The sequence below is a fragment of the Ranitomeya variabilis genome, chromosome 2 (genome assembly GCF_051348905.1).
Source record: "Ranitomeya variabilis isolate aRanVar5 chromosome 2, aRanVar5.hap1, whole genome shotgun sequence".
In the NCBI taxonomy this organism is placed as follows: Eukaryota; Metazoa; Chordata; class Amphibia; order Anura; family Dendrobatidae; genus Ranitomeya; species Ranitomeya variabilis.
Genome location: NC_135233.1, coordinates 559485970 through 559774327, shown reverse-complemented (window position 1 = coordinate 559774327; position 288358 = coordinate 559485970).

Here is a 288358-nt window from a genome sequence, read left to right as displayed (position 1 = left end):
TCCTTTCTTATAATCCCACTTCTGCAATGCATTAAACATTCAACTTTGGCCTGGCATACTGTTATGACCCCAATGGCAGAGAGGCTCAGAAATTAAATACCAAGTCTGCAAACACAAAAAAACAGCTCATAGGGCGGTGGTAACTGGGCTGACCGTATATCTAATCCTAGCACCACAAATAGCAGCAGCCGGGGAACGTGCCTACGTTGGTTCTAGACGTCTCGCGCCAGCCGGAGAACTAACTAACCCTAGAAGGGAAAAGATAGACCTTTCTTGCCTCCAGAGAAAAGACCCCAAAAGTTGGATAGAAGCCCCCAACAAATAATAACGGTGAGGTAAGAAGAAAAGACAAACGTAAGAATGAACTAGATATTTAGCAAAGAGAGGCCCACTGACTAATAGCAGAATATAGTAAGATGACTTATACGGTCAGCAAAAACCCTATCAAAATTTCCACGCTGGATATTCAAGAACCCCCGAACCATCTAATGGCCCGGGGGGAGATTACCAGCCCCCTAGAGCTTCCAGCAAAATCAGGAATCACATTTAGTACAAGCTGGACAGAAAATAAGAACAATGCAAATAGCCAAAAAACAAAGAAGCAGGACTTAGCTTAATTTTGCAAGATCCAGGACCAGCAGACAGGAGCAAACAGAAAGGAACTGATTACAACGATGCCAGGCACTGGACTGAGAATCCAGTAAGTTAATATAGCAACACCCCTGGACTAACGACCCAGGTGGGTGCCAAACTGAGGAAAGACAATCCCAGAGTCATATCACTAGTGACCACAAGAGGGAGCCAAAAAAGTCTAATTCACAACACAACCCTAACCCTAGCCCTAACCCTAACTTTAGCCCCAAACCTAACCCTAGCCCTAACCCTAGCCCTAACCCTAACCCTAGCCCTTATCTAAGTTTAGCCCCAACACTAACGCTAGCCCTAACTTTAGCTCCAACCCTAACCCTAGCCCTAACCCTAACCCTAGCCCTAACCCTAAATTTAGCCCTAACTCTAACCCTAACCCTAGCCCTAACTTTATCCCCAACACTAACCTTAGCCCTAACCCTAGCCCAACCCTAACCCTAGCCCTAACTTTAGCCCCAACCCTCACCCTATCCCTAACCCTAGCCCTAAGGCTACTTTCACACTTGCGTCATGTGGCATCCGTCGCAATCCGTCGTTTTGGACAAAAACGGATCCTGCAAATGTGCCCACAGGATGCGTTTTTTGCCCATAGACTTGTATTGCCGACAGATCTCGACAGATGGCCACACATCGCGTTGGTCGTGCACTGGATCTGTTGTGTATTGGTGGACCGTCATCACAAAAAAGTTCAATGTAACATTTTTGTACGTCGCGTCTGCCATTTCCGACCGCGCATGCGCGCCCGTAACTCCGCCCCCTTCCCCCAGGACATAGACTGGGCAGCAGATGCGTTGAAAAACTGTGTCCGCTGCCCACGTTGTGCACAATTTTCTGAACGTGCGTCGGTACGTCAGGTGTTATGATCCGTTGACCTTGGAGCCGCATGAGAGACTTTCTCAGGAGTAGGTGGTACCAGTACTGACCGCAAACCCTAAACTAACACCGCAACTAGAAGTAGCCGTGGGATGTACCTAACACGTCCTAGACACCTCGACACAGCCGGAGGACTAAATACCTCTATAGATGGAAATGGGAATTCTATCTTGCCTCAGAGCAGAACCCCAAAGGATAGGCAGCCCCCCACAAATATTGACTGTGAGTATAAGAGGAAAGACACACGCAGGCAGAAAAACAGGATTTAGCAAAAGAGGCACATCTAGCTAAATAGAAAAGGATAGGACAGAATTCTAAGCGGTCAGTATAAAAATCCTAAAAATATCCACAGCAGATAATACAAATATTCTACATCAACGAAAGACATAGAAAGTATATCTGCATCTCCTGAGAATCCAGCATGACTGAAAAATCCAAAGTCTAAGCTGGACAAAAACACAATGAATTGCACTGAATTGCAAAGCACACTGCATGTGTGCACAGAGACAAAAACCCAGACACTTCTTAGCTGAATTGGCAGCAGGGCATGAGGAACCAGAGAGAGATGCAATCCCTCCAAGAACAATGGACAACTGGCAAGGACTCATGGATCCTGCACACCTAAATACCTAATAGAGCTGCAATCAGCAGAAACACCTGCCCTGGATTACAACCCCAAGACAACTGCACTACCACCAACAACCACCGGAGGGAGCCCAAGAGCAGAATTCACAACAGTCAGGCTGATGCATTGCGACTGTCCCATACCGACGCAAGTGTGAAAGAAGCCTAAACCTAGCCCTAACCCTAACCCTAGCCCTAACCCTAAATTTAGCCCCAACTCCTCTAGCTGCCGGCCGGCAGATCACAGCAGGTGCTCTGCGCATTTGCCCGCCATTTTCTTACCGGATGAAGAAGCCGGTGGGCAGGAGGTGATGCAGGAGGACCCAGGGACACCGGTAAGTATGATAGGGTCCCCGAATTCCCCTATTTCTCTGTCTTACAATGTGCGATCACATCAGAGGACAGAGAATCACACATCAATTTTTTTTTTTTTTTTTTTGCGGCCGCCGGTGAACAGTTAATTACCGGCGATCGGTAAAAACCGACCCCGATCATGTTCTTTGGGGTCTCGCTTACCCCCAGCAGCTGAGACCCCCAGAATTTAATAAACTTTCCATATTGTTGTATTCGATATATGTGTGATTTTGAGCACCTTGAGGGGTGCGTTTTTTTAATTATATTACTTTAGGGTATTTTCTAACATATTGACCCCTCATAGTCACTTAAAATGTGATGTGGTCCCTAAAAAAATGGTTTTGTAAATTTGTTGAAAAAATTTGAATCGCTGGTCAACTTTTAACCATTCAAATTTCCTCAAACAGAAAATGATGTTTCAAAAATGTGCTGATGTAAAGTAGACATGAGGCAAATGTTATTTATTAACTATTTTGTGTGATATATTTCTCTGATTAAAGGACTTAACAATTAAAAGTTTGAAAATTGTGAAATTTTCAAAATATTTGACAAATTTTCATTTTCTCACAAATAAATGCAAGTCATATCAAATAAATTTTACAACTATCATAAAGTACAATATGTGTTAGGTTCCCGCCGCTGCACAGGGGTAATCTCAAACCATCTCTGCTGCGGTCTCCCATTCTCCTCCAGCCGCAGTGGTGCCTGCTAAGCAGAGATGTCAGTCCCAGCATCTGGCTCAAGCTGATACTGTGCGGCTGGTTGCTGCTGTCCTTTCAGGCTCAGCCATCGTAACCAGTACTGATCAGTGGCGAGCGGGCGTTCCAGGGAATAAGACCTGCTTTTCTTCTTCTGAGCATGCTGATTCTTGAACCAGTGTGCAACACACTTTGAGCTCCTGGCTGCATGTTTCACCTCAGAGCGGGCTAAAGTGGGATTCATTATATCTCTCTTGTCGGACAGAGCGTTTGAGTGGGCTACGCCGCTGTGGGAGTGTGACGATCATGTGATGCACAGTGCTCTGTGGTTCCTGAGCACTCTGAAACAGGTCTTTTTGGGACCTCAAGTCACTCATGATACGGCGCTCCAACTGCTGGCACTGACACAAGGCTCATCCTTGATCAGCCATTTTTCTGCCCACTTCCGGACTTTAGCATCTGAGCTGGAGTGGCTGGATAAAGCCCTCATCCCTGTATTTTGAAGGGGGCTGGCTGACCATGTGAAGGACTCTTTGGCCACTAGTGAGATTCCCGCCACACTGGAGGAGCTAATAGCTGTATCAACTCACATCGAGCTTCGTTTTAACGAGCGAAGGTTGGAGCAAGCCCAGTGTAGGCAGAGGTTTCGGCTGGCTCCCACCTTCGCCATACGTCTGGAATCTCCAGTCCAGGCATCCGAGCCACATGAGTTCGTGGAGGTGTCGCGAGCTGGATCTAAGTCCCGGACCACTCGTGCACTCAACGTCTGTCATGTCTGCCGGTGGTCAGGATATCCTGCTCCAGATGTCCCCAGTGGTCGGGAAAACATCAGCGTCTTGTGGTTGTAGGAGGAGGTACAGTAGACACGTTGACATTTTCCCACAAACTGTCCTTCAAGAGGACAATTTCCATTGGCCTATCCAATCTTACGGTAAAGCTTTGCGTGGATTCCGGAGCGGAAGGAAATTTTATGTCATCTGCCTTCGCCCAACGGCACACAATACCCTGGTGATGCATGCCAAACCTGTGCCCGTACGAGTGGTAAATAGGATGACACTGCCCTCACAGATAACACACCAGACCATCCCATTTACTTTATCCATGTCTCTATCCCATCAGGAGATTATCTCTCTGCTAGTCATTCCCAAGGGAATTGATGAGGTCCTCTTAGGGATAACATGGCTACGCTACCACTCTCCTCATATAGAGTGGTCCTCTGGGAGAATTCTGGGATGGAGTGAATCTTGTGAGGGTAGATTTCTGAGGGAGTGCAATCAGGTTGCTAATACTGAGGTACCCGCAGATCTTTCCTCTCTCCCCAAGCACTATTGGCCCTATGCGGATATATTCTCCAAGAGGGCTGCAAAGACCCTTCATCCCCACTGTCCCTGTGACTGTCCTATTGACCTCCTGCCTGGTGCAGAGCCTCCTTGGGGGTCAAGTCTATCCCCTATCTCTCCCAGAGTTGGAGGCAATGACCCAATATATCCAGGAGAACCTGACAAGAGGATTCATTAGGAAGTCAGTGTCACCTACAGTGGTGGGTTTCTTCTTCATGGAGAAGAAGAATGGAGAACTACGTACATGCATAGATTACAGGGGTCTTCATGTCATCACCATTAAGAACAAATACCCTCTGCCTCTGATATCTGAGCTATTCGATAGTTTGCGGGGAGAGGTTATTTACTAAGCTTGATCTGCGGGGTGCTTACAACCTGATTTGCATCCGTGAGGAGGAGGAATGGAAAAAGGCATTTAACACCAGAGATAGGCACTATGAATACCTGGTGATGCCCTTCGGGCTCTGTAATGCTCCTGCCGTTATCCAAACTTTGTGAATTATATCTTCTGGGATATGCTCACGACCTTGGTCATAGTCAATCTGTATGATATTCTCATCTACTCTCCAGATATAGACTCCCACCGGAGAGATGTTTGCAAAGTCTTCGACATCCTACAGGCAAATTCCCTCTATGCCAAGTTAGAGATGTGAGTGTTTGAGCAGGAGTCCCTGCCTTTCCTGGGCTATATCATCTCCACCCGGGGATTGGCCATGGATCCTGTCAAGCTACAGGCTGTGATGGACTGGCAAGAACCCTATTCTCTTAAAGCGGTGCAGCGCTTTATGGGGTTCATTAATTACTATCGCCAGTTCATTCCCCACTTCTCAACTTTGGTAGCTACCTTGGTTGCCCTCATGAAGAAGGGAGCAATCGGATGAGGTCTCGAAGGCCTTTCTTTCTATTTAGTCACACTTCGCTAGTGCTCCCATACTACATCACTCTGATGTTGATAAACCTTTTATCATGGAGGTGGATGCTTCTTCTGTCAGTGCTGGAGCAGTCATCTTCCAGAAGGATGCTCAAGGTCAGAAGCATCCTTGCTTCTTCTTCTCCAAGACTTTCACACCTGCGGAGAGGAATTATTCCGTCGGGGACAGGGAGTTGCTAGCCATGAAGTTAGCCTTCTCTGAGTGGAGACACCTCCTGAAGGGGGCTCACTTTCCCTTCCAAAATTACACCGACCACAAAAATTTGGTGTATATACAGATTGCCCAGAATCTAAATTCTTACCAGGCTAGTTGGTCCCTGTTCTACTACCGGTTCCATTTCACCCTTCATTTTCACTCCATGGAGAAGAACATTCGTGCCAATGCTCTCTCCAGCTCCGTAGTGTCATCAGAGGAGGAGCCTTGGCTTATTGCCCCTTCAGAGAGCCTGAGAACTGTGGCTCTGGTTTTGCTAGAGTCTGTGCCCTGGGCAAGACTTTTGTGCCATTTGCGACTGGAGGTTCTCTCTTGGGCTCACTCATCCAGGGTGGGTGGACATTTTGGGACCAAGAGGACATCTAAGCTTTTGGCGAGGATGTACTGGTGGCCGCATATGGCCCGTAACGTCGGAGACTATATTCGGGCATGTGTATCCTGTGTCAAGAATAAGTTTCCTTGACAATGGCCTGCTGGGTTACCTTACCCTCTGCTGGTGGCAGATAGGCCCTGGGAGATGGTTGGGATGAACTTCGTGGTGGGCTTACCCAAGTCCTGTAGCTGCCCCATTATTTGCCAGTCACTGACCATTTTTCCAAAATGATGCACTTGGTGCCGCTTCCACGGCTACCTTCTGCACGGGCCTTGGCGGCGTTGTTTATTAAGCACGTTTTCCGCCGACATGGTATGCCTGACAAAATTGTCAGAGACCGGGGTCCCCAGTTTGCGCCTTGGTTCTGGAGAGATCTTTGCTGTTTGCTCAGCATCGAGCTGAATCTCTCTTCAGCATACCTTCCCGAGACAAATGGGTTGGTAGAGAGGGCCAACCAGCCCCTGGTCACATACCTGTGACATTTTGTTTCAGCCAAGCAGGACGATTGGGCATCCTTGCTACCGTGGCTGGAGTTTCTGCTGAACAAAGCCGTATCCGACTCCACTGGGCAGACCCTATTCCTCCATAATTACGGCCAGCATCCATGGGTTCCTGTGCCCATGCCTGTGTCTTCCTCCGACTCCAGGGTGGCAGACTGGGCTGTGTGTAATAATTATAGGGGATAACTCAGGAGACTCTTTGCGTGGAACAAGAGAACTACAGGACACAGTTTTATAAGTGGTAAAGTCTATATTATCCCACGGTGATTCAAACAGGTGCAGAGAGAAACTCAAGTCCACAACACTTGGTGTAAATATTAAACACAGCTTAGCAGTCTATAGGAAACTTCAGATGAAATTGCAATCAAGCAGAAAGTCTATGAAGCACAGTTATTCTTGAGGATACTTGACACGAATAAATCCTTGTCTTAGTCCAAACACAGATAGATAAGCTTATAAGGCAGTTCAAATCATATCTTAGCTTAACCAGGGAGGCATGGTTAATAGTCTTAAGTTTTTGCAGAGCAGAAACAGCTTACATGTCCAGCAAATGCAGATGGAAGTAAACACGAGCAGCAGATGAAGGAGGATTACTGGAAACTGGTGTATGCAGCAGGAACTCAGAGCAGAGTAGCAGGATCACCACACAGGTTCACAGGAGCAGTTACATAGCCAGGGAATAATCAGAGGTCAGGAGCTGGATGCAAGGCAGAATACTCTAGCACAGACTGAAGGCTGGGGTGGAGTTTTATAGCAGCAAGACACAGTGCAAATGAGACCACATACGCCATCTTGGAAAAGGGAAGTAATGCACAAAAGGTAAAAAATGTTCAGAGTCCTGACACTGTGGAGGTACATGACATTTGGGACCGCACTGTCAGGACTCTGAACATTTTGTTTACCTTTTGTGCATTACTGCCCTTTTCCAAGATGGCGTCTTTGGTCTCATGTGCACTGTGTCTTCCTGCTATAAAACTCCACCTCAGCCTTCAGTCTGTGCTAGAGTATTCTGCCTTGCATCCAGCTCCTGATGACTCCCTGGCTTTGCACCTGCACCTGCTCCTGCTCCTGTGAACCTGTGTGGAGATCCTGTTACTCAGCTCTGAGTTTTTGCTGCATACATCGGTTTCCAGTAATCCTCCATCTGGCTGCTTGTGTTTGTTTCCATCTGCATTTGCTGGACATGTAAGCTGTTGCTATTCTGCTTAAACTTGAGACTTTTACCCAGGCCTCCCTGGTTGTGCTAAGATATTATTTGAACTGCCTTATAAGCATATCTATCTGTGTTTGGACTACCATGGACTTATTCATGGCAAGTATCCTCAAGAATAATTGTGCTTCATAGACTTTCGGCGTGATTGCATTTTCCTCTGAAGTTTCCTATAGACTGTTAAGCTGCGTATAATATTTACACCAAGTGTTCTGGACTTGAGTTTCTCTCTGCACCTGTTTGAATCACCGTGTGATAATAAAGACTTTACCACTTATAAAACTGTGTCCTGTAGTTGTCTTGTTCCATGCAAAGAGTCTCCTGAGTTATCCCCTATAATTATTACACGCACACAGGATGTCATCCAGGCTTCCAAGGAGAGATTGAGGTCCTCCGTTGATGCACATCGGTGCCCAGCTCTGACCTTTGCTCCTGGCAACTTGGTGTGGCTTTCTGCCTGTAATATCAGGCTGCGAGTTGAGTCCACTAAGTTTGCACCTCACTACTTGGGTCCCTTCAAGTTCCTGGAACAGGTTAGCCCTGTGGTCTACCATCTGGCCCTTCCTTCACGCCTAGGCATCACCAACACCTTTCATGCATCCCTACTAAAGTCCGTTCACATGTCCTGGTTTTCCGAGCCATCTGCCGGGACATCAGGTTCATCCACGGACGATTATGAGGTGAACGCCATCATGGGGTGTAAGGTGACACAAGATTCTATTTTGTTGATTGCAATGATCATGGCCCTGATGACAGTTCCTGGGAGCCTGCTGAGCACATTTGACCTCCGCATCTCATTGCAGCCTTTGAGTGTAGCGAGGTCCAAGGAGGGGGGCCCTTGGAGGGGGGTAATGTTAGGTGTCGAGTTCCCACCGCGGCAGATGGGGAATCTTGAACCAACTCTGCTGCAGTCTCCCATTCTCCTCCAGCCACAGTGGATCCTGCACAGCAGAGACATCAGTCCCAACGTCTGGCTCAAGCTGATAATGTGTGGCTGGTTACTGCTGTCCTTCCAGGCTCAGCCATTGTATCCAGTACTGATCAGTGGTGAGCGGGCGCTCCTGGGACTAAGTCCTGCTTTTCTTCTTCTGAGCATGCCCAAGAGATGACCTCCCATTGGAGGTGGGGGTCACATGCTCAGGTCCTGTAGCAGCTCCTATTGGACCACTAGGAATGTCCCGCAGAGCTTCCGCTATAAAAGGTTTGCATGGCCCCACGGCCATGCAGTAGTATAAACCTGTTATTGTGTGTGTGGATGTGTGCCTGTTCTGGTGATTGCTCCTTATTAGTGATAAGCGAATATACTCATTACTCAAGATTTTTAGAGTATTTTTTAGTGCTCGGAGTTTTAGTTGTTAGTGCCGCAGCTGAATGATTTTCGTCTGTTAGCCAGCATAAGTACATGTGGGGGTTGACTGGTTGCTCCGAGCACTAAAGAATATTCGGAGGACCCCCGAGCATGATCGAGAAATCTCGAGTAATGAGTATATTCACTCATCACTATTCCTTAATCATTCCCATTTCTAGAGTTGTTGAATGTTCACAAATGTTGGAGCTACCTAGCGCCTGACAGTTCTATCCTTAACACAAGAGCACAATACTTACTGCATCAAACTAGCAGCGACCGCCAGTGTGGCGCCATGCACAATTAGAGCGCTTTCCTAGCCCTAGTTAGGGTGACTAGTGGCATCCGCCAGAGCGGCGCTGTACGCACTCTGTGCAGTAATCTTTAATTAATCCTGACAACCAGTCAATGTAGGGTGGGAACTCCCGCTTGATCTCAGCATCTGACTCAGGCGCATCCTCAGGCATCCTCAGGCGCGGGCTCAAAAGCCACCGAGGTTCAGAGCAAGATCAATCACTAGGATAGTGGGGGTTAATTTCAGGGATCCCACTTGCGTCCATCTGCTGCACCCTGTAACTTCTAACAGGGCACAGCATTTCCGTAGTTTCCCTGCGACTCTGTGAAGCAACAGAGTTCACATCAATTCATACCGGGTGACGGAACCCGTGTTTATTCTGGTGTAGTACTGCGTCTAGTGCTGCCATTACCTAGCATCAGGTTCCATCTCTGCACGGTGGACCCCGGGCTGCGAACACACCTTTAACTATCTTTATATTTATTCAGTGCGTTCTGCCAGCCCTAACAACATGTCACAGAAAACATTTTTAGAATCAATTAGATCCGCTAAAGCGTTTCAGAGTTATAACCTCATAAAATGACAGTGGTCAGAATTGTAAAATTTGTCTTGGTCATTAAGGTCAAAATTGGCTTGGTCATTAAGGGGTTAAATGAATCCCAAGCCCTTTTCTCAACAGCTTTCATTTTTATGTTGAAGAAATCGTTCTTCATGAATTTACGAATTCCTTGCCCGGCAGAGATGACTTCCTTCAACTTTGTTTCAGACAGCCCCTGAAACTTGGAACACAGTACACAGGTGCTTAAAAGTCTCCACTTTCATTAGAGCTTTCGCAAACTGCTGCATCAGTCTAAGCTTAATGTGGAATGATGGCAGGGAAACTTTATTGGGATCAACTAAACTTTCTGCAGCTATGTTCTTGAGTACAGGTTGCAAGGATGTTCTAGTAGGTAAATTTTTTTGGCACCAATGATGAGTCCTGTCCCTGTTGTCCCATTCACACAGAAAGCATGGGTACTTTGTATATCTTCCTCGCTACCCAAAGAGCAGCGGAAGAACATTCAGACCACCACATTTTGACCATCCTTGATCGTCGTAGTTAAGTTTTTTAAGACTAAAGTCTAAATTTTCATAACATTCCTTCAAGTGCACAGAATGCCCCACAGGCATTGAATCATACTTGCTGCCATTGTACAGTAGCACAGTTTTCAATTTTTTTTTAATTAATCAATAAAGAGTCTCCACTTGCTCACAATGTGCCATAAAAAATATTTGTAGCCAATCTAATTGTATCAAAATCATCCACGACATGTCACGCAAAAAGGTCAAAGTATGGTGCAAGTTAAAGTCTATGGTGTCAGTGTTTGTGAAAAAACTATGCCAGATGAAAATGTTTTGGTATTTTTACTGAGTTCAGCTATTGAAAGTATATAAAAATCACCCCTTACTTTTCAATCAATTTTGTAGACCTGTGTTATCATCATCTTTGGTTAAAATGTGAGCAAAACGTTTCTATAAGAAATAACATAAAACATATTTATAAACCATACATCCTATATTACCTTCAAGCGATTAAGAAATTAGTTACTAACCTGTGCCAGGCTTGCTACAAGACATATATGTAAGGTAGTGGGTCAGAACATTTATGCAACCCTTGAGAAAACAATTTTTGAAATGCTGAATCGATTTTGCGTGAAGGGACTTGCAATATTCACCTTATGGGTAAGCACAGCTGTTTACATCAGCATTAATTTTGGTGCCATTTCAAAGTATCTATAATCATAATTATTTGCACTTTGATACTGTGATTTTGGAATATGCTCATTTAAATAATGATTGGTGTATGCATAAATATTATTGCCCATCTCATATGAGATTTGCTGTGGTGATTAATTGCTGCTATTTTGCTACCTTCCCTTACTTGACCATTTTTTAATCCCTGTTTAAAATCTTGTTTTTTTGGTACTACTAGTACTGAGACATACAGTACAGACCAACAGTTTGGACACACCTTCTCATTTAAAAATTTTTCTGTATTTTCATGGCTATGAAAATTGTACATTCACACTGAAGGCATCAAAACTATGAATTAACACGTGGAATTATATACTTAACAAAAAAGTGTGAAACAACTGAAATTATGTCTTATATTCTAGGTTCTTGAAAGTAGCCACCTTTTGCTCTGATGACTGCTTTACACACTCTTGGCAAGTGCTGGAAAAGATCACGTCATGCGATCGCAATAGCGCAGAAGCTCTATCTGCGCTAATGGTGATGGACCCAGGAAACGCTGCAGCCCGCATCCAAGGGTCCATCAAGGAATGACTGCACATCGCTAGCGCATGCTCATTATGGCATGCGTTGCCGATGCGCCAGATAATAGCGGTTAATGGCAGCGTTAACAGAATGTGTTACACCGCTTTATGCTGTGGTGTAACGCAGTCCGTCTAATGGACTGCCATAACGCAGTGAACCCAGCCTAATACATCCTTGATATCATTTTTTTTTATCTATCAACCTATCACATTCTTTGCCTGTGCCCTATTTTAGTTTAGTAGGCATTTTGAACACAAGGATAATGTTTAATTTGTTTCCCACCCAGGAAAAATATGACAGCTAGAAATGCAAGTCACTAGTATAGTTTTGCGTGACAGACAAAAAAGGATAATTCAACAACTGCCTGCCCATAATATCAGTGTGGTGCATTTCTGTTTCCAATTTGACAATTATAACTAGTGGGGCAAAACAGACCTGCACAGTTAAAGATCTTGATTATCTGTAACTATTTACAGATTTTGAGACCATTTTAATAATATTGCCTGAGGTAGGAACAGTGCATACAAATATTACAACAGATCAGTATAGTTAGTTGGTGTACAGTTGATAACATTAAATATTGAAATAAGTAGATAAAAAATAAAATTGTCTAATTTTTTGTAACTCTTTTGTTGGGGGGTGACATTTTTTATTTAAAATTCGTCCACTCTAAAGCAACAATGCTTAAAACAAAATAAAGGCAATTTTATTTGCTAATCATCACAAATCAAATTGCATTATGTTCAAATTCGCATGCAACTGATAATCAGAGGAACTTGATCCTTCGCAGATCTATCCGCTCTATACTAAGAGTCTATCCTATAAAAGTATTGTAAAGGTTTAACTGGGACTTTACAGCCAAGGCATCCAAACCTGATCAAATTTATTACAATTCTCTTGTTTGATGTATATTTCTTTGTAATGTATAATGATTATATCAAGTATTAATCCTAAATAAATCTCTCTGCTAAGTAGGAGAAGCATATTAAATGCAACATGGAACAATAAATGTTTAATAATGATTCACAACAATTTTACCATTTTTTTATGCAAAACATCCACATATTATAAGATATATATATATATATATATATATATATATATATATATATATATATATATATATACATATATATATATATATATATATATATATATATATATATATATATATATATATATATATATATATATATAATATATATATATTGAAAAAATTAGAACAGCATCATATTACCACACTTGTAGGGCAAAGCTCTCCAAGCCAGTATTCCAGTGGCTCCAACAATATGAGAAAAAAAGGAAAACAGCACAAAAAAGTAACAAAAAAGTGGGTCTTTTTAATGCCTGAACGGCGTGGCAACGTTTCGGATTTTCCAATCCTTTTTCAAGCAGTGAACATACAAATGAAGTGAGTATATATAGCTGTTACACATGTTGCTTATTAATTTGTTATTAAAAGGTTATTCACATTTATAACGTTAATATCAATATATTTTATAATACAATAAAGTGCATCCATATATATTTTCCTCAGATAAAAAATTATCCTAGAGTGACATTTATCAAATAAAGTGCATCGTGACTGTGAATTAAATATATTAAATGATCAATTAAAACCTCACAGATGTCCCAATCTATTATAAAAGCAAACCAAAGACGTACTTACAGGCATAACGCCACATGTATTTCACTCTCAGCGTCTTCCTAGAGTCACTGCGCATGTCTGTGACATCTAGTTGAGGAAGCAAGGAATTATGGTCGGCGCCTGCGCACAAATGTTCTAAAAACATCAGCGCCATCTTGGAAAAGGGAAAACACCCTAACTTCAAGACGGAAGAAAAAAAGGCCAAAATAAAAAGCGATGTATAAAGTTTTGCTAAGCGCTGACCTCCCAAGCTAATGTAAAATGTAATATTAGCATTTTTGATTTAATAATCATATATTTGTTTAACTGGTGAAAGCGCTATTAATATACTTATATAAAGGCACCCACAACACCCTTACTTTTTAAGAACCTTAATTATGTCTCAATGGCATAAATAGTCCGGACATAAGTCCAAAGAAGATCCATGAGAGCCCTCCCCAATCAAGTGGGGCCTCATGCATCGTTACAGGGACACAGAGAAAGTAGGGGGTGGACAATCCCCCTCAACTCACTCATGTCACCCGTAAAATAAGGACCATATAGTTTACCGCCATAATAAAACTAAAAGGAAGAAACAAGGAAGGGATCCCTGCTCAGAGAAGAGGAGGTGATCGAGTGCGACTACTCAAAAAGAGAGAATTGGAGTGGATTGTGAAACTCAATACATTAAAACCACATGGATTAAATGTGGATTTTAAAACTAGTGAAGTTTTATAGGATGTGTTAATGTGTTTTTCCTTTCTCATATATGTGCTAAAAAAAGATTTTTTAATTTGTATTTTTCATATTTCCCAATCTATGAAAGTAGAGACGTATTCTGCGCACAAATTTTTGATTGTTCTCTGAGAAAAAAAGAAAAGAAAAAAGTTTCTTTAAAACTTTCCAAATAAAAAATATGACTGGCACTCACTTGTTCCCTTCCTTGTTTCTTCCTTTTAGTTTTATTATGGCGGTAAACTATATGGTCCTTATTTTACGGGTGACATGAGTGAGTTGAGGGGGATTGTCCACCCCCTACTTTCTCTGTGTCCCTGTAACGATGCATGAGGCCCCACTTGATTGGGGAGGGCTCTCATGGATCTTCTTTGGACTTATGTCCGGACTATTTATGCCATTGAGACATAATTAAGGTTCTTAAAAAGTAAGGGTGTTGTGGGTGCCTTTATATAAGTATATTAATAGCGCTTTCACCAGTTAAACAAATATATGATTATTAAATCAAAAATGCTAATATTACATTTTACATTAGCTTGGGAGGTCAGCGCTTAGCAAAACTTTATACATCGCTTTTTATTTTGGCCTTTTTTTCTTCCATCTTGAAGTTAGGGTGTTTTCCCTTTCCCAAGATGGCGCTGATGTTTTTAGAACATTTGTGCGCAGGCGCCGACCATAATTCCTTGCTTCCTCAACTAGATGTCACAGACATGCGCAGTGACTCTAGGAAGACGCTGAGAGTGAAATACATGTGGCGTTATGCCTGTAAGTACGTCTTTGGTTTGCTTTTATAATAGATTGGGACATCTGTGAGGTTTTAATTGATCATTTAATATATTTAATTCACAGTCACGATGCACTTTATTTGATAAATGTCACTCTAGGATAATTTTTTATCTGAGGAAAATATATATGGATGCACTTTATTGTATTATAAAATATATTGATATTAACGTTATAAATGTGAATAACCTTTTAATAACAAATTAATAAGCAACATGTGTAACAGCTATATATACTCACTTCATTTGTATGTTCACTGCTTGAAAAAGGATTGGAAAATCCGAAACGTTGCCACGCCATTCAGGCATTAAAAAGACCCACTTTTTTGTTACTTTTTTGTGCTGTTTTCCTTTTTTTCTCATATATATACTGTATATATATATATATATATATATATATATATACACTCACTGGCCACTTTATTAGGTACACCTGTCCAACTTCTTGTTAACACTTAATTTCTAATCAGCCAATCACATGGTGGCAACTCAGTGCTTTTAGGCATGTAGACATGGTCAAGACAATCTCCTGCAGTTCAAACCGAGCATCAGTATGGGGAAGAAAGGTGATTTGAGTGCCTTTGAACGTGGCATGGTTGTTGGTGCCAGAAGGGCTGGTCTGAGTATTTCAGAAACTGCTGATCTACTGGGATTTTCACGCACAACCATCTCTAGGGTTTACAGAGAATGGTCCGAAAAAGAAAAAAAATCCAGTGAGCGGCAGTTCTGTGGGCGGAAATGCCTTGTTGATGCCAGAGGTCAGAGGAGAATGGGCAGACTGGTTCGAGCTGATAGAAAGGCAACAGTGACTCAAATCGCCACCCGTTACAACCAAGGTAGGCCTAAGAGCATCTCTGAACGCACAGTGCGTCGAACTTTGAGGCAGATTGGCTACAGCAGCAGAAGACCACACCGGGTACCACTCCTTTCAGCTAAGAACAGGAAACTGAGGCTACAATTTGTACAAGCTCATCGAAATTGGACAGTAGAAGATTGGAAAAACGTTGCTTGGTCTGATGAGTCTCGATTTCTGCTGCGACATTCGGATGGTAGGGTCAGAATTTGGCGTAAGCAACATGAAAGCATGGATCCATCCTGCCTTGTATGGAGCATCTTTGGGATGTGCAGCCGACAAATCTGCGGCAACTGTGTGATGCCATCATGTCAATATGGACCAAAATCTCTGAGGAATGCTTCCAGCACCTTGTTGAATCTATGCCACGAAGAATTGAGGCAGTTCTGAAGGCAAAAGGGGGTCCAACCCGTTACTAGCATGGTGTACCTAATAAAGTGGCCGGTGAGTGTATATATATATATATATATATATACACTCACCGGCCACTTTATTAGGTACACCATGCTAGTAACGGGTTGGACCCCCTTTTGCCTTCAGAACTGCCTCAATTCTTCGTGGCATAGATTCAACAAGGTGCTGGAAGCATTCCTCAGAGATTTTGGTCCATATTGACATGATGGCATCACACAGTTGCCGCAGATTTGTCGGCTGCACATCCCAAAGATGCTCCATACAAGGCAGGATGGATCCATGCTTTCATGTTGTTTACGCCAAATTCTGACCCTACCATCCGAATGTCGCAGCAGAAATCGAGACTCATCAGACCAAGCAACGTTTTTCCAATCTTCTACTGTCCAATTTCGATGAGCTTGTACAAATTGTAGCCTCAGTTTCCTGTTCTTAGCTGAAAGGAGTGGTACCCGGTGTGGTCTTCTGCTGCTGTAGCCCATCTGCCTCAAAGTTCGACGCACTGTGCGTTCAGAGATGCTCTTAGGCCTACCTTGGTTGTAACGGGTGGCGATTTGAGTCACTGTTGCCTTTCTATCAGCTCGAACCAGTCTGCCCATTCTCCTCTGACCTCTGGCATCAACAAGGCATTTCCGCCCACAGAACTGCCGCTCACTGGATTTTTTTTCTTTTTCGGACCATTCTCTGTAAACCCTAGAGATGGTTGTGCGTGAAAATCCCAGTAGATCAGCAGTTTCTGAAATACTCAGACCAGCCCTTCTGGCACCAACAACCATGCCACGTTCAAAGGCACTCAAATCACCTTTCTTCCCCATACTGATGCTCGGTTTGAACTGCAGGAGATTGTCTTGACCATGTCTACATGCCTAAATGCACTGAGTTGCCGCCATGTGATTGGCTGATTAGAAATTAAGTGTTAACAAGAAGTTGGACAGGTGTACCTAATAAAGTGGCCAGTGAGTGTATATATATATATATATATATATATATATATAAATATATACGAGGGGCGATCCAAAAGTAATGATAATCAGTTATTTCTATTGCACATAGAAATTAAAATAAAATGTTTTCTTCTCTCTTAGGTACCCACTAGTCCAGGAAAAAAAAATCACTTAAATAGACCACGATTCCCGGGAGCTACACTCATTTGAATATGAACTGCCAAGGAATGAACATGAAAATGGAAAAAAACGAGCTCAGAACTGTCATCAAATACCTCTGCTTGAAAAAAATGACTACCAAAGACATACACAGCGACTTGGCGGAAACATTGGGGGACTCTTCTCTTCCATATTCCACAGTTGCATGCAGGGCCAAGGAATTTAAGCTGGGAAGAACATCGACGGAAGATGAACATCGTGAAGGACGCCCATCCACGTCCCTCAATGAAGGAAACGTGAAAAAAGTTGAAGAAGTTGTATTGGCAGATCGAAGAGTGACTATCAGGCATGTAGCTGAGGTCACAGGGATCTCATATGGCAATACTCAAAGAATCCTTGCAAAAGAATTGCATATGAGAAAGGTCTCCTCGCGTTGGGTGCCAAAAATGTTAACCGACGAGCAAAAGAAGAAACGAGCTGACATTTCAATAGCAAATCTCGAAAAGTTCCAAGCAGACAAGGAAAATTTTTTGTCACGTTTTTTGACCATGGATGAGACCTGGATCCACCACTTTGATCCCGAAACTAAACAACAATCGATGACATGGAAACGAGCCAACGAACCGACGCCGAAGAAATTCAAAGTGTCAAGCTCAGCAGGGTAGGTTATGGCGTCCGTTTTTTGGGACGCTGAAGGAATTATTATGGTGGACTATTTGGAGAAGGGAGCCACTATTACGGGCTCCTACTATGGAGAACAAATAAGAAGATTGCGGAAGGCTATCAAGGAGAAAAGACGCGGCAAACTGCAGGCTGGAGTGCTGTTTCACCAAGATAACGAGCCGTCTCACAAAGCTGCAGTTGCCATGGTTACCATTCAAGAAGCGGGCTTTGACCTGGTGGAACACCCCCCCTATTCACCAGATCTAGCCCCCAGTGACTTCTTTCTCTTTCCTCGGCTCAAGGAACACCTCCGGGGCAAGAAATTTGACGACAATAGCGAAGTGATAACCGCTGTTGGGGATTTTTTTGAGGGTCAAGATCAAGAATTTTTTTCGAAGGGAATTCTAAGTTTAGAAAAGAGATGGACTAAATATATAGACTTGTTAGGAGACTATGTAGAAAAATAAAAAAAAATTTGGACTATATTTATTGTGTTTAGTATTGATTATCATTACTTTTGGATCGCCCCTCGTATATATATATATATATATATATATATATATATATATATATATATATATATATATATATATATATATACTTTCTGGTATTGTAGTGTTAATACACTCAAGGGTATTTGGACCAATATCTAAGCAATTATCCTGTTGGGCCACAGGATACGGTATGAATAAGATTTACAGATTTGTTATACTCATCATTTTTAAACATCTTAAGTAGATCTTTTGAAATTCAAATTCTCCAACTTTGCCAAATTTCCCCCAAAGAGTTCAATTTGAGGCAAATAAATTTGTGCTAATTTCCAAAAACTACGGCCTGACACCACTGAAGTAGGATCAATTTCACCAGAATAGAAATAGCATATTGGAAAACAATATCTCTTTCACTACAGCCAACCCAGCGGATTGTGAGACCCAATCAGGACTCTCCACATTTCAAAAATTATTGGCAGACTCCACCAAAGTGGCATCAGTTTCACAAGAGTAGAAATAGTATTATAGGGACCGACAGGTCTTCCACTACAGCTAACCTATTACATGGACAACCAACCAGGAGTGTTCAGATTTCCAAGAATTAAGGCCTGGCACCAACTAAGCAGATGGAGAGACTCAATCAGGGCTCTCCACATTTCCAAAAATTATTGGCAGACACCAAAAAAGTGGCATTAATTTCACAAAAGTGCAAATAGTATAATAGGGACAAACATGTCTTCCACTACAGCCTACTCAGCAGATGAAGACCCCTTCAGGAGTCTTCAAGTTTTAAAAATGAGAGCCTGACACCACCAAAGTGGCATTGATTTTGCAAGAGTAGAAAGAGTATAATAGAGATCGACACAACTTCCACTACAGCCAATCCAGTAGAGACCAAACAAGACTGTTCACATTTCCACAAATTTGTGTTAACATCAGCAGCAGCAGGCACAGAAGCCACACTGAAGATATCACAGAGTGCAATTATGTGAGATAAATGAAGCACACTAAAATCTTCAATATCTCCTAGTCTGTAAAGTCTGTAATTAGGGTGCAAAAGTCCTTGGAGATCCATGACTTGTTCATCTTGATGAAAGTTAGGTGGTCTACACTTTTAGGGGACAGCCAGCTGTGCTTATCCATCAAGACACCACCAGCAGTGCTGAAGACACGTTCTGAGAGAATGCTGGCTGCTGGGCATGATAAAACCTCCAAGGAGTGAGAGGCAAGCTCAGGCCACTCATCTATTTTTGAAGACCAAAATGTGAAAGGGTCCAAACCCTCCCTGATGGTATTCATATTCAATTCTAGATACTCCTGCACCACATACACACCCAGACTCAAATTAAAGGGTGACCCAGACCAATGTCCCGGTCCCTATATATACCACTCCTACCACGTCATGAACAAACATAGGAGAACAACTGGAGTGTTTTAATAAAATTTGCAAAATTTATTGGAAACATAATAAAATCCTACAAAACACTTAAAAAACACCAAGTGAAAAAAAGGACATCATAGGATATAAAGTAACCTAGTCAGTGCTAGCAGGAAGTATATATATCCTAGCGCTATATGGTGACCTATACCATTAAAGTGTAGGGGCTATCGATATGTACCAAATTTCCCCTCCACATCAGGTCATGAAATGGCAAAAATGACAGTTTTATCTGAGGTTATGCCTGATCAGGCTTATTGAAACTATAACTTTGCCGCAACAAGAAGCCTGAAAGAAGGGGGGGGGGGTTTGCAAAGTCTAAATCTCTATGGAAGCGTATATGCACTGCCAACTGGCATAGAAACGGCACCTCCCACCCCGATAGCACCCATAACACCCAACCTTACCAGGTACTCAGTATCCCTGAATTAGGCGCTGCCCCTGCTACCCCCAAAATTGCAAATTTTATTAAAACACTCCAGTTGTTCTCCTATGTTTGTTTATACTCCTGCGCCATCATCTCAATTCATTCACCACGTGTCAAACTTTGACTCTGTTATGCTGGTGCAAGAGCTTGTCTAAAAAAAAGTGTCAAAGGACTCACAGAAATTTCTTCTGCCATTTACACTACTGCTACTGCTGCTGCTAATGTTTTGGCATTGACAAAATTATGTGCCAGAGGTTGGGAGTGTTGTGATGTACACTGTGTGACTCACTGCTGTCTTGGGGAAAACCTCTCTTAAGGTTGTGTAAAAGTGTGTTTTGATACTCCAGCATTTGTGGGTCCCTTTACAGGGCAGGAAGCATCTGGCAAAATTTGGTGTTTTAACATGGATCTAACAGAGTGCCAACTCAGTAGTCATCACTATTTCTAATCATAACTATATGGGGATAATGTTGCAGATAGTGCAGGAGTAAGACACTCATATGTCAGACTCTTCCATGAGGTCGAAGCCCATGCTGTGTTGGTGGTTGGGTAACATTGATACCTGTTTCCTCCGTCCCCTCCCACCAACCACAAACAACAGAGAGGTGATGATATCCTCTTACTCTCCTGACAGTTGCTCGCCCATCACCTCTTCCTCCTCCATTGGTTCCTCAGATCTTGCACGTTCTCTAACTATTTATCTGTTACCACCAACCCCCCTTGATCACAGTAATCCACCCTACCTTGGTACCCACCTGTGTGATGACAGTCTGGAACTTGGAGACAATGTTATCCCTTCCGTATCCTCCTCTGTTTCCTCCTCATCCTCTGTGACCACCACCTCCTCCCGCAGGCTATTCACAATCTGCTCCGGCATATACAGTAGATGACAGGAATAGAGATGCTTATGATGGCATCATCAGCACTATCTTAGAAGCCATTTTGAAAATGTGCAGAAGGGTGCAGAGGTCCTTAATCTGTGCTCACTCAGTAAATGTGATATGCACCACGTCTGTAATGCATTGGCTCAGGCTGTACAACATGACATAATGCATGAGGGATCATTGCTGCTGCCACAGTCACTGCAACATGTGTAGAGTGGAAATCCATCGTGTTGGCACGTGGCATGGAAAAGACCTCTGTAACGATGCTGTAAAGTCCTGAGGGTTGCAAACAGTGGAAGTGAGCACACAGCTTCTGTGCTTTCTGCAGCATCTCACCCATGTCAGAAAGGTGGCGGAGAAAACATTGTACCACCAAGTTGAGGATGTGAGCCATGCAAGGCACTTGTGTGAGTTTTCCTTGGCGTAGGGCTGCCACCACATTTGCACCGTTATTGGACATGGCCTTCCCTGAATGCAGGGGAGACAGCCATTGCTCAAACTTGGCCTGGAGAGCTGTCCACAATTCTTCAGCTGTATGACTGCAATCTCCAAGGCATGTCAAGCTTAACACTGCCTGATTGCGGTGACCCTTGTTTGTGCAGTACGAAGGTTGGGGGGATTCCCTCTGCACTGTTAGAACGTGTGTCTCATTAAGGCACAGGTTGAGGGTGCAGGTGGAGGTTCTAGAGGAGGTAAAGGAGAAGGCAAAAGCAGTGGAGGAAGTGTGAAATTTAGAGGTTTGTCCTGCAAGTGTTGGAGATTCCAACAAGAGATGTTTTCTGCAACATGCTGGTGTAGTGGAGGCACAGCTTTCTTAGAAAAGTAATGGCCATCAGCTTTTGGAAACCATCTGTATCTACCAGGCAGAAAGGAAGCATTTCTGTACTCAAATAACTGGAGATGGTGGAGTTCAACCTCTTAGCTTTGTCATGTGCAGGAGGAAACAATCTTTTACATGACCACAACTGTGGGAACGTGGGCTGGCTGTAGTGCTAAGAGAGGGCAGAGTACAGGGAATCGGACAAACTGCTGGGCCATGAGGGAGGTGCAGGCAGAGATGCTGACAGGCTCTCACTCAGCCTGACTGGAGCAGGTAAAGAAGCTGAGGTTCTATGGTCAGAGACCTGTGTTGCAATACTTGGCATGGTAACAGAGGAGGTGGAAGAAGCAGCAGAAATGATTGATGGGGCGACTGATGGTTGTTGAGGTCAGCAGTTCCGCATTTTAGCACAGTAGGATTCCCAGAGTAACACATGTTGATTGCGCATGTGAAGGTTCATATAGGTAGCATTATTATTAGTATCAAATTATTGCACTTTTTCCCTCTACTTCGTATTTTTGCAAAGTTGACAGATTATGTGATTTGGCTCATCCTTTGCAATGTCAAAAAAGGCCCAGGCTAGGCAACACTTGCTGCCTCTGCAAGCTGCAGACCCACAAACACTGCTGGCCAGAGTTGTGGCTGAGGATGCATTGCTCATCGTGGCTGCATCATTATGTGTCTGTGCCATACGGCACAATGTTACATCCTCATCTTCCACCTCCACCTCTTAAGATGACCTACTCAGCTGTATGCCTTTGTGTTTACACCAAGTGGAATCTACCACCTCATCATCATCCTCTGTATTATCACATTCCTCTCCCTGAGAGTCACCCTTCTCCTCTTTCTGCCCTGACAGCACAGAAAAGTCCTCGTGAGCCTCAGATATCTGAGTCTTATCAGGATCATCTCCCCCTTCGAGGGTTAACGGCTAGTGGCAAGGGTCAGGATGCTGCTCACACCCTATTTCGTCCTGCCTAGGATCCAAGCTAAAAAATGTTGGGTATTGGTGCAGATAATTTCCTCCATTGTGTTAGGACATTGTGGATGTTCCCTGTGCCCTGATTGGATAGCCGCAATGTTCCAATTTTATGTTTGGCAAACGTTTTTCAAACAAATTCGCTCATCACTAATCTTAAGTCCTGTAAAATAGCAACAACAATTTGTTCTATATGGTCTGTGGAGAAATTATTGTTCTGATAGCCGCTAAGAGACATTTTAGCGATGTTTTGTAATGTTTTGTACCACTGGTCAATAGGAAATGGTCCGTTATCTCTTTCCCAGACTCATATTAAGTGAATGTTATTTCTCTAGGCATTTAGACAAATTTGTTTGTAGGAAATTTTATAAACTTATACATTCACTTCTCTTTCCTAAATGACTTAAACATAAACATGTCGCATCTGCCTTTTTGGATATAGGTGGAAGAGTTTGTATTACATTAAGTAATTTGGAGTAATTTGGAGAATATTATCAATTTTCCAAAGATGACATTTCCCTGTGAAGGATAAATTCAGTGACATCCAAGATCTAATTTATTTTGAAAGGTTATTTATCAATGGAGAGAAATTAAGGTTCTATAAATCTGCTGAATTTGCTGTTAATTGGATGTAGTAGTTTAAAAGCACTTTCATGGAAAATACCCTAACCAACTTGTAATGGAAAAAATAAAGTAAAGTAAATGTGCAGCTTCACATTAAATTAGTTGATTTTAAGGTCTGAACTAAATTGTAACATACTGTTTGGAAAAGATAGTTCAGATTAAATTTACAATCTAATTTACAGGTGCTTCTGTGCCCAGGAAGGCCACCACAACTTTACTCATTGAGTATGTGAGTTTGATATTAAAACTATTATGGTTTAGTTTTTGCATGAATTCCTGCAGTTGTGATTGCCCAGCAGCTGCTGGAAGTCGGCAGTTCCGGCTGACACTGTGCGCACTATAACAGAAATGAATATTCATGCAGTGAATATTAATTTCTCTTTAGCAGCGGGCACAGACTTTAGCCACAGCAGCCAGCTCCTTCCTCCTGTGATTCGCTGCTCCACCGCTTCCCCTCCCCCACCCTCTTCTGGGACAATGACTCGAGTATAAGCCAAGGGGGGGGAGTTTTCAGCACACAAAAAGTGCTGGAAAAATCAGCTTATACTCCAGTACATATGGTATGTGTTGTATTTATTGTATTATTTATGGGACAATTTCAGGTATTTATTGTATAAAAGTGAGATCTCTATTTAAATATATGCTTTGGGATATTTGTACCATTTTTTATCATTTGGTGCCCACAATGTAATTAAATAATTTAGGACAGAAAGATCATATATATGTGGGACTTTTCCACGCACTGTTTGTCATGCCCCATATATTTATGATTTATCACATATAATATGGCGCATAATGTTCTTAGAGCACTTGCCCTTTAAAAAGGAACGCTATTGATCAATATGACACACACATAATGACATAATGACATACTTTTAATAAATACACTCTTCTCTTAACTACACAAGCACTTTGCACCTTATTATGAATAATGTTACTATTGGCACTTTTCCATACTAAAAGGTAGGGACACATTTAAATATGCACAGGACAGTTTCAGTGGACTCAGTTCCCATTCACATCTTCACCTGTTTGTGTCCGACACTTTGCTTGCATATAGGCTGGGTCCTGTGTTCCTGTTCCTCGCATCCCTCCCAAGAGGATGTGCAGTTCATATATTTTCCTACAATTTTGTTATATTAGTTCGTATTGTATTTCCGTCATTAAAAATATATTATCTGTCCTCAAAAGATCAGCAGTGATTAAAATTATTTATTACTATCATACATTTCAATTTATATAGATGAAAGAATTATTTAAATTATGGATGAGTACTGCAGATATAATTATGTCTACCACTTGTCCTATGAATTTAAAAATTATGCCAATATTTAGCTAGTATTAACATATAATGATTTTTAGATTTAAAATAGCCTGAATTTATGATTTTCTCTTTGAAAATGTTCCTTGATATTCAATCTATAGAACCATGCTAAATCCATCAATAGGTCTGACACAATCTATTTTTTTAACAAGATGAGTGTCAAAAATGTGAACAAAATAGCTGTGTGATCAAGACCGAAGGCATGCCCTGTAGTATTTTAATGTACTTGACACTTCCTTAAAGTACTACTTACATCATCCTAGGTAAATTCACATCTAGAGCAAATATATATTTTCTCTAAACATAAATAAAAAATTTATATTTCCAGCATACAGTAAATGTACATATTCAACTTCAGTCATCCATCAATCCATCCATCTATTGTCTACCAGTGTATTACACTCACATATGTAATAAATCTAATAATTTAAATATGGTTAAGTTACTATTTATCTTGGTTTGAATAAAAGGAAACTGACATTCTATGTCATTCCATATCTCAATTATTATGCAATGATATCTTTAAACATGGCAATGATCTTTTTTCTGATGATTACCATATGGTGGTGATCACATATAGAAGAATCAAGGCAATGGCAGTACAGGAATATAGTATCACCAGTGAAGATTGCCATATCATTTACACTAGCAATTTTAATTTTTGGTGCATTTTCGGTTTCAATTGGAAGCAAATTGTCTTTAAAAAACAATATCCCAAAGACATAAAGCCATCAAGGACATACAAGGGAAGGTAAAAGTATATGAATAAAGGGAACAGGTTTGGATAAAACAAATTACAAATCTCTCCAAACACCTTGATCTTGAAAAGGCACTTAAAAACCCTAGTACATATTCAGTTCAATAAGAGCAAATCGTCAAGCTTATTTTTTGATTTTTTTTAATTCACATATATACTACAATGCAAAGGCAAATGTATTCCTATATGGCTTTAAGTGATCTGCAACTATACATAGTTAATGAGTTATATATAATTTATTGAACTTTCCAAATTAATGCACTGCATTTTCATATTTTTTTTTACTTTTATAGAGCAATAATCCTGTTTATCTAACAAAACAAACATTTTTACAGGAAGACTTCGGCAAGGCCTTTTTTTTTTATTTAATGGAATAATTGTCTGCTGTGCAAGGTTTGTTTTTCCATTAAAATATTTTTAATACACAGAAATGTTCGCGGTATACAAGCAAACCTGTATGTAATTTATTTTGCTATAGTATTTCTTCTTCCAGTGAAAGTGTCTATAAAATTTTTAAAGGAAAGTAGGTTGCTAAAATGTACTTAATTTGCCATGATAGATTGAGTCCATGCTTCAGTGACTGTAATTGAATCTGTGACCTAGTTCTTTAGTAAAGAAGAAATAGTCTCTCGGGTTTTGTCACAACCATCTTGTAATGAAATTCAAAACCGACTGTCAAAATGTCTGTACTTTTTACACTAGTTGGTAATATTATTAGTCTTCAATTTGTTACTTTTTAATTAATCTTAATAAATGTTTTCATAGGCAACGTGTTAGCTGAAAATGTGAAGTGTTCAAAGGGGTTATATGCTATGAGACGTGAAGAAAGAAGACTAGCTTAAATATTATGAAATGTTTTTTCATTCAGTATCTGGCGCATGTATTTATTGAATTAAATTCAGTATATTTATTGTTAGTTAAAAGAAATGTGCAATTACAAAATAACAATGTTGCAAACAGATTGTTTTATTATAAATTTATTGTATAAATATTTTTGTAGTGTTTTTCTACATTGACTACTAAATCAGACAAAAAAGGCTGGTGCTCAATGATGTTTATGGCTATTAGCTTAAGGGTACTGTCACACAGTGGCACTTTGATCGCTACGACGGTACGATTCGTGACGTTCTAGCGATATCGTTACGATATCGCAGTGTCTGACACGCAGCAGCGATCAGGGACCCTGCTGAGAATCGTACGTCGTAGCAGATCGTTTGGAACTTTCTTTCGTCACTGGATCTCCCGCTGACATCGCTGGATCGTTGTGTGTGACAGCGATCCAGCGATGTGTTCGCTTGTAACCAGGGTAAACATCGGGTAACTAAGCGCAGGGCCGCGCTTAGTAACCCGATGTTTACCCTGGTTACCAGCGTAAACGTAAAAAAAACAAACAGTACATACTCACATTCCGGTGTCTGTCCTCCGGCGTCTCAGCTTCTCTGCACTGTGAGCGCCGGCCAGCCGGAAAGCGAGCACAGCGGTGACGTCTGACGTCACCGCTCTGCTTTCCGGCCGCTGTGCTTACACAGTGCAGAGAAGCTGAGACGCCGGGGGACAGACAGCGGAATGTAAGTATGTACTGTTTGTTTTTTTTACATTTACGCTGGTAACCAGGGTAAACATCGGGTTACTAAGCGCGGCCCTGCGCTTAGTAACCCGATGTTTACCCTGGTTACCCGGGGACTTCGGCATCGCTGCAGCGCCGTGATTGCAACGTGTGACCGCAGTCTACGACGCTGGAGCGATAATCATACGATCGCTGCGACGTCACGGATCGTGCCGTCGTAGCGATCAAAATGGTACTGTGTGACAGTACCCTTACTTTGTAGACTGGAGTATGGCAGCAGAGTCATTTCATCATCGTTAGAGGGCAATTCAATTAATGCCTAGATAAGACATATTTAAAACAATATATTTACAAATAAATCTCTGTATTCATCTCCACTGTCATTGCTTTTTGCTCTCTGGGAGAGGCAGTTGTACTCTATGACCTCCTAGAGACTTCATTACTCAACCGCATTTTTTTGTGAACAGCTCAAATTAATTGTATCTGCTATAAAGTACTATGCAAGAAAGGAAAAAAGGAATGATGCCCTTTTTTACATTGTGGCCCCTGGAGAAGGTTTTTAATATAAAAAGTAAAAGCTTCATCCAAAAAATAACAATGACTTAAGTTAAAATTATGTATGTAGAATGTAATACTACAAAAGAACTAATGAAAAAAAGATCTACAGTAAAAGAGCTAACTCAGACAGAATTCAGAGTAAAAAATTAAAATAAAGGGGAAATTTGGAAAGTAAAAACAAGAGAATTGATGTGAGATAGTAATAAAAATGTCAGTATAGTACCCAGCCTATAGGTCTATCCTTAGGTTACTGCAAGTGCCCATTTGTTTGATTGGGTTTAATGACTCACTTTGTTGTCCTGTGGTCTGTAAGATATATTGCTCCAATTACATATACACAAAAAGTGATAGCATATAAATTCTCTTAGTGTGTTCATATTGTTGAGGTTGGTTGGTTCTCACAACTTATTTCAAGAGTTTTTTTAGGTAGAAATGTCATGATGTTCTCAGTTTTTGGTTATTACTCGTTATTACTTTGTTTTTTTAATTTTTTATTTAATTTAACTCTTTAGCAATCTTTAATGCACACATTAATCACAGGACACTAAGGAATGCAGGAAGATTTTTATCAGGCAGCTACAGATGTGTTACATAGGCATGATAAGCTTGTAACTGCAGTGACTAAGGGTACTGTCACACTATACGATTTACCAACGATCACGACCTGCGATACGACCTGGCCGTGATCGTTGGTAAGTGGTTGTGTGGTCGCTGGAGAGCTGTCACACAGACTGCTCTCCAGTGACCAACGATGCCGAGGTCCCCGGGTAACCAGGGTAAACATCGGGTTACTAAGCGCAGGGCCGCGCTTAGTAACCCGATGTTTACCGTGGTTACCAGCGTAAAAGTAAAAAAAAACAAACAGTACATACTCACATTCCAGTGTCTGTCCCCCGGCGTTCTGCTTCTCTCCACTGTGTCTGCGCCAGTCGGAAAGCACAGCGGTGACGTCACCGCGTTACCGCTGTGCTCGCTTTCCGGCCGGCCGGCGCTCACAATGCAGAGAAGCAGAACGCCGGGGGACAGACACCGGAATGTGAGTATGTGCTGTTTGTTTTTTTTTACTTTTACGCTTGTAACCACGGTAAACATCGGGTTACTAAGCGCGGCCCTGCGAACGCATCGCTGGATCGCTGTCACACACAACGATCCAGCGATGACAGCGGGAGATCCAGCGACGAAAGAAAGTTCCAAACGATCTGCTATGACGTACGATTCTCAGCAGGGTCCCTGATCGCTGCTGCGTGTCAGACACAGCGATATCGTATGGATATCGCTGGAACGTCACGGATCGTACCGTCGTAGCGACAAAAGTGCCACTGTGTGACAGTACCCTAAAGCTAGCTGTGATAACTGCCTTTCAACCATTTACATGCTATTGTCAATCTCTGATAGCATGATGTCCTTAAAGTACCCATCGCACAGTATGATTGCCCCCCCAGCCTCCACACACAGTATAATGGCTATCCACAATTACATACAATATTATGTCACCTACAGCCCACCACACAGTATGATGACCAAAGAAAATTTCCCAGTAGATATACAATATGTAAATACACTTTATGTAATTAGTAGTTTGCATCATATACCTTTAGTTTAAGTCACAGGGGGTGGCACTTTTATAGGTTCAGTCACGGTCAGTCATGGTCCTGTTCAAAATTATTCACACCCACAGCATTGTGATTGATTGCTGTGACTGACCCAAAGTCACGGCAATGGTGTGGGACATCCTGAACTTGTGCACAGCCCATCAGCTACCCGCGCATGTGCACTGACTCTGAGGTTACATACCCAACTTCTTTTCACATGTGAGCATGTTCCTTGTCGGGGAGCAGGAAGACAGTGGCACTCAAAGCATGCACTCTGACAAATTATTATGTGGCTACTGAATCACAGCACCTTCGGAGAATTAGCAAATGTGAAATAAGCTGGCGATGTACATCCAGATTCAGTGTGAATGCCCGGGGAGTCGATGTACAGTGGTCAAGCGCAGGATCTCCGAGGCCATTACTGTTAAGTCAGACCAGTCATGACAATCAATCACAATGCGGTGGGCATGAATTATTTTGAACAGGGCCATGACTGCCTGTTAATGAACCAGTAAAAAGTGTCACCCTTATGACTGAAACTAAAGGTATGTGGTGCAATCTACTAATGATATACAGTGTTTTTTACACATATCTATTGGTAGATTGTTTTTGCAAAAACAATGGTTAAAACACAAAAAGGACATGACAGATTCCTTTAAAGTCAGTACGTAGCAGTTTCTGCTATTTGACGCTTACAATTTGAAAACACAGTCAAGCTTATTAATGGTCCTACATCAGTGAGGAGCAAAAATGAAAAATATCTGGGTCCCTAAAGGGTTAAATTACATCTGAAAAATCATTCAAGAAATTCATTTGAAGGAAGAATGGAAGTTATTACAATGCCACTCACTACATCTTTTGTCTCTGTGGACTAATTAGTAGAACACATTTCTTTAATTTAACAATTAAATATAAACATCTGAAGGCAGTATGAAAAGCTGACCTGATAAATAGAAAAAATTCTGCGCATACAATTGGCCACCAAACATTTTTCGTCTTCGAGGTCAAAATTAAATAATTTTGCAGTTTAAAATCATTTACCTAAATATAATAGGTTCCATTTTTGTAGCAGGGGAATTTCCTTCACAAAATATCTTGTTTACATTTTAGTAAAAGTAAATTAGAAATTTGCACTTTTTATATTTGTGTCTTGTTTGTTTACACTGTAAAGATAATAGTATTAAGAAGATTTGCAATCAGAACACAAGCTTTTTTGCAAATAATTGAATAGGATGTTATTTTTACATTTTTTTTAAACTGTACAAAGCAGCAAATACACAGGAGTTATCTTAGAGAATGATTTTCTTATTACTCCTTGTCACTATATGGTATGAAATATCATAGTAAGTTTAGTTTCTCTTGCTAGCATGCTGTGGGCTAAGCCCCCCTTCTTGGAGTGATTCTGCAACAGCTTTTATGGCTTGTAGCTGCAAATTCCTGACTTTCAGCTCCCAAGCCTCTCATCCCCCTCGCCAAGGTATTTACGACCGGCATCCCTGCAGTGGAAAGTGACCAGCTTGAACTGGTAGAGAAGGTTCCAGAATCCATGAAAGTCCTTTGTTCTGTTTTTGTAAGATATTAGGCAAACCATTTAACTTAGGAACCGGAAAAATATATATTCTTAATCTCCCTCGGTGGACCTATCCGCCACTCTAAACACGGGCTTCTAACTCCATCTGGTAAAGAAGTAGGGATTTCTCTGTAATTAGGCATCACACATAGGACATATTTGATCTCATTAGAATGCCAACATTAATACGAGATGAATGCTGGGTTTGTTATGACTATGACATGTTTTGTAGCGGAGTTATAGAAATTAGACAAATTTAAGGTTGAATTACTCAAACTGAAGAGAGAGAAGGGTCTGGATAAGCCAGCCCTTTCTGTGATGTCACAGGCTGCAGGTTATAAGTTTCTGGCAGGCTTCCAGCAGTGAGTTCAGTTTTTTACCTGAAGAGCCCTGAGCAAGTCCTAATGCACTGGGACGTATGGGAACTCCACTAGCCTGGTTGCCTGCAATGCTCTGAGAACATGTGAGTGTTATCTTTTCTCCTTTAATCCTTTTTATGTTATAATTACCTTGTACATATTTGCAATTGTCTCTTTTTGTAACATCTTTGTAAAATATTTTGATAAAGCACTGCCTAAACTTTACGGAGTATAATAATTAATACTAGATTTGTTCTCCTGCTCTAAAACGTACCCTGTCTCTTGAAGGGAATTATGCTACTGTGTTGGGTTAGCTTTGGACCCGGTTAATCGAAGCTGGTGGCAGCTTACCGTGTGCAGGCCTTTGGGTGTTGTAGCGACTGCGGCGTTGATAATTATTGCCCCTGCCTGAGCGGGAGTAGTTTATCGCATCGCTGCACTGTGCCCAATAGCCAGTACATAGCAGGCAGCCTTTCTGGCGACTAATTACCCTAGGTGAAGTACCTAATCTGACCTGACAGAAAGGGGGGCGCCAGAGAGCTGCAAGGTTTAAGTGCAACTGTAAGCGGGATATTCATAGATCCCTGCAGTTCATGGTATATTGAAGAGCAGTGGGATACCTAAAATAAGCCCCTGCTATAAACTAAGAGGTCAATAGCCTTGTGTGTGTTTTTTTATCACAATGTAGCAGTGGAACGATAACTAAGATAAGCCCCCCTGCACATGTGATAGCCGTCTGTTGGCCTAAAGTCATCCTTATCCATAACGTAGGGGTGACGGTCACGGTGTGAATCGTGACAAATTGGTGGCAGAGGTCAGGGGTTCCTGACACTCCTGTTACTTGATGACACAATCATTTAGTTTGTAGCTTTGCAGAAACATATATTGTTATATACATGAGAGCCGTGCAAATAAAAAGGAAATGGTAGAGCTGCTGCCTCTTTAAGTCCTGGTGATGATTATGTGGTTGCCAAGACAGAAGGTTTCTCGTGTAACTGTACCTGTTAATGTAGTTCCAGTTATAAAGAACATAAATAATGTTAAAAATAATAATATTCATGTCCCCTTTTTACCTAAAAAAATGAAAAATCTGTAGCAAAATAATTTTTAGCACATATTATGTGTGCAAAAAACAGGAACTAAACTGAAGCCATATAACAAAAAAGGCATAAAATTCATCTTAATAAGCTAAAAGAGCAAACATTTTCAACCTTTCAACCAATTTTAGTGTAAAGTTGCTAAAAAGTAATGTCTAAGCATTAAGTCTAAAAATAACAAAATACACACAGTAAGAACATGTTTAAAAATGTTCCTTTTAACAGAGGCCTGTATCAAATTAATATTTACAATCTTTATTATATGTGAGTTGAGCTAATGACTAAATGCTAGTCATACCTGAATGTTTGGACTTCTTAAAATTAATATCGGATTGATAATTGTAAAGTGTGTTAAGAAGAGATACAAAGGATATTAAAACCTGCGTTAAATCAAACTGGGATAAGATAAATATATTTTTTTAAAGAAAATTTGTAATGAAGAGAAATCTGCCTGTGCTCATAAGAAACAATGTAACAATTCTATTAGAAAATATAGAAATTAAAAGAAAAATAATTAAAAATTGAAGATAAAAGATCTAAAGCAAAAAAAGCAAAACTAACAAAACAGTAAATTTTCTTCTAACAAATATATCATTTCTATAATGTCAACAATCCAAACTTATTGGCTGTTTCAAAGCGAACATTCAACATACTTATGATACTAATGTAAGACAACCCCACTAATATTAGAATATTTTAGTTGCACTAATATGTATTTGATGTTCAGCTCACATGCCTAACATGGTTGGGAAAAAAATCAATGTACCCAATGCTTTGCTTCAGAGCACCTACACATTAGCTGAGCCAAGCAAGTATCACGAAGATGAGAAAAAGGCAAATAACTTTGAGCTAGCTGCTATTAGTTGCACTGGGTGCACAAATATTACTCAATTTGTATTTTTGATGATAAATGTTATTATTGAAATATAGTGCTGTCAGTTATGCCAAAGGTTAAAAAACCTGAAACATGAATATTTAAGAAAGTTAAAGTGAGCTTTGTATTTCTTAGGAGAATATCTTTGTGTGCATAATTTTTGGGCAACTATTAGTGTGCAGGATTATTATGTAACTAAATGAAAAACATAAATGTTTCCGTCTCAATTGTTTATTTTGACCTGTTAAAGTAGAAACAATAATCAAAAAATCAAACTGTAATAAAAAGTTTCTGACAATTAAAAAAAGTCAGTGACCAAGACAGCCAATTTTTTTTAAGATAACAGTCATAAGACTTCCATCCGTGGAGTCTGTCAGTTTATTAATCTGTTAACAATAAACTTTTTGGGTAGCATCAACCAAAGCTTCCTAGACACTGTTCAGTGAGTTGACTGCTTTCCTTTACTATACTTCTCCCATTTTTTAAGAAGGGTCCACAAGTTTCTAATTGGGCTTAGGCTTTTACAGGCAACTGAGCAGTAGAGACTTTGATGCATATGAAGAGGTATTGTCCTGCATAAACATCATAGTTTTCTTGAAAGATGCAGACTTTTTCCAGTACACCAGTTGAAGAAATCTTCTAAAAACTGGTAGTTGATTTTAAGTCAATCTTCAACCTGAACGGGTCCAACTAGCCAACTAGCTCATCTTTAAAAATACCAGTGCTTTGCAGTACCCCACTTCCACCTTGTTGGTGTCAAAATGGATGCCTGTGCCCTTTTACGGATCCAGCCAGGCACCCATTCATCTGGTGCAGCAAGACACATTTTCATCTCATCAGCCCATAAAACCTTTAAAAAAAATTGACTTCAGATATTTCTTGGCCTTTCCATTACATTTCAGCTCCTGTGTCTTATGCAGCGGTGTTCGGGTTTCTGCCTTCCTTATCTTGGCCATGTCCCTGAGCACTGAATGCCTTGCACTCCTGGTCCTCCAGTGAAGTTGCAGTTCTGAAATGTGACAGCACTGGAAGATAAGAGCTTCCTCGTCACTTCATGTTTGATACTTCTCAAATCTTTGGCAGTTAACCTGCGTCTTTTTTTAAGACGTTTTTGCGACCCTGTTAATTATTTGCAACAAAACTTTTGGTGGTTTTGTAATCACGCTCCGATATCTTAGCAATTTCAAGAATGCTGTAGTCTCTGTATGACTTCTAATGTTGTTTCACTTTGTAAGAGACAGTTAAATCTTCTTTTTTTGCCAATTTTGCCTGAGAGAAACAAGCTGCTTAATAATTCTGCACAACTTGAGAAAAAATTTAATATTTTTTGGTCACACCACCCTCAATACACAAATACAAATCACAATTCAAACCAATAAGCATTCATGTTTATATAGTGCGGAGTTGGAAAATCTGCATAAAAATAATGATATGATCAAAATTCTCACTTGCTTAATAATTGTGCACACAGTGGATGGCAACTTATTCAACATGTATCTTACTAAATGCAAGCTGTCTATGCTTAAAGGGAATCTGTCACCCCCTGGGACATGTATAACCTATTAATATTTGCATGCAGGTGACAGAAATGTTAAACTAGTCCTACCTGTATGCCTCACATTAGCGGTCTTGTTGTTGAGAAAGCTTATTTTATTTCTTTCTTTTAATGATTTCTTCCAGGCTCCAGGGCGTATGGGGCCTGGAATAAATACCTGTCTCCTGTCTTCATTATAATGTCACACCCCTCCCATGCACATCACCGCACCCTGTGATGTGCAGTTGTGGTGCCAGAATCCCGCTCCTACACCCTGAACTCCCTCCACAATCCATACCTTTTCCTCCTTTCTATAGGAAGTGTTTTCAGGGATCTTCTGCTCAGGCGTCGGCGAGTCACTGCGACTTCCATTCCAGTGACCTCCGGCATGTGCAACGCTAAGGAGTTCTACCCACTTCCTCCCTGCATAGTCATTGCTTGGAACCATGTGTATATTTGTATATATATATATATATATATATATATATATATATATATATATATATATATATATATGTACATATAGATAGATAGATAGATAGATAAAAAAGAACACAGCAGCACATGTACATGAATCTAGGCCATGTGAAAACACAGACAAATATTCAATATGAATAATACTTCTCAAAAATATTTTTTTCACAAATTTTTTCAAAAAATTTTTTTCATAAAACTTACAGTAATAGATGAAATGAAGATTCTTAGCGCATAAATTGGCCAATTCATGTGTGCCCATCAACCACGGCAAGGTGATCTCCCTCTGATGGGTCCTACTCTACCGTTCATGTCACTTTTGGGCCACCAGCCTACAACTATGGACAAAACATGTCACTCTACAATTTATGGGCAGGTAGAATTCATTATCGCCACCTGCAAGGTCAATGGGAGGAGTTCAAGATCCTCCCATCTCTATTTAGTTATTGGATGTGGCTGCATCCAGACTGATCTTACACTCCTCCCATTGACCTTGCAGGTGGTGGTAATGAACTCTACCTGCCCATAAATTGTAGGTTTAGCCCAGAGTGACATGTTTTGTCCATAATTGCAGGCTGGTGGCCCAAAAGTGACATGTACGGTAGAGTAAAAAAGTCTATCTCAAAAGTCGAGTCGAGTGCAATCGGCCGATTATCGCGAAAAGTCGGGGATCGACCGAAACACGAAACCCAATGCAAGTCAATGGGGAAGCATAGTCGGCAGTGAGTGGGGGCCAGGAAAACACCTACAGTGCCCATTTTAATGGCAAAAACATCCATTCTTGTTTTCTGAAGCTTGTCTATCTTAATTAACTTTATAATAATAGTTGTGCATTGGAAATTGGGGGTCATGTGGCTAAAGTTGTTGGGGGTAGGGCTGGTTCAAGTTTTTAGTGGGCCCAGGAAACGTGGACTACGTCACGGCGGTGGAGCAGTGAGAGGTAAGTATTTCAACTTTGTAAGTGCTGTGATCCTGAGCAAGCAGGGGGGGCCCACTCGTTGGCATTGGCACTGGCACAGGGCCCCTCAAAATACGGGGGTGTGTTTGCACGGCATGGGCGCCTCCCACCGGCAGCGACACTTCTGCCCCTTTGAGGGGCCCTGTGCCTGTGACATCGCCAATGAGTATGCCCCCACACCTGATGAAGGAACCTGCACTTTCATCTGCACCTTCCTCTTTGTCCCTGTGTAAGGTGGTATAGTATGCGGGAAGGGGAACCTGACTTTCAGCAGGGTCAGATTGTGGCTATGTAGCGTGCAAGGGGAATGTATTGGTCTGGGTCAATGTACCACAACACTCATCTAGCACTGGCTGGGCAATGGGCAGGATGAGGATGAAACACAGATATAGGCCCAAATAATAAAGTGGGCTAAATGCAGTTCAAAATTGGTAACAGGACTAACCAGGTGGCATTGTTTTGTTCAGTGGAGTAGAAAACCCAGGAGCGGCAGACACCGTTTTAAGGACCCAACCACAGTAGTAGGCCCAATGCAGTTTAATATTACAAATAAAGGCCGAAAGCCTGAAGATGGAAGCTCGGGAAAACAAAACAGGAGAAAACCCAGGAGCGGCAGACACCGTTTTAAGGGCCCAACCACACTAGTAGGCCCAATGCAGTTTAATATTACAAATCTAGCCTGAAAGCCTGAAGATTGAAGCTCTGGAAAATAACAGAGGACAACACCAAGGTGCGGCAGACACCGTTACTAGGCCCAACCAAAATAGTAGGCCAACTGCAGTGTTATATAAACAACAACTTAATGAGAGCCTGAAGATTGAAGCTCAGCTCTGTACAGTGGAGAACAGAAAGCAGCGGCAGACACCATTAGTAGGCCCCAACCACACTAGTAGGCCAACAGCAGTGTTATATTAACAACAACTACTTAATGAGAGCCTGAAGATTGAAGCTCAGGCAAGTAAACCTGGAGAACACCTTTGAGGGCCAGACACCGTTAGTAGGCCCCAACCACACTAGTAGGCCAACTGCAGTGTTATATTAACAACAAATACTTAATGAGAGCTTGAAGATTGAAGCTCAAGAAAACAAAACTGGAGAAAACCCAGGAGCGGCAGACACCGTTAGTAAAGCCCAACCAGACAAGTAGGCCAAATGCAGTTAAATATCTGATACTATAGGCTGAAAGCCTGAAGACTGAAGCTCAGCTTTGTACAGTGAAGGACAACACCAGGGAGCGGCAGACACCGTTAGTAGGCCCCAACCACACATATTAACAACAACTACTTAATGAGAGCCTGAAGATTGAAGCTCAGGCAAGTAAACCTGGAGAACACCTTTGAGGGCCAGACACCGTTAGTAGGCCCCAACCACACATATTAACAACAACTACTTAATGAGAACCTGAAGATTGAAGCTCAGCTTTGTACAATGGAGGACAACACCTGAGAGCGGCAGACACCCTTAGTAGGCCGGAACCACCAATTTTTTTAAAAACAGCAGTTAATCAGAGCCAGAAGGTAGAAGCTCAGCTTTATTCAGTTGAGGACAACACCAGGCAGGGGCAGACACCGTTAGTAGGCCGGAACCACCATTTTTTAAAAAAAAACAGCAGTTAATCAGAGCCAGAAGGTAGAAGCTCAGCTTTATTCAGTTGAGGACAACACCAGGCAGGGGCAGACACCGTTAGTAGGCCGGAACCACCAATTTTTTTAAAAACAGCAGTTAATCAGAGCCAGAAGGTAGAAGCTCACCTTTATTCACACCTTTGAGGCCAGACACTGTTAGTAGGCCCCAACCACACATATTAACAACAACTACTTAATGAGAGCCTGAAGATTGTAGCTCAGCTTTGTACAGTGGAGGACAACACCAGGGAGCAGCAGACACCGTTAGTAGGCCCCAACCACACATATTAACAACAACTGCTTAATGAGAGCCTGAAGATTGAAGCTCAGGCAAGTAAACCTGGGGAACACCTATGAGGGCCAGACACCGTTAGTAGGCCCCAATCACACATATTAACAACAACTACTTAATGAAAGCCTGAAGAATGAAGCTCAGGCAAGTAAACCTGGAGAACAACTTTGAGGGCCAGACACCGTTAGTATGTCCCAACCACACATATTAACAACAACTACTTAATGAGAGCCTGAAGATTGAAGCTCAGGCAAATAAACCTGGAGAACACCTTTGAGGGCCAGACACCGTTAGTAGGCCCCAACCACACATATTAACAACAACTACTTAATGAGAGCCTGAAGATTGATGCTCAGCTTTGTACAGTGGAGGACAACACCAGGGAGCGGCAGACACCGTTAGTAGGCCCCAACCACACATATTAACAACAACTACTTAATGAGAGCCTGAAGATTGAAGCTCAGGCAAGTAAATCTGGAGAACACCATTGAGGGCCAGACACCGTTAGTAGGCCCCAACCACACATATTAACAACAACTACTTAATAAATGCCTGAAGATTGAAGCTCAGGCAAGTAAACCTGGAGAACACCTTTGAGGGCCAGACACCGTTAGTAGGCCCCAACCACACTAGTAGGCCAACTGCAGTGTTATATTAACAACAAATACTTAATGAGAGCCTGAAGATTGAAGCTCAAGAAAACAAAACAGGAGAAAACCCAGGAGCAGCAGACACCGTTAGTAGGGCTCAACCAGACAAGTAGGCCAAATGCAGTTAAATATCTGATACTATAAGCCAAAATCCTGAAGACAGAAGCTCAGCTTTGTACAGTGAAGGACAACACCAGGGAGCGGCAGACACCGTAAGTAGGCCCCAACCACACTAGTAGGCCAAATGCAGTGTTATATTAACAACAACTACTTAATGAGAGCCTGAAGATTGAAGCTCAAGAAAACAAAACAGGAGAAAACCCAGGAGCGGCAGACACCGTTAGTAGGGCCCAACTAGACAAGTAGGCCAAATGCAGTTAAAAATCTGATACTATAGGCCAAAAGCCTGAAGACTGAAGCTCAGCTTTGTACAGTGAAGGACAACACCAGGGAGCCGCAGACACCGTTAGTAGGCCCCAACCACACATATTAACAACAACTACTTAATGAGAGCCTGAAGATTGAAGCTCAGGCAAGTAAACCTGAAGAACACCTTTGAGGGCCAGACACCGTTAGTAGGCCCCAAACACACATATTAACAATAACTACTTAATGAGAGCCTGAAGATTGAAGCTCAGCTTTGTACAGTGGAGGACAACACCAGGGAGCAGCAGACACTGTTAGTAGGCCCCAACCACACATATTAACAACAACTACTTAATGAGAGCCTGAAGATTGAAGCTTAGCTTTGTGCAGTGGAGGACAACTGTAATGGGAGAAAGACACAATAAGTTGGCCTAAATAAGTAATTAGGCAAAATGCTGTTCAAAATTGGTAAGTGGAGTACACTTGCAGCATAGCGTGGTTCAGCGGAGGAGGGCTTGTGTAATTAGTGGCTCTGACACATGAAGTAGGCCTAAAATAAAAATGAAGGCTATATTAAGTTCAAAATTGTTAAAAGGAGTACACATGTGGCATAGCTGGGTTCTGTGGTGGAGGACAACTGTTATGAAAGGCTTACACAGTTACTAGGCACAAATAAGTAAGTAGGATAAATGCAGTTCACTATTGGTAACAGGAGTACACAGGCGGCATAGCTTTGTTCAGTGGAGGACAACTGCAAGGAGTGGACTGGCCGAGACAGACACACGTAGTAGGCCCACAATGGAAAGTAGGCTCTATGCAGTTTAAAGTAGGTTACAGGGGTACACAGGCAGCATTGGTGTGCTCAGCGGAGGACAATTTGAAGGAGTGACCGCAGACAGGCGTAGAAGGCCTAAAATAACAAAATAGGCTCTATGCAGCTTCCATTATGTAGCAGGGGTACACAGGCAGCATTGCTGTGCTCAGCGGAGGACAATTCGAAGGAGTGACCGCAGACAGACTTAGAAGGCCTAAAATAACAAAATAGGCTCTATGCAGCTTCCATTATGTGGCAGGGGTACACAGGAAGCATTGCTGTGCTCTCAGGAGGACAATTCGAAGGAGTGACCACAGACAGACTTAGAAGGCCTAAAATAACAAAATAGGCTCTATGCAGCTTCCATTATGTGGCAGGGGTACACAGGCAGCATTGCTGTGCTCAGCGGAGGACAATTCGAAGGAGGGACCGCAGACAGACTTAGAAGGCCTAAAATAACAAAATAGGCTCTATGCAGCTTCCATTATGTGGCAGGGGTACACAGGCAGAATTGCTGTGCTTAGCGGAGGACAATTCGAAGGAGTGACCGCAGACAGACTTAGAAGGCCTAAAATAACAAAATAGGCTCTATGCAGCTTCCATTATGTGGCAGGGGTACACAGGCAGCATTGCTGTGCTCAGCGGAGGACAATTCGAAGGAGGGACCGCAGACAGACTTAGAAGGCCTAAAACAACAAAATAGGCTCTATGCAGCTTCCATTATGTGGCAGGGGTACACAGGCAGAATTGCTGTGCTTAGCGGAGGACAATTCGAAGGAGTGACCGCAGACAGACTTAGAAGGCCTAAAATAACAAAATAGGCTCTATGCAGCTTCCATTATGTGGCAGGGGTACACAGGCAGCATTGCTGTGCTCAGCGGAGGACAATTTGAAGGAGTGACCGCAGACAGGCTTAGAAGGCCTAAAATAACAAAATAGGCTCTATGCAGCTTCCATTATGTGGCAGGGTACACACGCAGCATTGCTGTGCTCAGCGGAGGACAATTCGAAGGAGTGACCGCAGACAGACTTAGAAGGCCTAAAATAACAAAATAGGCACTATGAAGCTTCCATTATGTGGCAGGGGTACACAGGCAGCATTGCTGTGCTCAGCGGAGGACAATTCGAAGGAGGGACCGCAGACAGACGTAGAAGGCCTAAAATAACAAAATAGGCTCTATGCAGCTTCCATTATGTGGCACGGGTACACAGGCAGCATTGCTGTGCTCAGCGGAGGACAATTCGAAGGAGTGACCGCAGACAGACTTAGAAGGCCTAAAATAACAAAATAGGCTCTATGCAGCTTCCATTATGTGGCAGGGGTTCCCAGGCAGCATTGCTGTGCTCAGCGGAGGACAATTCGAAGGAGTGACCGCAGACAGACGTAGAAGGCCTAAAATAACAAAATAGGCTCTATGCAGCTTCAATTATGTGGCAGGGGTACACAGGCAGCATTGCTGTGCTCTCAGGAGGACAATTCTAAGGAGTGACCGCAGACAGACGTAGAAGGCCTAAAATAACAAAATAGGCTCTATGCAGCTTCCATTATGTGGCAGGGGTACACAGGCAGCATTGCTGTGCTCAGCGGAGGACAATTCGAAGGAGTGACCGCAAACAGACTTAGAAGGCCTAAAAAAACAAAATAGGCTTTATGCAGCTTCCATTATGTGGCAGGGGTACACAGGCAGCATTGCTGTGCTCAGCGGAGGACAATTCGAAGGAGTGACCGCAGACAGACTTAGAAGGCCTAAAATAACAAAATAGGCTCTATGCAGCTTCCATTATTTGGCAGGGGTACACAGGAAGCATTGCTGTGCTCTCAGGAGGACAATTCGAAGGAGTGACCGCAGACAGACTTAGAAGGCCTAAAATAACAAAATAGCCTCTATGCAGCTTCCATTATGTGGCAGGGGTACACAGGCAGCATTGCTGTGCTCAGCGGAGGACAATTCGAAGGAGGGACCGCAGACAGACTTAGAAGGCCTAAAATAACAAAATAGGCTCTATGCAGCTTCCATTATGTGGCAGGGGTACACAGGCAGAATTGCTGTGCTTAGCGGAGGACAATTCGAAGGAGTGACCGCAGACAGACTTAGAAGGCCTAAAATAACAAAATAGGCTCTATGCAGCTTCCCTTATGTGGCAGGGATACACAGACAGCATTGCTGTGCTCTCAGGAGGACAATTCTAAGGAGTGACCGCAGACAGACTTAGAAGGCCTAAAATAACAAAATAGGCTCTATGCAGCTTCCATTATGTGGCAGGGGTTCCCAGGCAGCACTGCTGTGCTCAGCGGAGGACAATTCGAAGGAGTGACCGCAGACAGACGTAGAAGGTCTAAAATAACAAAATAGGCTCTATGCAGCTTCAATTATGTGGCAGGGGTACACAGGCAGCATTGCTGTGCTCAGCGGAGGACAATTCGAAAGAGGGACCGCAGACAGACGTAGAAGGCCTAAAATAACAAAATAGGCTCTATGCAGCTTCCATTATGTGGCAGGGGTACACAGGCAGCATTGCTGTGCTCTCAGGAGGACAATTCGAAGGAGTGATCGCAGACAGACGTAGAAGGCCTAAAATAACAAAATAGGCTCTATGCAGTTTCCATTATGTGGCAGGGGTACACAGGCAGCATTGCTGTGCTCAGCAGAGGACAATTCGAAGGAGGGACCGCAGACAGACTTAGAAGGCCTAAAATAACAAAATAGGCTCTATGCAGCTTCCATTATGTGGCAGGGGTACACAGGCAGCATTGCTGTGCTCAGCGGAGGACAATTCGAAGGAGGGACCGCAGACAGACTTAGAAGGGTTAAAATAACAAAATAGGCTCTATGCAGCTTCCATTGTGTGGCAGGGGTACACAAGCAGAATTGCTGTGCTTAGCGGAGGACAATTCGAAGGAGTGACCGCAGACAGAGTTAGAAGGCCTAAAATAACAAAATAGGCTCTATGCAGCTTCCCTTATGTGGCAGGGATACACAGGCAGCATTGCTGTGCTCTCAGGAGGACAATTCTAAGGAGTGACCGCAGACAGACTTAGAAGGCCTAAAATAACAAAATAGGCTCTATGCAGCTTCCATTATGTGGCAGGGGTTCCCAGGCAGCACTGCTGTGCTCAGCGGAGGACAATTCGAAGGAGTGACCGCAGACAGACGTAGAAGGCCTAAAATAACAAAATAGGCTCTATGCAGCTTCAATTATGTGGCAGGGGTACACAGGCAGCATTGCTGTGCTCAGCGGAGGACAATTCGAAAGAGGGACCGCAGACAGACGAGGAAGGCCTAAAATAACAAAATAGGCTCTATGCAGCTTCCATTATGTGGCAGGGGTACACAGGCAGCATTGCTGTGCTCTCAGGAGGACAATTCGAAGGAGTGACAGCAGACAGACTTAGAAGGCCTAAAATAACAAAATAGGCTCTATGCAGCTTCCATTATGTGGCAGGGGTACACAGGCAGCATTGCTGTGCTCAGCGGAGGACAATTTGAAGGAGTGACCGCAGACAGACGTAGAAGGCCTAAAATAACAAAATAGGCTCTATGCAGCTTCCATTATGTGGCAGGGGTACACAGGCAGCATTGCTGTGCTCAGCGGAGGACAATTCGAAGGAGTGACCGCAGACAGACTTAGAAGGCCTAAAATAACAAAATAGGCTTTATGCAGCTTCCATTATGTGGCAGGGGTACACAGGCAGCATTGCTGTGCTCAGCGGAGGACAATTCGAAGGAGTGACCGCAGACAGACTTAGAAGGCCTAAAATAACAAAATAGGCTCTATCCAGCTTCCCTTATGTGGCAGGGATACACAGGCAGCATTGCTGTGCTCTCAGGAGGAAAATTCTAAGGAGTGACCGCAGACAGACTTAGAAGGCCTAAAATAACAAAATAGGCTCTATGCAGCTTCCATTATGTGGCAGGGGTACACAGGCAGCATTGCTGTGCTCAGCGGAGGACAATTCGAAGGAGAGATCGCAGATAGACTTAGAAGGCCTAAAATAACAAAATAGGCTCTATGCAGCTTCCATTATGTGGCAGGGGTACACAGGCAGCATTGCTGTGCTCAGCGGAGGACTATTCAAAGGAGTGACCGCAGACAGACTTAGAAGGCCTAAAATAACAAAACAGGCTCTATACAGCTTCCATTATGTGGCAGGGGTACACAGGCAGCATTGCTGTGCTCAGCGGAGGACAATTCGAAGGAGTGACCGCAGACAGACGTAGAAGGCCTAAAATAACAAAATAGGCTCTATGCAGCTTCCATTATGTGGCAGGGGTACACAGGCAGCATTGCTGTGCTCAGCGGAGGACAATTCGAAGGAGGGACCGCAGACAGACTTAGAAGGCCTAAAATAACAAAATAGGCTCTATGCAGCTTCCATTATGTGGCAGGGGTACACAGGCAGCATTGCTGTGCTCAGCGGAGGACAATTCGAAGGAGTAACCACAGACAGACTTAGAAGGCCTAAAATAACAAAATAGTCTCTATGCAGCTTCCATTATTTGGCAGGGGTACACAGGCAGCATTGCTGAGCTCAGCGGAGGACAATTCGAAGGAGGGACCGCACACAGTAAGTACTCCCATAAACTTAATAGATGTCAATGTCTCGCCCCCCCCCCCAAAAAAAAAGGGGGTGCGTACTTTGGTACAGGGTTGGGCTCCTATGCTGACTTTCAGACATTGTAATTTGGCGCAAATTATTTACTGTTGTAAAAGTAGGACAGGGCCCCTGCCTATTTTAAATAGCATCATACATGTCAACAAATTGTTATTGTCAGTGCCAGGCATTGAAGGATTTCAGCGCATAGACTAAACAGTGGTGGAGAAGCGAGAGATAATTTTGCAAGTGGTAGAGCACTGTTTGAGCTGGGGGGGGCACTCTCTCGTGGCCGGCGGTACAGGACCAGGGCCCCTCATGTTATAACGGTGTGTCTGATGTTGGGTGCACGCCACCACCGCAAGAGACACTTCATTGTACTATGACGGACCCAGTGGCAGTGCTGTCGACCAAAAGTGGGCACACCCACCTCTTTAGACAAACGGCAATCTGACGGGTGCTTGCGCCAAGTGGCGAGACCACAGCCCCGTGGGGGGAGTTAGGCCATTTAGGGAGGTGTAAACATGTCGTATGCTGTACGAACAGCAGCTGCAAATTTAGAGATTGGAACAGTCAGTAACACCAGTCCCAAAGCAAGACCTTTTTTCAGGAAAGCTAGGTGTCAGCGGGGAAAGGTGGGGCAAAATAATTAGAAATCCATGAGTGGTTCATTTTAATGAAGGTTGGATCATCAACATTTTGGGTCGCCAGACGAGTCCTTTTTTCGGTCAGTATTGAACCAGCAGCACTGAATACTCTTTCTGATAGCACACTAGCTGCTGGGCAAACAAGCTCCTGCAATGCATATTCGGCCAATTCAGGCCAGGTGTCTATTTTGGATGCCCAGTAATCAAAGGGGAATGACGGTTGAGGGAGAACATCGATAATGAAGGAAAAATAGTTAGTAACCATACTGGACAAATGTTGTCTCCTGTCACTTTGAATTGATGCTGCAGTACCTGTCATGTCTGCGGTCATTGCGAAAACACTCCACAACCTGGTCAGAAAACCCCTCTGTCCAACGCCACTTCTGATTTGTGAACCTCTAACACCTCTGCCCTGTTGCCCCCTACAGCTCGTGTGAGAACCATCACCGGCGCTGTGTGCTGGGAATGCCTGAATCAAACGGTCTACAAGAGTAGCTTGTTTGGTTGCCAATATTTGTTTGAGGTTCTCATGTGGCATGATACTTTGCAATTTGCCTTTATAGCGAGGATCAAGGAGGCAGGCCAACCAGTAATCGTCATCGGTCATCATTTTTATAATGCTTGGGTCCCTTTTGAGGATACGCAAGGCATAATCCGCCATGTGTGCCAATGTGCCAGTTGTCAAATCTGTGCATGTGCTGGGTTGAGGAGCACTTTCGGGCAAATCAACGTCACTTGTCTCCCTCAAAAAATCAGAACCCGGCCTTGCAACGCCAGCAGTTTCTGTTGCCCCCTGAGAAGCTTCCTCATCCAAAAAATACTCATCCCCATCATCCTCCTCGTCCTCCTCCTCTTTGCCCACCACCTCGTCCTGTTGACTTCCCTGAGCAGACAATGGCTGACTGTCATCTAGGCTTCCCTCGTCCTCGGCTGCAGACGCCTGCTCCTTTGTGTGCGTCAAACTTTGCATCAGCAGACGCATTAGGGGGATGCTCATGCTTATTATGGCATTGTCTGCACTAACCAGCCGTGTGCATTCCTCAAAACACTGAAGGACTTGACACAGGTCTTGTAGCTTTGACCACTGCACACGTGACAACTCCATGTCTGCCATCCAACTGCCTACCCGTGTATGTGTATCCTCCCACAAATACATAACAGCACGCCTCTGTTCGCACAGTCTCTGAAGCATGTGCAGCGTGGAGTTCCACCTTGTTGCAACGTCGATGATTAGGTGATGCTGGGGAAGTTGCAAAGACCGCTGATGGTTCTGCATACGGCTGGAGTGTACGGGCGAACGGCGGATGTGCGAGCAAAGTCTGCGCTCTTTCAGGAGCAGGTCGGGTAACCCCGGATAACTTTTCAGAAAGCACTGCACCACCAGGTTTAAGGTGTGAGCCAGGCAAGGAATGTGTTTCAGTTGTGAAAGGGCTATGGCAGCCATAAAGTTCCTTCCGTTATCACTCACTACCTTGCCTGCATCAAGATGTACAGTGCCCAGCCATGACTGAGTTTCTTGCTGCAAGAACTTGGACAGAACTTCTGCGGTGTGTCTGTTGTCGCCCAAACACTTCATTGCCTATACTGCCTGCTGACGCTTGCCACTAGCTGTTCCATAATGGGACACCTCGTGTTCAACAGTGGCAGCTGCAGATGGAGTGGTCGTGCGACTGCGGTCTGTGGACGAACTCTCGCTTCTGCTGGAGGATGAGGAGGAGGAGGGGGGACGAACGCCTACAGCCAACTGTTTCCTAGACCGTGGGCTAGGAAGAACTGTCCCAATATTGCTGTACCCTGTGGACCCTGCATCCACCACATTAACCCAGTGTGCCGTGATGGAGACATAACGCCCCTGGCCATGCCTACTGGTCCATGCATCTGTTGTCAGGTGCAACTTTCTACTCACAGATTGCCTGAGTGCCTGGACTATGCAGTCTTTTATATGCTGGTGGAGGGCTGGGATGGCTTTTCTCGAAAAGAAGTGTCGACTGGGTAGCTCGTAGCGTGGTACAGCGTAGTCCATTAGGGCTTTGAAAGCTTCGGTTTCAACTAACCGGTAGGGCATCATCTCTAATGAGATTAGTCTAGCAATGTGGGCGTTCAAACCCTGTGTACGTGGATGCGAGGATGAGTACTTCCTTTTCCTAATGAGAGTCTCATGTAGGGTGAGCTGGACTGGAGAGCTGCCTAGGGTGGAACTAGCGGGGGTGCCGGTGGACATGGCAGACTGAGAGAGTGTTGGTGATGGTATTCTTGCTGTTGCCCTACATACAGTGTTTCCTACCACGAACCTGGTGATTCCCTGACGGCTTTGGGCTTGCGACGAAACCGCCACATTTACTGCAGGTGGTGTGGTAAATGGTGGGCTTACAGTGAGGGAAGGGATGTAGCGTTGCTGACTAGCTTCATTGTGAGAGGGTGCTACAACGTTAAGGGACGTTTGGTAGTTAGTCCAGGCTTGCAAGTGCATGGTGGTTAAATGTCTACGCATGCAGCTTGTATTTAGATTTTTAACATTCTGACCTCTGCTGAAGGTCCTTGAGCATTTCTTACAGATGACTTTGCACTGATCATTTGGATCTTGGTTAAAAAAATACCAGACTGCACTCTTCCTACTATTGGATACCTTTTCAGGCATTGCACACTGAGCTACTTTAACCGGATGGCCACGCTGTCCTACAACTGTCTTTGGTTTTGCCACACGTTTTTGGCCAGATACAGGCCTGCCAGATGGAACCTGTTGCGATGTTGATGCCTGCTGCGTGTCATGATCTCTGCAGGCAGAGATCATAGCAAGCCTATAGAGGGACAAGCTCTCGGAAGATGGAACTATACTGACCATGAACTAAGCCTGCCGCGCAACTAGAAATAGCCAGGTAGCATTACCTATTTATCGCTAGATGCCCAGCTCTGGCCTAAGACCTAAATAGCTAGCAGAGGGAAATATAAGACCTGGCTCACCTCTAGGGAAATATTCCAAAGAAGACAGTAGCCCCCCACATATAATGACGGTGAGTTCAGATGAAACAACAAACGCAGCAGGAAAATAGTCTTAGCAAATTTGAGGTCCGCTTACTAGATAGCAGAAGACAGATAGTATACTTTCATGGTCAGCAGAAAAACACTAACAAAACACCATCCAGAGATTACCTTAAACTCTGGTATTAACTCATAACGCCAGAGTAGCAATCCCTGATCAACGAGAGCTTTCCAGACACAGTAACAAAACTTCAGCTGTGAACTGGAACAAATAGGCAAAACAAAACATGGACAAAAGTCCAACTTATCTAGTAGTTGTCTAGAAGCAGGAACAAGCACTGAGAGGCATCAGATAACATTGTTGACCGGCAAGAAACCACCAGAGAAATGAGCTTAAATAGCGACACCCACTACTGATGGAACCAGGTGAAACAGGAAGGAGGATGACAAGTCCAATTCCACAAGCGGCCACCGGGGGAGCCCAGAATCCAAATTCACAACAGTACCCCCCCCTCAAGGAGGGGGCACCGAACCCTCACCAGATCCACCAGGGCGACCAGGATGAGCCCTATGGAAGGCACGAACAAGATCAGAAGCATGAACATCAGATGCATTGACCCAAGAATTATCCTCCTGGCCGTAACCCTTCCAGTTGACCAGATACTGGAGTCTCCGTCTGGAAACACGAGAGTCCAAAATTTTCTCCACAACGTACTCCAACTCACCCTCAACCAACACCGGAGCAGGAGGCTCAACTGAAGGTACAACAGGTACCTCATACCTGCGCAATAACGACCGATGAAAAACGTTATGAATGGAAAAGGACGCAGGGAGGTCCAAACGGAAAGAAACAGGATTAAGAATCTCCAATATTCTATAAGGGCCGATGAACCGAGGTTTAAACTTAGGAGAAGAGACCCTCATAGGGACAAAACGAGAAGACAACCACACCAAATCTCCAACACAAAGCCGAGAACCAACACGACGATGACGGTTGGCAAAACGCTGAGTCTTCTCCTGGGACAACTTCAAATTGTCCATAACCTGCCCCCAGATGTGATGCAATCTCTCCACCACCGCATCCACTCCAGGACAATCCGAGGATTCCACCTGACCGGAGGAAAATCGAGGGTGAAACCCCGAATTACAGAAAAACGGGGACACCAAGGTGGAAGAGCTGGCCCGATTATTGAGGGCGAACTCTGCCAATGGCAAAAAAGCAACCCAATCATGCTGGTCAGCAGAGACAAAACACCTCAGATATGTCTCAAGGGTCTGATTAGTCCGCTCGGTCTGGCCATTAGTCTGAGGGTGAAAAGCAGATGAAAAAGACAAATCTATGCCCATCCTAGCACAGAATGCCCGCCAAAATCTAGACACAAATTGGGTACCTCTGTCAGAAACAATATTCTCAGGAATACCGTGCAATCGGACAACATTCTGAAAAAACAGAGGAACCAACTCAGAAGAAGAAGGCAACTTGGGCAAAGGAACCAAATGGACCATTTTAGAGAAACGGTCACAGACCACCCAGATGACAGACATCTTCTGGGAAACAGGCAGATCTGAAATAAAATCCATCGAGATGTGTGTCCAAGGCCTCTTAGGAATAGGCAAGGGCAACAGCAGTCCGCTAGCCCGAGAACTACAAGACTTGGCCCGAGCACAAACGTCACATGACTGCACAAAGACTCGCACATCTCGTGACAGGGAAGGCCACCAGAAGGATCTTGCCACCAAATCCCTGGTACCAAAAATTCCGGGATGACCTGCCAATGCAGAAGAATGTACCTCAGAGATGACTCTGCTGGTCCAATCATCCGGAACAAACAGTCTATCAGGCGGACAACGATCCGGTCTATCCGCCTGAAACTCTTGCAAGGACCGCCGCAGATCAGGAGAAACGGCCGACAAAATTACTCCCTCCCTAAGGATACCTGTGGGTTCAGAATTACCAGGAGAGTCCGGGTCAAAACTCCTAGAAAGGGCATCTGCCTTAACATTCTTAGAACCCGGTAGGTATGACACCACAAAATTAAAGCGAGAAAAAAATAAAGACCAGCGCGCCTGTCTAGGATTCAGGCGTCTGGCAGTCTCAAGATAAATCAAATTTTTGTGGTCAGTCAATACCACCACCTGATGCCTAGCCCCCTCGAGCCAATGGCGCCACTCCTCAAACGCCCACTTCATGGCCAAAAGCTCCCGATTCCCAACATCATAATTCCGCTCTGCGGGCGAAAATTTGCGAGAAAAGAAGGCACAAGGCCTAATGATGGAGCAGTCGGAACCTTTCTGCGACAATACTGCCCCAGCTCCGATCTCCGAAGCGTCAACCTCAACCTGAAAAGGCAGATTCACATCAGGCTGACGCAACACAGGGGCAGAGGCAAAACGGCGCTTAAGCTCCTGAAAGGCCTCTACAGCATGAGGGGACCAATTAGCAACATCAGCGCCTTGTCTGGTCAAATCAGTCAGTGGTTTAACGACATCCGAAAAACCAGCAATAAATCGGCGGTAAAAGTTGGCAAAGCCCAAAAATCTCTGAAGACCCTTAAGAGAGGAGGGCTGAGTCCAGTCACAAATAGCTTGCACCTTGACGGGATCCATCTCAATGGAAGAGGGAGAAAAAATATACCCCAAAAAGGAAATTTTCTGGACCCCAAAAACGCACTTAGACCCCTTCACACATAAAGAATTAGACCGCAGAACCTGAAAAACTCTCCTGACCTGCTGGACATGAGAGTCCCAGTCATCAGAAAAAATCAGAATATCATCCAGATATATTATCATAAATTTATCCAGAAAATCGCGGAAAATATCATGCATAAAAGACTGGAAAACTGAAGGGGCATTAGAAAGACCAAAAGGCATGACCAAATACTCAAAGTGGCCCTCGGGCGTATTAAATGCGGTCTTCCACTCATCCCCCTGCCTGATCCGCACCAAATTATACGCCCCACGAAGATCAATTTTAGAGAACCACTTAGCACCCTCTATACGAGCAAACAAATCAGTAAGCAATGGCAATGGGTATTGATACTTAACAGTGATCTTATTCAGAAGCCGATAATCAATACATGGTCTCAAAGAGCCGTCTTTTTTTGAGACAAAGAAAAACCCAGCTCCCAAGGGAGAAGAAGATGGACGAATATGTCCCTTTTCCAAAGACTCCTTTATATATTCCCGCATAGCAGCATGTTCCGGCACAGACAGATTAAACAAACGACCCTTTGGATATTTACAACCCGGTATCAAATCTATGGTACAATCGCACTCACGGTGCGGAGGTAACGACCCAAGCTTGGGTTCGTCAAAGACGTCTTGATAATCAGAGAGGAACTCAGGGACTTCAGAGGGAATGGACGACGAAATAGAAACCAAAGGTAAGTCCCCATGAATACCCTTACATCCCCAGCTCAACACAGACATTGCTCTCCAGTCCAAGACTGGGTTGTGAGACTGCAACCATGGCAATCCCAGTACCAAATCGTCATGTAAATTATACAGCACCAGGAAACGAATAATCTCCTGGTGATCCGGATAGATACGCATGGTAACTTGTGTCCAGTATTGTGGTTTATTATTAGCCAATGGGGTGGAGTCAATCCCCTTCAGAGGAATAAGAGTCTCCAAAGGCTCTAAATCAAAACCACAACGATTGGCAAAGGACCAATCCATAAGACTCAGAGCGGCGCCAGAGTCAACATAGGCGTCCGTGGCAATGGATGACAAAGAGCAAATCAGGGTTACAGACAAAATAAACTTAGACTGAATGGTGCCAATGGAAACAGACTTATCAAGCTTCTTTGTACGCCTAGAGCATGCTGATATAACATGAGTAGAATCCCCACAATAGAAACACAATCCATTCTTCCGTCTAAAATTCTGTCGCTCGCTCCTGGACAGAATTCTATCACACTGCATACTTTCTGGCGTCTTTTCCATAGACACCGCCAGATGGTGCACCGGTTTGCGCTCCCGCAGACGCCTATCAATCTGAATAGCCATTGTCATGGACTCATTCAGACCTGCAGGCACAGGGAACCCCACCATAACATCCTTAACGGCATCAGAGAGACCTTCTCTGAAAGTTGCCGCCAAGGCGCACTCATTCCACTGAGTAAGCACAGACCATTTACGGAATTTTTGGCAGAAAACTTCAGCTTCGTCTTGCCCCTGAGATAGTGCCATCAAAGTTTTTTCTGCCTGAAGTTCCAAATGAGGTTCCTCATAAAGCAAGCCCAAGGCCAGAAAAAACGCATCCACATCGCGTAACGCAGGATCCCCTGCTGGCAATGAGAAGGCCCAATCTTGAGGGTCACCCCTGAGCAAGGAAATCACAATCCTAACCTGCTGAGCAGGGTCTCCAGCTGAACGAGACTTCAGGGACAAATAAAGCTTACAATTATTTCGGAAATTCTGGAAGCTAGCTCTATTCCCTGTGAAGAACTCCGGCAAAGGAATTCTCGGCTCAGATACCGGAGCATGTACCACAAAATCTTGTAAATTTTGTACTTTCGTGATGAGATTATTCAAACCCGCAGTTACACTCTGGAGATCCATTATTGTCAGGTGCACACAGAGCCATACAGAGATTAGGAGGAGAGAGAGAAAAAAGACTGCAGCAAGGCAGACTGGAGGAAAAAAAAAAAAAAAAAAAAAAATTCCAGCAGACTTCTTATAACTCTCCTTTCTCAACCTGGGTCTTTAACACTTTACTGGCCGGTCAAACTGTCATGATCTCTGCAGGCAGAGATCATAGCAAGCCTATAGAGGGACAAGCTCTCGGAAGATGGAACTATACTGACCATGAACTAAGCCTGCCGCGCAACTAGAAATAGCCAGGTAGCATTACCTATTTATCGCTAGATGCCCAGCTCTGGCCTAAGACCTAAATAGCTAGCAGAGGGAAATATAAGACCTGGCTCACCTCTAGGGAAATATTCCAAAGAAGACAGTAGCCCCCCACATATAATGACGGTGAGTTCAGATGAAACAACAAACGCAGCAGGAAAATAGTCTTAGCAAATTTGAGGTCCGCTTACTAGATAGCAGAAGACAGATAGTATACTTTCATGGTCAGCAGAAAAACACTAACAAAACACCATCCAGAGATTACCTTAAACTCTGGTATTAACTCATAACGCCAGAGTAGCAATCCCTGATCAACGAGAGCTTTCCAGACACAGTAACAAAACTTCAGCTGTGAACTGGAACAAATAGGCAAAACAAAACATGGACAAAAGTCCAACTTATCTAGTAGTTGTCTAGAAGCAGGAACAAGCACTGAGAGGCATCAGATAACATTGTTGACCGGCAAGAAACCACCAGAGAAATGAGCTTAAATAGCGACACCCACTACTGATGGAACCAGGTGAAACAGGAAGGAGGATGACAAGTCCAATTCCACAAGCGGCCACCGGGGGAGCCCAGAATCCAAATTCACAACAGCTGCGGCTCCTCCTCCTCCGCTTCAGAGCTACTGCCGCCTGCACCCTGTTCCCCCAATGGCTGCCAATTGGTTTCAACAACTGTGTCATCTATGACCTCCTCTTCTATGTCCTGGGCACCTTCCTCTGGGTCACCGTGTAAGCCGGCGCTATAGCGTTCGTGACGGGGCTTAATAGTGTCATCAGGGTCAGATTCTGGATCAGTACACTGCAAGGGCAATGTTCTGATCTGAGTCAAAGGAACAGCATAATAATCTGGCTGTGGCTGTGCATCTGTGCACTCCATGTCCGATCCATCTTGTAATGGGCATGGCTTGTTAACAATTTCCCTTTCTAACCCAGGAACGGTATGTGTAAATAGCTCCACGGAGTAACCTGTTGTGTCGCCTGACGCATCCTTCTCTGTTGTTCTGGGTGAAGAACACAAGGAAGCGACTTGTCCCTGACAGGGAACATCCACTGACGATGCACTGCTCTTACATTTGGCACTTTCCGAGGAGGAAGCGAAAGAGCTAGAGGCAGAGTCAGCAATGAAAGTCAAAACTTGTTCCTGCTGCTCCAGCTTTAAAAGCGGTTTTCCTGCCCCCAGAAAAGGGAGCCTTCGAGGCCATGTGTAGCCAGACGATGACGCTGGCTCAACAACTTGAGACTTAGGTGCTATTTTGCTTTTCCCACTACCACCAGATGCTTCACCACCACCACCATCATTACCAGCTGGCAATGACCGCCCACGGCCACGACCTCTTCCACCAGAATTCCTCATTCTTGGAAAAATTAAACCAAACTAACAACCGTTATGTGGTCCTGTACAAGCAGGTAGAAGGTGTACGTAAACTTGTTGTGAATTAAAATCTCCCTTTTTTATGTGTGGGAGAATGCTGGAAAAAATGAGGGCTACTGTATTACACTACACAGTTTGATTGGCAGAAAGAGGCTGGAAGATATGCCACGAACAGGACTGACGCACGCAGATGCACACACTAGCAATAGAAATCTCACTCTTTATGTGTGGGAGAATGCAGGGAACAATCAGGCCCACTGGATTACACTACACAGTTTGATTGGCAGAAAGAGGCTGGCAGATATGCCACGAACAGGACTAATGCACGCAGATGCACACACTGGCAGTAGAAATCTCACTCTTTATGTGTGGGAGAATGCAGGGAAGAATCAGGCCCACTGGATTACACTACACTAGGGTTGAGCGAAACGGGTCGTTCATTTTCAAAAGTCGCCGACTTTTGGCAAAGTCGGCGTCTCATGAAACCGAGCCGATCCCAGCGTTGCATCGGCCATGCGGTACGCGACTTTCGCGCCAAAGTCGCGTTTCAATGACGCGAAAAGCGCCATTTCTCAGCCAATGAAGGTGAATGCAGAGTGTGGGCAGCGTGATGACATAGATCTCAGTCCCCACCATCTTAGAGAAGGGCATTGCAGTGATTGGCTTGCTTTCTGCGGCGTCACAGGGGCTATAAAGGGGCGTTCCCGCCGACCGCCATCTTACTGCTGCTGATCTGAGCGTAGGGAGAGGTTGCTGCCGCTTCTTCAGAAGCAGGGATAGTGATAGGCAGGGTACATAAAGCTGCAAACCGCTTGTGCTGTAGCGATTTCCACTGTCCAACACCACCTTTTGTTTGCAGGGACAGTGGAAGCTACATTTTTTTTTCCTCAGCGCTGTCGCTCATTGGGCTGCCCTAGAAGGCTCCCTGACCCTGATAGCTGCGTTGCTGTGCCTGTGTGTGCACGACGCTGTGCAAACCAACTGCTTTTTTCAAAGCACAAATCCTCTTGTTCCTTCCTTTCTGCACAGCTATCTTTTTTGTTTGTCCACACTTTTTATTTCATTTGTGCATCAGTCCACTCCTTATTGCTGCCTGCCATACCTGGCTGAGATTACTGCAGGGAGATAGTAATTGTAGGACAGTCCCTGTTTTTTTTTTTTTTGTGGGAGATTAAGATTGGCATTTTTGCTAGAGTGCCATCCCTGTGTGTGCCATCTCTCACTCAGTGGGCCATAGAAAGCCTATTTATTTTTTTGCTTGATTTGGGTTCTAAAATCTACCTGAAAAAAAATCACTACATCAATCAGTGGGAGAAAAATATTGGCCTCAGGGCTTGTGTGCCACTCCTGACTCCTGTGTGTGCCATCTCTCACTCAGTGGGCCATAGAAAGCCTATTTATTTTTTTGCTTGATTTGGGTTCTAAAATCTACCTGAAAAAAATCACTACATCAATCAGTGGGAGAAAAATATTGGCCTCAGGGCTTGTGTGCCACTCCTGACTCCTGTGTGTGCCATCTCTCACTCAGTGGGCCATAGAAAGCCTATTTATTTTTTTGCTTGATTTGGGTTCTAAAATCTACTTGAAAATAAAATCACTACATCAATCAGTGGGAGAAAAATATTGGCCTCAGGGCTTGTGTGCCACTCATGAGTCCTGTGTGTGCCATCTCTCACTCAGTGGGCCATAGAAAGCCTATTTATTTTTTTGCTTGATTTGGGTTCTAAAATCTACCTGAAAAAAAAAAAAAAAGTTAAAACAGTGGGAGATTAATATTGCCCTTTCTGCTTGTGTGCCACTCCTGACTCCTGTGTGTGCCATCTCTCACTCAGTGGGCCATAGAAAGCCTATTTATTTTTTTGCTTGATTTGGGTTCTAAAATATACCTGAAAAAAAAATCACTACATCAATCAGTGGGAGAAAAATATTGGCCTCAGGGCTTGTGTGCCACTCCTGACTCCTGTGTGTGCCATCTCTCACTCAGTGGGCCATAGAAAGCCTATTTATTTTTTTGCTTGATTTGGGTTCTAAAATCTACCTGAAAAAAATCACTACATCAATCAGTGGGAGAAAAATATTGGCCTCAGGGCTTGTGTGCCACTCCTGACTCCTGTGTGTGCCATCTCTCACTCAGTGGGCCATAGAAAGCCCATTTATTTTTTTGCTTGATTTGGGTTCTAAAATCTACCTGAAAAAAAATCACTACATCAATCAGTGGGAGAAAAATATTGGCCTCAGGGCTTGTGTGCCACTCCTGACTCCTGTGTGTGCCATCTCTCACTCAGTGGGCCATAGAAAGCCTATTTATTTTTTTGCTTGATTTGGGTTCTAAAATCTACCTGAAAAAAAATCACTACATCAATCAGTGGGAGAAAAATATTGGCCTCAGGGCTTGTGTGCCACTCCTGACTCCTGTGTGTGCCATCTCTCACTCAGTGGGCCATAGAAAGCCTATTTATTTTTTATTATTTGGTTTCTAAAGTCTCCCTGAAAAAGAAAAAAAAATAAAACAGTTGGAGATTAATATTGCCCTTTCTGCTTGTGTGCCACTCCTGACTCCTGTGTGTGCCATCTCTCACTCAGTGGGCCATAGAAAGCCTATTTATTTTTTGCTTGATTTGGGTTCTAAAATCTACCTGAAAAAAAATCACTACATCAATCAGTGGGAGAAAAATATTGGCCTCAGGGCTTGTGTGCCACTCCTGACTCCTGTGTGTGCCATCTCTCACTCAGTGGGCCATAGAAAGCCTATTTATTTTTTTGCTTGATTTGGGTTCTAAAATCTACCTGAAAAAAAAAAAAAGTTAAAACAGTGGGAGATTAATATTGCCCTTTCTGCTTGTGTGCCACTCCTGACTCCTGTGTGTGCCATCTCTCACTCAGTGGGCCATAGAAAGCCTATTTATTTTTTTGCTTGATTTGGGTTCTAAAATCTACCTGAAAAAAAATCACTACATCAATCAGTGGGAGAAAAATTTTGGCCTCAGGGCTTGTGTGCCACTCCTGACTCCTGTGTGTGCCATCTCTCACTCAGTGGGCCATAGAAAGCCTATTTATTTTTTTGCTTGATTTGGGTTCTAAAATCTACCTGAAAAAAATCACTACATCAATCAGTGGGAGAAAAATATTGGCCTCAGGGCTTGTGTGCCACTCCTGACTCCTGTGTGTGCCATCTCTCACTCAGTGGGCCATAGAAAGCCTATTTATTTTTTTGCTTGATTTGGGTTCTAAAATCTACCTAAAAAAAATCACTACATCAATCAGTGGGAGAAAAATATTGGCCTCAGGGCTTGTGTGCCACTCCTGACTCCTGTGTGTGCCATCTCTCACTCAGTGGGCCATAGAAAGCCTATTTATTTTTTTGCTTGATTTGGGTTCTAAAATCTACCTGAAAAAAATCACTACATCAATCAGTGGGAGAAAAATATTGGCCTCAGGGCTTGTGTGCCACTCCTGACTCCTGTGTGTGCCATCTCTCACTCAGTGGGCCATAGAAAGCCCATTTATTTTTTTGCTTGATTTGGGTTCTAAAATCTACCTGAAAAAAAATCACTACATCAATCAGTGGGAGAAAAATATTGGCCTCAGGGCTTGTGTGCCACTCCTGACTCCTGTGTGTGCCATCTCTCACTCAGTGGGCCATAGAAAGCCTATTTATTTTTTTGCTTGATTTGGGTTCTAAAATCTACCTGAAAAAAAATCACTACATCAATCAGTGGGAGAAAAATATTGGCCTCAGGGCTTGTGTGCCACTCCTGACTCCTGTGTGTGCCATCTCTCACTCAGTGGGCCATAGAAAGCCTATTTATTTTTTATTATTTGGTTTCTAAAGTCTCCCTGAAAAAGAAAAAAAAATAAAACAGTTGGAGATTAATATTGCCCTTTCTGCTTGTGTGCCACTCCTGACTCCTGTGTGTGCCATCTCTCACTCAGTGGGCCATAGAAAGCCTATTTATTTTTTATTATTTGGTTTCTAAAGTCTCCCTGAAAAAAAAAAGAAAAAGAAAACAGTTGGAGATTAATATTGCCCTTTCTGCTTGTGTGCCACTCCTGACTCCTGTGTGTGCCATCTCTCACTCAGTGGGCCATAGAAAGCCTATTTATTTTTTTGCTTGATTTGGGTTCTAAAATCTACCTGAAAAAAAATCACTACATCAATCAGTGGGAGAAAAATATTGGCCTCAGGGCTTGTGTGCCACTCCTGACTCCTGTGTGTGCCATCTCTCACTCAGTGGGCCATAGAAAGCCTATTTATTTTTTTGCTTGATTTGGGTTCTAAAATCTACCTGAAAAAAAATCACTACATCAATCAGTGGGAGAAAAATATTGGCCTCAGGGCTTGTGTGCCACTCCTGACTCCTGTGTGTGCCATCTCTCACTCAGTGGGCCATAGAAAGCCTATTTTTTTTTTGCTTGATTTGGGTTCTAAAATCTACCTGAAAAAAAAAAAAAGTTAAAACAGTGGGAGATTAATATTGCCCTTTCTGCTTGTGTGCCACTCCTGACTCCTGTGTGTGCCATCTCTCACTCAGTGGGCCATAGAAAGCCTATTAATTTTTTTGCTTGATTTGGGTTCTAAAATCTACCTGAAAAAGAAAAAAAAATAAAACAGTGGGAGATTAATATTGACATTTGTGCTTGAGTGACAGTCCTGCGTGTGTGGCATCTCTGTGATTTGGTGCCACAGAAAACAGAGTGTGTAACATTGTGCCTGATTTTCCTTGTGGTCTCACCAACCTGTTAAGGGATATTGAAATCATACTGAAGTGATAGCTCACCGTTTAAGTTGTTTGACAGCAACAAATAAAGTTACTTAGGTTAAGTTTTTAAAACAATGAGGAAGTCTGGTGCAAGAGGTCGTCGTGGCCGTGGGCGTTCATTGTCAGCTGGTAATGATGGTAGTGGTAGTGGAGCATCAGGTGGTCGTGGGGATAAAAATATTCCACCTAAGTCTGGAGCTGTGGAGCCAGTTTCGTCGTCTGGCTACACAAGGCCTCGAACGCTCTCTTTTCTGGGAGTAGGAAAACCGCTTTTAAAGGCGGAGCAGCAACAGCAAGTTTTGGCTTACATTGCAGACTCAGCCTCTAGCTCTTTTGCCTCCTCTTCTGAAACTGGTAAATGTAAAAGCAGCGCGTCGCTTGTGGATATTCACGGTCAGGGACAAGTCGCTTCCTTGTCCTCTTCAGCAAAAACTACAACAAGAGAGAAGGATGCAGCAGGCGACACAACGGGTAACTCCATGGAGCTCTTTACACATACCGTCCCTGGCTTAGAAAGTGAAACACTTAACAGGCCATGCCCATTACAAGTAGATTCTGACATGGAGTGCACTGATGCACAGCCACAGCCAGAGTACTATGCTGCTCCTTTGACTCAGACCACCACATTGCCCTCTCAGGGTACTGATCCACAATCAGACCCTGATGAGACTATGTTGCCCCGCCACGAACGCTATACCACCGACCGACACAGTGACACAGGCGAAGTTGCACACGAGCTCGAAGAGGAGGTAATAGATGACCCAGTTGTTGACCCCGATTGGCAGCCATTGGGGGAACAGGGTGCAGGCGGCAGTAGTTCAGAAGCGGAGGTGGAGGAGGGGCCGCAGCAGGCATCAACATCGCAACAGGTTCCATCTGCCGGGCCCGTATCTGGCCCAAAACGCGTGTCAAAGCCAAAACCTGTTGGAGGACAGCGTGGCCATCCGGTTAAAGCTCAGTCTGCAATCCCTGAAAAGGGATCCGATGCTAGGAAGAGTGCAGTCTGGCATTTTTTTAAACAACATCCAATTGATCAGCGCAAAGTCATCTGTCAAAAATGTTCAACTAGCTTAAGCAGAGGTCAGAATCTGAAAAGTCTAAATACTAGTTGCATGCATAGACACTTAACCACCATGCATTTTCAAGCCTGGACTAACTACCAAACGTCCCTTAAGGTTGTAGCACCCTCGGCCAATGAAGCTAGTCAGCAACGCAACATCCCTTCCGGCACTGTAAGGCCACCATTTTCCGCACCACCGGCAGTATCTGTGCAGGTTTCTTTGCCAGCCAAAAGCAGTCAGGGTCAGGGAATCACCAGTTTTGTAGGAGGAAATATTGCATCTAGGGCACCGGCGGAAACAATACCGTCTCCAACCGTCTCTCAGTCTGCCATGTACACCGACACACCCGAAAGTTCCACGATTTCCAGCTCTCCAGTCCAGCTCACCAAACATGAAACTCTGGTTAGAAAAAGGAAGTACTTATCCTCGCATCCGCGTACACAGGGTTTTAACGCCCACATAGCTAGACTAATCTCGTTAGAGATGATGCCCTACCGGTTAGTTGAAAGCGAAGCTTTCAAAGCCCTGATGGAGTACGCTGAACCACGATACGAGCTACCCAGTCGACACTTTTTTTCCAGAAAAGCCATCCCAGCCCTGCACCAGCATGTTAAACAGCGCATCGTCCATGCACTCAGGCAATCTGTGAGTACAAAGGTGCACCTGACTACAGATGCATGGACCAGTAGGCATGGCCAGGGACGTTATGTGTCCATCACGGCACACTGGGTGAATGTGGTGGATGCAGGGTCCACAGGGGACATCAATTTCGGGACAGTTGTGCCTAGCCCACGGTCTAGGAAACAGTTGGCTGTAGGCGTTCGCACCCCCTCCTCCTCCTCCTCCTCGTCCTCCTGCAGAAGCTACAGCTCTTCCACAGACCGCAGTCGGCCAACCACTCCATCGGCAGATGACACTGTTGCACACCAGTTGTCCCATTATGGGCCAGCTACTGGCAAGCTTCAGCAGGCTGTATTGGCTATGAAGTGTTTGGGCGACAACAGACACACCGCGGAAGTTCTGTCCGAGTTCTTGCAACAAGAAACGCAGTCGTGGTTGGGCACAGTAGATCTTGAGGCAGGCAAGGTAGTGAGTGATAACGGAAGGAATTTCATGGCTGCCATCTCCCTTTCCCAACTGAAACACATTCCTTGCCTGGCTCACACCTTAAACCTGGTGGTGCAGTGCTTATTGAAAACTTATCCTGGGTTCTCCGACCTGCTCCTCAAAGTGCGTGGACTTTGCTCACATATCCGACGTTCGCCTGTACACTCCAGCCGTATGCAGACCTATCAGCGGTCTTTGAACCTTCCCCAGCATCGCCTAATCATAGACGTTGCAACAAGGTGGAACTCAACACTGCACATGCTTCAGAGACTGTGCCAACAGAGGCGGGCTGTTATGTTTTTGTGGGAGGATACACATACACGGGCAGGCAGTAGGATGGCAGACATGGAGTTGTCAGGTGTGCAGTGGTCGAAGATACAAGACATGTGTCAAGTCCTTCAGTGTTTTGAGGAATGCACACGGCTGGTTAGTGCAGACAACGCCATAATAAGCATGAGCATCCCCCTAATGCGTCTGCTGATGCAAAGTTTGACGCACATAAAGGATCAGGCGTCTGCACCAGAGGAAGGGGAAAGCCTTGATGACAGTCAGCCATTGTCTGGTCAGGGCAGTGTACAGGACGAGGTAGCGGGCGAAGAGGAGGTGGAGGGCGAGGAGGAAGATGGGGATGAGTATATTTTTAATGCGGAAGCTTTCCCGGGGGCACTGGAAATTGGTTACGTGGCAAGGCCAGGTTCTGGTTTTTTGAGGGACACAAGTGACGTAGATTTGCCTGAAACTGCCCCTCAACCAATCACAACCGGAGATTTGACAACTGGAACTTTGGCCCACATGGCGGATTATGCCTTACGTATCCTAAAAAGGGACACACGCATTACGAAAATGATGAACGATGACGATTACTGGTTGGCCTGCCTCCTTGATCCACGCTATAAAGGCAAATTGCAAAATATGCCACATGAGAACTTGGAACTAATATTAGCAACCAAACAATCAACTCTTGTTGACCGTTTGCTTCAGGCATCCCCAGCACACAGCGCACGTGATTGTTCTCACACGAGCTCCAGGGGGCAGCAGACTAGGAGTGTTAGGGGTGCACACATCAGAAGTGGAGTTGGACAGAGGGGTTTTCTGACCAGGTTGTGGAGTGATTTTGCTATGACCGCAGACAGGACAGGTACTGCTGCATCAATTGAAAGTGACAGGCGACAACATTTGTCCAGTATGGTTACTAACTATTTTTCATCCCTTATCGATGTTATCCCTCAACCGTCATTCCCATTTGATTACTGGGCATCAAAATTAGACACCTGGCCAGAATTGGCAGAATATGCATTGCAGGAGCTTGCTTGCCCGGCAGCAAGTGTCCTATCAGAAAGAGTATTCAGTGCTGCAGGTTCAATATTAACCGAAAAAAGGACTCTTTTGCCCCACCTTGCCCGGCCGACACCTAGCTTTCCTATGAAAAGCTCTTGCCTGTGGACTACTGTGAATTACTTTTCTAATGTCTAATTTTCTGCAGCTGATTGTCAAGCATACGACATGTTTACAGCTCCCTAAATGGCCAAACTCCCCACACGGGGCCGTGGTATCGCGACTTGGCGCAAGCACCCGTGAGACTGCTGTTTGTCTGAAGAGGTGGGTGTGCTCGATTTTGGTCGACGGCATTGCTACTGGGTCCCTCATAGTACAATAAAGTGTCTCTGGCGGTGGTGGTGCGCACACAACGTCAGACACACTGTTGTAACATGAGGGGCCCTGGGCCTGTACCGCCGGCCACAAGAGAGTTCACCCACCCCCAGGTCAAACATTGCTCTACCACTTCCACAGTTATCTCTCACACTTCCACCAATGTTTAGTCTATGCGCTGACATCCTTCCATACCTGCCACTGACAATACCATTGTGTTGACATGTATGATGGTACTTAACATAGTCAGGGGCAGTGTTCTCTATTTACCACAGTAAATACTTTGCGCTAAATTAGTAGGTCTGAAACAACGCAGAGGATCCCACCCCTGAACCTAATGATTGCACCCTTTAGTGTTTTTGTTTTGTTTTAATGCGAGACATTCACATTTAATTGTTGTTTTTGACTACTAACTGGCAGACACTCATTACAATCGGCCTCAGTTGACCAGACCACTGCTGCCCGTGTACCCCTGGAACCAATTATAAAGTGCCTACAGCCAGCCCATTTTATTGTGTTAGGCCTTCGAAGCCTGTCTGCGGTCCCTCCTTCCACTAGGCCTCCACTGACCAGACCACTGCTGCCCGTTTACCCCTGGAACCAATTATAAAGTGCCTACAGCCAGCCCATTTTATTGTGTTAGGCCTTCGAAGCCTGTCTGCGGTCCCTCCTTCCACTAGGCCTCCACTGACCAGACCACTGTCTGCGGTCCCTCCTTCCACTAGGCCTCCACTGACCAGACCACTGCTGCCCGTGTACCCCTGGAACCAATTATAAAGTGCCTACAGCCAGCCCATTTTATTGTGTTAGGCCTTCGAAGCCTGTCTGCGGTCCCTCCTTCCACTAGGCCTCCACTGACCAGACCACTGCTGCCCGTGTACCCCTGGAACCAATTATAAAGTGCCTACAGCCAGCCCATTTTATTGTGTTAGGCCTTCGAAGCCTGTCTGCGGTCCCTCCTTCCACTAGGCCTCCACTGACCAGACCACTGCTGCCCGTGTACCCCTGGAACCAATTATAAAGTGCCTACAGCCAGCCCATTTTATTGTGTTAGGCCTTCGAAGCCTGTCTGCGGTCCCTCCTTCCACTAGGCCTCCACTGACCAGACCACTGTCTGCAGTCCCTCCTTCCACTAGGCCTCCACTGACCAGACCACTGCTGCCCGTGTACCCCTGGAACCAATTATAAAGTGCCTACAGCCAGCCCATTTTATTGTGTTAGGCCTTCGAAGCCTGTCTGCGGTCCCTCCTTCCACTAGGCCTCCACTGACCAGACCACTGCTGCCCGTGTACCCCTGGAACCAATTATAAAGTGCCTACAGCCAGCCCATTTTATTGTGTTAGGCCTTCGAAGCCTGTCTGCGGTCCCTCCTTCCACTAGGCCTCCACTGACCAGACCACTGCTGCCCGTTTACCCCTGGAACCAATTATAAAGTGCCTACAGCCAGCCCATTTTATTGTGTTAGGCCTTCGAAGCCTGTCTGCGGTCCCTCCTTCCACTAGGCCTCCACTAACCAGACCACTGTCTGCAGTCCCTCCTTCCACTAGGCCTCCACTGACCAGACCACTGCTGCCCGTGTACCCCTGGAACCAATTATAAAGTGCCTACAGCCAGCCCATTTTATTGTGTTAGGCCTTCGAAGCATGTCTGCGGTCCCTCCTTCCACTAGGCCTCCACTGACCAGACCACTGTCTGCGGTCCCTCCTTCCACTAGGCCTCCACTGACCAGACCACTGCTGCCCATGTACCCCTGGAACCAATTATAAAGTGCCTACAGCCAGCCCATTTTATTGTGTTAGGCCTTCGAAGCCTGTCTGCGGTCCCTCCTTCCACTAGGCCTCCACTGACCAGACCACTGCTGCCCGTTTACCCCTGGAACCAATTATAAAGTGCCTACAGCCCGCCCATTTTAGTATGTTAGGCCTTGGAAGCCTGTCTGCGGTCCCTCCTTCCACTAGGCCTCCACTCACCTGACCACTGCTAACCGTGTACCCCTGGAACCTATTTTACAGTGCATAGAGCCTATTGTTTTATTTTATTTAATATTAATAAAGCCATGATGGACTACGCTGTACCACGCTATGAGCTACCCAGTTGACAATTCTTTTGCGAGAAAAGCCATCCCACCCCTCCACCAGCATGTTAAAGACCACATTGTCCTTTCATTATGTCAATCTGTGAGTCCAAAGGTACACCTGACAACAGACACATGGAGCGGAAGGCATGGCCACGGAAGGTTACGTGTCCTTTGTGGCGCAATGGGTTAATGTATTGCATGCATGGTCCACACAGGGGACAGCCTGGTAAGTCTGTCTGCAGTCCCTAATTCAAGTTGTCCTCAAATGAATAAATCTGAGCTTCTACCTTCTGGCTCTGATTAACTGCTGTTTTTTAAAAAAATGGTGGTTCCGGCCTACTAACGGTGTCTGCCCCTGCCTGGTGTTGTCCTCAACTGAATAAAGCTGAGCTTCTACCTTCTGGCTCTGATTAACTGCTGTTTTAAAAAAAAATGGTGGTTCCGGCCTACTAACGGTGTCTGCCCCTGCCTGGTGTTGTCCTCAACTGAATAAAGCTGAGCTTCTACCTTCTGGCTCTGATTAACTGCTGTTTTTTAAAAAAATGATGGTTCCGGCCTACTAACGGTGTCTGCCCCTGCCTGGTGTTGTCCTCAACTGAATAAAGCTGAGCTTCTACCTTCTGGCTCTGATTAACTGCTGTTTTAAAAAAAAAATGGTGGTTCCGGCCTACTAACGGTGTCTGCCCCTGCCTGGTGTTGTCCTCAACTGAATAAAGCTGAGCTTCTACCTTCTGGCTCTGATTAACTGCTGTTTTTTAAAAAATTGGTGGTTCCGGCCTACTAACGGTGTCTGCCCTTGCCTGGTGTTGTCCTCAACTAAATAAAGCTGAGCTTCTACCTTGTGGCTCTGATTAACTGCTGTTTTTAAAAAAAATGGTGGTTCCGGCCTACTAACGGTGTCTGCCCCTGCCTGGTGTTGTCCTCAACTGAATAAAGCTGAGCTTCTACCTTCTGGCTCTGATTAACTGCTGTTTTTTAAAAAAATGATGGTTCCGGCCTACTAACGGTGTCTGCCCCTGCCTGGTGTTGTCCTCAACTGAATAAAGCTGAGCTTCTACCTTCTGGCTCTGATTAACTGCTGTTTTTTAAAAAAAATGGTGGTTCCGGCCTACTAACGGTGTCTGCCCCTGCCTGGTGTTGTCCTCAACTGAATAAAGCTGAGCTTCTACCTTCTGGCTCTGATTAACTGCTGTTTTTTAAAAAATTGGTGGTTCCGGCCTACTAACGGTGTCTGCCCCTGCCTGGTGTTGTCCTCAACTGAATAAAGCTGAGCTTCTACCTTGTGGCTCTGATTAACTGCTGTTTTTAAAAAAAATGGTGGTTCCGGCCTACTAACGGTGTCTGCCCCTGCCTGGTGTTGTCCTCAACCGAATAAAGCTGAGCTTCTACCTTCTGGCTCTGATTAACTGCTGTTTTTAAAAAAAATGGTGGTTCCGGCCTACTAACGGTGTCTGCCCCTGCCTGGTGTTGTCCTCAACTGAATAAAGCTGAGCTTCTACCTTCTGGCTCTGATTAACTGCTGTTTTTAAAAAAATTTGTGGTTCCGGCCTACTAACAGTGTCTGCCCCTGCCTGGTGTTGTCCTCAACTGAATAAAGCTGAGCTTCTACCTTCTGGCTCTGATTAACTGCTGTTTTTAAAAAAATTGGTGGTTCCAGCCTACTAACGGTGTCTGCCCCTGCCTGGTGTTGTCCTCAACTGAATAAAGCTGAGCTTCTACCTTCTGGCTCTGATTAACTGCTGTTTTTAAAAAAATTGGTGGTTCCAGCCTACTAACGGTGTCTGCCCCTGCCTGGTGTTGTCCTCAACTGAATAAAGCTGAGCTTCTACTGTTATGACCCCAGTGGACAGGGTCTCAGAGGAACGTGTAAGTCTGCAAGATACAAAAATCCAGCTCATAGGGCTGTGGTAACTGGGTTGACCAAATAGCTACTCCTAACGCCAACACTAGAAGTAGCCGGGGATCATGCCTACGGTGATCGCTAGATGACTCGCGCCAGCCGGAGAATCTAACTACCCCTAGGAGAAGAAAACAAAGACCTCTCTTGCCTCCAGAGAAAGGGACCCCAAAGCAAGATACAAGCCCCCCACAAATAATAACGGTGAGGTAAGAGGAAATGACAAACACAGAAATGAACCAGGTTCAGCAAAGAGAGGCCAGCTTACTAATAGCAGAATATAGCAAGATAACTTATCTGGTCAACAAAAACCCTATAAAAATCCACGCTGGAGATTCAAGAACCCCCGAACCGTCTAACGGTCCGGGGGGAGAACACCAGCCCCCTAGAGCTTCCAGCAAAGGTCAGGATACAGATAGGAACAAGCTGGACAAAAATACCAAACAAAACAAAAGCAAAAAGCAAAGAAGCAGACTTAGCTTGAAAAACAGGAACCAGGATCAGAGGACAAGAGCACAACAGATTAGCTCTGATTTCAACGATGCCAGGCATTGAACTGAAGGTCCAGGGAGCTTATATAGCAACGCCCCTGAACTAACGGCCCAGGTGAGGATATAGGAAAAGACAGACGCTCCAGAGTCAAATCACTAATGACCACTAGAGGGAGCAAAAAGCAAAATCACAACAGTACCCCCCCCTTAGTGAGGGGTCACCGAACCCTCACCACGACCACCAGGGCGATCAGGATGAGCGGCATGAAAGGCACGAACTAAATCGGCCGCATGAACATCAGAGGCGACCACCCAGGAATTATCTTCCTGACCATAGCCCTTCCACTTGACCAGGTACTGAAGCCTCCGCCTGGAGAGACGAGAATCCAAGATCTTCTCCACCACGTACTCCAACTCGCCCTCAACCAACACCGGAGCAGGAGGCTCAGCAGAAGGAACCACAGGCACAACGTACCGCCGCAACAAGGACCTATGAAACACGTTGTGGATAGCAAACGACACAGGTAGATCCAGGCGAAAGGATACAGGATTAAGAATTTCCAATATCTTGTAAGGACCAATAAAACGAGGTTTAAATTTGGGACAGGAAACCTTCATAGGAACAAAGCGGGAAGAAAGCCACACCAAATCCCCAACACGTAGTCGGGGACCCACACCGCGGCGGCGGTTGGCAAAGCGCTGAGCCCTCTCCTGTGACAACTTCAAGTTGTCCACCACAAGATTCCAGATCCGCTGCAACCTATCCACCACAGAATCCACCCCAGGGCAGTCAGAAGGTTCCACATGACCCGAAGAAAAACGAGGGTGGAAACCAGACTTGCAGAAAAACGGCGAAACCAAGGTGGCGGAACTAGCCCTATTATTAAGGGCAAACTCAGCTAACGGCAAGAAGGTCACCCAATCGTCCTTATCAGCAGAGACAAAACACCTCAAATAAGCCTCCAAAGTCTGATTAGTTCGCTCCGTCTGTCCATTAGTCTGAGGATGGAAAGCAGACGAAAATGACAAGTCAATGCCCATCCTACTACAAAAGGATCGCCAGAATCTGGAAACGAACTGGGATCCTCTGTCTGACACAATATTCTCAGGGATGCCGTGCAAACGAACCACGTTCTGGAAAAATACAGGAACCAGATCGGAAGAGGAAGGCAGTTTAGGCAAAGGAACCAAATGGACCATCTTGGAGAAGCGATCACATATCACCCAGATAACAGACATGCCCTGAGACACCGGAAGATCAGAAATGAAATCCATGGAGATATGTGTCCAAGGTCTCTTAGGGACAGGCAAGGGCAAGAGCAACCCGCTGGCACGAGAACAGCAAGGCTTAGCTCGAGCACAAGTCCCACAGGACTGTACAAATGACCGCACATCCCTAGACAAGGAAGGCCACCAAAAGGATCTGGCCACCAGATCTCTGGTGCCAAAAATTCCTGGGTGACCTGCCAACACCGAGGAATGAACCTCGGAAATGACTCTGCTGGTCCACTTATCAGGCACAAACAGTCTGTCAGGTGGACAAGAATCAGGCCTATCAGCCTGAAATCTCTGCAACACACGTCGCAGATCAGGAGAAATAGCTGACAAGATAATACCATCCTTAAGAATACCAACAGGTTCAGCGACTCCAGGAGCATCAGGCACAAAGCTCCTGGAAAGAGCATCGGCCTTCACATTCTTTGAACCTGGTAAATACGAGACAACAAAGTCAAAACGGGAGAAAAACAATGACCAGCGGGCCTGTCTAGGATTCAGGCGTTTAGCAGACTCGAGATACATCAGATTTTTGTGATCAGTCAAGACCACCACACGATGCTTAGCACCCTCGAGCCAATGACGCCACTCCTCAAATGCCCATTTCATGGCCAACAACTCCCGATTGCCCACATCATAATTTCGCTCCGCAGGCGAAAACTTCCTAGAGAAAAAGGCGCAAGGTCTCATAACAGAGCAACCAGGGCCTCTCTGCGACAAAACGGCCCCTGCTCCAATCTCTGAAGCATCCACCTCAACTTGAAAGGGAAGCGAGACATCAGGCTGGCACAAAACAGGCGCCGAAGTAAACCGACGTTTCAACTCCTGGAAAGCCTCCACGGCAGCAGGAGCCCAATTAACCACATCGGAGCCCTTCTTGGTCATATCCGTCAAAGGTTTCACAATGCTAGAAAAGTTAGCGATAAAACGACGGTAGAAGTTAGCGAAACCCAAGAACTTCTGAAGACTCTTAACTGACGAGGGCTGAGTCCAATCAAGAATAGCTCGGACCTTGACTGGGTCCATCTCCACAGCAGAAGGGGAAAAAATGAACCCCAAAAAGGGAACCTTCTGTACACCAAAAAGACACTTTGAGCCCTTGACAAACAAAGAATTTTCACGCAAAATTTTAAAGACCATCCTGACCTGCTCCACATGCGAGTCCCAATTATCAGAAAAAAACAGAATATCATCCAGATAAACGATCAGAAATTTATCCAGATAGTTCCGGAAAATGTCATGCATAAAGGACTGAAAAACTGAAGGGGCATTAGAGAGCCCAAAAGGCATCACCAAGTACTCAAAATGACCTTCGGGCGTATTGAATGCGGTTTTCCATTCATCCCCTTGCTTAATGCGCACAAGGTTGTACGCACCACGAAGGTCTATCTTGGTAAACCACTTGGCACCTTTAATCCGGGCAAACAAGTCAGACAACAGCGGCAAAGGATACTGAAATTTGACAGTGATCTTATTTAAAAGCCGATAGTCAATACAAGGCCTCAAAGATCCGTCCTTTTTAGCCACAAAAAAGAATCCCGCACCAAGAGGGGAAGAAGACGGACGGATGTGTCCTTTCTCCAGAGACGCCTTGATATATGAACGCATAGCGGTATGTTCAGGTATCGACAGATTAAACAGTCTTCCCTTAGGAAATTTACTGCCTGGAATCAAATCTATTGCACAGTCACATTCCCTATGAGGAGGCAATGCACTGGACCTGGACTCGCTAAAGACATCCTGATAATCAGACAAGTACTCCGGAACTTCCGAAGGCGTAGAAGAAGCAATAGACACAGGCAGGGAATCCTCATGAATACCACGACAGCCCCAACTAGACACTGACATAGCCTTCCAGTCAAGGACTGGATTATGGGTCTGTAACCATGGCAGCCCCAAAACAACCAAATCATGCATTTTATGTAGAACGAGAAAACGTATCACCTCGCGGTGTTCAGGAGTCATGCACATGGTAACCTGTGTCCAATACTGCGGCTTATTTTCTGCCAATGGCGTAGCATCAATACCCCTAAGAGGGATAGGATTTTCTAATGGTTCAAGAATAAAACCACAGCGCTTAGCAAATGAGAGATCCATAAGACTCAGGGCAGCACCTGAATCTACAAACGCCATGACAGGATAAGATGACAGTGAGCAAATCAAAGTTACAGACAGAATAAACTTAGGATGCAAATTACCAACGGTGACAGGACTAACAACCTTAGATATACGTTTAGAGCATGCTGAGATAACATGTGTAGAATCACCACAGTAGTAGCACAAGCCATTCCGGCGTCTATGAATTTTCCTCTCATTTCTAGTCAGGATTCTATCACATTGCATCAAATCAGGTGTCCGTTCAGACAACACCATGAGGGAATTTGCGGTTTTTCTATCACATTGCATCACATCAGGTGTCTGTTCAGACAACAACATGAGGGAATTTGCGGTTTTGCGCTCCCGCAACCGCCGGTCAATTTGAATAGCCAGGGACATGGTATCATTCAGACCTGTGGGAATGGGAAAACCCACCATAACATTCTTAATGGCCTCAGAAAGGCCATTTCTAAAATTAGCGTCCAGTGCACACTCGTTCCAATGTGTCAGCACGGACCATTTCCGAAATTTTTGGCAATACACCTCAGCCTCGTCCTGGCCCTGAGACATAGCCAGCAAGGCTTTCTCTGCCTGAATCTCAAGATTGGGTTCCTCATAAAGTAAACCGAGCGCCAGAAAAAACGCATCAATATCAGCCAATGCCGGATCTCCTGGCGCCAACGAAAAAGCCCAATCCTGAGGGTCACCCCGTAAGAATGAAATAACAATTTTTACTTGTTGAGCAGAGTCTCCAGACGAACAAGGTTTCAGGGACAAAAATAATTTACAATTATTCCTGAAATTCCTAAACTTAAATCGGTCTCCTGAAAACAGTTCAGGAATCGGAATCTTGGGTTCAGACCTAGGATTTCTGGTAACATAATCTTGTATACCCTGCACACGAGCGGCAAGCTGGTCCACACTTGTAATCAAGGTCTGGACATTCATGTCTGCAGCAAGCTTAAGCCACTCTGAGGTAAAGGGGAAAAGAAAAAAAAAATGAGAGAGGGAAAAAAAAAACTCAAAATTTTCTTTCTTATAATCCCACTTCTGCAATGCATTAAACATTTAATACTGGCCTGGCATACTGTTATGACCCCAGTGGACAGGGTCTCAGAGGAACGTGTAAGTCTGCAAGATACAAAAATCCAGCTCATAGGGCTGTGGTAACTGGGTTGACCAAATAGCTACTCCTAACGCCAACACTAGAAGTAGCCGGGGATCATGCCTACGGTGATCGCTAGATGACTCGCGCCAGCCGGAGAATCTAACTACCCCTAGGAGAAGAAAACAAAGACCTCTCTTGCCTCCAGAGAAAGGGACCCCAAAGCAAGATACAAGCCCCCCACAAATAATAACGGTGAGGTAAGAGGAAATGACAAACACAGAAATGAACCAGGTTCAGCAAAGAGAGGCCAGCTTACTAATAGCAGAATATAGCAAGATAACTTATCTGGTCAACAAAAACCCTATAAAAATCCACGCTGGAGATTCAAGAACCCCCGAACCGTCTAACGGTCCGGGGGGAGAACACCAGCCCCCTAGAGCTTCCAGCAAAGGTCAGGATACAGATAGGAACAAGCTGGACAAAAATACCAAACAAAACAAAAGCAAAAAGCAAAGAAGCAGACTTAGCTTGAAAAACAGGAACCAGGATCAGAGGACAAGAGCACAACAGATTAGCTCTGATTTCAACGATGCCAGGCATTGAACTGAAGGTCCAGGGAGCTTATATAGCAACGCCCCTGAACTAACGGCCCAGGTGAGGATATAGGAAAAGACAGACGCTCCAGAGTCAAATCACTAATGACCACTAGAGGGAGCAAAAAGCAAAATCACAACATTCTACCTTCTGGCTCTGATTAACTGCAGTTTTTTTAAAAAATGGTGGTTCCGGCCTACTAACGGTGTCTGCCCCTGCCTGGTGTTGTCCTCAACTGAATAAAGCTGAGCTTCTACCTTCTGGCTCTGATTAACTGCTGTTTTTAAAAAAATTGGTGGTTCCGGCCTACTAACGGTGTCTGCCCCTGCCTGGTGTTGTCCTCAACTGAATAAAGCTGAGCTTCTACCTTCTGGCTCTGATTAACTGCTGTTTTTAAAAAAAATGGTGGTTCCGGCCTACTAACGGTGTCTGCCCCTGCCTGGTGTTGTCCTCAACTGAATAAAGCTGAGCTTCTACCTTCTGGCTCTGATTAACTGTTGTTTTTAAAAAAATTGGTGGTTCCGGCCTACTAACGGTGTCTGCCCCTGCCTGGTGTTGTCCTCAACTGAATAAAGCTGAGCTTCTACCTTCTGGCTCTGATTAAGCTTTTTTTTTTTTTTTTTTAAATTGCTGGATGGGGCCTAATACCTCTGTTTGCTGCTCCGTGGTGTTTGTCCTCAACTGAATAAAGCTGAGCTTCTACCTTCTGGCTCTCATTAAGTGCTGTTTTTTAAAATATTGGTGGTTCCGGCCTACTAACGGTGTCTGCCCCTGCCTGGTGTTGTCCTCAACTGAATAAAGCTGAGCTTCTACCTTCTGGCTCTGATTAACTGCTGTTTTTAAAAAAATTGGTGGTTCCGGCCTACTAACAGTGTCTGCCCCTGCCTGGTGTTGTCCTCAACTGAATAAAGCTGAGCTTCTACCTTCTGGCTCTGATTAACTGCTGTTTTTTAAAAAATTGGTGGTTCCAGCCTACTAACGGTGTCTGCCCCTGCCTGGTGTTGTCCTCAACTGAATAAAGCTGAGCTTCTACCTTCTGGCTCTGATTAACTGCTGTTTTTAAAAAAATTGGTGGTTCCAGCCTACTAACGGTGTCTGCCCCTGCCTGGTGTTGTCCTCAACTGAATAAAGCTGAGCTTCTACCTTCTGGCTCTGATTAACTGCTGTTTTTTTAAAAAATGGTGGTTCCGGACTACTAACGGTGTGTGCCCCTGCCTGGTGTTGTCCTCAACTGAATAAAGCTGAGCTTCTACCTTCTGGCTCTGATTAACTGCTGTTTTTAAAAAAAATGGTGGTTCCGGCCTACTAACGGTGTCTGCCCCTGCCTGGTGTTGTCCTCAATTGAATAAAGCTGAGCTTCTACCTTCTGGCTCTGATTAACTGCTGTTTTTAAAAAAATTGGTGGTTCCGGCCTACTAACGGTGTCTGCCCCTGCCTGGTGTTGTCCTCAACTGAATAAAGCTGAGCTTCTACCTTCTGGCTCTGATTAAGCTTTTTTTTTTAAATTGCTGGATGGGGCCTAATACCTCTGTTTGCTGCTCCGTGGTGTTTGTCCTCAACTGAATAAAGCTGAGCTTCTACCTTCTGGCTCTCATTAAGTGCTGTTTTTTAAAAGATTGGTGGTTCCGGCCTACTAACGGTGTCTGCCCCTGCCTGGTGTTGTCCTCAACTGAAAAAAGCTGAGCTTCTACCTTCTGGCTCTGATTAACTGCTGTTTTTAAAAAAATTGGTGGTTCCGGCCTACTAACGGTGTCTGCCCCTGCCTGGTGTTGTCCTAAACTGAATAAAGCTGAGCTTCTACCTTCTGGCTCTGAATAACTGCTGTTTTTTAAAAAAATGGTGGTTCCGGCCTACTAACGGTGTCTGCCCCTGCCTGGTGTTGTCCTCAACTGAATAAAGCTGAGCTTCTACCTTCTGGCTCTGATTAAGCTTTTTTTTTTTTTTTTTAATTGCTGGATGGGGCCTAATACCTCTGTTTGCTGCTCCCTGGTGTTTGTCCTCAACTGAATAAAGCTGAGCTTCTACCTTCTGGCTCTGATTAACTGCTGTTTTTAAAAAAATTGGTGGTTCCGGCCTACTAACGGTGTCTGCCCCTGCCTGGTGTTGTCCTCAACTGAATAAAGCTGAGCTTCTACCTTCTGGCTCTGATTAGCTGCTGTTTTTTAAAAAAAATGGTGGTTCCGGCCTACTAACGGTGTCTGCCCCTGCCTGGTGTTGTTCTCAACTGAATAAAGCTGAGCTTCTACCTTCTGGCTCTGATTAACTGCTGTTTTTTTTAAAAAATGGTGGTTCCGGCCTACTAACGGTGTCTGCCCCTGCCTGGTGTTGTCCTCAACTGAATAAAGCTGAGCTTCTACCTTCTGGCTCTGATTAACTGCTGTTTTTAAAAAAAATTGGTGGTTCCGGCCTACTAACGGTGTCTGCCCCTGCCTGGTGTTGTCCTCAACTGAATAAAGCTGAGCTTCTACCTTCTGGCTCTGATTAACTGCTGTTTTGAAAAAAATTGGTGGTTCCGGCCTACTAACGGTGTCTGCCCCTGCCTGGTGTTGTCCTCAACTGAATAAAGCTGAGCTTCTACCTTCTGGCTCTGATTAAGCTTTTTTTTTTTTTTTTTTTTTTATTTGCTGGATGGGGCCTAATACCTCTGTTTGCTGCTCCCTGGTGTTTGTCCTCAACTGAATAAAGCTGAGCTTCTACCTTCTGGCTCTCATTAAGTGCTGTTTTTTAAAAGATTGCTGGTTCCGGCCTACTAACGGTGTCTGCCCCTGCCTGGTGTTGTCCTCAACTGAATAAAGCTGAGCTTCTACCTTCTGGCTCCGATTAAGCTTTTTTTTTTTTTTTTTTTTTTTAATTGCTGGATGGGGCCTAATACCTCTGTTTGCTGCTCCCTGGTGTTTGTCCTCAACTGAATAAAGCTGAGCTTCTACCTTCTGGTGTTCTACCTTCTGCTGTTTTTTAAAAAATTGGTGGTTCCGGCCTACTAACGGTGTCTGCCCCTGCCTGGTGTTGTCCTCAACTGAATAAAGCTGAGCTTCTACCTTCTGGCTCTGATTAAGCTTTTTTTTTTTTCTTTTTTAATTGCTGTATGGGGCCTAATACCTCTGTTTGCTGCTCCCTGGTGTTTGTCCTCAACTGAATAAAGCTGAGCTTCTACCTTCTGGCTCTGATTAACTGCTGTTTTTAAAAAAATTGGTGGTTCCAGCCTACTAACGGTGTCTGCCCCTGCCTGGTGTTGTCCTCAACTGAATAAAGCTGAGCTTCTACCTTCTGGCTCTGATTAACTGCTGTTTTTTAAAAAAATGGTGGTTCCGGCCTACTAACGGTGTCTGCCCCTGCCTGGTGTTGTCCTCAACTGAATAAAGCTCAGCTTATACCTTCTGGCTCTGATTAAGCTTTTTTTTTTTTTTTTTTTTTTTATTTGCTGGATGGGGCCTAATACCTCTGTTTGCTGCTCCCTGGTGTTTGTCCTCAACTGAATAAAGCTGAGCTTCTACCTTCTGGCTCTCATTAAGTGCTGTTTTTTAAAAGATTGCTGGTTCCGGCCTACTAACGGTGTCTGCCCCTGCCTGGTGTTGTCCTCAACTGAATAAAGCTGAGCTTCTACCTTCTGGCTCTGATTAAGCTTTTTTTTTTTTTTTTTTTTAATTGCTGGATGGGGCCTAATACCTCTGTTTGCTGCTCCCTGGTGTTTGTCCTCAACTGAATAAAGCTGAGCTTCTACCTTCTGGTGTTCTACCTTCTGCTGTTTTTAAAAAAATTGGTGGTTCCGGCTTACTAACGGTGTCTGCCCCTGCCTGGTGTTGTCCTCAACTGAATAAAGCTGAGCTTCTACCTTCTGGCTCTGATTAAGCTTTTTTTTTTTTTTTTTTTTTAATTGCTGGATGGGGCCTAATACCTCTGTTTGCTGCTCCCTGGTGTTTGTCCTCAACTGAATAAAGCTGAGCTTCTACCTTCTGGCTCTGATTAACTGCTGTTTTTTAAAAAATTGGTGGTTCCGGCCTACTAACGGTGTCTGCCCCTGCCTGGTGTTGTCCTCAACTGAATAAAGCTGAGCTTCTACCTTCTGGCTCTGATTAACTGCTGTTTTTAAAAAAATTGGTGGTTCCGGCCTACTAACGGTGTCTGCCCCTGCCTGGTGTTGTCCTCAACTGAATAAAGCTGAGCTTCTACCTTCTGGCTCTGATTAACTGCTGTTTTTAAAAAAATTGGTGGTTCCGGCCTACTAACGGTGTCTGCCCCTGCCTGGTGTTGTCCTCAACTGAATAAAGCTGAGCTTCTACCTTCTGGCTCTGATTAACTGCTGTTTTTTAAAAAAATGGTGGTTCCGGCCTACTAACGGTGTCTGCCCCTGCCTGGTGTTGTCCTCAACTGAATAAAGCTGAGCTTCTACCTTCTGGCTCTGATTATCTGCTGTTTTTTAAAAAATTGGTGGTTCCGGCCTACTAACGGTGTCTGCCCCTGCCTGGTGTTGTCCTCAACTGAATAAAGCTGAGCTTCTACCTTCTGGCTCTGATTAAGTTTTTTTTTTTTTTTTAATTGCTGGATGGGGCCTAATACCTCTGTTTGCTGCTCCCTGGTGTTTGTCCTCAACTGAATAAAGCTGAGCTTCTACCTTCTGGTGTTCTACCTTCTGCTGTTTTTAAAAAAATTGGTGGTTCCGGCCTACTAACGGTGTCTGCCCCTGCCTGGTGTTGTCCTCAACTGAATAAAGCTGAGCTTCTACCTTCTGGCTCTGATTAAGCTTTTTTTTTTTTTTTTTTAATTGCTGGATGGGGTGTTATGGTTCTCAATGGCAAGAGAACATAGCCCAGCAAACATACGAACTAGCTCTTGGAAGGATGGAAACTAAACTGACCATGAACTAAACCTGCCGCACAACTAACAGTAGCCGGGTAGCGTAGCCTGCGTTTTATCCCTAGACGCCCAGCGCCGGCCGGAGGACTAACTAATCCTGGCAGAGGAAAATATAGTCCTGGCTCACCTCTAGAGAAATTTCCCCGAAAGGCAGACAGAGGCCCCCACAAATATTGGTGGTGATTTTAGATGAAATGACAAACGTAGTATGAAAATAGGTTTAGCAAAATTGAGGTCCGCTTACTAGATAGCAGGAAGACAGAAAGGGCACTTTCATGGTCAGCTGAAAACCCTATCAAAATACCATCCTGAAATTACTTTAAGACTCTAGTATTAACTCATAACATCAGAGTGGCAATTTCAGATCGCAAGAGCTTTCCAGACACAGAAACGAAACTACAGCTGTGAACTGGAACAAAATGCAAAAACAAACAAGGACTAAGTCCAACTTAGCTGGGAGTTGTCTAGCAGCAGGAACATGCACAGAAAGGCTTCTGATTACAATGTTGACCGGCATGGAAGTGACAGAGGAGCAAGGCTAAATAGCGACTCCCACATCCTGATGGAAACAGGTGAACAGAGAGGATGATGCACACCAGTTCAATTCCACCAGTGGCCACCGGGGGAGCCCAAAATCCAATTTCACAACAGTACCCCCCCCTCAAGGAGGGGGCACCGAACCCTCACCAGAACCACCAGGGCGATCAGGATGAGCCCTATGAAAGGCACGGACCAAATCGGAGGCATGAACATCAGAGGCAGTCACCCAAGAATTATCCTCCTGACCGTATCCCTTCCATTTGACCAGATACTGGAGTTTCCGTCTGGAAACACGGGAGTCCAAGATTTTTTCCACAACGTACTCCAACTCGCCCTCAACCAACACCGGAGCAGGAGGCTCAACGGAAGGCACAACCGGTACCTCATACCTGCGCAATAATGACCGATGAAAAACATTATGAATAGAAAAAGATGCAGGGAGGTCCAAACGGAAGGACACAGGGTTAAGAATCTCCAATATCTTGTACGGGCCGATGAACCGAGGCTTAAACTTGGGGGAAGAAACCCTCATAGGGACAAAACAAGAAGACAACCACACCAAGTCCCCAACACAAAGCCGAGGACCAACCCGACGCCGGCGGTTGGCAAAAAGCTGAGTCCTCTCCTGGGACAACTTCAAATTGTCCACTACCTGCCCCCAAATCTGATGCAACCTCTCCACCACAGCATCCACTCCAGGACAATCCGAAGATTCCACCTGACCAGAAGAAAATCGAGGATGAAACCCCGAATTACAGAAAAAGGGAGACACCAAGGTGGCAGAACTGGCCCGATTATTGAGGGCAAACTCCGCTAAAGGCAAAAAAGCAACCCAATCATCCTGATCTGCAGACACAAAACACCTCAAATATGTCTCCAAGGTCTGATTCGTCCGCTCGGTCTGGCCATTTGTCTGAGGATGGAAAGCAGACGAGAAAGACAAATCTACGCCCATCCTAGCACAGAATGCTCGCCAAAATCTAGACACGAATTGGGTACCTCTGTCAGAAACGATATTCTCCGGAATACCATGCAAACGGACCACATTTTGAAAAAACAGAGGAACCAACTCGGAAGAAGAAGGCAACTTAGGCAGGGGAACCAAATGGACCATCTTAGAGAAACGATCACACACCACCCAGATGACAGACATCTTCTGAGAAACAGGAAGATCCGAAATAAAATCCATCGAGATGTGCGTCCAGGGCCTCTTCGGGATAGGCAAGGGCAACAACAATCCACTAGCCCGAGAACAACAAGGCTTGGCCCGAGCACAAACGTCACAAGACTGCACGAAGCCTCGCACATCTCGAGACAGGGAAGGCCACCAGAAGGACCTTGCCACCAAATCCCTGGTACCAAAGATTCCAGGATGACCTGCCAACGCAGAAGAATGAACCTCAGAAATGACTTTACTGGTCCAATCATCAGGAACAAACAGTCTACCAGGTGGGCAACGATCAGGTCTATCCGCCTGAAACTCCTGCAAGGCCCGCCGCAGGTCTGGAGAAACGGCAGACAATATCACTCCATCCTTAAGGATACCTGTAGGTTCAGAATTACCAGGGGAGTCAGGCTCAAAACTCCTAGAAAGGGCATCCGCCTTAACATTCTTAGAACCCGGCAGGTAGGACACCACAAAATTAAACCGAGAGAAAAACAACGACCAGCGCGCCTGTCTAGGATTCAGGCGTCTGGCGGACTCAAGATAAATTAGATTTTTGTGGTCAGTCAATACCACCACCTGATGTCTAGCCCCCTCAAGCCAATGACGCCACTCCTCAAAAGCCCACTTCATGGCCAAAAGCTCCCGATTCCCAACATCATAATTCCGCTTGGCGGGCGAAAATTTACGCGAGAAAAAAGCACAAGGTCTCATCACGGAGCAATCGGAACTTCTCTGCGACAAAACCGCCCCAGCTCCGATTTCAGAAGCGTCGACCTCAACCTGAAAAGGAAGAGCAACATCAGGCTGACGCAACACAGGGGCGGAAGAAAAGCGGCGCTTAAGCTCCTGAAAGGCCTCCACAGCAGCAGGGGACCAATCAGCAACATCAGCACCCTTCTTAGTCAAATCAGTCAATGGTTTAACAACATCAGAAAAACCAGCAATAAATCGACGATAAAAGTTAGCAAAGCCCAAAAATTTCTGAAGACTCTTAAGAGAAGAGGGTTGCGTCCAATCACAAATAGCCTGAACCTTGACAGGATCCATCTCGATGGAAGAGGGGGAAAAAATATATCCCAAAAAGGAAATCTTTTGAACCCCAAAAACGCACTTAGAACCCTTCACACACAAGGAATTAGACCGCAAAACCTGAAAAACCCTCCTGACCTGCTGGACATGAGAGTCCCAGTCATCCGAAAAAATCAAAATATCATCCAGATACACAATCATAAATTTATCCAAATAATCACGGAAAATGTCATGCATAAAGGACTGAAAGACTGAAGGGGCATTTGAAAGACCAAAAGGCACCACCAAATACTCAAAGTGGCCCTCGGGCGTATTAAATGCGGTTTTCCACTCATCCCCCTGCTTAATTCGCACCAAATTATACGCCCCACGAAGATCTATCTTAGAGAACCACTTGGCCCCCTTTATGCGAGCAAACAAATCAGTCAGCAGTGGCAACGGATATTGATATTTAACCGTGATTTTATTCAAAAGCCGATAATCAATGCACGGCCTCAAAGAGCCATCTTTCTTAGCCACAAAGAAAAAACCGGCTCCTAAGGGAGATGACGAAGGACGAATATGTCCCTTTTCCAAGGACTCCTTTATATATTCTCGCATAGCAGCATGTTCAGGCACAGACAGATTAAATAAACGACCCTTAGGGTATTTACTACCCGGAATCAAATCTATGGCACAATCGCACTCCCGGTGCGGAGGTAATGAACCAAGCTTAGGTTCTTCAAAAACGTCACGATATTCAGTCAAGAATTCAGGAATCTCAGAGGGAATAGATGATGAAATGGAAACCACAGGTACCCCCATGCGTCCCCTTACATCCCCAGCTTAACACAGACATAGCTTTCCAGTCAAGGACTGGGTTATGAGATTGCAGCCATGGCAATCCAAGCACCAACACATCATGTAGGTTATACAGCACAAGAAAGCGAATAATCTCCTGGTGATCCGGATTAATCCGCATAGTTACTTGTGTCCAGTATTGTGGTTTATTGCTAGCCAATGGGGTGGAGTCAATCCCCTTCAGGGGTATAGGATTTTCAAGAGGCTCCAAATCATACCCACAGCGTTTGGCAAAGGACCAATCCATAAGACTCAAAGCGGCGCCAGAGTCGACATAGGCATCCGCGGTAATAGATGATAAAGAACAAATCAGGGTCACAGATAGAATAAACTTAGACTGTAAAGTGCTAATTGAAACAGACTTGTCAGGCTTCTTAGTACGCTTAAAGCATGCTGATATAACATGAGTTGAATCACCACAATAGAAGCACAACCCATTTTTTCGTCTAAAATTCTGCCGTTCACTTCTGGACAGAATTCTATCACATTGCATATTCTCTGGCGTCTTCTCAGTAGACACCGCCAAATGGTGCACAGGTTTGCGCTCCCGCAGACGCCTATCGATCTGGATAGCTATTGTCATGGACTCATTCAGACCCGCAGGCACAGGGAACCCCACCATAACATCCTTAATGGCATCAGAGAGACCCTCTCTGAAATTCGCCGCCAGGGCGCACTCATTCCACTGAGTAAGCACAGCCCATTTACGGAATTTCTGGCAGTATATTTCAGCTTCGTCTTGCCCCTGAGATAGGGACATCAAGGCCTTTTCCGCCTGAAGTTCTAACTGAGGTTCCTCATAAAGCAACCCCAAGGCCAGAAAAAACGCATCCACATTGAGCAACGCAGGATCCCCTGGAGCCAATGCAAAAGCCCAATCCTGAGGGTCGCCCCGGAGCAGAGAAATCACAATCCTGACCTGCTGAGCAGGATCTCCAGCAGAGCGAGATTTCAGGGACAAAAACAACTTGCAATTATTTTTGAAATTTTGAAAGCAAGATCTATTCCCCGAGAAAAATTCAGGCAAAGGAATTCTAGGTTCAGATATAGGAACACGAACAACAAAATCTTGTAAGTTTTGAACTTTCGTGGTGAGATTATTCAAACCTGCAGCTAAACTCTGAATATCCATTTTAAACAGGTGAACACAGAGCCATTCCAGGATTAGAAGGAGAGAGAGAGATATGCAATATAGGCAGACTTGCAAGAGATTCAATTACAAGCACACTCAGAACTGAGAAAAAAAAAATAAAAAAATCTTCAGCAGACTTCTCTTTTCTCTCCTTTCTCTGTCAATTAATTTAACCCTTTCGGGCCGGTCAAACTGTTATGGTTCTCAATGGCAAGAGAACATAGCCCAGCAAACATACGAACTAGCTCTTGGAAGGATGGAAACTAAACTGACCATGAACTAAACCTGCCGCACAACTAACAGTAGCCGGGTAGCGTAGCCTGCGTTTTATCCCTAGACGCCTAGCACCGGCCGGAGGACTAACTAATCCTGGCAGAGGAAAATATAGTCCTGGCTCACCTCTAGAGAAATTTCCCCGAAAGGCAGACAGAGGCCCCCACAAATATTGGCGGTGATTTTAGATGAAATGACAAACGTAGTATGAAAATAGGTTTAGCAAAATTGAGGTCCGCTTACTAGATAGCAGGAAGACAGAAAGGGCACTTTCATGGTCAGCTGAAAACCCTATCAAAATACCATCCTGAAATTACTTTAAGACTCTAGTATTAACTCATAACATCAGAGTGGCAATTTCAGATCGCAAGAGCTTTCCAGACACAGAAACGAAACTACAGCTGTGAACTGGAACAAAATGCAAAAACAAACAAGGACTAAGTCCAACTTAGCTGGGAGTTGTCTAGCAGCAGGAACATGCACAGAAAGGCTTCTGATTACAATGTTGACCGGCATGGAAGTGACAGAGGAGCAAGGCTAAATAGCGACTCCCACATCCTGATGGAAACAGGTGAACAGAGAGGATGATGCACACCAGTTCAATTCCACCAGTGGCCACCGGGGGAGCCCAAAATCCAATTTCACAACAATGGGGCCTAATACCTCTGTTTGCTGCTCCCTGGTGTTTGTCCTCAACTGAATAAAGCTGAGCTTCTACCTTCTGGCTCTGATTAACTGCTGTTTTTAAAAAAATTGGTGGTTCCGGCCTACTAACGGTGTCTGCCCCTGCCTGGTGTTGTCCTCAACTGAATAAAGCTGAGCTTCTACCTTCTGGCTCTGATTAACTGCTGTTTTTAAAAAAATGGTGGTTCCGGCCTACTAACGGTGTCTGCCCCTGCCTGGTGTTGTCCTCAACTGAATAAAGCTGAGCTTCTACCTTCTGGCTCTCATTAAGTGCTGTTTTTTAAAAGATTGCTGGTTCCGGCCTACTAACGGTGTCTGCCCCTGCCTGGTGTTGTCCTCAACTGAATAAAGCTGAGCTTCTACCTTCTGGCTCTGATTAAGCTTTTTTTTTTTTTTTTTTTAATTGCTGGATGGGGCCTAATACCTCTGTTTGCTGCTCCCTGGTGTTTGTCCTCAACTGAATAAACCTGAGCTTCTACCTTCTGGCTCTGATTAACTGCTGTTTTTAAAAAAATTGGTGGTTCCGGCCTACTAACGGTGTCTGCCCCTGCCTGGTGTTGTCCTCAACTGAATAAAGCTGAGCTTCTACCTTCTGGCTCTGATTAAGCTTTTTTTTTTTTTTTTTAAATTGCTGGATGGGGCCTAATACCGCTGTTTGCTGCTCCGTGGTGATTGTCCTCAACTGAATAAAGCTGAGCTTCTACCTTCTGGCTCTCATTAAGTGCTGTTTTTTAAAAGATTGGTGGTTCCGGCCTACTAACGGTGTCTGCCCCTGCCTGGTGTTGTCCTCAACTGAAAAAAGCTGAGCTTCTACCTTCTGGCTCTGATTAACTGCTGTTTTGAAAAAAATTGGTGGTTCCGGCCTACTAACGGTGTCTGCCCCTGCCTGGTGTTGTCCTCAACTGAATAAAGCTGAGCTTCTACCTTCTGGCTCCGATTAAGCTTTTTTTTTTTTTAATTGCTGGATGGGGCCTAATACCTCTGTTTGCTGCTCCCTGGTGTTTGTCCTCAACTGAATAAAGCTGAGCTTCTACCTTCTGGCTCTGATTAACTGCTGTTTTTAAAAAAATTGGTGGTTCCGGCCTACTAACGGTGTCTGCCCCTGCCTGGTGTTGTCCTCAACTGAATAAAGCTGAGCTTCTACCTTCTGGCTCTGATTAACTGCTGTTTTTTAAAAAAATGGTGGTTCCGGCCTACTAACGGTGTCTGCCCCTGCCTGGTGTTGTCCTCAACTGAATAAAGCTGAGCTTCTACCTTCTGGCTCTGATTAAGCTTTTTTTTTTTTTTTTTTTTTATTTGCTGGATGGGGCCTAATACCTCTGTTTGCTGCTCCCTGGTGTTTGTCCTCAACTGAATAAAGCTCAGCTTCTACCTTCTGGCTCTGATTAACTGCTGTTTTTTAAAAAAATGGTGGTTCCGGCCTACTAACGGTGTCTGCCCCTGCCTGGTGTTGTCCTCAACTGAATAAAGCTGAGCTTCTACCTTCTGGCTCTAATTATCTGCTGTTTTTAAAAAAATTGGTGGTTCCGGCCTACTAACGGTGTCTGCCCCTGCCTGGTGTTGTCCTCAACTGAATAAAGCTGAGCTTCTACCTTCTGGCTCTGATTAAGTTTTTTTTTTTTTTTTTAATTGCTGGATGGGGCCTAATACCTCTGTTTGCTGCTCCCTGGTGTTTGTCCTCAACTGAATAAAGCTGAGCTTCTACCTTCTGGTGTTCTACCTTCTGCTGTTTTTAAAAAAATTGGTGGTTCCGGCCTACTAACGGTGTCTGCCCCTGCCTGGTGTTGTCCTCAACTGAATAAAGCTGAGCTTCTACCTTCTGGCTCTGATTAAGCTTTTTTTTTTTTTTTTTTAATTGCTGGATGGGGCCTAATACCTCTGTTTGCTGCTCCCTGGTGTTTGTCCTCAACTGAATAAAGCTGAGCTTCTACCTTCTGGCTCTGATTAACTGCTGTTTTTAAAAAAATTGGTGGTTCCGGCCTACTAACGGTGTCTGCCCCTGCCTGGTGTTGTCCTCAACTGAATAAAGCTGAGCTTCTACCTTCTGGCTCTGATTAACTGCTGTTTTTAAAAAAATGGTGGTTCCGGCCTACTAACGGTGTCTGCCCCTGCCTGGTGTTGTCCTCAACTGAATAAAGCTGAGCTTCTACCTTCTGGCTCTCATTAAGTGCTGTTTTTTAAAAGATTGCTGGTTCCGGCCTACTAACGGTGTCTGCCCCTGCCTGGTGTTGTCCTCAACTGAATAAAGCTGAGCTTCTACCTTCTGGCTCTGATTAAGCTTTTTTTTTTTTTTTTTTTTTTAATTGCTGGATGGGGCCTAATACCTCTGTTTGCTGCTCCCTGGTGTTTGTCCTCAACTGCATAAAGCTGAGCTTCTACCTTCTGGCTCTGATTAACTGCTGTTTTGAAAAAAATTGGTGGTTCCGGCCTACTAACGGTGTCTGCCCCTGCCTGGTGTTGTCCTCAACTGAAAAAAGCTGAGCTTCTACCTTCTGGCTCTGATTAACTGCTGTTTTGAAAAAAATTGGTGGTTCCGGCCTACTAACGGTGTCTGCCCCTGCCTGGTGTTGTCCTCAACTGAATAAAGCTGAGCTTCTACCTTCTGGCTCCGATTAAGCTTTTTTTTTTTTTTTTTTTTTTAATTGCTGGATGGGGCCTAATACCTCTGTTTGCTGCTCCCTGGTGTTTGTCCTCAACTGAATAAAGCTGAGCTTCTACCTTCTGGTGTTCTACCTTCTGCTGTTTTTTAAAAAATTGGTGGTTCCGGCCTACTAACGGTGTCTGCCCCTGCCTGGTGTTGTCCTCAACTGAATAAAGCTGAGCTTCTACCTTCTGGCTCTGATTAAGCTTTTTTTTTTTTCTTTTTTAATTGCTGGATGGGGCCTAATACCTCTGTTTGCTGCTCCCTGGTGTTTGTCCTCAACTGAATAAAGCTGAGCTTCTACCTTCTGGCTCTGATTAACTGCTGTTTTTTAAAAAATTGGTGGTTCCGGCCTACTAACGGTGTCTGCCCCTGCCTGGTGTTGTCCTCAACTGAATAAAGCTGAGCTTCTACCTTCTGGCTCTGATTAACTGCTGTTTTTTAAAAAAATGGTGGTTCCGGCCTACTAACGGTGTCTGCCCCTGCCTGGTGTTGTCCTCAACTGAATAAAGCTCAGCTTCTACCTTCTGGCTCTGATTAACTGCTGTTTTTAAAAAAATTGGTGGTTCCGGCCTACTAACGGTGTCTGCCCCTGCCTGGTGTTGTCCTCAACTGAATAAAGCTGAGCTTCTAACTTCTGGCTCTGATTAACTGCTGTTTTTTAAAAAAATGGTGGTTCCGGCCTACTAACGGTGTCTGCCCCTGCCTGGTGTTGTCCTCAACTGAATAAAGCTGAGCTTCTACCTTCTGGCTCTGATTATCTGCTGTTTTTAAAAAAATTGGTGGTTCCGGCCTACTAACGGTGTCTGCCCCTGCCTGGTGTTGTCCTCAACTGAATAAAGCTGAGCTTCTACCTTCTGGCTCTGATTAAGTTTTTTTTTTTTTTTTTAATTGCTGGATGGGGCCTAATACCTCTGTTTGCTGCTCCCTGGTGTTTGTCCTCAACTGAATAAAGCTGAGCTTCTACCTTCTGGTGTTCTACCTTCTGCTGTTTTTAAAAAAATTGGTGGTTCCGGCCTACTAACGGTGTCTGCCCCTGCCTGGTGTTGTCCTCAACTGAATAAAGCTGAGCTTCTACCTTCTGGCTCTGATTAAGCTTTTTTTTTTTTTTTTTTAATTGCTGGATGGGGCCTAATACCTCTGTTTGCTGCTCCCTGGTGTTTGTCCTCAACTGAATAAAGCTGAGCTTCTACCTTCTGGCTCTGATTAACTGCTGTTTTTAAAAAAATTGGTGGTTCCGGCCTACTAACGGTGTCTGCCCCTGCCTGGTGTTGTCCTCAACTGAATAAAGCTGAGCTTCTACCTTCTGGCTCTGATTAACTGCTGTTTTTAAAAAAATGGTGGTTCCGGCCTACTAACGGTGTCTGCCCCTGCCTGGTGTTGTCCTCAACTGAATAAAGCTGAGCTTCTACCTTCTGGCTCTCATTAAGTGCTGTTTTTTAAAAGATTGCTGGTTCCGGCCTACTAACGGTGTCTGCCCCTGCCTGGTGTTGTCCTCAACTGAATAAAGCTGAGCTTCTACCTTCTGGCTCTGATTAAGCTTTTTTTTTTTTCTTTTTTAATTGCTGGATGGGGCCTAATACCTCTGTTTGCTGCTCCCTGGTGTTTGTCCTCAACTGAATAAAGCTGAGCTTCTACCTTCTGGCTCTGATTAACTGCTGTTTTTAAAAAAATTGGTGGTTCCGGCCTACTAACGGTGTCTGCCCCTGCCTGGTGTTGTCCTCAACTGAATAAAGCTGAGCTTCTACCTTCTGGCTCTGATTAAGCTTTTTTTTTTTTTTTTTTTTTTTATTTGCTGGATGGGGCCTAATACCTCTGTTTGCTGCTCCCTGGTGTTTGTCCTCAACTGAATAAAGCTGAGCTTCTACCTTCTGGCTCTCATTAAGTGCTGTTTTTTAAAAGATTGCTGGTTCCGGCCTACTAACGGTGTCTGCTCCTGCCTGTTGTTGTCCTCAACTGAATAAAGCTGAGCTTCTACCTTCTGGCTCTGATTAAGCTTTTTTTTTTTTTTTTTTAATTGCTGGATGGGGCCTAATACCTCTGATTGCTGCTCCCTGGTGTTTGTCCTCAACTGAATAAAGCTGAGCTTCTACCTTCTGGCTCTGATTAACTGCTGTTTTTAAAAAAATTGGTGGTTCCGGCCTACTAACGGTGTCTGCCCCTGCCTGGTGTTGTCCTCAACTGAATAAAGCTGAGCTTCTACCTTCTGGCTCTGATTAACTGCTGTTTTTAAAAAAATTGGTGGTTCCGGCCTACTAACGGTGTCTGCCCCTGCCTGGTGTTGTCCTCAACTGAATAAAGCTGAGCTTCTACCTTCTGGCTCTGATTAACTGCTGTTTTTAAAAAAATTGGTGGTTCCGGCCTACTAACGGTGTCTGCCCCTGCCTGGTGTTGTCCTCAACTGAATAAAGCTGAGCTTCTACCTTCTGGCTCTGATTAAGCTTTTTTTTTTTTTTTAATTGCTGGATGGGGCCTAATACCTCTGTTTGCTGCTCCCTGGTGTTTGTCCTCAACTGAATAAAGCTGAGCTTCTACCTTCTGGTGTTCTACCTTCTGCTGTTTTTAAAAAAAATGGTGGTTCCGGCCTACTAACGGTGTCTGCCCCTGCCTGGTGTTGTCCTCAACTGAATAAAGCTGAGCTTCTACCTTCTGGCTCTGATTAAGCTTTTTTTTTTTTTTTTTTTTTAATTGCTGGATGGGGCCTAATACCTCTGTTTGCTGCTCCCTGGTGTTTGTCCTCAACTGAATAAAGCTGAGATTCTACCTTCTGGCTCTCATTAAGTGCTGTTTTTTAAAAGATTGCTGGTTCCGGCCTACTAACGGTGTCTGCCCCTGCCTGGTGTTGTCCTCAACTGAATAAAGCTGAGCTTCTACCTTCTGGCTCTGATTAAGCTTTTTTTTTTTTTTTAATTGCTGGATGGGGCCTAATACCTCTGTTTGCTGCTCCCTGGTGTTTGTCCTCAACTGAATAAAGCTGAGATTCTACCTTCTGGCTCTCATTAAGTGCTGTTTTTTAAAAGATTGCTGGTTCCGGCCTACTAACGGTGTCTGCCCCTGCCTGGTGTTGTCCTCAACTGAATAAAGCTGAGCTTCTACCTTCTGGCTCTGATTAAGCTTTTTTTTTTTTTTTTTTTTTTAATTGCTGGATGGGGCCTAATACCTCTGTTTGCTGCTCCCTGGTGTTTGTCCTCAACTGAATAAAGCTGAGCTTCTACCTTCTGGCTCTGATTAACTGCTGTTTTTAAAAAAATTGGTGGTTCCGGCCTACTAACGGTGTCTGCCCCTGCCTGGTGTTGTCCTCAACTGAATAAAGCTGAGCTTCTACCTTCTGGCTCTGATTAACTGCTGTTTTTAAAAAAATTGGTGGTTCCGGCCTACTAACGGTGTCTGCCCCTGCCTGGTGTTGTCCTCAACTGAATAAAGCTGAGCTTCTACCTTCTGGCTCTGATTAACTGCTGTTTTTAAAAAAATTGGTGGTTCCGGCCTACTAACGGTGTCTGCCCCTGCCTGGTGTTGTCCTCAACTGAATAAAGCTGAGCTTCTACCTTCTGGCTCTGATTAAGCTTTTTTTTTTTTTTTTTTTAATTGCTGGATGGGGCCTAATACCTCTGTTTGCTGCTCCCTGGTGTTTGTCCTCAACTGAATAAAGCTGAGCTTCTACCTTCTGGTGTTCTACCTTCTGCTGTTTTTTAAAAAAATGGTGGTTCCGGCCTACTAACGGTGTCTGCCCCTGCCTGGTGTTGTCCTCAACTGAATAAAGCTGAGCTTCTACCTTCTGGCTCTGATTAAGCTTTTTTTTTTTTTTTTTTTTTAATTGCTGGATGGGGCCTAATACCTCTGTTTGCTGCTCCCTGGTGTTTGTCCTCAACTGAATAAAGCTGAGATTCTACCTTCTGGCTCTCATTAAGTGCTGTTTTTTAAAAGATTGCTGGTTCCGGCCTACTAACGGTGTCTGCCCCTGCCTGGTGTTGTCCTCAACTGAATAAAGCTGAGCTTCTACCTTCTGGCTCTGATTAAGCTTTTTTTTTTTTTTTTTTTTTTAATTGCTGGATGGGGCCTAATACCTCTGTTTGCTGCTCCCTGGTGTTTGTCCTCAACTGCATAAAGCTGAGCTTCTACCTTCTGGCTCTGATTAACTGCTGTTTTGAAAAAAATTGGTGGTTCCGGCCTACTAACGGTGTCTGCCCCTGCCTGGTGTTGTCCTCAACTGAAAAAAGCTGAGCTTCTACCTTCTGGCTCTGATTAACTGCTGTTTTGAAAAAAATTGGTGGTTCCGGCCTACTAACGGTGTCTGCCCCTGCCTGGTGTTGTCCTCAACTGAATAAAGCTGAGCTTCTACCTTCTGGCTCCGATTAAGCTTTTTTTTTTTTTTTTTTTTTAATTGCTGGATGGGGCCTAATACCTCTGTTTGCTGCTCCCTGGTGTTTGTCCTCAACTGAATAAAGCTGAGCTTCTACCTTCTGGTGTTCTACCTTCTGCTGTTTTTTAAAAAATTGGTGGTTCCGGCCTACTAACGGTGTCTGCCCCTGCCTGGTGTTGTCCTCAACTGAATAAAGCTGAGCTTCTAACTTCTGGCTCTGATTAACTGCTGTTTTTTAAAAAAATGGTGGTTCCGGCCTACTAACGGTGTCTGCCCCTGCCTGGTGTTGTCCTCAACTGAATAAAGCTGAGCTTCTACCTTCTGGCTCTGATTATCTGCTGTTTTTAAAAAAATTGGTGGTTCCGGCCTACTAACGGTGTCTGCCCCTGCCTGGTGTTGTCCTCAACTGAATAAAGCTGAGCTTCTACCTTCTGGCTCTGATTAAGTTTTTTTTTTTTTTTTTTATTGCCGGATGGGGCCTAATACCTCTGTTTGCTGCTCCCTGGTGTTTGTCCTCAACTGAATAAAGCTGAGCTTCTACCTTCTGGTGTTCTACCTTCTGCTGTTTTTAAAAAAATTGGTGGTTCCGGCCTACTAACGGTGTCTGCCCCTGCCTGGTGTTGTCCTCAACTGAATAAAGCTGAGCTTCTACCTTCTGGCTCTGATTAACTGCTGTTTTTAAAAAAATGGTGGTTCCGGCCTACTAACGGTGTCTGCCCCTGCCTGGTGTTGTCCTCAACTGAATAAAGCTGAGCTTCTACCTTCTGGCTCTCATTAAGTGCTGTTTTTTAAAAGATTGCTGGTTTCGGCCTACTAACGGTGTCTGCCCCTGCCTGGTGTTGTCCTCAACTGAATAAAGCTGAGCTTCTACCTTCTGGCTCTGATTAAGCTTTTTTTTTTTTTTTTTTTTTTATTTGCTGGATGGGGCCTAATACCTCTGTTTGCTGCTCCCTGGTGTTTGTCCTCAACTGAATAAAGCTGAGCTTCTACCTTCTGGCTCTCATTAAGTGCTGTTTTTTAAAAGATTGCTGGTTCCGGCCTACTAACGGTGTCTGCCCCTGCCTGGTGTTGTCCTCAACTGAATAAAGCTGAGCTTCTACCTTCTGGCTCCGAATAAGCTTCTTTTTTTTTTTTTTTTTTTTAATTGCTGGATGGGGCCTAATACCTCTGTTTGCTGCTCCCTGGTGTTTGTCCTCAACTGAATAAAGCTGAGCTTCTACCTTCTGGTGTTCTACCTTCTGCTGTTTTTTAAAAAAATTGGTGGTTCCGGCCTACTAACGGTGTCTGCCCCTGCCTGGTGTTGTCCTCAACTGAATAAAGCTGAGCTTCTACCTTCTGGCTCTGATTAAGCTTTTTTTTTTTTCTTTTTTAATTGCTGGATGGGGCCTAATACCTCTGTTTGCTGCTCCCTGGTGTTTGTCCTCAACTGAATAAAGCTGAGCTTCTACCTTCTGGCTCTGATTAACTGCTGTTTTTAAAAAAATTGGTGGTTCCGGCCTACTAACGGTGTCTGCCCCTGCCTGGTGTTGTCCTCAACTGAATAAAGCTGAGCTTCTACCTTCTGGCTCTGATTAACTGCTGTTTTTTAAAAAAATGGTGGTTCCGGCCTACTAACGGTGTCTGCCCCTGCCTGGTGTTGTCCTCAACTGAATAAAGCTCAGCTTCTACCTTCTGGCTCTGATTAAGCTTTTTTTTTTTTTTTTTTTTTTATTTGCTGGATGGGGCCTAATACCTCTGTTTGCTGCTCCCTGGTGTTTGTCCTCAACTGAATAAAGCTGAGCTTCTACCTTCTGGCTCTCATTAAGTGCTGTTTTTTAAAAGATTGCTGGTTCCGGCCTACTAACGGTGTCTGCTCCTGCCTGGTGTTGTCCTCAACTGAATAAAGCTGAGCTTCTACCTTCTGGCTCTGATTAAGCTTTTTTTTTTTTTTTTTAATTGCTGGATGGGGCCTAATACCTCTGATTGCTGCTCCCTGGTGTTTGTCCTCAACTGAATAAAGCTGAGCTTCTACCTTCTGGTGTTCTACCTTCTGCTGTTTTTAAAAAAATTGGTGGTTCCGGCCTACTAACGGTGTCTGCCCCTGCCTGGTGTTGTCCTCAACTGAATAAAGCTGAGCTTCTACCTTCTGGCTCTGATTAAGCTTTTTTTTTTTTTTTTTTTTTAATTGCTGGATGGGGCCTAATACCTCTGTTTGCTGCTCCCTGGTGTTTGTCCTCAACTGAATAAAGCTGAGATTCTACCTTCTGGCTCTCATTAAGTGCTGTTTTTTTAAAAGATTGCTGGTTCCGGCCTACTAACGGTGTCTGCCCCTGCCTGGTGTTGTCCTCAACTGAATAAAGCTGAGCTTCTACCTTCTGGCTCTGATTAAGCTTTTTTTTTTTTTTTTTTTTTTAATTGCTGGATGGGGCCTAATACCTCTGTTTGCTGCTCCCTGGTGTTTGTCCTCAACTGAATAAAGCTGAGCTTCTACCTTCTGGCTCTGATTAACTGCTGTTTTTAAAAAAATTGGTGGTTCCGGCCTACTAACGGTGTCTGCCCCTGCCTGGTGTTGTCCTCAACTGAATAAAGCTGAGCTTCTACCTTCTGGCTCTGATTAACTGCTGTTTTTAAAAAAATTGGTGGTTCCGGCCTACTAACGGTGTCTGCCCCTGCCTGGTGTTGTCCTCAACTGAATAAAGCTGAGCTTCTACCTTCTGGCTCTGATTAACTGCTGTTTTTAAAAAAATTGGTGGTTCCGGCCTACTAACGGTGTCTGCCCCTGCCTGGTGTTGTCCTCAACTGAATAAAGCTGAGCTTCTACCTTCTGGCTCTGATTAAGCTTTTTTTTTTTTTTTTTTTAATTGCTGGATGGGGCCTAATACCTCTGTTTGCTGCTCCCTGGTGTTTGTCCTCAACTGAATAAAGCTGAGCTTCTACCTTCTGGTGTTCTACCTTCTGCTGTTTTTAAAAAAAATGGTGGTTCCGGCCTACTAACGGTGTCTGCCCCTGCCTGGTGTTGTCCTCAACTGAATAAAGCTGAGCTTCTACCTTCTGGCTCTGATTAAGCTTTTTTTTTTTTTTTTTTTTTTAATTGCTGGATGGGGCCTAATACCTCTGTTTGCTGCTCCCTGGTGTTTGTCCTCAACTGCATAAAGCTGAGCTTCTACCTTCTGGCTCTGATTAACTGCTGTTTTGAAAAAAATTGGTGGTTCCGGCCTACTAACGGTGTCTGCCCCTGCCTGGTGTTGTCCTCAACTGAAAAAAGCTGAGCTTCTACCTTCTGGCTCTGATTAACTGCTGTTTTGAAAAAAATTGGTGGTTCCGGCCTACTAACGGTGTCTGCCCCTGCCTGGTGTTGTCCTCAACTGAATAAAGCTGAGCTTCTACCTTCTGGCTCCGATTAAGCTTTTTTTTTTTTTTTTTTTTTAATTGCTGGATGGGGCCTAATACCTCTGTTTGCTGCTCCCTGGTGTTTGTCCTCAACTGAATAAAGCTGAGCTTCTACCTTCTGGTGTTCTACCTTCTGCTGTTTTTTAAAAAATTGGTGGTTCCGGCCTACTAACGGTGTCTGCCCCTGCCTGGTGTTGTCCTCAACTGAATAAAGCTGAGCTTCTACCTTCTGGCTCTGATTAACTGCTGTTTTTTAAAAAAATGGTGGTTCCGGCCTACTAACGGTGTCTGCCCCTGCCTGGTGTTGTCCTCAACTGAATAAAGCTAAGCTTCTACCTTCTGGCTCTGATTAACTGCTGTTTTTAAAAAAATTGGTGGTTCCGGCCTACTAACAGTGTCTGCCCCTGCCTGGTGTTGTCCTCAAATGAATAAAGCTGAGCTTCTACCTTCTGGCTCTGATTAACTGCTGTTTTTTAAAAAAATGGTGGTTCCGGCCTACTAACGGTGTCTGCCCCTGCCTGGTGTTGTCCTCAACTGAATAAAGCTGAGCTTCTACCTTCTGGCTCTGATTATCTGCTGTTTTTAAAAAAATTGGTGGTTCCGGCCTACTAACGGTGTCTGCCCCTGCCTGGTGTTGTCCTCAACTGAATAAAGCTGAGCTTCTACCTTCTGGCTCTGATTAAGTTTTTTTTTTTTTTTTTAATTGCTGGATGGGGCCTAATACCTCTGTTTGCTGCTCCCTGGTGTTTGTCCTCAACTGAATAAAGCTGAGCTTCTACCTTCTGGTGTTCTACCTTCTGCTGTTTTTAAAAAAATTGGTGGTTCCGGCCTACTAACGGTGTCTGCCCCTGCCTGGTGTTGTCCTCAACTGAATAAAGCTGAGCTTCTACCTTCTGGCTCTGATTAAGCTTTTTTTTTTTTTTTTTTAATTGCTGGATGGGGCCTAATACCTCTGTTTGCTGCTCCCTGGTGTTTGTCCTCAACTGAATAAAGCTGAGCTTCTACCTTCTGGCTCTGATTAACTGCTGTTTTTAAAAAAAATTGGTGGTTCCGGCCTACTAACGGTGTCTGCCCCTGCCTGGTGTTGTCCTCAACTGAATAAAGCTGAGCTTCTACCTTCTGGCTCTGATTAACTGCTGTTTTTAAAAAAATGGTGGTTCCGGCCTACTAACGGTGTCTGCCCCTGCCTGGTGTTGTCCTCAACTGAATAAAGCTGAGCTTCTACCTTCTGGCTCTCATTAAGTGCTGTTTTTTAAAAGATTGCTGGTTCCGGCCTACTAACGGTGTCTGCCCCTGCCTGGTGTTGTCCTCAACTGAATAAAGCTGAGCTTCTACCTTCTGGCTCTGATTAAGCTTTTTTTTTTTTTTTTTTTTTTATTTGCTGGATGGGGCCTAATACCTCTGTTTGCTGCTCCCTGGTGTTTGTCCTCAACTGAATAAAGCTGAGCTTCTACCTTCTGGCTCTCATTAAGTGCTGTTTTTTAAAAGATTGCTGGTTCCGGCCTACTAACGGTGTCTGCCCCTGCCTGGTGTTGTCCTCAACTGAATAAAGCTGAGCTTCTACCTTCTGGCTCCGATTAAGCTTTTTTTTTTTTTTTTTTTTTTAATTGCTGGATGGGGCCTAATACCTCTGTTTGCTGCTCCCTGGTGTTTGTCCTCAACTGAATAAAGCTGAGCTTCTACCTTCTGGTGTTCTACCTTCTGCTGTTTTTTAAAAAAATTGGTGGTTCCGGCCTACTAACGGTGTCTGCCCCTGCCTGGTGTTGTCCTCAACTGAATAAAGCTGAGCTTCTACCTTCTGGCTCTGATTAAGCTTTTTTTTTTTTCTTTTTTAATTGCTGGATGGGGCCTAATACCTCTGTTTGCTGCTCCCTGGTGTTTGTCCTCAACTGAATAAAGCTGAGCTTCTACCTTCTGGCTCTGATTAACTGCTGTTTTTAAAAAAATTGGTGGTTCCGGCCTACTAACGGTGTCTGCCCCTGCCTGGTGTTGTCCTCAACTGAATAAAGCTGAGCTTCTACCTTCTGGCTCTGATTAACTGCTGTTTTTTAAAAAAATGGTGGTTCCGGCCTACTAACGGTGTCTGCCCCTGCCTGGTGTTGTCCTCAACTGAATAAAGCTGAGCTTCTACCTTCTGGCTCTGATTAAGCTTTTTTTTTTTTTTTTTTTTTTTATTTGCTGGATGGGGCCTAATACCTCTGTTTGCTGCTCCCTGGTGTTTGTCCTCAACTGAATAAAGCTGAGCTTCTACCTTCTGGCTCTCATTAAGTGCTGTTTTTTAAAAGATTGCTGGTTCCGGCCTACTAACGGTGTCTGCTCCTGCCTGGTGTTGTCCTCAACTGAATAAAGCTGAGCTTCTACCTTCTGGCTCTGATTAAGCTTTTTTTTTTTTTTTTTAATTGCTGGATGGGGCCTAATACCTCTGATTGCTGCTCCCTGGTGTTTGTCCTCAACTGAATAAAGCTGAGCTTCTACCTTCTGGTGTTCTACCTTCTGCTGTTTTTAAAAAAATTGGTGGTTCCGGCCTACTAACGGTGTCTGCCCCTGCCTGGTGTTGTCCTCAACTGAATAAAGCTGAGCTTCTACCTTCTGGCTCTGATTAAGCTTTTTTTTTTTTTTTTTTTTTAATTGCTGGATGGGGCCTAATACCTCTGTTTGCTGCTCCCTGGTGTTTGTCCTCAACTGAATAAAGCTGAGATTCTACCTTCTGGCTCTCATTAAGTGCTGTTTTTTAAAAGATTGCTGGTTCCGGCCTACTAACGGTGTCTGCCCCTGCCTGGTGTTGTCCTCAACTGAATAAAGCTGAGCTTCTACCTTCTGGCTCTGATTAAGCTTTTTTTTTTTTTTTTTTTTAATTGCTGGATGGGGCCTAATACCTCTGTTTGCTGCTCCCTGGTGTTTGTCCTCAACTGAATAAAGCTGAGCTTCTACCTTCTGGCTCTGATTAACTGCTGTTTTTAAAAAAATTGGTGGTTCCGGCCTACTAACGGTGTCTGCCCCTGCCTGGTGTTGTCCTCAACTGAATAAAGCTGAGCTTCTACCTTCTGGCTCTGATTAACTGCTGTTTTTTAAAAAAATGGTGGTTCCGGCCTACTAACGGTGTCTGCCCCTGCCTGGTGTTGTCCTCAACTGAATAAAGCTCAGCTTCTACCTTCTGGCTCTGATTAAGCTTTTTTTTTTTTTTTTTTTTTTATTTGCTGGATGGGGCCTAATACCTCTGTTTGCTGCTCCCTGGTGTTTGTCCTCAACTGAATAAAGCTGAGCTTCTACCTTCTGGCTCTCATTAAGTGCTGTTTTTTAAAAGATTGCTGGTTCCGGCCTACTAACGGTGTCTGCTCCTGCCTGGTGTTGTCCTCAACTGAATAAAGCTGAGCTTCTACCTTCTGGCTCTGATTAAGCTTTTTTTTTTTTTTTTTTAATTGCTGGATGGGGCCTAATACCTCTGATTGCTGCTCCCTGGTGTTTGTCCTCAACTGAATAAAGCTGAGCTTCTACCTTCTGGTGTTCTACCTTCTGCTGTTTTTAAAAAAATTGGTGGTTCCGGCCTACTAACGGTGTCTGCCCCTGCCTGGTGTTGTCCTCAACTGAATAAAGCTGAGCTTCTACCTTCTGGCTCTGATTAAGCTTTTTTTTTTTTTTTTTTTTTAATTGCTGGATGGGGCCTAATACCTCTGTTTGCTGCTCCCTGGTGTTTGTCCTCAACTGAATAAAGCTGAGATTCTACCTTCTGGCTCTCATTAAGTGCTGTTTTTTAAAAGATTGCTGGTTCCGGCCTACTAACGGTGTCTGCCCCTGCCTGGTGTTGTCCTCAACTGAATAAAGCTGAGCTTCTACCTTCTGGCTCTGATTAAGCTTTTTTTTTTTTTTTCTTTTTAATTGCTGGATGGGGCCTAATACCTCTGTTTGCTGCTCCCTGGTGTTTGTCCTCAACTGAATAAAGCTGAGCTTCTACCTTCTGGCTCTGATTAACTGCTGTTTTTAAAAAAATTGGTGGTTCCGGCCTACTAACGGTGTCTGCCCCTGCCTGGTGTTGTCCTCAACTGAATAAAGCTGAGCTTCTACCTTCTGGCTCTGATTAACTGCTGTTTTTAAAAAAATTGGTGGTTCCGGCCTACTAACGGTGTCTGCCCCTGCCTGGTGTTGTCCTCAACTGAATAAAGCTGAGCTTCTACCTTCTGGCTCTGATTAACTGCTGTTTTTAAAAAAAATTGGTGGTTCCGGCCTACTAACGGTGTCTGCCCCTGCCTGGTGTTGTCCTCAACTGAATAAAGCTGAGCTTCTACCTTCTGGCTCTGATTAACTGCTGTTTTTTTAAAAAAATGGTGGTTCCGGCCTACTAACGGTGTCTGCCCCTGCCTGGTGTTGTCCTCAACTGAATAAAGCTGAGCTTCTACCTTCTGGCTCTGATTATCTGCTGTTTTTTAAAAAATTGGTGGTTCCGGCCTACTAACGGTGTCTGCCCCTGCCTGGTGTTGTCCTCAACTGAATAAAGCTGAGCTTCTACCTTCTGGCTCTGATTAAGTTTTTTTTTTTTTTTTTAATTGCTGGATGGGGCCTAATACCTCTGTTTGCTGCTCCCTGGTGTTTGTCCTCAACTGAATAAAGCTGAGCTTCTACCTTCTGGTGTTCTACCTTCTGCTGTTTTTAAAAAAATTGGTGGTTCCGGCCTACTAACGGTGTCTGCCCCTGCCTGGTGTTGTCCTCAACTGAATAAAGCTGAGCTTCTACCTTCTGGCTCTGATTAAGCTTTTTTTTTTTTTTTTTTTTAATTGCTGGATGGGGCCTAATACCTCTGTTTGCTGCTCCCTGGTGTTTGTCCTCAACTGAATAAAGCTGAGCTTCTACCTTCTGGCTCTGATTAACTGCTGTTTTTAAAAAAATTGGTGGTTCCGGCCTACTAACGGTGTCTGCCCCTGCCTGGTGTTGTCCTCAACTGAATAAAGCTGAGCTTCTACCTTCTGGCTCTCATTAAGTGCTGTTTTTTAAAAGATTGCTGGTTCCGGCCTACTAACGGTGTCTGCTCCTGCCTGGTGTTGTCCTCAACTGAATAAAGCTGAGCTTCTACCTTCTGGCTCTGATTAAGCTTTTTTTTTTTTTTTTTTAATTGCTGGATGGGGCCTAATACCTCTGATTGCTGCTCCCTGGTGTTTGTCCTCAACTGAATAAAGCTGAGCTTCTACCTTCTGGCTCTGATTAACTGCTGTTTTTAAAAAAATTGGTGGTTCCGGCCTACTAACGGTGTCTGCCCCTGCCTGGTGTTGTCCTCAACTGAATAAAGCTGAGCTTCTACCTTCTGGCTCTGATTAACTGCTGTTTTTAAAAAAATTGGTGGTTCCGGCCTACTAACGGTGTCTGCCCCTGCCTGGTGTTGTCCTCAACTGAATAAAGCTGAGCTTCTACCTTCTGGCTCTGATTAACTGCTGTTTTTAAAAAAATTGGTGGTTCCGGCCTACTAACGGTGTCTGCCCCTGCCTGGTGTTGTCCTCAACTGAATAAAGCTGAGCTTCTACCTTCTGGCTCTGATTAAGCTTTTTTTTTTTTTTTAATTGCTGGATGGGGCCTAATACCTCTGTTTGCTGCTCCCTGGTGTTTGTCCTCAACTGAATAAAGCTGAGCTTCTACCTTCTGGTGTTCTACCTTCTGCTGTTTTTAAAAAAAATGGTGGTTCCGGCCTACTAACGGTGTCTGCCCCTGCCTGGTGTTGTCCTCAACTGAATAAAGCTGAGCTTCTACCTTCTGGCTCTGATTAAGCTTTTTTTTTTTTTTTTTTTTTAATTGCTGGATGGGGCCTAATACCTCTGTTTGCTGCTCCCTGGTGTTTGTCCTCAACTGAATAAAGCTGAGATTCTACCTTCTGGCTCTCATTAAGTGCTGTTTTTTAAAAGATTGCTGGTTCCGGCCTACTAACGGTGTCTGCCCCTGCCTGGTGTTGTCCTCAACTGAATAAAGCTGAGCTTCTACCTTCTGGCTCTGATTAAGCTTTTTTTTTTTTTTTAATTGCTGGATGGGGCCTAATACCTCTGTTTGCTGCTCCCTGGTGTTTGTCCTCAACTGAATAAAGCTGAGATTCTACCTTCTGGCTCTCATTAAGTGCTGTTTTTTAAAAGATTGCTGGTTCCGGCCTACTAACGGTGTCTGCCCCTGCCTGGTGTTGTCCTCAACTGAATAAAGCTGAGCTTCTACCTTCTGGCTCTGATTAAGCTTTTTTTTTTTTTTTTTTTTTAATTGCTGGATGGGGCCTAATACCTCTGTTTGCTGCTCCCTGGTGTTTGTCCTCAACTGAATAAAGCTGAGCTTCTACCTTCTGGCTCTGATTAACTGCTGTTTTTAAAAAAATTGGTGGTTCCGGCCTACTAACGGTGTCTGCCCCTGCCTGGTGTTGTCCTCAACTGAATAAAGCTGAGCTTCTACCTTCTGGCTCTGATTAACTGCTGTTTTTAAAAAAATTGGTGGTTCCGGCCTACTAACGGTGTCTGCCCCTGCCTGGTGTTGTCCTCAACTGAATAAAGCTGAGCTTCTACCTTCTGGCTCTGATTAACTGCTGTTTTTAAAAAAATTGGTGGTTCCGGCCTACTAACGGTGTCTGCCCCTGCCTGGTGTTGTCCTCAACTGAATAAAGCTGAGCTTCTACCTTCTGGCTCTGATTAAGCTTTTTTTTTTTTTTTTTTTAATTGCTGGATGGGGCCTAATACCTCTGTTTGCTGCTCCCTGGTGTTTGTCCTCAACTGAATAAAGCTGAGCTTCTACCTTCTGGTGTTCTACCTTCTGCTGTTTTTAAAAAAAATGGTGGTTCCGGCCTACTAACGGTGTCTGCCCCTGCCTGGTGTTGTCCTCAACTGAATAAAGCTGAGCTTCTACCTTCTGGCTCTGATTAAGCTTTTTTTTTTTTTTTTTTTTTAATTGCTGGATGGGGCCTAATACCTCTGTTTGCTGCTCCCTGGTGTTTGTCCTCAACTGAATAAAGCTGAGATTCTACCTTCTGGCTCTCATTAAGTGCTGTTTTTTAAAAGATTGCTGGTTCCGGCCTACTAACGGTGTCTGCCCCTGCCTGGTGTTGTCCTCAACTGAATAAAGCTGAGCTTCTACCTTCTGGCTCTGATTAAGCTTTTTTTTTTTTTTTTTTTTTTTAATTGCTGGATGGGGCCTAATACCTCTGTTTGCTGCTCCCTGGTGTTTGTCCTCAACTGCATAAAGCTGAGCTTCTACCTTCTGGCTCTGATTAACTGCTGTTTTGAAAAAAATTGGTGGTTCCGGCCTACTAACGGTGTCTGCCCCTGCCTGGTGTTGTCCTCAACTGAAAAAAGCTGAGCTTCTACCTTCTGGCTCTGATTAACTGCTGTTTTGAAAAAAATTGGTGGTTCCGGCCTACTAACGGTGTCTGCCCCTGCCTGGTGTTGTCCTCAACTGAATAAAGCTGAGCTTCTACCTTCTGGCTCCGATTAAGCTTTTTTTTTTTTTTTTTTTTTAATTGCTGGATGGGGCCTAATACCTCTGTTTGCTGCTCCCTGGTGTTTGTCCTCAACTGAATAAAGCTGAGCTTCTACCTTCTGGTGTTCTACCTTCTGCTGTTTTTTAAAAAATTGGTGGTTCCGGCCTACTAACGGTGTCTGCCCCTGCCTGGTGTTGTCCTCAACTGAATAAAGCTGAGCTTCTAACTTCTGGCTCTGATTAACTGCTGTTTTTTAAAAAAATGGTGGTTCCGGCCTACTAACGGTGTCTGCCCCTGCCTGGTGTTGTCCTCAACTGAATAAAGCTGAGCTTCTACCTTCTGGCTCTGATTATCTGCTGTTTTTAAAAAAATTGGTGGTTCCGGCCTACTAACGGTGTCTGCCCCTGCCTGGTGTTGTCCTCAACTGAATAAAGCTGAGCTTCTACCTTCTGGCTCTGATTAAGTTTTTTTTTTTTTTTTTAATTGCCGGATGGGGCCTAATACCTCTGTTTGCTGCTCCCTGGTGTTTGTCCTCAACTGAATAAAGCTGAGCTTCTACCTTCTGGTGTTCTACCTTCTGCTGTTTTTAAAAAAATTGGTGGTTCCGGCCTACTAACGGTGTCTGCCCCTGCCTGGTGTTGTCCTCAACTGAATAAAGCTGAGCTTCTACCTTTTGGCTCTGATTAACTGCTGTTTTTTAAAAAATGGTGGTTCCGGCCTACTAACGGTGTCTGCCCCTGCCTGGTGTTTGTCCTCAACTGAATAAAGCTGAGCTTCTACCTTCTGGCTCTCATTAAGTGCTGTTTTTTAAAAGATTGCTGGTTCCGGCCTACTAACGGTGTCTGCCCCTGCCTGGTGTTGTCCTCAACTGAATAAAGCTGAGCTTCTACCTTCTGGCTCCGAATAAGCTTCTTTTTTTTTTTTTTTTTTTTAATTGCTGGATGGGGCCTAATACCTCTGTTTGCTGCTCCCTGGTGTTTGTCCTCAACTGAATAAAGCTGAGCTTCTACCTTCTGGTGTTCTACCTTCTGCTGTTTTTTAAAAAAATTGGTGGTTCCGGCCTACTAACGGTGTCTGCCCCTGCCTGGTGTGGTCCTCAACTGAATAAAGCTGAGCTTCTACCTTCTGGCTCTGATTAAGCTTTTTTTTTTTTCTTTTTTAATTGCTGGATGGGGCCTAATACCTCTGTTTGCTGCTCCCTGGTGTTTGTCCTCAACTGAATAAAGCTGAGCTTCTACCTTCTGGCTCTGATTAACTGCTGTTTTTAAAAAAATTGGTGGTTCCGGCCTACTAACGGTGTCTGCCCCTGCCTGGTGTTGTCCTCAACTGAATAAAGCTGAGCTTCTACCTTCTGGCTCTGATTAACTGCTGTTTTTTAAAAAAATGGTGGTTCCGGCCTACTAACGGTGTCTGCCCCTGCCTGGTGTTGTCCTCAACTGAATAAAGCTCAGCTTCTACCTTCTGGCTCTGATTAAGCTTTTTTTTTTTTTTTTTTTTTTTATTTGCTGGATGGGGCCTAATACCTCTGTTTGCTGCTCCCTGGTGTTTGTCCTCAACTGAATAAAGCTGAGCTTCTACCTTCTGGCTCTCATTAAGTGCTGTTTTTTAAAAGATTGCTGGTTCCGGCCTACTAACGGTGTCTGCTCCTGCCTGGTGTTGTCCTCAACTGAATAAAGCTGAGCTTCTACCTTCTGGCTCTGATTAAGCTTTTTTTTTTTTTTTTTAATTGCTGGATGGGGCCTAATACCTCTGATTGCTGCTCCCTGGTGTTTGTCCTCAACTGAATAAAGCTGAGCTTCTACCTTCTGGTGTTCTACCTTCTGCTGTTTTTAAAAAAATTGGTGGTTCCGGCCTACTAACGGTGTCTGCCCCTGCCTGGTGTTGTCCTCAACTGAATAAAGCTGAGCTTCTACCTTCTGGCTCTGATTAAGCTTTTTTTTTTTTTTTTTTTTTTAATTGCTGGATGGGGCCTAATACCTCTGTTTGCTGCTCCCTGGTGTTTGTCCTCAACTGAATAAAGCTGAGATTCTACCTTCTGGCTCTCATTAAGTGCTGTTTTTTAAAAGATTGCTGGTTCCGGCCTACTAACGGTGTCTGCCCCTGCCTGGTGTTGTCCTCAACTGAATAAAGCTGAGCTTCTACCTTCTGGCTCTGATTAAGCTTTTTTTTTTTTTTTTTTTTTAATTGCTGGATGGGGCCTAATACCTCTGTTTGCTGCTCCCTGGTGTTTGTCCTCAACTGAATAAAGCTGAGCTTCTACCTTCTGGCTCTGATTAACTGCTGTTTTTAAAAAAATTGGTGGTTCCGGCCTACTAACGGTGTCTGCCCCTGCCTGGTGTTGTCCTCAACTGAATAAAGCTGAGCTTCTACCTTCTGGCTCTGATTAACTGCTGTTTTTAAAAAAATTGGTGGTTCCGGCCTACTAACGGTGTCTGCCCCTGCCTGGTGTTGTCCTCAACTGAATAAAGCTGAGCTTCTACCTTCTGGCTCTGATTAACTGCTGTTTTTAAAAAAATTGGTGGTTCCGGCCTACTAACGGTGTCTGCCCCTGCCTGGTGTTGTCCTCAACTGAATAAAGCTGAGCTTCTACCTTCTGGCTCTGATTAAGCTTTTTTTTTTTTTTTTTTAATTGCTGGATGGGGCCTAATACCTCTGTTTGCTGCTCCCTGGTGTTTGTCCTCAACTGAATAAAGCTGAGCTTCTACCTTCTGGTGTTCTACCTTCTGCTGTTTTTAAAAAAAATGGTGGTTCCGGCCTACTAACGGTGTCTGCCCCTGCCTGGTGTTGTCCTCAACTGAATAAAGCTGAGCTTCTACCTTCTGGCTCTGATTAAGCTTTTTTTTTTTTTTTTTTTTTTAATTGCTGGATGGGGCCTAATACCTCTGTTTGCTGCTCCCTGGTGTTTGTCCTCAACTGCATAAAGCTGAGCTTCTACCTTCTGGCTCTGATTAACTGCTGTTTTGAAAAAAATTGGTGGTTCCGGCCTACTAACGGTGTCTGCCCCTGCCTGGTGTTGTCCTCAACTGAAAAAAGCTGAGCTTCTACCTTCTGGCTCTGATTAACTGCTGTTTTGAAAAAAATTGGTGGTTCCGGCCTACTAACGGTGTCTGCCCCTGCCTGGTGTTGTCCTCAACTGAATAAAGCTGAGCTTCTACCTTCTGGCTCCGATTAAGCTTTTTTTTTTTTTTTTTTTTTAATTGCTGGATGGGGCCTAATACCTCTGTTTGCTGCTCCCTGGTGTTTGTCCTCAACTGAATAAAGCTGAGCTTCTACCTTCTGGTGTTCTACCTTCTGCTGTTTTTTAAAAAATTGGTGGTTCCGGCCTACTAACGGTGTCTGCCCCTGCCTGGTGTTGTCCTCAACTGAATAAAGCTGAGCTTCTACCTTCTGGCTCTGATTAAGCTTTTTTTTTTTTCTTTTTTAATTGCTGGATGGGGCCTAATACCTCTGTTTGCTGCTCCCTGGTGTTTGTCCTCAACTGAATAAAGCTGAGCTTCTACCTTCTGGCTCTGATTAACTGCTGTTTTTTAAAAAATTGGTGGTTCCGGCCTACTAACGGTGTCTGCCCCTGCCTGGTGTTGTCCTCAACTGAATAAAGCTGAGCTTCTACCTTCTGGCTCTGATTAACTGCTGTTTTTTAAAAAAATGGTGGTTCCGGCCTACTAACGGTGTCTGCCCCTGCCTGGTGTTGTCCTCAACTGAATAAAGCTCAGCTTCTACCTTCTGGCTCTGATTAACTGCTGTTTTTAAAAAAATTGGTGGTTCCGGCCTACTAACGGTGTCTGCCCCTGCCTGGTGTTGTCCTCAAATGAATAAAGCTGAGCTTCTACCTTCTGGCTCTGATTAACTGCTGTTTTTTAAAAAAATGGTGGTTCCGGCCTACTAACGGTGTCTGCCCCTGCCTGGTGTTGTCCTCAACTGAATAAAGCTGAGCTTCTACCTTCTGGCTCTGATTATCTGCTGTTTTTAAAAAAATTGGTGGTTCCGGCCTACTAACGGTGTCTGCCCCTGCCTGGTGTTGTCCTCAACTGAATAAAGCTGAGCTTCTACCTTCTGGCTCTGATTAAGTTTTTTTTTTTTTTTTTAATTGCTGGATGGGGCCTAATACCTCTGTTTGCTGCTCCCTGGTGTTTGTCCTCAACTGAATAAAGCTGAGCTTCTACCTTCTGGTGTTCTACCTTCTGCTGTTTTTAAAAAAATTGGTGGTTCCGGCCTACTAACGGTGTCTGCCCCTGCCTGGTGTTGTCCTCAACTGAATAAAGCTGAGCTTCTACCTTCTGGCTCTGATTAAGCTTTTTTTTTTTTTTTTTTAATTGCTGGATGGGGCCTAATACCTCTGTTTGCTGCTCCCTGGTGTTTGTCCTCAACTGAATAAAGCTGAGCTTCTACCTTCTGGCTCTGATTAACTGCTGTTTTAAAAAAAAATTGGTGGTTCCGGCCTACTAACGGTGTCTGCCCCTGCCTGGTGTTGTCCTCAACTGAATAAAGCTGAGCTTCTACCTTCTGGCTCTGATTAACTGCTGTTTTTAAAAAAATGGTGGTTCCGGCCTACTAACGGTGTCTGCCCCTGCCTGGTGTTGTCCTCAACTGAATAAAGCTGAGCTTCTACCTTCTGGCTCTCATTAAGTGCTGTTTTTTAAAAGATTGCTGGTTCCGGCCTACTAACGGTGTCTGCCCCTGCCTGGTGTTGTCCTCAACTGAATAAAGCTGAGCTTCTACCTTCTGGCTCTGATTAAGCTTTTTTTTTTTTTTTTTTTTTTATTTGCTGGATGGGGCCTAATACCTCTGTTTGCTGCTCCCTGGTGTTTGTCCTCAACTGAATAAAGCTGAGCTTCTACCTTCTGGCTCTCATTAAGTGCTGTTTTTTAAAAGATTGCTGGTTCCGGCCTACTAACGGTGTCTGCCCCTGCCTGGTGTTGTCCTCAACTGAATAAAGCTGAGCTTCTACCTTCTGGCTCCGATTAAGCTTTTTTTTTTTTTTTTTTTTTTAATTGCTGGATGGGGCCTAATACCTCTGTTTGCTGCTCCCTGGTGTTTGTCCTCAACTGAATAAAGCTGAGCTTCTACCTTCTGGTGTTCTACCTTCTGCTGTTTTTTAAAAAAATTGGTGGTTCCGGCCTACTAACGGTGTCTGCCCCTGCCTGGTGTTGTCCTCAACTGAATAAAGCTGAGCTTCTACCTTCTGGCTCTGATTAAGCTTTTTTTTTTTTCTTTTTTAATTGCTGGATGGGGCCTAATACCTCTGTTTGCTGCTCCCTGGTGTTTGTCCTCAACTGAATAAAGCTGAGCTTCTACCTTCTGGCTCTGATTAACTGCTGTTTTTAAAAAAATTGGTGGTTCCGGCCTACTAACGGTGTCTGCCCCTGCCTGGTGTTGTCCTCAACTGAATAAAGCTGAGCTTCTACCTTCTGGCTCTGATTAACTGCTGTTTTTTAAAAAAATGGTGGTTCCGGCCTACTAACGGTGTCTGCCCCTGCCTGGTGTTGTCCTCAACTGAATAAAGCTCAGCTTCTACCTTCTGGCTCTGATTAAGCTTTTTTTTTTTTTTTTTTTTTTTTATTTGCTGGATGGGGCCTAATACCTCTGTTTGCTGCTCCCTGGTGTTTGTCCTCAACTGAATAAAGCTGAGCTTCTACCTTCTGGCTCTCATTAAGTGCTGTTTTTTAAAAGATTGCTGGTTCCGGCCTACTAACGGTGTCTGCTCCTGCCTGGTGTTGTCCTCAACTGAATAAAGCTGAGCTTCTACCTTCTGGCTCTGATTAAGCTTTTTTTTTTTTTTTTTTAATTGCTGGATGGGGCCTAATACCTCTGATTGCTGCTCCCTGGTGTTTGTCCTCAACTGAATAAAGCTGAGCTTCTACCTTCTGGTGTTCTACCTTCTGCTGTTTTTAAAAAAATTGGTGGTTCCGGCCTACTAACGGTGTCTGCCCCTGCCTGGTGTTGTCCTCAACTGAATAAAGCTGAGCTTCTACCTTCTGGCTCTGATTAAGCTTTTTTTTTTTTTTTTTTTTTAATTGCTGGATGGGGCCTAATACCTCTGTTTGCTGCTCCCTGGTGTTTGTCCTCAACTGAATAAAGCTGAGATTCTACCTTCTGGCTCTCATTAAGTGCTGTTTTTTAAAAGATTGCTGGTTCCGGCCTACTAACGGTGTCTGCCCCTGCCTGGTGTTGTCCTCAACTGAATAAAGCTGAGCTTCTACCTTCTGGCTCTGATTAAGCTTTTTTTTTTTTTTTTTTTTTTAATTGCTGGATGGGGCCTAATACCTCTGTTTGCTGCTCCCTGGTGTTTGTCCTCAACTGAATAAAGCTGAGCTTCTACCTTCTGGCTCTGATTAACTGCTGTTTTTAAAAAAATTGGTGGTTCCGGCCTACTAACGGTGTCTGCCCCTGCCTGGTGTTGTCCTCAACTGAATAAAGCTGAGCTTCTACCTTCTGGCTCTGATTAACTGCTGTTTTTTAAAAAAATGGTGGTTCCGGCCTACTAACGGTGTCTGCCCCTGCCTGGTGTTGTCCTCAACTGAATAAAGCTCAGCTTCTACCTTCTGGCTCTGATTAAGCTTTTTTTTTTTTTTTTTTTTTTTATTTGCTGGATGGGGCCTAATACCTCTGTTTGCTGCTCCCTGGTGTTTGTCCTCAACTGAATAAAGCTGAGCTTCTACCTTCTGGCTCTCATTAAGTGCTGTTTTTTAAAAGATTGCTGGTTCCGGCCTACTAACGGTGTCTGCTCCTGCCTGGTGTTGTCCTCAACTGAATAAAGCTGAGCTTCTACCTTCTGGCTCTGATTAAGCTTTTTTTTTTTTTTTTTAATTGCTGGATGGGGCCTAATACCTCTGATTGCTGCTCCCTGGTGTTTGTCCTCAACTGAATAAAGCTGAGCTTCTACCTTCTGGTGTTCTACCTTCTGCTGTTTTTAAAAAAATTGGTGGTTCCGGCCTACTAACGGTGTCTGCCCCTGCCTGGTGTTGTCCTCAACTGAATAAAGCTGAGCTTCTACCTTCTGGCTCTGATTAAGCTTTTTTTTTTTTTTTTTTTTTAATTGCTGGATGGGGCCTAATACCTCTGTTTGCTGCTCCCTGGTGTTTGTCCTCAACTGAATAAAGCTGAGATTCTACCTTCTGGCTCTCATTAAGTGCTGTTTTTTAAAAGATTGCTGGTTCCGGCCTACTAACGGTGTCTGCCCCTGCCTGGTGTTGTCCTCAACTGAATAAAGCTGAGCTTCTACCTTCTGGCTCTGATTAAGCTTTTTTTTTTTTTTTTTTTTAATTGCTGGATGGGGCCTAATACCTCTGTTTGCTGCTCCCTGGTGTTTGTCCTCAACTGAATAAAGCTGAGCTTCTACCTTCTGGCTCTGATTAACTGCTGTTTTTAAAAAAATTGGTGGTTCCGGCCTACTAACGGTGTCTGCCCCTGCCTGGTGTTGTCCTCAACTGAATAAAGCTGAGCTTCTACCTTCTGGCTCTGATTAACTGCTGTTTTTAAAAAAATTGGTGGTTCCGGCCTACTAACGGTGTCTGCCCCTGCCTGGTGTTGTCCTCAACTGAATAAAGCTGAGCTTCTACCTTCTGGCTCTGATTAACTGCTGTTTTTAAAAAAAATTGGTGGTTCCGGCCTACTAACGGTGTCTGCCCCTGCCTGGTGTTGTCCTCAACTGAATAAAGCTGAGCTTCTACCTTCTGGCTCTGATTAACTGCTGTTTTTTTAAAAAAATGGTGGTTCCGGCCTACTAACGGTGTCTGCCCCTGCCTGGTGTTGTCCTCAACTGAATAAAGCTGAGCTTCTACCTTCTGGCTCTGATTATCTGCTGTTTTTTAAAAAATTGGTGGTTCCGGCCTACTAACGGTGTCTGCCCCTGCCTGGTGTTGTCCTCAACTGAATAAAGCTGAGCTTCTACCTTCTGGCTCTGATTAAGTTTTTTTTTTTTTTTTTAATTGCTGGATGGGGCCTAATACCTCTGTTTGCTGCTCCCTGGTGTTTGTCCTCAACTGAATAAAGCTGAGCTTCTACCTTCTGGTGTTCTACCTTCTGCTGTTTTTAAAAAAATTGGTGGTTCCGGCCTACTAACGGTGTCTGCCCCTGCCTGGTGTTGTCCTCAACTGAATAAAGCTGAGCTTCTACCTTCTGGCTCTGATTAAGCTTTTTTTTTTTTTTTTTTTTAATTGCTGGATGGGGCCTAATACCTCTGTTTGCTGCTCCCTGGTGTTTGTCCTCAACTGAATAAAGCTGAGCTTCTACCTTCTGGCTCTGATTAACTGCTGTTTTTAAAAAAATTGGTGGTTCCGGCCTACTAACGGTGTCTGCCCCTGCCTGGTGTTGTCCTCAACTGAATAAAGCTGAGCTTCTACCTTCTGGCTCTGATTAACTGCTGTTTTTAAAAAAATGGTGGTTCCGGCCTACTAACGGTGTCTGCCCCTGCCTGGTGTTGTCCTCAACTGAATAAAGCTGAGCTTCTACCTTATGGCTCTGATTATCTGCTGTTTTTAAAAAAATTGGTGGTTCCGACCTACTAACGGTGTCTGCCCCTGCCTGGTGTTGTCCTCAACTGAATAAAGCTGAGTTTCTACCTTCTGGCTCTGATTAAGCTTTTTTTTTTTTTTTTATTTGCTGGATGGGGCCTAATACCTCTGTTTGCTGCTCCCTGGTGTTTGTCCTCAACTGAATAAAGCTGAGCTTCTACCTTCTGGCTCTCATTAAGTGCTGTTTTTTAAAAGATTGCTGGTTCCGGCCTACTAACGGTGTCTGCCCCTGCCTGGTGTTGTCCTCAACTGAATAAAGCTGAGCTTCTACCTTCTGGCTCTGATTAAGCTTTTTTTTTTTTTTTTTTTAATTGCTGGATGGGGCCTAATACCTCTGTTTGCTGCTCCCTGGTGTTTGTCCTCAACTGAATAAAGCTGAGCTTCTACCTTCTGGCTCTCATTAAGTGCTGTTTTTTAAAAGATTGCTGGTTCCGGCCTACTAACGGTGTCTGCCCCTGCCTGGTGTTGTCCTCAACTGAATAAAGCTGAGCTTCTACCTTCTGGCTCTGATTAAGCTTTTTTTTTTTTTTTTTTTTAATTGCTGGACGGGGCCTAATACCTCTGTTTGCTGCTCCCTGGTGTTTGTCCTCAACTGAATAAAGCTGAGCTTCTACCTTCTGGCTCTCATTAAGTGCTGTTTTTTAAAAGATTGGTGGTTCCGGCCTACTAACGGTGTCTGCCCCTGCCTGGTGTTGTCCTCAACTGAATAAAGCTGAGCTTCTACCTTCTGGCTCTGATTAAGTTTTTTTTTTTTTTTTTAATTGCTGGATGGGGCCTAATACCTCTGTTTGCTGCTCCCTGGTGTTTGTCCTCAACTGAATCAAGCTGAGCTTCTACCTTCTGGCTCTGATTAACTGCTGTTTTTAAAAAAATTGGTGGTTCCGGCCTACTAACGGTGTCTGCCCCTGCCTGGTGTTGTCCTCAACTGAATAAAGCTGAGCTTCTACCTTCTGGCTCTGATTAACTGCTGTTTTTAAACAAAATTGGTGGTTCCGGCCTACTAACGGTGTCTGCCCCTGCCTGGTGTTGTCCTCAACTGAATAAAGCTGAGCTTCTACCTTCTGGCTCTGATTAACTGCTGTTTTTAAAAAAAATGGTGGTTCCGGCCTACTAACGGTGTCTGCCCCTGCCTGGTGTTGTCCTCAACTGAATAAAGCTGAGCTTCTACCTTCTGGCTCTGATTAACTGCTGTTTTTAAAAAAAATGGTGGTTCCGGCCTACTAACGGTGTCTGCCCCTGCCTGGTGTTGTCCTCAACTGAATAAAGCTGAGCTTCTACCTTCTGGCTCTGATTAACTGCTGTTTTTTAAAAAATTGGTGGTTCCGGCCTACTAACGGTGTCTGCCCCTGCCTGGTGTTGTCCTCAACTGAATAAAGCTGAGCTTCTACCTTCTGGCTCTGATTAAGCTTTTTTTTTTTTTTTAATTGCTGGATGGGGCCTAATACCTCTGTTTGCTGCTCCCTGGTGTTTGTCCTCAACTGAATAAAGCTGAGCTTCTACCTTCTGGCTCTCATTAAGTGCTGTTTTTTAAAAGATTGGTGCTTCCGGCCTACTAACGGTGTCTGCCCCTGCCTGGTGTTGTCCTCAACTGAATAAAGCTGAGCTTCTACCTTCTGGCTCTGATTAAGCTTTTTTTTTTTTTTTAATTGCTGGATGGGGCCTAATACCTCTGTTTGCTGCTCCCTGGTGTTTGTCCTCAACTGAATAAAGCTGTGCTTCAACCTTCTGGCTCTCATTAAGTGCTGTGTTTTTAAAAATTGGTGGTTAGGGCCTACTAACGTTGTCTGCCCCTCCCTGGTGTTGCCCTCAACTGAATACAGCTGAGCTTCTACCTTCTGGCTCTGATTAACTGCTGTTTTTTAAAAAAATGGTGGTTCCGGCCTACTAACGGGTCTGCCCCTGCCTGGTGTTGTCCTCAACTGAATAAAGCTGAGCTTCTACCTTCTGGCTCTGATTAACTGCTGTTTTTAAAAAAATTGGTGGTTCCGGCCTACTAACGGTGTCTGCCCCTGCCTGGTGTTGTCCTCAACTGAATAAAGCTGAGCTTCTACCTTCTGGCTCTGATTAACTGCTGTTTTTTAAAAAAATGGTGGTTCCGGCCTACTAACGGTGTCTGCCCCTGCCTGGTGTTGTCCTCAACTGAATAAAGCTGAGCTTCTACCTTCTGGCTCTGATTAACTGCTGTTTTTAAAAAAAATGGTGGTTCCGGCCTACTAACGGTGTCTGCCCCTGCCTGGTGTTGTCCTCAACTGAATAAAGCTGAGCTTCTACCTTCTGGCTCTGATTAAGCTTTTTTTTTTTTTTTTAATTGCTGGATGGGGCCTAATACCTCTGTTTGCTGCTCCCTGGTGTTTGTCCTCAACTGAATAAAGCTGAGCTTCTACCTTCTGGCTCTCATTAAGTGCTGTTTTTTAAAAGATTGGTGGTTCCGGCCTACTAACGGTGTCTGCCCCTGCCTGGTGTTGTCCTCAACTGAATAAAGCTGAGCTTCTACCTTCTGGCTCTGATTAAGCTTTTTTTTTTTTTAATTGCTGGATGGGGCCTAATACCTCTGTTTGCTGCTCCCTGGTGTTTGTCCTCAACTGAATAAAGCTGAGCTTCTACCTTCTGGCTCTCATTAAGTGCTGTTTTTTAAAAGATTGGTGCTTCCGGCCTACTAACGGTGTCTGCCCCTGCCTGGTGTTGTCCTCAACTGAATAAAGCTGAGCTTCTACCTTCTGGCTCTGATTAAGCTTTTTTTTTTTTTTTAATTGCTGGATGGGGCCTAATACCTCTGTTTGCTGCTCCCTGGTGTTTGTCCTCAACTGAATAAAGCTGTGCTTCAACCTTCTGGCTCTCATTAAGTGCTGTGTTTTTAAAAATTGGTGGTTAGGGCCTACTAACGTTGTCTGCCCCTCCCTGGTGTTGCCCTCAACTGAATACAGCTGAGCTTCTACCTTCTGGCTCTGATTAACTGCTGTTTTTAAAAAAAATGGTGGTTCCGGCCTACTAACGGGTCTGCCCCTGCCTGGTGTTGTCCTCAACTGAATAAAGCTGAGCTTCTACCTTCTGGCTCTGATTAACTGCTGTTTTTTAAAAAATTGGTGGTTCCGGCCTACTAACGGTGTCTGCCCCTGCCTGGTGTTGTCCTCAACTGAATAAAGCTGAGCTTCTACCTTCTGGCTCTGATTAACTGCTGTTTTTTAAAAAAATGGTGGTTCCGGCCTACTAACGGTGTCTGCCCCTGCCTGGTGTTGTCCTCAACTGAATAAAGCTCAGCTTCTACCTTCTGGCTCTGATTAACTGCTGTTTTTAAAAAAATTGGTGGTTCCGGCCTACTAACGGTGTCTGCCCCTGCCTGGTGTTGTCCTCAAATGAATAAAGCTGAGCTTCTACCTTCTGGCTCTGATTAACTGCTGTTTTTTAAAAAAATGGTGGTTCCGGCCTACTAACGGTGTCTGCCCCTGCCTGGTGTTGTCCTCAACTGAATAAAGCTGAGCTTCTACCTTCTGGCTCTGATTATCTGCTGTTTTTAAAAAAATTGGTGGTTCCGGCCTACTAACGGTGTCTGCCCCTGCCTGGTGTTGTCCTCAACTGAATAAAGCTGAGCTTCTACCTTCTGGCTCTGATTAAGTTTTTTTTTTTTTTTTTAATTGCTGGATGGGGCCTAATACCTCTGTTTGCTGCTCCCTGGTGTTTGTCCTCAACTGAATAAAGCTGAGCTTCTACCTTCTGGTGTTCTACCTTCTGCTGTTTTTAAAAAAATTGGTGGTTCCGGCCTACTAACGGTGTCTGCCCCTGCCTGGTGTTGTCCTCAACTGAATAAAGCTGAGCTTCTACCTTCTGGCTCTGATTAAGCTTTTTTTTTTTTTTTTTTAATTGCTGGATGGGGCCTAATACCTCTGTTTGCTGCTCCCTGGTGTTTGTCCTCAACTGAATAAAGCTGAGCTTCTACCTTCTGGCTCTGATTAACTGCTGTTTTTAAAAAAAATTGGTGGTTCCGGCCTACTAACGGTGTCTGCCCCTGCCTGGTGTTGTCCTCAACTGAATAAAGCTGAGCTTCTACCTTCTGGCTCTGATTAACTGCTGTTTTTAAAAAAATGGTGGTTCCGGCCTACTAACGGTGTCTGCCCCTGCCTGGTGTTGTCCTCAACTGAATAAAGCTGAGCTTCTACCTTCTGGCTCTCATTAAGTGCTGTTTTTTAAAAGATTGCTGGTTCCGGCCTACTAACGGTGTCTGCCCCTGCCTGGTGTTGTCCTCAACTGAATAAAGCTGAGCTTCTACCTTCTGGCTCTGATTAAGCTTTTTTTTTTTTTTTTTTTTTTATTTGCTGGATGGGGCCTAATACCTCTGTTTGCTGCTCCCTGGTGTTTGTCCTCAACTGAATAAAGCTGAGCTTCTACCTTCTGGCTCTCATTAAGTGCTGTTTTTTAAAAGATTGCTGGTTCCGGCCTACTAACGGTGTCTGCCCCTGCCTGGTGTTGTCCTCAACTGAATAAAGCTGAGCTTCTACCTTCTGGCTCCGATTAAGCTTTTTTTTTTTTTTTTTTTTTTAATTGCTGGATGGGGCCTAATACCTCTGTTTGCTGCTCCCTGGTGTTTGTCCTCAACTGAATAAAGCTGAGCTTCTACCTTCTGGTGTTCTACCTTCTGCTGTTTTTTAAAAAAATTGGTGGTTCCGGCCTACTAACGGTGTCTGCCCCTGCCTGGTGTTGTCCTCAACTGAATAAAGCTGAGCTTCTACCTTCTGGCTCTGATTAAGCTTTTTTTTTTTTCTTTTTTAATTGCTGGATGGGGCCTAATACCTCTGTTTGCTGCTCCCTGGTGTTTGTCCTCAACTGAATAAAGCTGAGCTTCTACCTTCTGGCTCTGATTAACTGCTGTTTTTAAAAAAATTGGTGGTTCCGGCCTACTAACGGTGTCTGCCCCTGCCTGGTGTTGTCCTCAACTGAATAAAGCTGAGCTTCTACCTTCTGGCTCTGATTAACTGCTGTTTTTTAAAAAAATGGTGGTTCCGGCCTACTAACGGTGTCTGCCCCTGCCTGGTGTTGTCCTCAACTGAATAAAGCTCAGCTTCTACCTTCTGGCTCTGATTAAGCTTTTTTTTTTTTTTTTTTTTTATTTGCTGGATGGGGCCTAATACCTCTGTTTGCTGCTCCCTGGTGTTTGTCCTCAACTGAATAAAGCTGAGCTTCTACCTTCTGGCTCTCATTAAGTGCTGTTTTTTAAAAGATTGCTGGTTCCGGCCTACTAACGGTGTCTGCTCCTGCCTGGTGTTGTCCTCAACTGAATAAAGCTGAGCTTCTACCTTCTGGCTCTGATTAAGCTTTTTTTTTTTTTTTTTTAATTGCTGGATGGGGCCTAATACCTCTGATTGCTGCTCCCTGGTGTTTGTCCTCAACTGAATAAAGCTGAGCTTCTACCTTCTGGTGTTCTACCTTCTGCTGTTTTTAAAAAAAATTGGTGGTTCCGGCCTACTAACGGTGTCTGCCCCTGCCTGGTGTTGTCCTCAACTGAATAAAGCTGAGCTTCTACCTTCTGGCTCTGATTAAGCTTTTTTTTTTTTTTTTTTTTAATTGCTGGATGGGGCCTAATACCTCTGTTTGCTGCTCCCTGGTGTTTGTCCTCAACTGAATAAAGCTGAGCTTCTACCTTCTGGCTCTGATTAACTGCTGTTTTTAAAAAAATTGGTGGTTCCGGCCTACTAACGGTGTCTGCCCCTGCCTGGTGTTGTCCTCAACTGAATAAAGCTGAGCTTCTACCTTCTGGCTCTGATTAACTGCTGTTTTTAAAAAAATTGGTGGTTCCGGCCTACTAACGGTGTCTGCCCCTGCCTGGTGTTGTCCTCAACTGAATAAAGCTGAGCTTCTACCTTCTGGCTCTGATTAACTGCTGTTTTTAAAAAAAATTGGTGGTTCCGGCCTACTAACGGTGTCTGCCCCTGCCTGGTGTTGTCCTCAACGGAATAAAGCTGAGCTTCTACCTTCTGGCTCTGATTAACTGCTGTTTTTTTAAAAAAATGGTGGTTCCGGCCTACTAACGGTGTCTGCCCCTGCCTGGTGTTGTCCTCAACTGAATAAAGCTGAGCTTCTACCTTCTGGCTCTGATTATCTGCTGTTTTTTAAAAAATTGGTGGTTCCGGCCTACTAACGGTGTCTGCCCCTGCCTGGTGTTGTCCTCAACTGAATAAAGCTGAGCTTCTACCTTCTGGCTCTGATTAAGTTTTTTTTTTTTTTTTTAATTGCTGGATGGGGCCTAATACCTCTGTTTGCTGCTCCCTGGTGTTTGTCCTCAACTGAATAAAGCTGAGCTTCTACCTTCTGGTGTTCTACCTTCTGCTGTTTTTAAAAAAATTGGTGGTTCCGGCCTACTAACGGTGTCTGCCCCTGCCTGGTGTTGTCCTCAACTGAATAAAGCTGAGCTTCTACCTTCTGGCTCTGATTAACTGCTGTTTTTAAAAAAATTGGTGGTTCCGGCCTACTAACGGTGTCTGCCCCTGCCTGGTGTTGTCCTCAACTGAATAAAGCTGAGCTTCTACCTTCTGGCTCTGATTAACTGCTGTTTTTAAAAAAATGGTGGTTCCGGCCTACTAACGGTGTCTGCCCCTGCCTGGTGTTGTCCTCAACTGAATAAAGCTGAGCTTCTACCTTATGGCTCTGATTATCTGCTGTTTTTAAAAAAATTGGTGGTTCCGACCTACTAACGGTGTCTGCCCCTGCCTGGTGTTGTCCTCAACTGAATAAAGCTGAGTTTCTACCTTCTGGCTCTGATTAAGCTTTTTTTTTTTTTTTTATTTGCTGGATGGGGCCTAATACCTCTGTTTGCTGCTCCCTGGTGTTTGTCCTCAACTGAATAAAGCTGAGCTTCTACCTTCTGGCTCTCATTAAGTGCTGTTTTTTAAAAGATTGCTGGTTCCGGCCTACTAACGGTGTCTGCCCCTGCCTGGTGTTGTCCTCAACTGAATAAAGCTGAGCTTCTACCTTCTGGCTCTGATTAAGCTTTTTTTTTTTTTTTTTTTAATTGCTGGATGGGGCCTAATACCTCTGTTTGCTGCTCCCTGGTGTTTGTCCTCAACTGAATAAAGCTGAGCTTCTACCTTCTGGCTCTCATTAAGTGCTGTTTTTTAAAAGATTGCTGGTTCCGGCCTACTAACGGTGTCTGCCCCTGCCTGGTGTTGTCCTCAACTGAATAAAGCTGAGCTTCTACCTTCTGGCTCTGATTAAGCTTTTTTTTTTTTTTTTTTTTAATTGCTGGACGGGGCCTAATACCTCTGTTTGCTGCTCCCTGGTGTTTGTCCTCAACTGAATAAAGCTGAGCTTCTACCTTCTGGATCTCATTAAGTGCTGTTTTTTAAAAGATTGGTGGTTCCGGCCTACTAACGGTGTCTGCCCCTGCCTGGTGTTGTCCTCAACTGAATAAAGCTGAGCTTCTACCTTCTGGCTCTGATTAATTTTTTTTTTTTTTTTTTAATTGCTGGATGGGGCCTAATACCTCTGTTTGCTGCTCCCTGGTGTTTGTCCTCAACTGAATCAAGCTGAGCTTCTACCTTCTGGCTCTGATTAACTGCTGTTTTTAAAAAAATTGGTGGTTCCGGCCTACTAACGGTGTCTGCCCCTGCCTGGTGTTGTCCTCAACTGAATAAAGCTGAGCTTCTACCTTCTGGCTCTGATTAACTGCTGTTTTTAAAAAAATTGGTGGTTCCGGCCTACTAACGGTGTCTGCCCCTGCCTGGTGTTGTCCTCAACTGAATAAAGCTGAGCTTCTACCTTCTGGCTCTGATTAACTGCTGTTTTTAAAAAAAATGGTGGTTCCGGCCTACTAACGGTGTCTGCCCCTGCCTGGTGTTGTCCTCAACTGAATAAAGCTGAGCTTCTACCTTCTGGCTCTGATTAACTGCTGTTTTTAAAAAAAATGGTGGTTCCGGCCTACTAACGGTGTCTGCCCCTGCCTGGTGTTGTCCTCAACTGAATAAAGCTGAGCTTCTACCTTCTGGCTCTGATTAACTGCTGTTTTTTAAAAAATTGGTGGTTCCGGCCTACTAACGGTGTCTGCCCCTGCCTGGTGTTGTCCTCAACTGAATAAAGCTGAGCTTCTACCTTCTGGCTCTGATTAAGCTTTTTTTTTTTTTTTAATTGCTGGATGGGGCCTAATACCTCTGTTTGCTGCTCCCTGGTGTTTGTCCTCAACTGAATAAAGCTGAGCTTCTACCTTCTGGCTCTCATTAAGTGCTGTTTTTTAAAAGATTGGTGCTTCCGGCCTACTAACGGTGTCTGCCCCTGCCTGGTGTTGTCCTCAACTGAATAAAGCTGAGCTTCTACCTTCTGGCTCTGATTAAGCTTTTTTTTTTTTTTTAATTGCTGGATGGGGCCTAATACCTCTGTTTGCTGCTCCCTGGTGTTTGTCCTCAACTGAATAAAGCTGTGCTTCAACCTTCTGGCTCTCATTAAGTGCTGTGTTTTTAAAAATTGGTGGTTAGGGCCTACTAACGTTGTCTGCCCCTCCCTGGTGTTGCCCTCAACTGAATACAGCTGAGCTTCTACCTTCTGGCTCTGATTAACTGCTGTTTTTAAAAAAAATGGTGGTTCCGGCCTACTAACGGGTCTGCCCCTGCCTGGTGTTGTCCTCAACTGAATAAAGCTGAGCTTCTACCTTCTGGCTCTGATTAACTGCTGTTTTTAAAAAAATTGGTGGTTCCGGCCTACTAACGGTGTCTGCCCCTGCCTGGTGTTGTCCTCAACTGAATAAAGCTGAGCTTCTACCTTCTGGCTCTGATTAACTGCTGTTTTTTAAAAAAATGGTGGTTCCGGCCTACTAACGGTGTCTGCCCCTGCCTGGTGTTGTCCTCAACTGAATAAAGCTGAGCTTCTACCTTCTGGCTCTGATTAACTGCTGTTTTTTAAAAAATTGGTGGTTCCGGCCTACTAACGGTGTCTGCCCCTGCCTGGTGTTGTCCTCAACTGAATAAAGCTGAGCTTCTACCTTCTGGCTCTGATTAAGCTTTTTTTTTTTTTTTTAATTGCTGGATGGGGCCTAATACCTCTGTTTGCTGCTCCCTGGTGTTTGTCCTCAACTGAATAAAGCTGAGCTTATACCTTCTGGCTCTCATTAAGTGCTGTTTTTTAAAAGATTGGTGGTTCCGGCCTACTAACGGTGTCTGCCCCTGCCTGGTGTTGTCCTCAACTGAATAAAGCTGAGCTTCTACCTTCTGGCTCTGATTAAGCTTTTTTTTTTTTTTAATTGCTGGATGGTGCCTAATACCTCTGTTTGCTGCTCCCTGGTGCTTGTCCTCAACTGAATAAAGCTGAGCTTCTACCTTCTGGCTCTCATTAAGTGCTGTTTTTTAAAAGATTGGTGCTTCCGGCCTACTAACGGTGTCTGCCCCTGCCTGGTGTTGTCCTCAACTGAATAAAGCTGAGCTTCTACCTTCTGGCTCTGATTAAGCTTTTTTTTTTTTTTTAATTGCTGGATGGGGCCTAATACCTCTGTTTGCTGCTCCCTGGTGTTTGTCCTCAACTGAATAAAGCTGTGCTTCAACCTTCTGGCTCTCATTAAGTGCTGTGTTTTTAAAAATTGGTGGTTAGGGCCTACTAACGTTGTCTGCCCCTCCCTGGTGTTGCCCTCAACTGAATACAGCTGAGCTTCTACCTTCTGGCTCTGATTAACTGCTGTTTTTAAAAAAAATGGTGGTTCCGGCCTACTAACGGGTCTGCCCCTGCCTGGTGTTGTCCTCAACTGAATAAAGCTGAGCTTCTACCTTCTGGCTCTGATTAACTGCTGTTTTTAAAAAAATTGGTGGTTCCGGCCTACTAACGGTGTCTGCCCCTGCCTGGTGTTGTCCTCAACTGAATAAAGCTGAGCTTCTACCTTCTGGCTCTGATTAACTGCTGTTTTTTAAAAAAAATGGTGGTTCCGGCCTACTAACGGTGTCTGCCCCTGCCTGGTGTTGCCCTCAACTGAATACAGCTGAGCTTCTACCTTCTGGCTTTCGGCCTATAGTATCAGATATTAAACTGCATTTGGCCTACTAGTGTGGTTGGGCCCTTAAAACAGTGTCTGCTGCTCTTAAGTTTGCTACTCCACTGAACAAAGCAGTGCCGCCTGTTTAGTCCTGTTACCAATTTTGAACTGCATTTAGCCTACTTTATTCTTTGGCCTTATATCTGTTTCCTCCTCATCCTGCCCATTGCCCAGCCACTGCTAGATGAGTCTGCTGGTACATTGACCCAGACCACTACATTCCCCTTGCACTCTACACAGCCAGAATCTGACCCTGCTGAAAGTAAGGTTCCCCTTCCCGCATGTTATACCACCTTACACAGGGACAAAGAGGAAGGTGCAGATGAAAGTGCAGGTTCCTTCATCAGGTGGGGGGGGCATACTCGTTGGCGACGTCACTGGCACAGGGCCCCTCAGAGTACGCAAAAGTGTCGCTGCCGGTGGGAGGCGCCCCCGCCGTGCAAACACACCGCTGTACTTTGAGGGGCCCTGTGCCAGTGCCAATGCCAACGAGTGGGCCCCCCTGCTTGCTTAGGATCACAGCACTTGCAAACTTGACATACTTACCTCTCACTGCTCCACCGCCGTGACGTAGTCCACGTTTCCTGTGCCCACTAAAACCTTGAACCAGCCCTACCCCCCACAACTTTTGCCAAATGACCCCAATTTCCAATGCCCAACTATTATTATAAAGTTAATTAAGATTGACAAGCTTCAGAAACAAGAATGGATGTTTTTGGCATTAAAATGGGCACTGTAGGTGTTTTCCTGGCCTACACTCACTGCCGACTATGCTTCCCCATAGACTTGCATTGGGTTTCGTGTTTCGGTCGATCCCCGACTTTTAGCGATAATCGGCCGACTGCACTCGACTCGACTCTGGACAAAGTCGGGTTTCACAAAACCCGACTCGACCATAAAAAAATGAAAGTCGCTCAACCCTACACTACACAGTTTGGCAGAAAGAGGCTGGCAGATATGCCACGAACAGGACTGACGCACACAGATACACACACTGGCAATAGAAATCTCACTCTTTATGTGTGGGAGAATGCAGGGAACAATCAGGCCCACTGGATTACACTACACAGTTTGATTGGCAGAAAGAGGCTGGCAGATATGCCACGGACAGGACTGATGCACGCAGATGCACACACTGGCAATAGAAATCTCACTCTTTATGTGTGGGAGAATGCAGGGAACAATCAGGCCCACTGGATTACACTGCACAGTTTGATTGGCAGAAAGAGGCTGGCAGCTATGCCACGAAAAGGACAGACACACGCAGATGCACACACTGGCAATAGAAATCTCGCTCTTTATGTGTGGCAGAATGTAGGATTTAATCAGGCCCACTATATCACAGTATATTTCCTGTGGCACAAAATGAATGACAGATACCACAGACAGCACTGGCACAGATGCACAGATTTGGCAAGATTATTCTCCCTTTAATTTTTTTTTTTTATATATGGGAGACAAGTGAATAAATCAGGCCCACTATATCACTGTATATTTTCTGTGGCAAAAAATGAATGACAGATACCACAGACAGCACTGGCACAGATTTGCCAAGATTATTCCCCCTTTATTTATTTTTTTTATATGGGAGACAAGTGAATAAATCAGGCCCACTATATCACGGTATATTTCCTGTGGCACAAAATGAATGAAATATACCACAGACAGCACTGGCACAGATGCACAGAGTTGGCAAGATTATTCTCCCTTTAATTTTTTTTTTTATATGGGAGACAAGTGAATAAATCAGGCCCACTATATCACTGTATATTTTCTGTGGCAAAAAATGAATGACAGATACCACAGACAGCACTGGCACAGATTTGCCAAGATTATTCCCCCTTTATTTATTTTTTTTATATGGGAGACAAGTGAATAAATCAGGCCCACTATATCACAGTATATTTCCTGTGGCACAAAATGAATGACATATACCACAGACAGCACTGGCACAGATGCACAGAGTTGGCAAGATTATTCTCCCTTTAATTTTTTTTTATATGGGAGACAAGTGAATAAATCAGGCCCACTATATCACTGTATATTTTCTGTGGCAAAAAATGAATGACAGATACCACAGACAGCACTGGCACAGATTTGCCAAGATTATTCTCCCTTTATTTAATTTTTATTTTTTTTATATGGGAGACAAGTGAATAAATCAGGCCCACTATATCACAGTATATTTCCTGTGGCACAAAATGAATGACAGATACCACAGACAGCACTGGCACAGATGCACTGATTGGCAATATAAATCTCCCTTCTTAGGTGTGGGACAGTGCAGAAAAATACAGGCCCACTGTTTTACACTACACAATTTCAGGGGCTGAAAGTGGCTGGAAGATATTAAAAAAAAAAAGGGACCGTACTACAATTACTATCTCCCTACAATAATCTCTGAAAAGTATGGCAGGCAGCAATAAAAAGGACTGCTGCACACAAAAAATGAGGACAAACAAACAGGATAGCTGTGCAGAAAGGAAGAAGCAACAGGATTTGTGCTTTTAAAAAAGCAGTTGGTTTGCACAGCGGCGTACACACAGCAACGCAGCGATCAGGGAGCCTTATAAGCTACAGAGCTGGTGCACAGAAATCTTGCCTCCACTGTCCCTGCAAAGAAAAGGTGGTATTGGACAGTGGAAATCGCTACAGCACAAGTGGTTTGGGGGTTAATTTACCCTGCCTAACGCTATCCCTGCTTCTGACGAAGCGGCAGCATCCTCTCCCTATGCTCAGATCAGCCGCAGTAACATGGCGGTCGGCGGGAACGCCCCTTTATAGCCCCTGTGATGCCGCAGAAAGCAAGCCAATCACTGCCATGCCCTTCTATAAGATGGTGGGGACCAGGACCTATGTCATCACGCTGCCCACACTCTGCGTGCACCTTCATTGGCTGAGAAATGGCGCTTTAAGCGTCATATGAAACGCGACTTTGGCGCGAAGATCGTGTACCGCATGGCCAATCCCACGCTGGGATCGGGTCAGGTTTCATGAAACCCGACTTTGCCAAATGTCGGCAACTTATGAAAATGACCGATCCGTTTCGCTCAACCCTAATCCTGAGCCTAATCGAAGTTGGAAGTCCTGGTCTGATGTGAAAAGTTGCTGGAATTCAGTGCTTGGCGGCAGTTTTAACCAGATGAGCTGAGGACCAGGCAAGGAACGATGAAGAGAGGAGGGCCAAAGAGAGCCCAAGAGAGGAGAGTATAAATATTTTGTATCTTCTACATCTTGATTTTATTATGCTCTGATTTATTTTTAGAGAAACCCAAAAGCATAAAGAGGACATTCAATTTGATGAGAATAACTTTTAAGTATTATTTTTTATTTTTTCAATCTTTTTATGGGCCTTTTCTGTGAAGTTGCAAGTTTCACCATGTCAATGATAAATTACAATTAGTCTTGCACTACTGCTGATTCCCACTTACTTCTCTCCCAAATCTTTGTCATTTACAGAAAAAAGGAAAACAGAGAAATAAGAGAAGATTCCAGAACATCTATCCCGTTAAACCAAAGTTCTTTATGTATATTTTCATTAAAACAAAAGGATCCATGTAACACCTTTATAAACCTGATGCTTTTACCCTTAGTATTTTTACATGTATGTTTAGAACAGGTCATTAACCCCTTCATGACCCAGCCTATTTTGGCCTTAATGACCTTGCCGTTTTTTGCAATTCTGACCAGTGTCCCTTTATGAGGTAATAACTCAGGAACGCTTCAACGGATCCTAGCGATTCTGAGATTGTTTTTTCGTGACATATTCATGTTAGTGGTAAATTTAGGTCGATAATTTCTGAGTTTATTTGTGAAAAAAATGGAAATTTGGCAAAAATTTTGAAAATTTTGCAATTTTCACATTTTGAATTTTTATTCTTTTAAACCAGAGAGTTATGTGACACAAAATAGTTAATAAATAACGTTTCCCACATGTCTACTTTACATCAGCACAATTTTGGAAACAAATTTTTTTTTGCTAGGAAGTTATAAGGGTTAAAATTTGACCAGTGATATCTCATGTTTACAACAAAATTTACAAAACCATTTTTTTTAGGGACCACCTCACATTTGAAGTCATTTTGAGGGTTCTATATGGCTGAAAATACCCAAAAGTGACACCATTCTAAAAACTGCACCCCTCAAGGTGCTCAAAACCACATTCAAGAAGTTTATTAACCCTTCAGGTGTTTCAGAGCAGCAGAAGCAACATGGAAGTAAAAAATGAACATTTAACTTTTTAGTCACAAAAATGATCTTTTAGCAACAATTTTTTTATTTTCCCAAGGGTAAAAGGAGAAACTGGACCAAGAACGTTGTTGTCCAATTTGTCCTGAGTACTCTGATACCTCATATGTGGGGGTAAACCACTTTTTGGGCGCACGGCAGGGCTCGGAAGGGAAGGAGCGCCATTTGACTTTTTGAATGAAAAATTGGCTCCAATCTTTAGCGGACACCATGTCGCGTTTGGAGAGCCCCCGTGTGCCTAAACATTGGAGCTCCTCCACAAGTGACCCCATTTTGGAAACTAGACCCCCCAAGGAACTTATCTAGAAGCATAGTGAGCATTTTAAACCCCCAGGTGCTTCACAAATTGATCCGTAAAAATGAAAAAGTACTTTTTTTTCACACAAAATTTCTTTTAGCCTCAATTCTTTCATTTTCACATGGGCAACAGGATAAAATGGATCCTAAAATTTGTTGGGCAATTTCTGCTGAGTACAACGATACCTCACATGTGGGGGTAAACCACTGTTTGGGCACATGGCAAGGCTCGGAAGGGAAGGAGCGCCATTTGACTTTTTGAATGAAAAATTATCTCCATCGTTAGCGGACACCATGTCGCATTTGGAAAGCCCCTGTGTGCCTAAACATTAGATCTCCTCCACAAGTGACCCCATTTTGGAAACTAGACCCCCCAAGGAACTTATCTAGAGGCATAGTGAGCACTTTAAACCCTCAGGTGCTTCACAAATTGATCCGCAAAAATGAAAAAGTACTTTTTTTTCACACAAAATTTCTTTTAGCCTCAATTCTTTCATTTTCACATGGGCAACAGGATAAAATGGATCCTAAAATTTGTTGGGCAATTTCTCCTGAGTACGCCGATGCCTCATATGTGGGGGTAAACCACTGTTTGGGTGCACGGCAAGGCTCGGAAGGGAAGAAGTGCCATTTTTTGGAAAATTAGCTCCAATCGTTAGCGGACACCATGTAGAGTTTGGAGAGCCCCTGTGTGCCTAAACATTGGAGCTCCCCACACTTGACCCCATTTTGGAAACTAGACCTCCCAAAGAAATAATCTAGATGTGTGGTGAGCACTTTGAACCCCCAAGTACTTCACAGAAGTTTATACCGCAGAGCCGTGAAAATAAAAAATAATTTTTCTTTCCTCAAAAATGATTTTTAGCCCAGAATTTTTTATTTTCCCAAGGGTAACAGGAGAAATTGGACCCCAAATGTTGTTGTCCAGTTTGTCCTGAGTACGATGATACCCCATATGTGGGGGTAAACCACTGTTTGGGCTCACGGCAGGGCTCGGAAGGGAAGGCACGCCATTTGGCTTTTTGAATGGAAGATTAGCTCCAATCATTAGCGGACACCATGTCGCGTTTGGAGAGCCCCTGTGTGCGTAAACATTGGAGCACCCCACAAGTGACCTAATTTTGGAAACTAGACCTCCCAAGGAACTAATCTAGATGTGTGGTGAGCACTTTGAACCCCCAAGTGCTTCACAGAAGTTTATAACGCAGAGCCATGAAAATAAAAAATAATTTTTCTTTTCTCAAAAATGATTTTTTAGCCCACAATTTTTTATTTTCCCAAGGATAACAGGAGAAATTGGACCCCAAAAGTTGTTGTCCAGTTTCTCCTGAGTACGCTGATATCCAATATGTGGGTGTAAACCACTGTTTGGGCACAAGTCGGGGCTCGGAAGGGAGGTAGTGACGTTTTGAAATGCAGGCTTTGATGGAGTGGTCTGCGTGCGTCACATTCCATTTGCAGAGCCCCTGATGTGCCTAAACAGTAGAAACCCCCCACAAGTGACCCCATTTTGGAAACTAGACCCCCAAAGAAACTTATCTAGATATGTGGTGAGCACTTTGAACCCCCAAGTGCTTCACAGAAGTTTACAACGCAGAGCCGTGAAAATAAAAAATCATTTTTCTTTCCTTAAAAATGATGTTTTAGCAAGCAATTTTTTTATTTTCACAAGGGTAACAGGAGAAATTGGACCACAATCGTTGTTGCCCAGTTTCTCCTGAGTACACTGATACCCCATATGTGGGGGTAAACCACTGTTTGGGCACAAGTCAGGGCTCTGAAGGGAGGTAGTGACATTTTGAAATGCAGGCTTTGATGGAGTGGTCTGCGTGCGTCACATTCCATTTCCAGAGCCCCTGATGTGCCTAAACAGTAGAAACCCCCACAAGTGACCCCATTTTGGAAACTAGACCCCCCCAAGGAACTTATCTAGATGTATAGTGAGCACTTTGAACCCCCAAGTGCTTCACAGAAGTTTATAACGCAGAACCGTGAAAATAAAAAATCATTTTTCATTCCTCTAAAATTATGTTTTAGCAAGCAATGTTTTATTTTCGCAAGGGTAACAGGAGAAATTGGACCCCAATAATTGTTGCCCAGTTTGTCCTGAGTATGCTGGTACCCCATATGTGGGGGTAAACCACTGTTTGGGCACACGTCGGGGCTCGGAAGGGAGGGAGCACCATTTGACTTTTTGAACGCAAGATTGGCTGGAATCAATTGTGGCGCCACGTTGCGTTTGGAGACCCCTGATGTGCCTTAACAGTGGAAACCCCTCAATTCTAACTCCAACACTAACCCCAACACACCCCTAACCCTAATCCCAACCCTAACCCCAACACACCCTTAACCCGAATCCCAACTCTAGCCATAACCCTAATCACAACCCAACCCCAACACACCCCGAACCACAACCCTAACCCTAATCCCAAACCTAACCCTAATCCCAACCCTAACCCCAACCCTAACCACAACTTTAACCCCAACACACCCCTAACCCTAACCATAACCCTAACCACAAGCCTATTCTTAATCCTATTTCCAACCCTAGCCCTAATTCCAACCCTAACTCTAATTCCAACCCTAACCCTAAGGCTATGTGCCCACGTTGCGGATTCGTGTGAGATTTTTCCACACCATTTTTGAAAAATCCGCAGGTAAAAGGCACTGCATTTTACCTGCGGATTTACTGCGGATTTCCAGTGCTTTTTATGCGGATTTCACCTGCGGATTCCTATTGAGGAACAGTTGTAAAACGCTGCGAAATCCGCACAAAGAATTGACATGCTGCGTAAAATACAGCGCAGCATTTCCGCGCGGTATTTTCCGCACCATGGGCACAGCGGATTTGGTTTTCCATAGGTTTACATGGTACTGTAAACCTGATGGAACACTGCTATGAATCCGCAGCGGCCAATCCGCTGCGAATCCGCAGCCAAATCCGCACCGTGTCCACATAGCCTAATTCTAACGCTAACCCTAGTTCTAACCCTACCCCTACCCCTAACCCTACCCCTAACCCTAACCCTAACCCTACCCCTAACCCTAGTTCTAACCCTAACCCTAGTTCTAACCCTAGTGGAAAAAAATATATTTTCTTTATTTTATTATTGTCCCTACCTATGGGGGTGATAAACAGGGGGGGGGGTCATTTACTATTTTTTTATTTTGATCACTGTGATAAGTTTACCACAGTGATCAAAATGTACATGGAACGCATCTGCCGGACGGCAGATTCGGCGGGCGCACTGCACATGCGCCCGCCATTTTGGAAGATGGCAGCGCCCAGGGAGAAGACGGACCGACTTCGGGAGGCTCGGTAAGTATGAGGGGGTGGTGGGGGGGTGGATCGGAGCACAGGATGGGGGGATCGGAGGACGGGGGGAGCGGACAGGAGCACGGGGGAGCGGACAGGGGGACGGAGGGGGGTACCGGACAGAACGGAGGACTGGGGAGGAGATCGGGGGCGGTGGGGGGGGGCAGAACATGATTTCCAGCCATGGCAGATGCTATTGCAGCATCGGCCATGGCTGGATTACAATATTTCACCATTTTCATAGGTGAAATATTGCAAATTGCTCTGATTGGCTGTTGCACTTTCAACAGCCAATCAGAGCGATCGTAGCCACGTGGGGGCAAAGCCACCCCCCCTGGGCTGAAGTACAACTCCCCCTCTCCCTGCAGATCGGGTGAAATAGGAGTTAACCCTTTCACCCGATCTGCAGGGACGCGATCATTCCATGACGCCACATAGGCGTCATGGGTCGGATTAACACCGACTTTCATGACGCCTACGTGGCGTCAAAGGTCGGGAAGGGGTTAATATCAGATTGATACGGGTGTGAAGCTGGATCAGCTGTTATTAGCTCCCGCAGCAGCCAGATCTAAAATTCAAGTGGAGCCACTTGAGTTGTGGCCATATTCGAGAACTGCAGTTCAGCTCCCATTCTCTTGAATAAAAGTTGATGCACAGTTCGTTAGGAGAAGCAAATGTTGATATATATACAGTATATATATATATATATATATATATATATATATATATATATATATACAGTATATATATATATATATATATATATATATATATATGTATATATGTATACACTCACCGGCCACTTTATTAGGTACACCATGCTAGTAACGGGTTGGACCCCCTTTTGCCTTCAGAACTGCCTCAATTCTTCGTGGCATAGATTCAACAAGGTGCTGGAAGCATTCCTCAGAGATTTTGGTCCATATTGACATGATGGCATCACACAGTTGCCGCAGATTTGTCGGCTGCACATCCCAAAGATGCTCCATACAAGGCAGGATGGATCCATGCTTTCATGTTGTTTACGCCAAATTCTGACCCTACCATCCGAATGTCGCAGCAGAAATCGAGACTCATCAGACCAAGCAACGTTTTTCCAATCTTCTACTGTCCAATTTCGATGAGCTTGTACAAATTGTAGCCTCAGTTTCCTGTTCTTAGCTGAAAGGAGTGGTACCCGGTGTGGTCTTCTGCTGCTGTAGCCCATCTGCCTCAAAGTTCGACGCACTGTGCGTTCAGAGATGCTCTTAGGCCTACCTTGGTTGTAACGGGTGGCGATTTGAGTCACTGTTGCCTTTCTATCAGCTCGAACCAGTCTGCCCATTCTCCTCTGACCTCTGGCATCAACAAGGCATTTCCGCCCACAGAACTGCCGCTCACTGGATTTTTTTTCTTTTTCGGACCATTCTCTGTAAACCCTAGAGATGGTTGTGCGTGAAAATCCCAGTAGATCAGCAGTTTCTGAAATACTCAGACCAGCCCTTCTGGCACCAACAACCATGCCACGTTCAAAGGCACTCAAATCACCTTTCTTCCCCATACTGATGCTCGGTTTGAACTGCAGGAGATTGTCTTGACCATGTCTACATGCCTAAATGCACTGAGTTGCCGCCATGTGATTGGCTGATTAGAAATTAAGTGTTAACAAGAAGTTGGACAGGTGTACCTAATAAAGTGGCCGGTGAGTGTATATATATATATATATATATATATATATATATATATATATATATATATATATATATATATATATATATACATACAGCTCTGGCAAAAATTAAGAGACTGCCACATCAAAACCCTGTCATGGGCAGCCCAATCTCCAGACCTGAAACCCATTGAAAACCTCTGAAGTGTAATCAATAGGATGATGGATAATCACAAGCCATCAAGCAAAGAAGAACAACTGCTTACATTTTTGTGCCAGACGTGTGAAAGATTTGGTGGAAAGCATGCCAAGATGCATGAAAACTGTGATTAAAAATCATGGTTATTCCACAAAATATTGATTTCTGAACTCTTCCAGAGTTAAAATATCAGTATTGTTGTTTCTAAATGATTATGAACTTGTTTTCTTTGCATTATTTGAGGTCTGAAAGCACAGTTTTTTTTATTTTGACCATTTCTCCTTATCAGAAAAAAATACAAAATTTATTGCTTGGAAATTCGGAGACATGTTGTTAGAAGTTTATAGACTACCAGAGCAATTTACATTTTAATCAAAAATATACCTATAAAGAGAAAAATCAGACAAACTAAACATTTTGCAGAGTTCTATAAATTTTTGCCAGAGCTGTGTGTGCATATATATATATATATATATATATATATATATATATATATATATATATATATATATATATATATATATATATATATATATATATATATATATGTATATATATACATACTGTATATATATATGTACACACACACAGGGTGGGCATTTATATGGATACACCTAATAGAATGGGAATCGTTGGTGATATTAACTTTCTGTTTGTGGCACATTAGTATATGGGAGGGGGAGAACTTTTCAAGATGGGTGGTGACCATTCCACTTTCCAGGAAACTGTTCATGTAGGAATGCTCGGACCAGACACCCAAGATGGTGCACCACCACATTATGGGTGTCAGGTCCAAGCATTCCTACATGAACAGTTTCCTGGAAAGTGGATTGGTAGTCATGGGCCAGTTGAATGGCCACCAAGGTCTCCCAATCTGACCCCTTAGACTTTTATCTTTGGGGGTCATCTGAAGGCAATTGTCTATGCTGTGAAGATATGAGATGTGCAGCATCTGAAACAACTAATACTGGAAGCCTGTGCTAGCATTTCTTCTGAAGTGTTGCTTTCAGTGTGTCAAGAGTGGGAAAAGAGGCAATCCAACGCAATGGACAGCACTTTAAACACATTTTATAAGTGGTCATAAACTTCTAAATAACTGATGAAAGAATAAAGTTACGTTAATACCAAGCACACCATTATTTTTCTTGTGAAATTCTCAATAAGTTTGATTTGTCACATGACCCTCTTCCCATTGAAAAAAATAAAGTTGGATCCAAAATGGCTGACTTCAAAATGGCCACCATGGTCACCACCCATCTTGAAAAGTTTTCCCCTTTCCATATACTAATGTGCCATGAACAGGAAGTTGATATCACCAACATTCCCATTTTATTTAGGTGTATCCATTAGTGCTGAGCATTCCGATACTGCAAATATCGGGTATCGGCCGATATTCGCTGTATCAGAATTCCGACACCGAGTTCCGATACTTTTGCGATATCGAATACCAGAATCGGAAGATCCTATAGTGCAATTATGCACTATAATAGAGTGTGGGTGGTGCGTGGGCGGAGATTGCGCGTGTGTGTGTGGGCGGGGTCTGTACGTGACCATGGGGTCTGTACGGGCCTTTCGGGGGTCTGTGCGTGCCTGCCGGGGGTCTGTGCGGGCTGATGGGGGTCTGTGCGGGCTGCCGGGGGTCTGTGCGGGCCAGCTGGGGGTCTGTGTGGGCTGCCGGGGGTCTGTGCGGGCTGCCGGGGGTCTGTGCGGGCCTGCCAGGGGTCTGTGTGGGCCTGCCGGGGCTCTGTGCGGGCTGCCAGGGGTCTGTGCGGGCTGCCAGGGGCCTGTGCTGGCCTGCCAGGGGTCTGTGCAGGCTGCTGGGGGTCTGTGTGGGCCTGCCGGGGGTCTGTGCGGGCCTGTGGGGGCTTTGCGTGGGCAGCTGGGGGTCTGTGCGGGCTGCCGGGGGTCTGTGCAGGCTGCCGAGGGTCTGTGCGGGCTGCCAGCGGCCTGTGCGGGCTTACCGGGGGTATGAGTGGGCTGCTGGGGGTCTGTGTGGGCCTGCCGGGGGTCTGTGTGGGCCTGCCAGGGGTCTGTGCGGGCTGCCAGGGGTCTGTGCGGGCCTGCGGGGGCTTTGTGCGGGCTGCTGGGGGTCTGTGCGGGCTGCCGGGGGTCTGTTCGTGTGTGCAGGCATCATCCGATGGGACTACAAGTCCCATCGGACAGTGCCTGCTACAGTGACAGTGATTGACACATTAGCCAATGATGGGACAGTAGTAGTCCCATCATCCGGCTAATGTGTTGAATGTAAAAAATAAAAAAAAACTACATACATACTACAAAATACTGCATACATACTATATACATACTACACACTACATACATACTACATACTACATACATACTACATACTAAATACATACTACATACATACTACATACTACATACATACAACATACTACATACATACTGTATTCTACATACATACTACATACTACATACATACTACATACTACATACATACAACATACTGCATACATACTACATACATACTACATACATACATACTACATACATACTACATACAATACATACATACAGACATACATTACATTAAACATAGATTACATACTCACCAATACTTGTCATTTTGATCCCCGATGCCAGTGTCATCTGTTAAAAATATTAAAATAAAAAACAACCAATATACTCCCTGATCCGCAGAAATCCATGAGTGTCCCACGATGATCTCCCATGGAGAATGGCAGCATCAGCTGATGCGACCGCTCTCTAGGGGCTCCAGGAACACAATGATGGGAGGAAGGTATCCTTCCACACTGTATTCTTCCGCTGCTGTAAAAAAATAGTCCCTAGTCTCACTTTTGGCATTGCTGTGTGAGAAATTTTCCCACGCAGCAATTGCCATAAAGTGAGACTGAGAGGTTACTCTAGTTCAGTGATGCACTGCAGGAGCCATTGTCTTCTGTCAGTGTGTCCCTTAAGGTGCCTATAGAAGCTATGCGTCGGTACGTCGGCCCAATGCATAGCGACGGACCTGTACCAACGCAAGTGTGAAAGAGGCCTTAATGAGCGTTGAATTAAAAAAAAAACTGAAAAAAACGGCGAATTTTCTTCGCCAGAGGGGGAAAGCCGACGGCCGGGGGCCAATATTTGTAGCCGGCTATGAATATCAGCCCGCAGCTGTCTGCATAGGCTTTACTGGCTTTTAAAATAGGGGGACCCCAGAAACAAATGACGTGGGGTCCCCCTATATTTTATAGCCAGAAAGGCTACGCAGACAGCTGCGGGCTGATATTCATAGCCTAGAGAGGGGCCATGGATATTGGCCCCCCGGCTACAAATACCAGTCCGCAGCCGCCCTGGAAATGTCTCATCTGTAAGATGTGACAATTTCGGCACTTAGCCCCTCTCTTCCCACTCCCATGTAGCGGTGGGATATAGGGGGTTAATGTCACCTTGCTATTGTAAGGTGACGTTAAGCCGGGTTAATAACGGAGAGGCGTCAATAAGACGCCTATCCATTATTATTCCAATACTAGTAAAGGGTTAATAAAACACACACACACATTAGGAAAAAAGTATTCTAATATTCTTCATTTAACCATATCTACCATACTTCAGTGCCTGCAAAAAACGTAAAATAATAAACCGTATACTACCTGTCCGCCGTAGTCCAATTGATAACGAGTGTCCCACGACGATTATCCCTATAGAACAGTGACATCGGGTGATGTCACTGCTCTATAGGACCTTCAGTGACACACTGACAGGAGACAATGGCTCCTGCAGTGCATCACTGAACTACAGTAACCTCTCAGTCTCACTTTATGGCAATTGCTGCGTGGGATGCCTGTACAGATCCCTTACAGGCCCCCATAGACCCCACCCGCACACACAGACACCCACAGTGTCTGCCCATGCACCGCCCACACTCTTCCCCCCTCCAGAACAGGATGTGGAAGGACAGAAAGGGCTTATTTACATTCCGATATTTTTGTCCCATTGACTTGCATTGGTATCAGGTATCGGCGATATCCGATATTTTTTGGATATCGGCCGATCCAATCCGATACCGATACTTCTGGATATCAGAAGGTATTGCTCAACACTAGTATCCATATAAATGGCCCAACCTGTATATATAAAAAAGACCAGTATTATCATATGCGTCATCCAGATTTGAAGCTTTCATGATAAGAGACAGTTCTAACATTTACGCCACCTTTGTATCCAACACCTGCCATCACTTTCAATTGCAATGTTTTTGTTTTATTTTTACTTATTTTTTAATAGACTACTTCCAGTTACTTATACATTAGAGTATAATTTCTATTTTTCTTTTATCTTCTTATTTAATCTAAATGATCTTCATTGCTACAAATGGAATTCTTTGTAATAGAAACACTTATTAAAGTAACTTTAGAGATATTTAGAAGAACAACATAAAAAATGACTTTTAAATATTATTTTAAGGCTAGCATGTTTTTCACATGAAATTACTGTAAGGGAATAGAAAAGGGATCCTCTATTATCTGAACTTATTATCCTACAAAAGCAGACTTCTGATTTTAAATTTAAATTGACTTCACTAGAGAATTGACTGACAAGCGTAATAATATTTAATGAGTGAAGAGAAACCAGTCTGCTTAATTTCATGGAGGTTGGTATGACTCATCTTGTAGTCTTTTTAATCTTTTTAAGTATACCTTAATAAAGTACATTTCTATAATTACTAGCGTAAAATGGCAATGGAAAATTACTTATATAATGTAAGATAGGCTTGTGCATTTTTCTTTAAAAAGAAAACAATACTTAAAGGGATATTCCCCAGTTTGGAAGTATATAGATTGTATAGGGATAACTTCACAATCACTGGGGTTTCTAACAACTAGGACCCCTGATATTACTGAGAACATGGCTCTGAAGGTTCAATCAAAGTCCAGACATACATTCCATAGAGAACCTGTGACAAGACTTGAAAATTGCTTTTCCAAGATGCATTTATGCAATCTTACTGAGATACGACCATTTTGCAAAGAAGAATTGGCAAAAATGTCAGCCTCTAGATGTGCAAAGCTGGTATAGATAAAACCCAAAGTTAATTCCAGCAAAAGATGGTTCTACATAGTATTGACACAGGGGTGCTGAACACAAATACATCACTATTTTCAGATTTACATATTTAAAATTCTTTAAAAAAAATAATCTATCATTTCCTTTTGTACTTCACAAATAGTGATGAGCGAATACATTCTGCACTATTCATTACTCGCACAAATAGTATGGTATTTGGGCTATTCATTACTCGGTGAGTAATTTGGTATTTGGCTCGGTATATACGAGTGACCCGCCCAGCGTGTTTAGTGCTTTATTTGCACATGCAAATAACATGCTGGGCTGGCTTGCCAATCACAGTAATGCCGGTGCCATCTTTGGTGTGGCATTGCTGTGATTGGCTCACCTTCCAGTGCCATAGGGACTATTTAAAAGCTGGAAACAGCGTAGGGAGAGCGTAATATAGGTATAGATAATCTTATGTGACAATTTAGCAGGGGCAATAATCTTCATTACTCCACATTTGCAGTATTATAGCAAGCCGATTGCCAAAAAAGCTTATCTTTCTCTAGCAGTTATCCAACTGGCACAATACGGGTAGAGATAATCTTACGTGACAATTTACTAGGGGCAATAATCTTCATTACTCCACATATGCAGTGTGTCAGCAAGCTGTTAGGGCTAGCGGAATGCGCAAAATAATTATAAGGATGGCATAAGGTGCGTTCTCAGCCAGGGATCCACCGTGCAGAGATGGAACCTGCTGCTGAGTAATGACGGACTATATGGCAGTATAATGTGGATACACACATGGGTTAGCTTCACCCAGTATGAAGGAAGCAAACCCTGTTGCGTCACAGGGCCGCGGTACCGCACAAAGAGCTCAAGCAAAGAATCACAGTACTCTGTCCCAAGACTCAGGGAAAGAGTTCCTCTAGACCTCTTGCGCTCGACACCGCTACTGGGGTGTCAGAGATTAACAGAACTAATAATTTTCTGCACAAGAGTGTGTGCAGTGCCGCTCTGGTGGATGCCACTAACCACCCAGACTTGGGCCAGGAAAGCGCTCTATTAGCGCACGGCGCCGCACTGGCAGTCACTGCTATCACACGCTGTATCGTGTGCTAGCTGTGAGGGATAGCACTGTCAGGCTCTAGGTAGCTTCCGCCATTCATGAACAGTCAACAACCCTAGGGATGGGAATGATTTGGAGCTTTCATCAATCGACAAGCATACATCCACACACATACAATAATAAGTTTATACTAGCACATGGCCGTGCAGCCACGCAAACCTTTTATAGCGGAAGCTCTCTAGGACCTTCCTAGTGGTCCAATAGGAGCTGATACAGGACTTGAGCATGTGACCCCTGACCTCCAATGAGAGGTCGTCCCTTGGACATGCTCAGAAGAAGAAAAGCAGGACTTAGTCCCAGGGACACCTGCTCGCCACTGATCAGTACTGGTTACAATGGCTGAGCCTGGAAGGACAGCAGTAAACAGCCGCACAGTATCAGCTTGAGCCAGACGCTGGGCCCAATGTCTCTGCTGAGCAGGCTCCACTGAGGCTGGAGGAGAATGGGAGATCACAGCGGAGATGGTTCGAGATTCCCCCTGTGCAGCAGAACTCGACACCTAACACAAACTGATTTAAAAAAATCTTAATTTTCTATTGTTCTTAGAAATAAAGTATCTTTATTTAGCAGTTGTGCAACTGGACAAATCCAGGTACAGATAATTGTGCATGACAATTTAGCAGGGGCAATAATCTTCATTACTCTGCATTTGCAGTGTGTCAGCAAGGAATCGATAAGGAGTACAAGTTTCACCATTGCATAACGTGCCAAGATTTCACAAAGTACAAAACATTAACCACTTTTGGTATACATACGCGTACATGACCAACAAGTACATGTTGCTGAAGCAGGAGGAGGAGTTAATTTCATTAACAAAATGGGTTTGGATGGTAAAGTATGGATGTTAAAACAACTTCCCAACAAAAAACATTTGTTTTGCTTTTACATTATGATGCTGTCAACCGTAGGGCTTACAAAGTCAGAGGAAATCTAGTCCTTGTTCAATTTTCGAAGAGTCAGCCTGCCTGCATTTTCCATTGACAGGCATCTGCGCTTATCTGTTTTTATTGCACTAGCCACACTAAAAACCTGCTCAGACAACACACTTGCAGCAGGGCATGGTAGCACCTCAAAGGTGTAGAAGGAGAGGTCTGGCTAAATGTGGAACTTTGACAACCAATAGTTAAAGGGCACTGAACAATAAGGAAGGATGCTGGTATGGTCACTTAAGAAGTCCTTCACCATCTTGAGACTTACTAATCAAAAAAATCAAAAAAATCAAAAAAATGTAGCGGAGGAAAATCAAAAATAGCTTACAAATAGAAGAATAACCCCCATAAAATGGAATACTTTATTGAATAATACTAAAAATCCCTATCCAATGAATGAATATACTGGGGCAAATAACCCCACCTTATATAAACATACGCCTTATACTAAGAATATACCAAGGATAGCATCATAAAATGTCCTACTTAAGTGATATAGCAATAGTGGTATACAATATATACCTAAAAGGGTGTCAAGATAAATGTGAACTACCCCTAACAATAATGCAATACTCAAAATGCAACCCTATGGTATTGCCCTACCTAGATGCGGGGGTTGGCACCCTAAGAAAGTACGAGAGCGGCGCCCCCGCTCGTCCGGTGGCTATCCCTGGTCTCCTAAGAATTCCCTATAAGGGATAGAATGTGAAACAGAAGGCCAGTAGGCTGTATATAACTTGTCAAGGATATGTGATACCATTAACACAGCATGTCCGGCCCACACCCCACAATGTGCTGTAAGGTAGGGATAGAGGTAGAAGCTAAATATCACTGATTACAGGACAAAAAAAATTAAATAAACAAATGCAAGATACATTCAGCATAATAAGGGACCAATACCATGAAACATATTAATGCCATAAAAAGCAATAACCAAAGCAAGCCCCCACAGAGTGAACCTAAATGTAAGCAAGTTAATATAGTCAGCTTAGTAGGGAATGCAGTAAGTGATAGAGATACATGGTTGTAGTATACTCATCTGCTGCAAAAATCAACCCCAGCCAGACGTCCATCCAGCAAATGGTGGCTCACAAAGTGGATCGGGGCAAGTCAGCTCCGCAGATGACCTCTCGACGCGTTTCCCCCAAAACCATGGGTTCATCAGGAGAGTTAGAATATCAACATGGCAGTAAACGATATATATAGATACATACAGAAATAGGGCTGCAGCGACATACCAGAGGCTATCGTTTAAATAGATGGTCTCCCAGCAAGGAAGTAAAGTACTTCCTGTTTCCTGATACAAGATCCTTAGCCGTCCCTTAGTCCAGAGTAAGCAATAGCAGGTATAGGTAAACCCATACATACCGCCATATTGATGAAGTATGTGGCGGCCCCACACGGAAGTGTGAAGAGAAAACTGCCTCTATTAGTGTAAACAAGCCGACAGTGTCCGGTATCAGCGCTACACACTGCGCATGCGCCGAACTAAATCGAGAAGGTAGAGTGAAGCCTCACAGACCGCCATGATGGTGGAGTCCAGAGGTACGTGTGGAAATAATACAAACAGCGCATGCGCCGGACCGCACAAGATAGATACGATAAAACCCCATAGACCACCATAATTCTGGGGTCCAAGGGGTACCATAGACCAAGAATACATAAATATGGAGCGTCCATTACGGCGATAACAGTATATGACAATATTACTTACTAAAATAGATATGCCGGCTGTGAACAAAAGAGGCATACTGTACTGGGCACATCGATATATGCGCATCCAGACCAAGTATGGTAATGTATCTACACCCCCAGCGGGGGGAAGAAAAGGCTAAGCTACACCCACCAAGGCCTATATAAGCGGTAAAAAAATGAAGCAAATATGGTATACAGCAAATAGATAACCTTACTACCAATAAATAAAAATATAAATATAGATATAAAAATAGCAGGTAAATGCAAATAATACAACGCAGTTAATGTGGAAAGACCGCCAAACAATGAAAACCCCATGGTGACACTGCAAAAAACAGTATATAGTATGTTAGAATAGATAAATACAAATGAATATTATAAACCGGGAAAGATAACCCAAATAAAAGCTAGCTAATATTGATAGATGAACTCATCACAGGAAACAGCAATAATTTTGCTGCTCATTCAAGCCATATGGTGCAAGAGTACGTAACCTAAAAATCCATTGACACTCCTTTTGAAGGAGCAATTTGTCCAGGTTGCCACCCCTGGAATTACGTCGCACAACTTCAAGCACACAGAAGGATATAGCTCTATCGTTATTCGAATGAACACACCTAACATGCTTGGCTATTGGTGTATCCCGCTTATGTTTTATATCCCCCAAATGTTCACCGATGCGTCTCCGTAGCTCTCTCTTAGTTTTTCCGATATAACTGAGTGGACACAAACAAGTAGCCATATATATTACTCCCTCAGATTTACAGTTGGCAAAATCCCTCATATAGTAGATCTTGTCCGATGTGGTGCTCTTGAATGTTTTCTCCTTCCTTACCCATGAACAAAATTTACAGCTACCACACCTAAATGTGCCACACGGTTTCCGATCCAACCAGGTACCGGACGCTATGGGGCGCTCATAAAAGCTGTGGACCAAGCGGTCCTTGATGGATCTACCCTTCTTGTACGTGATTTTTGGGGTGGGGGGAACAAAATCCTTCAGATCAGGATCCGCCCTAAGGATCCCCCAATGTTTTTTCAAGATACTCTGTACCGCATATGATCTATTATCGAACATACCAATGATTCTCGGTATCTCAGGTGTGTCCTCTTTACGTGGTGGGTGAAGTAAATCTTGCCGAGTACAGTCCGCTGCATGTCTCAGTGCCCCATCCAGCACCACCCCAGGGTACCCCCTCTGGCCAAACCTACACCTGAGATCATAGGCCTGCTCAGTAAAATCATGATTATTGGAGCAGTTTCTCCTGATACGTAGAAATTGCCCTTTCGGGATTCCTTTACGCAGGGGGCCAGGATGGAAACTATCCCACCTGAGGAGACCATTAGTGGAGGTAGGTTTCCTAAAAGTCTTGGTGGTAAGTCTGCCCCTATGATCCTTTCTTATATTGAGGTCAAGGAAGTTGATGGATTCTTCCTGAATCTCCGATGTGAACCTCATGTTGATGTTATTTTTATTAATATACAGAATAAACTTATTGAACTCGGCAACAGTGCCTGACCATAGTACGAACACATCGTCGATAAATCTCGACCAAAATAAAATCTTGGGGAACCACCAAGCTTCTTCCACAAAAATGACAGTCTCCTCCCACCAGCCCAGGAAGAGGTTGGCGTACGATGGGGCACAGGAGCTCCCCATCGCCGTCCCCCTGAGCTGGTGGTAGGTCTTACCAGAGAAAAGAAAACAATTATGGTTCAATATGAATGTCATTAATTCAACCATAAATTTGTTGTGCGGGATACAATGGGTGGCACGTGTACTAAGGAAAAATTCCATCCCCCTGATACCTGCCTCATGTGGGATGTTGCTGTACAACGCTTCCACGTCTATGGACGCCAACAAAGTGTTGGTATCAATATCAAGATCCTCGAGTTTGGTAAGTAAGTCCAGGGTATCCCTAAGGTATGAGGGTAGAGACACAACAAAAGGGCGGAGGATCTTATCGATGTAAATCCCTACATTTTGGCACACCGAATTGACCCCCGACACAATAGGACGACCCCTAAGGGGCGAAAGCCCCTTATGAACCTTAGGAAGGCAATAAAAGGCAGGTACCAGAGGGAAAGAGGGGGAGAGAAACTCAAATTCGTCTTTAGTAATTAACCTGAGATCAAGGCCTCTAGTAAGAAGACACATTAATATATCTGTATATTGAGGAGTTGGATCCTTACCAAGGATTTCATATGTCTCTCTATCATCAAGTATCAACTTGCACATAGACATATATTGATCATGGTTCATTATGACCATGTTGCCCCCCTTATCGGAGGGCTTGATTATTATATCCTTGTTCTTCTCAAGTTCAGTTAGAGCCATCATTTCAGATCTAGTCAGGTTAGACGAAAGAGTGTCCCCCCTCTCTTTGGGATTAATCCTCAATAAATCTTCCTCACCATCTTGGTCAACTTCTCCATCCTTGTCATAATTGCATCCACAGATAACCCTTGCTGATGTGACGGTCTCATGAAAATATGTCAGTTGGTGGTCATTTCACCATTTCATCCCCCTGAGTTGCACCTGGTGTGCGTGGCCCTCCCCGTAATCCCTTTGGGTGAAAAAAGCTGGTACCTCTACCAGCAGCATTGTCTGAGGGTAGTCTATTTAGCAAGTATGACACAACGGCCCTCTGACATACATGAAAATGGCACACTTGCCTCCGACATGAGAGAAGGAATTTTTTCCTTGTAGTATATAGTACATGATAACAGAAGTATTATGTTGAATTTCCCTTTATAAAGGGATGTGTGGGTAAGATATTCGAACTAGCAGCATTTATATAGAGCATGTTTCATTACCCATATTATTATTCTGTGCAAGGCTGAAACCTGAAGAATTGTGTGCAGGAGAACAAAGAGAAACCCATTGCTGACATAAAGATATAAAAATGCTAAACTGCAGTTGTCCCAAATGTACGTGAATAAGCCAAAATGATTCTGGGTAAACATCTTGTGGACAGATGAGAATAAGATAAAGCTTTTTGGTGAAGCACATCAATCTACCAAAAATGGAAGGAGGCCTAAAAGATTTAGAACATGGTACCTATAGTCAAATATGGCAAAGGTTCAAAGATGCTTTGCTGATTCTGGCACTGGGTGCCTTGACTGTGTGCAAGGCATCATTACATCTGAAGATTACCAAAGGATTTTGAGTCGCAATGTAGTGCCCAGTGTCAGAAAGCTGGGTTTGCTTCATAGGTCATGGGTCTTCCAGCAGGACAATGGCCACAAACATACTTCAAGAACCACCCAGTAACTACACCTTCCTCTATGTAACATTTCTAGTTACATGGCGGAAATGCAGTAGGTTGGCTCCAAAGTTAGCTACAAAAATTGTTTGCTTTAAGGAGGGAAGACTAGCCAAGTTGTCAGGGGTTCTACGTGCCTATGTTAGCCTCTCCAGGCATATTGGCCACCTGACTTTTGACCTAGTACACCAGGTACTTGAAGGAGCACTACATTCTACTGTATACTGTACAGACCTATAGCATGGTGGGGAATCTAAAGTCTTAGCCTTCATTAAAGTCTTAGTTCTTCAGAACATCAACATCCTGATGTTTATGGTGAAATCCCATCAGGCCATTTTGACACCAGGATGTTGACTTCAAAACTTTTCAAAACAAATATTGATTTCTTGGCGCTATACGATTTTCGAACTGCAAGCAGAGAATATTTTAAAACAGGATAAGGAAAATAGCAGAATTATGTAGGATTTACTTTCTAATTACATTAGGCACTTGTTTCCCATTTTTGGAAATCAATTTATAGCATTTTAGAATACATTGAGCATATTGATGAACTTTTATTATTACGAAGGAGATTATGCCACCAGAAGGGGTTAAGTTTACAGCAAACATTATTGAATTGATTGACTAGGTTTTGTGTTGGTAAAATGGTGCACTTGGCTTTATATTATGGCAAATTTATTGTAAATGACATTGGGAAAAATTGCTTAGCCTGCAAGACTAGTCCTATTAAAGTTAAAACTGTAACCTACTGCCCTATACACCATATTTTTTATAAATTTGATGAAAAAATAAATTGAAGTATTTTCATCTCTGCTTTCATATCACTTTTTACACAATAACAGGGACTAGTCATTTTCTAATTGACGCTTTCAAATGGTACTAATTAAATGAAGTCAGACATCTTTTCATCCTTACGAACGCATGATACCACAATGGACGGCTCTGCACAGCCATAAAACAATCTGTATTAATGTGAAATAATCACATTCAAGGTTCTTTATCTTGGCTGTACACGCCTTTCATCTACTTTGCAAAACATTCAAACTTATTAAATATGCTTTTATAGAGAGAACAGATAGAATAGAAAGAACGCATTCGCAGTCAGTCACATAACTTGTTAGAATTGTTCACAGATTTAATATTTAATGTTCTGAAAATCAAATTAACTGCAAATATTAGTCCCGACAAAGTGTTTATAATTACTTTTTTAATCTTTGCAGTCTGAACATGTTTTCATTTTTCAAATGCTGGCAAACATTTTCCAAACCAAATTGCATGTTCCAGCAGTAAGACTGAGGCATGGTGTCATTTATTTCTGCTGGCTAGTAATGCATTCTTTTTGTTGTTTAATAATCTGTGACAAATGAAATGTCGGTAATGGTAAGAGGTTGGGACATTTGGAGCATTTTTTATAATATTTGTTTCTTCTTATTTCAGAAATAACAGACAGGGAATTTTTTCCTCATTATCATGTTTTTTTCTGTGTCTTGTATATGATGGTAAATTATTGATAAAATGACTTGAGACCTACTTGAACTACTGACGAGGCCAAAGTTGGTGCTAAAATATCTTTGCTTTTTGTATTCATAGTAATGGAAAATTAAGGTGCCACAGATAACACATTTCTACTCAATTTTCTATTTTGGCTTAAATGGGGAAAATAATGCATTAGAGATTCTGCGAATGCATGGTAATGTACTATATTATCATTCACTTCTTCTATGCATCATTTATTTTATGCTACAATAAAATAAGGTGAAAGATGTGCATTTCATTATGTCTATGCAAGGCAGAGGTCTGCATGATTCATACTCTAAAGCCAAGATTAAATGAGTAAAAGAAAAGCAGATGTAAATATATTTTAAATGCCTATAGAAAATACTGATATTGTTTGCTCTTTTAAAGCAGGTAACATAAGACGATGATTTAAAATGGTCAGGGCCCCCAATAGACATTGGCCTCTAACCAATTCCTTACATGCTTCTAATAAACTGAGCCCATAAAATACATATTTTTAGTAATATCAATTTCTTTCTTGTTTAATGCAAAGACCAATCTGGCTAATGTTTATTTCATCTCTGTCTAATGATAATGCAGATGTTGCTGATAGATGTAAGCAAATTACATTGTTGCAGTTATTTGCAACCTCAAAGGATACCATGACTTCCCTTATATTGGTGACACATTTGATCAATGTCAATTATTTAATACAGAAAATGTATCACAATGATTATAGGCAAAGATTTTTATTTCTAGGAGGGTACATTGACAAGGAACCATTTTAAGGTATTATACCAGCCTAAAACAAAGTCTTAGTAATATCTATAATACCTTGATGGTAACATTTTCTTAGGTATTCTAATGTGAATTTTTTTACAGTAGAGATGAGCGAGTACTAAAATGCTTGATGCTTGTTACATTAACCTAGCAATTCCTAATGTTTGGATGCTCGTTTTGAGTAACGAGTATAAAGGAAGTCAATGGGAAACCAAACATTTCTCTGGCAGATCTTACAAGGAGGTTTGTGGTCAGTGGAAGTGTTGAAATGGGTGGAAAAAGTGTTGAATAGAAGGAGAACAGGATGGGGAAGACCCCTGGAAGCATCTCTGACTCCTAGATCGCTGCAGAGAAGAATGATATCCCACTTTTACTTCACTTTTAGGACTGACAATAAAACATTCAAAATCCATTTTTTTCCCGAATAATGACTTGTATGAGGCACAATTTAAAAGAATTAAAAAAAATAAAAAGTAAATCAAAATTGAAGTTTTAATAAAAAAATTGGAGATAGTTATGAAAGGCAGGCAGCAAATTATTATGCAAATTGGATTTAAGTGTCATAAAGATTATGGTAATTGTTTTGTTTTTCAAATGAACCCATGTATGGTATTGTGTTTCAGGGCTCAATGGATCAGTGAAAACAATCTTAAACACATATGATAATTAGCTTTCCAGGTGATTCTAATTAAAGGAAAACTACCTAAAAAGGATGTTCCACATTATTAAGCAGGCCACAGTTTTCAAGTAACATGGGAAAGAAAAATGATCTCTCTGCTGCCGAAAAGCATCAAATAGTGCAATGCCTTGGTCAAGGAATGAAAACATTAGATGTTTTCCAAAAACTTAAGTGTGATCATCGTACTGTTAAGAGATTTGTGGCTGAATCTGAGCACAGAAAGAAGAAGTCTCGCACTCAACTTAAGTATATTTGCAGATTTTATTTGGTGCTGATGTAGCACTGGGGAAACGTTTCAGCCTCAAATAGGCTTTCGTCAGTCACTACAACATTCAAAAAAAAAAATATATATATATAATACAGTGTATAAACAGCCGGGTACATTCAGACAAAACAAGGTATATACAATTTATCCAAGGAGCCATTTTAGAAAAATAATGAAAAATCTTATATCGGAGCATAACCATATACAATATTCCCGCTCAAAAATAACGATCAACGGTGGACGAGACATATTTCGGGAGAAACACATACCGTATTGTGTCTTTTTGCCGTATAGACACCTACAATTGTCTGTATACCAGTCATGTGTGGTGCCTAAATAAGTGCAACAAGAGGAAGCAAAAGAGAGCAATAGTGCATAACTCAGTGGACCGGAGTGGTATGCAGGGTAGTACAATAGGTGGAGCAGTGATACTTACACTAGGTCATTGCCTGGTGGGAGCATATGGAAATAATCGGAAACAGAACTGCTGAAAAGATTATGTAGCTCTAATGGAGAAGAGAGGGAGGAGGGATGTAGATTTATGCCTATAATGCGATATGTTATATATAATATAAGCATGATGACCCTTTCTGGTGTCATACCTCTGATGAGGTGGCCCGAGTAGAGGGAGACATATGCCGGAGGTGACCGGCTGGAGGATCCGTGGGCTGTGGAAAACATAAGTGGGACTGAGTACATATATAAATACAGGGTGTAGTGTCCCTCGAGCCCGTGGTGTTCACATACCTGAGGAGATGCCTTAGTAGAGAGGACCTGATCCTAGCAGACGCGGTATCCACCGCTTGTCTGGGGATCATACTACAAGCGGCGCTATTTTTATCCCCAGTGTGCGTCTGACCGGAAGCCTACCTGGCTACGCTACTACTGAAACAGCTTATCTATTATCAATATCATATGTAAATCACCCAAGAAGCAGGCTCTAAGCGATATAACTTATGATATAGACAAACATAAGCGGTTCTTTTATTGTTAATACCGCTAGATATGTTGGTACGCATCTCCACGGCAACCGTGGAACGCATGCACCCATCTGACACACACGGCTAGGTATTTCCGGTCCGGCCGCCATCTTACAACGTCACTTCCGGTCAGACGCACACTGGGGATAAAAATAGCGCCGCTTGTAGTATGATCCCCAGACAAGCGGTGGATACCGCGTCTGCTAGGATCAGGTCCTCTCTACTAAGGCATCTCCTCAGGTATGTGAACACCACGGGCTCCAGGGACACTACACCCTGTATTTATATATGTACTCAGTCCCACTTATGTTTTCCACAGCCCACGGATCCTCCAGCCGGTCACCTCCGGCATATGTCTCCCTCTACTCGGGCCACCTCATCAGAGGTATGACACCAGAAAGGGTCATCATGCTTATATTATATATAACATATCGCATTATAGGCATAAATCTACATCCCTCCTCCCTCTCTTCTCCATTAGAGCTACATAATCTTTTCAGCAGTTCTGTTTCCGATTATTTCCATATGCTCCAACCAGGCAATGACCTAGTGTAAGTATCACTGCTCCACCTATTGTACTACCCTGCATACCACTCCGGTCCACTGAGTTATGCACTATTGCTCTCTTTTGCTTCCTCTTGTTGCACTTATTTAGGCACCACACATGACCGGTATACAGACAATTGTAGGTGTCTATACGGCAAAAAGATACAATACGGTATGTGTTTCTCCCGAAATATGTCTCGTCCACCGTTGATCGTTATTTTTGAGCGGGAATATTGTATATGGTTATGCTCCGATATAAGATTTTTCATTATTTTTCTAAAATGGCTCCTTGGATAAATTGTATATACCTTGTTTTGTTTGAATGTACCCGGCTGTTTATACACTGTATTATATTTTGTTTTTTGTTTTTTGTTTTTTTGAATGTTGTAGTGACTGACGAAAGCCTATTTGAGGCTGAAACGTTTCCCCAGTGCTACATCAGCACCAAATAAAATCTGCAAATATACTTAAGTTGAGTGCGAGACTTCTTCTTTCTATCTATTAAAGGATTTGGGTACCTAGTCTCTGCACCTATTATAGCAGTGCACACGGTGTTTTCTCCACACTGAATCTGAGCACAGACATGTTCGTGCTGATAAAGGCATAATAAGGAAGGTTTCTGCCAGGCAAGTTCATCGGATTAAGAGAGCAGCTGCTAAAAAGCCATTACAAACCAGCAAACAGATATTTGAAGCTGCTGGTGCCTCTGGAGTCCCTCGAACCTCAAGGTGCATGATCCTTTAAAGGCTTGCTTTGGTTCATAAACCTACTATTCGGCCACCCCTAAACAGTGTTTACAAGCAGAAATGGTTGCAGTGGGCCCAGGCCTACATAAAGACTAATTTTCAAACAATCTTGTTTACTGATGAGTGTCGAGCAACCCTGGATGGTCCAGATAGATGGAGTAGTGGATGGTTGGTGGATGGCCACCAAGTCCCAACAAGGCTGTGATGTCAGAAAAGAGGTGGAGGAGTCATGTTTTGGGCCGGAATCATGGGGAAACAGCTGGTAGGGACCTTTAAGGTTCCTGAAGGTGTGAAAATGACCTCTGCAAAGTATATAGAGTTTCTGATTGACAACTTAGTTAGTTTAAAAAATTAAACTTAATTTCTTATTCTCACCTAACTGCTCACCTTTCTCTATGTAATTAAAATTGAGCAACAAAATTCACAGTATCTTGGTCTAGTGTTCACACTATAGCTCCCAATTAGAGTAATGCAAACTTCCTCATTTAAGTTAACATCATTGGTACCTTTTCTGATTCCTATCACCTGTACAAATTCATGTGTGTGTTGAAATAATGACATAACACAAAGCCTAATAATTAGAAAAGACACAGGGCAGCAGGTAGGTAAATGCTCGCATAGCTCTGGTCACCAATGTGGTTTCTTAAAATCTTAATGCTCAACTCTATAAGTTACTTAAACTAAAGAACTGGACATGGTTAATGATGCATGGAATTTTTCTGATTGACACATGTGACTTCCCTACAAATCATGAAAACTAAAAGTTTTTTTCTGGATCAAAAATGAAGAAACATATGCTGATCCAGGTGGATGCATGTCTTTTTTTCCCACTCAACAAGCTATATTATTAAGTTATTATGTAAAAAGTTAGAAAAAACAGCAAGATGTGAAATAGGTTATCCAGTACCGCTCACTTTCGCATTGGAGGGAAGCAATGCTCATGATGTCACAAGCCTAGAAACCTGCCAGGATGGTCGCAATATGGGCAGATGATGTGCATGTGTCCTTTTTATCAAAATTAGAAATGTGCACAATACCTTCTGATTGTGCAGGAGTGTGGGCTCATAAGTCAACGATGTTACTCATTTCCAAAACAGAACTGAACGGAACCGGAATAGCCTTCTTTAATTTCACCATAATTACCTATAGTAAGCCATAGTCTTGAAATAGAAACAAAAAGGACCCTATTTTGATTTTTAATATAGGTGTCACGGGGTTACCACAATGGAGCAGAGTCAGAAGACTGCAGAGTCTGGTGGCTACTACTCCACCCCTGAGAAGAAGCACTTCTCCAGTGTATTAAACGTGTTTATTTCTTTCAGCAGGAAAAAAGAAGAAAAAGAAGCCACCATGTATATGCACACCACGGACATATGAAACAACAATAACTCATATAAAGCAACAAGAATTTTATTGATAAACCACACAAAATTTAAAACATAATTAAAAACAATGCATATGAACAACTTGGTCCATGTGATGGTATAAATATATAGTATCACAATACACAATCATATGCCTGCATAAATAATAAAGGAAAACCTATCCCCTGGCTCATGGGACTAGGATGAAAACATGTCATGACCTAGACATAGAAGCTAACCATCCTGTGTCTCCAAACTAATGGAGTTACACATATAAGAAACAGACACAATGCCTAGCTGCAAAATAGCATAGTGACCTGTGAATGATCACTCATGAAAACACATGGGGAAAGGAAACCCTCAACAAAAATAAGCAGCCAGGCAGTGCCACAAACCATGTATGATTAGCGAGTTAAATAACCCGAAATAAAGCCAAGGGGCACCGTTTTACCCAAAACAGTAGCAGAGGACAGAATCCCCGTGTGCAGGCAACCAGGAACCAAGATAACGCGACCCCATGAGTATCGCCCTCTGAATAGGGCTTCATCAGGGGAAGATGTGGTTTAGACGTCAAATCCTGTTAATATAGCAACTATTAATACAGACCTGATGGACCACAGGTGAACAGAAGCGTGGAGTGGGCGGAAATTATCTGCGGCCATCATCGCGCATGCGGGGTACAGAGCGGCCCTGATGTGATGTGCCTCTCTGTTAGAACGGAGAGAAAGACACCCAGTGATGTCAATGCGCAAGCGCAGTATGGCCAAAAGCGCCAGTGAGCAGAAGGTGGGCAGTAAGAGAACGCAGCCCTTATTGCGCATGCGGAGCCAAAGTCAAAGATGTGTGACATGGTAACTACATTTAGAGAAGCAAAAAAAGAAAGAAAGAAACCCGAGACGTGGGCGCGAGTGCGCAGCCCAATCCGAGGCACATACTAGGAATACCAACCCAAAAAAGAGGGTAAAAAAATAATAATAGATAAATGTGAGGGGATACCAAAAGGCATTCTCCCCCACTAATGAGAGTATAAAAAGAAAGCTTAACAATGTGTATATGAAACAAGGCGAGGGGGACACACTGTCATACCCTCACCCACACATATAACCATATATGGAATAAGCACAAATAATATCCAGATTTCTCATTCATGAACACGCAGGCCACATTCAACCCCCGGGGGTGTCAAACACAAGCCACATGCACAATTCACTCAAAACATAATATATAATCACACACCATATAAAAAGTCAAAGACCCAAATGAGTCCATATGCAGTAACAAATTTTATTAAGCAACACGATATCCAAAACATATAAATATCAGGTTATACTTAGAATAATATTATATAATATTTAATTGCACACGACCCATAATACGGCCTAGAGAATATATTAATGCATCCCATATTTGAACCTATCAAACCGTTCAGTAGTTAGATGAACGCCCGGTGATGAAGAAATTCCCGAACCGGGAACATATGAGCCCCATATCCAAGCACTGCCCCCCAAGATATTACTGTTGAAAGGAAGTGTGCGCCACGAAATTAACTGGCTAAACAATTTGAAGTAGGGCCACCTAGCCGTAAAAATCAAGCAAGGCAAAACCCATGAGCCAAGTCTGGAGGCAGAAACACGCATAATATGATGGTAAAACAATAATGCGGTAATCTATCCAACCAGAAATCTTACAGAGAATGAATACACAGTACGTATGCTTATCGTCCAAGAGGTGCTAGATAAAAAAGTGTATCTTTGCGCATAGGAGTGCCATAGGGTGCGTGGAGACAGCCAATGGGTGATTTTCTTGAAAGGTTTCAATCCCAGACCAACACCGGTAAATTCCTCCATGGTCGATTCCAAGTGGGTCCCCCCAAGTTGTTCTAACATAGCACCTGAAAAATGGGCAAACAAAGAGAAGAGAAAAAAGTGAACACAGAGGCAATTAGCCCAGAAACCCTGTGAACAGCAACTCTTCATTAAGTCCTGCTGGGGCTACCGACCCCAAATCAAAGATCCATCGGGCCTCAGTCCTGAGGAGACGAGGCTTAATAGGACCACCCCTGTTGGAATAGTGGATCCTTTCTAATCCTATCACTTGTGTATTGGATGTTATGATCTGGTGGCCTAGAAGCAGCATGAGACGTACTCTGGAGAAGGTGGTACCTGTACTGACCGCAGACCCTGAACTTAACACCGCAACTAGAAGTAGCTGCGGAATGTACCTAACACTCCCTAGACATCTCGACACAGCCGGAGGACTAAATACCCCTAGAGATAGAAAAGGGAAAACTATCTTGCCTCAGAGAAAATCCCCAAGTATAGACAGCCCCCCAAAAATATTGACTGTGAGAGGAGAGGGATAACATACGCAGACTGAAATCAGGATTTAGAAAAGGAGGCCGCTTCTAGCTAAATAGAAAGGATAGGAAAGAGTACTATGCGGTCAGTATTAAAACACTAAAAAATATCCACCACAGAAAATACAAAATCTCCACATCTAACTAAAGATATGGAGGGTATATCTGCATCTCCAGAGATACCAGCTTGGCTGAACAAATCATTAAACAGACCAAGCTGGACAAGACAAAACATGGAAAAGAACTGAACAATAAGGCCCACAGCATGTGGACTGCAAGAAACCAAGCCAGAACTTATCTTTGTTGAAATGAACAGCAAAGCAGGAGAGACCAGGCAGGAATGTGAATCCTCCAGGATTATTGGACAACTGGCACTGACTAAAGGGTCAAGCAAGACTAAATAGCCCAGTCAGAATTGCAAAAAGTGGACACACCTGATAAATGCTGCGATCCAGAGACAGCAGCGCTACCACTTATAACCACCGGAGGGAGCCCAAGAGCAGAATTCACAACAGTACTCCTCCCTTGAGGAGGGGTCACCGAACCCTCACCAGAGCCCCAAGGCCGATCCAGGCGAGCCAAATGAAAGGCATGAACCAAATCCTCAGCATGAACATCGGAGGCAACAACCCAAGAATTATCCTCCTGGCCATAACCCTTCCATTTGACAAGATACTGAAGCTTCCGCCTCGAAAAACGAGAATCCAAAATCTTCTCAAACACATACTCCAACTCCCCATCAATCAGCACCGGGGCAGGAGGATCAACAGAGGGAACAACGGGCACCACATATTTCCGCAACAAAGATCTATGAAAAGCATTATGGATGGAAAAAGAGGCTGGAAGGGCCAAACGAAAAGACACTGGATTGATAATCTCAGAAATCCTATAAGGGCCAATAAACCGAGGCTTGAACTTAGGGGAAGAAACCTTCATAGGAACATGACGGGAAGACAACCAGACCAAATCCCCAACCCGAAGCCGGGAACCAACACACCGATGACGGTTAGCAAAACGCTGAGCCCCCTCCTGAGACAACATTAAATTGTAAACAACATGAGCCCAAATTTGCTGCAACCTGTCAACCACAGAGTCCACCCCAGGACAATCAGAAGGCTCAACCTGCCCTGAAGAAAAACGAGGATGAAAACCAGAGTTACAAAAGAAGGGTGAAACCAAGGTAGCAGAACTAGCCCAATTATTAAGGGCAAACTCGGCCAATGGCAATAAAGCCACCCAATCATCCTGATCAGCAGACACAAAGCATCTCAAATAAGTTTCCAAAGTCTGATTAGTTCGCTCGGTTTGGCCATTTGTCTGAGGATGAAATGCGGAAGAAAAAGACAAATCAATGCCCAGCCTAGCACAAAAGGCCCGCCAAAACCTAGAAACAAACTGTGAACCTCTATCGGACACAAAATTCTCCGGAATGCCATGCAAACGAACCACATGCTGAAAAAACAACGGAACCAAATCAGAAGAGGAAGGCAATTTAGGCAAAGGTACCAAATGAACCATCTTAGAAAACCGGTCACAAACCACCCAGATAACCGACATCCTCTGGGAAACCGGAAGATCCAAAATAAAATCCATAGAAATATGCGTCCAAGGCCTCTCAGGGACCGGCAAAGGCAAAAGCAACCCACTAGCACGGGAGCAGCATGGCTTTGCCCGCGCACAAGTCCCACAGGACTGCACAAAAGAACGCACATCCCGTGACAAAGAAGGCCACCAAAAGGACCTACCAACCAAATCTCTGGTACCAAAAATCCCAGGATGACCAGCCAACACCGAACAATGAATCTCAGAAATCACTTTACTAGTCCATCTGTCAGGAACAAACAGTTTCCCCACTGGACAGCGGTCAGGTTTATCAGCCTGAAATTCCTGAAGAACCCGTCGTAAATCAGGGGAGATGGCAGACAGAATCACCCCTTCCTTCAGAATGCCGACCGGCTCAAGGACCCCAGGAGAATCAGGCAAAAATCTCCTAGAGAGGGCATCAGCCTTAACATTCTTAGAACCCGGAAGATATGAGACCACAAAATCAAAACGGGAGAAAAACAGGGACCATCGGGCCTGTCTAGGATTCAGCCGTTTGGCAGACTCCAGGTAAATCAGATTCTTATGATCGGTCAAGACCACAATACGGTGCTTGGCCCCCTCAAGCCAATGTCGCCACTCCTCAAATGCCCACTTCATAGCCAACAACTCACGATTGCCGACATCATAGTTGCGTTCCGCAGGCAAAAACTTTCGAGAAAAGAAGGCCATAGTGTGCACAACTCTGCGCTCGCGCAAGCGCCGATCAATCTGAATGGCCAGAGACATAGAATCACTCAGACCAGCAGGCGTGGGAAACCCCACCATAACATCTTTAATGGATTCAGAAAGACCATTTCTGAAAATTGCCGCCAAGGCATCCTCATTCCATTTAGTCAGCACCGACCATTTTCTAAATTTCTGGCAATACGATTCAGCCGCTTCTTGACCCTGACACAGGGCCAACAAGGTCATCTCAGCATGATCCACTGAATTGGGTTCATCATACAATAACCCTAGCGCTTGGAAAAAGGTATCTACATTAAGCAAAGCCGGATTCCCAGATTCCAGGGAAAATGCCCAATCCTGAGGATCACCACGCAGCAGAGAGATGACTATTTTAACCTGCTGGATGGGATCACCAGAGGAACAGGGTTTCAGAGCAAAAAACAGTTTATAGTTATTTTTAAAGCTTAAAAATTTGGACCTGTCCCCAAAAAACAAATCAGGAGTTGGAATTCTAGGCTCTAAGACCGGAGTCTGAACGATATAATCGGAAATACCCTGTACTCTAGCAGCCAGTTGATCCACACGAGAAGCCAATCCCTGAACATCCATGCCAGCGCCAAACTCCTGAGCCACCCAGAGGTAAAGAGGGAAAAAAAGACACAACAAACTACAGAAAAAAAAATGGCTCAGCACTTTCCTTCCCTTCTTCTGAGATGCGGTTAACTCATTGTTGGCCAGTTGTACTGTTATGATTTGGTGGCCTAGGAGCAGCATGAGACGTACTCTGGAGAAGGTGGTACCTGTACTGACCGCAGACCCTGAACTTAACACCGCAACTAGAAGTAGCCGTGGAATGTACCTAACACTCCCTAGACATCTCGACACAGCCGGAGGACTAAATACCCCTAGAGATAGAAAAGGGAAAACTATCTTGCCTCAGATAAAATCCCCAAGTATAAACAGCCCCCCACAAATATTGACTGTGAGAGGAGAGGGAAATAACATACGCAGACTGAAATCAGGATTTAGCAAAGGAGGCCGCTTCTAGCTAAATAGAAAGGATAGGAAAGAGTACTATGCGGTCAGTATTAAAACACTAGAAAATATCCACCACAGAAAATACAAAATCTCCACATCTAACTAAAGATATGGAGGGTATATCTGCATCTCCAGAGATACCAGCTTGGCTGAACAAATCCTTAAACAGACCAAGCTGGACAAGACAAAACATGGAAAAGAACTGAACAATAAGGCCCACAGCATGTGGACTGCAACCAATCACAAGCCGTGATGTCACGGGAGGCTGGACACGCGCGCATTTTAAAATGCGCGCGTGTCCAGCCTCCCGTGACGTCACGGCTTGTGATTGGTTGCGTCTCCCATGTGACTGCGACGCAACCAATCACAAAGCCGGGACGTAATTTTAAAATCCTTAAGGACCTGAAATTACGTCACGGCTTGCTGTGATTAGTTGCGTTGCCCATGTGACTGCGACGCAACCAATCACAACGCCGGAACGTAATTTTAAAATCCTGAAGGACCTGAAATTACGTCACGGCTTGCTGTGATTGGTTGCGTCCCGGCCACATGGTCGGCACGCGACCAATCACAAGCCGGGACTTCAGTAAAGGAAAGAAAAGCGCAAATTTTAAACAAAGAACGCTGCCGCTTCCCTCGGTAAGGTGCAGGCTGCGTCGGAGAGGTGAGTATAGCAATATTTTTTATTTTAATTCTTTCTTTTACACATTAATATAGTTCCCAGGGCCTGAAGGAGAGTTTCCTCTCCTTCAGACCCTGGGAACCATCAGGAATACCGTCCGATACATGAGTCCCATTGACTTGTATTGGTATCGGGTATCGGTATCGGATTGGATCCGATACTTTGCCGGTATCGGCCGATACTTTCCGATACCGATACTTTCAAGTATCGTACGGTATCGCTCAACACTATTTGGGACTCTTCTGGCAGTAAGAAGGGGACGCTCCCCCACTATTTTGGATGTGCTCAGGTCAGTGGTTAAAATCCCCCAGTGTCTCCGTAGCATGGCACCCAGACTGTCCCAACTGTTATTATAGGCCGTGATGAATCTAGGCTTGTTGTCACATACCTTTGTCCTGGTTCCAAAAGAGAGTCCTGTGTCTGGGTCCTAGCCCGCTGGTATGCACTGGAGTTGCTTCCATGAGGAAAATGCCGATTCCTGAAGCGAGTAGTAAGGTCCCTTGCTTCCCTTTGGAAATCCGAGTCGTCCGTACAATTTCTCCTAACCCGCAGGAATTGGCCCGTTGGAACCCCCATCCTGGTGTGTGCTGGGTGAAAGCTCCTATAATCAAGCAGGCTGTTCGTGGCTGTAGGCTTACAGAATAATTTAGTAGCAATCGATCCATTCTCCAGGATGACTTGCAGGTCCAAAAACGTCACTGTAGATGATGATATGGAGTGCGTGAGAAAGATGTTATAAGTGTTGGTATTCAAGAGGTCAATAAATTGACAACATTTCTCCATAGTCCCTGTCCAAACAAAAAACAGGTCATCGATATAAACACCAAGAAATAGCACTAGGCTGGAAATCAATAAAATATATAATTTTATTTATCATGACCAGTGACACACTTTACTCCTGAAAGCCGACGATGTAAAAACCTGTGTGGCCTCCCACCAACCTAAGAACAGGTTAGCCAGGGCACATCTCGCCCCCATGGCCACCCCGGATACCTGTAGATAGTAGACTCTGTCAAATAGAAAAAAGTTATGCCTAAGAATAAAGTCCAAGAAGTCCACCACTAGGGAGTCATGCATTCTATCTGAATGGCCCAATTGATCAAGGAAATATAACACTGCCGTAATCCCATCTTGATGACTGATATTTGAATAGAGTGACTCTACATCACAGGTCACTAGGAGGGCCCCCAAAGGTAGAGAGAGGCCCCGGCAGTGTTGTGAATTCCGTTCTCGAACTCCCTCCTGTGGTCATGAATGGTACTTCGGTGAGTTCTGTCCGTGGACTCCCTCTGGTGGCTGTGAGTGGAGCTGCTGGTTCTGAGATTCCTTCTCCAGCTGCCCTCGTTTGGGGCTAGGCTGATTCTCTATTTAACTCCACTCAGATCGTTACTCCATGCCAGCTGTCAATGTTCTAGTACTGGTTCAGATCTCTCCTGGATCTTTCTGAGGACCTGTCTACTCCAGCACAAGCTAAGTTCCTGCTTGTTCATTTGTTACATATGGTTTTTCTTGCTAAGTTCTAGTCCAGCTTGCTATCATGAAACTACCTGGCTAGCTGGAAACTCTGGGGGTGCAGAGTGGCACCACCGCATCGTGAGTTGGTTCGGGGGTATTTTTTGCACACTCTGCGTGGTTTTTGTAGCTTTTTGTGTTGACCGCAAAGATCCCTTTTCTATCCTCAATCTGTTTAGTTAGACTGGCCTCTCTTTGCTAAAACCTATTTCATCCTGTGTTTGTGATTTCCTCTTATCTCACAGTCAATACTTGTGGGGGGGCTGCTTTTACCTTTGAGGAAATTTCTCTGAGGCAAGTAAGGCTTTGTTTCCTTTCTTTAGGGGTAGTTAGCTCTTAGGCTGTGAAGAGGCAGAGTCAGGCACGCTCCACGGCTGTTTCTAGTTGTGTTGATAGGAGTAGGGTTTGCGGTCAGCAGAGTTCCCATTTCCCCAGAGCTCGTCCTGATTCCGTGTTTAACTATCAGGTCATTCCTGGTGCACCTAACCACCAGGTCCATAACAGGCAGATCTTAATGAAATTAGTTGAATCAATGACAAATGAGGGCAAGGTTTTAACAAGGGGCTGCAGAAAAAAATCCACATAGACACATGCCTTCTCGCAAAGGCTACCTATACTGGCCACAATGGGCCTACCCGGGGGCTTGAGAAGGCATTTGTGCACCTTAGGTAACATATAAAAGGTGGCTGTAACAGGGCACTCCACCCACAGAAACTTAAATTTGTGATGATCAATAATGCTCAAATCTCTAGCCTTCTCCAGGAGTTGTCTATATCTAGCCGCAAATACCTGGGTGGGATCAGAGGGCAACCTTTTATAGAACCTGGCATCACCCAATTGGCGTGATGCTTCCTCCAGATAGAGGGTATGCGGCCACAGGACCACATTGCCCCCTTATCCGCCTCTTTAATAAGAAACATCTTATTTTGATGCAGCCCAAAAAGGGCCCGTTTCTCCTCTTTACTTAGATTGTTGGGGACCAAGGCACGTGGTGACAAATTCAGGATATCCTTTCTGACAAGCTCAAAAAACACCCGGACAGCTGGTACCAAAGAAAATGGAGGTGTAACACTGGACCGGTTCCTGTGAGGGAATCGGTTCCTACCTGTGTCGGATTCATTCTCCTGGAGCAACTGGATTAGATCTTGTAATATCTGTTGATCGGTTTGGTCAGAATTTCCCAATAGATGAGGTCAATTATGCAGCACCCGGAGAACAAGATTTCTACAAAACAGGTATAAGTCTTTAATTAGAGTGAACTTATCCGCAGTCTGAGCCGGCAAAAAAGTAAGACCCCTCTGTAAAACAGAGAGCTCAGTCGCCGAAAGCTCATAATCAGTGAGATTAATAACCTGCAGAGTATTACCTGATACCATAGTTTCTCCAGGGCCTGCTTCAGAGGCTGTGGGTGCTAATACTTGTGGTGGTTCCTGTATTGTTTTTGCACCGGTGGCCGACGTCCTCCGAACCTGGTGGTTCGCATGGATAACAGAGTGGCGCCTGCGCCCCCTTCGAGTACGGCATCTGGCTCGTTCTCTGCTGAGGATAAAAAATCACTTCCAGAGGTATAGCCCATGCCCCTGGAGATCTCTTGTGTCATATCCCTCATTTTTTGAACAGGTAGGACTTGCCTCTGATTGCCCTGATGCTTCCATTTGAAGGCCCTAGAGGACTCAAAGTCAGTTCGATCTCTAAAGAATTTAGACTTTTTTTTGTTCATAATGTCCCGATCGTATTTAAGTTGAAGTTCTCCTTCAATCTATTTTTGAAGGGCAGCACCTCCTTAACCTCGTCAAATTTTGACAGTTTAGTATCCAAATCCCTGATGTTAGCCCTAGTGACGGCTAGCAATTCCCTATCATGCTCCAACAGCATGTTGATAATAATCTTGGAGCATTTAAGCAGCCCCTGTTCCCAGGTGGTTCGAAAAGTTGAAGAGGGCTCCCATGCGGGGTAGATGGAGACCCTTAACCCCTTCATGCTGCGGCCCTTTTCGTTTTTGTGTTTTCGTTTTTCGCTCCCCTACTTCCCAGAGCCATAACTTTTTTATTTTTCCATCAATATGGCCATGTGAGGGCTTATTTTTTGCGGGACGAGATGTACTTTTGAACGACATCATTGGTTTTACTATGTCGTGTACTAGAAAACGGGAAAAAAATTCCAAGTGCGGTGAAATTGCAAAAAAAGTGCAATCCCACACTTGTTTTTTGTTTGGCTTTTTTGCTAGGTTCACTAAATGCTAAAACTAACCTGCCATTATGATTCTCTAGGTCATTACGAGTTCATAGACACCTAACATGTCTAGGTTATTTTTTATACAAGTGGTGAAAAAAATTCCAAACTTTGCTTAAAAAAAAAAAAAAAAAAGTGCCATTTTCCGATACCCGTAGCGTCTCCAATTTTCGTGATCTGGGGTCGAGTGAGAGCTTATTTTTTGCATGCCGAGCTGATGTTTTTATTGATGCTATTTCGGCGCAGATGCGTTCTTTTGATCGCCCGTTATTGCATTTTAATGCAATGTCGTGGCGACCAAAAAAACGTAATTCTGGCGTTTCGGATTTTTTTCTCGCTACGCTGTTTAGCGATCAGGTTAATGCTTTTTTTTAATTGATAGATCGGGCGATTCTGAACGCGGCGATACCAAATATGTGTAGTTTTTTTTTTTTATTATTGTTTTATTTAGGATGGGGCGAAAGGGGGGTGATTTAAACTTTTATACTTGTAATATTTTTTTCACATTTTTAAAAACTTTTTTTTTTCACTTTTGCCATGCTTCAATAGCCTCCAAGGGAGGCTAGAAGCAGGCACAGCCTGATCGGCTCTGCTACATAACAGTGATCATCAGATCGCTGCTATGCAGCAGAAATGCAGGTGTGCTGTGAGCGCCGACCACAGGGTGGCGCTCACAGCTACCGGCGATCAGTAACTATAGAGGTCTCAAGGACCTCTATGGTTACCTTCCTGATGCATCGCCGCCCCCGATCATGTGACGGGGGTCGGCGATGACGTCATTTCCGGCGATTTCACCCGCCGCTATTGCGCGCACATGTCGCGACTTTGATGTGCGCTCACCGCCGGAGCGCACATCAAAGCAGGGGACCCGACATGCGCAGTACAATATTAGCTTTGACGTATTTTTCTAGGCTACGGATGTTCCACCATAGCCTAATACCAGTCCTGTGGGCTGCTGTTAACTCCGTAGAGAGTTTTGTAAAATCTGAATCCGCAGACAAATCCGCCCTAGTGGAAAAAATATCAGCAGATTGGGCCTGCCAGGCAGCTTCACGGGCCTCCCAATCCATATTTCGTGCCAAAACACTCCTTAATCAGTACACTGAGAGGAAAAAAGAAAAGAAAAACAAAACCATGAATGTTTCGAAAACCGAAACTGTAGATAAAGTTATAAGTATGGGCGCATGACCCCACATGCAAAAAACATCTGCCCACCACTCTATATCCTCCACCAGGGAATGAGCCCTGTATAGGGTAACTATACAAAACCGATGCGAACTAACATAAAGTCACACTATACAGTAAACCCACAATACGGCGTGTGCTGCTAGGTAGGAAAACCTTGTAAAAAATAAGGTAATGACCAAAAAATGACCAAAGCGAGCAACCAAAAGGCACTAAGCGCACAACTGATATATTGTATGTAATAGATATAAGCCGGGGTGCAAAAAGTGGCAAATGTACAACCAAGAAAAAAGAAGAAAAAGAAGCCACCATGTACATGCACACCACGGACCGGACATATGAAACAACAATAACTCATATAAAGCAACAATAATTTTATTGATAAACCACACAAAATTTAAAACATAATTAAAAACAATGCATATGAACAACTTGGTCCATGTGATGGTATAAATATATAGTATCACAATACACAATCATATGCCTGCATAAATAATAAAGGAAGACCTATCCCCTGGCTCATGGGACTAGGATGAAAACATGTCATGACCTAGACATAGAAGCTAACCATCCTGTGTCTCCAAACTAATGGAGTTACACATATGTAATTTCTTTCAGCAGAATGGGTTAATCGGCAAGGTTAGAAATTCCTGCATTCAGCTGTGCTCGGTTAGCCACTCATTTCCCCTATAAAATCTAGGCTCAATTACCAAATCCTTGCCTGAGTTAACAACTGCTGCAATACATAGGAGTCGGAGAAGTTGGTTTTTTGAAGGAGTGCTGGAGGAATTTATTAGTGACTGTTGCCTGGATTGTACACTTAGAAATTCCTTATCCTTTCCCATTTTGCTTTCTTCCTCATCCCTACACACCCTGGTGAATACCTCTGTTATATGTGAGTGTATGTTTTCTGTGTGTGTTTTCAGTTTACCCTTGTCTGTATTACTCTGTCTGTCAGGTTGGTGTACTGCGATGCACAGTAGCGCCCCCTCTTCCCTAGGTAGGGGAAGGGTACAGACAAAGGGCTAATCTAGGAGATAAGGCAAGGACATAGGCCCTGACATCTTCACCATCTGAAGTATCCTGGGGAACAGGGTGAGCTAGGGCGCCCCCTAGTATTAGGGCCAGGAATTGTGGCCCTGGTACCAGGTCACTCACCAGTCGAATCGTGACAACGAGACTCACTTGCTTTTATTGTTTTGGCTTCCTTGATTTGGATGTTTGCTTAATAAAACAGTTAAGCTAAAATATTGATAATATACATATGATCTATTGTATTGTTATCTAGAAATGTTTGCAACATTTTTGAAACAAGAAGAATGGGAAATACATTTTAGTTTTGCTGAATTGTTATGGAACAAGCAACATTTTAAATCAGCTTCACAACAACTTGACTGTAGCTGTTTTTTGTTGGCGCTGTAAAAATATTGGGAGCACACAGTTGATTTGATAAACTTGAAATTCCATTTATTGAAAACATTTATCAATATGTATGTGAATCTTCAGGAAGAGCAAATTCCATAGACACTACAACTCAGGCAGAATGGAGATTTCATTATTATGCAGTACGCATGAGTGCATTATACATCAGTGGGATGAGGTGTGAGTGAGTTATGCCAAGTCATCCCTAAAATGATAATAAAAAACAGTTTTCTGGTCAAATTGCATTCTGCAAATACACAGAAAAAAATCAATCAAATTCTGCTTGTAGTGACCAAATGGGAAAATTGACATTCTGTTTATTTATCTGCAAACAGGATTTATTCCAAGTAATGATGTACCAACTAGGTCAATGGATGGCCAGCAACTTATAGGAGATACATTAGTAATTTTTACAGTTTTTGTAGAGACTTATCTAAAAACTTTTATTTAGACTTTTGTTTTCTGTCCTCCAGAACAATTTTCTCATATTTTATCGAAAGAGCCCAACAATTTAAGTTGTATATTTTTTTGTCTTAATTAATCATTATTTATGCATAGGAAAGGTTAGAAAAACATATATAAAAAAGTCAGTCATGTGCTATAAGTCACTAATAATTAATGCACAGAGGTATCACTAGTAATATCTAAGCATATAAGATTATTTTATTATGATAGAAATCTGCTTTTTGCCTTTCAGCACTCAGTGGGTCGTAATTTTGTTTTTATAATTGCAAATCAAATTAGTTTCATTAAACATTATTTTTGCAGAACTTATTTTTGTGATTTGGTACATAAATGTTACAGCTTAATTTGTATCTGAAACCCTTAGTGAGGCGCACACCCAGCTATATTCAGGACACCACGGATATTCTTTGAAAATTGTCAGTGCTGGGCCCACTTCTCGAGGACACGATACTAGCCACAATGGATGTAGAGTCTCTCTATTCCAACGTTCCTCATGAGGATGGGATTGTGGCATGCAAATATTTTCTTAAAAAAAACAATCTAGCCACAAAATCAACACTGCCATTTATCAGGTTTGTGCTCCATCACTACTACTTTTCTTTTGGGAGCAATTTATACCAACAGTGTATGGGCAGCGCCATGGAAAGCAAAATGTCCCTATAATATGCTGACCTATTTATGGCGAAACTAGAGGAGGAGTTTTTGTCATCTTGTCCGTTCTAGGGTTGAGCGAAACAGATCGGCCAATTTCAAAAGTCGTCGACTTTTGGGAAAGTCGGGTTTCGTGAAACCCGACCCGATCTCACTGTGGGATCGGGTCGGCCGTCGGCGATCTTCGCTCCAAAGTCGGGTTTAGTTTTTTATATATAAATATATATATATATATACACTCACCGGCCACTTTATTAGGTACACCTGTCCAACTTCTTGTTAACACTTAATTTCTAATCAGCCAATCACATGGCGGCAACTCAGTGCATTTAGGCATGTAGACATGGTCAAGACAATCTCCTGCAGTTCAAACCGAGCATCAGTATGGGGAAGAAAGGTGATTTGAGTGCCTTTGAACGTGGCATGGTTGTTGGTGCCAGAAGGGCTGGTCTGAGAATTTCAGAAACTGCTGATCTACTGGGATTTTCACGCACAACCATCTCTAGGGTTTACAGAGAATGGTCCGAAAAAGAAAAAAAATCCAGTGAGCGGCAGTTCTGTGGGCGGAAATGCCTTGTTGATGCCAGAGGTCAGAGGAGAATGGGCAGACTGGTTCGAGCTGATAGAAAGGCAACAGTGACTCAAATCGCCACCCGTTACAACCAAGGTAGGCCTAAGAGCATCTCTGAACGCACAGTGCGTCGAACTTTGAGGCAGATGGGCTACAGCAGCAGAAGACCACACCGGGTACCACTCCTTTCAGCTAAGAACAGGAAACTGAGGCTACAATTTGTACAAGCTCATCGAAATTGGACAGTAGAAGATTGGAAAAACGTTGCTTGGTCTGATGAGTCTCGATTTCTGCTGCGACATTCGGATGGTAGGGTCAGAATTTGGCGTAAACAACATGAAAGCATGGATCCATCCTGCCTTGTATGGAGCATCTTTGGGATGTGCAGCCGACAAATCTGCGGCAACTGTGTGATGCCATCATGTCAATATGGACCAAAATCTCTGAGGAATGCTTCCAGCACCTTGTTGAATCTATGCCACGAAGAATTGAGGCAGTTCTGAAGGCAAAAGGGGGTCCAACCCGTTACTAGCATGGTGTACCTAATAAAGTGGCCGGTGAGTGTATATATATATATATATATATATATATATATATATATATATATATATATATATATATATATATATATATATATATATATTTATATTTACTTCAGCGCGATATATGTGAAAAGCCGGTAATTCAATTGCCGGCTTTTAATTTCTCCTGCCTAAACCCGACATGATATGAGACATGGTTTACATACAGTAAACCATGTCATATCCTCCTTTTTTTTGCATATTCCACACTACTAATGTTAGTAGTGTGTATGTGCAAAATTTTGGCGCTGTAGCTATTAAATTTAAGGGTTAAATCGCGGAAAAAATTGGCGTGGGCTCCCGCGCAATTTTCTCCGCCAGAGTGGTAAAGCCATTGACTGAGGGCAGATATTAATAGCCTAGAGAGGGTCCATGGTTATTGGCCCCCCCGGCTACAAACATCTGCCCCAGCCACCCCAGAAAAGGCACATCTGGAAGATGTGCCTATTCTGGTACTTGGCCACTCCGTGTAGCGGGGGGATATGGGGTAATGAAGGGTTAATGCCACCTTGCTATTGTAAGGTGACATTAAGCCAGATTAATAATGAACAGGCGTCAATTATGACACCTATCCATTATTAATCCAATTGTATGAAATGGTTAAAAAAAACACACACACAATATTGCTAAGTATTTTAATGAAATAAACACACAGGTTGTTGTAATATTTTATTGTTCTCTCAATCCACCTGAAGACCCTCGCTCTGTAACAAAGGAAACATAATAAACCAACAATATACATACCATCCGTAGATCTGTAACGTCCCATGATGTAAATCCATCTGAAAGGGTTAAAATATTTTACAGGCAGGAGCTCTGCTAATGCAGCTGTGCTCGTGCCTGTAAACCCCGGGGAATGAAGGAAATGTAGGTCAATGACCTATAGTTACCTTCAGTCACGGTGATGCGCCCTCTGCTGGATGTCCTCATGAACTGCAGCCTGGGAACTTTTTCCCACGCTTGACATCATATGAGGACATCCAGCAGAGGGTGCATCACCGCGACTAAAGGTAACTATAGGTCATTGACCTACATTTCCTTCACTCCCCGGGGTTTACAGGCACGAGCACAGCTGCATTAGCAGAGCTCCTGCCTGTAAAATATTTTAACCCTTTCAGATGGATTTACATCATGGGACGTTACAGATCTACAGATGGTATGTATATTGTTGGTTTATTATGTTTCTTTTGTTACAGAGCGAGGGTCTTCAGGTGGATTGAGAGAACAATAAAATATTACAACAACCTGTGTGTTTATTTCATTAAAATACTTTGCAATATTGTGTGTGTGTTTTTTTAACCATTTCATACAATTGGATTAATAATGGATAGGTGTCATAATTGACGCCTCTCCATTATTAATCTGGCTTAATGTCACCTTACAATAGCAAGGAGGCATTAACCCTTCATTACCCCATATCCCACCGCTACACGGGAGTGGGAAGAGAGTGGCCAAGTGCCAGAATAGGCGCATCTTCCAGATGTGCCTTTTCTGGGGTGGCTGGGGGCAGATGTTTTTAGCCGGGGGGGCCAATAACCATGGACCCTCTCTAGGCTATTAATATCTGCCCTCAGTCACTGGCTTTACCACTCTGGCGGAGAAAATTGCGCGGGAGCCCACGCCAATTTTTTCCGTGATTTAACCCTTAAATTTAATAGCTACAGCGCCGAAATTTTGCACATACACACTACTAACATTAGTAGTGTGGAATATGCAAAATAAAGGGGGATATGACATGGTTTACTGTATGTAAACCATGTCTCATATCATGTCGGGTTTAGGCAGGAGAAATTAAAAGCCGGCAATTGAATTACCGGCTTTTCACATATATCGCGCTGAAGTAAATATAAAAATATATAGATTTTCCATTACCTTGCATTGGGTTTCGTGTTTCGGCCGATCCCCGACCCCGACTTTTCAAGAAGATCGGCCGATTTCACTCGACTTGACTTTTGAGAAAGTCGGGTTTCGTGAAACCCGACTTGACCTCAAAAAAGGAAAAGTCGCTCAACCCTATATTAAACCTCTTGCATACTTCTGCTACATTGATGATCTGCTAATAATCTGGACAGGCTCAAAAGATGATCTGCTCACCTTCCACAATAACGTCAACAAGTCCCACCCAACCGTCAAGCTCACCTTCACCTTCTCAAAGTCCCAAACACATTTTCTGGACATGACGATATACATTAAGGACAATGCCATACAGATATCAATTTACCATAAGCCCACAGGATGTCCGGCATATCTTAGATGAAACAGCTTTCATCCAAGACACACAAAAAGTTTATCATCTACAGTCAAGCTCTGAGGTAAATTTGGATCTGTTCAGACCATAAAGACAGACACAGCTTCTCTCGCTGAGGAATACATTCCTACAACAAGGATATGCCATATCACAGTATTGCAGCATATACAGAAACTGACAGTCTCCAGTACGAGTTGGGAAAGGGTTGGATACAAGATACTTGACCATATTTTGGATTTTGTCAGCCTGCGTCCCTGAACACAGTGAATCACTATTATTTTCACAGGCAATGTGTATTCTTTACATTTCTTCAATTCATAAAATAAAATTTGCTTTTAAGAGTATCTTTGAGTAAATGTCCAACTTTTGTATTGTGCTAATGTTAAATCTCAACATACCATATATACTCGAGTATAAGCCGGGATTTTCAGCCAAAAAAATGGGCTGAAAGTGCCCCCTTTCAGCTTATACTCAAATCATGGAAGGCAGGGGGGTCGGCGGGTGAGGGGGAGCGACGCCTGTCAAATACTCAGTTGCTCCCAGCGCTCCTGACGCAGTCCCTGCATGCTCCACGGTCTCCGGGCACGGCAGCTTCTTCCCCTGTTCAGCGGTCACTGGTATTGCTCATTAAAGTTATGAATATGGACTCCACTTTCATAGGGGTGGAGCTGCATATTCATTACTGTAATGAGCAGTGCCACATAACTGCTCACTACAGGAAGAAGCTGCCACTCCTGGAGACGTGGGACATGCAGGGACTGCGCCAGGAGCATCGGGAGCAGGTGAGTATGTCATATTCACCTTTCCGCGTTCCACTGCCGCCTCGTCTTCCGCGTCCTCTGCAGTGAATGTTCAGGTCAGAGGGTGCGATGACATATTAGTGTGCGCGCCACCCTCTGCCTGAACAGACAGTGTGGAGAGACGGGACGCTGAAGAGCAGTGGGCAGCGACGAGAGGCGAGTATGTCATTTTTTTTTTAGTGCCGCAGCAGCATTACATGTGGCACAATGCTATATGGAGCGTCTATGGGGCCATAAAGAACTGCATGAAGCATTATGGGGCATCTATGTGGCCATAACTACATGGAGCATTATATGAGGCATCTATGGGGCCATAACTGCATGGAGCATTATATGGGGCATTATATGGAGCATTTATGGGGCCATAAAGAACTGCATGGAGCATTATATGGGGCATCTATGGGGCCATAAAGAACTGTATAGAGCATTATATGGGGCATCTATGGGGCCATAAATAACTGAATCGAGCATTATATGGGGCATCTTATGGGGCCAAAATGAACTATATGGAGCATTATATGGGGCCTATTTTGTATGGAGCATCTTATGGGGCCATAATGAACTGTATGGAGCATTATATGGGGCCTATTTTGTATGGAGCACCTTACGGGGCCATAATGAACAGTATGGAGCATTATATGGGGCTCCTGATTGAATATGGATATTCAAAAACACTTAACCTACTGATGTCTCAATTATTTTACTTTTATTGGTATCTATTTTTATTTTTGACATTTATCGGTAGCTGCTTCATTTTCCACCCTAGGCTTATACTCGAGTCAATAAGTTTTCCCAGTTTTTTGTTGCAAAATTAGGGGGGTCGGCTTATACTCGAGTATATACGGTACATGATTTTGCATCTTTCATTCCCTAATTCCACTTTGCAAACATAGGCTGTACCAAATACCTAACTTTACTTAAACCCTAAAGCTAACGTTAATTGTTTCACTTCATAGTTTGCTTCCTTACTTTTTTGAATATATCAAAACTATTATTTTTACACTATTGAAAGTAAGAAAAATTGTTTTCAATAAACACTTTAATCTTTTGCTAGTCTGCCCTCCATTCACTGAGTATTACACAACATCTACACATATTAATCCATTTTGCTAGATTTTGTTTGGTACTAAGGTAGCAGTTACACTCATGTCTTGGTGTTTAAAAGTCAAATAGACCTATAAGCCATGTAATAAGTCCTTATTGAAAAAATGGCACAAATACAGTAGGTAGGGGCACAGTTACAGGTTTTCAATTAGCAGGTAGTTGCTTTAACTTGTGCCTTTGGGAAAATGGCAAAACAAAATTTACTTTCTAAAAGATTTCATGTTGTTACATCTAAATATTAAAAGCCTGCTTTTTTTTTCCTTTAATCAGTGCCACACTAACCCAGAACACTTTATTCCCCCCAACTCTATTCACTTAGATGACTGTGTACTTAAATGCAAAACAAAACTTAATTAAGAGTGGCAATTTTTGTAAAAAAATATTCACCAATTCTGTCCCCTTAATAAATATTTTACAGCCTTTATACAAGTAATAAGTATATGTATTTTGAAATATCAATTTGTGAGATGGTTAAAATCGATCAGATTTGTCAAATATAGAGTCTATGTCTCTCAACTTTGAAATACAAAAATTAATTAACCTTGCCCAATCCTTTATATGAACCCATGCAGAAATATTTCTCCTACTGACGCTCATTAGTGTTCCCACACAATAAGATAACTATTTCAAGGTCCACACAGTATGATTTCCACAGTGACTCCCTGTTAGGACTGGCGGAACACACCAAATAATAATATTAAAGAATATGAGGTGCGTGATAGGAATCACGTTCCTGTCGCTGCACAGGGGGAATCTCAAACCATCTCCGCTGCGGTCTCCCATTCTGCATCAGCCGCAGTGGAGCCTGCTCAATGGAGACGTCGGTCCCAGCATCTCACTCAGTCTGGTATTGTACAAAGGGTTACTGCTGCCTTTTCAGGCCCCGCTATTGTACACTTTACTGGTGTGCAGCAAGCAGGCTTTTCCGGGACTAAGTCCTGCTTTGCACACACTGAGCATGCCCATGGAAGGACCTCTCACTGGAGGTCGAGGGTCACACGCTCAGGCCCTGTAGCAGCTCCCATTGGTCCTCCAGGAAGGTCCTGTAGAGCTGCAACTATAAAACTTTTGCAGGTCTGCACGGCCATGCACTAGTGTAAATTATGTATGTGCTCAGCGCCAGTGTGGTCGTGTGAGTGCAGTCAGGGACCCGGCTGAAATAAGCCCCTAGAATGCTGGCACCTCCGGCGAGGAGTTTCTTGTGTGTGCATTCAGGGACCCGGCTGAAATAAGCCCCTAGAATGCTGGCACTTCCGGCGAGGAGTTTCATGTGTGTGGATTCAGGGCTGGCTAATAGCCATTAGAATTCCGGCTCCACCGGAGAGGAGCTGCGTGTTTACATTTGACTGCATGACCACTGTCGGCTCTGCTAAGTAGCTGTGTTCCCCTGTGAGCTAAGCAGGGCACAGCGTTGTCTTTGCTAACGGACTCTGTGAAGTAACAGAGTTCGTTTATACCAATATACTTCACCACCTTACTTAGCAGGGGGTTCTTTCCTGCACCTTCTCGCTTCAAACAGAGGATTATGTCGTCACCATGGCTCTCACAGAAGCTTCTACTTGTCCGTGTGTCCTCTGACATACCTTTGTCATTGAACTGGTTTTTGCTGCCCAGTCATTTGACTTTAAAATTTCACATAACTTGCAGGTCCCTGCAGATCCTTGAGTCCATAGCCAGACAGAATGATGGAGCCAGTATCTGTTGGATGACTGCTCTAAAATTCTGTTCACTTGTATCTGAGTCCTGAAGATATAGATGCAGTTAAAGTGGGGACTACCCCAACTTCCCAAAACAGCATTCCAAAAGCATTACTGTCCGGCTGTATTTGGGACAGCTGGAAGGTTTGGTGTTTGAACGACACAATATTTATAACATTAACATAACTGTTTATTATTTTTATTAAAACATTATTATTAGTGTTCAAGTAGGCTAAATAATAATAATAACTAAAGAATGACATTTATGTGTCACTAAACTCATTTTTGGTTGAACAAGTCAGCACAGAACTTTAATATATAACACATTGTGGATATGAAGACTTATCACTGCTGAGGAAAAAACTGTAATTCCCGGGCAGTTACACATGGCTTGTCAAAATCTAAAATGGAGCCATGATCTGTAACATGTAACAAACTAAGGAACATTCCCTGCAAGTAATTTACATATAAATTGAATGTAACTTCATCCATAGTTAACACAAATTTGATAAGCAAAATTATTTTCAGTGCATGGTGAAGGATTTCCATTTAGTGAATAGTTTTAGTTAAATATATGAAGAATTTTATTTAGAGGTCCTTTGAGTTTTGAGATGTTATCAGGACTGGTTTACGGCAACAGAGTCCACAAACACTCCATTTTCTGTTTATTTTCCATCTGCAATAAAATTAAGCTGTGTACATTTATAGGGAAACATTAAAATCCATTTAAAAGATCAAAATAAAATAAAGATTGTGTTGTGTTTGAATATTTTGGTTATTTGTAGTTGCATGCTGTATGAATTTAAGGAGAAAAAGAAATGTTCAATAGGTTATCACATGTGGCATTTTGATTCTATATATACATGTTATACCATAATGTCTAATATGTAATGGTCCAACATCTATCTCTAGAACAGAGCCCTACTGCACTTTGCAGGGGATAAAGAGGTGGTCAAGCATATACTCTCCATTCTTTTTATGCACGTTATTAAAATCATAGAGACTAGAGAGCGTAGCTGCCTCTCCATTTCCAACTGTATACAAATAGTCGAAGTGATCAGTTCGCATCTATTGGTGATTTATGGCTTATCCCACAAATATGACATACATGTAAAAATATGGGAATAACCTTTTAAACAATAGATTACTTTAATTAAAAATACAAAAATGTTTTTTTTCGCATTTTAGAAAATTGGATAACCATTTCTATGTAGTATATAGTATCTTAATATATACTTACCTCGTAATGTCTTCACATCCTGTTCCGTTCACCAACCTCCATATTGGGTCACCCAAGTGATGGGTGTCTCAATATGGAAACTGCTGGTGCTACCAGCCTCTTGCGTGGTACCACCAGCGGAGCACCATAACACCACACATACACTAGATATGCCGTACGCATAAACATACACATGCAAACACACACTGTATATGCCATATGCACCACACACACACTGTATACGTCGTATGCAACACACATACACACACGTACACAGCCTCTTGTGCTGAACCTCCAGCTGAACACCGTCGCGAACACTCAGCCACCGGGATCAGCCAAATGATTCACTGACCGCCACCATCTTTGTACAGGAGGAGCGCATGTGCAGTTTAAATGTGACCGTCTCTATCTGTCTGCACAAAGATGGCGGTGGTCTGATTTACTGCACCTGCACGAATTCCGTGCAGGCGCAATGACTCATTCGGCTGATCCCGGCGGGAGACGTGCTATGTGTCTACAGGCAGAGGAAGCCAGTCACATTAAAGGGGTTTTCCCATAAATGAAAGATCATTTTCTGTGTCTGACCGTGTACGGAGCATACCACATCTCCTGAGCAGGGGAGGAAGCAAAAGACAATACTGACATTACAGCAGGGGATCACAGAGGATTTCTTTTGTCAGGTAAAATATTTCACTGACTGTTTTTAAACAATACTTTACCTCACAAAATGAATCCCCTGCGATCTCCTGCTATAATGTCAGTATTGTCTTTGAGGGGAGAACATAACAAAGGAAGGAGAAAGACAGTAGACAGGGGGATAGCACATGGGGTAGACAGGTCAAAGAAGAGAGCACAGATGGGAGAAGTCAGCACATGGGGAAAGAGAGAGTGGATAGGTGGGTGAGCACATGGGGAAGAGATTCTCAATGCTGCAAAGCCTGCCCCCATCGTGACATTACCGCTCTACCAATGCGATCGCATCGGGCCTCCATCTAGTAGGTTAATAATTTAACAAGTCTGGCTGTTGGTGCAAAATCATTGTAGAATATTTTTGTGAAAACAGTAAACACATTTATTACATTTTCAAGTAACATTTCTGAATGAAACATTAAAGAAAAACATGTGGTCTAACTAGAGATGCGCAGATAATTTGAAATTTGAATTTGTTGGCTTTGCTAACATTTCCACCAAAATTTGATTCACATATAGCTAAAATGCTCTTAATTACAATAACAGAAAGTTTTTAATTGCCTGGGAAATTTGTGTATAATACTGAGGTCTCTTATTGAACCCATGTTGAGCTAGTCTTTTAATGCAAGCATTAGATTCAGATTGCTTTATTAGCAAAATTAGCATTGAGAGGTTTATTATTGCCCTCCTTGTCTCAAGGTGTGAATAAAACAGGCTGTTATTAAGGTGCTGATACTGAGGCATATCTCAGATCAATCCATTCAATTACACCGAGTGACTATACAAGTACAGAACCTCATTATTTATCAGTTGAATCTTTGGATTAATATTTAAAGCTTGAGAATAACACACTCATTTTTAATATGCTTAAGCTCTGAAAGTAGTACACTGTAATCAGGTTAGTCATTTTTCAATCCCTTTGTGTGATGAGCTGTTTGGAGCTCTTACATCCTATTCCTATGTAAGGGAATGGGGAGTCAAAATACGATTAATTAAAATTCCACAGCACTTGTGACAAAATGTCGCCATCTACTGAGTAAGGTGGAACTGCAAGATGGAGGTAGCGTTTCTGGGGGAATTAATTTGAAGTTAGCACCAGGTCAGGTGGTAGCTGTGGTGCAATTATCATACATAAAAGGGTAGAGTGACAAGGTGGGTGTGAGGGGTCGAGTTCCCGCCTCTGCACAGGAAGAATATCGGGCCATCTCCGCTGCGGTCTCCCATTCTTCTCCTGCCACAGTGGAGCCTGCTCAGTAGTGTTGAGCGATACCTTCCGATACTCAAAGGTATCGGTATCGGATGGTATCGGCTGATATCCAAAAAATATCGGATATCGCCGATACCGTTACCCGATACCAATGCAAGTCAATGGGACACAAGTATCGGAAGGTATCCTGGATGGTTCCCAGGGTCTGAAGGAGAGGAAACTCTCCTTCAGGCCCTGGGATCCATATTCATGTAAAAAATAAAGAATTAAAATAAAAAATATGGATATACTCACCTGTCCCGCGGCCCCTGGACCTTACCGATGTAACCGGCAGCCTCCGTTCCTAAGAATGAGGAGTTTAGGACCTTCGATGACGTCGCGGCTTGTGATTGGTCGTGTGACCGCTCATGTTACCGCTCACGCGACCAATCACAAGCCGCGACATCATCGCAGGTCCTAAACTCCTCATTCTTAGGAACGGAGGCTGCCAGATACATCGGTAAGGTCCACGGGCCGCCGGACGGGTGAGTATATCCTTATTTTTTATTTTAATTCTTTATTTTTTACATGAATATGGATCCCAGGGCCTGAAGGATAGTCTCCTCTCCTCCAGACCCTGGCAACCATACACTGGGAACTTCCGATTCCGATTTCCAATATCACAAAAATATCGGAACTCGGTATCAGAATTCCGATACAGCAAATATCGGCTGATACCCGATACTTGCGGTATTGGAATGCTCAACACTACTGCTCAGCAGAGATGTCGGTCCCAGCGTCTCGCTCAGTCTGACTCTGTACAAAGAGTTACTGCTGCTTTTCCTGCTTCTGCCATGGAAGTCAGTGCTGGGCAGTGGCGAGCAGATGCTTCTGGGACTAAGTCCTGCTTTTCTCGTTCTGAGCATGCCCAGAGTAAGATCTCTCAGTGGAGATCGAGGGTCACATGATCAGATACTGCAGCTAAGGCCATTGGTACTTCAGGAAGGTCCTGTAGAAGCTCACGCTCTGTGACAGCCTCTCATTGGTCCTCCTAGGAAGGTCCTGTACGTGCTGCAACTATTTAAGGCTCGCATGGCCGCACGGCCATGTGCTAGTATTGTTCTATGTTATGTGCTTTGCGCCAGTGTGGTCATTTGTGTTTGTATTCAGGGACCCGGCTGAAATAAGCCCCTAGAATGCTGGCACCTCTGGCGAGGAGATTTTGTGTGAATGTATTTAGGGACCTGGCTGAAATAAGCCCCTAGAATGCTGGCACCTCCGGCGAGGAGTTTGTGTGCATGCATGACCACTGACTGCTCTCAGTTGAGTAGTTAGCCTGTGCCACTGTGAAGTCAAACAGGGCGCAGTGCTTTGAGTTTTGGCTACTCTGTGAAGTAACAGGGTTAGCTCATACCGCCACATAGTTCCACCGTTTGCTAGCAGCAGGTTCTCCTGCACGGTGGACCCCGGACTACGAACGCATCATTTATAATAAAACCTCTATATTTACTCGGTGCGTTCTGCTAGCCCTAACATAATGCTAGCGCCAGGGTCTGGCTAGTAAATGGCCGACATTCAGCAATCCTTGTGGTATATCCAGCAGCTGGAGGGTAGGTTGGCGGCTCTCGAGAGCTCAACCTCAGCTGTGGATGTTACCGCAGTAGCTGTACAGGCTGCTAGCATGGCTGCAGCAACCTTGTCCACTGCCATCCCTGTTCCGACATTATCCTGCCTCCCGCTGCCAGAAAAAATTTCTGGAGATAGCAAATCTTGTAGGGGATTCATGAGTCAGTGCTCTATTTACCTCGAGCTCCTGGCTTCACGTTTTCCCACAGAGCGGGCTAAGGTGGGATTTATTGTGTCTCTCTTGTCGGACAGGGCGTTGGAATGGGCTACGCCGCTGTTGGAGCATGGCGATCATGTGGTGCAGAGTGCTCCGCTGTTCCTGAGCACTCTGAAACAAGTCTTTTTAGGGCCTCGAGTCACCCATGACACGGCACTCCAACTGCTGGCATTAACTCAGGGTGTGTCCTTGGTCAGCCATTTTGCCAACCACTTCCGTACTTTAGCTTCTGAGCTGGAGTGGTTGGATAAAGCCCTTATCCCCATATTTTGGAGAGGGCTGGCTGATCACGTGAAGGAAGCTCTGGCCACTGGGAAGATTCCTGCCACACTGGAGGAGTTAATAGCTGTCTCTACTCGTATTGACCTCCGTTTTAACGAGCGGAGGTTAGAGCGAGCCCAGTGTAGGCAGAGGTTTTGGCTGGCTCCCACCTTTGCCAAACCTCTATAATCTCCGATCCTGGTTCCTGAGTCACATGAGGCCATGGAAGTGTCACGAGCGGGATCTAAGTCCCAGATCGCTTGTGCACTCAAGGTCTGTCATGTTTGCCAGCAGTCAGGACATCTTGCCACCAGATGTTCCCAGCGGTCGAGGAAACATCAGCGTCTAGTGGTAGTAGGTGGAGGTACACTAGACACGGTGATGTTTGCCTCCAAATTGTCCTTTAAGGGGACAATTATTATAGGCACATCCTCCCACTTGGTAGAGCTCTGCATGGATTATGGGGAGGAGGGCAATTTTATATCTTCTGCCTTCGCCCAACGTCACGCAATACCCCTGGTTATGCTAGCTCAACCAGTAACGGTACGAGTGGTGAATGGGTCGACACTGCCCTCACAGATAACACACCAGACCATCCCTTTTACTCTAAAAAAATCAGTAAAGCCGCACCCTATAATTATATAGTCTCTATGGACATCAGGGCGCACGTCCTCACCAGGGGGTCCATCCCAGATAGAACATCCAAATCGAAACTGAAGAAAAGGACAGTGCCACACCGGATAGTGAAAAGCAGCTCACATATTTATTCTGCCTCCTGCGGCAACGTTTCGGTCCGAAGACCTTTGTCAAGCCCAGTACACAGCATTTCAACCACCATTATATACCCATAAGCCCTCCCCTTTAATTAACCATCTACCAATAGAAATACAATAGAAAAACATACATAACACAGTTCACATATACACATAAACAACAATTGTACATGAGTAGTAATCATTGCACCACCCCTTCTAACATAGATCAACTAACCCTGATCCCTCTTTTGCATATATCTTATTACCAAAACACAGAGATGAAATCCCACTCCTGCATTCAGCGCCGATACATAGCAAAACAATGATGCGTATGTCTGAAATCACAAATCGTATCTCCAGATAACAGATAGAATGGTGTTATGCATGTCCAGAAAGCCTTCTTCAATCCTCCATATATATGGTAATGGCACACATGACTTAAATAATCGCACCTTTAAATATGTCCTTAATGCTGTGCTTAAACCTATAATAGAATATAATACACCTAAAAGGAAAAACACATCCCTCCCAATCGTACGACATGCGCAGTTGAGATTACTATTCGGACTGGGGAGGTGTTTGCAGGACCTGTGCAGTGTGATACATATCACATGGGGATGATGCGGTCACATGACCTGTAACCTGGCGATATGATTGGATGATATCCTTCATGAACACACCTGTGGGAGTATCTGGGTACTATGGTAACTGCCAAAGCATTGCTCCGATAGGTGGGACAAGGTTTGTTTACATTCTATGTACTGGGATTTCATCTCTGTGTTTTGGTAATAAGATATATGCAAAAGAGGGATCAGGGTTAGTTGATCTATGTTAGAAGGGGTGGTGCAATGATTACTACTCATGTACAATTGTTTTTTATGTGTATATGTGAACTGTGTTATGTATGTTTTTCTATTGTATTTCTATTGGTAGATGGTTAATTAAAGGGGAGGGCTTATGGGTAGATTTCTGAAACTTAACATGGACAAAACAGAATTCATCATCTTTCCCCCATCTCACGCGACCCCCCCAACGAACCTAACCATTACAGTAAATGGCTGCCCACGCTCCTTAGTCCCACAAGCTCTCTGCCTCGGGGTAATCCTTGACGCTGATCTCTCCTTCAAACCACATATCCAAGCCCTTTCCACTTCCTGCCGACTTCAACTCAAAAATATTTCACGAATCCGTTCATTCCTCAACCAAGAATCTGCAAAAAACCTAGTCCATGCCCTCATCATCTCTCGCCTTGACTACTGCAACCTCCTGCTCTGTGGCCTCCCCTCGAACACTCTCGCACCCCTCCAATCTATTCTAAACTCTGCTGCCCGACCAATCCACCTGTCCCCCCGCTATTCCCCGGCCTCTCCCCTCTGTCAATCCCTCCACTGGCTCCCCATTGCCCAGAGACTCCAGTACAAAACCCTAACCGTGACATACAAAGCCATCCACAACCTGTCTCCTCCATACATCTGTGACCTTGTCTCCCGGTACTTACCTACACGCAACCTCCGATCCTCACAAGATCTCCTTCTCTACTCCCCTCTTATCTCCTCTTCCCACAATCACATACAAGATTTATCTCGCATATCACCCCTACTCTGGAACCCTCTACCACAACACATCAGACTCTCGCCTACCATCGAAATCTTCAAAAAGAACCTGAAGACCCACCTCTTCCGACAAGCCTACAACCTGCAGTAACCACCGATGAACCAAACCGCTGCATGACCAGCTCTATCCTCACCTACTGTATCCTCGCCCATCCCTTGTAGATTGTGAGCCTTCGCGGGCAGGGTCCTCACTCCTCCTGTACCAGTTATGACTTGTATTGTTTAAGATTATTGTACTTGTTTTTATTATGTATACCCCTCCTCACATGTAAAGCGCCATGGAATAAATGGCGCTATAACAATAAATAATAATAATAATAATAATAATGGGTATATAATGGTGGTTGAAATGCTGTGTACTGGGCTTGGCAAAGGTCTTCGGACCGAAACGTTGCCGCAGGAGGCAGAATATATATGTGTGCTGCTTTTCACTATCCGGTGTGGCACTGTCCTTTTCTTCAGTTTGGATTTGGACATCCCTTTTACTCTGTCCATGTTGCCATTCCAACAGGAGATTATATCTCCTCATATCGAGTGGTCCTCAGGCAGAATTTGGGGATGGGGTGAATCTTGTTGGGGGTAGGTGTCAGAGGGAGTGTGTTCAGGTTGCTACTACAGAGGTACCCGCAGATCGATCCTCTCTCCCCAAGCAATATTGGTCTTATGCGGACGTGTTCTCCAAAAAGGCGGCGGAGACCCTTCCGTCCCATCGCCCCTATTACTGTCCTATTGACCTCTTGCCTGGTGCTGAGCCTCCCCGGGGTCGAGACTATCCGTTATCTCTCCCGGAGACGGAGGCAATGTCTCAGTACATTCAAGAGAATCTGGCAAGAGGGTTCATCAGGAAGTCAGTGTCACCTGCTGGGGCTGGGTTCTTCTTCATGCAGAAGAAGAATGGGGAACTGCATCCATGCATAGATTACAGGGGTCTTAACGCCATCACCATTAAGAATAAGTATCCTTTGCCCTTGATATCTGAGCTCTTCGATAGGCTTCGGGGAGTAAGGGTATTTACTAAATTAGATCTGCGCGGTGCTTACAACCTGATTCGCATCCGTGAGGGGGGCGAATGGAAGATGGCTTTTAACATCAGGGATGGGCACTATGAATATCTGGTGATGCCCTTCGGGCTCTGTAATGCCCCAGCCGATTTCCAAGACTTTGTGAGCTACATCTTCCAGGATATGCTCTCCACCTCGGTCATAGTCTATCTGGATGATATTCTCATCTACTCTCCAGATATTAACTCCCACCGGAGAAATGTTTGCAAAGTCTTCGACCTCTTACAGGCAAACTCCCTCTTTGCCAAGTTGGAGAAGTGTATGTTCGAGCAGGAGTCCTTACCTTTCCTAGGCTATATCATCTCCGCCCAGGGATTGGCTATGGATCCTGACAAACTACAGGCTGTGATGGACTGGCAGGAACCCCATTCTCTTAAAGCGGTGCATCGCTTTATGGGGTTCATTAATTATTATCGACAGTTCATTCCGCACTTCTCAACTTTGGTAGCTCCCTTGGTTGCCCTCACCAAGAAGGGAGCAAATCCCAAATTGTGGTCTGAGGAGGTCTCCAAGGCCTTTAACTCCATAAAGTCACACTTCGCTAGCACTCCCATCCTACATCGCCCCGATGTAGATAAGCCTTTTATCATGCAGGTGGATGCCTCATCTGTTGGTGCTGGAGCAGTCCTCTTCCAAAAGGATGCTCAAGGTCAGAAGCATCCTTGCTTCTTCTTTTCTAAGACCTTCTCACCAGCAGAGAGGAATTATTTCATAGGGGACAGGGAGTTGCTAGCCATGAAGTTGGCTTTCTCGGAGTGGAGACATCTCTTGGAGGGAGCTCGTTTTCCCTTCCAAGTCTTCACAGATCATAAAAATTTGGTGTACCTGCAGACAGCCCAGCGGTTAAATTCTCACCAGGCCAGATGGTCCTTGTTCTTCTCCCGGTTTCATTTCACCCTCCATTTTCTTTCTGGGGAGAAGAACATTTGTGCCGACGCTCTCTCTCACTCCGTTGTGTCATCTGTGGAGGAGGAAGAGGAGCCTCGGCTTATTGTCCCCACTGAGAGCCTGAGAACTGTGGCCCCGGTTTCGCTAGAGTCTGTGCCTCCGTGCAAGACTTTTGTACCATCCAGCTTGCGACTGGAGGTTCTCTCTTGGGCACACTCGTCCAGGGTGGGTTGACATTTTGGTTCCAAAAGGACATCTGAGTTACTGGCGAGGACTTACTGGTGGCCGCATATGGCTCGTGATGTCGCAGACTATGTTTGGGCGTGTGTCTCTTGCGCCAAGAACATGTCCCCTTGGCAACGGCCAGCTGGGTTGCTTCACCCTCTGCCGGTGGCAGACAGGCCCTGGGAGATGGTCCAGATGGACTTTGTGGTGGGCTTACCCAAGTCTCATAACTGCACCATTATCTCGGTGATCACCGACCATTTTTCCAAAATGGTTAATTTTGTGCCTCTTCCACGGCTACCTTCTGCACGGGCTCTGGCAGCCTTGTTCATCAAGCATATCTTTTGCTTACACGGTATGCCGGACAAGATTATCAGTGACCGGGGTCCCCAGTTTGCTTCTCGATTCTGGAGGGAGCTTTGTCGTCTACTCAGTATTGAGTTAAATCTCTCCTCGGCTTATCATCCCGGGACGAATGGGTTGGTTGAGAAGGCCAATCAGACTCTGGTCACTTATTTACGACATTTTGTTTCTGCCAGGCAGGATGACTGGGCATCCTTGTTACCGTGGGCTGAGTTTGCCCTTAACAACGCTGTAGCTGACTCCACCGGTCAGACTCCTTTCCTCCTTAATTACGGCCAACATCCGTGGGTTCCTGTGCCTATGCCCGTGTCCTCTGCTGACTCCAGGGTGGCAGACTGGGCAGTGGAGGCCCGAGACATTTGGGACCGCACTCAGGATGCCATCTGGGCCTCCAAGGAGAGAATGAGGTCCTCCGCCGATGCGACTTAGTGTAGCTCTGCGCTCATAACATCAGGCTGCGTGTTGAGTCCACTAAGTTTGCACCTCGCTACTTGGGTCCCTTCAAGGTCCTCGAACAGGTTTATCCTGTGGTCTACTGTCTAGCCCATTCTCCATGCCTAGGTATCACCAACACCTTTCATGTGTCCCTCCTTAAGCCCGTATACATGTCCCAGTTTTCTGAGTCGTCTGCCGGGACATCGGGTTCATCTACGGACGATTACGAGGTGAACGTTATTTTGGGGTGCAAGGTGGTTCGTGGCAAAAAAATTTTATTTGGTGGACTGGAAGGGCTACGGTCCTGAGAGCCTGCTGAGCACATTCGGGCTCTGCAGCTCATTGCTGCCTTCGAACATAGCGAGGCCCAAGAAAGGGGGGCCCTAGGAGGGGGGGTAATGTTAGGGGTCGAGTTCTGCACAGGGGGAATCTCGGGCCATCTCCGCTGCGGTCTCCCATTCTTCTTCTCCCATAGTGGAGCCTGCTCAGCGGAGATGTCGGTCCCAGCGTCTCACTCAGTCTGACTCTATACAAAGAGTTACTGCTGCTTTTCCTGCTTCTGCCGTGGAAGTCAGTGCTGGGCAGCGGCGAGCAGACGCTTCTGGGACTAAGTCCTGCTTTTCTCATTCTGAGCATGCCCAGAGTAAGATCTCTCAGTGGAGATCGATGGTCACATGATCAGATACTGCAGCTAAGGCCATTGGTCCTTCAGGAAGGTCCTGTAGGTGCTCACACTCTGTGGCAGCCTCTCATTGGTCCTTCTAGGAAGGTCATGTACGTGCTGCAACTATTTAAGGCTCCCATGGCCGCTCGGCCATGCGCTAGTATTGTTCTATGTTATGTGCTTTGCGCCAGTGTGGTCATGTGAGTTTGTGTTCAGGGACCCGGCTGAAATAAGCCCCTAGAATGCTGGCACCTCCAGCGAGGAGATTTTGTGTGACTGTATTCAGGGACCTGGCTGAAATAAGCCCTTAGAATGCTGGAACCTCCGGCGAGGAGTTTGTGTGCATGCATGACCACTGACTGCTCTCAGTTGAGTAGTTAGCCTGTGCCACTGTGAAGTCAAACAGGGCACAGTGCATTGAGTTTCGGCTACTCTGTGAAGTAACAGGGTAAGCTCATACCGCCATATAGTTCCGCCATTTGCTATCAGCAAGTTCTCCTGCACAGTGGACCCCGGGCTGCGAACGCATCAATTATAATAAAACGTCTATATTTACTCAGTGCGTTCCGCTAGCCCTAACAGTGGGAAAATTGTTGGTGCCTACCAATGAGAGAGGAAGAACTAGTGAGAGTTGGAATGCAAAGCCAGAACTACCAAGGAGTGGCAGAGGACTGAGATCAGCGGGAGATCACCAGTAAACCACCGAAGTTCAGACCAAGCAGGTTAAGACCCAAGATCCAGACTGCGCCTGTTAACACCTGAAGTCTTCCCCAGTTGAGACCTGATATCCAGACTCCACAGATGAAGCACTGATGGTTGAACTCTGATCATTGTATAGGGCCGGACATCTGATGTGGTGACCAGGAGATGTGAGTCAACAGGGCCACTACTTTCAGTGCAGATGTACTGTACAGGATTTGGGCTGGGAGTGAGCAGAGGAAGGGACCAGGGCTAGTCAGTGTATTGAGCTCACAAATATTAGGGAAATGGTCACTAAACACTTGCAGAATAACGGCAAATACTATTGACAAATATTAGTGCCAGCATAATAATAAAGAACGTTTGACGGACTTAATGTAATGACGTTCATATTGGTGTGCATGTAACCCATGAAATGTAAATCAAAAGAATGTTAAAGCACCATTCATACTGAGAGATAGTTGGATAGAATAGAGAATAAGATATTGAACTCTTAAACTGATGTTATTGCCTTTATTGCTAATATTGTGTGACTTGATACCATGTAACCAAAACACTGACTGTTTCCATAGTTTACATCACCATTTCCATATCAGCAAAATAAATAGCTTAGTTGGTTACTCCTGCCATATCTCTATCTGAGTTTTTCATCTCAATTACCTGTTCACACCTACACTGTACAGGCATAACTTTGTCCGCTCCTCTATTTTATACTGGCTGTGATAGCCCACTTATTGGTATCTTATAAAATGTGATGTGTTAGCTTCTGGACAATATGGCGAAGCCACTACAGCCACGTCTGATTTCATCAATCTCATTCATTCTTCAATCTTTAGCAGTTTATGAAATAGTGGTGAACATTCTTTTTTATTATTTGATGGGAATTTGCAAATTTCAGTAAATTCAACTCCAAGTCAATCCTCCATCAATCTGCTCATCTCTAGGTGTGAGCTGATATTTCCCATGTAATAGTTATGTCCCTTGTTGAATACTTTGCATATTACACTCTGGGAGACATAGCCCCACAACTCAAATATTTCCCAGTATTAAAGACTCTACCTGATGTGTTCCACCTAGCATAAACTACAAATTATACCAAGATAACTGGAAAGATCATTATAGGTCTGCTGACTATCGGAGCAACATGACTGGGAAAAAGTGAGGTCATGGTTGAAGGGGGATTAGGCTTGGTATTTGAGGTGCATGTGGGCTAGCTGTTAATGCTTCTGAACGCACTAGTGAACCAACAACGTGACGTCCTATCCAAAGACAACCAACCTCTTCTGTTACTGTATGTTGTAGTTTTTACTGTGCTGTATTGTTCTCTCTTAATTGCAGTCTCTGATATTTTTAGGGGGCTTCTGTGCCTTCTGTTGCTGCTGCTGCAGGAGATGTTAACACTAATTTGTGGAAATGTGAACAGGTCTGCTTGGGTGTCCATCTGCTGGGTTGGTGTAGTGGAAGGTCTATTATTATATTATATTATGATATTTTTACTGTGGTAAAATTGATGCCACTTTGTAGGTGTCTGCCACTAATTTTTTTAAATGTTAACACTCCTGGTTGGGTGTCTATCTGCTGGGTTGGGTGTAGTGGAAGACCTGTTGGTCCCTATTAGACTATTTCTACTGTGATGCAATTGATGTCACTTTCTTGATGTGTGCAAATAATTTTTTGGAAATGTGCAGGTCTCCTTCATGTGTGTTGCCTGTAGCAGAAGGCCTCCAATGCTGGCAGTCCTCCATTGTCTTTGAGTCAACTACCCATGTTACTATCCTTACAGTTTCTGACAATAGTAATCTATGAAACTGATATTGTGCCGCCTGTGTGTGGCTGAGCATCACTTTCAATTTTTGGGGGGTTTTACCACTTATATAGCGCCAATAATTCAACATTTGCTTTACAGACATTTACAGACATTACTGTCACTATCACCATTGGGACTCAATCTAAATTTACTATCTGTATGTCTTTGTAGCATGGGGAGAAAAATAATAACTGAGAGTAAGCCCTTGCAAACACGGGTAGAACATACAAGCTCTGCAAGACTGCTAATGTTTTTGTGTTGACAACTGAATGTTTTTGTGGTTGGAAAGCTATCACTGTGATGCTGTGTGCCTCACTGCTGTCTTGAGGAAAACCACTGTCAAGATTGCCTTCCAGCATGTTTTGATACTGCAGCATGGGCACGTCCCTTTACAGGGGGGAAAGCAACTGGCAAAATTTACTTTTGTATTGTGGACAAAACCCACTGGCAACCCAGTAGTCAGCACTATTTGGAATCATAACTATATGGGTAACAATCATGTTGCAAATAGTGCTGCAAGAAGGTGTTCATGGGTCAGTCTCTTTCATGAGGTCCAATTCTACAGTGTGTTGGTGGTGGGATAACACTCAAGCTTTCTTCCTCCATCCCCTCCTAACAACCACGACAACATAGAGGGAATCATTATCGTCTTCATCTCCTAACTGTAGCGCGTCCATCACCTTTTCCTGTTCATCCTTTTCATGGTCCTTCTCCACTTGTTCCTCCCATAGCAACCATCTGTTATATGATAGAACTGAAATTAATACAGGAAAGATAGGTATCTTGGTACCGTGTTAGCCAGTAGATAGAAAATATTTAGAATTGAGAGTCCTCAGTGGTTGATACCTTTTAATGGCAAGCTGAAAAGATGGTATGTCCAACTGGGGGTCTGTATGTGGGGGGAGACAGGGCAAAAGCTTATAACAAGAATGAATTCTCACCGCCACACAATAAGAGAAAAAAGAATGGATCTACCTGTGGCAATACATTTTTGTCTCCCAAATCATAACATTATGGACATGAAATTACTTGTGTTAAAAGGTAACTTCAAATCGCAGAAAGACAGGAGAGTCTGGGAATATAAACTGATGACGACCTTTGACAGTCTTACTGCAGGAATGAATGTGTCACATGGATTTATGTCTTTTTACATCAACTAAGGAACTTGCCCCTCAGACTATGAGGGGTCATCACAACAGAACCCGACCCCAATCAGAGGACAATAAAACAATTATTATCTAAGAACTGGCCCAATATTTATAGACATAACTGTTTATCACTCATGGTAATTCTGCTTCATGTCACCTGTCTTATCCATGGTTTTTCCCCTTTTTTTTTCTTTTTTCTGTGCTATGTTGTGCATAAATATGTGATTCTTCAGAATTTCTTTTAGTCTTTGCCTGATGAAGAGACCTGTGTAGTCTCGAAAGCTTGCAATTTGTTGCTATATTTTCAGTTAGCCACTAAAAGGTATCAACCACTGAGGACTCTCAATTCTAGAACTGAAATTATAGATATTGTTAACTCTAAAGGTATCCTCCTCTGCTTCATCCTTTTCCCCCAGGATCACCCCCACCACCTCTTCACCCACACTATTTAAAGTATTTAAAGTGTGCCCCAGCATGTAGGTGACAGTAATAGGGATGCTGATGATGACATCATCACTGGTAACCATCTTCGTAGCCATTAAGAAAACGTGCAGAAGGGTGCAGAGGTCCTTCATCTGTATCCACTACACAAATGTGAACTGCATCACATCCATACTACGTTGTGCCAGGCTATGAAAAATGTCATACTGCACCAGGTCGTGGTGCTGATGCCAAAGTCACTGCAACATGAGCAAAGTTTAATTCCACGGTGTGGTCATATCGTATATCAAACGGTTAACCAGTAGTCCAAAAGATCTGTATACAAACTGAAGTGGAATGGTGGAAGCCAGCACACAACAACAGTGGTGTCTGCAGCAGCACATCCAGACTGGGACAGTGGCAGAGTAATTGCTTTACCATCAAGTTCAGGATGCGAGCCATGCAAGGCACGTGTGTAAGGTTGTCCTTGTTTAGAACTGCCACCAGATTTGCATCATCATCGCACAAGGCCTTCCCTGGCTCCAGATTGAGTGTAGACAGCCAAAAAGCCCACCCTTGACCCTTCCTCTGTGTCTATCTATTGCCTCATATAATTTCTCCCCTATGCCTCCAAATTACTGGAATAACACGTCCATTTTGAACTGTCCTCCCACTTCTCCTCTTGCTCCCTCTTTGACCGCTTACAATCTGACATCAGACTGCACCATTCCACTGAAAATGCCCTGGCTAAAGTCACCTACGAACTACTAACCACCAAATGAAAGCGGCACAAGTTTGTCCTTCTTCTCCTGGACTTGGCATCTGCCTTTGAAGCAGTGGCCTATTCTCTTTTTCTACAGACTTTCTGATCTGTTGACATTACTGACTTGGCTCGTTGTTGGAACTCCTCGTACCTAACAGACATGACATTCAGTGTTTCCCACTCACACACCACCTCCTCCCTATGTGGCGGTGTCCACAGAGGTTCAGTTGTAGGACCAGGCACTATGCTTAGGGGGCACGATAGCTCACACTTCCTCTTAAAGGGACCGCCCGCATCAACATAAGGGATTCCCAGCCTATAGCTGGATGAAACCTTCTACTTAAGGCTTCTCCTCCAATATAGAGGTGCCTGAGCTACATTGTTAGTTTGCCTTGCATGCTTGCTAGTTGTCAGGTTCACCAGGTCTGCCCATGTGCCTGTCTACCCTGTACCCTTCTGCTCTTACATGTCTCTGTCCATCTGCTTGTACCTGTCTGTTCTCTTCTGTCCATCAGGCGGTACAGACTGCACCTGCCAGTGCTTTTCTGTTCCTCAGCCGGTCCCATCTGCACCAGTGGTTCCACAGTCCTTACAATGCCTGCCTGCATTCTTCATCCCTTCTTCAGGCAGCAGCAGCTTACTCACTGTAGGGGGTCAGCTGCCACCTTCTGTAGGTCAGCCATAGAGATACACCTAGTGCCACCTCTTTGTCCCTCCTTGGGTTGCAGTTTTCACCTGCTGCCACTTATCCAAGTTGGGATTTGATAGGCCACCTAGTTACGCCTCTCCAGGCTTCCAGAGTGATACTGCACAGTGGTTCTACCACCTTGCTCGCTGGTGTCTGCCTCTAATTTTTGCAAATGTGTAGACTTCTGGTTGGGTATTCTACATGCGTGTTACCTGTAGCAGTCAGCCTCAAAGACCATCAATCGGCGAATATTGCAAATTTGTCAATCGTAATTCGAACCAAACATTGAAATATTTGCTCATCTCTACTAATGAGCAAAAAAAATGAATGGTTGAAAAAAAAATCTTATACTGCCTTTTACTCAGTAACTGTCCAACCTCAATTGGTCCTTCACAGACTCTATTTTCATCTATCTTTTATCTTCTTATCTATAAATTCCATCTAGTCATGCATTTCATTCAGTAGATTCAATGACATTTAATGTTCCTGGATCCTTTTTGGCAATATTTATAAATTACTGAAGTTTGATATCCAAATGGCTTGATACCTTCATTTACTTAGTGGCTAGAGGATCCTGCCAGTTGGAAAAAAGAAGATAGAAGACAAAATAAATAAAAGTTCATCACATGAGTGGAAGCAGGGCTGGTATGGGCAGGGTTGAGGAGAGGTGAGTAGCAGATATTTTTTAATCCCTTCCCAGCCAAATCAAATATATTACAAATTAATAAAGTCATAATTTTGAGATAATCCAACAACAATATTAACTAGAAAATTAAATTACAAGACCTGAATGTTGTAACAATGCTTTACTTGATTAACTTGTAACCTTTGCATATCATTGCATGGATTTACTAGATTGTATTGTTTACCTTTTTCTTTTATTGTTGTGACCAATAAAACTGATTTATACAAAAAATTAATAAAGTTTTCTTACAAAATTGTGCATATCTGCCTGATTAAAATTTTGGAAGATTTTCCCAACTCTGCAAGAAACACGAAGTATATATGTACACTGATGTGAACTTCAACCCCTACAGGGAGTAAATGGAAATTGTGACAGTGTGTACATTATTACTACTCAAATAACCCCTTCTCAATCCCTATTTCTCTTCCTTGTAAAATAATAATACCTATATTCATCTTCAGGTCAGGTGCTCTTCCATCAGCGTTTATACTAGTTTTCCTGTGGATTGCATGACATTGTCATGTCATGTGATCCCTGTAGCCAATCAGCTCTTGGCTTCACTATCCCCTCATTTGGACACACCACATACATCTGGAGGATGTGATTTCTTTCTTCAGATGTATGTGATATGTCTTAAGGCAGGGAGAGCGAAGCACATGCTGATTGGCCGCCATATGGCATAACAATATCACATGATCCCTGGGAAAGTCAACACCAACACCACTGGAATAGTGTCGGCATCGGAGGTGGCATAAATATTATTATTTTACAAAGGGGAGACATAGAGATTGAGAAGGAGTTGTCCAAGAAGTGGACAAACCGTTTAATTAAGAAATGGAGATAAAACCGTTTCAACACTAGTTATGCCACAGATCCCATCATTTTATTATCAGAGTGATGTAGAGTCAATCAGTCAGTTCAATTTACTTTATGGTTGCTTTTAATAAACGATTTGATAAATGTATATATCTTTATATAGTATATGTTTATATAGTAGTTAATCTGGATCATCTATGGTAATATCCTATATATTGCCTAATACAACCTAGACAAAAATTAGTATAGAGAATAAATCTCTTGTATCACACTGCCTTTCCTAGCCCTTTGTTATACATTAATCATTGCTGTAATTATACTGTATGAGATACTGCACACAAATAATAATACCCTACATATTTTGGTCTTTAACACCCGGCCGGTATAGATACACAGGGTGTAAAATAGCAAAAATAAACAAGGAATGTGCACATGAAACATTAATGTTTCTTCATTTTGTGCTCTGGATACAGTTTGCTGGAGTGACACAGAAACTTGTGCTTGGAATACAAATCAGCTGCAAGCAAATGCTACTGTATTACTGTGTTAGGAGACAGAATGAAGAACACAGCTTTATAAAGGCTCTTTACATGGTTCATATTGTTACCATGGCACCCAGTCAATATGATTTGATGCAAGTGGCCCAGTCTCTGAATTCTAAAAGGAATTAGTGTGCTGTGAATAGAGAAAGGGAGCAAATTGACCAACTGCACAATGAATGTGTGATTGCTTTGAATATAATAGTTGGTTACATAAACACATTTTACTTTTGGATGGATACTTTTTGATAGTAGCACTTAGAATTCCCATTGTTTGTTCACAGCTATTTAGTTCATAGCTAAATTGCTATTCTAATATGTAGCACAGTGTATTGCATTATGGAATATTTATGATTTTTTTTTTATGGTCACCATGGATTTATAATTTAGCACATGAGGCTCAAACTGGCCGGGAAAACATGATGGAAATTAAATAAATGTTTAACACAAAAGAGGAAAATGTTAATATGTGAGCAGAAAAATAAGACATTTTACATTATATATATAGTGAAGGAAATAAGTATTTGATCCCTTGCTGATTTTGTAAGTTTGCCCACTGACAAAGACGTGACCAGACTATAATTTTAAGGGTAGGTTAATTTTAACATTGAGAGATAGAATATCAAAAATAAAATCCAGAAAATCACATTATATAAATTCTATACATTACTTTGCATATATACAGTATATGCATATTGAGTGGCCTAGCCAGACTCCCATAGAAAATGTATGGAGGGAGTTGAAGCTCCATGTTGCCAAGCAACAGCCTCAAAATCTTAATGATTTGGAAATGATCAGCAAAGAGGAGTGGACCAATATTCCCCCTGACATTTGCACAAACCTCATAATCAAATACAAAAAAGTCTGACTGCTGTGCTTGCCAACAAGGGTTTTGCCACCAAGGATTAAGTCTTGTTTGCCAGAGGGATCAAATACTTATTTCTCACTGTAAAATGCAAATAAATTTATGTAATTTATACAATGTCAATATCTTGATTTAATTTTTTATATTCCATCACTCAGTGTTAAAATTAACCTACCCTTAAAATTATAGACTGTTCATATCTTTATCAGTGGGCAAACTTTCAAAATCAGCGATGGATCAAATACTTATTTCCTTCACTGTATATATATTTTAATCCATAAAGAGCTTTGCTGTGTCTTTAGTGGAAGTTATAGGGACTGTCTACTACATTTTTATTGAAGACATAGGTCATCAACATCAGATCATTGGGTGTGCAACAACCAGCACCCCCATAACCAACAAGACTACTCTTAATCATTTGATAGTAAGACAAAAATTTGACGTAACAAATCATATAAGGTTGAAATACTGTGTGCATTACAGTATAAATAAATCAAGTACATCCTAAAAAGCTGAATGACAGACCACTTGGGATAGTAAATACCCCAAAAGAAGATCACTGAACATAAATCAGAAAAATAGATGTGGGACTATATGCACTGCTCAAAAAAAATAAAGGGAACACTAAAATACCACATTAAGATATCTCTGAATGAACTATTCCAGTTGCAAAGTTTTATTCATTGCATAGTGGAATGTGTTCAGAACAATAAAACAAAACAATTATCAATGTAAATCAAAACGAATATCCCATGGAGGTCAGGATTTGGAATGATACTCAAAATCGAAGTGGAAAATCAAATTACAGGCTGATCCTACTTCATTGGAAATGCCTCATGACAACGAAAAGATGCTCATTATTGTGTGTGGCCTCCACGTCCCTGTATGACCTCCCTACTGTAAAACGCCTGGGCATGTTCCTGATAAGGCGACAGATGGTCTCCTGAGTAATCTCCTCGCAGATCTGGACTAAAGCATCCACCAACTCCTGGACAGTCTATGGTGCAAAGTGACGTTGGTGAATGGAGTGAGACATGATGTCCCAGATGTGCTAAATCAGATACAGGTCAGTCCATAGCTTCAATGCCTTCATCTTGCAGGAACTGCTGACATACTCCAGCCACATGAGGTCTGGCATTGTCCTGCATTAGGAGGAACCCAGGGCCAACCGCACCAGCATATTGTCTCACAAGGGGTCTGAGGATCTCATCTAGGTACCTAATGGCAGTCAGGCTACCTCTGGCAATCACATGGAGGGCTGTGTGGCCCTCCAAAGAAATGCCATCCCACACCATTACTGACCCACTGCCAAACCGGTCATACTGAAGGATGCTGCAGGCAGCAGATAGCTCTCCACAGCATCTCCAGACTCTGTCACATCTGTCACATGTGCTCAGTGTGAACCTGCTTTCATCTGTGAAGAGCACAGGGCGCCTGTCATAATCCATGTTTGGATCTGTGGCAGACCTGGTTTTCCTCTGATTAAAACATTTTTTCCTTTCTCGTCATCAGGGGTTAATGCAGTTTTCCTCCCCCGTGGCCACTGGTGTTATTGCATTGCATTGCATTGCTGCTGGGTCAGCTGATGTTGGTGGTGACCACTCCAACCATCCTTCATAAGGTCACCTGATGCATCAGCTTACTGTTGGTTATACAGGTCCTTCTGGAGATGAACCAAGTTGAAGAAAGAGCTTGCTGAGTGCTGCGGTTCTTCAGCTGAATTCTTATCTGGTGCCTCACTCTGCTGTTCGGTGCATTGCAGCAGAGAAAGCTAAGTTTGATGTTATTGTTCCTTTGTCCCTTTGTATTCTGTTTCTTCCCCAGTGTTGTATTATTGCAGCGGTGAGACCAATGCTCTCACCTGCCAATTCCCTACTTAGGGATAGGTGCAGGGCAAGTGACAGACTAGGTATCCTGCCTGGCAACAGGTTGAAAAAACCTGTATAGGGACATCCAGGAGATCAGGGCACATCCTTAGGAGAGTGCAAGAGGTGTCCATCTCCCCGTTCCCAATCGCAGGGCCCACCATTGTTAAAGTGCACCTGGTGTTCCCCTGTGTGTTTCCCCGTTTTGTGAGCGACCTCCCTTTGGGTCGTGTCACGCCAGGAAAGTCACTTTGCAACAGCGCCAGTGGCGACTTTGTCAATCCTGGTGTTCTGTGGCAAATGCCAAGCATCCTGCATGGTATTGGGCTGTGAGCACAACCCCCATCTGTGGATGTCAGGCACTCAGACCATCCTCATGGAGTCAGTTTCTAACCGTTTGTGCAGATACATGCACCTTTGGCACCTGTTGAAGGTCATTTTGCAGGGCTCTGGCAGTGTTCCTCCTGTTGTTCCTTGAATAAAGGAGGAGGTAGCGGTCCTGCTGCTGGGTTGTTGCCCTTCTACGGCCCCCGCCACCCCTCCTGGTGTACTGGCCTGTCTCCTGATAGCACCTCCATCCTCTGGAAACTACGCTGACAAACACAGCAAACCTTCTTGCCACAGCTCACATTGATGTGCCATCCTGGATGAGCTGCAATACCTGAGCCACTTGTGTGGATTGTAGAGTCCATGTCATGCTAACACTAGTGTGAAAGCACAACCAACATTCAAAAGTGACCAAAACATCAGCCAGAAACCATTGGTACTGAGATGTGGTCTGTGGTCCCCACCTGCAGAACCACTCCTTTATTGAGGGTGTCTTGATAATTGCCAATGATTTTCATTTGTTGTCTATTCCATTTGCAAAACAGCATGTGAAATTGATTGTCAATCAGTGTTGCTTCCTAAGTGGACAGTTTGATTTCACAGAAGTTTGATTTACTTGGAGTAATATTCTGTTGTTTAAGTGTTCTCTTTTTGTTTTGAGCAGTGTATTATAATATAAAACACCTTTATTTAGACAATGCATGGCAATGGTTGGCATGGTATGCAACAGAGTGCCCACACAAGAGAAACACAATAGTTCAATATAAAAGAATAATAAAAGCAAGAATATACATGGAGGTATATGGGTTAATACAAGAGGGGCCACAGAAAACATACAAGGTAAAATAGCTGTTGTAATAAACAACAATAATCCCATTATTACTACCATATGTGTTGTATGAAAAACGTTCACTATATGGTGGAATATTGTGCATCACATGAGGCCTCTCTAAAAAGCAATAAGTGATAACAGTAGATAGTGACTAGTCAGAAGAAATTTATTGTATATGAGGAGTGGAAATGTGAATAAACAGCAATGGTTACATGAAGGTGGTCTGATGGTGGTCCCCGATTCATGTGCACCAACTATTGCCGCCCATTCTCTAAATAAAGGTGTTACATATTAAAATTAGTGTTGAGCGATACCTTCCGATATCTGAAAGTATCGGTATCGGAAAGTATCGGCCAATACCGGCAAAGTATCGGATCTCGCCGATTCCGATACCCGATACCAATGCAAGTCAATGGGACGAAAATATCGGAATTAAAATAAACCCTTTCTTTCCTTGTAGGTTCACTCTACATGAAGGAAAACAACTAAGAATAATGTAGGATGTATTGGGGGAGGTGGCGGAGACATTAAAGGCATAGAGGTTTAGCCCAATCAAATAGAATAGCAGGAATTTTAAAAAAATTTTAAGACGTTCGGAGTTACAAAGATATTGACTATGTTAAGATTTTTTTTATTTTGGCAAATATTGATGTTTCACTACTTCCATGCCCTTCACCCTCTTTTTTACTTCTCCCACACTTTCTTCTTCATCATCATCAGCATCTTTGACATCAAGTTCTTCTTCACCTTATTCATCTTCTTCTTCATCTTATACCTATAAATTTTTTTTTTGTTACATCGTTCATATTCTTTTTATTTAACTCTTATTCTTCTTCATATTCAAGTTCTTCATCATATTCTTATTTGTGACAGGCATTCCCGTAGTTGTTATCTATAAAAGTTTGAAGATTACACCTTCCGTTCTGCCTGTCACAAAAGAGTTACATTTGTCCGCATTCAGTTTGGCCTGCAGCATCAGGCTTTATCCAGGGGCACCACGAGGAGGAACGGACTCACCCCCATACACTGCTTAGTCTTCTTCTGCTTATAATTTAGATAATATCTTTTGCTCTGATATTTTGTGTTATGCTTAATGTTCTTCTGCTCTTTGTTCTGCAGCCTCTTGTTCTTCTGCTTCTCGGTCTCCCATGTCGTCGTCGTCTCCAGGGTCGTCGTCTCCGGGGTCGTCGTCATCGGGGTGGTCTTCAGGGTCATCGTCTCCAGGGTCGTTGTCATCTCAGTGGTTGTTGTCTATGGTGTCGTCGTCATCTTAGGGGTGGTCTTCCAGGTCATCGTCTTTAGGGTCTTGAACTTGGAAATGTAGCAGAAGGTACAAGAAGGCTGAGAAAATGCCGAGAAACAGCTCATGGAACTGGAACTCGGACGGCTACCCGAAGGTCCAAGAGCCAATGGAACTACCGAGGACCAGCTGACGTTACTGGAACCCGGTTACTAAGCAGGAGGTACCCGTGCCTGAAAGCTCTGCCTGGGACCAGCTGACGGTACTGGAACCAGGATGGGGAGCAGAAGGTACAAGAGCAAAAGACACTGCCGAGAACCAGCTGACGGTACTGGAACCCGGATGGGTAGCCGAAGCTCCAAGAGCCAATGGAGCTACCGAGGACCAGCTGACGTTACTGGAACCCGGTTACTAAGCAGGAGGTACCCGTGCCTGAAAGCACTACCAAGGACCACCTGACGTTGGTGGAACTCGGATACCCAGAGGGAGGCACCTAAGCCAAAGGCTCTGACCAGAACCAGCTGACGGTACTGGAACCAGGATGGGGACCTATTCAAGCTTGTCTTCTTACAGCCCCAACTAGTGGGGTTGGAGCAAAGGGTCAGCAGGGGGAGCAGAGTGTAGGCCGAAGCCTGCACTGGAGGCATTTGGAGGTCTGTTGTGTCTGCGTGGCATTTGCAGGACACGTTGCCAGCTACACAGCAGGGGAACAGCTGGCGGTGCTGAACCCCACTGACAGAGTGGCGGGTGTTTTGCTCTGTGCAGCCAGAGGCGCAGCCAGCCAAGCAATGATGTCAGAAGACGGGCAGCGCTACCAAGGGGGTTGCGTGTCATTACAAAGGAAAGTCACACCTCAGGGACGGTTTAATGGTCTCAGGGGACACATTTTAGACGTGTTGCGTTCGGCGTGTGCAAGGAGAGTAACTTAATGAGCCACCTTGTACAAATGCAGCATTACTGCTGTACAAGGTGGCTGTTATACATGCCAACGCCTGGGGTAGGGGAACAGGTTTCCTTCAATTTCAGTTCTTGTGTCTGCGTGGTGTTTGCAGGACACGATGCCGGCTACACAGCAGGGGAACAGCTGGCGTTACTGAACCCCACTGACACATTGGCAAGGTGTTTGGCTCCGTGCAGCCAGCACTTCAGGGCCCCAACTGGCGTTGTTAGAGCCCAGGGTCAGCAGGAGGAGTAGAGGGAGCAGAGTGTAGGCCGAAGCCTGCACTGGCGGCAGCTTTGTGTCTGCGTGGCGTTTGCAGTACACGTTGCCAGCTACACAGCAGGGGAACAGCTGGCGGTGCTGAACCCCACTGACAAAATTGGCGAGGTGTTTGGCTCTGTGCAGCCAGCACTTCCGGGCCCCAACTGGCGTTGTTAGAGCCCAGGGTCAGCAGGAGGAGTAGAGGGAGCAGAGTGTAGGCCGAAGCCTGCACTGGCGGCAGCTTTGTGTCTGCGTGGCTTTTGCAGGACACGTTGCCAGCTACACAGCAGGGGAACAGCTGGCGGTGCTGAACCCCACTGACACATTGGCGAGGTGTTTGGCTCTGTGCAGCCAGCACTTCCGGGCCCCAACTGGCGTTGTTAGAGCCCAGGGTCAGCAGGAGGAGTAGAGGGAGCAGAGTGTAGGCCGAAGCCTGCACTGGCGGCAGCTTTGTGTCTGCGTGGCTTTTGCAGGACACGTTGCCGGCTACACAGCAGGGGAACAGCTGGTGGTGCTGAACCCCACTGACAGAGTGGCGGGTGTTTTGCTCTGTGCAGCCAGCACTTCTGGGCCCCAACTGGTGGTGTTAGAGCCCAGGCTCTGCGGGAGGAGCAGAGTGTAGGCCGAAGCCTAATTGAACCAATTTTAAAGGTAACCTTTAACCCCCCCTCAGGGGTTACAAACTAGAAGAGCCACACCTTGGCCAGCAGTAATGCTGCAAAAGTCAAAGGTTGCTCTTTTAAATTTTGTTCCTTGCACACGCTGAATGAAACCCGTATGACAATTAGCCCCTTATACATTCAAAACTGTCTTGGAGGCGGGAGTTTCCTTCGTAATGCGACGCAGCACAGTTGTCAAGAATCCCACCTTGGTGCTGGGCGTGGCCTCCTGAGCGTCGGTATTTGCTGCACAGGAGTCTGCGCTGTCGTGTTATCCCTTGGCCTTGCGCTGTTAACGCTGCCCGTCTTCTGACTTCATTTAATGTCGGCCGTTGCGGTTCGCGATGCCCATGAATACCAGCCCCGCAGTGTCTTCTCATTTATTCACACTGCGGGGCTGGGATTCATGGCCTTGCGCACTCAATATGTTCGCCTCTCACACTCGTGTCCTTACACCTGCTTCAGACTGTGCGGCGTCAGCTGATCCCTTATCGCATGCCACGGCCATGAGGCCGCACAGTCTGAAGAAGGCGGAAGGAGATGAGGGACTGGCGAAGATATGCACTGCTCATGCCCATCAATCACACCCTCGCAGTCAAAATAAATAAGACACCGAGGGGCGTTGTGTCGGGCAGGGCGGCAGCAGAGGCGCAGCCAGCCAACCATGGATGCCAGAAGATGGGCAGCGCTACCAAGGGGGTTGCAGCGTGTCATTACAAAGGAAAGTCACACCTCAGGAACGGTTTAATGGTCTCAGAGGACACATTTTAGACGTGTTTCGTTCGGCGTGTGCAAGGAGAGTAACTTAATGAGCCACCTTGTACAAATGCAGCATTACTGCTGTACAAGGTGGCTGTTATACATACAAACGCCTGGGGGGGACAGGTTCCCTTAAATTTCAGTTCTTGTGTCTGTGTGGCTGTTGCAGGACATGATGCCGGCTACACAGCAGGGGAACAGCTGGCGTTGCTGAACCCCACTGACACATTGGCGGGTGTTTTGCTCTGTGCAGCTAGCACTTCCGGGCGCCAAATGGCGGTGTTAGAGCCCAGGGTCAGCAGGAGGAGCAGAGGGAGCAGAGTGTAGGCCGAAGCCTGCACTGGCAGCAGCTTTGTGTCTGCGTGGCGTTTGCAGGACACGTTGCCGGCTACACAGCGGGGGAACAGCTGGCGGTGCTGAACCCCACTGACACATTGGCGGGTGTTTTTCTCTGTGCAGCCAGCACTTCCGGGCACCAACTGGCGGTGTTAGAGCCCAGGGTCAGCAGGAGGAGCAGAGTGTAGGCCGAAGCCTGCACTGGAGCAAGTTGAAAGGGATCCTTTAACCCCCCCCCAAGGCGTTTGTAGCTGAAAGAGCCATCTTGTACAGCACTAATGCTGAAAAAGGTAAACTTAGCTCTTTTAATTATGGTCCTTGCAAATGATGAACTTGACACTTATGAAATGTGTCCCCTCACACCGTTAAACCGTCCGGTAGGTGGAACTTTCATTTGTCATGTGACGCAGCACAGCCGTCATTCTTACCCCCTTGGCACCGTGCGCCGCCTCCTCAGCGTTGTTTGAATCTGTCCCGGAGCCTGCGCTGTTATATTAGCCCTTGGCCATGCACACATTTTGCGCTGCCCGTCTTCTGACATCATTTGGTGTCAGGCTGGCTGCGACTGTGCGGCCGCGCTGGCCAAGATCCCACCTAGCTGTGTCATCTAATGTAATCACTCTGCGGACCTGTGATCCATGGGCATGAGCAGTGCATATCCTCGCCTCTCACTCCCCTCCCTACGGCTTCTTCAGACTGTGCGGCGTCACGGCCGTGGCATGCTATTAGGGACCAGCTGACACCGCACAGTTTGAAGAAGCCGTAGGGAGATGAGTGAGAGGTGGAGGTTCAGATATGCACTGCGCATGTCCATGGATCTCAGGCCCCCAGTGGGATTAAATCAGAAGACACTGCGAGGCGGGCTCTCGGCCAGCGCGGCCGCACAGGCGCAGCCAGCCTGACACCAAATGATGTCAGAAGACGGGCAGCGCAAAATGTGTGCATGGCCAAGGGCTAACCTAACAGCGCAGGCTCCGGGACTGATTCAAACAATGCTGAGGAGGCGGCGCATGGCGCCAAGGGGGTAAGAATGACGGCTGTGCTGCGTCACATCACAAAGGAAAGTTCCACCAACCGGACGGTATCACGGTAGGAGGGGACACTTTTCATAAGTGTTAGGTTCAGCATGTGCAAGGAGCACCACGAAAAGAGGCACTTTTTCCCTTTGCATCATTACTGCTGCACAAGGTGGCTCCTTCAGTAACAAACGCCTGGGGGGGGGACAGGTTCCCTTAAATTTAACTTGTTGTGCCTGCGTGGCGGTCGCAGTACACGTTGCCGGCTGCACAGCAGGGGAACAGCTGGCGGTGCTGAACCCAACTAACACATTGGCGAGGTGTTTGGCTCTGTGCGGACAGCACTTCTGGACGGCAACTAGCGGTGTTGGAGCCCAGGGACAGGAGGGGGAGGTGGAGGTGGAGGAGATAGGAGGGATTGCCACACACACAGCAGGGGAACAGCTGATGTTACTGAACCCCAATAACAGAGGAGGGACTGTTGACTGTGCGTACAGCACTACTGGACAGCAACTAGCGGTGTTGGAGCCCAGGGACAGGTGGAGGAGGAGGAGGTGGAGGAGGTAGGAGGAGGTAGGAGGGATTGCCACACACAAAGCAGGGGAACAGCTGACGTTACTGAACGCCAATAACAGAGGAGGGACTGTTGACTGTGAGGACAGCACTACTGGACGGCAACTAGCAGTGTTGGAGCCCAGGGACAGGAGGGGGAGGTGGAGGTGGAGGAGATAGGAGGGATTGCCACACACACAGCAGGGGAACAGCTGACGTTACTGAACCCCAATAACAGAGGAGGGACTGTTGACTGTGCGTACAGCACTACTGGATGGCAACTAGCGGTGTTGGAGCCCAGGGACAGGTGGAGGAGGAGGAGGTGGAGGAGGTAGGAGGAGGTAGGAGGGATTGCCACACACACAGCAGGGGAAAAGCTGACGTTACTGAACCCCAATAACAGAGGAGGGACTGTTGACTGTGCGTACAGCACTACTGGACGGCAACTAGCGGTCTTGGAGCCCAGGGACAGGAGGGGGAGGTGGAGGTGGAGGAGATAGGAGGGATTGCCACACACACAGCAGGGGAACAGCTGACATTACTGAACCCCAATAACAGAGGAGGGACTGTTGACTGTGCGTACAGCACTACCAGGCAACAACTAGCGGTGTTGGAGCCCAGGGACAGGAGGAGAAGCAGAGGAACACAATGTAGGCCGAAGCCTGATTGGAGAAAGTTGAAAGGGAACCTTTAACTCCCCCCCCCCAAGGCCTTTGTAGCTGAAAGAGCCAGCTTGTGCAGCAAAAAAGATGCAAAAGGAAAAGGTGGCTCTTTTCATGATGCTCCTTGCAAACACAGAACTAAACACTTATAAAATGTGTCCCCTGATACCGTGTGACCGTCCCGGAGGTGGGACTTTCCTTCGTAATATGACGCAGCACAGCCGTCATTCCTACCCCCTTGGCGCCGTGCCCCGGCTCCTCAGCGTTGTTTGATTCCGTCTCGGAGCCTGCGCTGTTATGTTATCCCTTGGCCAGGCACACTTAGCGCTGCCCATCTTCTGACATCATTTGGTGTCAGGCTGGCTGCGCCTGTGCGGCCGCGCTGGCCGAGAGCCCGCCTCGCAGTGTCGTCTAATGTAATCCCACCGCGGGCCTGGGATCCGTGGCCATGCGCAGTGCATATCCTCGCCTCTCACTCCTCTCCCTATGGCTTCTTAAGACTGTGCGGTGTCACGGCCGTGGCATGCTATTAGGGACCAGCTGACACCGCACAGTCTGAAGAAGCTGTAGGGAGATGAGTGAGAGGTGGAGGTTCAGATATGCACTGCGCATGTCCATGGATCTCAGGCCCCCAGTGGGATTAAATCAGAAGACACTGCGAGGCGGGCTCTTGGCCAGCGCGGCCGCACAGGCGTAGCCATCCTGACACCAAATGATGTCAGAAGACGGGCAGCGCTAAGTGTGCCTGGCCAAGGGATAACTTAACAGCGCAGGCTCCGGGACGGAATCAAACAACGCTGAGGAGCCGGGGCACGGCGCCAAGGGGGTAGGAATGACGGCTGTGCTGCGTCATATTACGAAGGAAAGTCCCACCTCCGGGACGGTTTTACGGTATCAGTGGACACATTTTATAAGTGTTAAGTTCTGCGTGTGCAAGGAGCTAAACAAAAATAGCTACCTTTTCCTTGTGCAGCATTACTGCTGCACTAGGTGGCTCTTTCAGTAACAAATGCCTGGGGGGGGGACAGGTTCCCTTACATTTCAGTTGTGTCAGCGTGGTGGTCGCAGGACACATTGCCGGCTACACAGCTGGGGATCAGCTGACGTTACTGACACCCAATAACACTGGGTCGTATGTTTTGACTGTGCAGACGGCACTTCTGAGCCTCAACTGGCGGTGTTGGAGCCCAGGAATTAAAGTTCAGGTGGTAGAAAGATGAACACAACAGGAGACCTGGATACTGTAGACAGTCACCTAATTATTTAATCAGGAAGAGGAGTGGCAAATTCCTGCGAGATCCAGGCCTTGTTCATTTTCAGGAAAGTAAGCCGGTCAACGTTATCGGAGGATAGTCGCATGCGACGGTCAGTTAGTACACCACCTGCAGCACTAAAGACACGTTCCGATAATACACTGGCCGCAGGGCAAGACAGCACCTCCAATGCATACTGGCTTAGCTCTGGCCATGTATCCAGCTTTGAGACCCAAAACTTGAAAGGGGAAGAGCCGTCTGGGAGTACAGCAAGAGGGCAAGACATGTAGTCTGTCACCATCTGAAGGAACCGTTGCCTCCTGCTGACTGGAGCCGTCTGTGATGGTGTAGAATTTTGTGGCAGGCACAGAAAACTGTGCCACAGTTGGGCCATACTGGTCTTGCCTTGGGCAGAGGCACTGCTTCTGCTCCCTCTTTGTGCAGAGCCTCCACCACTGCCTGGACGCACTGAGCTGCTTTGGAATGCACTAGCAGCACTTCTCTCAGTTGGAATGGAGAAGATGATGGAATTCACCAGTGTGTCTTGGTACTCCCGCATTTTTCGCTCCCGGTTCAACGGTGTGATGAGGCTTTCTACGTTGTCCCGGTAGCGAGGATCGAGGAGGGTGAACACCCAATAATCAGACATGTTGAGAATGTGGGCGATGCGGCGGTCGTTTCTCAGGCACTGCAGCATGTAATCCACCATGTGCTGCAGACTGCCAACTGCCCAAGAAACGCTGTCCCCTGCTGGAGGCGTGATCTCTGCCCGCTCGTCATCACCCCACCCTCGCTGTACACACTGAGTACTGGACAATTGTGTAACTCCCTCCTCTGGACGGATGTCTTCCTCCTCCATTGACTCCTCCTCATCCTCCTCACAAACTGTCCCCTGCCTACGCGTTTGTGAGGAACCACGTGGCGCTGACTGTCCAGAAGATGATGGAAATGCTGAATCCTCATCCTCCACCTCTTCCACGACATCATCCCTTAGCGCTTGCAGTGATTTTTCAAGCAGGCAGATAAGGGGGACAGTCATGCTGACTAGTGCATCATCTGCACTCGCCATCCGCATGGAATAATCAAAGGGACGCAAAACCTGGCAGACGTCATTCATAGTGGCCCACTCTGTGGTTGTGAAGTCTGTACGGCGCTGACTGCGACTTCTTTGCGCCTGAAGCAGCTGGTACTCCATTACAGCTTGCTGCTGCTCACACAACCGCTCCAACATATGTAACGTGGAATTCCACCTGGTAGGTAGGTCACATATGATGCGATGTTCCGGCAGGCGGTGTCGGCGCTGCAGAGCCGCAATGCGCGCTTTTGCCGTGCTGGAACGCCGCAAGTGAGCACACTCTAGGCGGACCTTGTGCAGCAGTGCATCAAGAACCGGATAATCCCTCAGAAAACTCTGCACGACCAAATTGAGCACATGTGCCAGACATGGGATGTGAGTGAGGTTGCCGAGGCCCAGAGCTGCCACCAGATTTCGGCCATTATCACACACTACCATGCCTGGCTGGAGATTCGCTGGCACAAACCACACATCGCTCTCCTGCTTGATGGCATTCCAGAGCTCCTGCGCTGTGTGGCTTCGATTTTCCAAATAAATTAATTTCAAGACGGCCTGTTGACGTTTGGCCACGGCTGTGCTCATGTCGGTCGTAACAGGTACACGTTCATCACGGGTCCATGTGGAGGTGGACTGTGACGGCTCCTGCAGCGATGATTCTGAGGAACTGGTGTAGGAGGAGGAGTCAATGCGTACAGAATGGATTCCTGCAATCCTTGGAGTGGGCAGGACACGTCCTGCGCCACTCGCACGGTCTGTACCCGGCTCAACGACATTAACCCAATGGGCAGTGAGGGAAAGGTATCGCCCCTGTCCATGTTGACTGGTCCACGCATCGGTGGTGAGGTGGACCTTGCTACTGACGACGTTCAGTAGCGCGTGTTTTATGTGTGCCTCCACATGCTTGTGCAGGGCAGGGACGGCTTGCCTGCTGAAGTAAAAGCGGCTGGGCACATTGTACTGTGGGACTGCCAATGACATCAAGTCACGGAAGCTGTCAGTCTCCACCAGCCTGAATGACAGCATTTCCAGTGACAGAAGTTTGGCAATGCCTGCAGTCAGAGCCTGTGCTCGTGGGTGGTTTGACGAGAAAGGCCGCCTTTTCTCCCATGCCTGTACTACCGATGGCTGTAGACTGGGCTGGGAGTGTGTGGATGACTGGGAAAGTGGTGCTGCGGGTGGAATTACAGTGGGTCTCTGGACAACAGGGCCAGAGGTTCTTCCACGGCGATCCTGGGAGGAAGCCGAACCAGCTGCGTGTGAGCTGGAGGAAGAGGCAACACGAGCTGAAGAGGTGGTAGCTGCCGCTGTTGGTTGGCCTAGCTCTTCAGTGTGTTTTTGTAACTCCGCCGGGTGCCTGGTGCGCACATGTTTCCACATGTTGGAGGTATTGAGGTTGCTGACATTTCGACCTCTTTTTACTTTGTGATGACACACCTTGCATTTGACATAGCAAATGTCATCTGCAACTGTGTCAAAAAAGGACCAGGCACTGCAAGTCTTGGGAGCGCCCTTTTTGGCTTTTGGAAGAGACATGCTCCTAACGGGTGCCAAAGCGGAGGCTGCAGGATCCGCAGTCTTCCCCCTCCCTCTCCCTCTTTGGGCCGTACGGGGAATCTCTTCCTCAGAGCTGCTCCCACCACCTTCCTGTCCCTCACGCCAAGATGGGTCAAGGACCTCATCATCTACACTACCCTCTGCCCCCAACTGCTCCTCCTGGGTAGTCTCAGCAGCAGAGCACGCACCAGAAAGTGGCACCTGAGTGTCATCATCAGCTGATGCGGCCTGCGATGTGGTGACCGGAGCCACTGGCCCACCCGCCTCTTCAGACTCAGAGAGAAAAAGCTGTTGGGCATCACTGCACCCTGCCTCTTCTTCCATTTCTGCAATGCTGCTTGGCTGGCCCCCTGTTTCCAAGCCAAGAGATTCAGAGAACAGAAGTAGAGACGGCTCCTGTCCTGGGCTCTCTGTCTGCCTGGGCAATTTGGCAGGTGGTGAAGAGACAGATGGCTGCTCTCCAGTGCTCTGTGTCTGAGAGGATGTGGCACTAATTGAAGTTGATGCATTAGCTGCCATCCATCCGACAACGGCTTCAATTTGTTCTTCACGCAGCAGCGGTGTACGGCGCTCTGCGACAAAGCTGTGCATGAATGACTGTTCCCTTGTGAAAGTGGGTGCTGATGAGTCACCGGTGCCCGCAGCAGGCACAGAATCCCCACATCCCCTCCCTGCTCCGAGCCCACGCCCACGCCCACGTGCCTTACTCACTGCCTTCTTCATCTTGGTTGACTGATAAAGATAAGCAGAAAAGTACTAACGGATTTGTGTGCTTATTCCTGAACAACTCCTAACAGGTATAAGAAACACTAATTTTCTAAAGTGTGGACTAGACTTTAATATGAGCTAATGTGGCCTACACAAATGTAAAGTGGTGTCACTGGTGTGTTTGGTGAACTTTATTATTTATTTATTTTTTGGGGGCTGAACTGACAACAGATAGAGCTGCAGTCACACGGAGACCGTGCAGACAGACGTAAACGGCGCTGCAAGGCCCAAAAACCCTCCTCTACGTTATCCTATGTAGTGTTTTTCCACAAATTAGCTGGAGACGGGTGGAAAGACACTAATAGGAATTTTTTGAAAAAATGTGCAGCAGCCTGCACTACTTAAAACAAAATGAAAATTGATTTGGCGGTATGACGCAGTGAAGAACCCTGAGCTGGAGACAACCAGGCTATGGCTGCTCACAGACTACAGGGCGAGCTGCAGTCACACGGAGACCGTGCAGACAGCCGTAAACGGCGCTGCAAGGCCCAAAAACCCTCCTCTACGTTATCCTATGTAGTGTTTTTCCACAAATTAGCTGGAGACGGGTGGAAAGACACTAATAGGAATTTTTTGAAAAAATGTGCAGCAGCCTGCACTACTTAAAACAAAATGAAAATTGATTTGGCGGTATGACGCAGTGAAGAACCCTGAGCTGGAGACAACCAGGCTATGGCTGCTCACAGACTACAGGGCGAGCTGCAGTCACAAGGAGACCGTGCAGACAGCCGTAAACGGCGCTGCAAGGCCCAAAAACCCTCCTCTACGTTATCCTATGTAGTGTTTTTCCACAAATTAGCTGGAGACGGGTGGAAAGACACTAATAGAATTTTTTTGAAAAAATTAGCAGCAGACTACACTACTTGGAAAAAAAAAAAACAAAAAACAGTATGAGGCAATGAACCACCCTCCCTGAACTGAATACAACCAGCTATGGATGGCCTATGTGGCTGCACTCAGACTAGAGAGTGGGCTGCACTCACACACACACACACAGACCTTGCAGATCGCTGTGAAAACAGCGCTACAAGGCAAAAGCAATGTGAATAGTAGGTGAACACAGCGGTTGCTAAATTAGCCTTTGGAAAGCACAAAGAAGCAAATCGCTATCTCTAAACTGGCCCTCAGTCAGCAAACAGCGTCCTGTCACTAACTGAATTCACAGCAGAGTGATCACAAAATGGCGCCAGCGACTTTTAAACTGCATCATGACATCATTTCAGCAGCCAATCAGAACCATGCCAGTAGTTTCATGCCCTCCATGCTGAACAGGATGTGCCCACACTTGGAATCATTCTCATTGGATGAATTTGTGCATTTTGAATCTGGGAACTTCTGATTCCGGTATCCGATACGCGGCAAGTATCGGAATTCCGATACCGCAAGTATCGGCCGATACCCGATACTTGCGGTATCGGAATGCTCAACACTAGTCACGGAAGCTGTCAGTCTCCACCAGCCTGAATGACAGCATTTCCAGTGACAGAAGTTTGGCAATGCCTGCAGTCAGAGCCTGTGCTCGTGGGTGGTTTGCCGAGAAAGGCCGCCTTTTCTCCCATGCCTGTACTACCGATGGCTGTAGACTGGCCTGGGAGTGTGAGGATAACTGGGAACGTGGTGCTGCGGGTGGAATTACAGTGGGTCTCTGGACAACAGTGCCAGAGGTTCTTCCACGGCGATCCTGGGAGGAAGCTGAACCAGCTGCGTGTGAGCTGGAGGAAGAGGCAACACGAGCTGAAGAGGTGGTAGCTGCCGCTGTTGGTTGGCCTAGCTCTTCAGTGTGTTTTTGTAACTCCGCCGCGTGCCTGGTCCGCACATGTTTCCACATGTTGTAGGTATTGAGGTTGCTGACATTTCTCCCTCTTTTGGCTTTGTGATGACACACCTTGCATTTGACATAGCAAATGTCATCTGCAACTGTGTCAAAAAAGGACCAGGCACTGCAAGTCTTGGGAGCGCCCTTTTTGGCTTTTGGAAGAGATATGCTCTTAACGGGTGCCAAAGTGGAGGCTACAGGATCCGCAGTCTTCCCCCTCCCTCTCCCTCTTTGGCCCGTTCGGGGAATCTCTTCCTCAGAGCTGCTCCCACCACCTTCCTGTCCCTCACGCCAAGATGGGTCAAGGAACTCATCATCTACACTACCCTCTTCCACCAACTGCTCCTCCTGGGTAGTCTCAGCAGCAGAGCACGCACCAGAAAGTGGCACCTGAGTGTCATCAGCGGATGCGTCCTGCGATGTGGTGACCGGAGGCACTGGCCCACCCGCCTCTTCAGACTCAGAGAGAAAAAGCTGTTGGGCATCACTGCACCCTGCCTCTTCTTCCATTTCTCCAATGCTGCTTGGCTGGCCCCCTGTTTCCAAGCCAAGAGATTCAGAGAACAGAAGTAGAGACGGCTCCTGTCCTGGGCTCTCTGTCTGCCTGGGCAATTTGGCAGGTGGTGAAGAGACAGATGGCTGCTCTCCAGTGCTCTGTGTCTGAGAGGATGTGGCACTAATTGAAGTCGATGCGTTAGCTGCCATCCATCCGACAAAGGCTTCAATTTGGTCTTCACGCAGCAGCGGTGTACTGCGCTCTACGACAAAGCTGCGCATGAAGGACTGTTCTCTGCTGAAACTGGGAGATGATGAGTCACCGGTGCCCGCAGCAGGCACAGAATCCCCACGTCCTCTCCCTGCTCCGCGCCCACGCCCACGTGCCTTACTCCCTGCCTTCTTCATCTTGGTTGACTGATAAAGATAAGCAGAAAAGTACCAACGGCTTTGTGTGCTTATTCCTGAACAGCTCCTAACAGGTATAAGAAACACTAATTTTCTAAAGTGTGGACTAGACTTTAATATGAGCTAATGTGGCCTACACAACTGTAAAGTGGTGTGTTTGGTGAACTTTATTATTTATTTATTTTGTGGGGGCTGAACTGACAACAGGGAGAGCTGCAGTCACACGGAGACCGTGCAGACAGCCGTAAACGGCGCTGCAAGGCCCAAAAACACTCCTCTACATTATCCTATCTAGTGTTTTTCCACAATTTAGCTGGATACGGGTGGAAAGACACTAATAGGAATTTTTTGAAAAAATGTGCAGCAGCCTGCACTACTTAAAAAAAAGGAAAATGGATTTTACGGTATGACGCAGTGACGCACCCTGAGTTGGATACAACCGGCTATGGCTGCACACAGACTACAGGGCGAGCTGCAGTCACACGGAGACCATGCAGACAGCCGTAAACGGCACTGCAAGGCCCAAAAACACTCCTCTACGTTATCCTATCTAGTGTTTTTCCACAATTTAGCTGGATACGGGTGGAAAGTCACTAATAGGAATTATTAGAAACACACACACAGACCTTGCAGATCGCTGTGAAAACAGCGCTGCAAGGCAAAAGCAAGGTGCTTAGTAGGTGAACACAGATGTTGCTAAATTAGCCTTGGAAAAGAACAATGAAGCAAATCGCTATCTCAACTGGCCCTCAGTCAGCACACAGCGTCCTGTCACTAACTGAATTCACAGCAGAGTGAGCGCAAAATGGCGCCAGCGACTTTTAAACTGCAGCATGACATCATTTCAGCAGCCAATCACAGCCTTGCCAGTAGTTACATGCCCACCTTGCTGAACAGGATGTGCCCACACTCAGAATCATTCCTCATTGGCTGAATTCGTGCAGTTTGAATCCTGGGAACTTCCGATTCCGGTATCCGATATGCGGCAAGTATCGGATATCGGTATCGGAATTCCGATACCGCAAGTATCGGCCGATACCCGATACTTGCGGTATCGGAATGCTCAACACTAATTAAAAAATATTGTCCCATATCTATTCTTCTGATCCATGTTCAGTGTCCTTTTTTAGGTTTCTCTTATTCATTTGAGTAGGGGCAAATGTACAGTTGATGGAGTTGTAATGTCCTGCTGTCATAACTGATCACATCCGACTACCACTGCCATCGGAGGCAGTTGATCGGTGGAGGTGTCGGGTGTCTCACCCCCACTAATCTGGTATTCATGATCTATCCTATGGTGCTACATATCAGCTGGTATCATTATGATAGGAGACAGTGTGTGGATTTAAAAATCTTAAGCAAAACAACTAGAGAATCTACAAATTGAGAAAGTAGTTCTGAAGCTGATTCAGTGGTCATTGGATATTATACATCTGAACTTAATAAAGCACTCCTCCTATCAAAGTTTTTAATCTCTTATTATATTGCTTATATTGCTTATATTATCTGCTTCATCCTCAGGTATGTCCGCTGGCTGCACCCCCAATCCCATCACCATCACTCAACTTTCCTGATCTTCCTCACCCTTCTATTCCTGGTATGTCCGCTGGCTGCACCCCAAATCCCATCACCATCACCCAACTTTCCTGATCTTCCTCACCCTGCTATTTCGGGTAGGACTGCTGGCTGCTACTACTTTCTTTTTGTTTGTTTGTTTGCTTTTTTTTTGTTTTTTCCCCTGCATGTTTTCTCATTTTAATTCCTTGATGCCAATACACAGTTGATTTTATCTTTCCATTTGGATCTATTTCTTCTTGCATTTTCCCTTTTGACTTCTAATTATTCCCCTCCTGTGTCTGTGACCAGTCTCCCTGCTGTTCCTCCCTCCTGATCACACCTGGCCTATTTCATGTGCCCTACTTAGCTTGATATAAATTCAGAGACACAGGTCTATCTGAACCGTGGTCTGTCTCTAGAAGGATAACAGCAAATATGAAAGCAGAAATATGCCAGAAATGAGCCAGAAGTAAACAGAAGGTAAGACTAACCACTGTTAATAAATGTACTAAATTTCTTTCCCTTTCCACCACACTTACTCATCATGATGACATACGCTCTAACAGTTTTGGCTCCATTACTCCTCAGCCTTCTTCACTATCCCCAAACCCCAGCACCCTCTAGCCAAGTTATAATCTCTCCTTCCCTCTTGCCTCCCCACCGGACCTCTGCTAACCTGCTTCTCAACCTCAGATCTCTCCTAATAAAACACAAAACATGCCCCCCACTCTCTTTCTCCCACCTGCTCTGTCTCTCTCTGCTTCTCCTCACTGCTGGTGACATATTTCCCAATCTTGGACCCCCCACAGCTCATACCTCCCATTACTACCCCCTTCTACAGCTCCCAACCCAATATAAACACCCAAAATCTTGCCCACCTCAAATCCGTGCCCATGACGCCCATCCCCCTGCACCCTCTCTCTGGATCACGATGGAATACCCACTCCATCTGCAATATACTCCATGTGATTCACAACCTCTTTACCTCTCGTAATCTTTTCTTTCTGGGCATCACCAAAACATGGCTGACATCCTCTGACACAGCCTCCCCTGCTGCACTATGTTACGGTGGCCTCCACTTCACTCACACTCCTCGACCTGGCAACAGACATGGTGGAGGAGTGGGCCTTTGTTGTGAATTCCGTTCTCGAACTCCCTCCTGTGGTCATGAATGGTACTTCGGTGAGTTCTGTCCTTGGACTCCCTCTGGTGGCTGTGAGGGGAGCTGCTGGTTCTGAGATTCCTTCCCCAGCTGCCCTCGTTTAGGGCTAGGCTAGGATTCTCTATTTAACTCCACTCAGATCGTTACTCCATGCCAGCTGTCAATTTTCTAGTACTGGTTCAGATCTCTCCTGGATCTTTCTGAGGACCTGTCTACTCCAGCAAAAGCTAAGTTCCGGCTTGTTCATTTGTTACTTATGGTTTTTCTTGCTAAGTTCTATGTTATGATCCTTAGTGGCTGAGGATCACAAATAGACCAGCAAGTGAATAAACTAAAAACGAGCTCTAGGGAGATGGTAACTGGACTGATCGCAAATCTGAACCTATCCAACACAACTGAGGTAGCCGGTGAACGTGCCTAAAAAATTCCTAGACGTCTCGAGCCAGCCTGAGGAACTAGCTACCCCTAAAGAGAAAGAAAGACCTCGCTTGCCTCCAGAGAAATAATCCCCAAAGATATAGAAGCCCCCAACAAATATTAACGGTGAAGTAAGAAGAAGGCACATACTGTTGTGAATTTGGTTTTTGGGCTCCCCCGGTGGTCACTGGTGGTACTGGACTTGTGTGCTTCACTTTCTCTGTTCACCTGTTTCCATCAGGATATGGGAGTATCCTATTTAGCCTTGCTGCTCAGTTATTCTAGTGCCGGCCATCAATGTAACCAGAGCCTTTCTGTTGCATGTTCCTGCTTCTAGACTACTATCAGCTAAGTTGGACTCTTAGTCCTAAGTTTGTTTTGCATTTTTGTTCCAGTTCACAGTTATGTTATTTTTCTGTAGCTGGAAGCTCTTGTGGGCCGAAATTGCCACTCCGGTGTCATGAGTTGACACATGAGTCTTAAAGTAATTTCGGGATGGTATTTTAATAGGGTTTTCAGCTGACCGTGAAGTTCCCTATTGTATCTTCTTGCTATCTAGTAAGCGGACCTCGCTTTGCTGAACCTACCTTCATACTACGTATGTCTTTTCCTCTGAACTCACCGTCAATATATGTGGGGGGCTTCTGTCTCCTTTTTGGGGGAATTTCCCTAGAGGTAAGCCAGGTCTGTCTTTTCCTCTATTAGGGTTAGTTAGTCCTCCGGCTGGCGCTGGGCGTCTAGGGATAAAACGTAGGTACGTCACCCGGCCACTGTTAGTTGTGTGATAGGTTTAGCTCATGGTCAGCTCGAGATTCCATCACCCAAGAGCTGTTCTGTTATTTATGTTCTCTGACTTTCCCTTGCCATTGGGAACCATGACAGTATGGCCGGCCAAGGGTTAAAACCGTTGGCAGAAGAAAGGAGAGAAAAAGAAGTCTGCAGATTTTTTTTTTTTCCTCTGAGCTTGCTTTTTAGTTGACTCAGTTGCATTTCTGCTCTAATTGCAGCCTTTGTCTCTCTCTCTCCTTCTAATCCTTGAATGGCTCTGATCTCACCTGATTAAAATGGATCCTCAGAGTGTGGCTACAGGTTTGAATAATCTTGCTATGAAGGTTCAAAATTTACAGGATTTTGTTATTCATGCTCCTATATCTGAACCTAGAATTCCTATACCAGAATTTTTCTCCGGGGATAGATCTCGTTTCCTGAATTTCAAAAATAATTGTAAATTATTTCTTTCCCTGAGATCTCGCTCCGCTGGAGATCCCGCACAGCAGGTTAAGATAGTAATTTCCTTGCTGCGGGGTGACCCTCAAAACTGGGCATTTGCATTGGCACCCGGGGATCCTGCGTTGCTCAATGTGGATGCGTTTTTTCTGGCTTTGGGGTTGCTTTATGAGGAACCTAACTTAGAGATTCAGGCTGAAAAAGCCTTGATGGCCCTATCTCAAGGACAAGATGAAGCTGAAATATACTGCCAAAAATTTCGTAAATGGTCTGTGCTTACTCAGTGGAATGAGTGCGCCCTGGCGGAGAATTTCAGAGAGGGTCTCTCTGATGCCATTAAAGATGTTATGGTGGGGTTCCCTGCACCTACAGGTCTGAATGAGTCCATGACAATGGCTATTCAGATTGATCGGCGTTTGCGGGAGCGCAAACCTGTGCACCATTTGGCGGTGTCTTCTGAGAAGGCTCCAGAAAATATGCAATGTGATAGAATTCTGTCCAGAAGCGAACGGCAGAATTTTAGGCAAAAAAATGGGTTGTGCTTCTATTGTGGTGATTCAACTCATGTTATATCAGCATGCTCTAAACGTACAAAAAAGGTTGATAAGTCTATTTCAATTGGCACTTTACAGTCTAAGTTTATTCTGTCTGTGACCTTGATTTGTTCATTATCGTCAATTACCGCGGATGCCTATGTCGACTCTGGCGCCGCTTTGAGTCTAATGGATTGGTCCTTTGCCAGGCGCTGTGGGTTTGATCTAGAGCCTCTGGAAGTTCCTATACCTCTGAAGGGTATTGACTCTACACCATTGGCTAGTAATAAACCACAATACTGGACACAAGTGACTATGCGTATGAATCCAGACCATCAGGAGATGATTCGCTTCCTTGTGTTGTACAATCTACATGACGTTTTGGTGCTCGGATTACCATGGTTACAATCTCATAACCCAGTCCTTGACTGGAAAGCAATGTCTGTGTTAAGCTGGGGATGTCAGGGGGCTCATGGGGACGTACCTTTGGTTTCCATTTCGTCATCTATTCCCTCTGAGATTCCGGAATTTTTATCTGATTATCGTGATGTTTTTGAGGAGCCTAAGCTTGGTTTACTACCTCCTCACAGAGATTGCGATTGTGCCATAGATCTGATTCCGGGCAGTAAATTTCCAAAGGGTCGTTTATTTGATCTATCTGTACCTGAACATGCTGCTATGCGAGAATATATTAAGGAGTCCCTGGAAAAGGGACATATTCGTCCTTCTTCATCTCCCTTAGGAGCCGGTTTTTTCTTTGTATCTAAAAAAGATGGCTCTTTGAGGCCGTGTATTGATTATCGACTCGAATAAAATTACAGTCAAATATCAGTATCCTCTGCCACTGCTTACTGATTTGTTTGCTCGAATAAAAGGGGCTAAGTGGTTCTCTAAGATTGATCTCCGTGGGGCGTATAATTTGGTGCGAATTAAGCAGGGGGATGAGTGGAAAACCGCATTTAATACGCCCGAGGGCCATTTTGAGTATTTAGTAATGCCTTTTGGTCTTTCAAATGCCCCTTCAGTCTTTCAGTCCTTTATGCATGACATTTTCCGTGAATATTTGGATAAATTTATGATCGTGTATCTGGATGATATTTTGATTTTTTCGGATGACTGGGATTTTCATGTCCAACAGGTCAGGAGGGTTTTTCAGGTTTTGCGGGCTAATTCCTTGTGTGTGAAGGGTTCTAAGTGTATTTTTGGGGTTCAAAAGATTTCTTTTTTGGGGTACATTTTTTCCCCCTCTTCCATTGAGATGGATCCTGTCAAGGTTCGGGCTATTTGTGATTGGACGCAACCTTCTTCTCTTAAGAGCCTTCAGAAATTTTTGGGTTTTGCTAATTTTTATCGTCGATTTATAACTGGTTTTTCTGATGTTGCTAAACCTTTGACTGATTTGACCAAAAAGGGTGCTGATGTTGCTGATTGGTCCCCTGCTGCTGTGGAGGCCTTTCGGGAGCTTAAGCGCCGCTTTTCTTCCGCCCCTGTGTTGCGTCAGCCTGATGTTACTCTTCCTTTTCAGGTTGAGGTCGATGCTTCCGAGATCGGAGCTGGGGCGGTCTTGTCGCAGAAAAGTTCCGACTGCTCCGTGATGAGACCTTGTGCGTTCTTTTCTCGAAAATTTTCGCCCGCCGAGCGAAATTATGATATTGGTAATCGGGAGCTTTTGGCTATGAAGTGGGCTTTTGAGGAGTGGCGTCATTGGCTTGAGGGGGCCAGACATCAGGTGGTGGTATTGACCGATCACAAGAATTTGATTTATCTTGAGTCTGCCAGGCGCTTGAATCCTAGACAGGCGCGCTGGTCGTTGTTTTTCTCTCGGTTTAATTTTGTGGTCTCATACTTACCGGGTTCTAAAAATGTGAAGGCGGATGCCCTTTCTAGGAGTTTTGAGCCTGATTCCCCTGGTGATTCTGAACCTACAGGTATCCTTAAGGATGGGGTGATATTATCTGCTGTTTCCCCAGACCTGCGACGGGCTTTGCAGGAGTTTCACGTGGATAGACCTGATCGTTGCCCGCCAGGTAGACTGTTTGTTCCTGATGATTGGACCAGTAGAGTCATCTCGGAGGTTCATTCTTCTGTGTTGGCAGGTCATCCCGGGATCTTTGGTACCAGGGATTTGGTGGCTAGGTCCTTCTGGTGGCCTTCCCTGTCTCGAGATGTATGAGTTTTTGTGCAGTCTTGTGATGTTTGTGCTCAGGCCAAACCTTTTTATTCTCGGGCTAGCGGATTGTTGTTATCTTTGCCTATTCCGAAGAGGCCTTGGACTCACATCTCTATGGATTTTATTTCTGATCTCCCTGTTTCTCAGAAAATGTCTGTCATCTGGGTGGTGTGTGACCGTTTTTCAAAGATGGTTCATTTGGTGCCCTTGCCTAAGTTGCCTTCCTCATCCGAGTTGGTTCCTCTGTTTTTTCAAAATGTGGTTCGCTTGCATGGTATTCCGGAGAATATCGTTTCTGACAGGGGGACCCAGTTCGTGTCTAGATTTTGGCGGGCGTTCTGTGCTAGGATGGGCATTGATTTGTCTTTTTCGTCTGCGTTCCATCCTCAGACTAATGGCCAGACTGAGCGAACTAATCAGACCTTGGAGACTTATTTGAGGTGTTTTGTGTCTGCAGATCAGGATGACTGGGTTGCCTTTTTGCCGTTGGCGGAGTTTGCCCTCAATAATCGGGCTAGTTCTGCCACTTTGGTTTCTCCTTTTTTTTGCAATTCGGGGTTTCATCCTCGTTTTTCTTCCGGTCAGGTGGAGTCTTCGGATTGTCCTGGAGTGGATACTGTGGTGGATAGGTTGCATCGGATTTGGGGACAGGTGGTGGACAATTTGGAGTTGTCCCAGGAAAAGACTCGGCATTTTGCTAACCGCCGTCGTCGTGTTGGTCCTCGTCTTCGTGTTGGGGACTTGGTGTGGTTGTCTTCTCGTTTTGTCCCTATGAGGGTTTCTTCTCCTAAGTTTAAGCCTCGGTTCATCGGCCCGTATAAGATTTTGGAGATTCTTAACCCCGTGTCCTTTCGATTGGACCTCCCAGCATCTTTTTCTATCCATAATGTCTTCCATCGGTCATTATTGCGCAGGTATGAGGTACCGGTTGTGCCTTCCGTTGAGCCTCCCGCTCCGGTGTTGGTTGAGGGTGAATTGGAGTACGTTGTGGAGAAGATCTTGGACTCCCGTGTTTCCAGACGGAAACTTCAGTATCTGGTCAAGTGGAAGGGCTACGGTCAGGAGGATAATTCTTGGGTGACAGCCTCTGATGTTCATGCCTCTGATTTGGTCCGTGCCTTTCATAGGGCTCATCCTGATCGCCCTGGTGGTTCTTGTGAGGGTTCGGTGCCCCCTCCTTGAGGGGGGGGTACTGTTGTGAATTTGGTTTTTGTGCTCCCCCGGTGGTCACTGGTGGTACTGGACTTGTGTGCTTCACTTTCTCTGTTCACCTGTTTCCATCAGGATATGGGAGTATCCTATTTAGCCTTGCTGCTCAGTTATTCTAGTGCCGGCCATCAATGTAACCAGAGCCTTTCTGTTGCATGTTCCTGCTTCTAGACTACTATCAGCTAAGTTGGACTCTTAGTCCTAAGTTTGTTTTGCATTTTTGTTCCAGTTCACAGTTATGTTATTTTTCTGTAGCTGGAAGCTCTTGTGGGCTGAAATTGCCACTCCGGTGTCATGAGTTGACACATGAGTCTTAAAGTAATTTCGGGATGGTATTTTAATAGGGTTTTCAGCTGACCGTGAAGTTCCCTATTGTATCTTCTTGCTATCTAGTAAGCGGACCTCGCTTTGCTGAACCTACCTTCATACTACGTATGTCTTTTCCTCTGAACTCACCGTCAATATATGTGGGGGGCTTCTGTCTCCTTTTTGGGGGAATTTCCCTAGAGGTAAGCCAGGTCTGTCTTTTCCTCTATTAGGGTTAGTTAGTCCTCCGGCTGGCGCTGGGCGTGTAGGGATAAAACGTAGGTACGTCACCCGGCCACTGTTAGTTGTGTGATAGGTTTAGCTCATGGTCAGCTTGAGATTCCATCACCCAAGAGCTGTTCTGTTATTTATGTTCTCTGACTTTCCCTTGCCATTGGGAACCATGACAACATACATAGGGATGAAATCAGATTCAGCAAAAGAGGCCCACTAGTACTAGAAAGCAGAAAATAGAGCAGGGGTCTATGCGATCAATAAAAAACCCTTACAAAATATCCATCCTGAGATTTCAAGAACCCACACACCAACTAACGGTGAGTGGGGAGAAACGCAGCCCACTAGAGCAACCAGCAAGCAAGGGAATTACATTTTAGCAAGCTGGAAAAGAAAACATGATAAACACTGCTGATCAAAAAATGAGCAAACAAAACTTAGCTTATCCTGGATGGACTGGGAGCAAGGTAGTCAGAAGGAATCTGAATAGCACTGATTACATCGACAGCCGGCAACAAGTGGAAGTAAAACAGAGCTATATAGGAACCTCCCAGAGGATAACGAACCAGCTGATAGCCAGAGACCAGCAGGATAACAGACAAAGCCACCAGGGGGAGCCCAAAGCAAAAGTCACACCATACCGCCAGTGACCACAAGAGGGAGCCTGAAAACAGAGCTCACAACAGTACCCCCCCTTGAGGAGGGGTCACCGAACCCTCATGAAAACCGCCAGGGCGATCAGGATGAGCCACATGGAAGGCACGAACCAAATCAGCCGCATGAACATCAGAGGCGACAACCCAAGAATTATCCTCCTGACCATAGCCCTTCCATTTAACCAAATACTGGAGCCTCCGTCTAGAAATACGAGAATCCAAGATCTTCTCCACCACGTATTCCAATTCTCCCTCAACCAGCACCGGGGCAGGAGGCTCAACCGGAGGAACCACAGGCACCACATACCTCCGCAACAACGAACGATGGAACACATTATGAATAGCAAATGATGCTGGGAGGTCCAGACGAAAAGACACAGGGCCAAGGACTTCCAGAATCTTATAAGGACCGATAAACCGAGGCTTGAACTTAGGAGAGGAGACCTTCATAGGAACGAAGCGAGAAGACAACCACACCAAGTCCCCAACGCGAAGTCGGGGACCCACACAGCGACGGCGGTTGGCAAAGAGCTGAGCCTTTTCTTGAGACAGCTTCAAATTGTCCACCACATGATTCCAAATTTGATACAACCTATCAACCACAACATCCACTCCAGGACAGTCAGAAGGCTCCACCTGACCCGAGGAAAAACGAGGATGAAACCCCGAATTACAAAAAAAAGGAGAAACCAAAGTAGCAGAACTAGCCCGATTATTAAGGGCAAACTCGGCCAACGGCAAAAAAGTAACCCAGTCGTCCTGATCAGCAGAAACAAAACATCTTAAATAAGTCTCCAAGGTCTGATTAGTTCGCTCGGTTTGGCCATTCGTCTGAGGATGGAAGGCTGACGAAAAAGACAAATCAATGCTCAATTTAGCACAAAAGGTCCGCCAAAATCTAGACACAAACTGGGATCCTCTGTCAGAAACAATGTTCTCAGGAATCCCGTGCAAACGAACAACATTTTGAAAAAACAGTGGAACCAACTCGGAGGAGGAAGGCAACTTAGGCAAGGGCATCAAATGGACCATCTTAGAAAAACGATCACACACCACCCAGATGACAGACATTCTCTGAGAGACAGGGAGATCTGAAATAAAATCCATGGAAATGTGCGTCCAAGGCCTCTTCGGGACAGGCAAAGGTAACAGCAAACCACTGGCTCAAGAACAGCAAGGCTTAGCCCGAGCACAAATTCCACAAGACTGCACAAAGGAACGCACATCCCGCGACAAGGAAGGCCACCAAAAAGACCTGGCCACCAAGTCTCTGGTACCAAATATTCCAGGATGGCCCGCCAACACCGAAGATTGAACCTCGGAGATGACTCTGTTGGTCCATCTATCCGGGACAAACAGTCTCTCCGGTGGACAGCGATCAGGTCTATCCGCCTGGAACTCTTGCAGCACACGTCGCAAATCTGGGGAGATGGCAGACAAAATCACCCCTTCTCTAAGGATACCAGCCGGCTCAGAATCTCCAGGAGAGTCAGGCACAAAACTCCTAGAAAGAGCATCAGCCTTCACATTCTTCGAACCAGGCAGGTACGAAACCACGAAATAAAAACGAGAGAAAAACAACGACCAATGAGCCTGTCTGGGATTCAGCCGCTTGGCCGACTCGAGGCAAATCAAATTCTTGTGATCAGTCAAGACCACCACACGATGCTTAGCTCCCTCGAGCCAATGTCGCCACTCCTCAAATGTCCACTTCATAGCCAACAACTCCCGATTACCGACATCATAATTCCGCTCGGCAGGCGAAAACTTTCTTGAAAAGAAAGCACATGGCTTCATCACAGAGTCATCGGAGCTTCTCTGCGACAAAACAGCCCTCGCTTCAATCTCGGAAGCATCAACCTCCACCTGGAAGGGAAGTGAGACATCTGGCTGACATAAGACCGGAGCCGAAGAAAACCGGCGCTTCAGCTCCCGAAAGGCCTCCACAGCCGCAGAGGACCAATTAGTCACATCAGAACCTTTCTTGGTCAAATCCGTCAAAGGCTTAACAACACCAGAAAAATTAGCTATGAAGCGACGGTAAAAATTAGCAAAACCCAAGAACTTCTGAAGACTCTTAACAGATGTAGGCTGCATCCAGTCATGAATAGCCTGAACCTTGACTGGGTCCATCTCAATAGTAGAAGGAGAAAAAATGAAACCCAAAAAAGAAATCTTCTGGACTCCAAAAAGACATTTTGAGCCCTTCACAAATAAAGCATTGTCACGCAGGACCTGAAAGACCATCCTGACCTGCTTAACATGAGACTCCCAATCATCCTAAAAAAACAGAATATCATCCAGATACACAATCATAAACTTATCCAGATATTCACGGAAGATGTCGTGCATAAAGGACTGAAAGACTGAAGGAGCATTAGAAAGTCCAAAAGGCATCACCAGGTACTCAAAATGGCCTTCAGGCGTATTAAATGCAGTTTTCCATTCATCACCCTGTTTTATACGCACAAGGTTATATGCACCACGAAGATCTATCTTGGTGAACCAACTAGACCCCCTAATGCGAGCAAACAAATCAGTTAACAATGGCAAAGGATACTGAAATTTGACCGTGATTTTATTCAAAAGGCGATAATCAATACAAGGTCTCAGGGAGCCATCCTTCTTAGCCACAAAAAAGAATCCTGCACCAAGAGGGGAAGAGGATGGGCGAATATGTCCCTTCTCCAAAGACTCCTTTATATAAATCCGCATGGCAGCATGCTCCGAACCAGATAAATTGAAAAGTCGTCCCTTAGGAAACTTACTACCAGGAATCAAATTTATAGCACAATCACAGTCCCTATGAGGAGGTAGAGAACTGAGTTTGGGCTCCTCAAATACATCCTGGTAGTCTGACAATAACGTAGGGACTTCAGAAGGAGTGGACGAAGCAATTGACACAGGAGCATCACCATGAATTCCCTGACAACCCCAACTTGACACAGACATAGCTTTCCAATCCAGGACTGGATTATGAGTCTGCAACCATGGTAGACCCAACACGACGACATCATGCAAATTATGCAATACAAGAAAGCGAATCACCTCCTGATGAACAGGAGTCATGCACATGGTCACTTGTGTCCAGTACTGAGGTCTATTCGTAGCCAATGGTGTAGAGTCAATTCCCCTTAGTGGAATAGGGAATTTTAAAGGCTCCAAATCAAAACCACAGCGCCTGGCAAATGACCAATCCATCAGACTCAGAGCAGCACCTGAATCTACAAAGGCATTAACCGGGTAAGATGACAGGGAACAAATCAGGGTAACAGACAAAATGAACTTAGGCTGTAAAGTACCAATGGTGACAGATTTATCAACCTTTTTTTTGCGCTTAGAGCATGCTGAGATAACATGAGCTGAGTCACCACAGTAAAAGCACAACCCATTTTGCCGTCTATAATTTTGCCGTTCACATCTGGTCAGAATTCTGTCACATTGCATAGATTCAGGTGTCTGTTCAGAAGACACCGCCAAATGGTGCACAGGTTTGCGCTCCCGCAACCGCCGATCAATCTGAATGGCCAGAGTCATTGACTCATTCAGACCTGCAGGCGTAGGGAACCCCACCATGACATTCTTAATGGCTTCAGAAAGACCCTCTCTGAAATTTGCAGCCAGGGCACACTCATTCCACTGAGTAAGCACCGACCATTTCCGAAATTTCTGGCAGTACACCTCTGCTTCTTCTTGCCCCTGCGAGAGGGCCAATAACGCTTTTTCAGCCTGGTTCTCAAGATTAGGTTCCTCATAGAGCAATCCAAGGGCCAGAAAAAACGCATCTACACTAAGCAATGCAGGATCCCCTGGCGCCAATTCGAAGGCCCAATCTTGAGGGTCACAACGCAAAAAGGAAATGATAATCTTAACTTGCTAAACGGCATCACCAGAGGAACGAGGTTTCAAAGAAAGAAACAACTTACAATTGTTCTTAAAATTCAGGAACCTAGATCTATCTCCAGAAAACAACTCCGGAATAGGTATTCTAGGCTCAGACATAGGACTGTGAACAACAAAATCCTGAATACTTTGAACCCTAGCAGCAAGATGATCCAGACTGGAAGCCAAGCTCTGGACATCCATGTCAGCAGCTGAACTCAGAGCCACACCAAGATTAAGAGGAGGAGAGAAGCTAGCACAGCAGCTAGACACACGGCAACAACAAGAAAAAAAAAAAAATTCTCAAGGCTTCTTTTCTCCTGCTTCTGCCATGCAATTAACACTTTGTGGGCCGGCTGTACTGCTATGATCCTTAGTGGCTGAGGATCACAAATAGACCAGCAAGTGAATAAACTAAAAACGAGCTCTAGGGAGATGGTAACTGGACAGATCGCAAATCTGAACCTATCCAACACAACTGAGGTAGCCGGTGAACGTGCCTAAAAAATTCCTAGACGTCTCGAGCCAGCCTGAGGAACTAGCTACCCCTAAAGAGAAAGAAAGACCTCGCTTGCCTCCAGAGAAATAATCCCCAAAGATATAGAAGCCCCCAACAAATATTAACGGTGAAGTAAGAAGAAGGCACATACATAGGGATGAAATCAGATTCAGCAAAAGAGGCCCACTAGTACTAGAAAGCAGAAAATAGAGCAGGGGTCTATGCGATTAATAAAAAACCCTTACAAAATATCCATCCTGAGATTTCAAGAACCCACACACCAACTAAAGGTGTGTGGGGAGAAACTCAGCCCACTAGAGCAACCAGCAAGTGAGGGAATTACATTTTAGCAAGCTGGACAAGAAAACATGATAAACACTGCAGTGCTGATCAAAAAATGAGCAAACAAAACTTAGCTTATCCTGGATGGACTGGGAGCAAGGTAGTCAGAAGGAATCTGAATAGCACTGATTACATCGACAGCCGGCAACAAGTGGAAGTAAAACAGAGCTATATAGGAACCTCCCAGAGGATAACGAACCAGCTGATAGCCAGAGACCAGCAGGATAACAGACAAAGCCACCAGGGGGAGCCCAAAGCAAAAGTCACACCATACCGCCAGTGACCACAAGAGGGAGCCTGAAAACAGAGCTCACAACAGTTCTAGTCCAGTTTGCTATCATGAAACTGCCTGGCTAGCTGGAAGCTCTGGGGGTGCAGAGTGGCACCACCGCACCGTGAGTCGGTGTGGGGGTATTTTTTGCACACTCTGCGTAGTTTTTGTAGTTTGTTGTGCTGACCGCAAAGATCCCTTTTCTATCCTCAATCTGTTTAGTTAGACTGGCCTCTCTTTGCTAAAGCCTATTTCAGCCTGTGTTTGTGATTTCCTCTTAACTCACAGTCAATACTTGTGGGGGGCTGCTTTTACCTTTGGGGAAATTTCTTTGAGGCAAGTGAGGCTTTGTTTCCTTTCTTTAGGGGTAGTTAGCTCTTAGGCTGTGAAGAGGCGTCTAGGCAGAGTCAGGCACGCTCCACGGCTATTTCTAGTTGTGTTGATAGGAGTAGGGTTTGCGGTCGTCCCGATTCCGTGTTTAACTATCAGGTCATTCCTGGTGCACCTAACCACCAGGTCCATAACAGTACAGCTGGCCCACAAAGTGTTAATGCATCTCAATAGAGGGAAAAGAGAAGTTCTGAGACCATTTTTTTTTTTCTCTGCAGTGTGTTTTGCCTTTCTTTTCCCCTTAAACTCTGGGTGGTTCAGAACTCAGGTGTGGATATGGACATTCAAGGTCTGTCCTCTAGTGTAGATCAACTTGCTGCAAGGGTACAAAACATTCAAGATTATGTAGTTCAGAATCCTATGTTGGAGCCTTGAATTCCAATTCCTGATTTGTTTTCTGGGGATAGATCTAGATTTCTGAGTTTCAAAAACAATTGTAAACTGTTTCTTGCTCTGAAACCCCGCTCTTCTGGTGACCCTATTCAGCAAGTGAGAATCAATATTTCTTTGTTGCGTGGCGACCCTCAAGACTGGGCATTCGCCCTGGCGCCAGGAGATCCTGCATTGCATAATGTAGATGCATTTTTTCTGGCGCTGGGATTGCTTTATGATGAACCGAATTCTGTGGATCAGGCAGAGAAAATTTTGCTGGCTTTGTGTCAGGGTCAGGATGAAGCGGAGGTATATTGCCAGAAGTTCAGAAAGTGGTCCGTGCTTACTCAGTGGAATGAGTGTGCCCTGGCAGCAATTTTCAGAAAGGGTCTTTCTGAAGCCCTTAAGGATGTTATGGTGGGGTTCCCCACGCCTGCTGATCTGAATGGATCAATGTCCTTGGCCATACAGATCGATCGGCGCTTACGTGAGCGCAAAACTGTGCACCATTTGACAGTATCCTCTGAGCAGAGGCCTGAGCCTATGCAATGTGATAGGACTTTGACCAGAGCTGAACGGCAAGAACATAGACGTCAGAATGGGCTGTGTTTTTACTGTGGTGACTCCACTCATGCTATCTCTGATTGTCCTAAGCGCACTAAGCGGTTCGCTAGGTCTGTCACCATTGGTACTGTACAGCCTAAATTTCTTTTGTCCGTTACTCTGATTTGCTCTTTGTCATCCCATTCTGTTATGGCATTTGTGGATTCAGGCGCTGCCCTGAATTTGATGGACTTGGAGTTTGCCAGGCGCTGTGGTTTTTTCTTGGAGCCCTTGCAGCATCCCATTCCTTTGAGGGGAATTGATGCTACGCCTTTGGCCAAGAATAAGCCTCAGTACTGGACCCAGTTGACCATGTGCATGGCTCCTGCGCATCAGGAGGATATTCGCTTTTTGGTGTTGCATAATCTGCATGATGTGGTCATGTTGGGTTTGCCATGGCTGCAGGTCCATAATCCAGTATTGGATTGGAAATCAATGTCGGTGTCCAGTTGGGGCTGTCAAGGGCTACATGGGGATGTTTCATTGTTGTCAATTTCTTCCTCCACTCCTTCTGAAGTCCCTGAGTTTTTGTCGGATTACCGGGATGTATTTGATGAGCCCAAGTCTAGTACCCTACATCCTCATAGGGATTGTGATTGTGCTATTAATTTGATTCCTGGTAGCAAGTTCCCTAAGGGACGACTTTTCAATTTGTCTGTGCCCGAACATGCCGCTATGCGGAGTTATATAAAGGAGTCCTTGGAGAAAGGGCATATCCGCCCGTCGTCACCATTGGGAGCAGGGTTCTTTTTTGTGGCCAAGAAGGATGGTTCTCTGAGACCTTGTATAGATTACCGCCTTCTTAATAAAATCACGGTCAAATTTCAGTACCCTTTGCCTCTACTGTCTGATTTATTTGCTCGGATTAAGGGGGCTAGTTGGTTCACCAAGATAGACCTTCGAGGGGCGTATAATCTCGTGCGTATTAAACAGGGCGATGAATGGAAAACAGCATTCAATACGCCCGAGGGCCATTTTGAGTACCTGGTGATGCCATTCAGCCTTTCTAATGCTCCCTCTGTGTTTCAGTCCTTTATGCATGACATCTTCCGAAAGTATCTGGATAGATTCATGATCGTATATTTGGATGATATTTTGGTCTTTTCGGATGATTGGGAGTCCCATGTGAAGCAGGTCAGAATGGTGTTCCAGGTCCTTCGTGCTAATTCCTTGTTTGTGAAGGGATCTAAGTGTCTCTTTGGAGTTCAGAAGGTTTCCTTTTTGGGCTTCATTTTTTCCCCTTCTACTATCGAGATGGATCCTGTTAAAGTCCAAGCTATTTATGATTGGACTCGGCCTACATCTGTGAAGAGCCTTCAGAAATTTCTGGGCTTTGCCAATTTTTACCGTCGCTTCATCGCTAATTTTTCTAGTGTTGTTAAACCGTTGACTGATTTGACCAAGAAGGGTGCTGATGTGGTGAATTGGTCCTCTGCGGCCGTTGAGGCTTTTCAGGAGTTGAAACGTCGTTTCTCTTCGGCTCCTGTGTTGTGTCAGCCAGATGTTTTGCTCCCTTTTCAGGTCGAGGTTGATGCTTCTGAAATTGGAGCAGGGGCTGTTTTGTCTTAGAGAAGTTCTGATTGCTCTGTAATGAAGCCATGTGCTTTCTTTTCAAGAAAGTTTTCGCCTGCTGAGCGTAATTATGATGTTGGCAATCGGGAGTTGTTGGCTATGAAGTGGGCATTCGAGGAGTGGCGACATTGGCTTGAAGGAGCCAAGCATCGCGTGGTGGTCTTGACAGATCACAAGAATCTGACTTATCTCGAGTCTGCCAAGCGGTTGAATCCTAGACAAGCTCGTTGGTCGCTGTTTTTCTCCCGTTTCAATTTTGTGGTTTCGTACCTTCCGGGTTCTAAGAATGTGAAGGCTGATGCCCTTTCAAGGAGTTTTGTGCCTGATTCTCCTGGGGTTCCTGGGCCGGCTGGTATTCTCAGAGAGGGAGTAGTTCTGTCTGCCATCTCCCCTGATTTGCGGCGGGTGCTGCAGGAGTTCCAGGCTGATAGACCTGACCGTTGTCCAGCGGAGAAAATATTTGTCCCTGATAGATGGACTAATAGAGTTATCTCTGAGGTTCATTGTTCGGTGTTGGCTGGTCATCCTGGGATTTTTGGTACCAGAGATTTGGTGGCTAGGTCCTTTTGGTGGCCTTCCTTGTCGCGGGATGTGCGTTCTTTTGTGCAGCCTTGTGGGACTTGTGCTCGGGCTAAGCCCTGCTGTTCTCGTGCCAGTGGGTTACTTTTGCCCTTGCCGGTCCCGAAAAGGCCCTGGACGCATGTTTCCATGGATTTTATTTCAGATCTTCCTGTTTCTCAAAGGATGTCAGTCATCTGGGTGGTTTGTGATCGCTTCTCTAAAATGGTCCATTTGGTACCCTTGCCTAAATTGGCTTCTTCCTCTGATTTGGTTCCATTATTTTTCCAACATGTGGTTCGTTTGCATGGCATTCCGGAGAACATCGTGTCTGACAGAGGTTCCCAGTTTGTTTCAAGGTTTTGGTGGTCCTTTTGTGCTAAGATGGGCATTGATTTTTCTTTTTCTTCGGCTTTCCATCCTCAGACAAATGGCCAAACCGAACGAACCAATCAGACTTTGGAAACTTATCTGAGATGTTTTGTTTCTGCGGATCAGGATGATTGGGTGACCTTCTTGCCATTGGCTGAGTTCGCCCTTAATAATCGGGCCAGTTCGGCTACTTTGGTTTCGCCTTTTTTTTGTAATTCTGGTTTTCATCCTCGTTTTTCTTCAGGGCAGGTTGAGCCTTTGGACTGTCCTGGTGTGGATTCTGTGGTGGACAGGTTGCAACAAATTTGGACTCATGTGGTGGACAATTTGACCTTGTCCCAAGAGAAGGCTCAACGTTTCGCTAACCGCCGTCGCCGTGTTGGTCCCCGACTTCGTGTTGGGGATTTGGTTTGGTTATCATCTCGTTATGTTCCTATGAAGGTTTCTTCTCCTAAGTTTAAGCCTTGTTTCATTGGTGCTTATAAGATTTCTGAAATTCTTAATCCTGTATCATTTCGTTTGGCCTGCTTCTTTTGCCATCCATAATGTGTTCCATAGGTCGTTGCTGCAGAGATATGTGGCGCCTATGGCTCCCTCCGTTGATCCTCCTGCTCCGGTGTTGGTCGAGGGGGAGTTGGAGTATGTGGTGGAGAAGATTTTGGATTCTCGTATTTCGAGACGAAAACTTCAGTACTTGGTCAAATGGAAGGGCTATGGTCAGGAGGATAATTCCTGGGTTGTTGCCTCTGATGTCCATGCTGCCGATTTGGTTCGTGCCTTTCATTTGGCTCGTCCTGATCGGCCTGGGGGCTCTGGTGAGGGTTCGGTGACCCCTCCTCAAGGGGGGGGGGGTACTGTTGTGAATTCCATTCTCGAACTCCCTCCTGGATCACGATGGAATACCCACTCCATCTGCAATATACTCCATGTGATTCACAACCTCTTTACCTCTCGTAATCTTTTCTTTCTGGGCATCACCAAAACATGGCTGACATCCTCTGACACAGCCTCCCCTGCTGCACTATGTTACGGTGGCCTCCACTTCACTCACACTCCTCGACCTGGCAACAGACATGGTGGAGGAGTGGGCCTTTGTTGTGAATTCCGTTCTCGAACTCCTCCTGTGGTCATGAATGGTACTTCGGTGAGTTCTGTCCTTGGACTCCCTCTGGTGGCTGTGAGGGGAGCTGCTGGTTCTGAGATTCCTTCCCCAGCTGCCCTCGTTTAGGGCTAGGCTAGGATTCTCTATTTAACTCCACTCAGATCGTTACTCCATGCCAGCTGTCAATGTTCTAGTACTGGTTCAGATCTCTCCTGGATCTTTCTGAGGACCTGTCTACTCCAGCAAAAGCTAAGTTCCGGCTTGTTCATTTGTTACTTATGGTTTTTCTTGCTAAGTTCTAGTCCAGCTTGCTATCATGAAACTGCCTGGCTAGCTGGAAGCTCTGGGGGTGCAGAGTGGCACCACCGCACCGTGAGTCGGTGCGGGGGTATTTTTTGCACACTCTGCGTGGTTTTTGTAGTTTGTTGTGTTGACCGCAAAAATCCCTTTTCTATCCTCAATCTGTTTAGTTAGACTGGCCTCTCTTTGCTAAAGGCTATTTCATCATGTGTTTGTGATTTCCTCTTAACTCACAGTCAATACTTGTGGGGGGCTGCTTTTACCTTTGGGGAAATTTCTCTGAGGCAGTGAGGCTTTGTTTCCTTTCTTTAGGGGTAGTTAGCTCTTAGGCTGTGAAGAGGCGTCTAGGCAGAGTCAGGTACGCTCCACGGCTATTTCTAGTTGTGTTGATAGGAGTAGGGTTTGCGGTCAGCAGAGTTCCCATTTCCCCAGAGCTCGTCCCGATTCCGTGTTTAACTATCAGGTCATTCCTGGTGCACCTAACCACCAGGTCCATAACAGGCCTTCTCCTTTCTTCCAACTGTACCTTTAACCCAATCCCACCTCTACCCTCCCTTATCCTCCCTTCTTTTGATGTCCACACTGATCGCATCTACTCCCCCTACAACCTCCAAATGGCCGTCATATACCGATCTCTGGGCCCGAACACTTCCTTTATTGACCAATTCTCCACCTGGCTCCATCATTTTCTCTCTACTGACATTCCCACCATCATCATGGGTGATTTCAATATTCCCATTGACACCCACCAGTCAGCAGATTCCAAACTCCTGTCCCTTACTTCATCCTTTGGACTTACTCAGTGGTCCTCCTCAGCCATACACACAGACGGACACACATTAGACCTTGTCTTCACCCATTTCTGCTCCCTATCTAACTTCACAACCTCCCCTCTCCCTCTATCTGACCACCATCTACTCACTTTCTCATCCCTATAGCAGTAGAGTGCGACGAACCAATAGACAACCCTGGCACAATAACATCACTAAAAAGCTTCGGCAAGTATCCAGAATTGCAGCACAGCGTTGGAAGAAAACACATTTGCAAGATGATTTCACTGCACTCAAACAAGCAACACTCACATTCAAATCAGCTCTCACCTCTGCTAAACAGGCCTACTTCACAACCCTCGTATCTTCCTTATCCCACAACCCCAAACAGTTGTTCAACACTTTTAACACTCTCCTCCGCCCACCACTGCCCACTCCGAGTTCCCTAATCATTACTGAGGACTTTGCCACACACTTCAAGAATAAGATCGACCAAACAAGGCAAATCTTTGTCGTCAAACCACCACAACCCCTTTGTACATAAGACCAATGCCCAAAACCCATAACTTCCCTCTCCAAAATCACTGAAGGGGAGCTTGCTCATCTTCTCTCCAAATCACACCTCACCACTTGTGCACTTAACCCCATCCCACCTCCTCCCTAACCTCACCACCACACTAATCCCATCCCTAACCCATCTCTTCAACCTACCACTAACTGGTACCTTCCCCACTGCTTTCAAACATGCCACAATCACACCTATCCTCAAAAAGCCATCCCTTGACCCAAGCGCTATGTCCAGCTACCGCCCCATATCTTTGCTCCCATTTGCATCAAACTCCTTGAGCAGCACATCCATGCTGAACTTTCCTCTCACTTTGCATCTAACTCTCTTTTCGACAACCTACAAACAAAATTACTAACAACTTACAGCCAAAGCTAACAAACAATTCCCTATACTCCCTCTAGACCTGTCCTCTGCCTTCGACACAGTTCACCACTGCCACCTACTACAGATCCTCTCTTCCTTTGTGGTCAAAGACTTCGCCCTATCTTGGATCTCCTCATACCTTTCCATTCTAACATTTAGCGTCTCCTACTCCCATACTACCTCTTCATCTCGCCCCCTAAAGGCTCTGTCTATGGGCCTTTACTCTATCAATCTATACACTCGGCCTGGGACAACTCATAAGGTCCTATGGCTTCCAGTACCATCTATATGCTGATGACAGTCAGATCTACCTCTCTGGCCCAGATGTCACCTCTCTGGTCTCCAGAATCCCAGAGTGTCTATCAGCCATATCCTCCTTTTTCTCCTCTCGCTTCCTCAAGCTCAATGTGGACAAATCTGAACTAATTATCTTTCCGACAATCTCGCATATTATTATTTTTATTTATTTATATAGCACCATTATATAGCATATCTTCCCTACCTGATCTATCTATCAAAATAAATTAAATCACACTTTCCCCTGTCCCAAAAATCCGCTCGGAGTAACCCTGGATTCTGCCCTTTCCTTCAAACCGCACACCCAAGCTCCCGCCACCTCCTGTCGCCTCCGGTTCACAAATATTTCCAGAATCCATCCTTTCCTCAACCCTCACTCTACCAAAATGCTTGTGCATGCCCTAATCATCTCCCGCCTCAACTACTGCAACATCATCCTCTGTGGCCTACTTTCTAACACCCTCGCACCCCTCCAGTCCATCCTTAACTCTGCTGCCTGACTAATTAATCTCTCTCCTCACTACGTTCCTGCTTCCCCTCTTTGCAAATCCCTTCACTGGCTCCCAATTTCCCAGCATATCCAAATTAAACTACTAACACTGACCTACAAAGCCATCCATAACCTTTCTCCTCCGTATATTTCCAAACTAATCTCTCAATATCTTCCCTCACATTATCTCTGGTCCTCCCAAGACCTTCTTCTCTCCTCCACGCTTATTCACTCCTCACCCAATCGCCTCCAAGACTTCTCCCGAATATCCCCCATCCTCTGAAATTCTGTGTCCCAACACATCCGGTTATCCACCACATTTGGATCCTTCAAAAGAAACCTGAAAACCCACCTCTTCAAAGAAGCTTATAACCTGTAATGACCACACGGCCACCTCAACATCATCGGAGCTACTGCAACCCCTGACCTACTGTCTCCTTCCCCATAATCCTGTAGAATGTAAGCCCGCAAGGGCAGGGTCCTCTTCCCTCTGTATCAGTCTGTCATTGTTAGTTTTCTTACTGTAAGTGATATTTGTATTTTGATGTAACCCCTTCTCATGTACAGCACCATGGAATTAATGGTGCTATATAAATAAATAATAATAATAATAATATTGCCATCATCATACTATATAGCACCATGTACTTACAATTGCTCTTTTTGCCCTTTACCCAGTTAGTTTTTCTTTTTTTCTCTGTCTATGCAGAAGCAGAAAGTCTCTTTTAGCTGCATGGGTCATCTGCCTGTTTAACTCCTGACACAGCTGCTCAGCTCCTCCCCCTACCAGAGACTTTTGCAGTGATGACTCACACAGGAAAAAGAGGCTTCCTATTACTATATAGAACTTATAAGTATTCAGCTTGTCAGCTTTTAATCACATTATGTCACAGACCTAATGTAAAAGAGAATAATTAGCTGGGTAGAAAAGAAAAATGAGCAATTGTAAGTTACCAGTGCTATATAATATGATGACTGCAATTTATTAGGTAGATGCTAATTTTGATTGCACTGCTGCTATAAAACAAGCATACATGCAATCAAAATTGGAAAAGGGTTGTTTAAATCATCACTTCAGACGATTTTTTTTTCTAGCGCTGGGATGGTGCTTTAAATGTAAGTCCCCTGCTGCACTTCTTATACTCACCTTCTGGTGGCTTCACTTTTTACAGACGTTGCTCCAGTCTTGTGGCGCCCTCTTGTGCCCATAACTCCTGACTGTCTGGAAGGCAGAAGTTTTGTCACAAGAGCTCAATGCAAGTTTATGGAAACTAAAATGAGGTTCTCATATAAGTGTATTAAAAAAGTGATACCATAAGATGAAGTTTTAGAATAATATAGTTATAGAGAGCTTGACAGCTGATACATGCTGCCCAATCCACGTTTAAGGCACTGAGTGTATGATCTCAGCCAGGTTTGTCTTTCCTTATATGCACGTATAGGGAGTTACCTGTCAGTCAGTGGGCAAAGGAGACCTACCTTTTTGACTTGTCTCCAACTTGGCTTAGTCCCTTGTGGATATTAAAGCATGTTTTTCTCTGAGAAGCTGCAGCATGACTGAGATCATGCAGCCAACTGTAGGTATGTCTGGGTGTGGAGGCTGTGGGTGTGAACCCACTATGCAACTGCCCAGGCTTAGTCTGGAGGGCTGTAACTAAGTGACTAACTGGTCTTCACTGAAGCCTCTGATGGTGAGAATAGGCTTGAGCCATTAGGGTAGCCATCAGTAGCCTCTCCAGGGCAGTGCCTGGACCTGCAGCAGTTGACCAATTGGTCAAGACAGGAATATGAAATGCAGCAGGCAAATGGAGGTATGTGCTCAAGAAGTCTGAGGTCCACACAAGCAGCACAGGTTCAGAAGATGTAGTAGAGGTCAGGACAGCGGGTCGGTAACAGGAGACAAAAAAAGGAACACATCTTGACTGGAAGCTCGTAATAAATTGGAAACTAGAACCTAAGTTCAGGCAAGATGTGGTGGGCAGAGCTGCCTGATATATTTATTGCTGGTAGGGGATAGGCCAGGGAAGGCAAACTCTGAAGCACACAGTTGTTTTAAATTCCTGCAGTGTCTGGCGATGCCTCTCTATAGCCAGATGGAGATTCTCCAGCAACAGTAGATATACAGTAGCAGTGCTGGAAATGTTTGCAGAAGCAGCTCGGTGAGATGGTCATTCATAAGGAATAGCAGAGCGGCGCACTCGTTGCTTTCTACCTGTGTGAGTCTCTGGCGTGACACTGGTCCATTTGAATGACAGATTGCTCTGCAGGGCATATGTGCTGACTGATCTGTCAATGAAAGTGACTAGGCCTGAGTGCTTTCAAATGTTGACGCTGAACTTTAATCCTAGTCTGGGTTCTGGTCTCCATACGTTTATGGGTTTTGCTCTCAGGATCAATATAATATTGTGAGCAGTGACTGTGGCTGCTCCAGGCATGAGTCTATAACTGAAAGCTGATGGTTCTCGGGAGGAATAAATTAATTTTCTCCTGGCAGCAGTGCTTTCTATAAGGAGGTCGGATAGCATTGTAACGCTATTAACCTGCAGATTAACCTTATGTCTGCTGGTTTATTGCATTTAAGGACATGACAAGTTCCCTTTAAAAAAAGTACATTTTGATTTCCTCCAATGTCAGGCAGATCTGTATATGTAATATACTCCCTCATCTAGGAAAGCAAGTGTGCCTGTAAGTATGGGCTTGAGTGCTTTCAAATGTGGTGGATGAATTTTCGTCTCAGTCTGGGACCTAGTCTACAAAATTTTATGGGTTTTATTTCCAGGATCTGTGTAATATTGGTCTCAAATAGATCCGTGTGTATGAGGCTTTCAAATAATTACTATTAGTAGTGCACTGGTAGAAAAAAAAGTAGTAGAGTAGAATTACAATATGGTTCATCTTGTATTAAAAAATTAAGGAATTTGTATCAGGCACATTAAGCCTATTTTTTTACATTTCAATAACACAATAAATAACATTCTTACCTTATGTGTTAAAGTTTCCTTCCAATTTTTCCTAGTAAAATTATACCTGCTTTCTCCAAAGGACAATTATGCAAATGTCAACAGTTCAAGACTCTTTTCACAAGCAAATCGAGTCTACTCAAACTTAAGTGCAGTGATTTTTTTTAATCCAGTTGAGGTCAAATGTTCATGAGAACCAATTGTATAGATCAGAAAGTGTCAAGAATATAATCTCTGGGCATTTCATTAGGGTCTATTCAATTTTGATCTTGAGGGACAGGAGAAAAGAAAGGGTTGGGTTGTCCAATGCAGACTTTGCATTATCTGCTCTAGTATAAGCATCTTAAAGTCACATAGAAGTGTCGACAGGCGAGAGGCCAAGAAGCCCTCACTAACCACGACACATGATTTGACAGTATTTCTTACTTTACATTTCACCTCTTGTTAAATATGTGTGCTTATATGAATGAAATGTAATATATGTGTGGGTTGCTCATAAATATGCTGATTCTTGTCATGCTTTTTAATATAGGGCTGAATGCACATGTCCTAGGCAGAAAACATATTGGTGGCAGACAACAGCCAAGAGCTCAAATGAAGAACGGTGGCAAAAGGACAAATGGCACCAAATTTAAAAAAAAAAAAATCATAATACAACATCTGATGGAGTAAACCTTATTTTTTCTTTAGTATGAATCAGAGTCATTCAGAGGTATAGCAAAGTTTCTTATACTGCTATGGGAGCACACACTATGCCTGTGTACTGAAAAGGAAGTTTATTTTAAAAAAATGCTTAACAGTAGAAAGATTACATGAAGTATGCCAACTGAACATACAAACATAATAACTCTTTATCCATCTAAATAAGGAAGCCAAACGCATTCGATTAATGGTGATTCAATTAGGATATTGATGGGTTCGGTGAATGGTCTAATGTATATGGGGGCCAGCCAACTAATCATTGGTTGAGATGTTGATCGGGCATATCCAATTTTGGACAGCCTATCACATTGTCGTCTCCTGGAGATAAATTGACACCAGACATGACCATTGATGGCTTTCTAATAGAGAACGCAAGAGCGCTCTGGTGTATAGACATCTGACCGAGATTGCCAAACAATCTATCAAAGAATCATTCAGCTGACAGCCAGCTAATGCCTATGGCTGACTTTACTCTAATTAATATTTGTAGATATGACAACACTGAAGGAACTAAATGGCTTTGTATTTGACCATGGCATTTCAGGAGCTATGCTTATGATAGACGTCTTTAATCAATTTTACGCTACTGATTGTTACATTTTATTTTCAGTGTACAGCTAAAATATAGATTTAATGTGGTTATCCCATTTGGAAATGTTAGAAAATATTCACAGGATATGGCACAAATATTCAAAAGATAAAAGTCCCGCTGCTAACAGCCTCATCTATTTTAAAAAATGGGAGTAAAATATTGAAAACATAGGTGGTAATTATCATAACTCTCAGATAAATGAATGTAGAAAAATGCACATGTTCTCTAATACGCTCCATTTCAGCCAGCATGCCAAAGAGCCCAATTTTCAAGATATTGTAATGGGAGTACTGAAGAAGGTCACTTGAGAACTCTACAGAGGGCTACCACAAACAAGTTTGGCTCTAGCTACTCTCTTTTTCAGATCCCAGGGGTCTTTAACCCCTATATGAGGATCTGGATTTGTCAAAGACCCCTAGGTTGGGGCCACGGAGTTTGTTGCCATCCGGTGGTGTGAGCTGGCAAGTAGAATAGTCTGGTAGCTGGGTCAGAACCAGGAGGTCAGTACAAGGACAAAATAACAAGGCAGGAGAGTAGTCAAAAATCGAGTCACAGTCAAAAATCAGGAATGTCTTCAGGGAGTCAAAGCAGGATGCAGAGATGTTCTCTTGGAGCAAATCTACTATATAATTGTCTAAGGGGTACTTCCGTCTGTCTGTCTGTCTGTCCCGGAAATCCCGAGTCGCTGAGTGGTCGCAGCAGCCCGGCTGAGAATTAGTCCCTCCCTACTTCCATCCAGTCAGTGCCCAGCGCCCGCTCCATACTCCCCTCCAGTCAGGGCTTACACAGGGTTAATGGCAGCGTTAACGGAACCGTTAACGCTGCTATTAACCCTGTGTGACCAACTTTGCCTATGCAGCATCAATAGTAAAAAGATCTAAAGTGAAAAATAATAAAAAAGCAAAAAACTTGCTATTCTCACCTTCCGTCATCCACCGATGTGCGCGGCTGCCGCCAGCTTCCGTTCCCAGAGATGCATTGCGAAATTACCCAGATGACTTAGCGGTCTCGCGAGACCGCTAAGTCATCTGGGTAATTTCGAAATGCATCTCTGAGAACGGAAGCTGGCGGCAGCCGCGCGCGCTTCGGGCAGCTTTGCTGGATGACTGAGGGTGAGTATATAACTATTTTTTATTTTGCTTATTTTTTTAACAGGGATATGGTGCCCACACTGCTATATACTATGTGGCCAGTGTTATATACTGCGTGGGCTGTTATATACTGCGTGGGCTGTGTTATATACTGTGTGGGCTGTGCTATATACTACGTGGCCAGTGTTATATACTGCATGGGCTGTGTTATATACTGCGTGGCTGCTATATACTACGTGGGCAGTGTTATATACTACATGGGCTGTGCTATATATTACTTGGGCAGTGTTATATACTGCGTGGGCTGTGCTATATATTACGTGGGTAGTGTTATATACTGCGTGGCTGCTATATACTACGTGGGCAGTGTTATATACTGCGTGGGCTGTGCTATATATTACGTGGGCAGTGTTATATACTGCGTGGCTGTGTTATAGACTGCGTGTCTGCTATATACTACATGGCTCCTATATACTATGTGGCCTGTGCTATATACTATGTGGCTGCTTTATACATACATACATATACTAGAATACCCGATGCATTAGAATCGGAACACCATCTAGTCTTATTATAACTGGCAATGGACTACAGACTTTCAAGAGCTTAAATAGCCTACAACCCCTTCCAGGCTACATTGAAGGAAACAATACTAAAAAACTAACTTCTTATCTCCCAGTACGGAAAGAACTGCAAGTACCTAAGACCACGGAACTTGAGTTGTTGCCTTGTGTCATCTGCAACAATAGTGCACCTGGTGACAGAACTGGAGATGGGAAGGGCAGGGATTGACACAGATGTCACAGATATATGAGGGTTCCAGTGTTACTATCAATCCGCTTCCATATAACTTTATTTTGGTATATGATCGCCATGGGGTGACAGTGGGTGACACAGGAGGATTTAATGTAGTCAGGTATTTGGTGGTTGTAAATTAAATTGTCTCCATCTAATAATTTTCCATACAGAGTCTACTGCAGGGGATAGATGGCTGGCTGGTGATCATCCTAGGAATAGCAGCAATTTGTAATTGGGCATATATTTAGCAGAAGGACCATTCTAATAGAAAAATACTTAGCAGCTTCAGCCTTGATTATAGGGTCGACATACAATTCTAGGTTGTCAAAGGATAGCATGCAATATTTGGCTGCCCATTAAATGGGTCCATGTAATAATCATAAAATTTATGCATGCAGAAATTAATGCAAGGGACATGCATGGCTACCTGCTGCTTACCTAGGAAATAGTAGGTTTACACAGAGCAAAGTGACTATTCTGACACAAAAAAACTAAACTGCTTTGAATCTTCAATTGATTCAGAGCTCGACATAAAATACCCCTTTATATTATAGCCTAATTTGCAGTAAGTGTAGAAACCTTAATATTGTCAGTTTCATTAATCATCATTGTTCCAAGGTGTCCTATTACTGCGACAGAATCATATTAAGCCCCAACACACGTGTTAATTTGGGGCAAATATTTCCTTTATTATTGAGGTCAAATGAAACTGAGTGAAGGGCAAATAGAGAATGACATAAAGGCTTCACAATGCATTGAATTTAATATTAAAACCTCTAAAATATCACATTTTCTTTGAAAAATATTTACTGAAATTACTTAGAGATTGCAAGAAGCACAATCTGGTTGAACAGAGATGTACATCAGGATTCTGCAGAAGTATGTGTCTCATTAATCTCCCAGAGCTCAGAAAGGCATTTAATGGGAAACAACTTTTTAAATCTGTCAATCCCATCAGTCATTGACTGGCAAACCGCATTCTTGACAAGATAATGAAATGTGTCTGATGTCAATAACCAACAATCTGTCTATTCAATTGTACTATTCTGCACAACTGCTTTCACGAGGAAGTCATGCAGCAAAACTGCTAAGTAGACAAACATAACGGCAGAGAACTGCATTGATACAAGTCTACATTAATAATTACTATGTGACTTTAATGGGAAAATCATAATATTTTATAAGAAAGGTATTTTGTTATACAATCAGAGAAATTATCTGTCCCAGCAGTTAATCTGAAAGCAACTATTACATGTTACCTTTTTATATCTGGAGCTTTTGCTATTGTAACTAATTAGATACTTAAATTCTTTTCACTTTGTATTTGCATAGTAATTAAAGAATTTTATGGCAATGCTTTGCATGTGAAAAGTTTACTTGCTTTATCTATATTGAATCCATTATTTGAACAATTCTCTTATACACTTGCATTTATCATAAAAGTGTTAAAGAGAACCTGACCAGTGATTTATGCTGCTCAATTCACGGACAGCATAGATCAGGGACACCTCCAAATTGCAGTTATTTATGCGTTACTTTGAAATGCTACAGTATTACAAACTAAACTTGGTTTAGATGGGAGGACATTATTATTGTAGGGGCTAATTAAGGGATATTATTACTGCTGTGATGAAATTTACTTTTGAGGATAATGTTTTCAGTGGGGGAGGTCTTATTACTGTGTACAGCGCCACTATGTTGCTTTCTTTCCTTATCTGGCATAGTGTAGAAGTGGTACAAAATTGAGGAATGTACTCTCGATGCGGTACTCTGGATAACTGTGTTACTTTTTGTAATAATGAATCCTGGCTGGAAGAAGTGATGGCAGTCTGTGCTGGATGAAGAAGAAAAGCAAAGATGCATACCTTTTACTAGAGATGTCACTGTTGTGTCAGTGTGCTACCTGTACACTTACACTGTACACTATATAGTACATACAGAGCTCTTGAGTATTATGTCATTGTTGATCTCTGTATGACCTGCACGCTGACAATATATACAGAACTCGTGTGCATAAAGTCACTGGTGACCAAGCGCATTACCTGTACACTTACACAATATACCATACTATGTACAGAGCTCCTGTGTATAATGGCACTTATGGTAATTTCAGCTATGTTGTTTTTTTATTAATGATCAGTATTGTAGTATTCGGTCACTATGTGGTGGTAATAGGTGGTCATGTTGTGGTGGTATTTGTCCCTTGTATGTGGTATTATTCAGTCACTATAGTGTGGTAATATGTGATCTAGTCATGGTGTGGTGGTATTAGTCCCTTGTATGTGTTATTATTGGTTATTTAAAAAAATGTATGTGGCACATTACCTTAAAGAAAAATAAATAAAATACACCTAAAAAAAAGTATTGGGTATTTTAAGATTTTTTTTAAATAGATTAAAGTAGAGTAGAGCCCTGCCAAAAGTCTACCTTGTTGCGGTGGCAGACTTGAAAAAAATTCCTTGGTCAAAACCAAAGCTAACAGCTATGTGTATGATATGATGTTTGATGGCTAATGTGTGATAGGTGAGCACGTGGTGCAGACATGGAGTTTTCCAAAAATGGCAATGGGACTGTGGAAGGTGCGAGGAGTTGAGACAGAGCTGGGGTCAAGCCTGGGTGGAGTCTCAAGGGGGCCTGAAAATTTTGCCTGAAATTCCTGGTGGCAGCCCTGGTCTCATCACGTGCTCAATGCTGACATTTTGAGAACTGGAACACTAAGCAATCTGGGGGTAAATCTGTACTAAGATGCATTAATGCATGAAGTGCTTCACAAAGAAAGATAACCTGTAATATTTATATTATTAAGAGCCACAAAATGGTCACGCATGAATTAAAAAAACAGACGTCATATAGTCCTAAATAAACAGCACTTGAGATAATTAAGCTGGAAAACCTGACATACTACACTTTGCTCACAGGTTATTAAATATTAATAAGTCTGTAGTGATCTTCAGGATTTACATTTGTTTGAAACAAACCTGAAATGGGTCATATAACCATACAAATGTATTACTAAGGCATCTCCTGTCAGTGCTACACTCATTCATTGTGAACAAAGCTAAACCATATTTAACCCCTTAGTGACAGAGCCAATTTGGTACTTAATGACCGTGCCAATTATTACAATTCTGACCACTGTCACTTTATGAGGTTATAACTCTGGAACGCTTTAACGGATCCCGCTGATTCTGAGACTGTTTTTTCATGACATATTGTACTTCATGTTAGTGGTAACATTTCTTTGACATTACTTTATTTATTCTAAAGTAATTTATGAAAAAATGAAAATATGGCAACAAATTTTAAAATTTTGCAATTTTCAAACTTTGTATTTTTATGCCCTTAAATCAGAGAGATATGTCACACAAAATAGTTAATAAATAACATTTCCCACATATCTACTTTACATCAGCACAATTTTGCAAACATTTTTTTTTTGTTAGGGAGTTAAAAGGGTTAAAAGTTGACCAGCAATTTCTCATTTTTACAACACCATTTTTTTAGGGACCACATCACATTTGAAGTCATTTTGAGGGGTCTATATGATAGAAAATAACCAAGTGTGACACCATTCTAAAAACTGCACCCCTCAAGGTGCTCAAAACCACATTCAAGAAGTTTATTAACCCTTTACGTGCTTCACAGGTACTGAAACAATATGGAAGGAAAAAAAGAACATTTAACTTTTTTTTGCAAACATTTTAATTCAGAACCATTTTTTTATTTTCACAAGTGTAAAAACAGAAATGTAATGATAAATTTTGTTGTGCAATTTCTCCTGAATACGCTGATACCCCATATGTGGGGGTAAACGACTGTTTGGGCGCACCGCAGAGCTTGGAAGAGAAGGAGCGCCGTTTGACTTTTTCAATGCAGAATTGAGATCGGACGCCATGTCGCGTTTGGAGAGCCCCTGATGTGCCTAACAGTAGAAATGCTCCACAAGTGACACCATTTTGGAAACTAGACCCCTTAAGGAACTTTACTAGATGTGTGGTAAGCACTTTGAGCCCCCAAGTGCTTCACTGAAGTTTATAAAGTAGAGCCGTGAAAATAAAAAATCACATTTTTTCTACAAAAATTATATTTTTGCACCAAAATTTTTATTTTGACAAGGGTAACAGTAGAAATTAGACCACAAAAGTTGTTGTGCAATTTCTCCTGAGTACGTAGATACCCCATATGTGGGGGTAAACCACTGTTTGGGCGCACCGCAGAGCTTGGAAGAGAAGGAGTGCCGTTTTACTTTTTCAATGTAGAATTGGCTGGAATTGAGATCGGACACCATGTCGCGTTTGGAGAGCCCCTGATGTGCCTAAACAGTAGAAACCCCCAACAAGTGACCCAATTTTGGAAACTAGACCCCTTAAGGAACTTATCTAGATGTGTGGTGAGCACTTTAAACCCCCAAGTGCTTCACAGAAATTTATAACGTAGAGCCGTGAAAATAAAAAAATCCTTTTTTTTCCCTCAAAAATTACTTTTTAGCCTGCAATTTTTTATTTTCTCAAGGGTAACAGGAGAGATTGGACACCAAAATCTGTTGACCAGTGTGTCCTCAGTATGCTGATACCCCATATGTGGGTGAGGCACTGTTTGGGCACCCATCAGGGCTCGGAAGGGAAGGAGCACCTCTTGGAATGCAGACTTTGATGGGATGGTCTGCGGGCGTCATGTTGCATTTGCAGAGCTCCTGATGTACCTAAACAGTAGAAACCCCCCACAAGTGACCCTATTTTTGAAACTAGACCCCCCAAAGAGCTTATCTAGATGTGTGGTGAGCACTATGAACCCCCAACTGCTTCACAGAAGTTTATAATGTAGAGCCATGAAAATGGCTTTTCACCCCCCAATTTTTACTTTCACAAGGGTAACAGGAGAAATTGGACCACAAAATTTATTGTGCAATTTATGCTGAGTAGGTTGATACCCCATATGTGGGGGTAAACTACTGTTTGGGCGCATGGCAGAGCTCGGAAGGGAAGAAGTGCCGTTTTGGAATGCAGACTTTAATAGAATGGTCTGCGGGCGTGTAAACCCAACACACCCCTAATCCTAATCTCAACTCTAACCTCAAAACCTAACCCTAATCCCAATACACCCCTAACCCTAATCCTAACCTAACCTTTACCCTAATCCCAAACCTAACCCTAATCCCAAATGTAACCCTAATCCAAACCCTAATCCAAACCCTAATCCCAACTCTAACCCTACCTTTAGCCCCAACCCTAGCCCTAACCCTAACTTTAGCCCAAACCCTAACTTTAGCCCTAAATCTAGCCCCAACCCTAACCCTAACTTTAGCCCCAACCCTAACCCTAGCCCTAACCCTAGCTCTAACCCTAATCCTAGCTCTAGCCCTAATCCTAGCTCTAACCCTAACTGTCAGGACTCTGAACATTTTTTACCTTTCGTGCATTACTGCCCTTTTTCAAGATGGCATCTTTGGTCTCATGTGCACTCTGTCTCCTGCTATAAAACTCCACCCCAGCCTTCAGTCTGTGCTAGAGTATTCTGCCTTGCATCCAGCTCCTGACCTCTGATTACTCCCTGGCTATACACCTGCTCCTGTCAACCTGTGTGGTGATCCTGCTACTCTGCTCTGAATTCCCTGCTGCATACACAAGTTTCCAGTAATCCTCCTTCATCTGCTGTTCGTGTTTACTTCCATCTGCATTTGCTGGTCATGTAAGCTGTGGCTGCTTTGCAATAACCTGAGACTATTAACCAGGCCTCCCTGGTTGAGCTAAGATATGATTTGAACTGCCTAATAAGCATATCTATCTGTGCCTGGACTAAGACAAGGATTTATTCGTGTCAAGAATCCTCAAGAATAACTGTGCTTCATAGACGCTTCATAGACTTTCTGCTTGATTGCATTTTCCTGAAGTTTCCTATAGGCTGCTAAACTGCATTTATTATTTGCACCAAGTGTTGTGGACTTGAGTTTCTCTCTGCACCTGTTTGAATCACCGTGTGATAATATAGACTTTACCACTTATAAAACTGTGTCCTGTAGTTGTCTTGTTCCAAGCAAAGAGTCTCCTGAGTTATCCCCTATAATTATTACAGGATACTCTAGCCTAAAAAAAAAAAATAGACTGCTGGAACAATGACTGCAGAAAGTAAATTAGAGCAGGTGTTTTCCATAATTAGATCACTGCAGAAAGATGTGGAAGGTCTGCAAAATAAGTTTGGAAGCTTTGAACACAATCAACAAGTGTTTGGACAAACTTTGCAGGACTTGAGCAACCGCATGGCAGCCCAGGAAAACAAACTTGCTGGCATAGAGTCCCAGTATGGACGGGCTTTTCAGGACATAAGCACGCAAATAGCTGCACAAGTGACTTCACCCTCAGGGCAACCGCCACCAGCTGGCCCATCTAAGTTGCCCCCATTCAGATTTAATGGTGATCGCGACAAATTTCGTGGCTTTGTGAATCAATGTATGCTATATTTTGATGTGCATGCTGACCGTTTTCCTACTGATAGATCCAAAGTATTGTGTGTAATAATGCTACGTACCTCACGAGCGCTCGCCTGGGCGAATCCGATGATTGAGTCTCGTGACCCACGGTTAAATGACTTGGATGATTTCTTGGCCGCTATGGCATTAATGTTTGATGACCCTAATCGCCGTGCAACCGCTGAATCTGCTTTGTTGTCTTTATGCCAGGCTAAACGTTCTGTTATTGAGTATGCCACTGAAATCAGGAGATTGGCGGTAGATACCAATTGGGACAGTTATGCACAATTGCCTATTTTTAAAAGGGGTCTGTCTAGTATTGTAAAAGATGAACTAGCCCGCTCTGAGTCACCACAAGAGCTAGAGACATTTATACAGCATTGTGTGCGCATAGACATTCGCCTTACTGAACGTAGGCAGGAGAAATTTGCTGCATATAACCGTGTTTCTAACTTTTCCCTTCCTTCCAAGGAGCCTGCAGGTAAAACCTCTCGGGAGGTGGAGGAGGTGCCCATGCAAATTGATTCCGTTCAGAGGCGCGAGATCAATGAGCGCCAGGAGCATAGCCTGCATGAAAGTCTATGTTTCTACTGCGGCCAGTCTGACCACTTCTTGATCAATTGTCCTAAGTGTCCTAGACCGCCTAACAAGGTGCTAGCAGCAATAGGGGAGTATGACAACTGTGATGATGAATCTGACATCTCTGAATGTAGCCTGCCTTTAAATGCTGTATTCCATTCACTTTCTATGACTTCACCACCCAAGGATCTGAAGGAAAAGAACTCTCACTGTTCTCTCTCTATTAAGATCCTGTGTTCAGGACAGTGGATTTCCAGTTCAGCTATGATTGACTCTGGTGCAGGTGGCAATTTCATGTATATAGCGTTTGCCAAAGAACATGGTATTAAAATTCAGCAAAGAGCCTCTCCAATTAGCATGGAAACAGTGGATGGGTCACCTTTAATCTCTGGGCCTCTGGATCAGGAGACCGTACCCCTTAAACTTTTGTTGGAGCCTAAGCATCAGGAGCAACTTTCTTTCTTGCTAATTTCTTCTCCTCATTTTCCAGTGATTTTAGGCATTCCTTGGTTTCGTTCTCAGAACCCAATTATCAACTGGGAGACCAAGGAGATTATCTTCCCAACAAGGAGCAACTCAGCGTTAACAGAAGCTGTCCCTGAGTCCACGGCTACGGAACCACATGTACAGGTATTTTCTTTACCTCCAGCTTATAAAGAGTTCTCTGACATCTGTGACAAGAAGAATGCAGATCAGTTTCCTCCACACAGGCATTATGACTGTCCCATTGAGCTGCTTCCCGGGGCAGCCATTCCTTTTGGTAATGTATACCCTTTGGCGGCACCTGAGCTTCAAGCCTTAAAGAGTATATTGATGAAAATCTGGCCAAAGGCTTCATACGTCCTTCTTCCTCACCATCAGGGGCACCTATTTTTTTTGTAAAGAAGAAGGATGGGACCCTGAGACCCTGTGTTGACTATCAAGAACTCAATAAGGTGTTATGGCTGGACCTGGTGGTTAGGAGCACCGGGAATGACCTGATAGTCAAAACTACAAAATAGAGCGAGCTCTTGGAAGTGGGAGCTCTGCTGACCGCAGCCCTAATCTATTATCACACACACTAGAATTAGCCGTGGATCGTACCTGACTCTGCCTAGATGACTCTTCACAGCCTGAGAGGTAACTACCCCTAAAGAGAAATACAGCCTACCTTGCCTCAGAGAAATTCCCCAAAGGAAAAGAGCAGCCCCCCAAACATATTGACTGTGAGTTAAGAGGAAGGCACAAACATAGGAATGAGACAGGTTTCAGCAAAGGAGGCCCAACTTACTAAATAGACAGAAGATAGATAAAAGGATCTTTGCGGTCAGCACAAAAATCTACAAAAAGCCACGCAGAGTGAGCAAGAAACCCCCCGCGCCGACTCACGGCACGGTAGGTGCCACTCTGCAACCCAGAGCTTCCAGCTAGCGAGACAATATCATGATAGCCAGCTGGACAAAACTTAGCAGGTACTCAGAAATATATTCAGCACACAAATGAACAACAAATGAGCTTCACAGGGACTTAGCTTCTGCTGAAGTAGACAGGTCATCAGGAGATCCAAGTGAGATCTGAACCAGTACAGATACATTGACAACTGGCATCAGGTAACGATCTGAGCAGAGTTAAATAGAGGAACCAGCCCATTCTTAAACGATGCAGCTGAAGAAGCCACCTCCAGACCAGCAGCTCCACTTTCAGCCACCAGAGGGAACCCACGGACAGAACTCACAGAAATACCATTCCTGACCACAGGAAGGAGTTCGAGAACAGAGTTCACAACAGTACCCCCCCCCCTTGAGGAGGGGTCACCGAACCCTCACCAGAACCCCCCGGCCGATTAGGATGAGCCAAATGAAAGGCACGAACCAAATCAGCAGCATGGACATCGGAGGCAAGAACCCAGGAATTATCTTCCTGACCATATCCCTTCCATTTGACCAGATACTGAAGTTTCCGTCTCGAGATACGAGAATCCAAAATCTTCTCCACCACATACTCCAATTCTCCCTCGACCAACACCGGAGCAGGAGGGTCAACGGAAGGAACCATAGGCGCCACATATCTCTGCAACAACAACCTATGGAACACATTATGGATGGCAAAAGAAGCTGGAAGGTCCAAACGAAAAGACACAGGATTGAGGATTTCAGAAATCTTATAAGGCCCAATAAAACGAGGCTTAAACTTAGGAGAAGAAACCTTCATAGGAACATAACGAGATGACAGCCAAACCAGATCCCCAACACGAAGTCGAGGACCAACACGGCGACGGCGGTTAGCGAAACGTTGAGCCTTCTCCTGTGACAATGTCAAATTGTCCACCACATGAGTCCAAATTTGCTGCAACCTGTCCACCACAGAATCCACACCAGGACAGTCCGAAGGCTCAACCTGCCCTGAAGAGAAACGAGAATGGAAACCAGAATTACAATAAAAAGGTGAAACCAAAGTAGCCGAACTGGCCCGATTATTAAGGGCGAACTCAGCCAATGGCAAGAAGGTCACCCAATCATCCTGATCAGCAGAAACAAAGCATCTCAGATAGGTCTCCAAAGTCTGATTGGTTCGCTCAGTTTGGCCATTTGTCTGAGGATGGAAAGCTGAAGAAAAAGACAAATCAATGCCCATCTCAGCACAAAAGGACCGCCAAAACCTCGAAACAAACTGGGAACCTCTGTCCGACACAATGTTCTCCGGAATGCCATGCAAACGAACCACATGCTGGAAAAACAACGGAACCAAATCAGAGGATGAAGGCAACTTAGGCAAAGGTACCAAATGGACCATCTTAGAGAAGCGATCACAAACCACCCAGATGACCGTCATCTTTGAGAAACAGGGAGATCTGAAATAAAATCCATGAAAACATGCATCGAGGGCCTCTTCGGGACCGGCAAGGGCAAAAGTAACCCACTGACACGAGAACAGCAGGGCTTCGCCCGAGCACAAGTCCCACAGGACTGCACAAAAGCACGCACATCCTGGAACAAGGAAGGCCACCAAAAGGACCTAGCCACCAAATCTCTGGTACCAAAAATTCCAGGATGACCAGCCAACACCGAACAATGAACCTCCGAGATAACCCTACTAGTCCATCTATCAGGGACAAACAGTCTCTCTGCAGGACAGCGGTCAGGTCTTTCCGCCTGAAACTCCTGCAGAACCCGCCGCAAATCAGGGGAGATGGCAGACAAAATCACCCCCTCTTTGAGAATACCAGCCGGCTCAGAAACTCCCAGAGAATCAGGCACAAAACTCCTTGAAAGGGCATCAGCCTTCACATTCTTAGAACCCGGAAGGTATGAAACCACGAAATCGAAACGGGAGAAAAACAGTGACCATCGAGCCTGTCTAGGGTTCAACCGCTTGGCAGACTCGAGATAAGTCAAATTCTTGTGATCCGTCAAGACCACAACGCGATGCTTGGCGCCCTCAAGCCAATGTCGCCACTCCTCGAATGCCCACTTCATGGCCAACAACTCCCGATTGCCAACATCATAATTACGCTCAGCAGGCGAAAACTTTCTAGAAAAGAAAGCACATGGCCTCATCACAGAGCCATCAGAATTTCTCTGAGACAAAACAGCCCCTGCTCCAATCTCAGAAGCATCAACCTCGACCTGAAAAGGGAGCGAAACATCTGGCTGACACAACACAGGAGCCGAAGAAAAACGACGTTTCAGCTCCTGAAACGCCTCAACGGCCGCAGAGGACCAATTCACCACATCTGCACCTTTCTTGGTCAAATCAGTCAGTGGTTTGACAACACTAGAAAAATTAGCGATAAAGTGACGGTAAAAATTCGCAAAGCCCAGGAATTTCTGAAGGCTCTTTACAGATGTAGGCTTAGTCCAATCATAAATGGCCTGGACATTAACTGGATCCATCTCGATAGTAGAAGGGGAAACAATGAAGCCCAAAAAGGAAACCTTCTGAACTCCGAAGAGACACTTAGACCCCTTCACAAACAAGGAATTAGCACGAAGGACTAGGAACACCATTCTGACCTGCTTCACATGAGACTCCCAATCATCCGAAAAGACCAAAATATCATCCAAATATACTATCATGAATCTATCCAGATACTTTCGGAAGATGTAATGCGTAAAGGACTGGAATACAGATGGCGCATTAGAAAGCCCGAATGGCATCACCAGATACTCAAAATGGCCCTCAGGCGTATTAAATGCGGTTTTCCATTCATCACCCCGCTTAATACGCACAAGATTATACGCTCCTCGAAGATCTATCTTGGTAAACCAACTAGCCCCCTTAATCCGAGCAAACAAATCAGACAATAGAGGCAAAGGGTACTGAAATTTGACCGTGATTTTATTAAGAAGGCGGTAATCTATACAAGGTCTCAGAGAACCATCCTTCTTGGCCACAAAAAAGAACCCTGCTCCCAACGGTGATGATGACGGGCGAATATGCCCTTTCTCCAAGTACTCCTTTATATAGCTCCACATAGCGGCATGTTCTGGCACAGATAAATTGAAAAGTTGGCCTTTAGGAAACTTACTACCAGGAATCAAATTAATAGCACAATCACAATCCCTATGAGGAGGCAGGGCACTGGGCTTGGGCTCATCAAATACATCCTGGTAATCCGACAAAAACTCAGGTACTTCAGAAGGAGTGGAAGAAGAAATTGACAACGCTGGAACATCACCATGTGCCCCTTGACAACCCCAACTGGACACAGACATAGATTTCCAGTCCAATACTGGATTATGGACCTGTAGCCATGGCAAACCCAACACGACCACATCATGCAAACCATGCAACACCAAAAAGCGAACATCCTCCCGATGTGCAGGAGCCATGCACATGGTCAACTGGGTCCAGTACTGAGGCTTATTCTTGGCCAAAGGCGTAGCATCAATTCCCCTTAATGGAATAGGATGCTGCAAGGGCTCCAAGAAAAACCCACAGCGCCTGGTATACTCTAAGTCCATGAAATTCAGGGCTGCGCCTGAATCCACAAACGGCATAACAGAGTAGGATGACAAAGAGCAAATCAAAGTAACGGACAAAAGAAATTTAAGCTGTATAGTACCAATGGTGACAGACCTAGCGGACCGCTTAGTGCGCTTAGGACAATCAAAGATAGCATGAGTGGAGTCACCACAGTAAAAACACAGCCCATTCTGACGTCTGTGTTCTTGCCGTTCAGTTCTGGTCAAAGTCCTATCACATTGCATAGGCTCAGGCCTCTGCTCAGAGGACACCGCCATATGGTGCACAATTTTGCGCTCGCGCAAACGCCGATCGATCTGAATAGCCAAGGACATTGATTCATTCAGACCAGCAGGCGTGGGGAACCCCACCATAACATCCCTAAGGCCCTCAGAAAGACCCTTTCTGAAAATCGCTGCCAGAGCACACTCATTCCATTGAGTAAGCACAGACCACTTTCTAAACTTCTGACAATACATTTCAGCATCATCCTGACCCTGACATAGAGCCAGCAAGATTTTCTCTGCCTGATCCACGAAATTTGGTTCGTCATAGAGCAATCCAAGCGCCAGAAAAAACGCATCTACATTAAGCAATGCAGGATCTCCTGGCGCAAGGGAGAATGCCCAGTCTTGAGGGTCTCCACGCAACAAGGAAATAATGATTTTTACTTGCTGACTAGGGTCACCAGAGGAGCGAGGTTTCAGGGCAAGAAACAGTTTACAATTATTCTTGAAATTCAGAAACTTTGATCTATCCCCAGAAAACAAATCAGGAATTGGGATTCTAGGCTCTAACATAGGATTCTGAACTATATAATCCTGAATGCCTTGTACCCTTGCAGTGAGATTATCCACACAAGAGGACAGACCTTGAATGTCCATATCTACACCTGAGTCCTGAACCACCCAGAGGTTTAGGGGAAAAAAAAGACTAAACACACTGCAGAGAAAAAAAAAAATGGTCTCAGAACTTCTCTTATCCCTCTATTGAGATGCATTAACACTTTTTGGCCAGTTGTACTGTTATGGCTGGACCTGGTGGTTAGGAGCACCGGGAATGACCTGATAGTCAAAACTGCAAAATAGAGCGAGCTCTGGGAAGTGGGAGCTCTGCTGACCGCAGCCCAAATCTGTTATCACACACACTAGAATTAGCCGTGGATCGTACCTGACTCTGCCTAGATGACTCTTCACAGCCTGAGAGGTAACTACCCCTAAAGAGAAATACAGCCTACCTTGCCTCAGAGAAATTCCCCAAAGGAAAAGAGCAGCCCCCCACATATATTGACTGTGAGTTAAGAGGAAGGCACAAACATAGGAATGAGACAGGTTTCAGCAAAGGAGGCCCGACTTACTAAATAGACAGAAGATAGATAAAGGGATCTTTGCGGTCAGCACAAAAAACTACAAAAAGCCACGCAGAGTGAGCAAGAAACCCCCCGCGCTGACTCACGACGCGGTAGGTGCCACTCTGCAACCCAGAGCTTCCAGCTATTGAGACAATATCATGATAGCCAGCTGGACAAAACTTAGCAGGTACTCAGAAATATATTCAGCACACAAATGAACAACAAATGAGCTTCACAGGGACTTAGCTTCTGCTGAAGTAGACAGGTCATCAGGAGATCCAAGTGAGATCTGAACCAGTACAAATACATTGACAACTGGCATCAGGTAACGATCTGAGCAGAGTTAAATAGAGGAACCAGCCCAGTCTTAAACCATGCAGCTGAGGAAGCCACCTCCAGACCAGCAGCTCCACTTTCAGCCACCAGAGGGAACCCACGGACAGAACTCACAGAAATACCATTCCTGACCACAGGAGGGAGTTCGAGAACAGAGTTCACAACAATAAGGTAACCGTACGAAACCGTTACCCTTTGCCTCTGATTCCCGAATTACTGGAAAGAGTCCGCCATGCTAAGGTGTTCTCTAAACTGGATCTTCATGGGGCTTATAATTTGGTGCGTATTCATCCAGGAGATGAGTGGAAGACAGCATTCAGATGCCGGTATGGACACTTTGAATCTCTTGTGATGCCCTTCGGGCTTTGTAACGCTCCTGCAACATTTCAACACCTTGCTAATTACATTTTCAGAGATTTGTTGGACCAGTTTGTAGTGATCTATTTGGACGATATACTAATCTTTTCTGACTCTCTACAGGAACATGAAGAACATGTCAAAACTGTTTTAAGACGTCTGAAAGAGAACCATCTGTATATTAAGCAGGATAAATGCGAGTTCCACCGTTCTGAGATACAGTTCTTTGGTTATATCATCTCTCCCCAGGGGCTGAACATGGAATCTGGTAAGATTCAGGCTATCCTTGACTGGCTGGTACCCAAGAACGTTAAGGAGGTCCAACGTTTTATTGGTTTTACAAATTTCTACAGATGCTTCATTCAAAATTTTTGTGATATTGTCCGTGCCATTACTTCCTTGACAAAGAAGGAAATCACAGGCTCAAGAAGCTTTTGATCGGCTTAAAGTCTGTTTCACATCAGCACCGCTGTTGATACACCCAGATCCAACACTTCCTTTCATTGTGGAGGTGGACGCTTCGGATAATGCTTTGGGAGCTATTCTCTCCCAAAGAACTGGAGAGAAGGGTCTGCTACATCCTTGTGCTTTCTTTTCCCGTAGACTAACCTCAGCAGAGAAGAATTACGACGTGGGAGACAAGGAATTGCTGGCTATTAATGCGGCTTTCAAAGAATGGAGGCATCATTTGCAAAGAGCTGCACAACAGATCATAGCGCTAACTGAGCTAGGTTATTACACTTGGGGCTATTTAGTTTGGAAAAACGAAGACTAAGGGGTGATCTTATTTTAATGTATAAATATATGAGGGGACAGTACAAAGACCTTTCTGATGATCTTTAATCATAGACCTGAGACAGGGACAAGGGGGCATCCTCTACGTCTGGAGGAAAGAAGGTTTAAGCATAATAACAGACGCGGATTCTTTACTGTAAGAGCAGTGAGACTATGGAACTCTCTGCCGTATGATGTTGTAATGAGTGATTCATTAATTAAATTTAAGAGGGGACTGGATACCTTTCTGGAAAAGTATAATGTTACAGGGTATATACACTAGATTCCTTGATAAGGCGTTGATCCAGGGAACTAGTCTGATTGCCGTATGTGGAGTCGGGAAGGAATTTTTTTCCCCATGGTGGAGTTACTCTTTGCCACATGGGGTTTTTTTGCCTTCCCCTGGATCAACATGTTAGGGCATGTTAGGTTAGCCTATGGGTTGAACTAGATGGACTTACAGTCTTCCTTCAACCTTAATAACTATGTAACTATGACCATCGCAATTTAGAGTTCCTTAGATCCGCTAGATGTCTTTCTCCTCGTCAGGCTCATTGGAACTTATTTTTAAATCATTTTCACTTTGTTATCTTGTACCGTCCAGGTTCTCATAATGGGAAGGCTGATACTTTATCCCGAATCCATGCTGCGGATTCCGTACCTGGAGCCCCATCCAAGACCATTCTATCTGATGCCAATTTCATCGGAGTTATCCATGATCAGGACTTGTGGAAGGAGTGCAGGGAGGCCTATGAAGGTGATGTTTTTATGGCCAACCCACCTGTGGATATTAATCCTGTCTTTAAGGGTGGCATGTGGTTCAGCAATCGACGTATCTACGTCCCGGAGGTCATCCGTCTGCAGATCCTCAAGTTGGTACATGACTCCAAGTTGGCTGGTCACAGGGGGTACAGAAGACACAAGAGTTCCTGAGCCGATTCTTCTGGTGGCCAACTTGCCTGAAGGATACCAAGGATTATGTTCTCTCTTGCGAGGTATGTGCCCGTTACAAGACTCCTCATGTGGCACCTACGGGTCTTCTACAACCATTACCTGTTCCATCCCGCCCTTGGGGGTCTATATCAATGGACTTTATTGTGGAGCTGCCTACATTGGGGGGCATGAATACAATCATGGTGGTAGTTGATCGCCTGACTAAAGCTGCTCATTTTGTTCCATGCACCGGCCTCCCCTCAGTTAAAGATACAGTGAAATTGTACAGGAGTGGCACCTCCACACAGCTGCATTACCTAGACCACCATTTCCAATTGCCAAACAGTGCTGCAGTGATGTAATGGACCCTGTATGACAGACGGTCTGGTGCAGTATCCAGTGAAAGTTCAAACATGAAATATCCAAGGCAGCAAAAGAAAAAATGGAACGCACTCACCAGTCTGATAATTCTGATCCTTTATTTAAACATGGACAAACTTAGCAGGGAGGGGTGTGGAGGATGACGGACGACGGCTGTTTCACGCACACAGGCGCTTCTACGGGTCCTAACAGCGGCAGGAATCGGGGAGGTCTTTTCACCTGTCCAGGTTCATAGTGAACTCCCACACTACCAGCATCACAGCAATAGACTCCGCCCAACGAAATGTCAATCATAAAAGCAAAACTGTGACACATAATTAAAAACTATAAAAACAAAAGCCCAGACAACATTATACAAGATACAAATAAACTGTAGAACACCGCATCATAAAAAGACTGCCATGTCAATTTTATCATTGAGACCTATGGGACCTGTAGCGCTAGTGCACAGGATCCACCTGGCCTCTCTTCTAAAGAGGTTGATGCCAATCTCCTCCTTGACATGGTGAGTCAACCCTTTCCAGACCTGCAAAGCGCAATACTCTTGCATTACCCTCATGCATCTGTCTTACATGATTAATTAAGCGGGGAACCCCCTTCCCTGTGCGTATAGAATTGAGGTGTTCCCTAATTCTTATAGATAAAGGCCGAATCGTCTTGCCTATATAAAAAAAACCCACATGGGCAAAATATTATGTATACAACATGTGTAGTCTTACATGAGATAAAATCACGGACACGGTGATAAATAGAGCCAACCTGTACCATATCCCCTGTAAGGTGCAGTGAGCAAAAATTGCATTGGCCACACTTAAAATTACCCTTAGGGGTGCTGGCTCCCAACCAATTCCCACGTTCTGTTTCAAACCGATTCCGCACTAGACAATCTTTTATATTTCTACCATGTCTACAAGCGAACAAAGGGCCCCCATCCACTATATCTTTTAAATCCGCATCTTTCTCCAAGATTTGCCAATTTCTTCTGACCGCTGATCTAATTTGAGCGTCCATTGGTCCATATTTAAAACTGAACACAAACTTCTTGCCGTCTCTATCTGTTTTCATTCTATTCCCCCCACGCCTAAAAGGCTCATTGTCATTACTCTGCATAGCCCTATTCAGCGCATTATCCAACACAGAACGAGGGTAACCCCGTTTTCCAAATCTTTTGTATAGCTACTGGGATTGCTGCCTAAACCCACTAACACTACTATTAACCCTTTTTACTCTTAAAAACTGGCTGTATGGAAGAGCATGCTTAGTGTACACTGGGTGTGCACTATCATAGTGTAGCAATGAATTGGAGGCTGATGAACATGAAGTTCACATCATGCTTTGGGGGCACCGAGCTGGATTTTTTAGATGTCAAACTTAGGGTGGAGTCAGGCGGTCTTCATACAGAAATACATCGCAAACCATCAGCCTCCAATTCATTGCTACACTATGATAGTGCACACCCAGTGTACACTAAGCATGCTCTTCCATACAGCCAGTTTTTAAGAGTAAAAAGGGTTAATAGTAGTGATAGTGGGTTTAGGCAGCAATCCCAGGAGCTATACAAAAGATTTGGAAAACGGGGTTACCTACATTCTGTGTTGGATAATGCGCTGAATAGGGCTATGCAGAGTAATGACAATGAGCCTTTTAGGCGTGGGGGGAATAGAATGAAAACAGATAGAGACGGCAAGAAGTTTGTGTTCAGTTTTAAATATGGACCAATGGACGCTCAAATTAGATCAGCGGTCAGAAGAAATTGGCACATCTTGGAGAAAGATGCGGATTTAAAAGAGATAGTGGATAGGGGCCCTTTGTTCGCTTGTAGACGTGGTAGAAATATAAAAGATTGTCTAGTGCGGAATCGGTTTGAAACAGAACGTGGGAATTGGTTGGGAGCCAGCACCCCTAAGGGTAATTTTAAGTGCGGCCAATGCAATTTTTTCTCATTGCACCTTACAGGGGATACGGTACAGGTTGGCTCTATTTATCACCGTGTGCGTGATTTTATCTTGTGCAAGACTACACATGTTGTATACATAATATTTTGCCCATGTGGTTTTTTTTTGTATAGGCAAGTAGTGTTGAGCGATACCGTCCGATACTTGAAAGTATCGGTATCGGAAAGTATCGGCCAATACCGGCAAAGTATCGGATCTAATCCGATACCGATACCCGATACCAATACAAGTCAATGGGACACCAAGTATCGGACGGTATCCTGTATGGTTCCCAGGGTCTGAAGGAGAGGAAACTCTCCTTCAGGCCCTGGGATCCATATCAATGTGTAAAAGAAAGAATTAAAATAAAAAAATAGGGATATACTCACCCTCTGACGCGCCCTGGACTTTACCGCCGTAACCGGGAGCCGTTGTACCTAAGAATGCGCGCTTGAAGGGCCTTAGATGATGTCACGGCGCTCTGATTGGTCCGCAGTGGTCGCGTGACCGCTACGTGACCAATCACAAAGCCGTGACGTCACCTAAGGTCTTTCAAGCGCTTGAAATACCTTAGAAGACGTCCGCAGCTACTTATTGGTCACGTAGCGGTCGCGTGACCACTACGCGACCAATCACAAAGCCGTGACGTCACCTAAGGTCTTTCAAGCGCTTGAAAGACCATAGGTGACGTCACGGCTTTGTGATCGGTCGCGTAGCGGTCACGCGACCGCTACGGACCAATCAAAGCGCCGTGACGTCATCTAAGGCCCTTCAAGCGCGCATTCTTAGGTACAACGGCTCCCGGTTACGGCGGTAAAGTCCAGGGGCCGCCGGAGAGGTGAGTATATCCCTATTTTTTATTTTAATTCTTTCTTTTACACATTGATATTAATCCCGATACCGATTCCCGATACCACAAAAGTATCGGATCTCGGTATCGGAATTCCGATACCGCAGGTATTGGCCGATACCCAATACTTGCGGTATCGGAATGCTCAACACTATAGGCAAGACGATTCGGCCTTTATTTATAAGAATTAGGGAACACCTCAATTCTATACGCACAGGGAAGGGGGTTCCCTGCTTAATTAATCATGTAAGACTGATGCATGAGGGTAATGCAAGAGTATTGCGCTTTGCAGGTCTGGAAAGGGTTGACTCACCATGTCAAGGAGGAGATTGGCATCGACTCCTCTTGAGAAGAGAGGCCAGGTGGATCCTGCGCACTAGCGCTACAAGTCCCATAGGTCTCAATGATAAAATTGACATGGCAGTCTTTTTATGATGCGGTGTTCTACAGTTTTTTTGTATGTTGTATAATGTTGTCTGGGCTTTTGTTTTTATAGTTTTTAATTATGTGTCACAGTTTCGCTTTTTATGATTGACATTTCATTGGGCGGAGTCTATTGATGCGATGCTGGTAGTGTGGGAGTTCACTATGAACCTGGACAGGTGAAAAGACCTCCCCGCTTCCTGCCGCCGTTAGGACCCGTAGAAGCGCCTGTGTGCGTGAAACGGCGGTCGTCCGTCATCCTCCACACCCCTCCCTGCTAAGTTTGTCCATGTTCGAATAAAGGATCACAATTATCAGACTGGTGAGTGAGTTCCATTTTTTTTTGCTGCCTAAAGATACAGTGAACTTGGTTATACAGAATGTCTTTCGGTTGCACGGGGTTCCGGATGAGATCATCTCTGACCGTGGAGTACAGTTCACTTCAAGATTCTGGAACGGGTTTTGCTCTGCACTCAATATTAATGTCTGTCTCTCTTCTGCTTACCATCCCCAGACAAATGGTCAGACTGAGCGTACCAAACAGACGCTGGAACAATATCTAAGATGTTATGTCAGCCATCTCCAGGATGATTGGTTGGATTTGTTGCCGTTAGCCGAATTTTCATATAATAATTCTCAGAGCGCCTCCACTAAATTTGCACCTTTCTTTGCCAATCTGGGTTATCATCCGTGTATTTTACCTAGGTCTCCAATTAATTCTCCGGTTCCGGCAGTGGAGGAAAGGCTGACTGCGATGAGACAGAATCTGGAGGTTCTGAAGGAATCCCTGACCACAGCTCAAGAACGTTATAAGAGATCGGCTAATAGATTCCGTAAACCTGCACCCATGTTCAAGGAAGGAGATTCCGTGTGGTTAGCAACTAAGAATCTGAAGTTAAACATTCCTTCACAAAAACTTGGACAGAAATTAATTGGCCCTTTCAAGATCAACGGTATTGTGAGCTCTGTGGCCTGCCGGCTGAAGCTGCCTAGGACAATGAAGGCACACCCAGTTTTTCATGTATCTTTACTAAAGCCTGTATCTCCTAATACCTTCCAGGGATGTGTTGTGCCACCTCCGCAGCCTGTGGTGATTGATGGGCAAGAACAATTCATGGTGGAGGAAATTATTGATTCGCAGGAATCGGCTCCAATATCTGATAAGATGGCAGGGATATCCCCCTGAGGAAGACTCTTGGGAACCTGTGGAAAACATCAATGCCCAACAGAAGATTTCTCATTTTCATCAGAGATTCCCTGAGAAACCAGGTCGAGGATCATACTGAGGCTGCTTCTAAGGAGGGAGTAATGTCAGGACTCTGAACATTTTTTACCTTTCGTGCATTACTGCCCTTTTTCAAGATGGTGTCTTTGGTCTCATGTGCACTGGGTCTCCTGCTGTAAAACTCCACCCCAGCCTTCAGTCTGTGCTAGAGTATTCTGCCTTGCATCCAGCTCCTGACCTCTGATTACTCCCTGGCTATACACCTGCTCCTGTGAACCTGTGTGGTGATCCTGCTACTCTGCTCTGAGTTCCCTGCTGCATACACAAGTTTCCAGTAATCCTCCTTCATCTGCTGTTCGTGTTTACTTCCATCTGCATTTGCTGGTCATGTAAGCTGTTGCTGCTTTGCAATAACCTGAGACTATTTACCAGGCCTCCCTAGTTGAGCTAAGATATGATTTGAACTGCCTAATAAGCATATCTATCTGTACCTGGACTAAGACAAGGATTTATTCGTGTCAAGAATCCTCAAGAATAACTGTGCTTCATAGACTTTCTGCTTGATTGCATTTTCCCTGAAGTTTCCTATAGGCTGCTAAGCTGCATTTATTATTTGCACCAAGTGTTGTGGACTTGAGTTTCTCTCTGCATCTGTTTGAATCACCGTGTGATAATATAGACTTTACCACTTATAAAACTGTGTCGCGTAGTTGTCTTGTTCCATGCAAAGAGTCTCCTGAGTTATCCCCTATAATTATTACACTAACCCTAGCCCTAACCCTAACCCAAGCTCTAACCCTAGCCCTAACATTAAGGCACGTTGCAGATTTTGCTGTGGATCCGCAGTTTTTCCGCAGCTACAGGTCCGCAGCAGTTTCCCATGAGTTTACAGTACAATGTAAACCTGTGGGAAACATAAAACGCTGTGCCCATGCTGCGGAAAAAACCACGCGGAAACGCAGCGGTTTACATTCCGCAGCATGTCAATTCTTTCTGCGGATTCCGCAGCGGTTTTACACCTGCTCCATAATAGAAAACCACAGGTGTAAAACTGCAGGGGAATCCGCACAAAAACCGCGGTACATTCGCGATAAATCCGCAGGAAAAACGCAGCGTTTTGGCCCTGCAGATTTATCAAATCCGCTGCGGAAAAATCCGCAAATAACCATTCTATGTTTGCACATATCCTAACCCTACCCCTAACCCTACCCCTAACCCTACCCCTACCCCTAACCCTACCCCTAATTGGAAAATAGAAATATATACTTTTTTTATTTTATTATATTTTCCTTACTAAGGGAGTGATAAAGGGAGGGGGGTATTTACTATTTTTTTTATGTTGATCACTGTGATAGGATCTCACAGTGACCAAAATAAAACAAGAGGAAGAATCTTTCTCTGCTGGCCTGCAGATCATGGCGGGCGCACTGCTCATGCGCCCGCCATTTTCTTACTGGAGCAAGAAGCCGGCGGCCAGCAGAAGATGCAGGAGGACCCAGGGACACCGGTAAGTATAACAGGGTCCCCGATCCCCCTATTTCTCTGTCCTCTGATGTGCTATCACATCAGAGGACAGAGAATGACATCGCTTTTTTTTTTTTGCGGTCGCCTGTAAACAGTTAATTACCGGCGATCACAAAACAGGGGTCGGTAAAAACCCCCGAATCATGTTCTCTGGGGTCTCGGCTACCCCCGGCAACCGAGACCCCAGAGAAAATCCGACTCAATTAACTGCACTGTGGTTTAAGTACCCTAAACTGCTGCCGTTAAAAGGTGTATCGGCGGTCGTTAAGGGGTTAATACAGTCATATTCCATTTCAAAGTATACATAATTATTAACGTACAGTACTAAAACAGTTCTGTGCTAAGCTTAGAATGTCTGACTGTGATCAATTGATGTAAACAGAATTTCTAAAAATGTTCAATTCATTATTTTTCTTAAGTTAGGCTCCGATTTGGAATCACATATTGTATTATGACTCTTTACAAAGACTGATCAAAGCATGCCAAAATTCTAATTCACCAGACATACTTGAATTAGGGCTGTACATTTGTTATGCTCTGAGTTCTTGTCAGAACCAGTCAACATCATGAAATGATACATTTCATGATGTAAGGCCTAACTCAAGGTACATGGATTAAAAAAAAATCCTTCTCACCCCCCACCCCAATGGAGGTGGTCTTTTTTTTACCCTTTCTCATTCTCAGGTCCTCTATCAGAGGCTTGGGGATTTGAGGTTTCTGCATAGGATCTTAGTTGTTTCCAGCATTCCACTTTTCTGGACAGAGTTCAGATGTTGCTCCTGGGATCTGTTATAGCCATTTTCCCAACTTATGGGTCACTGCTCCAAGTGCTCCTATCACCACTGGAATCACTGTTGCCTACACCTCCCACATCTTGTCCAGTTTTCCTTTGAGGCCCTGGTATTTCTCCAGCTTCTCATATTCCTTCTTTCTGATGTTGCTGTCACTTGTCACTGCCACATCTCTTATCATTGCTTTCTTCTGATCCTTGTCTACTATCATAATGTCTGGCTGGTTAGTCAACACCTGCTTGTCCGTTTGGATCTTGAAGTCCACAGGATTTGAGCCCTTTCATTCTCCACCACATTTTCTGGGGTCTCCCACCTGGTCTTAGGGGGAATTAGCCCATATGCTGTACAGATGTTCCTTTATACAATTCCTGCTACTTGGTTGTGACTTTCAGTATACTCTGTTCCTGATTGTATTTTGCACCTTGCCACTATGTGTTGGACTCTTTCTGAGGTTTCTTTGCATAGTCTGCACATTGGGTCTTGTCTTGTGTGGTAGATTCCTGCTTCTATGGATCTGGTACTTTGTCTTGTGCCACTATGATTAGTGCATCTGTGCTGTCTCAGAATCCACCTTTCTCCATCCATTGGTAGGGTTTTTCCATGTCAGCCACCTCCATTATCTGTCGATGGTACATCCCATGCAGCGGCTTGTCTTGCCATGGTGCTTCATGTTTCTGTTCTTCCTTCCAGATTTGTTGTTGTTGCTGCTTTAGGCTTTCTCTCAGCATCTCATCTTTTCGTGCCATTTTCCTGATGTATTCTTGGATACTACTTGTTTCATCTGTGATGGTGGCTTGGATGCTTATCAAGCCTCGACCACCCTCCTTTCTGTTGGTATACAATCTTTGGGTGTTAGACTTAGGGTGGAAACCTCCATGCATTGTGAGGAGCTTTTGTGTCTTCACATTTGCAGCTTCCATCTCTTTTTTGGGGCTAGTGGATTGCCCCCACGTTAAGGGCAATGGGGTACTCGGTACCGGGTTCCTCGCGGTTCTGGGGATGTCACGGTGGCCTGACCCGGTCCGTGGCCCTTTGAAGGGCGCCCAATTAAAGGTGAAATTTGTACGGTGTTCGTGACACCACCTGTGGTACTTGGTCAGGGTGACCGACGCTGCTTATAGTGGTCCGCTGGGGTGATGTTGTAGCAGCAAGGTGGTATACCTTCCCGCAGGTGAAGTGTATCCCCAGGGCTTCCCAGAAGTGTAGATGGTAATGGTGGACAATGTGAGGCGCAGGGAATAACAAGGACACAAGGTTGCAGTCTCTTTACCTTTTACTGGAAGCTTCAGCATCCACAGTCCAGGGTACAGACCACAGGGTAGGCAAAGTCCGGTCGGGCCGAAGGCAAACCCAGAGTCCCCTTATCCAGGTGGAAATCAGCAGCCTTCCTACTAGCGCCTGTGTGTTGTAGTACTTCCCTGCTGAGCACCACAGGATAGTCCTCACAACTTTCGTGGATGTTTCTGATGTCCTCTCTCTGTCCCCCAGATGGTATGGATAGGAAAACCCGTATGACTGGGATGGCCTGAGGCTTGTTTATAGGGACCCTAGAGATGCCCCGACCCCCACAATTTGCCACCGTGTCTTCTTAGGTATTAAGGTCGGGCAGCCAACTTGAAATTGACTGTCCTGCCGGTCTCTGAAGTAATGCGTAGAGTCAATTACTCCCTCGGTGTTCCGGCCACCGGCTACTCGCCTCAGAAGGAGGCTGCCTGTTTCGGGGCAGAACTCCTCCCGGTGTTTTCTCCTTGTGCTGTGACTTTGTTTCTCACTCTCTACAATACAATTCTCTTCGTGTCCTTTCTTAGGATGCTGCCGCACGTGGGGCAGGCGCAGCACCGTGTCTTTCTGTCTCGTGCTAGGCCTCTGCCAGATCCCACCCCTGACAGGGACCCTCTGTCTGCAGCTCAGATGTTCCTCCTTTCCCCCTGTCTGCCTGACAGTTGTTGCCTGGGCCAAGCCCAGTCAACTTCTCTCTAACTTTCTATCCAAACCACCAGTTTTACCCTTCAGTGAGGAGTGCCCTACTAGATAGGAGCATGGCTCCCCCTGGTGGCCTGGAGTGTGAAGTGTGTTGTGATGCTGTGATACCTGGAAAGATGGACTCCTTTATTACCTTCAGACGTAATATCACTCCCCCTGGTGGAAGAATGACATTACTGCAGCAACCAGGACTCTGGGGTGCTGCACTAGCACACTATGCCAGCAGGGTATCTGTTAACTAGCAGGGCATGTGTATTGATGGCACAGATTTTATTCTTACCGATGAGCTGGCTCTTCAGGACCTGTCTTATACTTTGATGGTATTAGGATGTAGCTGCTTTCCTTTCCTCCTCATCATGGTCACCGTATCTCTGTGGCATGCCGAGGTACTTGTAGCATGTCTGTACAACTGCTATGTGCCCTGCTGGTAATTCCACTCCATCATTTTGTCCATAGCCAGACTCTGTAAATTTCTGACTGAGGGTGTTCAAGCCTATGCAGAACAGCAATGGGGACAGTGCATCACCTTGATATATGCAGCATTTGATGGTCACTTGAGCTAGTTGTCTTGTGTTAGGGGTGGCGGAACGCACTGAATAAATATAAAGAAAGTAATAAGGTGCGTTCGCAGCTTGAGGTCCACCATGCAGAGATGGAACCTGCTGCTAGGTAATGGTGGCACTATATGGCGGTACTACACCAGAATAGACATGGGTTCCATCACCCAGTATGAACTGATGAGAACTCTGTTGCTTCACAGAGTCGCAGGGAAACAAGGAAATGCTGTGCCCTGTTAACAGTCACAGGGTGCAGCAGATGGATGCTAGTGGGATCCCTGAAATTCACCCCCACTACGCTGGTGATCGATCTTGCTCTGACCCTCTGTGGCTTTTGAGCCCGCGCCTGAGGACGCCCTGAGTCAGATGCTGAGATCAATCCGGAGTTCCCACCCTACAATGACCAGTAGTCAGGACAAATTAAAGATTACCGCACAGAGTGCGTACAGCGCCGCTCTGGTGGATGCCACTAACCACCCTAACTAGGGCTAGGAAAGTGCAAATTGCGCACGGCGCCGCACTGGCGGTCACTGCTAACAGACGCAGTATCGTGTGCTAGATGTGCAGGAAAGCACTGCCAGGTGCTAGGTAGCTTCCACCATTCACGAGCAGTCAACCACTCTAGAAATGGGAATGATTTGGAGCTTTCATCCATCAACAGGCATACATCCACACACACACGTTTGCAAGTTTATACTAGCACATGGCCAAGCAGCCATGCAAACCTTTTATAGTAGTAGTGCTCCGGGACCTTCCTGATGGTCCAATAGGAGTCATAACAGGACCTGAGCATGTGACCCCCGACCTCCAATGGGAGGTCGACCCGTGGGCATGCTCAGTATGGGAAAAGCAGAACTTAGTCCCTGAAAAGCCTGATAGCTACTGATCAATGCTGGCTACAAAGGCAAGACCTGGAAAGGTTAATTTTGTTTTTCTTAAGCTATTCAGAGATGGACTTGCTGGTGTGTTTGGGATCATTGTCCTGCTGCATAACCTAAGTGCAGTTCAGCTTGAGGTCATGATGAACAGATGGCCGGACATTCTTCTTCAGGGTATTTTGGTAGACAGCAGAATTCATTGTCTCATTTACCACAGCTAGTCTTCCAGGACCTGAAGCAGCATAACAGCCCCAGACCATCACACTACCTCTACCATATTTTATTGTTGGTACGATGTTCCTTTTCTGAAATGCTGTGTTACTTCTATGTCAGATGTAATGGGACATACACCTTTCAAAACTTCTACTTTTGTATTGTCAGTCCACAGGGTATTCTCCCAAAAATCGTAGGAATCTGCAAGGTGTTTTCTGGTAAAACTGAGATGGGCCTTTATGTTCTTATTGTTCAGCCCTGGTTTTCATCTTGGAACTCTGCCACACAGGCCATTTTTGCCCAGTCTCTTTCTTATGGTATAGTCATTAACACTGACCTTAACAGAGGCAAGTGAAGGTTGCAGTCCTTTGGATGTTGTTGTAGGGTCTTTTGTGACCTCTTGGATGAGTTGTTTCAGATGCTGCACATCTCGTATCTTCACAGCATAGATAATTGCCTTCAAATGACCCCAAAGATAAAGTCTAAGGGGTCAAATTGGAAGACCTTGGTGGCCATTCAACTGGCCCATGATGACCAATCCACTTTCCAGGAAACTGTTCATGTAGGAATGCTCGGACCTGACACCCAAGATGGTTCACCACATGAACAGTTTCCTGGAAAGTGGATTGGTCATCGAGATGTGCAGCATCTGAAACAACAGATACTAGAAGCCTGTGCTAGCATTTCTTCTGCAGTGCTGCTATCAGTGTGTTAAGAATGGGAGAAGAGGGTTGCATTGACAATCCAACACAATGGGCAGAATTTTTAACACATTTTATCAGTGGTCATAAACTTGCAAAAAACTCATGAAAGAATAAAGTTACACCAAAAGCAAGCACACCATTGTTTGTCTTGATAAATTCACAATAAGTTTGATGTGTCACATGATCCTCTTCCCATTAAAAAAATAAAATTGCATCCAAAATGGCCGACTTCAAAATGGCCGCCATGGTCACCACCCATCTTGAAAAGTTTTTCTTGGACGAACATTAAGCATTTGGCCCATAACACATACTGTGGAGCAGTTCATTTCTTGTAAGACAGAATATGTGGTGTACGTAGTTTTCTACGTCCATGTAATAGATATTATATTGGAAAAACTATACGAAAGGTGTATAGTCGATTCAGGGAACATTTCAAATCGGTTCTTTCAGGAAAAGGGGTGCCAAGGCTGATCAACCATATTAGAGAAGTGCATGGAGGTAATCCAGGTGTACTAACATTTGCGGGTATTTAGAAGGTAGCATTACCAACACAGGGAGGGGATCTGCATAAGTTATTATTGAGGCGCGAGGCCAAGTGGATAATGCGCACCAAAGCCACTGGCCCGGCCGGCCTCAATTATAGAATTGACATGTCTGTATTTTTTATAAGAATCCCCCATTTTTTGGTAATTATTTACACTTTCAATAACACCTGAAGTTACATTATTAATATATAATTTTGATTCTCAGTATATAAAGTGCACTTGGCAGTATGATCAAGCTTGCGGTACTAAGGGTGGACTTACCTATGGTGATGTTATGTGTACCCTATTGTCTCTTTCGAGTTTAGTCACTTGTACCATACATGTAAATATTTGGATGTAAGAATTATATGAGAGATAAAAAGAGTTGATGCTCTGAGTTCGGCTTATGATGCCTGCTTTTATATTAAACTTCTTGTGTGTTTTTTATGTTTTTAATGGTTATGCACGTTGCACTTTCTTTGTGGCCTGATTGGTACGTGGCGTGGGCGGAGTTTAGGTCAATCCTATTTCTCCCAGCTTCACTTCCTGACAGGCATGGACCCGTAGAAGCGCTAGATACAGCGCGAAACGACCATCGTCTATCCCTGCACACTCCTGCTGTCAGTGCTCACCCCCGAGCCGTGAAGGTGTCTTGTTACATGTTTTGAATAAAGGACTTTGACCACTCCAGGATCGGTGAGTGCTGCCACATTTTTTTCTTCTATAAGGATACTGTATATATATACCATGCTCCAAATTATTATGCAAATTATATTTTTCTCGGATTTTCCTAAATGGTCAGTGCAAATGACAGTCAGTCTAATAAAAGTCATCACCCGTTAGATCATACATAGAATTTTATTGAAGATACCTCCCAATGATAACAGTATAATCTCCGAAATGAATAAAAACTCAAAATGCACTGTTCCAAATTATTAGGCACAGTAGAATTTCTAAACATATGATATGTTTTAAAGAACTGAAAATGCTCATTTGTGGAATTTGCAGCATTAGGAGGTCACATTCACTGAAAAAAAAGCTATTTAACTCCAAAACATCCTAACAGGCCAAGTTAACATGTTAACATAGGAACCCTTCTTTGATATCACCTTCACAATTCTTGCATCCATTGAACTTGTGAGTTTTTGGAGAGTTTCTGCTTGTATTTCTTTGCATGAAGTCAGAATAGCCTCCCAGAGCTGCTGTTTTGATGTCAACTGCCTCCCATACTCACAGATCTTTTGCTTGATGATACTCCAAAGGTTCTCTATAGGGTTGAGGATAGGGGAAGATTGTGGCCACACCATGAGTTTATCTCCTTTTATGCTCATAACAGCCAATGACTCAGAGGTATTCTTTGCAGCATGAGATGGTGCATTGTCATGCATGAAAATGATTTTGCTCCTGAAGGCACGTTTCTGTTTTTTATACCATGGAAGAAAGTTGTCAGTCAGAAACTCTATATACTTTGTAGAGGTCATTTTCACACCTTCAGGAACCTTAAAGGGCCCTACCAGCTGTTTCCCTATGATTCCTGCCCAAAACATGACTCTTCCACCTCCTTGCTGACGACGCAGCTTTGTTGGGACATGGTGGCCATCCCCCAACCATCCACTACTCCATCCATCTGAACCATCCAGGGTTGCTCGACACTCATCAGTAAACAAGACTGTTTGGAAATCAGTCTTCATGTATGTCTGGGCCCACTGCTACCATTTCTGCTTGTGAACACTGTTTTAGGGGTGGCCCAATAGTAGAATTATGCACCACAGCAAGCCTTTGAAGGATCCTACACTTTGAGGTTCGAGGGACTCCAGAGGCACCAGCATCTTCAAATAACTGTTTGCTGCTTTGTAATGGTATTTTGGCATCTGCTCTCTTATTCCAATGAATTTGTCCGGCAGAAACCTTACTCATTATACCTTTAACTTCATGAACTCTGTCTATGCTCTGTTTCAGTCACAAATCTCTTCATAGTATAATGATCACTCTTAGGTTTTCATGAAATATCTAATGTTTTCATACCTTTTCCAATGCATTGCACTATTTAATGCTTTTCAGCAGCAGAGAGATCCTTTTTATGTCCCATATTGCTTGAAACCTGTGGCTTAATAATGTGGAACATCATTTTTAAGTAGTTTTGCTTTAATTAGAATCACCTGTAAAACTAATTATCATATGTTAACCCCTTCCTGATGTTCGGACGGGATAGTACGTCCGACGTCAGGTCCCCTGCTTTGATGCAGGGCTCCGCAGTGAACAGCTGACATGTGCCTGCAATAGCGGCGGGTGAAATCGCGATTCACCCGCCGCTATTAACTAGTTAAATGCCGCTGTCAAACGCAGACAGCGGCATTTAACTACTGCATCCGGCCGGGCGGCCGGAAATGACGTCATCGCCGACCCCCGTCACATGATCGGGGGTCGGCGATGCTTCAGTATTGTAACCATAGAGGTCCTTGAGACCTCTATGGTTACTGATCACCGGTAGCTGTGAGCGCCACCCTGTGGTCGGCGCTCACAGCACACCTGATTTTCTGCTGCATAGCAGCGATCTGATGATCGCTGTTATGTAGCAGAGGCGATCGAGTTGTGCCTGCTTCTAGCCTCCCATGGAGGCTATTGAAGCATGGCAAAAGTAAAAAAAAAAGTGAAAAAAAATGTGAAAAAAACAAAAAAAACATAAAAGTTTAAATCACCCCCCTTTTGCCCCAATCAAAATAAATCAATAAAAAAAAATCAAACCTACACATGTTTGGTATCGCCGCGTTCAGAATCGCCCCATCTATCAACAAAAAAAGCATGAACCTGATCGCTAAACGGCGTAATGAGAAAAAAATCCGAAACGCCAGAATTACGTTTTTTTGGTCGCCGTGACATTGCATTAAAATGCAATAACGGGCGATCAAAAGAACTTATCTGCACCAAAATAGTATCATTAAAAATGCCAGCTCGTCACACAAAAAATAAGCCCTCAACCGACCCCAGATCATGAAAAATGGAGACGCTACGAGTATTGGAATATGGCGCAATTTTTTTTTTTTCTTTTTTAGCAAAGTTTGGAATTTTTTTCACCACTTAGGTAAAAAATAACCTAGTCATGTTAGGTATCTATGAACACGTAATGACCTGGAGAATCATAATGGCAGGTCAGTTTTAGCATTTAGTGAACCTAGCAAAAAAGCCAAGCAAATAACAAGTGTGGGATTGCACTTTTTTTGCAATTTCACGGCACTTGGAATTTTTTTCCCGTTTTCCAGTACATGACATGGTAAATCCAATGATGTTGTTCAAAAGTACAACTCGTCCCGCAAAAAATAAGCCCTCACATGGCCAAATTGATGGAAAAATAAAAAAGTTATGGCTCTGGGAAGGAGGTGAGTGAAAAACGAATACGGAAAAACGGAAAATCCCACGGTCATGAAGGGGTTAAGATTGATTTCAGTGCTCCATAGAGCCCTGAGACACAATACCATCCACAAGTTTATTTGAAAAACAAAACAATTAAATCTTTATGACACTTAAATCCAATTTGCATAATAATTTGGAACATGGTGTGTGTATATATATATATATACTAGATGTTTCCAGCCAGCTAACGCTCGGCACGCTCATTGCTATCTAATTAATGCTGCTGGTGATTAAACTAAAGTAAATAATGACAACATTCAATAGCGCTTACGCAGGTGGTAATTTAACTTAAAATGAAGTTAATAACAATAATAATCATAAAAAATCTGAATAATACTAAACATACATTTTATTCACAGCGTAAAATCAAAAACAAACTGGATTCAGTAAGATGTGCATTTTTTATTCTTTCCATCATCTAAACAAATTTCATAACGAAACATAAATTAAGTAAAAATTTCTCTGTAAACACAATTAAATGTATAGTCATTTTCGTCATTTTCAAAGATCTTTCCTTCACTTCTACCAGGTACAATTTAATGTGTGGGGACGGGATTGTGTGTCATAATGTGGTGGGGGGCGGGATTATGTGTGTTAATGTGATGGGAGGGTGGGATTATGTGTGGTAATGTGGTGGGGGAGCGGGATTATGGGTGGTAATGTGGTGGGGCAGGATTATGTGTGGTAATGTGGTGGGAGGCGGGATTATGTGTGGTAATGTGGATGGAGGCGGGATTATGTAAGATAATGTGGTGGGGGAGGGATTTTGTGTGGTAATGTGGTGTGGGGATGGGATTGTGTGTGGTAGTATGGTGGGGCGGGATTATGTGTGGTAATGTGGTGGGGGGCGGGATTATGTGTGGTAATGTGGTGAGGGGCAAGATTATGTGTGGTAATGTGGTGGGGGATTATGTGTGGTAATGTGGTGGGGGGGTGGGATTATGTGTGGTAATGTGGTGGGGGGGTGGTATTATGTGTGGTAATTTGGTGGGGGGCGGGATTATGGTTGGTAATGTGGTGGGGGATTATGTGTGGTAATGTGGTGGGGGGTGGGATTATGTGTGGTAATGTGGTGGGAGGGCGGGATTATGTGTGGTAATGTGGTGGGGGGGTGGTATTATGTGTGGTAATTTGGTGGGGGGCGGGATTATGGTTGGTAATGTGGTGGGGGGGCGGGATTATGGGTGGTAACGTGGTGGGATGGGATTATGTACGGTAATGTGGATGGAGGCAGGATTATGTAAGGTAATGTGGTGGGGGGGGGCGGGATTATATGTGGTAATGTGGTGTGGGGACGGGATTGTGTGTGGTAATATGGTGGGGCGGGATTATGTGTGGTAATGTGGTGAGGAGCCTGGATTATGTGTGGTAATGTGATGGGGGCATGATTATGTGTGGTGATGTGGTGGGGGGCGGGATTGTGTTTGGTAATGTAGTGGGGGGCGGGATTGTGTGTGGTGATGTGTTGGGGTCAGAATTATGTGTGGTAATGTGGTGGGGGGCGGGATTGTGTGGTAATGTTGTGGGGGGGCGGGATTATCTGTGGTGATGTGGTGGGGGCAGGATTATGCATGGTGATGTGGTGGGGGGAGCGGGATTATGCGTGGTGATGTGGTGGGGGACGGAATTATGTGTGGTAATGTGGTGGGGGGCGAAATTGTGTGGTAATGTGGTGGGGGGCAGTATTATGTGTGGTGATGGGTTGGGGCAGAATTATGCGTGGTGATGGGGTGGGGGTGGGATTGTGTGTGGTGATGTGTTGGGGGCCGGATTATGTGGTGATGTGGTGGGGGGTGGGATTATGTGTGGTGATGTGGTGGGGGCAGAGCTACTGTGCAGGGGGTGGGATTAGCGAGTGTGATGTGGGTGGCGGGATTATATGTGTTAATGAGGTAGGGGGGTGGGATTATGTGTGGTAATGTGGTGGGGGGGCAGGATTACATGTGGTAATGTGGTGGGGGGTGGGGGGTGGGATTATGGGTGGTGATGGGGTGGGGGGCGGGATTATGGGTGGTGATGGGGTGGGGGCGGGATTATGGGTGCTGATGGGGTGGGGGGCGTGATTATGGGTGGTGATGGGGTGGGGGGGTGGGATTATGGGTGGTGATGGGGTGGGGGGCAGGATTATGGGTGGTGATGGGGTGGGGGGGTAGGATTATGGGTGGTGATGGGGTGGGGGGTGGGATTATGGGTGATGAAGGGGTGGGGGCGGGATTGTGTGCGGTGATGGGGTAGGGGGCGGGATTGTGTCTGGTGATGGGGTGGGGGGTGGGATTGTGTGCGTTGATGGGGTGGAAGGGCGGGATTGTGTGCGGTGATGGGGTGGGAGGGCGGGATTGTGTGCTGTGATGGGGTGGGAGGGGGGGATTGTGTGCTGTGATGGGGTGGGAGGGGGGATTGTGTGCTGTGATGGGGTGGGAGGGGGGGATTGTGTGCTGTGATGGGGTGGGAGGGGAGATTGTGTGCAGTGATGGGGTGGGGGGCGTGATTGTGTGCGGTGATGGAGTGTGGGGCGTGATTGTGTGCGGTGATGGGGTGGGGTGCGAGATTGTGAGCGTTGATGGGTTGGGGGGCGAGATTGTGTGCGGTGATGTGTTGGGGGGCAGGATTGTGTGCGGTGATGGGGTGGGAGGGCGGGATTGTGTGCAGTGATGGGGTGGGGGGCATGATTGTGTGCGGTGATGGGGTGTGGGGCGTGATTGTGTGCGGTGATGGGGTGGGGTGCGAGATTGTGAGCGTTGATGGGTTGGGGGGCGAGATTGTGTGCGGTGATGGGTTGGGGGGCGTGATTGTGTGCGTTGATGGGTTGGGGGGCGAGATTGTGTGCGTTGATGTGTTGGGGGCGGGATTGTGTGTGGTGATGTGGTGGGGGGGCGGGATTGTGTGCGGTAATGAGGTGGGGGGCGGGATTGTGCGTGGTGATGTGGTGGGAGGCGGAGCTACTGTGCAGGTGGCGGGATTAGCGAGTAATCATGATGCCTCATATATATATATATATATATATATATATATATATATATATATATATATACAGTTAGGTCCAGAAATATTTGGACAGAGACAACATTTTTCTCATTTTGGTTATAGACATTACCACAATTTAATTTTAAACAAAACAATTCAGATGCAGTTGAAGTTCAGACTTTCAGCTTTCATTTGAGGGTATCCATATTAAAATTGGATGAAGAGTTTAGGAGTTTCAGCTCCTTAACCTGTGCCACCCTGTTGTTTCAAGGGACCAAAAGTAATTGGACAATTGACTCCAAGGCTATTTCATGGACATGTGTGGGCAATCCCTTCATTATGTCATTCTCAACTAAGCAGATAAAAGGCCTGGAGTTGATTTGAGGTGTGGTGCTTGCATTTGGAAGGTTTTCCTATGAAGTAAACATGCGGTCAAAAGTGCTCTCCATGAAGGTGAAACAAGCCATTCTTAAGCTGTGAAAACAGAGAAAAAACCCATCCGAGAAATTGCTATAATATTCGGAGTGGCAAAATGTACAGTTTGGTACATCCTGAGAAGGAAAGAAAGCACTGGTGAACTCATGAATGCCAAAAGACCTGGGCGCCCACGGAAGACAACAGTGGTGGGTGATCGCAGAATAACCTCCATGGTGAAGAGAAACCCCTTCACAACAGCCAACCAAGTGAAGAACACTCTCCAGGAGGTAGGCGCATCAATATCCAAATCTACTATAAAGAGAAGACGGCATGAAAGTAAATACAGAGGGTTCACTGCACGGTGCAAGCCACTCATAAGTGTCAAGAATAAAAAGGCTAGACTGGACTTGGCTAAAAAAACATCTAAAAAAGCCAGCACAGTCCAGGAAGAACATTCTTTGGACAGATGAAACCAAGATCAACCTCTACCAGAATGATGGAAAGAGAAAAGTATGGCGAAGGCTTGGTACAGCTCATGATCCAAAGCATACCACATCATCTGTAAAACACGGTGGAGGCAGTGTGATGGCTTGGCCATGCATGGCTGCCAGTGGCACTGGATGACTAGTGTTTATTGATGATGTGACACAGGACAGAAGCAGCCAAATGAATTCTGAGGTATTCAGAGCCATACTGTGTGCTCAGATCCAGCCAAATGCAGCCAAACTGATTGGTCGTCGTTTCATACTACAGATGGACAATGACTAGTGTTGAGCATTCCGATGCTGCAAGTATCGGGTATCGGCCGATACTTGCTGTATCGGAATTCCGATACCGGGATTCCGATACTCTTGTGGTATCGGGTATCGGGTATCGCAACAACATTAATGTTAAAATGTGTAAAAGAGAGAATTAAAATAAAAAATATCGCTATACTCACCTGTCCGACGCAGCCTGGACCTCAGCGAGGGAACCGGCAGCGTTGTTTGTTTAAAATTCGCGCTATTACTTGGTTACGTGAATTCCCGGCTTGTGATTGGTCAGGTCGGCCACGTTGCCGGGACGCGGACCAATCACAGCAAGCCGTGACGAAATTACGTCACGGCTTGCTGTGATTGGTCCGCGTCCCGGCAATATGGCCGCCCTGACCAATCACAAGCCGTGACGTCACGGGAGGCTGGACACGCGCCCATTTTAAAATGAGCGCGTCCAGCCTCCCGGCTTGTGATTGGTTGACCGCGGCGCAACCAATCACAAGCCGTGACGTCACGGGAGGCTGGACACGCGCCCATTTTAAAATGAGCGCGTGTCCAGCCTCCCGTGACGTCACGGCTTGTGATTGGTCAGGGCGGCCATGTTGCCGGGACGCGGACCAATCACAGCAAGCCGTGACGTAATTTCGTCACGGCTTGCTGTGATTGGTCCGCGTCCCGGCAACATGGCCGACCTGACCAATCACAAGCCGGGAATTCACGTAACCAAGTAATAGCGCGAATTTTAAACAAACAACGCTGCCGGTTCCCTCGCTGAAGTCCCGGCTGCGTCGGACAGGTGAGTATAGCGATATTTTTTATTTTAATTCTTTCTTTTACACATTTATATGGTTCCCAGGGCCTGAAGGAGAGTTTCCTCTCCTTCAGACCCTGGGAACCATCAGGAATACCGTCCGATACATGAGTCCCATTGACTTGTATTGGTATCGGGTATCGGTATCGGATTGGATCCGATACTTTGCCGGTATCGGCCGATACTTTCCGATACCGATACTTTCAAGTATCGGACGGTATCGCTCAACACTAGTGTTGAGCGATACTTTCCGATATCGGAATGCGATCCCAATGCAAGTCAATGGGACGAAAATATCGGAATTAAAATAAACCCTTTATACACTTGTAGGTTCATTCTACATGAAGGAAAACAACTAAGAATATTGTAGGATGTATTGGGGGACGTGGCGGAGATATTAAAGGGACAGAGGTTTAGCCCAATGTAATAGAATAGCAGGATTTTTTATTTTTTTTTATGAAGTTCGGCGTTAGAAAGAATTTGACTATGTTTTTTTTTTTTTTTTATGTCAGATATTGATGTTTCACTACTTCCACGCCCTTCACCTTCTTTTTTACTTCTCCCACGCTTTCTTCTTAATTATCCTCATCATCAGCTTCTTTGACATCAACTTCTTCACCTTATTCATCTTCTTCTTCATCTTCTACCTATTATTTTTTGGGTTACATTGTTCATATTCTTTTTATTTTACTATTATCTTCATCATATTCAACTTCTTCATCATATTCTTATTTGTGACAGGCATTCCCGTAGTTGTTATCTATAAAAGTTTGAAGATTACACCTTCCGTTCTGCCTGTCACAAAACAGTTACATTTGTCCGCGTTCAGTTTGGCCTGCAGCATCAGGCTTTATCCAGGGGCACCACGAGGAGGAACGGACTCACCCCCATACACTGCTTAGTCTTCTTCTGCTTATAATTTAGATAATATTTTTTGCTCTGATATTTAGTGTTATGCTTAATGTTCTTCTGCTCTTTGTTCTGCAGCCTCTTGTTCTTCTGCTTCTCGGTCTTCCAGGTCGTCGTCGTCTCCAGGGTCGTCGTCTCCGGGGTCGTCGTCATCGGGGTGGTCTTCAGGGTCGTCGTCTCCGGGGTCGTCGTCATCGGGGTGGTCTTCGGGGTCATCGTCTCCAGGGTCGTCGTCATCACGGTGGTTGTCGTCTCTGGTGTCGTCGTCATCTTAGGGGTGGTCTTCTGGGTCATTGTGTTTAGTCTCTTGAACTTGGAAATGTAGCAGAAGGTACAAGAAGGCTGAGAAAATGCCGAGAACCAGCTGATGGAACTGGAACTCGGATGGCTACCCAAAGGTCCAAGAGCCAATGGAACTACCGAGGACCAGCTGACGTTACTGGAACCCGGTTACTAAGCAGGAGGTACCTGTGCTGAAAGCACTACCAAGGACCACCTGACGTTGGTGGAACTCGGATACCCAGAGGGAGGCACCTAAGCCAAAGGCTCTGCCCGGAACCAGCTGACGGTACTGGAACCAGGATGGGGAGCAGAAGGTACAAGAGCAAAAGACACTGCCGAGAACCAGCTGACGGTGCTGGAACCCGGATGGGTAGCCGAAGGTCCAAGAGCCAATGGAACTACCGAGGACCAGCTGACGTTACTGGAACCCGGTTACTAAGCAGGAGGTACCCGTGCCTGAAAGCACTACCAAGGACCACCTGACGTTGGTGGAACTCGGATACCAAAGGGAGGCACCTAAGCCAAAGGCTCTGCCCGGAACCAGCTGACGGTACTGGAACCAGGATGGGGAGCAGAAGGTACAAGAGCAAGTGTCTGCGTGGCTTTTGCAGGACACGATGCCGGCTGCACAGCAGGGGAACAGCTGGCGGTGCTGGACCCCACTGACACATTGGCGAGGTGTTTTTCTCTGTGCAGCTAGCACATCTGGGCCCCAACTGGCGGTTTGTTAGAGCCCAGGGTCAGCAGGAGGAGGAGCAGGAGGAGGAGGAGCAGGGGGAGGGGAGTGTAGGCCGAAGCCTGCACTGGCGGCAGCTTTGGGTCTGTTGTGTCTGCGTGGCTTTTGCAGGACACGTTGCCGGCTACACAGCAGGGGAACAGCTGGCGGTGCTGGACCCCACTGACACATTGGCGAGGTGTTTGGCTCTGTGCAGCCAGCACTTCCGGACAGCAACGATCGGTGTTGGAGCCCGGGCTCTGCAGGGGGAGCAGAGTGTAGGCCGAAGCCTACTTGAACCGATTTCAAAGGTCACCTTTAACCCCCCCTCAGGGGTTAGAAAGTAGAAGAGCCACAGCTTATGCAGCAGTAGTGCTGCACAAGTCAAAGGTTGCTCTTTTAATTTTTCTCCTTGCACACGCTGAATGAAACACGTATAACATTTAGCCCTTTATACAGTCAAACTGTGTTGGAGGCGCGAGTTCCCTTTGTAATGAGACGCAGCACAGATGTCAAGAATCCCACCTTGGTGCTGGGTGCAGCCTCCCGAGCGTTGTTATTTGCTGTACAGGAGTCTGCGCTGTCGTGTTATCCCCTGGCCTAGCGCCGTTAGCGCTGCCCATCTTCTGGCATCATGTAATGTCGGCCGGTGCGGTTCGCGATGACCATGAATCCCAGCCCCGCAGTGTCTTAACATTGTTAAAACACTGCGGGGCTGGGATTCAGGGCCTGGCGCAGCACATATGTTGGCCTCTCACACTCGGGTCCTTACACCCGCTTCAGACTGTGCGGCGTCATCTGATCCCTTATCGCATGCCACGGCCATGAAGCCGCACAGTCCGAAGAAGGCGGAAGGAGAGGAGGGACAGGCGAACTGATGCACTGATCCTGCCCATGAATCACACCCTCGCAGTCCCAATAAATAAGACACCGAGGGGCGTTGTGTGGGTCAGGGCGGCCGCAGAGGCGCAGCCAGCCAAACAATGATGCCAGAAGACGGGCAGCGCTACCAAGGGGGTTGCAGCGTGTCATTACAAAGGAAAGTCACACCACCGGGACGGTTAAATGGTCACACAGAGGACACATTTCAGACGTGTTTTCAGTTCCACATGTGCGAGGAGAATACGTTTCTGAGCCACCTTGCACACATGCAGCATTACCGCTGTACAAGGTGGCTGGATAACGTAAAAACGCCTGGGGGAGGGGGGACAGGTTCCCTTCAATTTCAGTTCTTGTGTCTGCGTGGCTTTTGCAGGACACGTTGCCGGCTGCACAGCAGGGGAACAGCTGGCGGTGCTGGACCCCACTGACACATTGGCTGGTGTTTTTCTCTGTGCAGCTAGCACATCTGGGCCCCAACTGGCGGTGTGTTAGAGCCCAGGGACAGCAGGAGGAGGAGCAGGAGGAGGAGGAGCAGGGGGAGGGGAGTGTAGGCCGAAGCCTGCACTGGCGGCAGCTTTGGGTCTGTTGTGTCTGCGTGGCTTTTGCAGGACACGTTGCCGGCTACACAGCAGGGGAACAGCTGGCGGTGCTGGACCCCACTGACACATTGGCGAGGTGTTTGGCTCTGTGCAGCCAGCACTTCCGGACAGCAACTAGCGTTGTTGGAGCCCGGGCTCTGCAGGTGGAGCAGAGTGTAGGCCGAAGCCTAATTGAACCGATTTCAAAAGTCACCTTTAACCCCCCCTCAGGGGTTACAAAGTAGAAGAGCCACAGCTTATGCAGCAGCAGTGCTGCGCAAGTCAAAGGTTGCTCTTGTAATTTTTCTCCTTGCACACGCTGAATGGAACACGTATAACATTCAGCCCTTTATACAGTCAAACTGTGTAATGGAGGCGAGAGTTCCCTTTGTAATGAGACGCAGCACAGGTGTCAAGAATCCCACCTTGGTGCTGGGTGCAGCCTCCCGAGCGTTGTTATTTGCTGTACAGGAGTCTGCGCTGTCGTGTTATCCCCTGGCCTAGCGCCGTTAGCGCTGCCCATCTTCTGGCATCATGTAATGTCGGCCGGTGCGGTTCGCGATGACCATGAATCCCAGCCCCGCAGTGTCTTAACATTGTTAAAACACTGCGGGGCTGGGATTCAGGGCCTGGCGCAGCACATATGTTGGCCTCTCACACTCGGGTCCTTACACCCGCTTCAGACTGTGCGGCGTCATCTGATCCCTTATCGCATGCCACGGCCATGAAGCCGCACAGTCCGAAGAAGGCGGAAGGAGAGGAGGGACAGGCGAACTGATGCACTGATCCTGCCCATGAATCACACCCTCGCAGTCCCAATAAATAAGACACCGAGGGGCGTTGTGTGGGTCAGGGCGGCCGCAGAGGCGCAGCCAGCCAAACAATGATGCCAGAAGACGGGCAGCGCTACCAAGGGGGTTGCAGCGTGTCATTACAAAGGAAAGTCACACCACCGGGACGGTTAAATGGTCACACAGAGGACACATTTCAGACGTGTTTTCAGTTCCACATGTGCGAGGAGAATACGTTTCTGAGCCACCTTGCACACATGCAGCATTACCGCTGTACAAGGTGGCTGGATAACGTAAAAACGCCTGGGGGAGGGGGGACAGGTTCCCTTCAATTTCAGTTCTTGTGTCTGCGTGGCTTTTGCAGGACACGTTGCCGGCTGCACAGCAGGGGAACAGCTGGCGGTGCTGGACCCCACTGACACATTGGCTGGTGTTTTTCTCTGTGCAGCTAGCACATCTGGGCCCCAACTGGCGGTGTGTTAGAGCCCAGGGACAGCAGGAGGAGGAGCAGGAGGAGGAGGAGCAGGGGGAGGGGAGTGTAGGCCGAAGCCTGCACTGGCGGCAGCTTTGGGTCTGTTGTGTCTGCGTGGCTTTTGCAGGACACGTTGCCGGCTACACAGCAGGGGAACAGCTGGCGGTGCTGGACCCCACTGACACATTGGCGAGGTGTTTGGCTCTGTGCAGCCAGCACTTCCGGACAGCAACTAGCGTTGTTGGAGCCCGGGCTCTGCAGGTGGAGCAGAGTGTAGGCCGAAGCCTAATTGAACCGATTTCAAAAGTCACCTTTAACCCCCCCTCAGGGGTTACAAAGTAGAAGAGCCACAGCTTATGCAGCAGCAGTGCTGCGCAAGTCAAAGGTTGCTCTTGTAATTTTTCTCCTTGCACACGCTGAATGGAACACGTATAACATTCAGCCCTTTATACAGTCAAACTGTGTAATGGAGGCGAGAGTTCCCTTTGTAATGAGACGCAGCACAGGTGTCAAGAATCCCACCTTGGTGCTGGGTGCAGCCTCCCGAGCGTTGTTATTTGCTGTACAGGAGTCTGCGCTGTCGTGTTATCCCCTGGCCTAGCGCCGTTAGCGCTGCCCATCTTCTGGCATCATGTAATGTCGGCCGGTGCGGTTCGCGATGACCATGAATCCCAGCCCCGCAGTGTCTTAACATTGTTAAAACACTGCGGGGCTGGGATTCAGGGCCTGGCGCAGCACATATGTTGGCCTCTCACACTCGGGTCCTTACACCCGCTTCAGACTGTGCGGCGTCATCTGATCCCTTATCGCATGCCACGGCCATGAAGCCGCACAGTCCGAAGAAGGCGGAAGGAGAGGAGGGACAGGCGAACTGATGCACTGATCCTGCCCATGAATCACACCCTCGCAGTCCCAATAAATAAGACACCGAGGGGCGTTGTGTGGGTCAGGGCGGCCGCAGAGGCGCAGCCAGCCAAACAATGATGCCAGAAGACGGGCAGCGCTACCAAGGGGGTTGCAGCGTGTCATTACAAAGGAAAGTCACACCACCGGGACGGTTAAATGGTCACACAGAGGACACATTTCAGACGTGTTTTCAGTTCCACATGTGCGAGGAGAATACGTTTCTGAGCCACCTTGCACACATGCAGCATTACCGCTGTACAAGGTGGCTGGATAACGTAAAAACGCCTGGGGGAGGGGGGACAGGTTCCCTTCAATTTCAGTTCTTGTGTCTGCGTGGCTTTTGCAGGACACGTTGCCGGCTGCACAGCAGGGGAACAGCTGGCGGTGCTGGACCCCACTGACACATTGGCTGGTGTTTTTCTCTGTGCAGCTAGCACATCTGGGCCCCAACTGGCGGTGTGTTAGAGCCCAGGGACAGCAGGAGGAGGAGCAGGAGGAGGAGGAGCAGGGGGAGGGGAGTGTAGGCCGAAGCCTGCACTGGCGGCAGCTTTGGGTCTGTTGTGTCTGCGTGGCTTTTGCAGGACACGTTGCCGGCTACACAGTAGGGGAACAGCTGGCGGTGCTGGACCCCACTGACACATTGGCGAGGTGTTTGGCTCTGTGCAGCCAGCACTTCCGGACAGCAACTAGCGTTGTTGGAGCCCGGGCTCTGCAGGTGGAGCAGAGTGTAGGCCGAAGCCTAATTGAACCGATTTCAAAAGTCACCTTTAACCCCCCCTCAGGGGTTACAAAGTAGAAGAGCCACAGCTTATGCAGCAGCAGTGCTGCGCAAGTCAAAGGTTGCTCTTGTAATTTTTCTCCTTGCACACGCTGAATGGAACACGTATAACATTCAGCCCTTTATACAGTCAAACTGTGTAATGGAGGCGAGAGTTCCCTTTGTAATGAGACGCAGCACAGGTGTCAAGAATCCCACCTTGGTGCTGGGTGCAGCCTCCCGAGCGTTGTTATTTGCTGTACAGGAGTCTGCGCTGTCGTGTTATCCCCTGGCCTAGCGCCGTTAGCGCTGCCCATCTTCTGGCATCATGTAATGTCGGCCGGTGCGGTTCGCGATGACCATGAATCCCAGCCCCGCAGTGTCTTAACATTGTTAAAACACTGCGGGGCTGGGATTCAGGGCCTGGCGCAGCACATATGTTGGCCTCTCACACTCGGGTCCTTACACCCGCTTCAGACTGTGCGGCGTCATCTGATCCCTTATCGCATGCCACGGCCATGAAGCCGCACAGTCCGAAGAAGGCGGAAGGAGAGGAGGGACAGGCGAACTGATGCACTGATCCTGCCCATGAATCACACCCTCGCAGTCCCAATAAATAAGACACCGAGGGGCGTTGTGTGGGTCAGGGCGGCCGCAGAGGCGCAGCCAGCCAAACAATGATGCCAGAAGACGGGCAGCGCTACCAAGGGGGTTGCAGCGTGTCATTACAAAGGAAAGTCACACCACCGGGACGGTTAAATGGTCACACAGAGGACACATTTCAGACGTGTTTTCAGTTCCACATGTGCGAGGAGAATACGTTTCTGAGCCACCTTGCACACATGCAGCATTACCGCTGTACAAGGTGGCTGGATAACGTAAAAACGCCTGGGGGAGGGGGGACAGGTTCCCTTCAATTTCAGTTCTTGTGTCTGCGTGGCTTTTGCAGGACACGTTGCCGGCTGCACAGCAGGGGAACAGCTGGCGGTGCTGGACCCCACTGACACATTGGCTGGTGTTTTTCTCTGTGCAGCTAGCACATCTGGGCCCCAACTGGCGGTGTGTTAGAGCCCAGGGACAGCAGGAGGAGGAGCAGGAGGAGGAGGAGCAGGGGGAGGGGAGTGTAGGCCGAAGCCTGCACTGGCGGCAGCTTTGGGTCTGTTGTGTCTGCGTGGCTTTTGCAGGACACGTTGCCGGCTACACAGCAGGGGAACAGCTGGCGGTGCTGGACCCCACTGACACATTGGCGAGGTGTTTGGCTCTGTGCAGCCAGCACTTCCGGACAGCAACTAGCGTTGTTGGAGCCCGGGCTCTGCAGGTGGAGCAGAGTGTAGGCCGAAGCCTAATTGAACCGATTTCAAAAGTCACCTTTAACCCCCCCTCAGGGGTTACAAAGTAGAAGAGCCACAGCTTATGCAGCAGCAGTGCTGCGCAAGTCAAAGGTTGCTCTTGTAATTTTTCTCCTTGCACACGCTGAATGGAACACGTATAACATTCAGCCCTTTATACAGTCAAACTGTGTAATGGAGGCGAGAGTTCCCTTTGTAATGAGACGCAGCACAGGTGTCAAGAATCCCACCTTGGTGCTGGGTGCAGCCTCCCGAGCGTTGTTATTTGCTGTACAGGAGTCTGCGCTGTCGTGTTATCCCCTGGCCTAGCGCCGTTAGCGCTGCCCATCTTCTGGCATCATGTAATGTCGGCCGGTGCGGTTCGCGATGACCATGAATCCCAGCCCCGCAGTGTCTTAACATTGTTAAAACACTGCGGGGCTGGGATTCAGGGCCTGGCGCAGCACATATGTTGGCCTCTCACACTCGGGTCCTTACACCCGCTTCAGACTGTGCGGCGTCATCTGATCCCTTATCGCATGCCACGGCCATGAAGCCGCACAGTCCGAAGAAGGCGGAAGGAGAGGAGGGACAGGCGAACTGATGCACTGATCCTGCCCATGAATCACACCCTCGCAGTCCCAATAAATAAGACACCGAGGGGCGTTGTGTGGGTCAGGGCGGCCGCAGAGGCGCAGCCAGCCAAACAATGATGCCAGAAGACGGGCAGCGCTACCAAGGGGGTTGCAGCGTGTCATTACAAAGGAAAGTCACACCACCGGGACGGTTAAATGGTCACACAGAGGACACATTTCAGACGTGTTTTCAGTTCCACATGTGCGAGGAGAATACGTTTCTGAGCCACCTTGCACACATGCAGCATTACCGCTGTACAAGGTGGCTGGATAACGTAAAAACGCCTGGGGGAGGGGGGACAGGTTCCCTTCAATTTCAGTTCTTGTGTCTGCGTGGCTTTTGCAGGACACGTTGCCGGCTGCACAGCAGGGGAACAGCTGGCGGTGCTGGACCCCACTGACACATTGGCTGGTGTTTTTCTCTGTGCAGCTAGCACATCTGGGCCCCAACTGGCGGTGTGTTAGAGCCCAGGGACAGCAGGAGGAGGAGCAGGAGGAGGAGGAGCAGGGGGAGGGGAGTGTAGGCCGAAGCCTGCACTGGCGGCAGCTTTGGGTCTGTTGTGTCTGCGTGGCTTTTGCAGGACACGTTGCCGGCTACACAGCAGGGGAACAGCTGGCGTTACTGAACCCCAATGACACATTGGCGAGGTGTTTTTCTCTGTGCAGCTAGCACATCTGGGCCCCAACTGGCGGTGTTAGAGCCCAGGGTCAGCAGGAGGAGCAGGGGGAGCGGAGTGTAGGCCGAAGCCTGCACTGGAGCAAGTTGAAAGGAAACCTTTAACCCCCCCCCAGGCGTTTGTAGCTGGAAGAGCCATCGTGTACAGCACTAATGCTGGAAAAGGTAAACTTAGCTCTTTTAATTATGGTCCTTGCAGATGCTGAACCTAACACTTATGAAATGTGTCCCCTCACAGCGTTCAACCGTCCGGTCGGTGGAACTTTCCTTTGTCATGTGACGCAGCACAGCCGTCATTTTTACCCCCTTGTCGCCGTGCGCCGCCTCCTCAGCGTTGTTTGAATCTGTCCCGGAGCCTGCGCTGTTAGGTTACCCCTTGGCCATGCACACATTTTGCGCTGCCCGTCTTCTGACATCATTTGCTGTCAGGCTGGCTGCGCCTGTGCGGGTGCGCTGTCCGAGATTCAGCCTCGCGGTGTCGTCTAATGTAATCCCACCGCGGGCCTGGGATCCGTGTCCATGCGCAGTGCATATCCTCGCCTCTCACTCCCCTCCCTACGGCTTCTTAAGACTGTGCGGTGTCACGGCCGTGGCATGCTATTAGGGACCAGCTGACACCGAACAGTCTTTAGAAGCCGTAGGGAGGGGAGTGAGAGGCGAGGATATGCACTGCGCATGGACACGGATCCCAGGCCCGCGGTGGGATTACATTAGACGACACCGCGAGGCTGAATCTCGGACAGCGCACCCGCACAGGCGCAGCCAGCCTGACAGCAAATGATGTCAGAAGACGGGCAGCGCAAAATGTGTGCATGGCCAAGGGGTAACCTAACAGCGCAGGCTCCGGGACAGATTCAAACAACGCTGAGGAGGCGGCGCACGGCGACAAGGGGGTAAAAATGACGGCTGTGCTGCGTCACATGACAAAGGAAAGTTCCACCTACCGGACGGTTGAACGCTGTGAGGGGACACATTTCATAAGTGTTAGGTTCAGCATATGCAAGGAGCACCACGAAAAGAGGCACTTTTTCCCTTTGCATCATTACTGCTGCACAAGGTGGCTCCTTCAGTAACAAACGCATGGGGGGGGGGGGACAGGTTCCCTTAAATTTAACTTGTTGTGCCTGCGTGGTGGTCGCAGTACACGTTGCCGTATACACAGCAGGGGAACAGCTGGCGGTGCTGAACCCCACTAACACATAGGCGAGGTGTTTGGCTCTGTGCGTACAGCACTTCTGGACGGCAACTGGCGGTGTTGGAGCCCAGGGACAGGTGGAGGAGGAGGAGGAGGTTGGAGGAGGTAGGAGGGATTGCCACACACACAGCAGGGGAACAGCTGACGTTACTGAACCCCAATAACAGAGGAGGGACTGTTGACTGTGCGTACAGCACTTCTGGACGGCAACTGGCGGTGTTGGAGCCCAGGGACAGGTGGAGGAGGAGGAGGTTGGAGGAGGTTGGAGGAGGTAGGAGGGATTGCCACACACACAGCAGGGGAACAGCTGACGTTACTGAACCCCAATAACAGAGGAGGGACTGTTGACTGTGCGTACAGCACTTCTGGACGGCAACTGGCGGTGTTGGAGCCCAGGGACAGGTGGAGGAGGAGGAGGTTGGAGGAGGTAGGAGGGATTGCCACACACACAGCAGGGGAACAGCTGACGTTACTGAACCCCAATAACAGAGGAAGGACTGTTGACTGTGCGTACAGCACTTCTGGACGGCAACTGGCGGTGTTGGAGCCCAGGGACAGGTGGAGGAGGAGGAGGTTGGAGGAGGTAGGAGGGATTGCCACACACACAGCAGGGGAACAGCTGACGTTACTGAACCCCAATAACAGAGGAGGGACTGTTGACTGTGCGTACAGCACTTCTGGACGGCAACTGGCGGTGTTGGAGCCCAGGGACAGGTGGAGGAGGAGGAGGTTGGAGGAGGTAGGAGGGATTGCCACACACACAGCAGGGGAACAGCTGACGTTACTGAACCCCAATAACAGAGGAGGGACTGTTGACTGTGCGTACAGCACTTCTGGACGGCAACTGGCGGTGTTGGAGCCCAGGGACAGGTGGAGGAGGAGGAGGTTGGAGGAGGTTGGAGGAGGTAGGAGGGATTGCCACACACACAGCAGGGGAACAGCTGACGTTACTGAACCCCAATAACAGAGGAGGGACTGTTGACTGTGCGTACAGCACTTCTGGACGGCAACTGGCGGTGTTGGAGCCCAGGGACAGGTGGAGGAGGAGGAGGTTGGAGGAGGTTGGAGGAGGTAGGAGGGATTGCCACACACACAGCAGGGGAACAGCTGACGTTACTGAACCCCAATAACAGAGGAGGGACTGTTGACTGTGCGTACAGCACTTCTGGACGGCAACTGGCGGTGTTGGAGCCCAGGGACAGGTGGAGGAGGAGGAGGTTGGAGGAGGTAGGAGGGATTGCCACACACACAGCAGGGGAACAGCTGACGTTACTGAACCCCAATAACAGAGGAGGGACTGTTGACTGTGCGTACAGCACTTCTGGATGGCAACTGGCGGTGTTGGAGCCCAGGGACAGGTGGAGGAGGAGGAGGTTGGAGGAGGTTGGAGGAGGTAGGAGGGATTGCCACACACACAGCAGGGGAACAGCTGACGTTACTGAACCCCAATAACAGAGGAGGGACTGTTGACTGTGCGTACAGCACTTCTGGACGGCAACTGGCGGTGTTGGAGCCCAGGGACAGGTGGAGGAGGAGGAGGTTGGAGGAGGTAGGAGGGATTGCCACACACACAGCAGGGGAACAGCTGACGTTACTGAACCCCAATAACAGAGGAGGGACTGTTGACTGTGCGTACAGCACTTCTGGACGGCAACTGGCGGTGTTGGAGCCCAGGGACAGGTGGAGGAGGAGGAGGTTGGAGGAGGTTGGAGGAGGTAGGAGGGATTGCCACACACACAGCAGGGGAACAGCTGACGTTACTGAACCCCAATAACAGAGGAGGGACTGTTGACTGTGCGTACAGCACTTCTGGACGGCAACTGGCGGTGTTGGAGCCCAGGGACAGGTGGAGGAGGAGGAGGTTGGAGGAGGTTGGAGGAGGTAGGAGGGATTGCCACACACACAGCAGGGGAACAGCTGACGTTACTGAACCCCAATAACAGAGGAGGGACTGTTGACTGTGCGTACAGCACTTCTGGACGGCAACTGGCGGTGTTGGAGCCCAGGGACAGGTGGAGGAGGAGGAGGTTGGAGGAGGTTGGAGGAGGTAGGAGGGATTGCCACACACACAGCAGGGGAACAGCTGACGTTACTGAACCCCAATAACAGAGGAGGGACTGTTGACTGTGCGTACAGCACTTCTGGACGGCAACTGGCGGTGTTGGAGCCCAGGGACAGGTGGAGGAGGTTGGAGGAGGTAGGAGGGATTGCCACACACACAGCAGGGGAACAGCTGACGTTACTGAACCCCAATAACAGAGGAGGGACTGTTGACTGTGCGTACAGCACTTCTGGACGGCAACTGGCGGTGTTGGAGCCCAGGGACAGGTGGAGGAGGAGGAGGTTGGAGGAGGTAGGAGGGATTGCCACACACACAGCAGGGGAACAGCTGACGTTACTGAACCCCAATAACAGAGGAGGGACTGTTGACTGTGCGTACAGCACTTCTGGACGGCAACTGGCGGTGTTGGAGCCCAGGGACAGGTGGAGGAGGAGGAGGTTGGAGGAGGTAGGAGGGATTGCCACACACACAGCAGGGGAACAGCTGACGTTACTGAACCCCAATAACAGAGGAGGGACTGTTGACTGTGCGTACAGCACTTCTGGACGGCAACTGGCGGTGTTGGAGCCCAGGGACAGGTGGAGGAGGAGGAGGTTGGAGGAGGTTGGAGGAGGTAGGAGGGATTGCCACACACACAGCAGGGGAACAGCTGACGTTACTGAACCCCAATAACAGAGGAGGGACTGTTGACTGTGCGTACAGCACTTCTGGACGGCAACTGGCGGTGTTGGAGCCCAGGGACAGGTGGAGGAGGAGGAGGTTGGAGGAGGTAGGAGGGATTGCCACACACACAGCAGGGGAACAGCTGACGTTACTGAACCCCAATAACAGAGGAGGGACTGTTGACTGTGCGTACAGCACTTCTGGACGGCAACTGGCGGTGTTGGAGCCCAGGGACAGGTGGAGGAGGAGGAGGTTGGAGGAGGTAGGAGGGATTGCCACACACACAGCAGGGGAACAGCTGACGTTACTGAACCCCAATAACAGAGGAGGGACTGTTGACTGTGCGTACAGCACTTCTGGACGGCAACTGGCGGTGTTGGAGCCCAGGGACAGGTGGAGGAGGAGGAGGTTGGAGGAGGTAGGAGGGATTGCCACACACACAGCAGGGGAACAGCTGACGTTACTGAACCCCAATAACAGAGGAGGGACTGTTGACTGTGCGTACAGCACTTCTGGACGGCAACTGGCGGTGTTGGAGCCCAGGGACAGGTGGAGGAGGAGGAGGTTGGAGGAGGTAGGAGGGATTGCCACACACACAGCAGGGGAACAGCTGACGTTACTGAACCCCAATAACAGAGGAGGGACTGTTGACTGTGCGTACAGCACTTCTGGACGGCAACTGGCGGTGTTGGAGCCCAGGGACAGGTGGAGGAGGAGGAGGTTGGAGGAGGTTGGAGGAGGTAGGAGGGATTGCCACACACACAGCAGGGGAACAGCTGACGTTACTGAACCCCAATAACAGAGGAGGGACTGTTGACTGTGCGTACAGCACTTCTGGACGGCAACTGGCGGTGTTGGAGCCCAGGGACAGGTGGAGGAGGAGGAGGTTGGAGGAGGTAGGAGGGATTGCCACACACACAGCAGGGGAACAGCTGACGTTACTGAACCCCAATAACAGAGGAGGGACTGTTGACTGTGCGTACAGCACTTCTGGACGGCAACTGGCGGTGTTGGAGCCCAGGGACAGGTGGAGGAGGAGGAGGTTGGAGGAGGTAGGAGGGATTGCCACACACACAGCAGGGGAACAGCTGACGTTACTGAACCCCAATAACAGAGGAGGGACTGTTGACTGTGCGTACAGCACTTCTGGACGGCAACTGGCGGTGTTGGAGCCCAGGGACAGGTGGAGGAGGAGGAGGTTGGAGGAGGTAGGAGGGATTGCCACACACACAGCAGGGGAACAGCTGACGTTACTGAACCCCAATAACAGAGGAGCGACTGTTGACTGTGCGTACAGCACTTCTGGACGGCAACTAGCGGTGTTGGAGCCCAGGGGCAGGTGGAAAAGCAGAGGAACACAATGTAGGCCGAAGCCTGAGAAAGTCGAAAGGGAACCTTTAACCCCCCCCCCCAAGGCGTTTGTAGCTGAAAGAGCCAGCTTGTGCAGCACAAAAGATGCAAAAGGAAAAGGTGGCTCTTTTCATCATGCTCCTTGCAAACACAGAACTAAACACTTATAAAATGTGTCCCCTGAAGCCGTGAAACCGTCCCGGAGGTGGGACTTTCCTTCGTAATATGACGCAGCACAGCCATCATTACTACCCCCCCGCCGCCGTGCCCCGGCTCCTCAGCGTTGTTTGATTCCGTCCCGGAGCCTGCGCTGTTATGTTATCCCGTGGCCAGGCACACTTAGCGCTGCCCATCTTCTGACATCATTTGGTGTCAGGCTGGCTGCGCCTGTGCGGCCGCGCTGGCCGAGAGCCCGCCTCGCAGTGTCTTCTGATGTAATCCCACTGGGGGCCTGGGATCCATGGCCATGCGCAGTGCATATCCTCGCCTCTCACTCCCCTCCCTACGGCTTCTTTTTCAGACTGTGCGGTGTCACGGCCGTGGCATGCTATTAGGGACCAGCTGACACCGAACAGTCTGAAGAAGCCATAGGGAGATGAGTGAGAGGTGGAGGTTCAGATATGCACTGCGCATGTCCATAGATCCCAGGCCCCCAGTGGGATTAAATCAGAAGACACTGCGAGGCGGGCTCTCGGCCAGCGTGGCCGCACAGGCGCAGCCAGCCTGACACCAAATGATGCCAGAAGACGGGCAGCGCTAAATGTGCCTGGCCACGGGATAACATAACAGCGCAGGCTCCGGGACGGAATCAAACAACGCTGAGGAGCCGGGGCGCGGCGCCGGGGGGGTAGGAATGACGGCTGTGCTGCGTCATATTACGAAGGAAAGTCCCACCTCCGGGACGGTTTTACGGTATCAGTGGACACATTTTATAAGTGTTAAGTTTTGCGTGTGCAAGGAGCAAAACCAAAATAGCTACCTTTTTCCTTGTGCAGCATTACTGCTGCACAAGGTGGCTCTTTCAGTAACAAACGCCTTGGGGGGGGGGGACAGATTCCCTTACATTTCAGTTGTTGTGTCAGCGTGGCGGTCGCATGACACATTGCCGGCTACACAGCTGGGGATCAGCTGACGTTACTGAAACCCAATAACACTGGGTCGTATGTTTTGACTGTGCAGACGGCACGTCTGAGCCTCAACTGGCGGTGTTGGAGCCCAGGAATTTAAGTTCAGGTGGTAGAAAGATGAACACAACAGGAGACCTGGATAACGTATACAGTGACCTAATTATTTAATCAGGAGGAGGAGTGGCAAATTCCTGCGAGATCCAGGCCTTGTTCATTTTCAGGAAAGTAAGCCGGTCAACGTTATCGGAGGATAGTCGCATGCGACGGTCAGTTAGTACACCACCTGCAGCACTAAAGACACGTTCCGATAATACACTGGCCGCAGGGCAAGACAGCACCTCCAATGCATACTGGCTTAGCTCTGGCCATGTATCCAGCTTTGAGACCCAAAACTTGAAAGGGGAAGAGCCGTCTGGGAGTACAGCAAGAGGGCAAGACATGTAGTCTGTCACCATCTGACGGAACCGTTGCCTCCTGCTGACTGGAGCCGTCTGTGATGGTGTAGACTTTTGTGGGGGGCACACAAAACTGTGCCACAGTTGGGCCATACTGGTCTTGCCTTGGGCAGAGGCACTGCTTCTGCTCCCTCTTTGTGCAGAGCCTCCACCACTGCCTGGACGCACTGAGCTGCTTTGGAATGCAGTAGCAGCACTTCTCTCAGTTGGAATGGAGAAGATGATGGAACTGACCAGTGTGTCTTGGTACTCCCGCATTTTTCGCTCCCGGTTCAACGGTGTGATGAGGCTTTCTACGTTGTCCCGGTAGCGAGGATCGAGGAGGGTGAACACCCAATAATCAGACATGTTGAGAATGTGGTCGATGCGGCGGTCGTTTCTCAGGCACTGCAGCATGTAATCCACCATGTGCTGCAGACTGCCAACTGCCCAAGAAACGCTGTCCCCAGCTGGAGGCGTGATCTCTGCCCGCTCGTCATCACCCCACCCTCGCTGTACACACTGAGTACTGGACAATTGTGTAACTCCCTCCTCTGGACGGATGTCTTCCTCCTCCATTGACTCCTCCTCATCCTCCTCACAAACTGTCCCCTGCCTACGCGTTTGTGAGGAACCACGTGGCGCTGACTGTCCAGAAGATGATGGAAGTGGTGAATCCTCATCCTCCACCTCTTCCACAACATCATCCCTTAGCGCTTGCAGTGATTTTTCAAGCAGGCAGATAAGGGGGACAGTCATGCTGACTAGTGCATCATCTGCACTCGCCATCCGCGTGGAATAATCAAAGGGACGCAAAACCTGGCAGACATCCTTCATAGTGGCCCACTCTGTGGTTGTGAAGTCTGTACGGCGCTGACTGCGACTTTTTTGCGCCTGATACAGCTGGTACTCCATTACAGCTTGCTGCTGCTCACACAACCGCTCCAACATATGTAACGTGGAATTCCACCTGGTAGGTAGGTCACATATGATGCGATGTTCCGGCAGGCGGTGTCGGCGCTGCAGAGCCGCAATGCGCGCTTTTGCCGTGCTGGAACGCCGCAAGTGAGCACACTCTAGGCGGACCTTGTGCAGCAGTGCATCAAGATCCGGATAGTCCCTCAAAAAACTCTGCACGACCAAATTGAGCACATGTGCCAGACATGGGATGTGAGTGAGGTTGCCGAGGCCCAGGGCTGCCACCAGATTTCGGCCATTATCACACACTACCATGCCTGGCTGGAGATTCGCTGGCTCAAACCACACATCGCTCTCCTGCTTGATGGCATTCCAGAGCTCCTGCGCTGTGTGGCTACGATTCCCCAAAAAAATTAATTTCAAGACGGCCTGTTGACGTTTGGCCACGGCTGTGCTCATGTCGGTCGTAACAGGTACACGTTCATCACGGGTCCATGTGGAGGTGGACTGTGACGGCTCCTGCAGCGATGATTCTGAGGAACTGGTGTAAGAGGAGGAGTCAATGCGTACAGAATGGATTCCTGCAATCCTTGGAGTGGGCAGGACACGTCCTGCGCCACTCGCACGGTCTGTACCCGGCTCAACTACATTAACCCAATGGGCAGTGAGGGAAAGGTATCGCCCCTGTCCATGTTGACTGGTCCACGCATCGGTGGTGAGGTGGACCTTGCTACTGACGGCGTTCAGTAGCGCGTGTTTTATGTGTCCCTCCACATGCTTGTGCAGGGCAGGGACGGCTTGCCTGCTGAAGTAAAAGCGGCTGGGCACATTGTACTGTGGGACTGCCAATGACATCAAGTCACGGAAGCTGTCAGTCTCCACCAGCCTGAATGACAGCATTTCCAGTGACAGAAGTTTGGCAATGCCTGCAGTCAGAGCCTGTGCTCGTGGGTGGTTTGACGAGAAAGGCCGCCTTTTCTCCCATGCCTGTACTACCGATGGCTGTAGACTGGGCTGGGAGTGTGTGGATGACTGGGAAAGTGGTGCTGCGGGTGGAATGACAGCGGGTCTCTGGACAACAGGGCCAGAGGTTCTTCCACGGCGATCCTGGGAGGAAGCCGAACCAGCTGCGTGTGAGCTAGAGGAAGAGGCAACACGAGCTGAAGAGGTGGTAGCTGCCGCTGTTGGTTGGCCTAGCTCTTCAGTGTGTTTGTCTAACTCCGCCGGGTGCCTGTTGCGCACATGTTTCCACATGTTGGAGGTATTGAGGTTGGCGACTTTTTGACCTCTTTTGATTTTTTGATGACACACCTTGCATCTGACATAGCAAATGTCATCTGCAACTGTGTCAAAAAAGGACCAGGCACTGCAAGTCTTGGGAGCTCCCCTTTTGACTTTTGGAAGAGACATGCTCCTTACGGGTGCCAAAGCGGAGGCTGCAGGATCCGCAGTCTTCCCCCTCCCTCTCCCTCTTTGGGCCGTACGGGGAATCTCTTCCTCAGAGCTGCTCCCACCACCTTCCTGTCCCTGACGCCAAGATGGGTCAAGGACCTCATCATCTACACTACCCTCTGCCCCCAACTGCTCCTCCTGGGTAGTCTCAGCAGCAGAGCACGCACCAGTAAGTGGCACCTGAGTGTCATCATCAGCTGATGCGGCCTGCGAGGTGGTGACTGGAGCCACTGGCCCACCCGCCTCTTCAGAGGAAGACAGAAAAAGCGGTTGGGCATCACTGCACCCTGCCTCTTCTTCCATTTCTCCAATGCTGCTTGGCTGGCCCCCTGTTTCCAAGCCAAGAGATGATTCAGAGAACAGAAGTAGAGACTGCTCCTGTCCTGGGATCTCTGTCTGCCTGGGCAATTTTGCAGGTGGTGAAGAGACAGATGGCTGCTCTCCAGTGCTCTGTGTCTGAGAGGATGTGGCACTAATGGAAGTTGATGCATTAGCTGCCATCCATCCCACAACGGCTTCAATTTGGTCTTCACGCAGCAGC